Source organism: Camelus dromedarius, chromosome Y (assembly GCF_036321535.1).
Source record: "Camelus dromedarius isolate mCamDro1 chromosome Y, mCamDro1.pat, whole genome shotgun sequence".
Taxonomy (NCBI): domain Eukaryota; kingdom Metazoa; phylum Chordata; class Mammalia; order Artiodactyla; family Camelidae; genus Camelus; species Camelus dromedarius.
Window position 1 is genome coordinate 2,473,262 of NC_087473.1, and position 288,358 is coordinate 2,761,619.

Consider the following 288,358-nt stretch of genomic DNA (forward strand, 5'->3'; position numbering starts at 1 on the left):
CGGCTCTAGGAAACAGACTGAGAAACAGAGTAAAATTTTCCTGGAAAACATTTCCTATGTGCTAGGGGAACGATCGTCCCTCCCCATGCTCAGCTCAGATAGAAAAGTGTGTGTGAAAGCCGTACTTCAAGGAGCTTTTTGAGAACACAAAGTTTCTATTCAGTTGCAAACTACTTACCTCAATTGAATACTTAACTCCGTAAATATATATGGGATGTACTAGGCCCAAATCGGATTACAAGTGAAATCTCCAGGAAATTCAAAATGGCAATAAAAAACTGACTGAGAATCCAGAAAAACAGTTCCTCTTGTAATCCCATCCCTTTGTGCTAGATGAACAAACTTCTCACCAAATACTCAGTTCAGAGATGTAAGTGTGTTTAAAGCCATCCTTCATAATCCTTGTTTTGAACTCAAAGCTACTTTAAAGCTGCAAAAAACACTCCATATATATACAAGGGGAGGTACAATATTCAACTCGGTTTTACATTGAAAACTGCAGGAAATTCATACCAGCACTTGGAAAAAGCCTGAGAAACCAGAGTAAAAATTTCTCCTGCAATGCATTCCATTTTTGCACATGAATGAACATCTCTCCAAATGCTCAGTTCTGAGACTTAAGTGCATATGTAAGCCGAAATTAGTCCAGCTTGTTGGGAACACAAAGTTTCTTTCCAGTTGCTTTCAACACTCCACATATATAAAGGGGAGGTTATAGCTTCAGTTCATTTATACAGTTAAAACAACATGAACTTCAAAACATAACAAGGGATGAGACTAAGAAACCAGAGTAACAGTTTCTCGTGTAGCCTGATCCATTTTTGCTAGATGAAGGAACGTCTATTCATCTGCTCTATTCTGAAAAAAGTGTGTGTGAAAGCTGTACTTCATCTAGCTTGTAGGGAACACAAACATTCTTTACAGTTGCAAAATACACTCCTTATATATATATGGGGAGGTAATATTTCCAACTCGATTTTGAAGTATATCTGCAGGAATTTTAAACCATATATTTTAAAAAGTTTGAGAAACCAGGGTAAAATTTTTCCCTATAACCCGTTCCGTTGTGCTTCATGAACGAAAGTGTCTCCACATGCTCAGGTCCGAGAGATTAATGTGTTTGAATTCCGAAATTCACCTAGCTTGTAGGGAACACAAAGTTCCTTTTCATTTGCCAACAACACACCATTACTTTATATGAGTTGCTACAAGCTGCAAATCGGCTTTACACCAATAACTGCAGGAACTTCAACCTGGCACTAGGAAACAGTCTGAGGAACCAGAGTAAAATATTCCCCTTCAACCCGATCACATGTTGTGAGATGAAAGACGTCTCTCCAGATACTCAGGTCTGAGAGATAAGCGTGTCTTTAAACCATGCTTCCCCAAGCTTATTGGGAACACACTGTTGTATTTCTGTTGCAAGATTACATCCATACATATATGTGGGGAGGTACTAACTCCAAATCTATTTTCCAGTGAAAGCTCCAAGAAATTCAAAGTGGCTCTTGGGAACAGACTGAGTTACCAGAATATAAGTTCCACCTGAAATCCGATCCCATTGAAGTAGAGGAACCAACGTCTCAACAGATTCTCAGTTCTGTGATATAAATGTGTTTAAAGCCGTCTTTACTTATCTTGTTAGGAAGATGTATTTTCTATTGACTTGCCAAATACAATCCATAGACTTATACGGAGGGGTACAAGCTCCAACTCTGTTTTCCTGGGAAAACTGCAGGAACTTCAAAGCGGCACTAGGAAACCGACTGAGAAACCAGAGTAAAATTTTCTCCTGCAAACCTTTCTTTTTTGTGCTAGATGAACGACCATCTGTCCACGCACTCAATTCTGAGATATAAGTGTGTTTGTAAGCCGTCCTTCACCTACTTTATTGGCAACACAAAGTTACATTACAGTTGCAATCTAAAACCAAACATATGTATGAGGAGGAATTAAATCCAACGCGGTTTTCCTGTAAAACTGCAGGCACTTCACTGCGGCACTAATAAACAGAATGAGAAACCATAGTAAAAGTAACACCTACAACCTGTTCCTTTTTGCTGCATGAACGAACGTCTCGCAGCATGCTCAATTCTGATAGGTAACTGTGAGTGAATGCGGTCCTTCACATAGCATTTTGGGAAAACGGTTTCTTTTCAGCTGAAAAATACCTTCCATCTATATATATATGTGGAGACACTACATCCAACTTGGTTTATATGTAAAAACTGCAGGAACTTCAAACAAGTACTAGAGAACAGACTGAGAAAATAGAGTAAAATTTCTCCTGAAAACCGTTCCCCTCTTGCTAGATGAACGACAGTCTCTCCACTTGTTCCGTTCGGAGAGATTAGTGTGTGTGTAAGCAGTACTTAACAGAAATAGTTGGGAACACAAAATTTCTTTTCAGTTGCAAACTAAACTCTTTATTATAAATAGGGACTTGGTAGCTGAAACAATTTTATCCTCCAAAAACTGCAGGAACTTCAAATCGGCACTGGGAAACAGACTGAGAAACCAGAGTAATATTTTCTCCTGCAAACCATTACACTTGTGCTACATGAACGAACTTCTCTCCACATGCAGAATACTGAGAAAAATCTCTCTGATAAAGCCGCTCTTAACATACATTTTAGGGAAGACTAAGTATCTTTTCAATTGAAATTGCAACTCATGAATATATAAGAGGAGGCAATAGCTCTAAATCATTTTCCATTGAAAACTGCAGGAAATTCAAAGCAGCACTGGGAAACAGACTGGGAAACCAGAGAAAAACCTTCTATTGAAAAACGTTCATTTTGTGTTAGAAGAACGACCGTCTATACACTTGCTCAATTCTGAGATATAAGTTTGTTTGAAAGCCGTCCTTCACCTAGATTTTTGGGAACACAGATTTTATTTTCATTTGCATACTACACTTCATACATACATATGTTAAATAAGTAGCTCCAACGCATTTTTTCTCTAAAAACTGCAGGCACTTCAAATTGGCACTATGAAACAGACTGAGAACCCAGAATAAAAGTTTCCCTGCAACCCGCTCAAATTGTGCAAGGTGAGCGAACATCTCTCAACAAGCTTAGATCTGATAGTTAACTGTGTGGAAAATGGTCCTTCACCATTCTTGTTGGGAACATTTTATATATTCAGTTGAATACTACACTCTGTATATATATATATGTCTGTAGCTAATAACTCCAACTCTGTGTAGTAGTGAAAACTGCAGGAAATACAAATCGGCTCTAGGAAACAGACTGAGAAACAGAGTAAAATTTTCCTGGAATACTTTTCCTATGTGCTAGGGGAACGAACGTCCCTCCCCATGCTCAGCTCAGATAGAAAAGTGTGTGTGAAAGCCGTACTTCAAGGAGCTTGTTCAGAACACAAAGTTTCTATTCAGTTGCAAACTACTTACCTCAATTGAATACTTAACTCCGTAAATGTATATGGGTTGTACTAGGCCCAAATCGGATTACAAGTAAAATCTCCAGGAAATTCAAAGTGGCAATAAAAAACTGACTGAGAATCCAGAAAAAGAGTTCCTCTTGTAATCCCATCCCTTTGTGCTAGATGAACAAACTTCTCACCAAATACACAGTTCAGAGATGTAAGTGTGTTTAAAGCCATCCATCATAATCCTTGTTGGGAACTCAAAGCTACTTTAAAGCTGCAAAAAACACTCCATATTTATACAAGGGGAGGTACTATATTCAATTCGGTTTTACATTGAAAACTGCAGGAAATTCCTACCAGCACTTGGAAAAAGCCTGAGAAACCAGAGTAAAAATTTCTCCTGCAAAGCATTCCATTTTTGCACATGAATGAACATCTCTCCAAATGCTCAGTTCTGAGACTTCAGTGCATATATAAGCCGAAATTAGTCCAGCTTGTTGGGAACACAAAGTTTCTTTCCAGTTGCATTCAACACTCCACATATATAAAGGGGAGGTTATAGCTTCAGTTCATTTATACAGTTAAAACAACATGAACTTCAAAACATAACAAGGGATGAGACTAAGAAACCAGAGTAACAGTTTCTCCTGTAGCCTGATCCATTTCTGCTAGATGAAGGAACGTCTCTTCATCTGCTCTATTCTGAAAAAAGTGTGTGTGAAAGCTGTACTTCATCTAGCTTGTAGGGAAAACAAACATTCTTTACGGTTGCAAATTACACTCCTTAAATATATATGGGGAGCTAGTATTTCCAACTCGGTTTTGAAGTAAATCTGCAGGAATTTTAAACGTCTATTTTAAAAAGACTGAGAAACCACTGTAAAATATTCCCTACAACCCGTTATTTGGTGCTTCATGAACGAAAGTGTCTCCACATGCTCAGGTCAGAGAGATTAATGTGTTTGAAGTCCGACATTGACCTAGCTTGTAGGGAACACAAAGTTCCATTTCAGTTGCCAATAACAAACCATTACTTTATATGACTTGGTACAACCTCCAAATTGCCTTACACCGTTAAATGCAGGAACTTCAAACTGACACTAGGAAACATTCTGAGGAACCAGAGTAAAACATTTCCCTTCAACAAGATCACATGTAGTTAGATAAAAGAACGTCTCTCCAGATACTAATGTCTGAGGTATAAGCGTGACTTTAAACCATAATTCCCCATGCTTTTTGAGGACACAATGTTTTTTTTAGTTGCAAGCTTACATCCATACATATATGTGGGGAGGTAGTAACTTCAAATCTATTTTCCAGTGAAAACTCCAAGAAATTCAAAGAGGCACTTGGAAACAGACTAAGATACCAGAATATATGTTCCACCTGAAAACCGATCCCATGTAGGTAGAGGAACCAACATCTCACCATATTCTCAGTTCTGAAATATAAATGTGTATAAAGCCGTCTTTACCTATCTTGTTAGGAAGATGTATTTTCTATTAAGTTGCAAACTACAATCCATAGATATATACGGAGGGGTACAAGCTCCAACTCTCTTTTCCACGGAAAACTGCAGGAACATCCAAGCGGCACTAGGAAACCGACTGAGAATCCAGAGTAAAATTTTCTCCTGCAAAACTTTCTTTTTTCTGCTAGATGAACGAACATCTATCCACGCACTCAGCTCTGATATATAAGTATGATTGTAAGCCGTCCTTCACCTACTTTGTTGGCAACACAAAGTTTCATTTCAGTTGCAATCTAAACCCAAACATATGTATGAGGAGGAATTAGCTCCAACTCGGTTTTCCTGTAAAAGTGCAGGCACTTTATTGGGGCACTAGGAAACAGAATGAGAAACCATAGTAAAAGTATCACCTACAATCTGTTCCTTTATTCTGCATGAACGAACGTCTCGCAGCATGCTCAGAACTGATAGGTAACTGTGAGTGAATGCGGTCTTTCACATAGCATTTTGGGAAAACTTTTACTTTTCAGCTGAAAAAAGCCCTCCATATATATATATATATGTGGAGACACTACATCCAACTCGGATTATAAGTAAAAAATGCAGGGAATTCTAACAGGCACTAGAAAACAGACTGAGAAACTAGAGTAAAATTTCTCCTGCAAACCGTTTCCTTCTTGCTAGATGAACGACAGTCTCTCCACTTGTTCAGTTAGGAGAATTTAGTGTGTGTTTTAGCAGTCCTTAACAGAAATTGTTGGGAACACAAAATTTCTTTTCAGTTACAAATTAATCTCTTTACCTATAAATGGGGATTTGGTAGCTAAAACACCGTTTTCCTGCAAACACTGCAGGAACTTCAAATCGGCACTGGGAAACAGACTGAGAATCCAGAGTAATATTTTCTCCTGCAAACCATTACACTTGTGCTACATGAACGAACTTCTCTCTACATGCAGAGTACTGAAAAAATCTCTCTGATAAAGCCGCCCTTAACAAACTTTTTTGGGAAGACTAAGTATCTTTTCAGTTGAAATTGCAACTCAATAATATATAAGAGGAGGCAAAGGCTCCAAATCGTTTTCCATTGAAAACTGCAGGAAATTCAAAGCAGCACTGGGAAACAGACTGGGAAACCAGAGAAACACTTTCTATTGAAAACCGTTCCTTTTGTGCTAGAAGAACGACCGTCTCTACACTTGCTCAGTTCTGAGATATAAGTTTGTATGGAAGCCGTCCTTCACCTAGCTTTTTGGGAACACAAATTTTATTTTCATTTCCATGCTACACTTCATACATACATATGGGATGGAAGTAGCTCCAAAGCAGTTTTTCTCTCAAAACTGCAGGCACTTCAAATTGGCACTATGGAACCGACAGAGAACCCAGACTAAAAGTTACCTGCAACCCGCTCATTTTGTGCTATGTGAACGAACATCTCTCAACATGCATAGATCTGATAGTTAACTGTGTGTGAAAGGCGTCCTTCAAAATACTTGTTGGGAACATGGTATATTTTTAGTTGAATTCTACACTCCGTATATATATATGTGTGTAGCGAATACCTCCAACTCTGTGTAGTAATGAAAACTGCAGGAAATACAAATCGGCTCTAGGAAACAGACTGAGAAACAGAGTAAAATGTTTCCAGGAAACCGTTTCTTATGTGCTAGGGGAAAGAATGTCCCACCCCATGCTCAGTTCGGAGAGATAAGTGTGGGTGAAAGCCATAATTTAAGGAGCTTGTTGAGAACACAAAGTTTCTATTCAGTTGCAAACCACTTACCTCAGTTGAATACTTACCTCCATAAATATATAGGGGTTGTAATAGGTCCAAATCGGATTTCAAGTGGAATCTCAAGGAAATTCAAAGTGGCACTAAATAACTGACTGAGAACCCAGAGACAAGTTCCTCCTGTAATCCCATCCCTTTGTGCTAGATGAACAAACTTCTCACCACATGCTCAGTTCAGAGATATAAGTGCGTTTAAAGACATTCTTCACATTCCTTGTTGGGAACTCAAGGCTTCTTTTAAGTTGAAAACTACACTCCATATATCTATACTGGGAGGTACTATATTCAACTCTGTTTTACATTGAAAACTGCAGGAAATTCATACCAGCACTTGGAAAAATCCTGAGAAACCAGAGTAAAAATATCTCATGCAACGCATTCCATTTTTGCAGATGAATTAACATCTCTCAAAATGCTCAGTTCTGAGAGTTAATTGCATATGTAAGCCAAAATTAATCCAGCTTGTTGGGAACACAGAATTTCTCTTCAATTTCATGCAACATTCCACACATATAAATGGGGAGGTTCTTTCTTCAGTTCATTTATAAGGAGAAAACAGCAGGAACTTCAAAATATAAAAAGGAAAGAGACTAGGAAACAAGAGAAACAGTTTCTAGTGTAGACTGATCCATTTGTGGTAGATGAAGGAACGTCTCTTCATCTGCTCAATTCTGAGAAATTATAGTGTGTGGAAGCTGTACTTCATCTAGCTTGTAGGGAACACAAACATTCTTTACGGTTCCAAACTACACTCCTTAAATATATATGGGTAGGTAATATTTCCAACTCAGTTTTGAAGTAAATTTGCTGGAATTTTAAACCGTATATTTTAAAAAGTTTGAGAAACCAGGGTAAAATTTTTCCCTACTACCAATATCTTTCTACCACATGAACGAACGTGTGTCCACATTCTCAGGTCTGAGAGATTAATGTGTTTCAATTCCGACATTCACCTTACTTGTAGGGAACACAAAGTTCCTTTTCAGTTGCAAACAACACACCATTAATTTATATTAAGTGGTATAAGCTCCAAATCGTATTTACACGGATAAATGCAGGAACTTCTAACTGAAATTGGAAACAGTGTGAGGAACCAGAGTAAAACATTCCAATTCAACCCGTTCACATGTTGTTAGATGAAAGAACGTCTCTCCAGATACTCAGGTCTGAGAGATAAGCATGTCTTTAAACCATGCTTCACCAACTTGTTGGGAACGCAATGATGTATTTCAGTTGCAAGCTTACATCCAAACATATATGTGGGGAGGTACTATCTCCAAATCTATTTTCCAGTGAAAACTCCAAAAAATTCAAAGCGGCACTTGGAAACAGACTGAGAAACCAGAATATAAGTTCCACCTTTAAACCGATCCCATGGAGATAGAGGAACAAACGGCTCAACAGATTCTCAGTTCTGAGATATAAATGTGTTTAAAGCCGTCTTCACCTATCTTGTTAGGAAGATGTATTATCTATTAAGTTGCAAACTACAATCCATAGATATATACGTAGGTGTACAAGCTCCAAGTCTCTTTTCCCAGGAAAACTGCAGGAACACCCAAGCGGCACTAGGACACCGACTGAGAATCCAGAGTAAAATTTTCTCCTGCAAAACTTTCTTTTCTGTGCTAGATGAACGAACATCTATCCACGCACTCAGTTCTGAGATATAAGTATGTTTGTAAGCCGTCCTTCACCTACTTTGTTGGCAACACAAGATTCATTTCACTTGCAATCTAAACCCAAACATATGTATGAGGAGGAATTAGCTCCAACTCGGTTTTCCTGTAAAAGTGCAGGCACTTAATTGCGGCACTAGGAAACAGAATGAGAAACCATAGTAAAAGTATCACCTACAATCTGTTCCTTTATTCTGCATGAACGAACGTCTCGCAGCATGCTCAGAACTGATAGGTAACTGTGAGTGAATGCGGTCTTTCACATAGCATTTTGGGAAAACTTTTACTTTTCAGCTGAAAAATGCCCTAAATATATATATATATATGTGGAAACACTACATCCAACTCGGTTTATATGTAAAAAATACAGGAACTTCTAACAGGCACTAGAAAACAGACTGAGAAACTAGAGTAAAATTTCTCCTGCAAACCGTTCCCTTCTTGCTAGATGAACGAAAGTCTCTCCACTTGTTCAGTTAGGAGAATTTAGTGTGTGTGTAAGCAGTCCTTAACAGAAATTCTTGGGAACACAAAATTTCTTTTCAGTTGCAAACTAATCTCTTTACCTATAAATGGGGATTTGGTAGCTAAAACACCGTTTTCCTGCAAACACTGCAGGAACTTCAAATCGGCACTGGGAAACAGACTGAGAATCCAGAGTAATATTTTCTCCTGCCAACCATTACACTTGTGCTACATGAACGAACTTCTCTCTACATGCAGAGTACTGAGAAAAATCTCTCTGATAAAGCCGCCCTTAACAAACTTTTTTGGGAAGACTAAGTATCTTTTCAGTGGAAATTGCAACTCATGAATATATAAGAGGAGGCAAAGGCTCCAAATTGTTTTCCATTGAAAACTGCAGGAAATTCAAAGCAGCACTGGGAAACAGACTGGGAAACCAGAGAAACACTTTCTATTGAAAAACGTTCCTTTTGTGCTAGAAGAACGACCGTCTCTACACTTGCTCAGTTCTGAGATATAAGTTTGTATGGAAGCCGTCCTTCACCTAGCTTTTTGGGAACACAAATTTTATTTTCATTTGCATGCTACACTTCATACATACATATGGGATGGAAGTAGCTCCAACGCATTTTTTCTCTCAAAACTGCAGGCACTTCAAATTGGCACTATGGAACCGACAGATATCCCAGACTAAAAGTTTCCTGCAACCCGCTCATTTTGTGCTAGGTGAACGAACATCTCTCAACATGCATAGATCTGATAGTTAACTGTGTGTGAAAGGCGTCCTTCACCATACTTGTTGGGAACATGGTATATTTTCAGTTGAATACTACACTCCGTATATATATATGTGTGTAGCGAATACCTCCAACTCTGTGTAGTAGTGAAAACTGCAGGAAATACAAATCGGCTCTAGGAAACAGACTGAGAAACAGAGTAAAATGTTTCCAGGAAACCGTTTCTTATGTGCTAGGGGAAAGAATGTCCCACCCCATGCTCAGTTCGGAGAGATAAGTGTGGGTGAAAGCCGTACTTTAAGGAGCTTGTTGAGAACACAAAGTTTCTATTCAGTTGCAAACCACTTACCTCAGTTGAATACTTACCTCCTTAAATATATAGGGGTTGTAATAGGTCCAAATCGGATTTCAAGTGAAATCTCCAGGAAATTCAAAGCGGCACTAAATAACTGACTGAGAAACCAGAGAAAAAGTTCCTCCTGTAATCCCATCCCTTTGTGCTAGATGAACAAACTTCTCACCACATGCTCAGTTCAGAATTATAAGTGCGTTTAAAGACATTCTTCACATTCCTTGTTGGGAACTAAAGGCTTCATTTAAGTTGCAAACTACACTCAAAATATCTATACTGGGAGGTACTATATTCAACTCTGTTTTATATTGAAAACTGCAGGAAATTCATACCAGCACTTGGAAAAATCCTGAGAAACCAGAGTAAAAATATCTCATGCAACGCATTCCATTTTTGCAGATGAATTAACATCTCTCAAAATGCTCAGTTCTGAGAGTTAAGTGCATATGTAAGCCAAAATTAATCTAGCTTGTTGGGAACACGGAATTTCTCTTCAGTTGCATGCAACATTCCACACATATAAATGGGGAGTTTCTTGCTTCAGTTCATTTATACAGTGAAAACAGCAGGAACTTCAAAATATAAAAAGGAAAGAGACTAGGAAACAAGAGAAACAGTTTCTCGTGTAGACTGATCCATTTGTGCTAGATGAAGGAACGTCTCTTCATCTGCTCAATTCTGAGAATTTTGAGTGTGTGGAAGCTGTACTTCATCTAGCTTGTAGGGAACACAAACATTCTTTACGGTTGCAAACTACACTCCTTAAATATATATGGGGAGGTAATATTTCCAACTCGGTTTTGAAGTAAATCTGCTGGAATTTTAAACCGTATATTTTAAAAAGTCTGAGAAACCAGGGTAAAATTTTTCCCTACTACCAGTATCTTTGTACTCCATGAACGAACGTGTCTCCACATTCTCAGGTCTGAGAGATTAATGTGTTTCAATTCCGACATTCACCTTACTTGTAGGGAACACAAAGTTCCTTTTCAGTTGCAAACAACACACCATTATTTTATATTATGTGGTATAAGCTCCAAATCGTATTTACACGGATAAATGCAGGAACTTCTAACTGGAACTAGGAAACAGTGTGAGGAACCAGAGTAAAACATTCCACTTCAACCCGTTCACATGTTGTTAGATGAAAGAACGTCTCTCCAGATACTCAGGTCTGAGAGATAAGCATGTCTTTAAACCATGCTTCACCAAGCATGTTGGGAACGCAATGATGTATTTCAGTTGCAAGCTTACATCCAAATATATATGTGGGGAGGTACTATCTCCAAATCTATTTTCCAGTGAAAACTCCAAAAAATTCAAAGCGGCACTTGGAAACAGACTGAGAAACCAGAATATAAGTTCCACCTTTAATCCGATCCCATGGAGATAGAGGAACCAACGTCTCAACAGATTCTCAGTTCTGAGATATAAATGTGTTTAAAGCCGTCTTCACCTATCTTGTTAGGAAGATGTATTTTCTATTAAGTTGCAAACTACAATCCATAGATATATACGGAGGGGTACAAGCTCCAACTCTCTTTTCCACGGAAAACTGCAGGAACATCCAAGCGGCACTAGGAAACCGACTGAGAATCCAGAGTAAAATTTTCTCCTGCAAAACTTTCTTTTCTGTGCTAGATGAACGAACATCTATCCACGCACTCAGTTCTGATATATAAGTATGTTTGTAAGCCGTCCTTCTCCTACTTTGTTGGCAACACAAGATTCATTTCACTTGCAATCTAAACCCAAACATATGTATGAGGAGGAATTAGCTCCAACTCGGTTTTCCTGTAAAAGTGCAGGCACTTTATTGGGGCACTAGGAAACAGAATGAGAAACCATAGTAAAAGTATCACCTACAATCTGTTCCTTTATTCTGCATGAACGAACGTCTCGCAGCATGCTCAGAACTGATAGGTAACTGTGAGTGAATGCGGTCTTTCACATAGCATTTTGGGAAAACTTTTACTTTTCAACTGAAAAATGCCCTAAATATATATATATATATATTTGGAGACACTACATCCAACTCGGTTTATTAGTAAAAAATGCAGGAACTTCTAACAGGCACTAGAAAACAGACTGAGAAACTAGAGTAAAATTTCTCCTGCAAACCGTTCCCTTCTTGCTAGATGAACGACAGTCTCTCCACTTGTTCAGTTAGGAGAATTTAGTGTGTGGGTAAGCAGTCCTTAACAGAAATTCTTGGGAACACAAAATTTCTTTTCAGTTGCAAACTAATCTCTTTACCTATAAATGGGGATTTGGTAGCTAAAACACCGTTTTCCTGCAAACACTGCAGGAACTTCAAATCGGCACTGGGAAACAGACTGAGAATCCAGAGTAATATTTTCTCCTGCAAGCCATTACACTTGTGCTACATGAACGAACTTCTCTCTACATGCAGAGTACTGAAAAAATCTCTCTGATAAAGTCGCCCTTAACAAACTTTTTTGGGAAGGCTAAGTATCTTTTCAGTTGAAATTGCAACTCATGAATTTATTAGAGGAGGCAAAGGCTCCAAATCGTTTTCCATTGAAAACTGCAGGAAATTCAAAGCAGCACTGGGAAACAGACTGGGAAACCAGAGAAACACTTTCTATTGAAAACCGTTCCTTTTGTGCTAGAAGAACGACCGTCTCTACACTTGCTCAGTTCTGAGATATAAGTTTGTATGGAAGCCGTCCTTCACCTAGCTTTTTGGGAACACAAATTTTATTTTCATTTGCATGCTACACTTCATACATACATATGGGATGGAAGTAGCTCCAACGCATTTTTTCTCTCAAAACTGCAGGCACTTCAAATTGGCACTATGGAACCGACAGATATCCCAAACTAAAAGTTTCCTGCAACCCGCTCATTTTGTGCTAGGTGAACGAACATCTCTCAACATGCATAGATCTGATAGTTAACTGTGTGTGAAAGGCGTCCTTCACCATACTTGTTGGGAACATGGTATATTTTCAGTTGAATACTACACTCCGTATATATATATGTGTGTAGCGAATACCTCCAACTCTGTGTAGTAGTGAAAACTGCAGGAAATACAAATCGGCTCTAGGAAACAGACTGAGAAACAGAGTAAAATGTTTCCAGGAAACCGTTTCTTATGTGCTAGGGGAAAGAATGTCCCACCCCATGCTCAGTTCGGAGAGATAAGTGTGGGTGAAAGCCGTACTTTAAGGAGCTTGTTGAGAACACAAAGTTTCTATTCAGTTGCAAACCACTTACCTCAGTTGAATACTTACCTCCTTAAATATATAGGGGTTGTAATAGGTCCAAATCGGATTTCAAGTGAAATCTCCAGGAAATTCAAAGCGGCACTAAATAACTGACTGAGAAACCAGAGAAAAAGTTCCTCCTGTAATCCCATCCCTTTGTGCTAGATGAACAAACTTCTCACCACATGCTCAGTTCAGAATTATAAGTGCGTTTAAAGACATTCTTCACATTCCTTGTTGGGAACTAAAGGCTTCATTTAAGTTGCAAACTACACTCAAAATATCTATACTGGGAGGTACTATATTCAACTCTGTTTTATATTGAAAACTGCAGGAAATTCATACCAGCACTTGGAAAAATCCTGAGAAACCAGAGTAAAAATATCTCATGAAACGCATTCCATTTTTGCAGACGAATTAACATCTCTCAAAATGCTCAGTTCTGAGAGTTAAGTGCATATGTAAGCCAAAATTAATCCAGCTTGTTGGGAACACAGAATTTCTCTTCAGTTGCATGCAACATTCCACACATATAAATGGGGAGGTTCTTGCTTCAGTTCATTTATACAGTGAAAACAGCAGGAACTTCAAAATATAAAAAGGAAAGAGACTAGGAAACAAGAGAAACAGTTTCTCGTGTAGACTGATCCATTTGTGCTAGATGAAGGAACGTCTCTTCATCTGCTCAATTCTGAGAATTTTGAGTGTGTGGAAGCTGTACTTCATCTAGCTTGTAGGGAACACAAACATTCTTTACGGTTGCAAACTACACTCCTTAAATATATATGGGGAGGTAATATTTCCAACTCGGTTTTGAAGTAAATCTGCTGGAATTTTAAACCGTATATTTTAAAAAGTCTGAGAAACCAGGGTAAAATTTTTCCCTACTACCAGTATCTTTGTACTCCATGAACGAACGTGTCTCCACATTCTCAGGTCTGAGAGATTAATGTGTTTCAATTCCGACATTCACCTTACTTGTAGGGAACACAAAGTTCCTTTTCAGTTGCAAACAACACACCATTATTTTATATTATGTGGTATAAGCTCCAAATCGTATTTACACGGATAAATGCAGGAACTTCTAACTGGAACTAGGAAACAGTGTGAGGAACCAGAGTAAAACATTCCACTTCAACCCGTTCACATGTTGTTAGATGAAAGAACGTCTCTCCAGATACTCAGGTCTGAGAGATAAGCATGTCTTTAAACCATGCTTCACCAAGCATGTTGGGAACGCAATGATGTATTTCAGTTGCAAGCTTACATCCAAATATATATGTGGGGAGGTACTATCTCCAAATCTATTTTCCAGTGAAAACTCCAAAAAATTCAAAGCGGCACTTGGAAACAGACTGAGAAACCAGAATATAAGTTCCACCTTTAATCCGATCCCATGGAGATAGAGGAACCAACGTCTCAACAGATTCTCAGTTCTGAGATATAAATGTGTTTAAAGCCGTCTTCACCTATCTTGTTAGGAAGATGTATTTTCTATTAAGTTGCAAACTACAATCCATAGATATATACGGAGGGGTACAAGCTCCAACTCTCTTTTCCACGGAAAACTGCAGGAACATCCAAGCGGCACTAGGAAACCGACTGAGAATCCAGAGTAAAATTTTCTCCTGCAAAACTTTCTTTTCTGTGCTAGATGAACGAACATCTATCCACGCACTCAGTTCTGATATATAAGTATGTTTGTAAGCCGTCCTTCTCCTACTTTGTTGGCAACACAAGATTCATTTCACTTGCAATCTAAACCCAAACATATGTATGAGGAGGAATTAGCTCCAACTCGGTTTTCCTGTAAAAGTGCAGGCACTTTATTGGGGCACTAGGAAACAGAATGAGAAACCATAGTAAAAGTATCACCTACAATCTGTTCCTTTATTCTGCATGAACGAACGTCTCGCAGCATGCTCAGAACTGATAGGTAACTGTGAGTGAATGCGGTCTTTCACATAGCATTTTGGGAAAACTTTTACTTTTCAACTGAAAAATGCCCTAAATATATATATATATATATTTGGAGACACTACATCCAACTCGGTTTATTAGTAAAAAATGCAGGAACTTCTAACAGGCACTAGAAAACAGACTGAGAAACTAGAGTAAAATTTCTCCTGCAAACCGTTCCCTTCTTGCTAGATGAACGACAGTCTCTCCACTTGTTCAGTTAGGAGAATTTAGTGTGTGGGTAAGCAGTCCTTAACAGAAATTCTTGGGAACACAAAATTTCTTTTCAGTTGCAAACTAATCTCTTTACCTATAAATGGGGATTTGGTAGCTAAAACACCGTTTTCCTGCAAACACTGCAGGAACTTCAAATCGGCACTGGGAAACAGACTGAGAATCCAGAGTAATATTTTCTCCTGCAAGCCATTACACTTGTGCTACATGAACGAACTTCTCTCTACATGCAGAGTACTGAAAAAATCTCTCTGATAAAGTCGCCCTTAACAAACTTTTTTGGGAAGGCTAAGTATCTTTTCAGTTGAAATTGCAACTCATGAATTTATTAGAGGAGGCAAAGGCTCCAAATCGTTTTCCATTGAAAACTGCAGGAAATTCAAAGCAGCACTGGGAAACAGACTGGGAAACCAGAGAAACACTTTCTATTGAAAAACGTTCCTTTTGTGCTAGAAGAACGACCGTCTCTACACTTGCTCAGTTCTGAGATATAAGTTTGTATGGAAGCCGTCCTTCACCTAGCTTTTTGGGAACACAAATTTTATTTTCATTTGCATGCTACACTTCATACATACATATGGGATGGAAGTAGCTCCAACGCATTTTTTCTCTCAAAACTGCAGGCACTTCAAATTGGCACTATGGAACCGACAGATATCCCAGACTAAAAGTTTCCTGCAACCCGCTCATTTTGTGCTAGGTGAACGAACATCTCTCAACATGCATAGATCTGATAGTTAACTGTGTGTGAAAGGCGTCCTTCACCATACTTGTTGGGAACATGGTATATTTTCAGTTGAATACTACACTCCGTATATATATATGTGTGTAGCGAATACCTCCAACTCTGTGTAGTAGTGAAAACTGCAGGAAATACAAATCGGCTCTAGGAAACAGACTGAGAAACAGAGTAAAATGTTTCCAGGAAACCGTTTCTTATGTGCTAGGGGAAAGAATGTCCCACCCCATGCTCAGTTCGGAGAGATAAGTGTGGGTGAAAGCCGTACTTTAAGGAGCTTGTTGAGAACACAAAGTTTCTATTCAGTTGCAAACCACTTACCTCAGTTGAATACTTACCTCCTTAAATATATAGGGGTTGTAATAGGTCCAAATCGGATTTCAAGTGAAATCTCCAGGAAATTCAAAGCGGCACTAAATAACTGACTGAGAAACCAGAGAAAAAGTTCCTCCTGTAATCCCATCCCTTTGTGCTAGATGAACAAACTTCTCACCACATGCTCAGTTCAGAATTATAAGTGCGTTTAAAGACATTCTTCACATTCCTTGTTGGGAACTAAAGGCTTCATTTAAGTTGCAAACTACACTCAAAATATCTATACTGGGAGGTACTATATTCAACTCTGTTTTATATTGAAAACTGCAGGAAATTCATACCAGCACTTGGAAAAATCCTGAGAAACCAGAGTAAAAATATCTCATGAAACGCATTCCATTTTTGCAGACGAATTAACATCTCTCAAAATGCTCAGTTCTGAGAGTTAAGTGCATATGTAAGCCAAAATTAATCCAGCTTGTTGGGAACACAGAATTTCTCTTCAGTTGCATGCAACATTCCACACATATAAATGGGGAGGTTCTTGCTTCAGTTCATTTATACAGTGAAAACAGCAGGAACTTCAAAATATAAAAAGGAAAGAGACTAGGAAACAAGAGAAACAGTTTCTCGTGTAGACTGATCCATTTGTGCTAGATGAAGGAACGTCTCTTCATCTGCTCAATTCTGAGAATTTTGAGTGTGTGGAAGCTGTACTTCATCTAGCTTGTAGGGAACACAAACATTCTTTACGGTTGCAAACTACACTCCTTAAATATATATGGGGAGGTAATATTTCCAACTCGGTTTTGAAGTAAATCTGCTGGAATTTTAAACCGTATATTTTAAAAAGTCTGAGAAACCAGGGTAAAATTTTTCCCTACTACCAGTATCTTTGTACTCCATGAACGAACGTGTCTCCACATTCTCAGGTCTGAGAGATTAATGTGTTTCAATTCCGACATTCACCTTACTTGTAGGGAACACAAAGTTCCTTTTCAGTTGCAAACAACACACCATTATTTTATATTATGTGGTATAAGCTCCAAATCGTATTTACACGGATAAATGCAGGAACTTCTAACTGGAACTAGGAAACAGTGTGAGGAACCAGAGTAAAACATTCCACTTCAACCCGTTCACATGTTGTTAGATGAAAGAACGTCTCTCCAGATACTCAGGTCTGAGAGATAAGCATGTCTTTAAACCATGCTTCACCAAGCATGTTGGGAACGCAATGATGTATTTCAGTTGCAAGCTTACATCCAAATATATATGTGGGGAGGTACTATCTCCAAATCTATTTTCCAGTGAAAACTCCAAAAAATTCAAAGCGGCACTTGGAAACAGACTGAGAAACCAGAATATAAGTTCCACCTTTAATCCGATCCCATGGAGATAGAGGAACCAACGTCTCAACAGATTCTCAGTTCTGAGATATAAATGTGTTTAAAGCCGTCTTCACCTATCTTGTTAGGAAGATGTATTTTCTATTAAGTTGCAAACTACAATCCATAGATATATACGGAGGGGTACAAGCTCCAACTCTCTTTTCCACGGAAAACTGCAGGAACATCCAAGCGGCACTAGGAAACCGACTGAGAATCCAGAGTAAAATTTTCTCCTGCAAAACTTTCTTTTCTGTGCTAGATGAACGAACATCTATCCACGCACTCAGTTCTGATATATAAGTATGTTTGTAAGCCGTCCTTCTCCTACTTTGTTGGCAACACAAGATTCATTTCACTTGCAATCTAAACCCAAACATATGTATGAGGAGGAATTAGCTCCAACTCGGTTTTCCTGTAAAAGTGCAGGCACTTTATTGGGGCACTAGGAAACAGAATGAGAAACCATAGTAAAAGTATCACCTACAATCTGTTCCTTTATTCTGCATGAACGAACGTCTCGCAGCATGCTCAGAACTGATAGGTAACTGTGAGTGAATGCGGTCTTTCACATAGCATTTTGGGAAAACTTTTACTTTTCAACTGAAAAATGCCCTAAATATATATATATATATATTTGGAGACACTACATCCAACTCGGTTTATTAGTAAAAAATGCAGGAACTTCTAACAGGCACTAGAAAACAGACTGAGAAACTAGAGTAAAATTTCTCCTGCAAACCGTTCCCTTCTTGCTAGATGAACGACAGTCTCTCCACTTGTTCAGTTAGGAGAATTTAGTGTGTGGGTAAGCAGTCCTTAACAGAAATTCTTGGGAACACAAAATTTCTTTTCAGTTGCAAACTAATCTCTTTACCTATAAATGGGGATTTGGTAGCTAAAACACCGTTTTCCTGCAAACACTGCAGGAACTTCAAATCGGCACTGGGAAACAGACTGAGAATCCAGAGTAATATTTTCTCCTGCAAGCCATTACACTTGTGCTACATGAACGAACTTCTCTCTACATGCAGAGTACTGAAAAAATCTCTCTGATAAAGTCGCCCTTAACAAACTTTTTTGGGAAGGCTAAGTATCTTTTCAGTTGAAATTGCAACTCATGAATTTATTAGAGGAGGCAAAGGCTCCAAATCGTTTTCCATTGAAAACTGCAGGAAATTCAAAGCAGCACTGGGAAACAGACTGGGAAACCAGAGAAACACTTTCTATTGAAAACCGTTCCTTTTGTGCTAGAAGAACGACCGTCTCTACACTTGCTCAGTTCTGAGATATAAGTTTGTATGGAAGCCGTCCTTCACCTAGCTTTTTGGGAACACAAATTTTATTTTCATTTGCATGCTACACTTCATACATACATATGGGATGGAAGTAGCTCCAACGCATTTTTTCTCTCAAAACTGCAGGCACTTCAAATTGGCACTATGGAACCGACAGATATCCCAAACTAAAAGTTTCCTGCAACCCGCTCATTTTGTGCTAGGTGAACGAACATCTCTCAACATGCATAGATCTGATAGTTAACTGTGTGTGAAAGGCGTCCTTCACCATACTTGTTGGGAACATGGTATATTTTCAGTTGAATACTACACTCCGTATATATATATGTGTGTAGCGAATACCTCCAACTCTGTGTAGTAGTGAAAACTGCAGGAAATACAAATCGGCTCTAGGAAACAGACTGAGAAACAGAGTAAAATGTTTCCAGGAAACCGTTTCTTATGTGCTAGGGGAAAGAATGTCCCACCCCATGCTCAGTTCGGAGAGATAAGTGTGGGTGAAAGCCGTACTTTAAGGAGCTTGTTGAGAACACAAAGTTTCTATTCAGTTGCAAACCACTTACCTCAGTTGAATACTTACCTCCTTAAATATATAGGGGTTGTAATAGGTCCAAATCGGATTTCAAGTGAAATCTCCAGGAAATTCAAAGCGGCACTAAATAACTGACTGAGAAACCAGAGAAAAAGTTCCTCCTGTAATCCCATCCCTTTGTGCTAGATGAACAAACTTCTCACCACATGCTCAGTTCAGAATTATAAGTGCGTTTAAAGACATTCTTCACATTCCTTGTTGGGAACTAAAGGCTTCATTTAAGTTGCAAACTACACTCAAAATATCTATACTGGGAGGTACTATATTCAACTCTGTTTTATATTGAAAACTGCAGGAAATTCATACCAGCACTTGGAAAAATCCTGAGAAACCAGAGTAAAAATATCTCATGAAACGCATTCCATTTTTGCAGACGAATTAACATCTCTCAAAATGCTCAGTTCTGAGAGTTAAGTGCATATGTAAGCCAAAATTAATCCAGCTTGTTGGGAACACAGAATTTCTCTTCAGTTGCATGCAACATTCCACACATATAAATGGGGAGGTTCTTGCTTCAGTTCATTTATACAGTGAAAACAGCAGGAACTTCAAAATATAAAAAGGAAAGAGACTAGGAAACAAGAGAAACAGTTTCTCGTGTAGACTGATCCATTTGTGCTAGATGAAGGAACGTCTCTTCATCTGCTCAATTCTGAGAATTTTGAGTGTGTGGAAGCTGTACTTCATCTAGCTTGTAGGGAACACAAACATTCTTTACGGTTGCAAACTACACTCCTTAAATATATATGGGGAGGTAATATTTCCAACTCGGTTTTGAAGTAAATCTGCTGGAATTTTAAACCGTATATTTTAAAAAGTCTGAGAAACCAGGGTAAAATTTTTCCCTACTACCAGTATCTTTGTACTCCATGAACGAACGTGTCTCCACATTCTCAGGTCTGAGAGATTAATGTGTTTCAATTCCGACATTCACCTTACTTGTAGGGAACACAAAGTTCCTTTTCAGTTGCAAACAACACACCATTATTTTATATTATGTGGTATAAGCTCCAAATCGTATTTACACGGATAAATGCAGGAACTTCTAACTGGAACTAGGAAACAGTGTGAGGAACCAGAGTAAAACATTCCACTTCAACCCGTTCACATGTTGTTAGATGAAAGAACGTCTCTCCAGATACTCAGGTCTGAGAGATAAGCATGTCTTTAAACCATGCTTCACCAAGCATGTTGGGAACGCAATGATGTATTTCAGTTGCAAGCTTACATCCAAATATATATGTGGGGAGGTACTATCTCCAAATCTATTTTCCAGTGAAAACTCCAAAAAATTCAAAGCGGCACTTGGAAACAGACTGAGAAACCAGAATATAAGTTCCACCTTTAATCCGATCCCATGGAGATAGAGGAACCAACGTCTCAACAGATTCTCAGTTCTGAGATATAAATGTGTTTAAAGCCGTCTTCACCTATCTTGTTAGGAAGATGTATTTTCTATTAAGTTGCAAACTACAATCCATAGATATATACGGAGGGGTACAAGCTCCAACTCTCTTTTCCACGGAAAACTGCAGGAACATCCAAGCGGCACTAGGAAACCGACTGAGAATCCAGAGTAAAATTTTCTCCTGCAAAACTTTCTTTTCTGTGCTAGATGAACGAACATCTATCCACGCACTCAGTTCTGATATATAAGTATGTTTGTAAGCCGTCCTTCTCCTACTTTGTTGGCAACACAAGATTCATTTCACTTGCAATCTAAACCCAAACATATGTATGAGGAGGAATTAGCTCCAACTCGGTTTTCCTGTAAAAGTGCAGGCACTTTATTGGGGCACTAGGAAACAGAATGAGAAACCATAGTAAAAGTATCACCTACAATCTGTTCCTTTATTCTGCATGAACGAACGTCTCGCAGCATGCTCAGAACTGATAGGTAACTGTGAGTGAATGCGGTCTTTCACATAGCATTTTGGGAAAACTTTTACTTTTCAACTGAAAAATGCCCTAAATATATATATATATATATTTGGAGACACTACATCCAACTCGGTTTATTAGTAAAAAATGCAGGAACTTCTAACAGGCACTAGAAAACAGACTGAGAAACTAGAGTAAAATTTTCCTGCAAACGTTCTCTGAGCCTAGATCGACTTGTAGACATCTCCACTTGTTCAGTTAGGAGAATTTAGTGTGTGGGTAAGCAGTCCTTAACAGAAATTCTTGGGAACACAAAATTTCTTTTCAGTTGCAAACTAATCTCTTTACCTATAAATGGGGATTTGGTAGCTAAAACACCGTTTTCCTGCAAACACTGCAGGAACTTCAAATCGGCACTGGGAAACAGACTGAGAATCCAGAGTAATATTTTCTCCTGCAAGCCATTACACTTGTGCTACATGAACGAACTTCTCTCTACATGCAGAGTACTGAAAAAATCTCTCTGATAAAGTCGCCCTTAACTAACTTTTTTGGGAAGGCTAAGTATCTTTTCAGTTGAAATTGCAACTCATGAATTTATTAGAGGAGGCAAAGGCTCAAATCGTTTTCCATTGAAAACTGCAGGAAATTCAAAGCAGCACTGGGAAACAGACTGGGAAACCAGAGAAACACTTTCTATTGAAAAACGTTCCTTTTGTGCTAGAAGAACGACCGTCTCTACACTTGCTCAGTTCTGAGATATAAGTTTGTATGGAAGCCGTCCTTCACCTAGCTTTTTGGGAACACAAATTTTATTTTCATTTGCATGCTACACTTCATACATACATATGGGATGGAAGTAGCTCCAACGCATTTTTTCTCTCAAAACTGCAGGCACTTCAAATTGGCACTATGGAACCGACAGATATCCCAGACTAAAAGTTTCCTGCAACCCGCAATTTTGTGCTAGGTGAACGAACATCTCTCAACATGCTTAGATCTGATAGTTAACTGTGTGTGAAAGGCGTCCTTCACCATACTTGTTGGGAACATGGTATATTTTCTGTTGAATACTACACTCCGTATATATATATGTGTGTGTAGCGAATACCTCCAACTCTGTGTAGTAGTGAAAACTGCAGGAAATACAAATCGGCTCTAGAAACAGACTGAGAAACAGAGTAAAATGTTTCCAGGAAACCGTTTCTTATGTGCTAGGGGAAAGAATGTCCCACCCCATGCTCAGTTCGGAGAGATAAGTGTGGGTGAAAGCCGTACTTTAAGGAGCTTGTTGAGAACACAAAGTTTCTATTCAGTTGCAAACCACTTACCTCAGTTGAATACTTACCTCCTTAAATATATAGGGGTTGTAATAGGTCCAAATCGGATTTCAAGTGAAATCTCCAGGAAATTCAAAGCGGCACTAAATAACTGACTGAGAAACCAGAGAAAAAGTTCCTCCTGTAATCCCATCCCTTTGTGCTAGATGAACAAACTTCTCACCACATGCTCAGTTCAGAATTATAAGTGCGTTTAAAGACATTCTTCACATTCCTTGTTGGGAACTAAAGGCTTCATTTAAGTTGCAAACTACACTCAAAATATCTATACTGGGAGGTACTATATTCAACTCTGTTTTATATTGAAAACTGCAGGAAATTCATACCAGCACTTGGAAAAATCCTGAGAAACCAGAGTAAAAATATCTCATGCAACGCATTCCATTTTTGCAGATGAATTAACATCTCTCAAAATGCTCAGTTCTGAGAGTTAAGTGCATATGTAAGCCAAAATTAATCCAGCTTGTTGGGAACACGGAATTTCTCTTCAGTTGCATGCAACATTCCACACATATAAATGGGGAGGTTCTTGCTTCAGTTCATTTATACAGTGAAAACAGCAGGAACTTCAAAATATAAAAAGGAAAGAGACTAGGAAACAAGAGAAACAGTTTCTCGTGTAGACTGATCCATTTGTGCTAGATGAAGGAACGTCTCTTCATCTGCTCAATTCTGAGAATTTTGAGTGTGTGGAAGCTGTACTTCATCTAGCTTGTAGGGAACACAAACATTCTTTACGGTTGCAAACTACACTCCTTAAATATATATGGGGAGGTAATATTTCCAACTCGGTTTTGAAGTAAATCTGCTGGAATTTTAAACCGTATATTTTAAAAAGTCTGAGAAACCAGGGTAAAATTTTTCCCTACTACCAGTATCTTTGTACTCCATGAACGAACGTGTCTCCACATTCTCAGGTCTGAGAGATTAATGTGTTTCAATTCCGACATTCACCTTACTTGTAGGGAACACAAAGTTCCTTTTCAGTTGCAAACAACACACCATTATTTTATATTATGTGGTATAAGCTCCAAATCGTATTTACACGGATAAATGCAGGAACTTCTAACTGGAACTAGGAAACAGTGTGAGGAACCAGAGTAAAACATTCCACTTCAACCCGTTCACATGTTGTTAGTTGAAAGAACGTCTCTCCAGATACTCAGGTCTGAGAGATAAGCATGTCTTTAAACCATGCTTCACCAAGCATGTTGGGAACGCAATGATGTATTTCAGTTGCAAGCTTACATCCAAATATATATGTGGGGAGGTACTATCTCCAAATCTATTTTCCAGTGAAAACTCCAAAAAATTCAAAGCGGCACTTGGAAACAGACTGAGAAACCAGAATATAAGTTCCACCTTTAATCCGATCCCATGGAGATAGAGGAACCAACGTCTCAACAGATTCTCAGTTCTGAGATATAAATGTGTTTAAAGCCGTCTTCACCTATCTTGTTAGGAAGATGTATTTTCTATTAAGTTGCAAACTACAATCCATAGATATATACGGAGGGGTACAAGCTCCAACTCTCTTTTCCACGGAAAACTGCAGGAACATCCAAGCGGCACTAGGAAACCGACTGAGAATCCAGAGTAAAATTTTCTCCTGCAAAACTTTCTTTTCTGTGCTAGATGAACGAACATCTATCCACGCACTCAGTTCTGATATATAAGTATGTTTGTAAGCCGTCCTTCTCCTACTTTGTTGGCAACACAAGATTCATTTCACTTGCAATCTAAACCCAAACATATGTATGAGGAGGAATTAGCTCCAACTCGGTTTTCCTGTAAAAGTGCAGGCACTTTATTGGGGCACTAGGAAACAGAATGAGAAACCATAGTAAAAGTATCACCTACAATCTGTTCCTTTATTCTGCATGAACGAACGTCTCGCAGCATGCTCAGAACTGATAGGTAACTGTGAGTGAATGCGGTCTTTCACATAGCATTTTGGGAAAACTTTTACTTTTCAACTGAAAAATGCCCTAAATATATATATATATATATTTGGAGACACTACATCCAACTCGGTTTATTAGTAAAAAATGCAGGAACTTCTAACAGGCACTAGAAAACAGACTGAGAAACTAGAGTAAAATTTCTCCTGCAAACCGTTCCCTTCTTGCTAGATGAACGACAGTCTCTCCACTTGTTCAGTTAGGAGAATTTAGTGTGTGGGTAAGCAGTCCTTAACAGAAATTCTTGGGAACACAAAATTTCTTTTCAGTTGCAAACTAATCTCTTTACCTATAAATGGGGATTTGGTAGCTAAAACACCGTTTTCCTGCAAACACTGCAGGAACTTCAAATCGGCACTGGGAAACAGACTGACAATCCAGAGTAATATTTTCTCCTGCAAGCCATTACACTTGTGCTACATGAACGAACTTCTCTCTACATGCAGAGTACTGAAAAAATCTCTCTGATAAAGTCGCCCTTAACAAACTTTTTTGGGAAGGCTAAGTATCTTTTCAGTTGAAATTGCAACTCATGAATTTATTAGAGGAGGCAAAGGCTCCAAATCGTTTTCCATTGAAAACTGCAGGAAATTCAAAGCAGCACTGGGAAACAGACTGGGAAACCAGAGAAACACTTTCTATTGAAAAACGTTCCTTTTGTGCTAGAAGAACGACCGTCTCTACACTTGCTCAGTTCTGAGATATAAGTTTGTATGGAAGCCGTCCTTCACCTAGCTTTTTGGGAACACAAATTTTATTTTCATTTGCATGCTACACTTCATACATACATATGGGATGGAAGTAGCTCCAACGCATTTTTTCTCTCAAAACTGCAGGCACTTCAAATTGGCACTATGGAACCGACAGATATCCCAGACTAAAAGTTTCCTGCAACCCGCTCATTTTGTGCTAGGTGAACGAACATCTCTCAACATGCATAGATCTGATAGTTAACTGTGTGTGAAAGGCGTCCTTCACCATACTTGTTGGGAACATGGTATATTTTCTGTTGAATACTACACTCCGTATATATATATGTGTGTAGCGAATACCTCCAACTCTGTGTAGTAGTGAAAACTGCAGGAAATACAAATCGGCTCTAGGAAACAGACTGAGAAACAGAGTAAAATGTTTCCAGGAAACCGTTTCTTATGTGCTAGGGGAAAGAATGTCCCACCCCATGCTCAGTTCGGAGAGATAAGTGTGGGTGAAAGCCGTACTTTAAGGAGCTTGTTGAGAACACAAAGTTTCTATTCAGTTGCAAACCACTTACCTCAGTTGAATACTTACCTCCTTAAATATATAGGGGTTGTAATAGGTCCAAATCGGATTTCAAGTGAAATCTCCAGGAAATTCAAAGCGGCACTAAATAACTGACTGAGAAACCAGAGAAAAAGTTCCTCCTGTAATCCCATCCCTTTGTGCTAGATGAACAAACTTCTCACCACATGCTCAGTTCAGAATTATAAGTGCGTTTAAAGACATTCTTCACATTCCTTGTTGGGAACTAAAGGCTTCATTTAAGTTGCAAACTACACTCAAAATATCTATACTGGGAGGTACTATATTCAACTCTGTTTTATATTGAAAACTGCAGGAAATTCATACCAGCACTTGGAAAAATCCTGAGAAACCAGAGTAAAAATATCTCATGCAACGCATTCCATTTTTGCAGATGAATTAACATCTCTCAAAATGCTCAGTTCTGAGAGTTAAGTGCATATGTAAGCCAAAATTAATCCAGCTTGTTGGGAACACGGAATTTCTCTTCAGTTGCATGCAACATTCCACACATATAAATGGGGAGGTTCTTGCTTCAGTTCATTTATACAGTGAAAACAGCAGGAACTTCAAAATATAAAAAGGAAAGAGACTAGGAAACAAGAGAAACAGTTTCTCGTGTAGACTGATCCATTTGTGCTAGATGAAGGAACGTCTCTTCATCTGCTCAATTCTGAGAATTTTGAGTGTGTGGAAGCTGTACTTCATCTAGCTTGTAGGGAACACAAACATTCTTTACGGTTGCAAACTACACTCCTTAAATATATATGGGGAGGTAATATTTCCAACTCGGTTTTGAAGTAAATCTGCTGGAATTTTAAACCGTATATTTTAAAAAGTCTGAGAAACCAGGGTAAAATTTTTCCCTACTACCAGTATCTTTGTACTCCATGAACGAACGTGTCTCCACATTCTCAGGTCTGAGAGATTAATGTGTTTCAATTCCGACATTCACCTTACTTGTAGGGAACACAAAGTTCCTTTTCAGTTGCAAACAACACACCATTATTTTATATTATGTGGTATAAGCTCCAAATCGTATTTACACGGATAAATGCAGGAACTTCTAACTGGAACTAGGAAACAGTGTGAGGAACCAGAGTAAAACATTCCACTTCAACCCGTTCACATGTTGTTAGATGAAAGAACGTCTCTCCAGATACTCAGGTCTGAGAGATAAGCATGTCTTTAAACCATGCTTCACCAAGCATGTTGGGAACGCAATGATGTATTTCAGTTGCAAGCTTACATCCAAATATATATGTGGGGAGGTACTATCTCCAAATCTATTTTCCAGTGAAAACTCCAAAAAATTCAAAGCGGCACTTGGAAACAGACTGAGAAACCAGAATATAAGTTCCACCTTTAATCCGATCCCATGGAGATAGAGGAACCAACGTCTCAACAGATTCTCAGTTCTGAGATATAAATGTGTTTAAAGCCGTCTTCACCTATCTTGTTAGGAAGATGTATTTTCTATTAAGTTGCAAACTACAATCCATAGATATATACGGAGGGGTACAAGCTCCAACTCTCTTTTCCAAGGAAAACTGCAGGAACATCCAAGCGGCACTAGGAAACCGACTGAGAATCCAGAGTAAAATTTTCTCCTGCAAAACTTTCTTTTCTGTGCTAGATGAACGAACATCTATCCACGCACTCAGTTCTGAGATATAAGTATGTTTGTAAGCCGTCCTTCTCCTACTTTGTTGGCAACACAAGATTCATTTCACTTGCAATCTAAACCCAAACATATGTATGAGGAGGAATTAGCTCCAACTCGGTTTTCCTGTAAAAGTGCAGGCACTTTATTGGGGCACTAGGAAACAGAATGAGAAACCATAGTAAAAGTATCACCTACAATCTGTTCCTTTATTCTGCATGAACGAACGTCTCGCAGCATGCTCAGAACTGATAGGTAACTGTGAGTGAATGCGGTCTTTCACATAGCATTTTGGGAAAACTTTTACTTTTCAACTGAAAAATGCCCTAAATATATATATATATATTTGGAGACACTACATCCAACTCGGTTTATTAGTAAAAAATGCAGGAACTTCTAACAGGCACTAGAAAACAGACTGAGAAACTAGAGTAAAATTTCTCCTGCAAACCGTTCCCTTCTTGCTAGATGAACGACAGTCTCTCCACTTGTTCAGTTAGGAGAATTTAGTGTGTGGGTAAGCAGTCCTTAACAGAAATTCTTGGGAACACAAAATTTCTTTTCAGTTGCAAACTAATCTCTTTACCTATAAATGGGGATTTGGTAGCTAAAACACCGTTTTCCTGCAAACACTGCAGGAACTTCAAATCGGCACTGGGAAACAGACTGAGAATCCAGAGTAATATTTTCTCCTGCAAGCCATTACACTTGTGCTACATGAACGAACTTCTCTCTACATGCAGAGTACTGAAAAAATCTCTCTGATAAAGTCGCCCTTAACAAACTTTTTTGGGAAGGCTAAGTATCTTTTCAGTTGAAATTGCAACTCATGAATTTATTAGAGGAGGCAAAGGCTCCAAATCGTTTTCCATTGAAAACTGCAGGAAATTCAAAGCAGCACTGGGAAACAGACTGGGAAACCAGAGAAACACTTTCTATTGAAAACCGTTCCTTTTGTGCTAGAAGAACGACCGTCTCTACACTTGCTCAGTTCTGAGATATAAGTTTGTATGGAAGCCGTCCTTCACCTAGCTTTTTGGGAACACAAATTTTATTTTCATTTGCATGCTACACTTCATACATACATATGGGATGGAAGTAGCTCCAACGCATTTTTTCTCTCAAAACTGCAGGCACTTCAAATTGGCACTATGGAACCGACAGATATCCCAGACTAAAAGTTTCCTGCAACCCGCTCATTTTGTGCTAGGTGAACGAACATCTCTCAACATGCATAGATCTGATAGTTAACTGTGTGTGAAAGGCGTCCTTCACCATACTTGTTGGGAACATGGTATATTTTCAGTTGAATACTACACTCCGTATATATATATGTGTGTAGCGAATACCTCCAACTCTGTGTAGTAGTGAAAACTGCAGGAAATACAAATCGGCTCTAGGAAACAGACTGAGAAACAGAGTAAAATGTTTCCAGGAAACCGTTTCTTATGTGCTAGGGGAAAGAATGTCCCACCCCATGCTCAGTTCGGAGAGATAAGTGTGGGTGAAAGCCGTACTTTAAGGAGCTTGTTGAGAACACAAAGTTTCTATTCAGTTGCAAACCACTTACCTCAGTTGAATACTTACCTCCTTAAATATATAGGGGTTGTAATAGGTCCAAATCGGATTTCAAGTGAAATCTCCAGGAAATTCAAAGCGGCACTAAATAACTGACTGAGAAACCAGAGAAAAAGTTCCTCCTGTAATCCCATCCCTTTGTGCTAGATGAACAAACTTCTCACCACATGCTCAGTTCAGAATTATAAGTGCGTTTAAAGACATCCTTCACATTCCTTGTTGGGAACTAAAGGCTTCATTTAAGTTGCAAACTACACTCAAAATATCTATACTGGGAGGTACTATATTCAACTCTGTTTTATATTGAAAACTGCAGGAAATTCATACCAGCACTTGGAAAAATCCTGAGAAACCAGAGTAAAAATATCTCATGCAACGCATTCCATTTTTGCAGATGAATTAACATCTCTCAAAATGCTCAGTTCTGAGAGTTAAGTGCATATGTAAGCCAAAATTAATCCAGCTTGTTGGGAACACGGAATTTCTCTTCAGTTGCATGCAACATTCCACACATATAAATGGGGAGGTTCTTGCTTCAGTTCATTTATACAGTGAAAACAGCAGGAACTTCAAAATATAAAAAGGAAAGAGACTAGGAAACAAGAGAAACAGTTTCTCGTGTAGACTGATCCATTTGTGCTAGATGAAGGAACGTCTCTTCATCTGCTCAATTCTGAGAATTTTGAGTGTGTGGAAGCTGTACTTCATCTAGCTTGTAGGGAACACAAACATTCTTTACGGTTGCAAACTACACTCCTTAAATATATATGGGGAGGTAATATTTCCAACTCGGTTTTGAAGTAAATCTGCTGGAATTTTAAACCGTATATTTTAAAAAGTCTGAGAAACCAGGGTAAAATTTTTCCCTACTACCAGTATCTTTGTACTCCATGAACGAACGTGTCTCCACATTCTCAGGTCTGAGAGATTAATGTGTTTCAATTCCGACATTCACCTTACTTGTAGGGAACACAAAGTTCCTTTTCAGTTGCAAACAACACACCATTATTTTATATTATGTGGTATAAGCTCCAAATCGTATTTACACGGATAAATGCAGGAACTTCTAACTGGAACTAGGAAACAGTGTGAGGAACCAGAGTAAAACATTCCACTTCAACCCGTTCACATGTTGTTAGATGAAAGAACGTCTCTCCAGATACTCAGGTCTGAGAGATAAGCATGTCTTTAAACCATGCTTCACCAAGCATGTTGGGAACGCAATGATGTATTTCAGTTGCAAGCTTACATCCAAATATATATGTGGGGAGGTACTATCTCCAAATCTATTTTCCAGTGAAAACTCCAAAAAATTCAAAGCGGCACTTGGAAACAGACTGAGAAACCAGAATATAAGTTCCACCTTTAATCCGATCCCATGGAGATAGAGGAACCAACGTCTCAACAGATTCTCAGTTCTGAGATATAAATGTGTTTAAAGCCGTCTTCACCTATCTTGTTAGGAAGATGTATTTTCTATTAAGTTGCAAACTACAATCCATAGATATATACGGAGGGGTACAAGCTCCAACTCTCTTTTCCACGGAAAACTGCAGGAACATCCAAGCGGCACTAGGAAACCGACTGAGAATCCAGAGTAAAATTTTCTCCTGCAAAACTTTCTTTTCTGTGCTAGATGAACGAACATCTATCCACGCACTCAGTTCTGATATATAAGTATGTTTGTAAGCCGTCCTTCTCCTACTTTGTTGGCAACACAAGATTCATTTCACTTGCAATCTAAACCCAAACATATGTATGAGGAGGAATTAGCTCCAACTCGGTTTTCCTGTAAAAGTGCAGGCACTTTATTGGGGCACTAGGAAACAGAATGAGAAACCATAGTAAAAGTATCACCTACAATCTGTTCCTTTATTCTGCATGAACGAACGTCTCGCAGCATGCTCAGAACTGATAGGTAACTGTGAGTGAATGCGGTCTTTCACATAGCATTTTGGGAAAACTTTTACTTTTCAACTGAAAAATGCCCTAAATATATATATATATATATTTGGAGACACTACATCCAACTCGGTTTATTAGTAAAAAATGCAGGAACTTCTAACAGGCACTAGAAAACAGACTGAGAAACTAGAGTAAAATTTCTCCTGCAAACCGTTCCCTTCTTGCTAGATGAACGAAAGTCTCTCCACTTGTTCAGTTAGGAGAATTTAGTGTGTGGGTAAGCAGTCCTTAACAGAAATTCTTGGGAACACAAAATTTCTTTTCAGTTGCAAACTAATCTCTTTACCTATAAATGGGGATTTGGTAGCTAAAACACCGTTTTCCTGCAAACACTGCAGGAACTTCAAATCGGCACTGGGAAACAGACTGAGAATCCAGAGTAATATTTTCTCCTGCAAGCCATTACACTTGTGCTACATGAACGAACTTCTCTCTACATGCAGAGTACTGAAAAAATCTCTCTGATAAAGTCGCCCTTAACAAACTTTTTTGGGAAGGCTAAGTATCTTTTCAGTTGAAATTGCAACTCATGAATTTATTAGAGGAGGCAAAGGCTCCAAATCGTTTTCCATTGAAAACTGCAGGAAATTCAAAGCAGCACTGGGAAACAGACTGGGAAACCAGAGAAACACTTTCTATTGAAAAACGTTCCTTTTGTGCTAGAAGAACGACCGTCTCTACACTTGCTCAGTTCTGAGATATAAGTTTGTATGGAAGCCGTCCTTCACCTAGCTTTTTGGGAACACAAATTTTATTTTCATTTGCATGCTACACTTCATACATACATATGGGATGGAAGTAGCTCCAACGCATTTTTTCTCTCAAAACTGCAGGCACTTCAAATTGGCACTATGGAACCGACAGATATCCCAGACTAAAAGTTTCCTGCAACCCGCTCATTTTGTGCTAGGTGAACGAACATCTCTCAACATGCATAGATCTGATAGTTAACTGTGTGTGAAAGGCGTCCTTCACCATACTTGTTGGGAACATGGTATATTTTCAGTTGAATACTACACTCCGTATATATATATGTGTGTAGCGAATACCTCCAACTCTGTGTAGTAGTGAAAACTGCAGGAAATACAAATCGGCTCTAGGAAACAGACTGAGAAACAGAGTAAAATGTTTCCAGGAAACCGTTTCTTATGTGCTAGGGGAAAGAATGTCCCACCCCATGCTCAGTTCGGAGAGATAAGTGTGGGTGAAAGCCGTACTTTAAGGAGCTTGTTGAGAACACAAAGTTTCTATTCAGTTGCAAACCACTTACCTCAGTTGAATACTTACCTCCTTAAATATATAGGGGTTGTAATAGGTCCAAATCGGATTTCAAGTGAAATCTCCAGGAAATTCAAAGCGGCACTAAATAACTGACTGAGAAACCAGAGAAAAAGTTCCTCCTGTAATCCCATCCCTTTGTGCTAGATGAACAAACTTCTCACCACATGCTCAGTTCAGAATTATAAGTGCGTTTAAAGACATTCTTCACATTCCTTGTTGGGAACTAAAGGCTTCATTTAAGTTGCAAACTACACTCAAAATATCTATACTGGGAGGTACTATATTCAACTCTGTTTTATATTGAAAACTGCAGGAAATTCATACCAGCACTTGGAAAAATCCTGAGAAACCAGAGTAAAAATATCTCATGCAACGCATTCCATTTTTGCAGACGAATTAACATCTCTCAAAATGCTCAGTTCTGAGAGTTAAGTGCATATGTAAGCCAAAATTAATCCAGCTTGTTGGGAACACAGAATTTCTCTTCAGTTGCATGCAACATTCCACACATATAAATGGGGAGGTTCTTGCTTCAGTTCATTTATACAGTGAAAACAGCAGGAACTTCAAAATATAAAAAGGAAAGAGACTAGGAAACAAGAGAAACAGTTTCTCGTGTAGACTGATCCATTTGTGCTAGATGAAGGAACGTCTCTTCATCTGCTCAATTCTGAGAATTTTGAGTGTGTGGAAGCTGTACTTCATCTAGCTTGTAGGGAACACAAACATTCTTTACGGTTGCAAACTACACTCCTTAAATATATATGGGGAGGTAATATTTCCAACTCGGTTTTGAAGTAAATCTGCTGGAATTTTAAACCGTATATTTTAAAAAGTCTGAGAAACCAGGGTAAAATTTTTCCCTACTACCAGTATCTTTGTACTCCATGAACGAACGTGTCTCCACATTCTCAGGTCTGAGAGATTAATGTGTTTCAATTCCGACATTCACCTTACTTGTAGGGAACACAAAGTTCCTTTTCAGTTGCAAACAACACACCATTATTTTATATTATGTGGTATAAGCTCCAAATCGTATTTACACGGATAAATGCAGGAACTTCTAACTGGAACTAGGAAACAGTGTGAGGAACCAGAGTAAAACATTCCACTTCAACCCGTTCACATGTTGTTAGATGAAAGAACGTCTCTCCAGATACTCAGGTCTGAGAGATAAGCATGTCTTTAAACCATGCTTCACCAAGCATGTTGGGAACGCAATGATGTATTTCAGTTGCAAGCTTACATCCAAATATATATGTGGGGAGGTACTATCTCCAAATCTATTTTCCAGTGAAAACTCCAAAAAATTCAAAGCGGCACTTGGAAACAGACTGAGAAACCAGAATATAAGTTCCACCTTTAATCCGATCCCATGGAGATAGAGGAACCAACGTCTCAACAGATTCTCAGTTCTGAGATATAAATGTGTTTAAAGCCGTCTTCACCTATCTTGTTAGGAAGATGTATTTTCTATTAAGTTGCAAACTACAATCCATAGATATATACGGAGGGGTACAAGCTCCAACTCTCTTTTCCACGGAAAACTGCAGGAACATCCAAGCGGCACTAGGAAACCGACTGAGAATCCAGAGTAAAATTTTCTCCTGCAAAACTTTCTTTTCTGTGCTAGATGAACGAACATCTATCCACGCACTCAGTTCTGATATATAAGTATGTTTGTAAGCCGTCCTTCTCCTACTTTGTTGGCAACACAAGATTCATTTCACTTGCAATCTAAACCCAAACATATGTATGAGGAGGAATTAGCTCCAACTCGGTTTTCCTGTAAAAGTGCAGGCACTTTATTGGGGCACTAGGAAACAGAATGAGAAACCATAGTAAAAGTATCACCTACAATCTGTTCCTTTATTCTGCATGAACGAACGTCTCGCAGCATGCTCAGAACTGATAGGTAACTGTGAGTGAATGCGGTCTTTCACATAGCATTTTGGGAAAACTTTTACTTTTCAACTGAAAAATGCCCTAAATATATATATATATATATTTGGAGACACTACATCCAACTCGGTTTATTAGTAAAAAATGCAGGAACTTCTAACAGGCACTAGAAAACAGACTGAGAAACTAGAGTAAAATTTCTCCTGCAAACCGTTCCCTTCTTGCTAGATGAACGACAGTCTCTCCACTTGTTCAGTTAGGAGAATTTAGTGTGTGGGTAAGCAGTCCTTAACAGAAATTCTTGGGAACACAAAATTTCTTTTCAGTTGCAAACTAATCTCTTTACCTATAAATGGGGATTTGGTAGCTAAAACACCGTTTTCCTGCAAACACTGCAGGAACTTCAAATCGGCACTGGGAAACAGACTGAGAATCCAGAGTAATATTTTCTCCTGCAAGCCATTACACTTGTGCTACATGAACGAACTTCTCTCTACATGCAGAGTACTGAAAAAATCTCTCTGATAAAGTCGCCCTTAACAAACTTTTTTGGGAAGGCTAAGTATCTTTTCAGTTGAAATTGCAACTCATGAATTTATTAGAGGAGGCAAAGGCTCCAAATCGTTTTCCATTGAAAACTGCAGGAAATTCAAAGCAGCACTGGGAAACAGACTGGGAAACCAGAGAAACACTTTCTATTGAAAAACGTTACTTTTGTGCTAGAAGAACGACCGTCTCTACACTTGCTCAGTTCTGAGATATAATTTTGTATGGAAGCCGTCCTTCACCTAGCTTTTTGGGAACACAAATTTTATTTTCATTTGCATGCTACACTTCATACATACATATGGGATGGAAGTAGCTCCAACGCATTTTTTCTCTCAAAACTGCAGGCACTTCAAATTGGCACTATGGAACCGACAGATATCCCAGACTAAAAGTTTCCTGCAACCCGCTCATTTTGTGCTAGGTGAACGAACATCTCTCAACATGCATAGATCTGATAGTTAACTGTGTGTGAAAGGCGTCCTTCACCATACTTGTTGGGAACATGGTATATTTTCAGTTGAATACTACACTCCGTATATATATATGTGTGTAGCGAATACCTCCAACTCTGTGTAGTAGTGAAAACTGCAGGAAATACAAATCGGCTCTAGGAAACAGACTGAGAAACAGAGTAAAATGTTTCCAGGAAACCGTTTCTTATGTGCTAGGGGAAAGAATGACAGTCGAGCGCTGCGTAGTTCGGAGAGATAAGTGTGGGTGAAAGCCGTACTTTAAGGAGCTTGTTGAGAACACAAAGTTTCTATTCAGTTGCAAACCACTTACCTCAGTTGAATACTTACCTCCTTAAATATATAGGGGTTGTAATAGGTCCAAATCGGATTTCAAGTGAAATCTCCAGGAAATTCAAAGCGGCACTAAATAACTGACTGAGAAACCAGAGAAAAAGTTCCTCCTGTAATCCCATCCCTTTGTGCTAGATGAACAAACTTCTCACCACATGCTCAGTTCAGAATTATAAGTGCGTTTAAAGACATTCTTCACATTCCTTGTTGGGAACTAAAGGCTTCATTTAAGTTGCAAACTACACTCAAAATATCTATACTGGGAGGTACTATATTCAACTCTGTTTTATATTGAAAACTGCAGGAAATTCATACCAGCACTTGGAAAAATCCTGAGAAACCAGAGTAAAAATATCTCATGAAACGCATTCCATTTTTGCAGATGAATTAACATCTCTCAAAATGCTCAGTTCTGAGAGTTAAGTGCATATGTAAGCCAAAATTAATCCAGCTTGTTGGGAACACGGAATTTCTCTTCAGTTGCATGCAACATTCCACACATATAAATGGGGAGGTTCTTGCTTCAGTTCATTTATACAGTGAAAACAGCAGGAACTTCAAAATATAAAAAGGAAAGAGACTAGGAAACAAGAGAAACAGTTTCTCGTGTAGACTGATCCATTTGTGCTAGATGAAGGAACGTCTCTTCATCTGCTCAATTCTGAGAATTTTGAGTGTGTGGAAGCTGTACTTCATCTAGCTTGTAGGGAACACAAACATTCTTTACGGTTGCAAACTACACTCCTTAAATATATATGGGGAGGTAATATTTCCAACTCGGTTTTGAAGTAAATCTGCTGGAATTTTAAACCGTATATTTTAAAAAGTCTGAGAAACCAGGGTAAAATTTTTCCCTACTACCAGTATCTTTGTACTCCATGAACGAACGTGTCTCCACATTCTCAGGTCTGAGAGATTAATGTGTTTCAATTCCGACATTCACCTTACTTGTAGGGAACACAAAGTTCCTTTTCAGTTGCAAACAACACACCATTATTTTATATTATGTGGTATAAGCTCCAAATCGTATTTACACGGATAAATGCAGGAACTTCTAACTGGAACTAGGAAACAGTGTGAGGAACCAGAGTAAAACATTCCACTTCAACCCGTTCACATGTTGTTAGATGAAAGAACGTCTCTCCAGATACTCAGGTCTGAGAGATAAGCATGTCTTTAAACCATGCTTCACCAAGCATGTTGGGAACGCAATGATGTATTTCAGTTGCAAGCTTACATCCAAATATATATGTGGGGAGGTACTATCTCCAAATCTATTTTCCAGTGAAAACTCCAAAAAATTCAAAGCGGCACTTGGAAACAGACTGAGAAACCAGAATATAAGTTCCACCTTTAATCCGATCCCATGGAGATAGAGGAACCAACGTCTCAACAGATTCTCAGTTCTGAGATATAAATGTGTTTAAAGCCGTCTTCACCTATCTTGTTAGGAAGATGTATTTTCTATTAAGTTGCAAACTACAATCCATAGATATATACGGAGGGGTACAAGCTCCAACTCTCTTTTCCACGGAAAACTGCAGGAACATCCAAGCGGCACTAGGAAACCGACTGAGAATCCAGAGTAAAATTTTCTCCTGCAAAACTTTCTTTTCTGTGCTAGATGAACGAACATCTATCCACGCACTCAGTTCTGATATATAAGTATGTTTGTAAGCCGTCCTTCTCCTACTTTGTTGGCAACACAAGATTCATTTCACTTGCAATCTAAACCCAAACATATGTATGAGGAGGAATTAGCTCCAACTCGGTTTTCCTGTAAAAGTGCAGGCACTTTATTGGGGCACTAGGAAACAGAATGAGAAACCATAGTAAAAGTATCACCTACAATCTGTTCCTTTATTCTGCATGAACGAACGTCTCGCAGCATGCTCAGAACTGATAGGTAACTGTGAGTGAATGCGGTCTTTCACATAGCATTTTGGGAAAACTTTTACTTTTCAACTGAAAAATGCCCTAAATATATATATATATATTTGGAGACACTACATCCAACTCGGTTTATTAGTAAAAAATGCAGGAACTTCTAACAGGCACTAGAAAACAGACTGAGAAACTAGAGTAAAATTTCTCCTGCAAACCGTTCCCTTCTTGCTAGATGAACGACAGTCTCTCCACTTGTTCAGTTAGGAGAATTTAGTGTGTGGGTAAGCAGTCCTTAACAGAAATTCTTGGGAACACAAAATTTCTTTTCAGTTGCAAACTAATCTCTTTACCTATAAATGGGGATTTGGTAGCTAAAACACCGTTTTCCTGCAAACACTGCAGGAACTTCAAATCGGCACTGGGAAACAGACTGAGAATCCAGAGTAATATTTTCTCCTGCAAGCCATTACACTTGTGCTACATGAACGAACTTCTCTCTACATGCAGAGTACTGAAAAAATCTCTCTGATAAAGTCGCCCTTAACAAACTTTTTTGGGAAGGCTAAGTATCTTTTCAGTTGAAATTGCAACTCATGAATTTATTAGAGGAGGCAAAGGCTCCAAATCGTTTTCCATTGAAAACTGCAGGAAATTCAAAGCAGCACTGGGAAACAGACTGGGAAACCAGAGAAACACTTTCTATTGAAAAACGTTACTTTTGTGCTAGAAGAACGACCGTCTCTACACTTGCTCAGTTCTGAGATATAATTTTGTATGGAAGCCGTCCTTCACCTAGCTTTTTGGGAACACAAATTTTATTTTCATTTGCATGCTACACTTCATACATACATATGGGATGGAAGTAGCTCCAACGCATTTTTTCTCTCAAAACTGCAGGCACTTCAAATTGGCACTATGGAACCGACAGATATCCCAGACTAAAAGTTTCCTGCAACCCGCTCATTTTGTGCTAGGTGAACGAACATCTCTCAACATGCATAGATCTGATAGTTAACTGTGTGTGAAAGGCGTCCTTCACCATACTTGTTGGGAACATGGTATATTTTCAGTTGAATACTACACTCCGTATATATATATGTGTGTAGCGAATACCTCCAACTCTGTGTAGTAGTGAAAACTGCAGGAAATACAAATCGGCTCTAGGAAACAGACTGAGAAACAGAGTAAAATGTTTCCAGGAAACCGTTTCTTATGTGCTAGGGGAAAGAATGTCCCACCCCATGCTCAGTTCGGAGAGATAAGTGTGGGTGAAAGCCGTACTTTAAGGAGCTTGTTGAGAACACAAAGTTTCTATTCAGTTGCAAACCACTTACCTCAGTTGAATACTTACCTCCTTAAATATATAGGGGTTGTAATAGGTCCAAATCGGATTTCAAGTGAAATCTCCAGGAAATTCAAAGCGGCACTAAATAACTGACTGAGAAACCAGAGAAAAAGTTCCTCCTGTAATCCCATCCCTTTGTGCTAGATGAACAAACTTCTCACCACATGCTCAGTTCAGAATTATAAGTGCGTTTAAAGACATTCTTCACATTCCTTGTTGGGAACTAAAGGCTTCATTTAAGTTGCAAACTACACTCAAAATATCTATACTGGGAGGTACTATATTCAACTCTGTTTTATATTGAAAACTGCAGGAAATTCATACCAGCACTTGGAAAAATCCTGAGAAACCAGAGTAAAAATATCTCATGAAACGCATTCCATTTTTGCAGATGAATTAACATCTCTCAAAATGCTCAGTTCTGAGAGTTAAGTGCATATGTAAGCCAAAATTAATCCAGCTTGTTGGGAACACGGAATTTCTCTTCAGTTGCATGCAACATTCCACACATATAAATGGGGAGGTTCTTGCTTCAGTTCATTTATACAGTGAAAACAGCAGGAACTTCAAAATATAAAAAGGAAAGAGACTAGGAAACAAGAGAAACAGTTTCTCGTGTAGACTGATCCATTTGTGCTAGATGAAGGAACGTCTCTTCATCTGCTCAATTCTGAGAATTTTGAGTGTGTGGAAGCTGTACTTCATCTAGCTTGTAGGGAACACAAACATTCTTTACGGTTGCAAACTACACTCCTTAAATATATATGGGGAGGTAATATTTCCAACTCGGTTTTGAAGTAAATCTGCTGGAATTTTAAACCGTATATTTTAAAAAGTCTGAGAAACCAGGGTAAAATTTTTCCCTACTACCAGTATCTTTGTACTCCATGAACGAACGTGTCTCCACATTCTCAGGTCTGAGAGATTAATGTGTTTCAATTCCGACATTCACCTTACTTGTAGGGAACACAAAGTTCCTTTTCAGTTGCAAACAACACACCATTATTTTATATTATGTGGTATAAGCTCCAAATCGTATTTACACGGATAAATGCAGGAACTTCTAACTGGAACTAGGAAACAGTGTGAGGAACCAGAGTAAAACATTCCACTTCAATCCGTTCACATGTTGTTAGATGAAAGAACGTCTCTCCAGATACTCAGGTCTGAGAGATAAGCATGTCTTTAAACCATGCTTCACCAAGCATGTTGGGAACGCAATGATGTATTTCAGTTGCAAGCTTACATCCAAATATATATGTGGGGAGGTACTATCTCCAAATCTATTTTCCAGTGAAAACTCCAAAAAATTCAAAGCGGCACTTGGAAACAGACTGAGAAACCAGAATATAAGTTCCACCTTTAATCCGATCCCATGGAGATAGAGGAACCAACGTCTCAACAGATTCTCAGTTCTGAGATATAAATGTGTTTAAAGCCGTCTTCACCTATCTTGTTAGGAAGATGTATTTTCTATTAAGTTGCAAACTACAATCCATAGATATATACGGAGGGGTACAAGCTCCAACTCTCTTTTCCAAGGAAAACTGCAGGAACATCCAAGCGGCACTAGGAAACCGACTGAGAATCCAGAGTAAAATTTTCTCCTGCAAAACTTTCTTTTCTGTGCTAGATGAACGAACATCTATCCACGCACTCAGTTCTGAGATATAAGTATGTTTGTAAGCCGTCCTTCACCTACTTTGTTGGCAACACAAGATTCATTTCACTTGCAATCTAAACCCAAACATATGTATGAGGAGGAATTAGCTCCAACTCGGTTTTCCTGTAAAAGTGCAGGCACTTTATTGGGGCACTAGGAAACAGAATGAGAAACCATAGTAAAAGTATCACCTACAATCTGTTCCTTTATTCTGCATGAACGAACGTCTCGCAGCATGCTCAGAACTGATAGGTAACTGTGAGTGAATGCGGTCTTTCACATAGCATTTTGGGAAAACTTTTACTTTTCAACTGAAAAATGCCCTAAATATATATATATATATATTTGGAGACACTACATCCAACTCGGTTTATTAGTAAAAAATGCAGGAACTTCTAACAGGCACTAGAAAACAGACTGAGAAACTAGAGTAAAATTTCTCCTGCAAACCGTTCCCTTCTTGCTAGATGAACGACAGTCTCTCCACTTGTTCAGTTAGGAGAATTTAGTGTGTGTGTAAGCAGTCCTTAACAGAAATTCTTGGGAACACAAAATTTCTTTTCAGTTGCAAACTAATCTCTTTACCTATAAATGGGGATTTGGTAGCTAAAACACCGTTTTCCTGCAAACACTGCAGGAACTTCAAATCGGCACTGGGAAACAGACTGACAATCCAGAGTAATATTTTCTCCTGCAAGCCATTACACTTGTGCTACATGAACGAGCTTCTCTCTACATGCAGAGTACTGAAAAAATCTCTCTGATAAAGTCGCCCTTAACAAACTTTTTTGGGAAGGCTAAGTATCTTTTCAGTTGAAATTGCAACTCATGAATTTATTAGAGGAGGCAAAGGCTCCAAATCGTTTTCCATTGAAAACTGCAGGAAATTCAAAGCAGCACTGGGAAACAGACTGGGAAACCAGAGAAACACTTTCTATTGAAAACCTTTCCTTTTTTGCTAGAAGAACGACCGTCTCTACACTTGCTCAGTTCTGAGATATAAGTTTGTATGGAAGCCGTCCTTCACCTAGCTTTTTGGGAACACAAATTTTATTTTCATTTCCATGCTACACTTCATACATACATATGGGATGGAAGTAGCTCCAAAGCAGTTTTTCTCTCAAAACTGCAGGCACTTCAAATTGGCACTATGGAACCGACAGAGAACCCAGACTAAAAGTTTCCTGCAACCCGCTCATTTTGTGCTAGGTGAACGAACATCTCTCAACATGCATAGATCTGATAGTTAACTGTGTGTGAAAGGCGTCCTTCACCATACTTGTTGGGAACATGGTATATTTTCAGTTGAATACTACACTCCGTATATATATATGTGTGTAGCGAATACCTCCAACTCTGTGTAGTAGTGAAAACTGCAGGAAATACAAATCGGCTCTAGGAAACAGACTGAGAAACAGAGTAAAATGTTTCCAGGAAACCGTTTCTTATGTGCTAGGGGAAAGAATGTCCCACCCCATGCTCAGTTCGGAGAGATAAGTGTGGGTGAAAGCCGTACTTTAAGGAGCTTGTTGAGAACACAAAGTTTCTATTCAGTTGCAAACCACTTACCTCAGTTGAATACTTACCTCCTTAAATATATAGGGGTTGTAATAGGTCCAAATCGGATTTCAAGTGAAATCTCCAGGAAATTCAAAGCGGCACTAAATAACTGACTGAGAAACCAGAGAAAAAGTTCCTCCTGTAATCCCATCCCTTTGTGCTAGATGAACAAACTTCTCACCACATGCTCAGTTCAGAATTATAAGTGCGTTTAAAGACATTCTTCACATTCCTTGTTGGGAACTAAAGGCTTCATTTAAGTTGCAAACTACACTCAAAATATCTATACTGGGAGGTACTATATTCAACTCTGTTTTATATTGAAAACTGCAGGAAATTCATACCAGCACTTGGAAAAATCCTGAGAAACCAGAGTAAAAATATCTCATGAAACGCATTCCATTTTTGCAGATGAATTAACATCTCTCAAAATGCTCAGTTCTGAGAGTTAAGTGCATATGTAAGCCAAAATTAATCCAGCTTGTTGGGAACACGGAATTTCTCTTCAGTTGCATGCAACATTCCACACATATAAATGGGGAGGTTCTTGCTTCAGTTCATTTATACAGTGAAAACAGCAGGAACTTCAAAATATAAAAAGGAAAGAGACTAGGAAACAAGAGAAACAGTTTCTCGTGTAGACTGATCCATTTGTGCTAGATGAAGGAACGTCTCTTCATCTGCTCAATTCTGAGAATTTTGAGTGTGTGGAAGCTGTACTTCATCTAGCTTGTAGGGAACACAAACATTCTTTACGGTTGCAAACTACACTCCTTAAATATATATGGGGAGGTAATATTTCCAACTCGGTTTTGAAGTAAATCTGCTGGAATTTTAAACCGTATATTTTAAAAAGTCTGAGAAACCAGGGTAAAATTTTTCCCTACTACCAGTATCTTTGTACTCCATGAACGAACGTGTCTCCACATTCTCAGGTCTGAGAGATTAATGTGTTTCAATTCCGACATTCACCTTACTTGTAGGGAACACAAAGTTCCTTTTCAGTTGCAAACAACACACCATTATTTTATATTATGTGGTATAAGCTCCAAATCGTATTTACACGGATAAATGCAGGAACTTCTAACTGGAACTAGGAAACAGTGTGAGGAACCAGAGTAAAACATTCCACTTCAATCCGTTCACATGTAATTAGATGAAAGAACGTCTCTCCAGATACTCAGGTCTGAGAGATAAGCATGTCTTTAAACCATGCTTCACCAAGCATGTTGGGAACGCAATGATGTATTTCAGTTGCAAGCTTACATCCAAATATATATGTGGGGAGGTACTATCTCCAAATCTATTTTCCAGTGAAAACTCCAAAAAATTCAAAGCGGCACTTGGAAACAGACTGAGAAACCAGAATATAAGTTCCACCTTTAATCCGATCCCATGGAGATAGAGGAACCAACGTCTCAACAGATTCTCAGTTCTGAGATATAAATGTGTTTAAAGCCGTCTTCACCTATCTTGTTAGGAAGATGTATTTTCTATTAAGTTGCAAACTACAATCCATAGATATATACGGAGGGGTACAAGCTCCAACTCTCTTTTCCAAGGAAAACTGCAGGAACATCCAAGCGGCACTAGGAAACCGACTGAGAATCCAGAGTAAAATTTTCTCCTGCAAAACTTTCTTTTCTGTGCTAGATGAACGAACATCTATCCACGCACTCAGTTCTGATATATAAGTATGTTTGTAAGCCGTCCTTCACCTACTTTGTTGGCAACACAAGATTCATTTCACTTGCAATCTAAACCCAAACATATGTATGAGGAGGAATTAGCTCCAACTCGGTTTTCCTGTAAAAGTGCAGGCACTTTATTGGGGCACTAGGAAACAGAATGAGAAACCATAGTAAAAGTATCACCTACAATCTGTTCCTTTATTCTGCATGAACGAACGTCTCGCAGCATGCTCAGAACTGATAGGTAACTGTGAGTGAATGCGGTCTTTCACATAGCATTTTGGGAAAACTTTTACTTTTCAACTGAAAAATGCCCTAAATATATATATATATATTTGGAGACACTACATCCAACTCGGTTTATAAGTAAAAAATGCAGGAACTTCTAACAGGCACTAGAAAACAGACTGAGAAACTAGAGTAAAATTTCTCCTGCAAACCGTTCCCTTCTTGCTAGATGAACGACAGTCTCTCCACTTGTTCAGTTAGGAGAATTTAGTGTGTGTGTAAGCAGTCCTTAACAGAAATTCTTGGGAACACAAAATTTCTTTTCAGTTGCAAACTAATCTCTTTACCTATAAATGGGGATTTGGTAGCTAAAACACCGTTTTCCTGCAAACACTGCAGGAACTTCAAATCGGCACTGGGAAACAGACTGACAATCCAGAGTAATATTTTCTCCTGCAAGCCATTACACTTGTGCTACATGAACGAGCTTCTCTCTACATGCAGAGTACTGAAAAAATCTCTCTGATAAAGTCGCCCTTAACAAACTTTTTTGGGAAGGCTAAGTATCTTTTCAGTTGAAATTGCAACTCATGAATTTATTAGAGGAGGCAAAGGCTCCAAATCGTTTTCCATTGAAAACTGCAGGAAATTCAAAGCAGCACTGGGAAACAGACTGGGAAACCAGAGAAACACTTTCTATTGAAAACCTTTCCTTTTTTGCTAGAAGAACGACCGTCTCTACACTTGCTCAGTTCTGAGATATAAGTTTGTATGGAAGCCGTCCTTCACCTAGCTTTTTGGGAACACAAATTTTATTTTCATTTCCATGCTACACTTCATACATACATATGGGATGGAAGTAGCTCCAAAGCAGTTTTTCTCTCAAAACTGCAGGCACTTCAAATTGGCACTATGGAACCGACAGATATCCCAGACTAAAAGTTTCCTGCAACCCGCTCATTTTGTGCTAGGTGAACGAACATCTCTCAACATGCATAGATCTGATAGTTAACTGTGTGTGAAAGGCGTCCTTCACCATACTTGTTGGGAACATGGTATATTTTCAGTTGAATACTACACTCCGTATATATATATGTGTGTAGCGAATACCTCCAACTCTGTGTAGTAGTGAAAACTGCAGGAAATACAAATCGGCTCTAGGAAACAGACTGAGAAACAGAGTAAAATGTTTCCAGGAAACCGTTTCTTATGTGCTAGGGGAAAGAATGTCCCACCCCATGCTCAGTTCGGAGAGATAAGTGTGGGTGAAAGCCGTACTTTAAGGAGCTTGTTGAGAACACAAAGTTTCTATTCAGTTGCAAACCACTTACCTCAGTTGAATACTTACCTCCTTAAATATATAGGGGTTGTAATAGGTCCAAATCGGATTTCAAGTGAAATCTCCAGGAAATTCAAAGCGGCACTAAATAACTGACTGAGAAACCAGAGAAAAAGTTCCTCCTGTAATCCCATCCCTTTGTGCTAGATGAACAAACTTCTCACCACATGCTCAGTTCAGAATTATAAGTGCGTTTAAAGACATTCTTCACATTCCTTGTTGGGAACTAAAGGCTTCATTTAAGTTGCAAACTACACTCAAAATATCTATACTGGGAGGTACTATATTCAACTCTGTTTTATATTGAAAACTGCAGGAAATTCATACCAGCACTTGGAAAAATCCTGAGAAACCAGAGTAAAAATATCTCATGAAACGCATTCCATTTTTGCAGACGAATTAACATCTCTCAAAATGCTCAGTTCTGAGAGTTAAGTGCATATGTAAGCCAAAATTAATCCAGCTTGTTGGGAACACAGAATTTCTCTTCAGTTGCATGCAACATTCCACACATATAAATGGGGAGGTTCTTGCTTCAGTTCATTTATACAGTGAAAACAGCAGGAACTTCAAAATATAAAAAGGAAAGAGACTAGGAAACAAGAGAAACAGTTTCTCGTGTAGACTGATCCATTTGTGCTAGATGAAGGAACGTCTCTTCATCTGCTCAATTCTGAGAATTTTGAGTGTGTGGAAGCTGTACTTCATCTAGCTTGTAGGGAACACAAACATTCTTTACGGTTGCAAACTACACTCCTTAAATATATATGGGGAGGTAATATTTCCAACTCGGTTTTGAAGTAAATCTGCTGGAATTTTAAACCGTATATTTTAAAAAGTCTGAGAAACCAGGGTAAAATTTTTCCCTACTACCAGTATCTTTGTACTCCATGAACGAACGTGTCTCCACATTCTCAGGTCTGAGAGATTAATGTGTTTCAATTCCGACATTCACCTTACTTGTAGGGAACACAAAGTTCCTTTTCAGTTGCAAACAACACACCATTATTTTATATTATGTGGTATAAGCTCCAAATCGTATTTACACGGATAAATGCAGGAACTTCTAACTGGAACTAGGAAACAGTGTGAGGAACCAGAGTAAAACATTCCACTTCAACCCGTTCACATGTTGTTAGATGAAAGAACGTCTCTCCAGATACTCAGGTCTGAGAGATAAGCATGTCTTTAAACCATGCTTCACCAAGCATGTTGGGAACGCAATGATGTATTTCAGTTGCAAGCTTACATCCAAATATATATGTGGGGAGGTACTATCTCCAAATCTATTTTCCAGTGAAAACTCCAAAAAATTCAAAGCGGCACTTGGAAACAGACTGAGAAACCAGAATATAAGTTCCACCTTTAATCCGATCCCATGGAGATAGAGGAACCAACGTCTCAACAGATTCTCAGTTCTGAGATATAAATGTGTTTAAAGCCGTCTTCACCTATCTTGTTAGGAAGATGTATTTTCTATTAAGTTGCAAACTACAATCCATAGATATATACGGAGGGGTACAAGCTCCAACTCTCTTTTCCACGGAAAACTGCAGGAACATCCAAGCGGCACTAGGAAACCGACTGAGAATCCAGAGTAAAATTTTCTCCTGCAAAACTTTCTTTTCTGTGCTAGATGAACGAACATCTATCCACGCACTCAGTTCTGATATATAAGTATGTTTGTAAGCCGTCCTTCTCCTACTTTGTTGGCAACACAAGATTCATTTCACTTGCAATCTAAACCCAAACATATGTATGAGGAGGAATTAGCTCCAACTCGGTTTTCCTGTAAAAGTGCAGGCACTTTATTGGGGCACTAGGAAACAGAATGAGAAACCATAGTAAAAGTATCACCTACAATCTGTTCCTTTATTCTGCATGAACGAACGTCTCGCAGCATGCTCAGAACTGATAGGTAACTGTGAGTGAATGCGGTCTTTCACATAGCATTTTGGGAAAACTTTTACTTTTCAACTGAAAAATGCCCTAAATATATATATATATATATTTGGAGACACTACATCCAACTCGGTTTATTAGTAAAAAATGCAGGAACTTCTAACAGGCACTAGAAAACAGACTGAGAAACTAGAGTAAAATTTCTCCTGCAAACCGTTCCCTTCTTGCTAGATGAACGACAGTCTCTCCACTTGTTCAGTTAGGAGAATTTAGTGTGTGGGTAAGCAGTCCTTAACAGAAATTCTTGGGAACACAAAATTTCTTTTCAGTTGCAAACTAATCTCTTTACCTATAAATGGGGATTTGGTAGCTAAAACACCGTTTTCCTGCAAACACTGCAGGAACTTCAAATCGGCACTGGGAAACAGACTGAGAATCCAGAGTAATATTTTCTCCTGCAAGCCATTACACTTGTGCTACATGAACGAACTTCTCTCTACATGCAGAGTACTGAAAAAATCTCTCTGATAAAGTCGCCCTTAACAAACTTTTTTGGGAAGGCTAAGTATCTTTTCAGTTGAAATTGCAACTCATGAATTTATTAGAGGAGGCAAAGGCTCCAAATCGTTTTCCATTGAAAACTGCAGGAAATTCAAAGCAGCACTGGGAAACAGACTGGGAAACCAGAGAAACACTTTCTATTGAAAAACGTTCCTTTTGTGCTAGAAGAACGACCGTCTCTACACTTGCTCAGTTCTGAGATATAAGTTTGTATGGAAGCCGTCCTTCACCTAGCTTTTTGGGAACACAAATTTTATTTTCATTTGCATGCTACACTTCATACATACATATGGGATGGAAGTAGCTCCAACGCATTTTTTCTCTCAAAACTGCAGGCACTTCAAATTGGCACTATGGAACCGACAGATATCCCAGACTAAAAGTTTCCTGCAACCCGCTCATTTTGTGCTAGGTGAACGAACATCTCTCAACATGCATAGATCTGATAGTTAACTGTGTGTGAAAGGCGTCCTTCACCATACTTGTTGGGAACATGGTATATTTTCAGTTGAATACTACACTCCGTATATATATATGTGTGTAGCGAATACCTCCAACTCTGTGTAGTAGTGAAAACTGCAGGAAATACAAATCGGCTCTAGGAAACAGACTGAGAAACAGAGTAAAATGTTTCCAGGAAACCGTTTCTTATGTGCTAGGGGAAAGAATGTCCCACCCCATGCTCAGTTCGGAGAGATAAGTGTGGGTGAAAGCCGTACTTTAAGGAGCTTGTTGAGAACACAAAGTTTCTATTCAGTTGCAAACCACTTACCTCAGTTGAATACTTACCTCCTTAAATATATAGGGGTTGTAATAGGTCCAAATCGGATTTCAAGTGAAATCTCCAGGAAATTCAAAGCGGCACTAAATAACTGACTGAGAAACCAGAGAAAAAGTTCCTCCTGTAATCCCATCCCTTTGTGCTAGATGAACAAACTTCTCACCACATGCTCAGTTCAGAATTATAAGTGCGTTTAAAGACATTCTTCACATTCCTTGTTGGGAACTAAAGGCTTCATTTAAGTTGCAAACTACACTCAAAATATCTATACTGGGAGGTACTATATTCAACTCTGTTTTATATTGAAAACTGCAGGAAATTCATACCAGCACTTGGAAAAATCCTGAGAAACCAGAGTAAAAATATCTCATGAAACGCATTCCATTTTTGCAGACGAATTAACATCTCTCAAAATGCTCAGTTCTGAGAGTTAAGTGCATATGTAAGCCAAAATTAATCCAGCTTGTTGGGAACACAGAATTTCTCTTCAGTTGCATGCAACATTCCACACATATAAATGGGGAGGTTCTTGCTTCAGTTCATTTATACAGTGAAAAGAGCAGGAACTTCAAAATATAAAAAGGAAAGAGACTAGGAAACAAGAGAAACAGTTTCTCGTGTAGACTGATCCATTTGTGCTAGATGAAGGAACGTCTCTTCATCTGCTCAATTCTGAGAATTTTGAGTGTGTGGAAGCTGTACTTCATCTAGCTTGTAGGGAACACAAACATTCTTTACGGTTGCAAACTACACTCCTTAAATATATATGGGGAGGTAATATTTCCAACTCGGTTTTGAAGTAAATCTGCTGGAATTTTAAACCGTATATTTTAAAAAGTCTGAGAAACCAGGGTAAAATTTTTCCCTACTACCAGTATCTTTGTACTCCATGAACGAACGTGTCTCCACATTCTCAGGTCTGAGAGATTAATGTGTTTCAATTCCGACATTCACCTTACTTGTAGGGAACACAAAGTTCCTTTTCAGTTGCAAACAACACACCATTATTTTATATTATGTGGTATAAGCTCCAAATCGTATTTACACGGATAAATGCAGGAACTTCTAACTGGAACTAGGAAACAGTGTGAGGAACCAGAGTAAAACATTCCACTTCAACCCGTTCACATGTTGTTAGATGAAAGAACGTCTCTCCAGATACTCAGGTCTGAGAGATAAGCATGTCTTTAAACCATGCTTCACCAAGCATGTTGGGAACGCAATGATGTATTTCAGTTGCAAGCTTACATCCAAATATATATGTGGGGAGGTACTATCTCCAAATCTATTTTCCAGTGAAAACTCCAAAAAATTCAAAGCGGCACTTGGAAACAGACTGAGAAACCAGAATATAAGTTCCACCTTTAATCCGATCCCATGGAGATAGAGGAACCAACGTCTCAACAGATTCTCAGTTCTGAGATATAAATGTGTTTAAAGCCGTCTTCACCTATCTTGTTAGGAAGATGTATTTTCTATTAAGTTGCAAACTACAATCCATAGATATATACGGAGGGGTACAAGCTCCAACTCTCTTTTCCACGGAAAACTGCAGGAACATCCAAGCGGCACTAGGAAACCGACTGAGAATCCAGAGTAAAATTTTCTCCTGCAAAACTTTCTTTTCTGTGCTAGATGAACGAACATCTATCCACGCACTCAGTTCTGATATATAAGTATGTTTGTAAGCCGTCCTTCTCCTACTTTGTTGGCAACACAAGATTCATTTCACTTGCAATCTAAACCCAAACATATGTATGAGGAGGAATTAGCTCCAACTCGGTTTTCCTGTAAAAGTGCAGGCACTTTATTGGGGCACTAGGAAACAGAATGAGAAACCATAGTAAAAGTATCACCTACAATCTGTTCCTTTATTCTGCATGAACGAACGTCTCGCAGCATGCTCAGAACTGATAGGTAACTGTGAGTGAATGCGGTCTTTCACATAGCATTTTGGGAAAACTTTTACTTTTCAACTGAAAAATGCCCTAAATATATATATATATATATTTGGAGACACTACATCCAACTCGGTTTATTAGTAAAAAATGCAGGAACTTCTAACAGGCACTAGAAAACAGACTGAGAAACTAGAGTAAAATTTCTCCTGCAAACCGTTCCCTTCTTGCTAGATGAACGACAGTCTCTCCACTTGTTCAGTTAGGAGAATTTAGTGTGTGGGTAAGCAGTCCTTAACAGAAATTCTTGGGAACACAAAATTTCTTTTCAGTTGCAAACTAATCTCTTTACCTATAAATGGGGATTTGGTAGCTAAAACACCGTTTTCCTGCAAACACTGCAGGAACTTCAAATCGGCACTGGGAAACAGACTGAGAATCCAGAGTAATATTTTCTCCTGCAAGCCATTACACTTGTGCTACATGAACGAACTTCTCTCTACATGCAGAGTACTGAAAAAATCTCTCTGATAAAGTCGCCCTTAACAAACTTTTTTGGGAAGGCTAAGTATCTTTTCAGTTGAAATTGCAACTCATGAATTTATTAGAGGAGGCAAAGGCTCCAAATCGTTTTCCATTGAAAACTGCAGGAAATTCAAAGCAGCACTGGGAAACAGACTGGGAAACCAGAGAAACACTTTCTATTGAAAAACGTTCCTTTTGTGCTAGAAGAACGACCGTCTCTACACTTGCTCAGTTCTGAGATATAAGTTTGTATGGAAGCCGTCCTTCACCTAGCTTTTTGGGAACACAAATTTTATTTTCATTTGCATGCTACACTTCATACATACATATGGGATGGAAGTAGCTCCAACGCATTTTTTCTCTCAAAACTGCAGGCACTTCAAATTGGCACTATGGAACCGACAGATATCCCAGACTAAAAGTTTCCTGCAACCCGCTCATTTTGTGCTAGGTGAACGAACATCTCTCAACATGCATAGATCTGATAGTTAACTGTGTGTGAAAGGCGTCCTTCACCATACTTGTTGGGAACATGGTATATTTTCAGTTGAATACTACACTCCGTATATATATATGTGTGTAGCGAATACCTCCAACTCTGTGTAGTAGTGAAAACTGCAGGAAATACAAATCGGCTCTAGGAAACAGACTGAGAAACAGAGTAAAATGTTTCCAGGAAACCGTTTCTTATGTGCTAGGGGAAAGAATGTCCCACCCCATGCTCAGTTCGGAGAGATAAGTGTGGGTGAAAGCCGTACTTTAAGGAGCTTGTTGAGAACACAAAGTTTCTATTCAGTTGCAAACCACTTACCTCAGTTGAATACTTACCTCCTTAAATATATAGGGGTTGTAATAGGTCCAAATCGGATTTCAAGTGAAATCTCCAGGAAATTCAAAGCGGCACTAAATAACTGACTGAGAAACCAGAGAAAAAGTTCCTCCTGTAATCCCATCCCTTTGTGCTAGATGAACAAACTTCTCACCACATGCTCAGTTCAGAATTATAAGTGCGTTTAAAGACATTCTTCACATTCCTTGTTGGGAACTAAAGGCTTCATTTAAGTTGCAAACTACACTCAAAATATCTATACTGGGAGGTACTATATTCAACTCTGTTTTATATTGAAAACTGCAGGAAATTCATACCAGCACTTGGAAAAATCCTGAGAAACCAGAGTAAAAATATCTCATGAAACGCATTCCATTTTTGCAGACGAATTAACATCTCTCAAAATGCTCAGTTCTGAGAGTTAAGTGCATATGTAAGCCAAAATTAATCCAGCTTGTTGGGAACACAGAATTTCTCTTCAGTTGCATGCAACATTCCACACATATAAATGGGGAGGTTCTTGCTTCAGTTCATTTATACAGTGAAAACAGCAGGAACTTCAAAATATAAAAAGGAAAGAGACTAGGAAACAAGAGAAACAGTTTCTCGTGTAGACTGATCCATTTGTGCTAGATGAAGGAACGTCTCTTCATCTGCTCAATTCTGAGAATTTTGAGTGTGTGGAAGCTGTACTTCATCTAGCTTGTAGGGAACACAAACATTCTTTACGGTTGCAAACTACACTCCTTAAATATATATGGGGAGGTAATATTTCCAACTCGGTTTTGAAGTAAATCTGCTGGAATTTTAAACCGTATATTTTAAAAAGTCTGAGAAACCAGGGTAAAATTTTTCCCTACTACCAGTATCTTTGTACTCCATGAACGAACGTGTCTCCACATTCTCAGGTCTGAGAGATTAATGTGTTTCAATTCCGACATTCACCTTACTTGTAGGGAACACAAAGTTCCTTTTCAGTTGCAAACAACACACCATTATTTTATATTATGTGGTATAAGCTCCAAATCGTATTTACACGGATAAATGCAGGAACTTCTAACTGGAACTAGGAAACAGTGTGAGGAACCAGAGTAAAACATTCCACTTCAACCCGTTCACATGTTGTTAGATGAAAGAACGTCTCTCCAGATACTCAGGTCTGAGAGATAAGCATGTCTTTAAACCATGCTTCACCAAGCATGTTGGGAACGCAATGATGTATTTCAGTTGCAAGCTTACATCCAAATATATATGTGGGGAGGTACTATCTCCAAATCTATTTTCCAGTGAAAACTCCAAAAAATTCAAAGCGGCACTTGGAAACAGACTGAGAAACCAGAATATAAGTTCCACCTTTAATCCGATCCCATGGAGATAGAGGAACCAACGTCTCAACAGATTCTCAGTTCTGAGATATAAATGTGTTTAAAGCCGTCTTCACCTATCTTGTTAGGAAGATGTATTTTCTATTAAGTTGCAAACTACAATCCATAGATATATACGGAGGGGTACAAGCTCCAACTCTCTTTTCCACGGAAAACTGCAGGAACATCCAAGCGGCACTAGGAAACCGACTGAGAATCCAGAGTAAAATTTTCTCCTGCAAAACTTTCTTTTCTGTGCTAGATGAACGAACATCTATCCACGCACTCAGTTCTGATATATAAGTATGTTTGTAAGCCGTCCTTCTCCTACTTTGTTGGCAACACAAGATTCATTTCACTTGCAATCTAAACCCAAACATATGTATGAGGAGGAATTAGCTCCAACTCGGTTTTCCTGTAAAAGTGCAGGCACTTTATTGGGGCACTAGGAAACAGAATGAGAAACCATAGTAAAAGTATCACCTACAATCTGTTCCTTTATTCTGCATGAACGAACGTCTCGCAGCATGCTCAGAACTGATAGGTAACTGTGAGTGAATGCGGTCTTTCACATAGCATTTTGGGAAAACTTTTACTTTTCAACTGAAAAATGCCCTAAATATATATATATATATATTTGGAGACACTACATCCAACTCGGTTTATTAGTAAAAAATGCAGGAACTTCTAACAGGCACTAGAAAACAGACTGAGAAACTAGAGTAAAATTTCTCCTGCAAACCGTTCCCTTCTTGCTAGATGAACGACAGTCTCTCCACTTGTTCAGTTAGGAGAATTTAGTGTGTGGGTAAGCAGTCCTTAACAGAAATTCTTGGGAACACAAAATTTCTTTTCAGTTGCAAACTAATCTCTTTACCTATAAATGGGGATTTGGTAGCTAAAACACCGTTTTCCTGCAAACACTGCAGGAACTTCAAATCGGCACTGGGAAACAGACTGAGAATCCAGAGTAATATTTTCTCCTGCAAGCCATTACACTTGTGCTACATGAACGAACTTCTCTCTACATGCAGAGTACTGAAAAAATCTCTCTGATAAAGTCGCCCTTAACAAACTTTTTTGGGAAGGCTAAGTATCTTTTCAGTTGAAATTGCAACTCATGAATTTATTAGAGGAGGCAAAGGCTCCAAATCGTTTTCCATTGAAAACTGCAGGAAATTCAAAGCAGCACTGGGAAACAGACTGGGAAACCAGAGAAACACTTTCTATTGAAAAACGTTCCTTTTGTGCTAGAAGAACGACCGTCTCTACACTTGCTCAGTTCTGAGATATAAGTTTGTATGGAAGCCGTCCTTCACCTAGCTTTTTGGGAACACAAATTTTATTTTCATTTGCATGCTACACTTCATACATACATATGGGATGGAAGTAGCTCCAACGCATTTTTTCTCTCAAAACTGCAGGCACTTCAAATTGGCACTATGGAACCGACAGATATCCCAGACTAAAAGTTTCCTGCAACCCGCTCATTTTGTGCTAGGTGAACGAACATCTCTCAACATGCATAGATCTGATAGTTAACTGTGTGTGAAAGGCGTCCTTCACCATACTTGTTGGGAACATGGTATATTTTCAGTTGAATACTACACTCCGTATATATATATGTGTGTAGCGAATACCTCCAACTCTGTGTAGTAGTGAAAACTGCAGGAAATACAAATCGGCTCTAGGAAACAGACTGAGAAACAGAGTAAAATGTTTCCAGGAAACCGTTTCTTATGTGCTAGGGGAAAGAATGTCCCACCCCATGCTCAGTTCGGAGAGATAAGTGTGGGTGAAAGCCGTACTTTAAGGAGCTTGTTGAGAACACAAAGTTTCTATTCAGTTGCAAACCACTTACCTCAGTTGAATACTTACCTCCTTAAATATATAGGGGTTGTAATAGGTCCAAATCGGATTTCAAGTGAAATCTCCAGGAAATTCAAAGCGGCACTAAATAACTGACTGAGAAACCAGAGAAAAAGTTCCTCCTGTAATCCCATCCCTTTGTGCTAGATGAACAAACTTCTCACCACATGCTCAGTTCAGAATTATAAGTGCGTTTAAAGACATTCTTCACATTCCTTGTTGGGAACTAAAGGCTTCATTTAAGTTGCAAACTACACTCAAAATATCTATACTGGGAGGTACTATATTCAACTCTGTTTTATATTGAAAACTGCAGGAAATTCATACCAGCACTTGGAAAAATCCTGAGAAACCAGAGTAAAAATATCTCATGCAACGCATTCCATTTTTGCAGATGAATTAACATCTCTCAAAATGCTCAGTTCTGAGAGTTAAGTGCATATGTAAGCCAAAATTAATCCAGCTTGTTGGGAACACGGAATTTCTCTTCAGTTGCATGCAACATTCCACACATATAAATGGGGAGGTTCTTGCTTCAGTTCATTTATACAGTGAAAACAGCAGGAACTTCAAAATATAAAAAGGAAAGAGACTAGGAAACAAGAGAAACAGTTTCTCGTGTAGACTGATCCATTTGTGCTAGATGAAGGAACGTCTCTTCATCTGCTCAATTCTGAGAATTTTGAGTGTGTGGAAGCTGTACTTCATCTAGCTTGTAGGGAACACAAACATTCTTTACGGTTGCAAACTACACTCCTTAAATATATATGGGGAGGTAATATTTCCAACTCGGTTTTGAAGTAAATCTGCTGGAATTTTAAACCGTATATTTTAAAAAGTCTGAGAAACCAGGGTAAAATTTTTCCCTACTACCAGTATCTTTGTACTCCATGAACGAACGTGTCTCCACATTCTCAGGTCTGAGAGATTAATGTGTTTCAATTCCGACATTCACCTTACTTGTAGGGAACACAAAGTTCCTTTTCAGTTGCAAACAACACACCATTATTTTATATTATGTGGTATAAGCTCCAAATCGTATTTACACGGATAAATGCAGGAACTTCTAACTGGAACTAGGAAACAGTGTGAGGAACCAGAGTAAAACATTCCACTTCAACCCGTTCACATGTTGTTAGTTGAAAGAACGTCTCTCCAGATACTCAGGTCTGAGAGATAAGCATGTCTTTAAACCATGCTTCACCAAGCATGTTGGGAACGCAATGATGTATTTCAGTTGCAAGCTTACATCCAAATATATATGTGGGGAGGTACTATCTCCAAATCTATTTTCCAGTGAAAACTCCAAAAAATTCAAAGCGGCACTTGGAAACAGACTGAGAAACCAGAATATAAGTTCCACCTTTAATCCGATCCCATGGAGATAGAGGAACCAACGTCTCAACAGATTCTCAGTTCTGAGATATAAATGTGTTTAAAGCCGTCTTCACCTATCTTGTTAGGAAGATGTATTTTCTATTAAGTTGCAAACTACAATCCATAGATATATACGGAGGGGTACAAGCTCCAACTCTCTTTTCCACGGAAAACTGCAGGAACATCCAAGCGGCACTAGGAAACCGACTGAGAATCCAGAGTAAAATTTTCTCCTGCAAAACTTTCTTTTCTGTGCTAGATGAACGAACATCTATCCACGCACTCAGTTCTGATATATAAGTATGTTTGTAAGCCGTCCTTCTCCTACTTTGTTGGCAACACAAGATTCATTTCACTTGCAATCTAAACCCAAACATATGTATGAGGAGGAATTAGCTCCAACTCGGTTTTCCTGTAAAAGTGCAGGCACTTTATTGGGGCACTAGGAAACAGAATGAGAAACCATAGTAAAAGTATCACCTACAATCTGTTCCTTTATTCTGCATGAACGAACGTCTCGCAGCATGCTCAGAACTGATAGGTAACTGTGAGTGAATGCGGTCTTTCACATAGCATTTTGGGAAAACTTTTACTTTTCAACTGAAAAATGCCCTAAATATATATATATATATATTTGGAGACACTACATCCAACTCGGTTTATTAGTAAAAAATGCAGGAACTTCTAACAGGCACTAGAAAACAGACTGAGAAACTAGAGTAAAATTTCTCCTGCAAACCGTTCCCTTCTTGCTAGATGAACGACAGTCTCTCCACTTGTTCAGTTAGGAGAATTTAGTGTGTGGGTAAGCAGTCCTTAACAGAAATTCTTGGGAACACAAAATTTCTTTTCAGTTGCAAACTAATCTCTTTACCTATAAATGGGGATTTGGTAGCTAAAACACCGTTTTCCTGCAAACACTGCAGGAACTTCAAATCGGCACTGGGAAACAGACTGACAATCCAGAGTAATATTTTCTCCTGCAAGCCATTACACTTGTGCTACATGAACGAACTTCTCTCTACATGCAGAGTACTGAAAAAATCTCTCTGATAAAGTCGCCCTTAACAAACTTTTTTGGGAAGGCTAAGTATCTTTTCAGTTGAAATTGCAACTCATGAATTTATTAGAGGAGGCAAAGGCTCCAAATCGTTTTCCATTGAAAACTGCAGGAAATTCAAAGCAGCACTGGGAAACAGACTGGGAAACCAGAGAAACACTTTCTATTGAAAAACGTTCCTTTTGTGCTAGAAGAACGACCGTCTCTACACTTGCTCAGTTCTGAGATATAAGTTTGTATGGAAGCCGTCCTTCACCTAGCTTTTTGGGAACACAAATTTTATTTTCATTTGCATGCTACACTTCATACATACATATGGGATGGAAGTAGCTCCAACGCATTTTTTCTCTCAAAACTGCAGGCACTTCAAATTGGCACTATGGAACCGACAGATATCCCAGACTAAAAGTTTCCTGCAACCCGCTCATTTTGTGCTAGGTGAACGAACATCTCTCAACATGCATAGATCTGATAGTTAACTGTGTGTGAAAGGCGTCCTTCACCATACTTGTTGGGAACATGGTATATTTTCTGTTGAATACTACACTCCGTATATATATATGTGTGTAGCGAATACCTCCAACTCTGTGTAGTAGTGAAAACTGCAGGAAATACAAATCGGCTCTAGGAAACAGACTGAGAAACAGAGTAAAATGTTTCCAGGAAACCGTTTCTTATGTGCTAGGGGAAAGAATGTCCCACCCCATGCTCAGTTCGGAGAGATAAGTGTGGGTGAAAGCCGTACTTTAAGGAGCTTGTTGAGAACACAAAGTTTCTATTCAGTTGCAAACCACTTACCTCAGTTGAATACTTACCTCCTTAAATATATAGGGGTTGTAATAGGTCCAAATCGGATTTCAAGTGAAATCTCCAGGAAATTCAAAGCGGCACTAAATAACTGACTGAGAAACCAGAGAAAAAGTTCCTCCTGTAATCCCATCCCTTTGTGCTAGATGAACAAACTTCTCACCACATGCTCAGTTCAGAATTATAAGTGCGTTTAAAGACATTCTTCACATTCCTTGTTGGGAACTAAAGGCTTCATTTAAGTTGCAAACTACACTCAAAATATCTATACTGGGAGGTACTATATTCAACTCTGTTTTATATTGAAAACTGCAGGAAATTCATACCAGCACTTGGAAAAATCCTGAGAAACCAGAGTAAAAATATCTCATGCAACGCATTCCATTTTTGCAGATGAATTAACATCTCTCAAAATGCTCAGTTCTGAGAGTTAAGTGCATATGTAAGCCAAAATTAATCCAGCTTGTTGGGAACACGGAATTTCTCTTCAGTTGCATGCAACATTCCACACATATAAATGGGGAGGTTCTTGCTTCAGTTCATTTATACAGTGAAAACAGCAGGAACTTCAAAATATAAAAAGGAAAGAGACTAGGAAACAAGAGAAACAGTTTCTCGTGTAGACTGATCCATTTGTGCTAGATGAAGGAACGTCTCTTCATCTGCTCAATTCTGAGAATTTTGAGTGTGTGGAAGCTGTACTTCATCTAGCTTGTAGGGAACACAAACATTCTTTACGGTTGCAAACTACACTCCTTAAATATATATGGGGAGGTAATATTTCCAACTCGGTTTTGAAGTAAATCTGCTGGAATTTTAAACCGTATATTTTAAAAAGTCTGAGAAACCAGGGTAAAATTTTTCCCTACTACCAGTATCTTTGTACTCCATGAACGAACGTGTCTCCACATTCTCAGGTCTGAGAGATTAATGTGTTTCAATTCCGACATTCACCTTACTTGTAGGGAACACAAAGTTCCTTTTCAGTTGCAAACAACACACCATTATTTTATATTATGTGGTATAAGCTCCAAATCGTATTTACACGGATAAATGCAGGAACTTCTAACTGGAACTAGGAAACAGTGTGAGGAACCAGAGTAAAACATTCCACTTCAACCCGTTCACATGTTGTTAGATGAAAGAACGTCTCTCCAGATACTCAGGTCTGAGAGATAAGCATGTCTTTAAACCATGCTTCACCAAGCATGTTGGGAACGCAATGATGTATTTCAGTTGCAAGCTTACATCCAAATATATATGTGGGGAGGTACTATCTCCAAATCTATTTTCCAGTGAAAACTCCAAAAAATTCAAAGCGGCACTTGGAAACAGACTGAGAAACCAGAATATAAGTTCCACCTTTAATCCGATCCCATGGAGATAGAGGAACCAACGTCTCAACAGATTCTCAGTTCTGAGATATAAATGTGTTTAAAGCCGTCTTCACCTATCTTGTTAGGAAGATGTATTTTCTATTAAGTTGCAAACTACAATCCATAGATATATACGGAGGGGTACAAGCTCCAACTCTCTTTTCCAAGGAAAACTGCAGGAACATCCAAGCGGCACTAGGAAACCGACTGAGAATCCAGAGTAAAATTTTCTCCTGCAAAACTTTCTTTTCTGTGCTAGATGAACGAACATCTATCCACGCACTCAGTTCTGAGATATAAGTATGTTTGTAAGCCGTCCTTCTCCTACTTTGTTGGCAACACAAGATTCATTTCACTTGCAATCTAAACCCAAACATATGTATGAGGAGGAATTAGCTCCAACTCGGTTTTCCTGTAAAAGTGCAGGCACTTTATTGGGGCACTAGGAAACAGAATGAGAAACCATAGTAAAAGTATCACCTACAATCTGTTCCTTTATTCTGCATGAACGAACGTCTCGCAGCATGCTCAGAACTGATAGGTAACTGTGAGTGAATGCGGTCTTTCACATAGCATTTTGGGAAAACTTTTACTTTTCAACTGAAAAATGCCCTAAATATATATATATATATTTGGAGACACTACATCCAACTCGGTTTATTAGTAAAAAATGCAGGAACTTCTAACAGGCACTAGAAAACAGACTGAGAAACTAGAGTAAAATTTCTCCTGCAAACCGTTCCCTTCTTGCTAGATGAACGACAGTCTCTCCACTTGTTCAGTTAGGAGAATTTAGTGTGTGGGTAAGCAGTCCTTAACAGAAATTCTTGGGAACACAAAATTTCTTTTCAGTTGCAAACTAATCTCTTTACCTATAAATGGGGATTTGGTAGCTAAAACACCGTTTTCCTGCAAACACTGCAGGAACTTCAAATCGGCACTGGGAAACAGACTGAGAATCCAGAGTAATATTTTCTCCTGCAAGCCATTACACTTGTGCTACATGAACGAACTTCTCTCTACATGCAGAGTACTGAAAAAATCTCTCTGATAAAGTCGCCCTTAACAAACTTTTTTGGGAAGGCTAAGTATCTTTTCAGTTGAAATTGCAACTCATGAATTTATTAGAGGAGGCAAAGGCTCCAAATCGTTTTCCATTGAAAACTGCAGGAAATTCAAAGCAGCACTGGGAAACAGACTGGGAAACCAGAGAAACACTTTCTATTGAAAACCGTTCCTTTTGTGCTAGAAGAACGACCGTCTCTACACTTGCTCAGTTCTGAGATATAAGTTTGTATGGAAGCCGTCCTTCACCTAGCTTTTTGGGAACACAAATTTTATTTTCATTTGCATGCTACACTTCATACATACATATGGGATGGAAGTAGCTCCAACGCATTTTTTCTCTCAAAACTGCAGGCACTTCAAATTGGCACTATGGAACCGACAGATATCCCAGACTAAAAGTTTCCTGCAACCCGCTCATTTTGTGCTAGGTGAACGAACATCTCTCAACATGCATAGATCTGATAGTTAACTGTGTGTGAAAGGCGTCCTTCACCATACTTGTTGGGAACATGGTATATTTTCAGTTGAATACTACACTCCGTATATATATATGTGTGTAGCGAATACCTCCAACTCTGTGTAGTAGTGAAAACTGCAGGAAATACAAATCGGCTCTAGGAAACAGACTGAGAAACAGAGTAAAATGTTTCCAGGAAACCGTTTCTTATGTGCTAGGGGAAAGAATGTCCCACCCCATGCTCAGTTCGGAGAGATAAGTGTGGGTGAAAGCCGTACTTTAAGGAGCTTGTTGAGAACACAAAGTTTCTATTCAGTTGCAAACCACTTACCTCAGTTGAATACTTACCTCCTTAAATATATAGGGGTTGTAATAGGTCCAAATCGGATTTCAAGTGAAATCTCCAGGAAATTCAAAGCGGCACTAAATAACTGACTGAGAAACCAGAGAAAAAGTTCCTCCTGTAATCCCATCCCTTTGTGCTAGATGAACAAACTTCTCACCACATGCTCAGTTCAGAATTATAAGTGCGTTTAAAGACATTCTTCACATTCCTTGTTGGGAACTAAAGGCTTCATTTAAGTTGCAAACTACACTCAAAATATCTATACTGGGAGGTACTATATTCAACTCTGTTTTATATTGAAAACTGCAGGAAATTCATACCAGCACTTGGAAAAATCCTGAGAAACCAGAGTAAAAATATCTCATGCAACGCATTCCATTTTTGCAGATGAATTAACATCTCTCAAAATGCTCAGTTCTGAGATTTAAGTGCATATGTAAGCCAAAATTAATCCAGCTTGTTGGGAACACGGAATTTCTCTTCAGTTGCATGCAACATTCCACACATATAAATGGGGAGGTTCTTGCTTCAGTTCATTTATACAGTGAAAACAGCAGGAACTTCAAAATATAAAAAGGAAAGAGACTAGGAAACAAGAGAAACAGTTTCTCGTGTAGACTGATCCATTTGTGCTAGATGAAGGAACGTCTCTTCATCTGCTCAATTCTGAGAATTTTGAGTGTGTGGAAGCTGTACTTCATCTAGCTTGTAGGGAACACAAACATTCTTTACGGTTGCAAACTACACTCCTTAAATATATATGGGGAGGTAATATTTCCAACTCGGTTTTGAAGTAAATCTGCTGGAATTTTAAACCGTATATTTTAAAAAGTCTGAGAAACCAGGGTAAAATTTTTCCCTACTACCAGTATCTTTGTACTCCATGAACGAACGTGTCTCCACATTCTCAGGTCTGAGAGATTAATGTGTTTCAATTCCGACATTCACCTTACTTGTAGGGAACACAAAGTTCCTTTTCAGTTGCAAACAACACACCATTATTTTATATTATGTGGTATAAGCTCCAAATCGTATTTACACGGATAAATGCAGGAACTTCTAACTGGAACTAGGAAACAGTGTGAGGAACCAGAGTAAAACATTCCACTTCAACCCGTTCACATGTTGTTAGATGAAAGAACGTCTCTCCAGATACTCAGGTCTGAGAGATAAGCATGTCTTTAAACCATGCTTCACCAAGCATGTTGGGAACGCAATGATGTATTTCAGTTGCAAGCTTACATCCAAATATATATGTGGGGAGGTACTATCTCCAAATCTATTTTCCAGTGAAAACTCCAAAAAATTCAAAGCGGCACTTGGAAACAGACTGAGAAACCAGAATATAAGTTCCACCTTTAATCCGATCCCATGGAGATAGAGGAACCAACGTCTCAACAGATTCTCAGTTCTGAGATATAAATGTGTTTAAAGCCGTCTTCACCTATCTTGTTAGGAAGATGTATTTTCTATTAAGTTGCAAACTACAATCCATAGATATATACGGAGGGGTACAAGCTCCAACTCTCTTTTCCACGGAAAACTGCAGGAACATCCAAGCGGCACTAGGAAACCGACTGAGAATCCAGAGTAAAATTTTCTCCTGCAAAACTTTCTTTTCTGTGCTAGATGAACGAACATCTATCCACGCACTCAGTTCTGATATATAAGTATGTTTGTAAGCCGTCCTTCTCCTACTTTGTTGGCAACACAAGATTCATTTCACTTGCAATCTAAACCCAAACATATGTATGAGGAGGAATTAGCTCCAACTCGGTTTTCCTGTAAAAGTGCAGGCACTTTATTGGGGCACTAGGAAACAGAATGAGAAACCATAGTAAAAGTATCACCTACAATCTGTTCCTTTATTCTGCATGAACGAACGTCTCGCAGCATGCTCAGAACTGATAGGTAACTGTGAGTGAATGCGGTCTTTCACATAGCATTTTGGGAAAACTTTTACTTTTCAACTGAAAAATGCCCTAAATATATATATATATATATTTGGAGACACTACATCCAACTCGGTTTATTAGTAAAAAATGCAGGAACTTCTAACAGGCACTAGAAAACAGACTGAGAAACTAGAGTAAAATTTCTCCTGCAAACCGTTCCCTTCTTGCTAGATGAACGAAAGTCTCTCCACTTGTTCAGTTAGGAGAATTTAGTGTGTGGGTAAGCAGTCCTTAACAGAAATTCTTGGGAACACAAAATTTCTTTTCAGTTGCAAACTAATCTCTTTACCTATAAATGGGGATTTGGTAGCTAAAACACCGTTTTCCTGCAAACACTGCAGGAACTTCAAATCGGCACTGGGAAACAGACTGAGAATCCAGAGTAATATTTTCTCCTGCAAGCCATTACACTTGTGCTACATGAACGAACTTCTCTCTACATGCAGAGTACTGAAAAAATCTCTCTGATAAAGTCGCCCTTAACAAACTTTTTTGGGAAGGCTAAGTATCTTTTCAGTTGAAATTGCAACTCATGAATTTATTAGAGGAGGCAAAGGCTCCAAATCGTTTTCCATTGAAAACTGCAGGAAATTCAAAGCAGCACTGGGAAACAGACTGGGAAACCAGAGAAACACTTTCTATTGAAAACCGTTCCTTTTGTGCTAGAAGAACGACCGTCTCTACACTTGCTCAGTTCTGAGATATAAGTTTGTATGGAAGCCGTCCTTCACCTAGCTTTTTGGGAACACAAATTTTATTTTCATTTGCATGCTACACTTCATACATACATATGGGATGGAAGTAGCTCCAACGCATTTTTTCTCTCAAAACTGCAGGCACTTCAAATTGGCACTATGGAACCGACAGATATCCCAGACTAAAAGTTTCCTGCAACCCGCTCATTTTGTGCTAGGTGAACGAACATCTCTCAACATGCATAGATCTGATAGTTAACTGTGTGTGAAAGGCGTCCTTCACCATACTTGTTGGGAACATGGTATATTTTCAGTTGAATACTACACTCCGTATATATATATGTGTGTAGCGAATACCTCCAACTCTGTGTAGTAGTGAAAACTGCAGGAAATACAAATCGGCTCTAGGAAACAGACTGAGAAACAGAGTAAAATGTTTCCAGGAAACCGTTTCTTATGTGCTAGGGGAAAGAATGTCCCACCCCATGCTCAGTTCGGAGAGATAAGTGTGGGTGAAAGCCGTACTTTAAGGAGCTTGTTGAGAACACAAAGTTTCTATTCAGTTGCAAACCACTTACCTCAGTTGAATACTTACCTCCTTAAATATATAGGGGTTGTAATAGGTCCAAATCGGATTTCAAGTGAAATCTCCAGGAAATTCAAAGCGGCACTAAATAACTGACTGAGAAACCAGAGAAAAAGTTCCTCCTGTAATCCCATCCCTTTGTGCTAGATGAACAAACTTCTCACCACATGCTCAGTTCAGAATTATAAGTGCGTTTAAAGACATTCTTCACATTCCTTGTTGGGAACTAAAGGCTTCATTTAAGTTGCAAACTACACTCAAAATATCTATACTGGGAGGTACTATATTCAACTCTGTTTTATATTGAAAACTGCAGGAAATTCATACCAGCACTTGGAAAAATCCTGAGAAACCAGAGTAAAAATATCTCATGCAACGCATTCCATTTTTGCAGATGAATTAACATCTCTCAAAATGCTCAGTTCTGAGAGTTAAGTGCATATGTAAGCCAAAATTAATCCAGCTTGTTGGGAACACGGAATTTCTCTTCAGTTGCATGCAACATTCCACACATATAAATGGGGAGGTTCTTGCTTCAGTTCATTTATACAGTGAAAACAGCAGGAACTTCAAAATATAAAAAGGAAAGAGACTAGGAAACAAGAGAAACAGTTTCTCGTGTAGACTGATCCATTTGTGCTAGATGAAGGAACGTCTCTTCATCTGCTCAATTCTGAGAATTTTGAGTGTGTGGAAGCTGTACTTCATCTAGCTTGTAGGGAACACAAACATTCTTTACGGTTGCAAACTACACTCCTTAAATATATATGGGGAGGTAATATTTCCAACTCGGTTTTGAAGTAAATCTGCTGGAATTTTAAACCGTATATTTTAAAAAGTCTGAGAAACCAGGGTAAAATTTTTCCCTACTACCAGTATCTTTGTACTCCATGAACGAACGTGTCTCCACATTCTCAGGTCTGAGAGATTAATGTGTTTCAATTCCGACATTCACCTTACTTGTAGGGAACACAAAGTTCCTTTTCAGTTGCAAACAACACACCATTATTTTATATTATGTGGTATAAGCTCCAAATCGTATTTACACGGATAAATGCAGGAACTTCTAACTGGAACTAGGAAACAGTGTGAGGAACCAGAGTAAAACATTCCACTTCAACCCGTTCACATGTTGTTAGATGAAAGAACGTCTCTCCAGATACTCAGGTCTGAGAGATAAGCATGTCTTTAAACCATGCTTCACCAAGCATGTTGGGAACGCAATGATGTATTTCAGTTGCAAGCTTACATCCAAATATATATGTGGGGAGGTACTATCTCCAAATCTATTTTCCAGTGAAAACTCCAAAAAATTCAAAGCGGCACTTGGAAACAGACTGAGAAACCAGAATATAAGTTCCACCTTTAATCCGATCCCATGGAGATAGAGGAACCAACGTCTCAACAGATTCTCAGTTCTGAGATATAAATGTGTTTAAAGCCGTCTTCACCTATCTTGTTAGGAAGATGTATTTTCTATTAAGTTGCAAACTACAATCCATAGATATATACGGAGGGGTACAAGCTCCAACTCTCTTTTCCACGGAAAACTGCAGGAACATCCAAGCGGCACTAGGAAACCGACTGAGAATCCAGAGTAAAATTTTCTCCTGCAAAACTTTCTTTTCTGTGCTAGATGAACGAACATCTATCCACGCACTCAGTTCTGATATATAAGTATGTTTGTAAGCCGTCCTTCTCCTACTTTGTTGGCAACACAAGATTCATTTCACTTGCAATCTAAACCCAAACATATGTATGAGGAGGAATTAGCTCCAACTCGGTTTTCCTGTAAAAGTGCAGGCACTTTATTGGGGCACTAGGAAACAGAATGAGAAACCATAGTAAAAGTATCACCTACAATCTGTTCCTTTATTCTGCATGAACGAACGTCTCGCAGCATGCTCAGAACTGATAGGTAACTGTGAGTGAATGCGGTCTTTCACATAGCATTTTGGGAAAACTTTTACTTTTCAACTGAAAAATGCCCTAAATATATATATATATATATTTGGAGACACTACATCCAACTCGGTTTATTAGTAAAAAATGCAGGAACTTCTAACAGGCACTAGAAAACAGACTGAGAAACTAGAGTAAAATTTCTCCTGCAAACCGTTCCCTTCTTGCTAGATGAACGAAAGTCTCTCCACTTGTTCAGTTAGGAGAATTTAGTGTGTGGGTAAGCAGTCCTTAACAGAAATTCTTGGGAACACAAAATTTCTTTTCAGTTGCAAACTAATCTCTTTACCTATAAATGGGGATTTGGTAGCTAAAACACCGTTTTCCTGCAAACACTGCAGGAACTTCAAATCGGCACTGGGAAACAGACTGAGAATCCAGAGTAATATTTTCTCCTGCAAGCCATTACACTTGTGCTACATGAACGAACTTCTCTCTACATGCAGAGTACTGAAAAAATCTCTCTGATAAAGTCGCCCTTAACAAACTTTTTTGGGAAGGCTAAGTATCTTTTCAGTTGAAATTGCAACTCATGAATTTATTAGAGGAGGCAAAGGCTCCAAATCGTTTTCCATTGAAAACTGCAGGAAATTCAAAGCAGCACTGGGAAACAGACTGGGAAACCAGAGAAACACTTTCTATTGAAAACCGTTCCTTTTGTGCTAGAAGAACGACCGTCTCTACACTTGCTCAGTTCTGAGATATAAGTTTGTATGGAAGCCGTCCTTCACCTAGCTTTTTGGGAACACAAATTTTATTTTCATTTGCATGCTACACTTCATACATACATATGGGATGGAAGTAGCTCCAACGCATTTTTTCTCTCAAAACTGCAGGCACTTCAAATTGGCACTATGGAACCGACAGATATCCCAGACTAAAAGTTTCCTGCAACCCGCTCATTTTGTGCTAGGTGAACGAACATCTCTCAACATGCATAGATCTGATAGTTAACTGTGTGTGAAAGGCGTCCTTCACCATACTTGTTGGGAACATGGTATATTTTCAGTTGAATACTACACTCCGTATATATATATGTGTGTAGCGAATACCTCCAACTCTGTGTAGTAGTGAAAACTGCAGGAAATACAAATCGGCTCTAGGAAACAGACTGAGAAACAGAGTAAAATGTTTCCAGGAAACCGTTTCTTATGTGCTAGGGGAAAGAATGTCCCACCCCATGCTCAGTTCGGAGAGATAAGTGTGGGTGAAAGCCGTACTTTAAGGAGCTTGTTGAGAACACAAAGTTTCTATTCAGTTGCAAACCACTTACCTCAGTTGAATACTTACCTCCTTAAATATATAGGGGTTGTAATAGGTCCAAATCGGATTTCAAGTGAAATCTCCAGGAAATTCAAAGCGGCACTAAATAACTGACTGAGAAACCAGAGAAAAAGTTCCTCCTGTAATCCCATCCCTTTGTGCTAGATGAACAAACTTCTCACCACATGCTCAGTTCAGAATTATAAGTGCGTTTAAAGACATTCTTCACATTCCTTGTTGGGAACTAAAGGCTTCATTTAAGTTGCAAACTACACTCAAAATATCTATACTGGGAGGTACTATATTCAACTCTGTTTTATATTGAAAACTGCAGGAAATTCATACCAGCACTTGGAAAAATCCTGAGAAACCAGAGTAAAAATATCTCATGCAACGCATTCCATTTTTGCAGATGAATTAACATCTCTCAAAATGCTCAGTTCTGAGAGTTAAGTGCATATGTAAGCCAAAATTAATCCAGCTTGTTGGGAACACGGAATTTCTCTTCAGTTGCATGCAACATTCCACACATATAAATGGGGAGGTTCTTGCTTCAGTTCATTTATACAGTGAAAACAGCAGGAACTTCAAAATATAAAAAGGAAAGAGACTAGGAAACAAGAGAAACAGTTTCTCGTGTAGACTGATCCATTTGTGCTAGATGAAGGAACGTCTCTTCATCTGCTCAATTCTGAGAATTTTGAGTGTGTGGAAGCTGTACTTCATCTAGCTTGTAGGGAACACAAACATTCTTTACGGTTGCAAACTACACTCCTTAAATATATATGGGGAGGTAATATTTCCAACTCGGTTTTGAAGTAAATCTGCTGGAATTTTAAACCGTATATTTTAAAAAGTCTGAGAAACCAGGGTAAAATTTTTCCCTACTACCAGTATCTTTGTACTCCATGAACGAACGTGTCTCCACATTCTCAGGTCTGAGAGATTAATGTGTTTCAATTCCGACATTCACCTTACTTGTAGGGAACACAAAGTTCCTTTTCAGTTGCAAACAACACACCATTATTTTATATTATGTGGTATAAGCTCCAAATCGTATTTACACGGATAAATGCAGGAACTTCTAACTGGAACTAGGAAACAGTGTGAGGAACCAGAGTAAAACATTCCACTTCAACCCGTTCACATGTTGTTAGATGAAAGAACGTCTCTCCAGATACTCAGGTCTGAGAGATAAGCATGTCTTTAAACCATGCTTCACCAAGCATGTTGGGAACGCAATGATGTATTTCAGTTGCAAGCTTACATCCAAATATATATGTGGGGAGGTACTATCTCCAAATCTATTTTCCAGTGAAAACTCCAAAAAATTCAAAGCGGCACTTGGAAACAGACTGAGAAACCAGAATATAAGTTCCACCTTTAATCCGATCCCATGGAGATAGAGGAACCAACGTCTCAACAGATTCTCAGTTCTGAGATATAAATGTGTTTAAAGCCGTCTTCACCTATCTTGTTAGGAAGATGTATTTTCTATTAAGTTGCAAACTACAATCCATAGATATATACGGAGGGGTACAAGCTCCAACTCTCTTTTCCACGGAAAACTGCAGGAACATCCAAGCGGCACTAGGAAACCGACTGAGAATCCAGAGTAAAATTTTCTCCTGCAAAACTTTCTTTTCTGTGCTAGATGAACGAACATCTATCCACGCACTCAGTTCTGATATATAAGTATGTTTGTAAGCCGTCCTTCTCCTACTTTGTTGGCAACACAAGATTCATTTCACTTGCAATCTAAACCCAAACATATGTATGAGGAGGAATTAGCTCCAACTCGGTTTTCCTGTAAAAGTGCAGGCACTTTATTGGGGCACTAGGAAACAGAATGAGAAACCATAGTAAAAGTATCACCTACAATCTGTTCCTTTATTCTGCATGAACGAACGTCTCGCAGCATGCTCAGAACTGATAGGTAACTGTGAGTGAATGCGGTCTTTCACATAGCATTTTGGGAAAACTTTTACTTTTCAACTGAAAAATGCCCTAAATATATATATATATATATTTGGAGACACTACATCCAACTCGGTTTATTAGTAAAAAATGCAGGAACTTCTAACAGGCACTAGAAAACAGACTGAGAAACTAGAGTAAAATTTCTCCTGCAAACCGTTCCCTTCTTGCTAGATGAACGACAGTCTCTCCACTTGTTCAGTTAGGAGAATTTAGTGTGTGGGTAAGCAGTCCTTAACAGAAATTCTTGGGAACACAAAATTTCTTTTCAGTTGCAAACTAATCTCTTTACCTATAAATGGGGATTTGGTAGCTAAAACACCGTTTTCCTGCAAACACTGCAGGAACTTCAAATCGGCACTGGGAAACAGACTGACAATCCAGAGTAATATTTTCTCCTGCAAGCCATTACACTTGTGCTACATGAACGAACTTCTCTCTACATGCAGAGTACTGAAAAAATCTCTCTGATAAAGTCGCCCTTAACAAACTTTTTTGGGAAGGCTAAGTATCTTTTCAGTTGAAATTGCAACTCATGAATTTATTAGAGGAGGCAAAGGCTCCAAATCGTTTTCCATTGAAAACTGCAGGAAATTCAAAGCAGCACTGGGAAACAGACTGGGAAACCAGAGAAACACTTTCTATTGAAAAACGTTACTTTTGTGCTAGAAGAACGACCGTCTCTACACTTGCTCAGTTCTGAGATATAATTTTGTATGGAAGCCGTCCTTCACCTAGCTTTTTGGGAACACAAATTTTATTTTCATTTGCATGCTACACTTCATACATACATATGGGATGGAAGTAGCTCCAACGCATTTTTTCTCTCAAAACTGCAGGCACTTCAAATTGGCACTATGGAACCGACAGATATCCCAGACTAAAAGTTTCCTGCAACCCGCTCATTTTGTGCTAGGTGAACGAACATCTCTCAACATGCATAGATCTGATAGTTAACTGTGTGTGAAAGGCGTCCTTCACCATACTTGTTGGGAACATGGTATATTTTCAGTTGAATACTACACTCCGTATATATATATGTGTGTAGCGAATACCTCCAACTCTGTGTAGTAGTGAAAACTGCAGGAAATACAAATCGGCTCTAGGAAACAGACTGAGAAACAGAGTAAAATGTTTCCAGGAAACCGTTTCTTATGTGCTAGGGGAAAGAATGTCCCACCCCATGCTCAGTTCGGAGAGATAAGTGTGGGTGAAAGCCGTACTTTAAGGAGCTTGTTGAGAACACAAAGTTTCTATTCAGTTGCAAACCACTTACCTCAGTTGAATACTTACCTCCTTAAATATATAGGGGTTGTAATAGGTCCAAATCGGATTTCAAGTGAAATCTCCAGGAAATTCAAAGCGGCACTAAATAACTGACTGAGAAACCAGAGAAAAAGTTCCTCCTGTAATCCCATCCCTTTGTGCTAGATGAACAAACTTCTCACCACATGCTCAGTTCAGAATTATAAGTGCGTTTAAAGACATTCTTCACATTCCTTGTTGGGAACTAAAGGCTTCATTTAAGTTGCAAACTACACTCAAAATATCTATACTGGGAGGTACTATATTCAACTCTGTTTTATATTGAAAACTGCAGGAAATTCATACCAGCACTTGGAAAAATCCTGAGAAACCAGAGTAAAAATATCTCATGCAACGCATTCCATTTTTGCAGATGAATTAACATCTCTCAAAATGCTCAGTTCTGAGAGTTAAGTGCATATGTAAGCCAAAATTAATCCAGCTTGTTGGGAACACGGAATTTCTCTTCAGTTGCATGCAACATTCCACACATATAAATGGGGAGGTTCTTGCTTCAGTTCATTTATACAGTGAAAACAGCAGGAACTTCAAAATATAAAAAGGAAAGAGACTAGGAAACAAGAGAAACAGTTTCTCGTGTAGACTGATCCATTTGTGCTAGATGAAGGAACGTCTCTTCATCTGCTCAATTCTGAGAATTTTGAGTGTGTGGAAGCTGTACTTCATCTAGCTTGTAGGGAACACAAACATTCTTTACGGTTGCAAACTACACTCCTTAAATATATATGGGGAGGTAATATTTCCAACTCGGTTTTGAAGTAAATCTGCTGGAATTTTAAACCGTATATTTTAAAAAGTCTGAGAAACCAGGGTAAAATTTTTCCCTACTACCAGTATCTTTGTACTCCATGAACGAACGTGTCTCCACATTCTCAGGTCTGAGAGATTAATGTGTTTCAATTCCGACATTCACCTTACTTGTAGGGAACACAAAGTTCCTTTTCAGTTGCAAACAACACACCATTATTTTATATTATGTGGTATAAGCTCCAAATCGTATTTACACGGATAAATGCAGGAACTTCTAACTGGAACTAGGAAACAGTGTGAGGAACCAGAGTAAAACATTCCACTTCAACCCGTTCACATGTTGTTAGATGAAAGAACGTCTCTCCAGATACTCAGGTCTGAGAGATAAGCATGTCTTTAAACCATGCTTCACCAAGCATGTTGGGAACGCAATGATGTATTTCAGTTGCAAGCTTACATCCAAATATATATGTGGGGAGGTACTATCTCCAAATCTATTTTCCAGTGAAAACTCCAAAAAATTCAAAGCGGCACTTGGAAACAGACTGAGAAACCAGAATATAAGTTCCACCTTTAATCCGATCCCATGGAGATAGAGGAACCAACGTCTCAACAGATTCTCAGTTCTGAGATATAAATGTGTTTAAAGCCGTCTTCACCTATCTTGTTAGGAAGATGTATTTTCTATTAAGTTGCAAACTACAATCCATAGATATATACGGAGGGGTACAAGCTCCAACTCTCTTTTCCACGGAAAACTGCAGGAACATCCAAGCGGCACTAGGAAACCGACTGAGAATCCAGAGTAAAATTTTCTCCTGCAAAACTTTCTTTTCTGTGCTAGATGAACGAACATCTATCCACGCACTCAGTTCTGATATATAAGTATGTTTGTAAGCCGTCCTTCTCCTACTTTGTTGGCAACACAAGATTCATTTCACTTGCAATCTAAACCCAAACATATGTATGAGGAGGAATTAGCTCCAACTCGGTTTTCCTGTAAAAGTGCAGGCACTTTATTGGGGCACTAGGAAACAGAATGAGAAACCATAGTAAAAGTATCACCTACAATCTGTTCCTTTATTCTGCATGAACGAACGTCTCGCAGCATGCTCAGAACTGATAGGTAACTGTGAGTGAATGCGGTCTTTCACATAGCATTTTGGGAAAACTTTTACTTTTCAACTGAAAAATGCCCTAAATATATATATATATATATTTGGAGACACTACATCCAACTCGGTTTATTAGTAAAAAATGCAGGAACTTCTAACAGGCACTAGAAAACAGACTGAGAAACTAGAGTAAAATTTCTCCTGCAAACCGTTCCCTTCTTGCTAGATGAACGACAGTCTCTCCACTTGTTCAGTTAGGAGAATTTAGTGTGTGGGTAAGCAGTCCTTAACAGAAATTCTTGGGAACACAAAATTTCTTTTCAGTTGCAAACTAATCTCTTTACCTATAAATGGGGATTTGGTAGCTAAAACACCGTTTTCCTGCAAACACTGCAGGAACTTCAAATCGGCACTGGGAAACAGACTGAGAATCCAGAGTAATATTTTCTCCTGCAAGCCATTACACTTGTGCTACATGAACGAACTTCTCTCTACATGCAGAGTACTGAAAAAATCTCTCTGATAAAGTCGCCCTTAACAAACTTTTTTGGGAAGGCTAAGTATCTTTTCAGTTGAAATTGCAACTCATGAATTTATTAGAGGAGGCAAAGGCTCCAAATCGTTTTCCATTGAAAACTGCAGGAAATTCAAAGCAGCACTGGGAAACAGACTGGGAAACCAGAGAAACACTTTCTATTGAAAAACGTTACTTTTGTGCTAGAAGAACGACCGTCTCTACACTTGCTCAGTTCTGAGATATAATTTTGTATGGAAGCCGTCCTTCACCTAGCTTTTTGGGAACACAAATTTTATTTTCATTTGCATGCTACACTTCATACATACATATGGGATGGAAGTAGCTCCAACGCATTTTTTCTCTCAAAACTGCAGGCACTTCAAATTGGCACTATGGAACCGACAGATATCCCAGACTAAAAGTTTCCTGCAACCCGCTCATTTTGTGCTAGGTGAACGAACATCTCTCAACATGCATAGATCTGATAGTTAACTGTGTGTGAAAGGCGTCCTTCACCATACTTGTTGGGAACATGGTATATTTTCAGTTGAATACTACACTCCGTATATATATATGTGTGTAGCGAATACCTCCAACTCTGTGTAGTAGTGAAAACTGCAGGAAATACAAATCGGCTCTAGGAAACAGACTGAGAAACAGAGTAAAATGTTTCCAGGAAACCGTTTCTTATGTGCTAGGGGAAAGAATGTCCCACCCCATGCTCAGTTCGGAGAGATAAGTGTGGGTGAAAGCCGTACTTTAAGGAGCTTGTTGAGAACACAAAGTTTCTATTCAGTTGCAAACCACTTACCTCAGTTGAATACTTACCTCCTTAAATATATAGGGGTTGTAATAGGTCCAAATCGGATTTCAAGTGAAATCTCCAGGAAATTCAAAGCGGCACTAAATAACTGACTGAGAAACCAGAGAAAAAGTTCCTCCTGTAATCCCATCCCTTTGTGCTAGATGAACAAACTTCTCACCACATGCTCAGTTCAGAATTATAAGTGCGTTTAAAGACATTCTTCACATTCCTTGTTGGGAACTAAAGGCTTCATTTAAGTTGCAAACTACACTCAAAATATCTATACTGGGAGGTACTATATTCAACTCTGTTTTATATTGAAAACTGCAGGAAATTCATACCAGCACTTGGAAAAATCCTGAGAAACCAGAGTAAAAATATCTCATGCAACGCATTCCATTTTTGCAGACGAATTAACATCTCTCAAAATGCTCAGTTCTGAGAGTTAAGTGCATATGTAAGCCAAAATTAATCCAGCTTGTTGGGAACACGGAATTTCTCTTCAGTTGCATGCAACATTCCACACATATAAATGGGGAGGTTCTTGCTTCAGTTCATTTATACAGTGAAAACAGCAGGAACTTCAAAATATAAAAAGGAAAGAGACTAGGAAACAAGAGAAACAGTTTCTCGTGTAGACTGATCCATTTGTGCTAGATGAAGGAACGTCTCTTCATCTGCTCAATTCTGAGAATTTTGAGTGTGTGGAAGCTGTACTTCATCTAGCTTGTAGGGAACACAAACATTCTTTACGGTTGCAAACTACACTCCTTAAATATATATGGGGAGGTAATATTTCCAACTCGGTTTTGAAGTAAATCTGCTGGAATTTTAAACCGTATATTTTAAAAAGTCTGAGAAACCAGGGTAAAATTTTTCCCTACTACCAGTATCTTTGTACTCCATGAACGAACGTGTCTCCACATTCTCAGGTCTGAGAGATTAATGTGTTTCAATTCCGACATTCACCTTACTTGTAGGGAACACAAAGTTCCTTTTCAGTTGCAAACAACACACCATTATTTTATATTATGTGGTATAAGCTCCAAATCGTATTTACACGGATAAATGCAGGAACTTCTAACTGGAACTAGGAAACAGTGTGAGGAACCAGAGTAAAACATTCCACTTCAACCCGTTCACATGTTGTTAGATGAAAGAACGTCTCTCCAGATACTCAGGTCTGAGAGATAAGCATGTCTTTAAACCATGCTTCACCAAGCATGTTGGGAACGCAATGATGTATTTCAGTTGCAAGCTTACATCCAAATATATATGTGGGGAGGTACTATCTCCAAATCTATTTTCCAGTGAAAACTCCAAAAAATTCAAAGCGGCACTTGGAAACAGACTGAGAAACCAGAATATAAGTTCCACCTTTAATCCGATCCCATGGAGATAGAGGAACCAACGTCTCAACAGATTCTCAGTTCTGAGATATAAATGTGTTTAAAGCCGTCTTCACCTATCTTGTTAGGAAGATGTATTTTCTATTAAGTTGCAAACTACAATCCATAGATATATACGGAGGGGTACAAGCTCCAACTCTCTTTTCCACGGAAAACTGCAGGAACATCCAAGCGGCACTAGGAAACCGACTGAGAATCCAGAGTAAAATTTTCTCCTGCAAAACTTTCTTTTCTGTGCTAGATGAACGAACATCTATCCACGCACTCAGTTCTGATATATAAGTATGTTTGTAAGCCGTCCTTCTCCTACTTTGTTGGCAACACAAGATTCATTTCACTTGCAATCTAAACCCAAACATATGTATGAGGAGGAATTAGCTCCAACTCGGTTTTCCTGTAAAAGTGCAGGCACTTTATTGGGGCACTAGGAAACAGAATGAGAAACCATAGTAAAAGTATCACCTACAATCTGTTCCTTTATTCTGCATGAACGAACGTCTCGCAGCATGCTCAGAACTGATAGGTAACTGTGAGTGAATGCGGTCTTTCACATAGCATTTTGGGAAAACTTTTACTTTTCAACTGAAAAATGCCCTAAATATATATATATATATATTTGGAGACACTACATCCAACTCGGTTTATTAGTAAAAAATGCAGGAACTTCTAACAGGCACTAGAAAACAGACTGAGAAACTAGAGTAAAATTTCTCCTGCAAACCGTTCCCTTCTTGCTAGATGAACGACAGTCTCTCCACTTGTTCAGTTAGGAGAATTTAGTGTGTGGGTAAGCAGTCCTTAACAGAAATTCTTGGGAACACAAAATTTCTTTTCAGTTGCAAACTAATCTCTTTACCTATAAATGGGGATTTGGTAGCTAAAACACCGTTTTCCTGCAAACACTGCAGGAACTTCAAATCGGCACTGGGAAACAGACTGAGAATCCAGAGTAATATTTTCTCCTGCAAGCCATTACACTTGTGCTACATGAACGAACTTCTCTCTACATGCAGAGTACTGAAAAAATCTCTCTGATAAAGTCGCCCTTAACAAACTTTTTTGGGAAGGCTAAGTATCTTTTCAGTTGAAATTGCAACTCATGAATTTATTAGAGGAGGCAAAGGCTCCAAATCGTTTTCCATTGAAAACTGCAGGAAATTCAAAGCAGCACTGGGAAACAGACTGGGAAACCAGAGAAACACTTTCTATTGAAAAACGTTCCTTTTGTGCTAGAAGAACGACCGTCTCTACACTTGCTCAGTTCTGAGATATAAGTTTGTATGGAAGCCGTCCTTCACCTAGCTTTTTGGGAACACAAATTTTATTTTCATTTGCATGCTACACTTCATACATACATATGGGATGGAAGTAGCTCCAACGCATTTTTTCTCTCAAAACTGCAGGCACTTCAAATTGGCACTATGGAACCGACAGATATCCCAGACTAAAAGTTTCCTGCAACCCGCTCATTTTGTGCTAGGTGAACGAACATCTCTCAACATGCATAGATCTGATAGTTAACTGTGTGTGAAAGGCGTCCTTCACCATACTTGTTGGGAACATGGTATATTTTCTGTTGAATACTACACTCCGTATATATATATGTGTGTAGCGAATACCTCCAACTCTGTGTAGTAGTGAAAACTGCAGGAAATACAAATCGGCTCTAGGAAACAGACTGAGAAACAGAGTAAAATGTTTCCAGGAAACCGTTTCTTATGTGCTAGGGGAAAGAATGTCCCACCCCATGCTCAGTTCGGAGAGATAAGTGTGGGTGAAAGCCGTACTTTAAGGAGCTTGTTGAGAACACAAAGTTTCTATTCAGTTGCAAACCACTTACCTCAGTTGAATACTTACCTCCTTAAATATATAGGGGTTGTAATAGGTCCAAATCGGATTTCAAGTGAAATCTCCAGGAAATTCAAAGCGGCACTAAATAACTGACTGAGAAACCAGAGAAAAAGTTCCTCCTGTAATCCCATCCCTTTGTGCTAGATGAACAAACTTCTCACCACATGCTCAGTTCAGAATTATAAGTGCGTTTAAAGACATTCTTCACATTCCTTGTTGGGAACTAAAGGCTTCATTTAAGTTGCAAACTACACTCAAAATATCTATACTGGGAGGTACTATATTCAACTCTGTTTTATATTGAAAACTGCAGGAAATTCATACCAGCACTTGGAAAAATCCTGAGAAACCAGAGTAAAAATATCTCATGAAACGCATTCCATTTTTGCAGATGAATTAACATCTCTCAAAATGCTCAGTTCTGAGAGTTAAGTGCATATGTAAGCCAAAATTAATCCAGCTTGTTGGGAACACGGAATTTCTCTTCAGTTGCATGCAACATTCCACACATATAAATGGGGAGGTTCTTGCTTCAGTTCATTTATACAGTGAAAACAGCAGGAACTTCAAAATATAAAAAGGAAAGAGACTAGGAAACAAGAGAAACAGTTTCTCGTGTAGACTGATCCATTTGTGCTAGATGAAGGAACGTCTCTTCATCTGCTCAATTCTGAGAATTTTGAGTGTGTGGAAGCTGTACTTCATCTAGCTTGTAGGGAACACAAACATTCTTTACGGTTGCAAACTACACTCCTTAAATATATATGGGGAGGTAATATTTCCAACTCGGTTTTGAAGTAAATCTGCTGGAATTTTAAACCGTATATTTTAAAAAGTCTGAGAAACCAGGGTAAAATTTTTCCCTACTACCAGTATCTTTGTACTCCATGAACGAACGTGTCTCCACATTCTCAGGTCTGAGAGATTAATGTGTTTCAATTCCGACATTCACCTTACTTGTAGGGAACACAAAGTTCCTTTTCAGTTGCAAACAACACACCATTATTTTATATTATGTGGTATAAGCTCCAAATCGTATTTACACGGATAAATGCAGGAACTTCTAACTGGAACTAGGAAACAGTGTGAGGAACCAGAGTAAAACATTCCACTTCAATCCGTTCACATGTTGTTAGATGAAAGAACGTCTCTCCAGATACTCAGGTCTGAGAGATAAGCATGTCTTTAAACCATGCTTCACCAAGCATGTTGGGAACGCAATGATGTATTTCAGTTGCAAGCTTACATCCAAATATATATGTGGGGAGGTACTATCTCCAAATCTATTTTCCAGTGAAAACTCCAAAAAATTCAAAGCGGCACTTGGAAACAGACTGAGAAACCAGAATATAAGTTCCACCTTTAATCCGATCCCATGGAGATAGAGGAACCAACGTCTCAACAGATTCTCAGTTCTGAGATATAAATGTGTTTAAAGCCGTCTTCACCTATCTTGTTAGGAAGATGTATTTTCTATTAAGTTGCAAACTACAATCCATAGATATATACGGAGGGGTACAAGCTCCAACTCTCTTTTCCAAGGAAAACTGCAGGAACATCCAAGCGGCACTAGGAAACCGACTGAGAATCCAGAGTAAAATTTTCTCCTGCAAAACTTTCTTTTCTGTGCTAGATGAACGAACATCTATCCACGCACTCAGTTCTGAGATATAAGTATGTTTGTAAGCCGTCCTTCACCTACTTTGTTGGCAACACAAGATTCATTTCACTTGCAATCTAAACCCAAACATATGTATGAGGAGGAATTAGCTCCAACTCGGTTTTCCTGTAAAAGTGCAGGCACTTTATTGGGGCACTAGGAAACAGAATGAGAAACCATAGTAAAAGTATCACCTACAATCTGTTCCTTTATTCTGCATGAACGAACGTCTCGCAGCATGCTCAGAACTGATAGGTAACTGTGAGTGAATGCGGTCTTTCACATAGCATTTTGGGAAAACTTTTACTTTTCAACTGAAAAATGCCCTAAATATATATATATATATATTTGGAGACACTACATCCAACTCGGTTTATTAGTAAAAAATGCAGGAACTTCTAACAGGCACTAGAAAACAGACTGAGAAACTAGAGTAAAATTTCTCCTGCAAACCGTTCCCTTCTTGCTAGATGAACGACAGTCTCTCCACTTGTTCAGTTAGGAGAATTTAGTGTGTGTGTAAGCAGTCCTTAACAGAAATTCTTGGGAACACAAAATTTCTTTTCAGTTGCAAACTAATCTCTTTACCTATAAATGGGGATTTGGTAGCTAAAACACCGTTTTCCTGCAAACACTGCAGGAACTTCAAATCGGCACTGGGAAACAGACTGACAATCCAGAGTAATATTTTCTCCTGCAAGCCATTACACTTGTGCTACATGAACGAGCTTCTCTCTACATGCAGAGTACTGAAAAAATCTCTCTGATAAAGTCGCCCTTAACAAACTTTTTTGGGAAGGCTAAGTATCTTTTCAGTTGAAATTGCAACTCATGAATTTATTAGAGGAGGCAAAGGCTCCAAATCGTTTTCCATTGAAAACTGCAGGAAATTCAAAGCAGCACTGGGAAACAGACTGGGAAACCAGAGAAACACTTTCTATTGAAAACCTTTCCTTTTTTGCTAGAAGAACGACCGTCTCTACACTTGCTCAGTTCTGAGATATAAGTTTGTATGGAAGCCGTCCTTCACCTAGCTTTTTGGGAACACAAATTTTATTTTCATTTCCATGCTACACTTCATACATACATATGGGATGGAAGTAGCTCCAAAGCAGTTTTTCTCTCAAAACTGCAGGCACTTCAAATTGGCACTATGGAACCGACAGAGAACCCAGACTAAAAGTTTCCTGCAACCCGCTCATTTTGTGCTAGGTGAACGAACATCTCTCAACATGCATAGATCTGATAGTTAACTGTGTGTGAAAGGCGTCCTTCACCATACTTGTTGGGAACATGGTATATTTTCAGTTGAATACTACACTCCGTATATATATATGTGTGTAGCGAATACCTCCAACTCTGTGTAGTAGTGAAAACTGCAGGAAATACAAATCGGCTCTAGGAAACAGACTGAGAAACAGAGTAAAATGTTTCCAGGAAACCGTTTCTTATGTGCTAGGGGAAAGAATGTCCCACCCCATGCTCAGTTCGGAGAGATAAGTGTGGGTGAAAGCCGTACTTTAAGGAGCTTGTTGAGAACACAAAGTTTCTATTCAGTTGCAAACCACTTACCTCAGTTGAATACTTACCTCCTTAAATATATAGGGGTTGTAATAGGTCCAAATCGGATTTCAAGTGAAATCTCCAGGAAATTCAAAGCGGCACTAAATAACTGACTGAGAAACCAGAGAAAAAGTTCCTCCTGTAATCCCATCCCTTTGTGCTAGATGAACAAACTTCTCACCACATGCTCAGTTCAGAATTATAAGTGCGTTTAAAGACATTCTTCACATTCCTTGTTGGGAACTAAAGGCTTCATTTAAGTTGCAAACTACACTCAAAATATCTATACTGGGAGGTACTATATTCAACTCTGTTTTATATTGAAAACTGCAGGAAATTCATACCAGCACTTGGAAAAATCCTGAGAAACCAGAGTAAAAATATCTCATGAAACGCATTCCATTTTTGCAGACGAATTAACATCTCTCAAAATGCTCAGTTCTGAGAGTTAAGTGCATATGTAAGCCAAAATTAATCCAGCTTGTTGGGAACACGGAATTTCTCTTCAGTTGCATGCAACATTCCACACATATAAATGGGGAGGTTCTTGCTTCAGTTCATTTATACAGTGAAAACAGCAGGAACTTCAAAATATAAAAAGGAAAGAGACTAGGAAACAAGAGAAACAGTTTCTCGTGTAGACTGATCCATTTGTGCTAGATGAAGGAACGTCTCTTCATCTGCTCAATTCTGAGAATTTTGAGTGTGTGGAAGCTGTACTTCATCTAGCTTGTAGGGAACACAAACATTCTTTACGGTTGCAAACTACACTCCTTAAATATATATGGGGAGGTAATATTTCCAACTCGGTTTTGAAGTAAATCTGCTGGAATTTTAAACCGTATATTTTAAAAAGTCTGAGAAACCAGGGTAAAATTTTTCCCTACTACCAGTATCTTTGTACTCCATGAACGAACGTGTCTCCACATTCTCAGGTCTGAGAGATTAATGTGTTTCAATTCCGACATTCACCTTACTTGTAGGGAACACAAAGTTCCTTTTCAGTTGCAAACAACACACCATTATTTTATATTATGTGGTATAAGCTCCAAATCGTATTTACACGGATAAATGCAGGAACTTCTAACTGGAACTAGGAAACAGTGTGAGGAACCAGAGTAAAACATTCCACTTCAACCCGTTCACATGTTGTTAGATGAAAGAACGTCTCTCCAGATACTCAGGTCTGAGAGATAAGCATGTCTTTAAACCATGCTTCACCAAGCATGTTGGGAACGCAATGATGTATTTCAGTTGCAAGCTTACATCCAAATATATATGTGGGGAGGTACTATCTCCAAATCTATTTTCCAGTGAAAACTCCAAAAAATTCAAAGCGGCACTTGGAAACAGACTGAGAAACCAGAATATAAGTTCCACCTTTAATCCGATCCCATGGAGATAGAGGAACCAACGTCTCAACAGATTCTCAGTTCTGAGATATAAATGTGTTTAAAGCCGTCTTCACCTATCTTGTTAGGAAGATGTATTTTCTATTAAGTTGCAAACTACAATCCATAGATATATACGGAGGGGTACAAGCTCCAACTCTCTTTTCCACGGAAAACTGCAGGAACATCCAAGCGGCACTAGGAAACCGACTGAGAATCCAGAGTAAAATTTTCTCCTGCAAAACTTTCTTTTCTGTGCTAGATGAACGAACATCTATCCACGCACTCAGTTCTGAGATATAAGTATGTTTGTAAGCCGTCCTTCACCTACTTTGTTGGCAACACAAGATTCATTTCACTTGCAATCTAAACCCAAACATATGTATGAGGAGGAATTAGCTCCAACTCGGTTTTCCTGTAAAAGTGCAGGCACTTTATTGGGGCACTAGGAAACAGAATGAGAAACCATAGTAAAAGTATCACCTACAATCTGTTCCTTTATTCTGCATGAACGAACGTCTCGCAGCATGCTCAGAACTGATAGGTAACTGTGAGTGAATGCGGTCTTTCACATAGCATTTTGGGAAAACTTTTACTTTTCAACTGAAAAATGCCCTAAATATATATATATATATTTGGAGACACTACATCCAACTCGGTTTATAAGTAAAAAATGCAGGAACTTCTAACAGGCACTAGAAAACAGACTGAGAAACTAGAGTAAAATTTCTCCTGCAAACCGTTCCCTTCTTGCTAGATGAACGACAGTCTCTCCACTTGTTCAGTTAGGAGAATTTAGTGTGTGTGTAAGCAGTCCTTAACAGAAATTCTTGGGAACACAAAATTTCTTTTCAGTTGCAAACTAATCTCTTTACCTATAAATGGGGATTTGGTAGCTAAAACACCGTTTTCCTGCAAACACTGCAGGAACTTCAAATCGGCACTGGGAAACAGACTGACAATCCAGAGTAATATTTTCTCCTGCAAGCCATTACACTTGTGCTACATGAACGAGCTTCTCTCTACATGCAGAGTACTGAAAAAATCTCTCTGATAAAGTCGCCCTTAACAAACTTTTTTGGGAAGGCTAAGTATCTTTTCAGTTGAAATTGCAACTCATGAATTTATTAGAGGAGGCAAAGGCTCCAAATCGTTTTCCATTGAAAACTGCAGGAAATTCAAAGCAGCACTGGGAAACAGACTGGGAAACCAGAGAAACACTTTCTATTGAAAACCTTTCCTTTTTTGCTAGAAGAACGACCGTCTCTACACTTGCTCAGTTCTGAGATATAAGTTTGTATGGAAGCCGTCCTTCACCTAGCTTTTTGGGAACACAAATTTTATTTTCATTTCCATGCTACACTTCATACATACATATGGGATGGAAGTAGCTCCAAAGCAGTTTTTCTCTCAAAACTGCAGGCACTTCAAATTGGCACTATGGAACCGACAGAGAACCCAGACTAAAAGTTTCCTGCAACCCGCTCATTTTGTGCTAGGTGAACGAACATCTCTCAACATGCATAGATCTGATAGTTAACTGTGTGTGAAAGGCGTCCTTCACCATACTTGTTGGGAACATGGTATATTTTCAGTTGAATACTACACTCCGTATATATATATGTGTGTAGCGAATACCTCCAACTCTGTGTAGTAGTGAAAACTGCAGGAAATACAAATCGGCTCTAGGAAACAGACTGAGAAACAGAGTAAAATGTTTCCAGGAAACCGTTTCTTATGTGCTAGGGGAAAGAATGTCCCACCCCATGCTCAGTTCGGAGAGATAAGTGTGGGTGAAAGCCGTACTTTAAGGAGCTTGTTGAGAACACAAAGTTTCTATTCAGTTGCAAACCACTTACCTCAGTTGAATACTTACCTCCTTAAATATATAGGGGTTGTAATAGGTCCAAATCGGATTTCAAGTGAAATCTCCAGGAAATTCAAAGCGGCACTAAATAACTGACTGAGAAACCAGAGAAAAAGTTCCTCCTGTAATCCCATCCCTTTGTGCTAGATGAACAAACTTCTCACCACATGCTCAGTTCAGAATTATAAGTGCGTTTAAAGACATTCTTCACATTCCTTGTTGGGAACTAAAGGCTTCATTTAAGTTGCAAACTACACTCAAAATATCTATACTGGGAGGTACTATATTCAACTCTGTTTTATATTGAAAACTGCAGGAAATTCATACCAGCACTTGGAAAAATCCTGAGAAACCAGAGTAAAAATATCTCATGAAACGCATTCCATTTTTGCAGATGAATTAACATCTCTCAAAATGCTCAGTTCTGAGAGTTAAGTGCATATGTAAGCCAAAATTAATCCAGCTTGTTGGGAACACGGAATTTCTCTTCAGTTGCATGCAACATTCCACACATATAAATGGGGAGGTTCTTGCTTCAGTTCATTTATACAGTGAAAACAGCAGGAACTTCAAAATATAAAAAGGAAAGAGACTAGGAAACAAGAGAAACAGTTTCTCGTGTAGACTGATCCATTTGTGCTAGATGAAGGAACGTCTCTTCATCTGCTCAATTCTGAGAATTTTGAGTGTGTGGAAGCTGTACTTCATCTAGCTTGTAGGGAACACAAACATTCTTTACGGTTGCAAACTACACTCCTTAAATATATATGGGGAGGTAATATTTCCAACTCGGTTTTGAAGTAAATCTGCTGGAATTTTAAACCGTATATTTTAAAAAGTCTGAGAAACCAGGGTAAAATTTTTCCCTACTACCAGTATCTTTGTACTCCATGAACGAACGTGTCTCCACATTCTCAGGTCTGAGAGATTAATGTGTTTCAATTCCGACATTCACCTTACTTGTAGGGAACACAAAGTTCCTTTTCAGTTGCAAACAACACACCATTATTTTATATTATGTGGTATAAGCTCCAAATCGTATTTACACGGATAAATGCAGGAACTTCTAACTGGAACTAGGAAACAGTGTGAGGAACCAGAGTAAAACATTCCACTTCAACCCGTTCACATGTTGTTAGATGAAAGAACGTCTCTCCAGATACTCAGGTCTGAGAGATAAGCATGTCTTTAAACCATGCTTCACCAAGCATGTTGGGAACGCAATGATGTATTTCAGTTGCAAGCTTACATCCAAATATATATGTGGGGAGGTACTATCTCCAAATCTATTTTCCAGTGAAAACTCCAAAAAATTCAAAGCGGCACTTGGAAACAGACTGAGAAACCAGAATATAAGTTCCACCTTTAATCCGATCCCATGGAGATAGAGGAACCAACGTCTCAACAGATTCTCAGTTCTGAGATATAAATGTGTTTAAAGCCGTCTTCACCTATCTTGTTAGGAAGATGTATTTTCTATTAAGTTGCAAACTACAATCCATAGATATATACGGAGGGGTACAAGCTCCAACTCTCTTTTCCACGGAAAACTGCAGGAACATCCAAGCGGCACTAGGAAACCGACTGAGAATCCAGAGTAAAATTTTCTCCTGCAAAACTTTCTTTTCTGTGCTAGATGAACGAACATCTATCCACGCACTCAGTTCTGATATATAAGTATGTTTGTAAGCCGTCCTTCTCCTACTTTGTTGGCAACACAAGATTCATTTCACTTGCAATCTAAACCCAAACATATGTATGAGGAGGAATTAGCTCCAACTCGGTTTTCCTGTAAAAGTGCAGGCACTTTATTGGGGCACTAGGAAACAGAATGAGAAACCATAGTAAAAGTATCACCTACAATCTGTTCCTTTATTCTGCATGAACGAACGTCTCGCAGCATGCTCAGAACTGATAGGTAACTGTGAGTGAATGCGGTCTTTCACATAGCATTTTGGGAAAACTTTTACTTTTCAACTGAAAAATGCCCTAAATATATATATATATATATTTGGAGACACTACATCCAACTCGGTTTATTAGTAAAAAATGCAGGAACTTCTAACAGGCACTAGAAAACAGACTGAGAAACTAGAGTAAAATTTCTCCTGCAAACCGTTCCCTTCTTGCTAGATGAACGACAGTCTCTCCACTTGTTCAGTTAGGAGAATTTAGTGTGTGGGTAAGCAGTCCTTAACAGAAATTCTTGGGAACACAAAATTTCTTTTCAGTTGCAAACTAATCTCTTTACCTATAAATGGGGATTTGGTAGCTAAAACACCGTTTTCCTGCAAACACTGCAGGAACTTCAAATCGGCACTGGGAAACAGACTGAGAATCCAGAGTAATATTTTCTCCTGCAAGCCATTACACTTGTGCTACATGAACGAACTTCTCTCTACATGCAGAGTACTGAAAAAATCTCTCTGATAAAGTCGCCCTTAACAAACTTTTTTGGGAAGGCTAAGTATCTTTTCAGTTGAAATTGCAACTCATGAATTTATTAGAGGAGGCAAAGGCTCCAAATCGTTTTCCATTGAAAACTGCAGGAAATTCAAAGCAGCACTGGGAAACAGACTGGGAAACCAGAGAAACACTTTCTATTGAAAAACGTTACTTTTGTGCTAGAAGAACGACCGTCTCTACACTTGCTCAGTTCTGAGATATAATTTTGTATGGAAGCCGTCCTTCACCTAGCTTTTTGGGAACACAAATTTTATTTTCATTTGCATGCTACACTTCATACATACATATGGGATGGAAGTAGCTCCAACGCATTTTTTCTCTCAAAACTGCAGGCACTTCAAATTGGCACTATGGAACCGACAGATATCCCAGACTAAAAGTTTCCTGCAACCCGCTCATTTTGTGCTAGGTGAACGAACATCTCTCAACATGCATAGATCTGATAGTTAACTGTGTGTGAAAGGCGTCCTTCACCATACTTGTTGGGAACATGGTATATTTTCTGTTGAATACTACACTCCGTATATATATATGTGTGTAGCGAATACCTCCAACTCTGTGTAGTAGTGAAAACTGCAGGAAATACAAATCGGCTCTAGGAAACAGACTGAGAAACAGAGTAAAATGTTTCCAGGAAACCGTTTCTTATGTGCTAGGGGAAAGAATGTCCCACCCCATGCTCAGTTCGGAGAGATAAGTGTGGGTGAAAGCCGTACTTTAAGGAGCTTGTTGAGAACACAAAGTTTCTATTCAGTTGCAAACCACTTACCTCAGTTGAATACTTACCTCCTTAAATATATAGGGGTTGTAATAGGTCCAAATCGGATTTCAAGTGAAATCTCCAGGAAATTCAAAGCGGCACTAAATAACTGACTGAGAAACCAGAGAAAAAGTTCCTCCTGTAATCCCATCCCTTTGTGCTAGATGAACAAACTTCTCACCACATGCTCAGTTCAGAATTATAAGTGCGTTTAAAGACATTCTTCACATTCCTTGTTGGGAACTAAAGGCTTCATTTAAGTTGCAAACTACACTCAAAATATCTATACTGGGAGGTACTATATTCAACTCTGTTTTATATTGAAAACTGCAGGAAATTCATACCAGCACTTGGAAAAATCCTGAGAAACCAGAGTAAAAATATCTCATGCAACGCATTCCATTTTTGCAGATGAATTAACATCTCTCAAAATGCTCAGTTCTGAGAGTTAAGTGCATATGTAAGCCAAAATTAATCCAGCTTGTTGGGAACACGGAATTTCTCTTCAGTTGCATGCAACATTCCACACATATAAATGGGGAGGTTCTTGCTTCAGTTCATTTATACAGTGAAAACAGCAGGAACTTCAAAATATAAAAAGGAAAGAGACTAGGAAACAAGAGAAACAGTTTCTCGTGTAGACTGATCCATTTGTGCTAGATGAAGGAACGTCTCTTCATCTGCTCAATTCTGAGAATTTTGAGTGTGTGGAAGCTGTACTTCATCTAGCTTGTAGGGAACACAAACATTCTTTACGGTTGCAAACTACACTCCTTAAATATATATGGGGAGGTAATATTTCCAACTCGGTTTTGAAGTAAATCTGCTGGAATTTTAAACCGTATATTTTAAAAAGTCTGAGAAACCAGGGTAAAATTTTTCCCTACTACCAGTATCTTTGTACTCCATGAACGAACGTGTCTCCACATTCTCAGGTCTGAGAGATTAATGTGTTTCAATTCCGACATTCACCTTACTTGTAGGGAACACAAAGTTCCTTTTCAGTTGCAAACAACACACCATTATTTTATATTATGTGGTATAAGCTCCAAATCGTATTTACACGGATAAATGCAGGAACTTCTAACTGGAACTAGGAAACAGTGTGAGGAACCAGAGTAAAACATTCCACTTCAACCCGTTCACATGTTGTTAGATGAAAGAACGTCTCTCCAGATACTCAGGTCTGAGAGATAAGCATGTCTTTAAACCATGCTTCACCAAGCATGTTGGGAACGCAATGATGTATTTCAGTTGCAAGCTTACATCCAAATATATATGTGGGGAGGTACTATCTCCAAATCTATTTTCCAGTGAAAACTCCAAAAAATTCAAAGCGGCACTTGGAAACAGACTGAGAAACCAGAATATAAGTTCCACCTTTAATCCGATCCCATGGAGATAGAGGAACCAACGTCTCAACAGATTCTCAGTTCTGAGATATAAATGTGTTTAAAGCCGTCTTCACCTATCTTGTTAGGAAGATGTATTTTCTATTAAGTTGCAAACTACAATCCATAGATATATACGGAGGGGTACAAGCTCCAACTCTCTTTTCCACGGAAAACTGCAGGAACATCCAAGCGGCACTAGGAAACCGACTGAGAATCCAGAGTAAAATTTTCTCCTGCAAAACTTTCTTTTCTGTGCTAGATGAACGAACATCTATCCACGCACTCAGTTCTGATATATAAGTATGTTTGTAAGCCGTCCTTCTCCTACTTTGTTGGCAACACAAGATTCATTTCACTTGCAATCTAAACCCAAACATATGTATGAGGAGGAATTAGCTCCAACTCGGTTTTCCTGTAAAAGTGCAGGCACTTTATTGGGGCACTAGGAAACAGAATGAGAAACCATAGTAAAAGTATCACCTACAATCTGTTCCTTTATTCTGCATGAACGAACGTCTCGCAGCATGCTCAGAACTGATAGGTAACTGTGAGTGAATGCGGTCTTTCACATAGCATTTTGGGAAAACTTTTACTTTTCAACTGAAAAATGCCCTAAATATATATATATATATATTTGGAGACACTACATCCAACTCGGTTTATTAGTAAAAAATGCAGGAACTTCTAACAGGCACTAGAAAACAGACTGAGAAACTAGAGTAAAATTTCTCCTGCAAACCGTTCCCTTCTTGCTAGATGAACGACAGTCTCTCCACTTGTTCAGTTAGGAGAATTTAGTGTGTGGGTAAGCAGTCCTTAACAGAAATTCTTGGGAACACAAAATTTCTTTTCAGTTGCAAACTAATCTCTTTACCTATAAATGGGGATTTGGTAGCTAAAACACCGTTTTCCTGCAAACACTGCAGGAACTTCAAATCGGCACTGGGAAACAGACTGAGAATCCAGAGTAATATTTTCTCCTGCAAGCCATTACACTTGTGCTACATGAACGAACTTCTCTCTACATGCAGAGTACTGAAAAAATCTCTCTGATAAAGTCGCCCTTAACAAACTTTTTTGGGAAGGCTAAGTATCTTTTCAGTTGAAATTGCAACTCATGAATTTATTAGAGGAGGCAAAGGCTCCAAATCGTTTTCCATTGAAAACTGCAGGAAATTCAAAGCAGCACTGGGAAACAGACTGGGAAACCAGAGAAACACTTTCTATTGAAAAACGTTCCTTTTGTGCTAGAAGAACGACCGTCTCTACACTTGCTCAGTTCTGAGATATAAGTTTGTATGGAAGCCGTCCTTCACCTAGCTTTTTGGGAACACAAATTTTATTTTCATTTGCATGCTACACTTCATACATACATATGGGATGGAAGTAGCTCCAACGCATTTTTTCTCTCAAAACTGCAGGCACTTCAAATTGGCACTATGGAACCGACAGATATCCCAGACTAAAAGTTTCCTGCAACCCGCTCATTTTGTGCTAGGTGAACGAACATCTCTCAACATGCATAGATCTGATAGTTAACTGTGTGTGAAAGGCGTCCTTCACCATACTTGTTGGGAACATGGTATATTTTCTGTTGAATACTACACTCCGTATATATATATGTGTGTAGCGAATACCTCCAACTCTGTGTAGTAGTGAAAACTGCAGGAAATACAAATCGGCTCTAGGAAACAGACTGAGAAACAGAGTAAAATGTTTCCAGGAAACCGTTTCTTATGTGCTAGGGGAAAGAATGTCCCACCCCATGCTCAGTTCGGAGAGATAAGTGTGGGTGAAAGCCGTACTTTAAGGAGCTTGTTGAGAACACAAAGTTTCTATTCAGTTGCAAACCACTTACCTCAGTTGAATACTTACCTCCTTAAATATATAGGGGTTGTAATAGGTCCAAATCGGATTTCAAGTGAAATCTCCAGGAAATTCAAAGCGGCACTAAATAACTGACTGAGAAACCAGAGAAAAAGTTCCTCCTGTAATCCCATCCCTTTGTGCTAGATGAACAAACTTCTCACCACATGCTCAGTTCAGAATTATAAGTGCGTTTAAAGACATTCTTCACATTCCTTGTTGGGAACTAAAGGCTTCATTTAAGTTGCAAACTACACTCAAAATATCTATACTGGGAGGTACTATATTCAACTCTGTTTTATATTGAAAACTGCAGGAAATTCATACCAGCACTTGGAAAAATCCTGAGAAACCAGAGTAAAAATATCTCATGAAACGCATTCCATTTTTGCAGACGAATTAACATCTCTCAAAATGCTCAGTTCTGAGAGTTAAGTGCATATGTAAGCCAAAATTAATCCAGCTTGTTGGGAACACAGAATTTCTCTTCAGTTGCATGCAACATTCCACACATATAAATGGGGAGGTTCTTGCTTCAGTTCATTTATACAGTGAAAACAGCAGGAACTTCAAAATATAAAAAGGAAAGAGACTAGGAAACAAGAGAAACAGTTTCTCGTGTAGACTGATCCATTTGTGCTAGATGAAGGAACGTCTCTTCATCTGCTCAATTCTGAGAATTTTGAGTGTGTGGAAGCTGTACTTCATCTAGCTTGTAGGGAACACAAACATTCTTTACGGTTGCAAACTACACTCCTTAAATATATATGGGGAGGTAATATTTCCAACTCGGTTTTGAAGTAAATCTGCTGGAATTTTAAACCGTATATTTTAAAAAGTCTGAGAAACCAGGGTAAAATTTTTCCCTACTACCAGTATCTTTGTACTCCATGAACGAACGTGTCTCCACATTCTCAGGTCTGAGAGATTAATGTGTTTCAATTCCGACATTCACCTTACTTGTAGGGAACACAAAGTTCCTTTTCAGTTGCAAACAACACACCATTATTTTATATTATGTGGTATAAGCTCCAAATCGTATTTACACGGATAAATGCAGGAACTTCTAACTGGAACTAGGAAACAGTGTGAGGAACCAGAGTAAAACATTCCACTTCAACCCGTTCACATGTTGTTAGATGAAAGAACGTCTCTCCAGATACTCAGGTCTGAGAGATAAGCATGTCTTTAAACCATGCTTCACCAAGCATGTTGGGAACGCAATGATGTATTTCAGTTGCAAGCTTACATCCAAATATATATGTGGGGAGGTACTATCTCCAAATCTATTTTCCAGTGAAAACTCCAAAAAATTCAAAGCGGCACTTGGAAACAGACTGAGAAACCAGAATATAAGTTCCACCTTTAATCCGATCCCATGGAGATAGAGGAACCAACGTCTCAACAGATTCTCAGTTCTGAGATATAAATGTGTTTAAAGCCGTCTTCACCTATCTTGTTAGGAAGATGTATTTTCTATTAAGTTGCAAACTACAATCCATAGATATATACGGAGGGGTACAAGCTCCAACTCTCTTTTCCACGGAAAACTGCAGGAACATCCAAGCGGCACTAGGAAACCGACTGAGAATCCAGAGTAAAATTTTCTCCTGCAAAACTTTCTTTTCTGTGCTAGATGAACGAACATCTATCCACGCACTCAGTTCTGATATATAAGTATGTTTGTAAGCCGTCCTTCTCCTACTTTGTTGGCAACACAAGATTCATTTCACTTGCAATCTAAACCCAAACATATGTATGAGGAGGAATTAGCTCCAACTCGGTTTTCCTGTAAAAGTGCAGGCACTTTATTGGGGCACTAGGAAACAGAATGAGAAACCATAGTAAAAGTATCACCTACAATCTGTTCCTTTATTCTGCATGAACGAACGTCTCGCAGCATGCTCAGAACTGATAGGTAACTGTGAGTGAATGCGGTCTTTCACATAGCATTTTGGGAAAACTTTTACTTTTCAACTGAAAAATGCCCTAAATATATATATATATATATTTGGAGACACTACATCCAACTCGGTTTATTAGTAAAAAATGCAGGAACTTCTAACAGGCACTAGAAAACAGACTGAGAAACTAGAGTAAAATTTCTCCTGCAAACCGTTCCCTTCTTGCTAGATGAACGACAGTCTCTCCACTTGTTCAGTTAGGAGAATTTAGTGTGTGGGTAAGCAGTCCTTAACAGAAATTCTTGGGAACACAAAATTTCTTTTCAGTTGCAAACTAATCTCTTTACCTATAAATGGGGATTTGGTAGCTAAAACACCGTTTTCCTGCAAACACTGCAGGAACTTCAAATCGGCACTGGGAAACAGACTGAGAATCCAGAGTAATATTTTCTCCTGCAAGCCATTACACTTGTGCTACATGAACGAACTTCTCTCTACATGCAGAGTACTGAAAAAATCTCTCTGATAAAGTCGCCCTTAACAAACTTTTTTGGGAAGGCTAAGTATCTTTTCAGTTGAAATTGCAACTCATGAATTTATTAGAGGAGGCAAAGGCTCCAAATCGTTTTCCATTGAAAACTGCAGGAAATTCAAAGCAGCACTGGGAAACAGACTGGGAAACCAGAGAAACACTTTCTATTGAAAAACGTTCCTTTTGTGCTAGAAGAACGACCGTCTCTACACTTGCTCAGTTCTGAGATATAAGTTTGTATGGAAGCCGTCCTTCACCTAGCTTTTTGGGAACACAAATTTTATTTTCATTTGCATGCTACACTTCATACATACATATGGGATGGAAGTAGCTCCAACGCATTTTTTCTCTCAAAACTGCAGGCACTTCAAATTGGCACTATGGAACCGACAGATATCCCAGACTAAAAGTTTCCTGCAACCCGCTCATTTTGTGCTAGGTGAACGAACATCTCTCAACATGCATAGATCTGATAGTTAACTGTGTGTGAAAGGCGTCCTTCACCATACTTGTTGGGAACATGGTATATTTTCAGTTGAATACTACACTCCGTATATATATATGTGTGTAGCGAATACCTCCAACTCTGTGTAGTAGTGAAAACTGCAGGAAATACAAATCGGCTCTAGGAAACAGACTGAGAAACAGAGTAAAATGTTTCCAGGAAACCGTTTCTTATGTGCTAGGGGAAAGAATGTCCCACCCCATGCTCAGTTCGGAGAGATAAGTGTGGGTGAAAGCCGTACTTTAAGGAGCTTGTTGAGAACACAAAGTTTCTATTCAGTTGCAAACCACTTACCTCAGTTGAATACTTACCTCCTTAAATATATAGGGGTTGTAATAGGTCCAAATCGGATTTCAAGTGAAATCTCCAGGAAATTCAAAGCGGCACTAAATAACTGACTGAGAAACCAGAGAAAAAGTTCCTCCTGTAATCCCATCCCTTTGTGCTAGATGAACAAACTTCTCACCACATGCTCAGTTCAGAATTATAAGTGCGTTTAAAGACATTCTTCACATTCCTTGTTGGGAACTAAAGGCTTCATTTAAGTTGCAAACTACACTCAAAATATCTATACTGGGAGGTACTATATTCAACTCTGTTTTATATTGAAAACTGCAGGAAATTCATACCAGCACTTGGAAAAATCCTGAGAAACCAGAGTAAAAATATCTCATGAAACGCATTCCATTTTTGCAGACGAATTAACATCTCTCAAAATGCTCAGTTCTGAGAGTTAAGTGCATATGTAAGCCAAAATTAATCCAGCTTGTTGGGAACACAGAATTTCTCTTCAGTTGCATGCAACATTCCACACATATAAATGGGGAGGTTCTTGCTTCAGTTCATTTATACAGTGAAAACAGCAGGAACTTCAAAATATAAAAAGGAAAGAGACTAGGAAACAAGAGAAACAGTTTCTCGTGTAGACTGATCCATTTGTGCTAGATGAAGGAACGTCTCTTCATCTGCTCAATTCTGAGAATTTTGAGTGTGTGGAAGCTGTACTTCATCTAGCTTGTAGGGAACACAAACATTCTTTACGGTTGCAAACTACACTCCTTAAATATATATGGGGAGGTAATATTTCCAACTCGGTTTTGAAGTAAATCTGCTGGAATTTTAAACCGTATATTTTAAAAAGTCTGAGAAACCAGGGTAAAATTTTTCCCTACTACCAGTATCTTTGTACTCCATGAACGAACGTGTCTCCACATTCTCAGGTCTGAGAGATTAATGTGTTTCAATTCCGACATTCACCTTACTTGTAGGGAACACAAAGTTCCTTTTCAGTTGCAAACAACACACCATTATTTTATATTATGTGGTATAAGCTCCAAATCGTATTTACACGGATAAATGCAGGAACTTCTAACTGGAACTAGGAAACAGTGTGAGGAACCAGAGTAAAACATTCCACTTCAACCCGTTCACATGTTGTTAGATGAAAGAACGTCTCTCCAGATACTCAGGTCTGAGAGATAAGCATGTCTTTAAACCATGCTTCACCAAGCATGTTGGGAACGCAATGATGTATTTCAGTTGCAAGCTTACATCCAAATATATATGTGGGGAGGTACTATCTCCAAATCTATTTTCCAGTGAAAACTCCAAAAAATTCAAAGCGGCACTTGGAAACAGACTGAGAAACCAGAATATAAGTTCCACCTTTAATCCGATCCCATGGAGATAGAGGAACCAACGTCTCAACAGATTCTCAGTTCTGAGATATAAATGTGTTTAAAGCCGTCTTCACCTATCTTGTTAGGAAGATGTATTTTCTATTAAGTTGCAAACTACAATCCATAGATATATACGGAGGGGTACAAGCTCCAACTCTCTTTTCCACGGAAAACTGCAGGAACATCCAAGCGGCACTAGGAAACCGACTGAGAATCCAGAGTAAAATTTTCTCCTGCAAAACTTTCTTTTCTGTGCTAGATGAACGAACATCTATCCACGCACTCAGTTCTGATATATAAGTATGTTTGTAAGCCGTCCTTCTCCTACTTTGTTGGCAACACAAGATTCATTTCACTTGCAATCTAAACCCAAACATATGTATGAGGAGGAATTAGCTCCAACTCGGTTTTCCTGTAAAAGTGCAGGCACTTTATTGGGGCACTAGGAAACAGAATGAGAAACCATAGTAAAAGTATCACCTACAATCTGTTCCTTTATTCTGCATGAACGAACGTCTCGCAGCATGCTCAGAACTGATAGGTAACTGTGAGTGAATGCGGTCTTTCACATAGCATTTTGGGAAAACTTTTACTTTTCAACTGAAAAATGCCCTAAATATATATATATATATATTTGGAGACACTACATCCAACTCGGTTTATTAGTAAAAAATGCAGGAACTTCTAACAGGCACTAGAAAACAGACTGAGAAACTAGAGTAAAATTTCTCCTGCAAACCGTTCCCTTCTTGCTAGATGAACGACAGTCTCTCCACTTGTTCAGTTAGGAGAATTTAGTGTGTGGGTAAGCAGTCCTTAACAGAAATTCTTGGGAACACAAAATTTCTTTTCAGTTGCAAACTAATCTCTTTACCTATAAATGGGGATTTGGTAGCTAAAACACCGTTTTCCTGCAAACACTGCAGGAACTTCAAATCGGCACTGGGAAACAGACTGAGAATCCAGAGTAATATTTTCTCCTGCAAGCCATTACACTTGTGCTACATGAACGAACTTCTCTCTACATGCAGAGTACTGAAAAAATCTCTCTGATAAAGTCGCCCTTAACAAACTTTTTTGGGAAGGCTAAGTATCTTTTCAGTTGAAATTGCAACTCATGAATTTATTAGAGGAGGCAAAGGCTCCAAATCGTTTTCCATTGAAAACTGCAGGAAATTCAAAGCAGCACTGGGAAACAGACTGGGAAACCAGAGAAACACTTTCTATTGAAAAACGTTCCTTTTGTGCTAGAAGAACGACCGTCTCTACACTTGCTCAGTTCTGAGATATAAGTTTGTATGGAAGCCGTCCTTCACCTAGCTTTTTGGGAACACAAATTTTATTTTCATTTGCATGCTACACTTCATACATACATATGGGATGGAAGTAGCTCCAACGCATTTTTTCTCTCAAAACTGCAGGCACTTCAAATTGGCACTATGGAACCGACAGATATCCCAAACTAAAAGTTTCCTGCAACCCGCTCATTTTGTGCTAGGTGAACGAACATCTCTCAACATGCATAGATCTGATAGTTAACTGTGTGTGAAAGGCGTCCTTCACCATACTTGTTGGGAACATGGTATATTTTCAGTTGAATACTACACTCCGTATATATATATGTGTGTAGCGAATACCTCCAACTCTGTGTAGTAGTGAAAACTGCAGGAAATACAAATCGGCTCTAGGAAACAGACTGAGAAACAGAGTAAAATGTTTCCAGGAAACCGTTTCTTATGTGCTAGGGGAAAGAATGTCCCACCCCATGCTCAGTTCGGAGAGATAAGTGTGGGTGAAAGCCGTACTTTAAGGAGCTTGTTGAGAACACAAAGTTTCTATTCAGTTGCAAACCACTTACCTCAGTTGAATACTTACCTCCTTAAATATATAGGGGTTGTAATAGGTCCAAATCGGATTTCAAGTGAAATCTCCAGGAAATTCAAAGCGGCACTAAATAACTGACTGAGAAACCAGAGAAAAAGTTCCTCCTGTAATCCCATCCCTTTGTGCTAGATGAACAAACTTCTCACCACATGCTCAGTTCAGAATTATAAGTGCGTTTAAAGACATTCTTCACATTCCTTGTTGGGAACTAAAGGCTTCATTTAAGTTGCAAACTACACTCAAAATATCTATACTGGGAGGTACTATATTCAACTCTGTTTTATATTGAAAACTGCAGGAAATTCATACCAGCACTTGGAAAAATCCTGAGAAACCAGAGTAAAAATATCTCATGAAACGCATTCCATTTTTGCAGACGAATTAACATCTCTCAAAATGCTCAGTTCTGAGAGTTAAGTGCATATGTAAGCCAAAATTAATCCAGCTTGTTGGGAACACAGAATTTCTCTTCAGTTGCATGCAACATTCCACACATATAAATGGGGAGGTTCTTGCTTCAGTTCATTTATACAGTGAAAACAGCAGGAACTTCAAAATATAAAAAGGAAAGAGACTAGGAAACAAGAGAAACAGTTTCTCGTGTAGACTGATCCATTTGTGCTAGATGAAGGAACGTCTCTTCATCTGCTCAATTCTGAGAATTTTGAGTGTGTGGAAGCTGTACTTCATCTAGCTTGTAGGGAACACAAACATTCTTTACGGTTGCAAACTACACTCCTTAAATATATATGGGGAGGTAATATTTCCAACTCGGTTTTGAAGTAAATCTGCTGGAATTTTAAACCGTATATTTTAAAAAGTCTGAGAAACCAGGGTAAAATTTTTCCCTACTACCAGTATCTTTGTACTCCATGAACGAACGTGTCTCCACATTCTCAGGTCTGAGAGATTAATGTGTTTCAATTCCGACATTCACCTTACTTGTAGGGAACACAAAGTTCCTTTTCAGTTGCAAACAACACACCATTATTTTATATTATGTGGTATAAGCTCCAAATCGTATTTACACGGATAAATGCAGGAACTTCTAACTGGAACTAGGAAACAGTGTGAGGAACCAGAGTAAAACATTCCACTTCAACCCGTTCACATGTTGTTAGATGAAAGAACGTCTCTCCAGATACTCAGGTCTGAGAGATAAGCATGTCTTTAAACCATGCTTCACCAAGCATGTTGGGAACGCAATGATGTATTTCAGTTGCAAGCTTACATCCAAATATATATGTGGGGAGGTACTATCTCCAAATCTATTTTCCAGTGAAAACTCCAAAAAATTCAAAGCGGCACTTGGAAACAGACTGAGAAACCAGAATATAAGTTCCACCTTTAATCCGATCCCATGGAGATAGAGGAACCAACGTCTCAACAGATTCTCAGTTCTGAGATATAAATGTGTTTAAAGCCGTCTTCACCTATCTTGTTAGGAAGATGTATTTTCTATTAAGTTGCAAACTACAATCCATAGATATATACGGAGGGGTACAAGCTCCAACTCTCTTTTCCACGGAAAACTGCAGGAACATCCAAGCGGCACTAGGAAACCGACTGAGAATCCAGAGTAAAATTTTCTCCTGCAAAACTTTCTTTTCTGTGCTAGATGAACGAACATCTATCCACGCACTCAGTTCTGATATATAAGTATGTTTGTAAGCCGTCCTTCTCCTACTTTGTTGGCAACACAAGATTCATTTCACTTGCAATCTAAACCCAAACATATGTATGAGGAGGAATTAGCTCCAACTCGGTTTTCCTGTAAAAGTGCAGGCACTTTATTGGGGCACTAGGAAACAGAATGAGAAACCATAGTAAAAGTATCACCTACAATCTGTTCCTTTATTCTGCATGAACGAACGTCTCGCAGCATGCTCAGAACTGATAGGTAACTGTGAGTGAATGCGGTCTTTCACATAGCATTTTGGGAAAACTTTTACTTTTCAACTGAAAAATGCCCTAAATATATATATATATATATTTGGAGACACTACATCCAACTCGGTTTATTAGTAAAAAATGCAGGAACTTCTAACAGGCACTAGAAAACAGACTGAGAAACTAGAGTAAAATTTCTCCTGCAAACCGTTCCCTTCTTGCTAGATGAACGACAGTCTCTCCACTTGTTCAGTTAGGAGAATTTAGTGTGTGGGTAAGCAGTCCTTAACAGAAATTCTTGGGAACACAAAATTTCTTTTCAGTTGCAAACTAATCTCTTTACCTATAAATGGGGATTTGGTAGCTAAAACACCGTTTTCCTGCAAACACTGCAGGAACTTCAAATCGGCACTGGGAAACAGACTGAGAATCCAGAGTAATATTTTCTCCTGCAAGCCATTACACTTGTGCTACATGAACGAACTTCTCTCTACATGCAGAGTACTGAAAAAATCTCTCTGATAAAGTCGCCCTTAACAAACTTTTTTGGGAAGGCTAAGTATCTTTTCAGTTGAAATTGCAACTCATGAATTTATTAGAGGAGGCAAAGGCTCCAAATCGTTTTCCATTGAAAACTGCAGGAAATTCAAAGCAGCACTGGGAAACAGACTGGGAAACCAGAGAAACACTTTCTATTGAAAAACGTTCCTTTTGTGCTAGAAGAACGACCGTCTCTACACTTGCTCAGTTCTGAGATATAAGTTTGTATGGAAGCCGTCCTTCACCTAGCTTTTTGGGAACACAAATTTTATTTTCATTTGCATGCTACACTTCATACATACATATGGGATGGAAGTAGCTCCAACGCATTTTTTCTCTCAAAACTGCAGGCACTTCAAATTGGCACTATGGAACCGACAGATATCCCAGACTAAAAGTTTCCTGCAACCCGCTCATTTTGTGCTAGGTGAACGAACATCTCTCAACATGCATAGATCTGATAGTTAACTGTGTGTGAAAGGCGTCCTTCACCATACTTGTTGGGAACATGGTATATTTTCTGTTGAATACTACACTCCGTATATATATATGTGTGTAGCGAATACCTCCAACTCTGTGTAGTAGTGAAAACTGCAGGAAATACAAATCGGCTCTAGGAAACAGACTGAGAAACAGAGTAAAATGTTTCCAGGAAACCGTTTCTTATGTGCTAGGGGAAAGAATGTCCCACCCCATGCTCAGTTCGGAGAGATAAGTGTGGGTGAAAGCCGTACTTTAAGGAGCTTGTTGAGAACACAAAGTTTCTATTCAGTTGCAAACCACTTACCTCAGTTGAATACTTACCTCCTTAAATATATAGGGGTTGTAATAGGTCCAAATCGGATTTCAAGTGAAATCTCCAGGAAATTCAAAGCGGCACTAAATAACTGACTGAGAAACCAGAGAAAAAGTTCCTCCTGTAATCCCATCCCTTTGTGCTAGATGAACAAACTTCTCACCACATGCTCAGTTCAGAATTATAAGTGCGTTTAAAGACATTCTTCACATTCCTTGTTGGGAACTAAAGGCTTCATTTAAGTTGCAAACTACACTCAAAATATCTATACTGGGAGGTACTATATTCAACTCTGTTTTATATTGAAAACTGCAGGAAATTCATACCAGCACTTGGAAAAATCCTGAGAAACCAGAGTAAAAATATCTCATGCAACGCATTCCATTTTTGCAGATGAATTAACATCTCTCAAAATGCTCAGTTCTGAGAGTTAAGTGCATATGTAAGCCAAAATTAATCCAGCTTGTTGGGAACACGGAATTTCTCTTCAGTTGCATGCAACATTCCACACATATAAATGGGGAGGTTCTTGCTTCAGTTCATTTATACAGTGAAAACAGCAGGAACTTCAAAATATAAAAAGGAAAGAGACTAGGAAACAAGAGAAACAGTTTCTCGTGTAGACTGATCCATTTGTGCTAGATGAAGGAACGTCTCTTCATCTGCTCAATTCTGAGAATTTTGAGTGTGTGGAAGCTGTACTTCATCTAGCTTGTAGGGAACACAAACATTCTTTACGGTTGCAAACTACACTCCTTAAATATATATGGGGAGGTAATATTTCCAACTCGGTTTTGAAGTAAATCTGCTGGAATTTTAAACCGTATATTTTAAAAAGTCTGAGAAACCAGGGTAAAATTTTTCCCTACTACCAGTATCTTTGTACTCCATGAACGAACGTGTCTCCACATTCTCAGGTCTGAGAGATTAATGTGTTTCAATTCCGACATTCACCTTACTTGTAGGGAACACAAAGTTCCTTTTCAGTTGCAAACAACACACCATTATTTTATATTATGTGGTATAAGCTCCAAATCGTATTTACACGGATAAATGCAGGAACTTCTAACTGGAACTAGGAAACAGTGTGAGGAACCAGAGTAAAACATTCCACTTCAACCCGTTCACATGTTGTTAGTTGAAAGAACGTCTCTCCAGATACTCAGGTCTGAGAGATAAGCATGTCTTTAAACCATGCTTCACCAAGCATGTTGGGAACGCAATGATGTATTTCAGTTGCAAGCTTACATCCAAATATATATGTGGGGAGGTACTATCTCCAAATCTATTTTCCAGTGAAAACTCCAAAAAATTCAAAGCGGCACTTGGAAACAGACTGAGAAACCAGAATATAAGTTCCACCTTTAATCCGATCCCATGGAGATAGAGGAACCAACGTCTCAACAGATTCTCAGTTCTGAGATATAAATGTGTTTAAAGCCGTCTTCACCTATCTTGTTAGGAAGATGTATTTTCTATTAAGTTGCAAACTACAATCCATAGATATATACGGAGGGGTACAAGCTCCAACTCTCTTTTCCACGGAAAACTGCAGGAACATCCAAGCGGCACTAGGAAACCGACTGAGAATCCAGAGTAAAATTTTCTCCTGCAAAACTTTCTTTTCTGTGCTAGATGAACGAACATCTATCCACGCACTCAGTTCTGATATATAAGTATGTTTGTAAGCCGTCCTTCTCCTACTTTGTTGGCAACACAAGATTCATTTCACTTGCAATCTAAACCCAAACATATGTATGAGGAGGAATTAGCTCCAACTCGGTTTTCCTGTAAAAGTGCAGGCACTTTATTGGGGCACTAGGAAACAGAATGAGAAACCATAGTAAAAGTATCACCTACAATCTGTTCCTTTATTCTGCATGAACGAACGTCTCGCAGCATGCTCAGAACTGATAGGTAACTGTGAGTGAATGCGGTCTTTCACATAGCATTTTGGGAAAACTTTTACTTTTCAACTGAAAAATGCCCTAAATATATATATATATATATTTGGAGACACTACATCCAACTCGGTTTATTAGTAAAAAATGCAGGAACTTCTAACAGGCACTAGAAAACAGACTGAGAAACTAGAGTAAAATTTCTCCTGCAAACCGTTCCCTTCTTGCTAGATGAACGACAGTCTCTCCACTTGTTCAGTTAGGAGAATTTAGTGTGTGGGTAAGCAGTCCTTAACAGAAATTCTTGGGAACACAAAATTTCTTTTCAGTTGCAAACTAATCTCTTTACCTATAAATGGGGATTTGGTAGCTAAAACACCGTTTTCCTGCAAACACTGCAGGAACTTCAAATCGGCACTGGGAAACAGACTGACAATCCAGAGTAATATTTTCTCCTGCAAGCCATTACACTTGTGCTACATGAACGAACTTCTCTCTACATGCAGAGTACTGAAAAAATCTCTCTGATAAAGTCGCCCTTAACAAACTTTTTTGGGAAGGCTAAGTATCTTTTCAGTTGAAATTGCAACTCATGAATTTATTAGAGGAGGCAAAGGCTCCAAATCGTTTTCCATTGAAAACTGCAGGAAATTCAAAGCAGCACTGGGAAACAGACTGGGAAACCAGAGAAACACTTTCTATTGAAAAACGTTCCTTTTGTGCTAGAAGAACGACCGTCTCTACACTTGCTCAGTTCTGAGATATAAGTTTGTATGGAAGCCGTCCTTCACCTAGCTTTTTGGGAACACAAATTTTATTTTCATTTGCATGCTACACTTCATACATACATATGGGATGGAAGTAGCTCCAACGCATTTTTTCTCTCAAAACTGCAGGCACTTCAAATTGGCACTATGGAACCGACAGATATCCCAGACTAAAAGTTTCCTGCAACCCGCTCATTTTGTGCTAGGTGAACGAACATCTCTCAACATGCATAGATCTGATAGTTAACTGTGTGTGAAAGGCGTCCTTCACCATACTTGTTGGGAACATGGTATATTTTCTGTTGAATACTACACTCCGTATATATATATGTGTGTAGCGAATACCTCCAACTCTGTGTAGTAGTGAAAACTGCAGGAAATACAAATCGGCTCTAGGAAACAGACTGAGAAACAGAGTAAAATGTTTCCAGGAAACCGTTTCTTATGTGCTAGGGGAAAGAATGTCCCACCCCATGCTCAGTTCGGAGAGATAAGTGTGGGTGAAAGCCGTACTTTAAGGAGCTTGTTGAGAACACAAAGTTTCTATTCAGTTGCAAACCACTTACCTCAGTTGAATACTTACCTCCTTAAATATATAGGGGTTGTAATAGGTCCAAATCGGATTTCAAGTGAAATCTCCAGGAAATTCAAAGCGGCACTAAATAACTGACTGAGAAACCAGAGAAAAAGTTCCTCCTGTAATCCCATCCCTTTGTGCTAGATGAACAAACTTCTCACCACATGCTCAGTTCAGAATTATAAGTGCGTTTAAAGACATTCTTCACATTCCTTGTTGGGAACTAAAGGCTTCATTTAAGTTGCAAACTACACTCAAAATATCTATACTGGGAGGTACTATATTCAACTCTGTTTTATATTGAAAACTGCAGGAAATTCATACCAGCACTTGGAAAAATCCTGAGAAACCAGAGTAAAAATATCTCATGCAACGCATTCCATTTTTGCAGATGAATTAACATCTCTCAAAATGCTCAGTTCTGAGAGTTAAGTGCATATGTAAGCCAAAATTAATCCAGCTTGTTGGGAACACGGAATTTCTCTTCAGTTGCATGCAACATTCCACACATATAAATGGGGAGGTTCTTGCTTCAGTTCATTTATACAGTGAAAACAGCAGGAACTTCAAAATATAAAAAGGAAAGAGACTAGGAAACAAGAGAAACAGTTTCTCGTGTAGACTGATCCATTTGTGCTAGATGAAGGAACGTCTCTTCATCTGCTCAATTCTGAGAATTTTGAGTGTGTGGAAGCTGTACTTCATCTAGCTTGTAGGGAACACAAACATTCTTTACGGTTGCAAACTACACTCCTTAAATATATATGGGGAGGTAATATTTCCAACTCGGTTTTGAAGTAAATCTGCTGGAATTTTAAACCGTATATTTTAAAAAGTCTGAGAAACCAGGGTAAAATTTTTCCCTACTACCAGTATCTTTGTACTCCATGAACGAACGTGTCTCCACATTCTCAGGTCTGAGAGATTAATGTGTTTCAATTCCGACATTCACCTTACTTGTAGGGAACACAAAGTTCCTTTTCAGTTGCAAACAACACACCATTATTTTATATTATGTGGTATAAGCTCCAAATCGTATTTACACGGATAAATGCAGGAACTTCTAACTGGAACTAGGAAACAGTGTGAGGAACCAGAGTAAAACATTCCACTTCAACCCGTTCACATGTTGTTAGATGAAAGAACGTCTCTCCAGATACTCAGGTCTGAGAGATAAGCATGTCTTTAAACCATGCTTCACCAAGCATGTTGGGAACGCAATGATGTATTTCAGTTGCAAGCTTACATCCAAATATATATGTGGGGAGGTACTATCTCCAAATCTATTTTCCAGTGAAAACTCCAAAAAATTCAAAGCGGCACTTGGAAACAGACTGAGAAACCAGAATATAAGTTCCACCTTTAATCCGATCCCATGGAGATAGAGGAACCAACGTCTCAACAGATTCTCAGTTCTGAGATATAAATGTGTTTAAAGCCGTCTTCACCTATCTTGTTAGGAAGATGTATTTTCTATTAAGTTGCAAACTACAATCCATAGATATATACGGAGGGGTACAAGCTCCAACTCTCTTTTCCAAGGAAAACTGCAGGAACATCCAAGCGGCACTAGGAAACCGACTGAGAATCCAGAGTAAAATTTTCTCCTGCAAAACTTTCTTTTCTGTGCTAGATGAACGAACATCTATCCACGCACTCAGTTCTGAGATATAAGTATGTTTGTAAGCCGTCCTTCTCCTACTTTGTTGGCAACACAAGATTCATTTCACTTGCAATCTAAACCCAAACATATGTATGAGGAGGAATTAGCTCCAACTCGGTTTTCCTGTAAAAGTGCAGGCACTTTATTGGGGCACTAGGAAACAGAATGAGAAACCATAGTAAAAGTATCACCTACAATCTGTTCCTTTATTCTGCATGAACGAACGTCTCGCAGCATGCTCAGAACTGATAGGTAACTGTGAGTGAATGCGGTCTTTCACATAGCATTTTGGGAAAACTTTTACTTTTCAACTGAAAAATGCCCTAAATATATATATATATATTTGGAGACACTACATCCAACTCGGTTTATTAGTAAAAAATGCAGGAACTTCTAACAGGCACTAGAAAACAGACTGAGAAACTAGAGTAAAATTTCTCCTGCAAACCGTTCCCTTCTTGCTAGATGAACGACAGTCTCTCCACTTGTTCAGTTAGGAGAATTTAGTGTGTGGGTAAGCAGTCCTTAACAGAAATTCTTGGGAACACAAAATTTCTTTTCAGTTGCAAACTAATCTCTTTACCTATAAATGGGGATTTGGTAGCTAAAACACCGTTTTCCTGCAAACACTGCAGGAACTTCAAATCGGCACTGGGAAACAGACTGAGAATCCAGAGTAATATTTTCTCCTGCAAGCCATTACACTTGTGCTACATGAACGAACTTCTCTCTACATGCAGAGTACTGAAAAAATCTCTCTGATAAAGTCGCCCTTAACAAACTTTTTTGGGAAGGCTAAGTATCTTTTCAGTTGAAATTGCAACTCATGAATTTATTAGAGGAGGCAAAGGCTCCAAATCGTTTTCCATTGAAAACTGCAGGAAATTCAAAGCAGCACTGGGAAACAGACTGGGAAACCAGAGAAACACTTTCTATTGAAAACCGTTCCTTTTGTGCTAGAAGAACGACCGTCTCTACACTTGCTCAGTTCTGAGATATAAGTTTGTATGGAAGCCGTCCTTCACCTAGCTTTTTGGGAACACAAATTTTATTTTCATTTGCATGCTACACTTCATACATACATATGGGATGGAAGTAGCTCCAACGCATTTTTTCTCTCAAAACTGCAGGCACTTCAAATTGGCACTATGGAACCGACAGATATCCCAGACTAAAAGTTTCCTGCAACCCGCTCATTTTGTGCTAGGTGAACGAACATCTCTCAACATGCATAGATCTGATAGTTAACTGTGTGTGAAAGGCGTCCTTCACCATACTTGTTGGGAACATGGTATATTTTCAGTTGAATACTACACTCCGTATATATATATGTGTGTAGCGAATACCTCCAACTCTGTGTAGTAGTGAAAACTGCAGGAAATACAAATCGGCTCTAGGAAACAGACTGAGAAACAGAGTAAAATGTTTCCAGGAAACCGTTTCTTATGTGCTAGGGGAAAGAATGTCCCACCCCATGCTCAGTTCGGAGAGATAAGTGTGGGTGAAAGCCGTACTTTAAGGAGCTTGTTGAGAACACAAAGTTTCTATTCAGTTGCAAACCACTTACCTCAGTTGAATACTTACCTCCTTAAATATATAGGGGTTGTAATAGGTCCAAATCGGATTTCAAGTGAAATCTCCAGGAAATTCAAAGCGGCACTAAATAACTGACTGAGAAACCAGAGAAAAAGTTCCTCCTGTAATCCCATCCCTTTGTGCTAGATGAACAAACTTCTCACCACATGCTCAGTTCAGAATTATAAGTGCGTTTAAAGACATTCTTCACATTCCTTGTTGGGAACTAAAGGCTTCATTTAAGTTGCAAACTACACTCAAAATATCTATACTGGGAGGTACTATATTCAACTCTGTTTTATATTGAAAACTGCAGGAAATTCATACCAGCACTTGGAAAAATCCTGAGAAACCAGAGTAAAAATATCTCATGCAACGCATTCCATTTTTGCAGATGAATTAACATCTCTCAAAATGCTCAGTTCTGAGAGTTAAGTGCATATGTAAGCCAAAATTAATCCAGCTTGTTGGGAACACGGAATTTCTCTTCAGTTGCATGCAACATTCCACACATATAAATGGGGAGGTTCTTGCTTCAGTTCATTTATACAGTGAAAACAGCAGGAACTTCAAAATATAAAAAGGAAAGAGACTAGGAAACAAGAGAAACAGTTTCTCGTGTAGACTGATCCATTTGTGCTAGATGAAGGAACGTCTCTTCATCTGCTCAATTCTGAGAATTTTGAGTGTGTGGAAGCTGTACTTCATCTAGCTTGTAGGGAACACAAACATTCTTTACGGTTGCAAACTACACTCCTTAAATATATATGGGGAGGTAATATTTCCAACTCGGTTTTGAAGTAAATCTGCTGGAATTTTAAACCGTATATTTTAAAAAGTCTGAGAAACCAGGGTAAAATTTTTCCCTACTACCAGTATCTTTGTACTCCATGAACGAACGTGTCTCCACATTCTCAGGTCTGAGAGATTAATGTGTTTCAATTCCGACATTCACCTTACTTGTAGGGAACACAAAGTTCCTTTTCAGTTGCAAACAACACACCATTATTTTATATTATGTGGTATAAGCTCCAAATCGTATTTACACGGATAAATGCAGGAACTTCTAACTGGAACTAGGAAACAGTGTGAGGAACCAGAGTAAAACATTCCACTTCAACCCGTTCACATGTTGTTAGATGAAAGAACGTCTCTCCAGATACTCAGGTCTGAGAGATAAGCATGTCTTTAAACCATGCTTCACCAAGCATGTTGGGAACGCAATGATGTATTTCAGTTGCAAGCTTACATCCAAATATATATGTGGGGAGGTACTATCTCCAAATCTATTTTCCAGTGAAAACTCCAAAAAATTCAAAGCGGCACTTGGAAACAGACTGAGAAACCAGAATATAAGTTCCACCTTTAATCCGATCCCATGGAGATAGAGGAACCAACGTCTCAACAGATTCTCAGTTCTGAGATATAAATGTGTTTAAAGCCGTCTTCACCTATCTTGTTAGGAAGATGTATTTTCTATTAAGTTGCAAACTACAATCCATAGATATATACGGAGGGGTACAAGCTCCAACTCTCTTTTCCACGGAAAACTGCAGGAACATCCAAGCGGCACTAGGAAACCGACTGAGAATCCAGAGTAAAATTTTCTCCTGCAAAACTTTCTTTTCTGTGCTAGATGAACGAACATCTATCCACGCACTCAGTTCTGATATATAAGTATGTTTGTAAGCCGTCCTTCTCCTACTTTGTTGGCAACACAAGATTCATTTCACTTGCAATCTAAACCCAAACATATGTATGAGGAGGAATTAGCTCCAACTCGGTTTTCCTGTAAAAGTGCAGGCACTTTATTGGGGCACTAGGAAACAGAATGAGAAACCATAGTAAAAGTATCACCTACAATCTGTTCCTTTATTCTGCATGAACGAACGTCTCGCAGCATGCTCAGAACTGATAGGTAACTGTGAGTGAATGCGGTCTTTCACATAGCATTTTGGGAAAACTTTTACTTTTCAACTGAAAAATGCCCTAAATATATATATATATATATTTGGAGACACTACATCCAACTCGGTTTATTAGTAAAAAATGCAGGAACTTCTAACAGGCACTAGAAAACAGACTGAGAAACTAGAGTAAAATTTCTCCTGCAAACCGTTCCCTTCTTGCTAGATGAACGAAAGTCTCTCCACTTGTTCAGTTAGGAGAATTTAGTGTGTGGGTAAGCAGTACTTAACAGAAATTCTTGGGAACACAAAATTTCTTTTCAGTTGCAAACTAATCTCTTTACCTATAAATGGGGATTTGGTAGCTAAAACACCGTTTTCCTGCAAACACTGCAGGAACTTCAAATCGGCACTGGGAAACAGACTGAGAATCCAGAGTAATATTTTCTCCTGCAAGCCATTACACTTGTGCTACATGAACGAACTTCTCTCTACATGCAGAGTACTGAAAAAATCTCTCTGATAAAGTCGCCCTTAACAAACTTTTTTGGGAAGGCTAAGTATCTTTTCAGTTGAAATTGCAACTCATGAATTTATTAGAGGAGGCAAAGGCTCCAAATCGTTTTCCATTGAAAACTGCAGGAAATTCAAAGCAGCACTGGGAAACAGACTGGGAAACCAGAGAAACACTTTCTATTGAAAAACGTTCCTTTTGTGCTAGAAGAACGACCGTCTCTACACTTGCTCAGTTCTGAGATATAAGTTTGTATGGAAGCCGTCCTTCACCTAGCTTTTTGGGAACACAAATTTTATTTTCATTTGCATGCTACACTTCATACATACATATGGGATGGAAGTAGCTCCAACGCATTTTTTCTCTCAAAACTGCAGGCACTTCAAATTGGCACTATGGAACCGACAGATATCCCAGACTAAAAGTTTCCTGCAACCCGCTCATTTTGTGCTAGGTGAACGAACATCTCTCAACATGCATAGATCTGATAGTTAACTGTGTGTGAAAGGCGTCCTTCACCATACTTGTTGGGAACATGGTATATTTTCAGTTGAATACTACACTCCGTATATATATATGTGTGTAGCGAATACCTCCAACTCTGTGTAGTAGTGAAAACTGCAGGAAATACAAATCGGCTCTAGGAAACAGACTGAGAAACAGAGTAAAATGTTTCCAGGAAACCGTTTCTTATGTGCTAGGGGAAAGAATGTCCCACCCCATGCTCAGTTCGGAGAGATAAGTGTGGGTGAAAGCCGTACTTTAAGGAGCTTGTTGAGAACACAAAGTTTCTATTCAGTTGCAAACCACTTACCTCAGTTGAATACTTACCTCCTTAAATATATAGGGGTTGTAATAGGTCCAAATCGGATTTCAAGTGAAATCTCCAGGAAATTCAAAGCGGCACTAAATAACTGACTGAGAAACCAGAGAAAAAGTTCCTCCTGTAATCCCATCCCTTTGTGCTAGATGAACAAACTTCTCACCACATGCTCAGTTCAGAATTATAAGTGCGTTTAAAGACATTCTTCACATTCCTTGTTGGGAACTAAAGGCTTCATTTAAGTTGCAAACTACACTCAAAATATCTATACTGGGAGGTACTATATTCAACTCTGTTTTATATTGAAAACTGCAGGAAATTCATACCAGCACTTGGAAAAATCCTGAGAAACCAGAGTAAAAATATCTCATGCAACGCATTCCATTTTTGCAGACGAATTAACATCTCTCAAAATGCTCAGTTCTGAGAGTTAAGTGCATATGTAAGCCAAAATTAATCCAGCTTGTTGGGAACACAGAATTTCTCTTCAGTTGCATGCAACATTCCACACATATAAATGGGGAGGTTCTTGCTTCAGTTCATTTATACAGTGAAAACAGCAGGAACTTCAAAATATAAAAAGGAAAGAGACTAGGAAACAAGAGAAACAGTTTCTCGTGTAGACTGATCCATTTGTGCTAGATGAAGGAACGTCTCTTCATCTGCTCAATTCTGAGAATTTTGAGTGTGTGGAAGCTGTACTTCATCTAGCTTGTAGGGAACACAAACATTCTTTACGGTTGCAAACTACACTCCTTAAATATATATGGGGAGGTAATATTTCCAACTCGGTTTTGAAGTAAATCTGCTGGAATTTTAAACCGTATATTTTAAAAAGTCTGAGAAACCAGGGTAAAATTTTTCCCTACTACCAGTATCTTTGTACTCCATGAACGAACGTGTCTCCACATTCTCAGGTCTGAGAGATTAATGTGTTTCAATTCCGACATTCACCTTACTTGTAGGGAACACAAAGTTCCTTTTCAGTTGCAAACAACACACCATTATTTTATATTATGTGGTATAAGCTCCAAATCGTATTTACACGGATAAATGCAGGAACTTCTAACTGGAACTAGGAAACAGTGTGAGGAACCAGAGTAAAACATTCCACTTCAACCCGTTCACATGTTGTTAGATGAAAGAACGTCTCTCCAGATACTCAGGTCTGAGAGATAAGCATGTCTTTAAACCATGCTTCACCAAGCATGTTGGGAACGCAATGATGTATTTCAGTTGCAAGCTTACATCCAAATATATATGTGGGGAGGTACTATCTCCAAATCTATTTTCCAGTGAAAACTCCAAAAAATTCAAAGCGGCACTTGGAAACAGACTGAGAAACCAGAATATAAGTTCCACCTTTAATCCGATCCCATGGAGATAGAGGAACCAACGTCTCAACAGATTCTCAGTTCTGAGATATAAATGTGTTTAAAGCCGTCTTCACCTATCTTGTTAGGAAGATGTATTTTCTATTAAGTTGCAAACTACAATCCATAGATATATACGGAGGGGTACAAGCTCCAACTCTCTTTTCCACGGAAAACTGCAGGAACATCCAAGCGGCACTAGGAAACCGACTGAGAATCCAGAGTAAAATTTTCTCCTGCAAAACTTTCTTTTCTGTGCTAGATGAACGAACATCTATCCACGCACTCAGTTCTGATATATAAGTATGTTTGTAAGCCGTCCTTCTCCTACTTTGTTGGCAACACAAGATTCATTTCACTTGCAATCTAAACCCAAACATATGTATGAGGAGGAATTAGCTCCAACTCGGTTTTCCTGTAAAAGTGCAGGCACTTTATTGGGGCACTAGGAAACAGAATGAGAAACCATAGTAAAAGTATCACCTACAATCTGTTCCTTTATTCTGCATGAACGAACGTCTCGCAGCATGCTCAGAACTGATAGGTAACTGTGAGTGAATGCGGTCTTTCACATAGCATTTTGGGAAAACTTTTACTTTTCAACTGAAAAATGCCCTAAATATATATATATATATATTTGGAGACACTACATCCAACTCGGTTTATTAGTAAAAAATGCAGGAACTTCTAACAGGCACTAGAAAACAGACTGAGAAACTAGAGTAAAATTTCTCCTGCAAACCGTTCCCTTCTTGCTAGATGAACGACAGTCTCTCCACTTGTTCAGTTAGGAGAATTTAGTGTGTGGGTAAGCAGTCCTTAACAGAAATTCTTGGGAACACAAAATTTCTTTTCAGTTGCAAACTAATCTCTTTACCTATAAATGGGGATTTGGTAGCTAAAACACCGTTTTCCTGCAAACACTGCAGGAACTTCAAATCGGCACTGGGAAACAGACTGAGAATCCAGAGTAATATTTTCTCCTGCAAGCCATTACACTTGTGCTACATGAACGAACTTCTCTCTACATGCAGAGTACTGAAAAAATCTCTCTGATAAAGTCGCCCTTAACAAACTTTTTTGGGAAGGCTAAGTATCTTTTCAGTTGAAATTGCAACTCATGAATTTATTAGAGGAGGCAAAGGCTCCAAATCGTTTTCCATTGAAAACTGCAGGAAATTCAAAGCAGCACTGGGAAACAGACTGGGAAACCAGAGAAACACTTTCTATTGAAAAACGTTCCTTTTGTGCTAGAAGAACGACCGTCTCTACACTTGCTCAGTTCTGAGATATAATTTTGTATGGAAGCCGTCCTTCACCTAGCTTTTTGGGAACACAAATTTTATTTTCATTTGCATGCTACACTTCATACATACATATGGGATGGAAGTAGCTCCAACGCATTTTTTCTCTCAAAACTGCAGGCACTTCAAATTGGCACTATGGAACCGACAGATATCCCAGACTAAAAGTTTCCTGCAACCCGCTCATTTTGTGCTAGGTGAACGAACATCTCTCAACATGCATAGATCTGATAGTTAACTGTGTGTGAAAGGCGTCCTTCACCATACTTGTTGGGAACATGGTATATTTTCAGTTGAATACTACACTCCGTATATATATATGTGTGTAGCGAATACCTCCAACTCTGTGTAGTAGTGAAAACTGCAGGAAATACAAATCGGCTCTAGGAAACAGACTGAGAAACAGAGTAAAATGTTTCCAGGAAACCGTTTCTTATGTGCTAGGGGAAAGAATGTCCCACCCCATGCTCAGTTCGGAGAGATAAGTGTGGGTGAAAGCCGTACTTTAAGGAGCTTGTTGAGAACACAAAGTTTCTATTCAGTTGCAAACCACTTACCTCAGTTGAATACTTACCTCCTTAAATATATAGGGGTTGTAATAGGTCCAAATCGGATTTCAAGTGAAATCTCCAGGAAATTCAAAGCGGCACTAAATAACTGACTGAGAAACCAGAGAAAAAGTTCCTCCTGTAATCCCATCCCTTTGTGCTAGATGAACAAACTTCTCACCACATGCTCAGTTCAGAATTATAAGTGCGTTTAAAGACATTCTTCACATTCCTTGTTGGGAACTAAAGGCTTCATTTAAGTTGCAAACTACACTCAAAATATCTATACTGGGAGGTACTATATTCAACTCTGTTTTATATTGAAAACTGCAGGAAATTCATACCAGCACTTGGAAAAATCCTGAGAAACCAGAGTAAAAATATCTCATGCAACGCATTCCATTTTTGCAGATGAATTAACATCTCTCAAAATGCTCAGTTCTGAGAGTTAAGTGCATATGTAAGCCAAAATTAATCCAGCTTGTTGGGAACACGGAATTTCTCTTCAGTTGCATGCAACATTCCACACATATAAATGGGGAGGTTCTTGCTTCAGTTCATTTATACAGTGAAAACAGCAGGAACTTCAAAATATAAAAAGGAAAGAGACTAGGAAACAAGAGAAACAGTTTCTCGTGTAGACTGATCCATTTGTGCTAGATGAAGGAACGTCTCTTCATCTGCTCAATTCTGAGAATTTTGAGTGTGTGGAAGCTGTACTTCATCTAGCTTGTAGGGAACACAAACATTCTTTACGGTTGCAAACTACACTCCTTAAATATATATGGGGAGGTAATATTTCCAACTCGGTTTTGAAGTAAATCTGCTGGAATTTTAAACCGTATATTTTAAAAAGTCTGAGAAACCAGGGTAAAATTTTTCCCTACTACCAGTATCTTTGTACTCCATGAACGAACGTGTCTCCACATTCTCAGGTCTGAGAGATTAATGTGTTTCAATTCCGACATTCACCTTACTTGTAGGGAACACAAAGTTCCTTTTCAGTTGCAAACAACACACCATTATTTTATATTATGTGGTATAAGCTCCAAATCGTATTTACACGGATAAATGCAGGAACTTCTAACTGGAACTAGGAAACAGTGTGAGGAACCAGAGTAAAACATTCCACTTCAACCCGTTCACATGTTGTTAGATGAAAGAACGTCTCTCCAGATACTCAGGTCTGAGAGATAAGCATGTCTTTAAACCATGCTTCACCAAGCATGTTGGGAACGCAATGATGTATTTCAGTTGCAAGCTTACATCCAAATATATATGTGGGGAGGTACTATCTCCAAATCTATTTTCCAGTGAAAACTCCAAAAAATTCAAAGCGGCACTTGGAAACAGACTGAGAAACCAGAATATAAGTTCCACCTTTAATCCGATCCCATGGAGATAGAGGAACCAACGTCTCAACAGATTCTCAGTTCTGAGATATAAATGTGTTTAAAGCCGTCTTCACCTATCTTGTTAGGAAGATGTATTTTCTATTAAGTTGCAAACTACAATCCATAGATATATACGGAGGGGTACAAGCTCCAACTCTCTTTTCCACGGAAAACTGCAGGAACATCCAAGCGGCACTAGGAAACCGACTGAGAATCCAGAGTAAAATTTTCTCCTGCAAAACTTTCTTTTCTGTGCTAGATGAACGAACATCTATCCACGCACTCAGTTCTGATATATAAGTATGTTTGTAAGCCGTCCTTCTCCTACTTTGTTGGCAACACAAGATTCATTTCACTTGCAATCTAAACCCAAACATATGTATGAGGAGGAATTAGCTCCAACTCGGTTTTCCTGTAAAAGTGCAGGCACTTTATTGGGGCACTAGGAAACAGAATGAGAAACCATAGTAAAAGTATCACCTACAATCTGTTCCTTTATTCTGCATGAACGAACGTCTCGCAGCATGCTCAGAACTGATAGGTAACTGTGAGTGAATGCGGTCTTTCACATAGCATTTTGGGAAAACTTTTACTTTTCAACTGAAAAATGCCCTAAATATATATATATATATATTTGGAGACACTACATCCAACTCGGTTTATTAGTAAAAAATGCAGGAACTTCTAACAGGCACTAGAAAACAGACTGAGAAACTAGAGTAAAATTTCTCCTGCAAACCGTTCCCTTCTTGCTAGATGAACGACAGTCTCTCCACTTGTTCAGTTAGGAGAATTTAGTGTGTGGGTAAGCAGTCCTTAACAGAAATTCTTGGGAACACAAAATTTCTTTTCAGTTGCAAACTAATCTCTTTACCTATAAATGGGGATTTGGTAGCTAAAACACCGTTTTCCTGCAAACACTGCAGGAACTTCAAATCGGCACTGGGAAACAGACTGAGAATCCAGAGTAATATTTTCTCCTGCAAGCCATTACACTTGTGCTACATGAACGAACTTCTCTCTACATGCAGAGTACTGAAAAAATCTCTCTGATAAAGTCGCCCTTAACAAACTTTTTTGGGAAGGCTAAGTATCTTTTCAGTTGAAATTGCAACTCATGAATTTATTAGAGGAGGCAAAGGCTCCAAATCGTTTTCCATTGAAAACTGCAGGAAATTCAAAGCAGCACTGGGAAACAGACTGGGAAACCAGAGAAACACTTTCTATTGAAAAACGTTACTTTTGTGCTAGAAGAACGACCGTCTCTACACTTGCTCAGTTCTGAGATATAAGTTTGTATGGAAGCCGTCCTTCACCTAGCTTTTTGGGAACACAAATTTTATTTTCATTTGCATGCTACACTTCATACATACATATGGGATGGAAGTAGCTCCAACGCATTTTTTCTCTCAAAACTGCAGGCACTTCAAATTGGCACTATGGAACCGACAGATATCCCAGACTAAAAGTTTCCTGCAACCCGCTCATTTTGTGCTAGGTGAACGAACATCTCTCAACATGCATAGATCTGATAGTTAACTGTGTGTGAAAGGCGTCCTTCACCATACTTGTTGGGAACATGGTATATTTTCAGTTGAATACTACACTCCGTATATATATATGTGTGTAGCGAATACCTCCAACTCTGTGTAGTAGTGAAAACTGCAGGAAATACAAATCGGCTCTAGGAAACAGACTGAGAAACAGAGTAAAATGTTTCCAGGAAACCGTTTCTTATGTGCTAGGGGAAAGAATGTCCCACCCCATGCTCAGTTCGGAGAGATAAGTGTGGGTGAAAGCCGTACTTTAAGGAGCTTGTTGAGAACACAAAGTTTCTATTCAGTTGCAAACCACTTACCTCAGTTGAATACTTACCTCCTTAAATATATAGGGGTTGTAATAGGTCCAAATCGGATTTCAAGTGAAATCTCCAGGAAATTCAAAGCGGCACTAAATAACTGACTGAGAAACCAGAGAAAAAGTTCCTCCTGTAATCCCATCCCTTTGTGCTAGATGAACAAACTTCTCACCACATGCTCAGTTCAGAATTATAAGTGCGTTTAAAGACATTCTTCACATTCCTTGTTGGGAACTAAAGGCTTCATTTAAGTTGCAAACTACACTCAAAATATCTATACTGGGAGGTACTATATTCAACTCTGTTTTATATTGAAAACTGCAGGAAATTCATACCAGCACTTGGAAAAATCCTGAGAAACCAGAGTAAAAATATCTCATGCAACGCATTCCATTTTTGCAGACGAATTAACATCTCTCAAAATGCTCAGTTCTGAGAGTTAAGTGCATATGTAAGCCAAAATTAATCCAGCTTGTTGGGAACACAGAATTTCTCTTCAGTTGCATGCAACATTCCACACATATAAATGGGGAGGTTCTTGCTTCAGTTCATTTATACAGTGAAAACAGCAGGAACTTCAAAATATAAAAAGGAAAGAGACTAGGAAACAAGAGAAACAGTTTCTCGTGTAGACTGATCCATTTGTGCTAGATGAAGGAACGTCTCTTCATCTGCTCAATTCTGAGAATTTTGAGTGTGTGGAAGCTGTACTTCATCTAGCTTGTAGGGAACACAAACATTCTTTACGGTTGCAAACTACACTCCTTAAATATATATGGGGAGGTAATATTTCCAACTCGGTTTTGAAGTAAATCTGCTGGAATTTTAAACCGTATATTTTAAAAAGTCTGAGAAACCAGGGTAAAATTTTTCCCTACTACCAGTATCTTTGTACTCCATGAACGAACGTGTCTCCACATTCTCAGGTCTGAGAGATTAATGTGTTTCAATTCCGACATTCACCTTACTTGTAGGGAACACAAAGTTCCTTTTCAGTTGCAAACAACACACCATTATTTTATATTATGTGGTATAAGCTCCAAATCGTATTTACACGGATAAATGCAGGAACTTCTAACTGGAACTAGGAAACAGTGTGAGGAACCAGAGTAAAACATTCCACTTCAATCCGTTCACATGTTGTTAGATGAAAGAACGTCTCTCCAGATACTCAGGTCTGAGAGATAAGCATGTCTTTAAACCATGCTTCACCAAGCATGTTGGGAACGCAATGATGTATTTCAGTTGCAAGCTTACATCCAAATATATATGTGGGGAGGTACTATCTCCAAATCTATTTTCCAGTGAAAACTCCAAAAAATTCAAAGCGGCACTTGGAAACAGACTGAGAAACCAGAATATAAGTTCCACCTTTAATCCGATCCCATGGAGATAGAGGAACCAACGTCTCAACAGATTCTCAGTTCTGAGATATAAATGTGTTTAAAGCCGTCTTCACCTATCTTGTTAGGAAGATGTATTTTCTATTAAGTTGCAAACTACAATCCATAGATATATACGGAGGGGTACAAGCTCCAACTCTCTTTTCCAAGGAAAACTGCAGGAACATCCAAGCGGCACTAGGAAACCGACTGAGAATCCAGAGTAAAATTTTCTCCTGCAAAACTTTCTTTTCTGTGCTAGATGAACGAACATCTATCCACGCACTCAGTTCTGAGATATAAGTATGTTTGTAAGCCGTCCTTCACCTACTTTGTTGGCAACACAAGATTCATTTCACTTGCAATCTAAACCCAAACATATGTATGAGGAGGAATTAGCTCCAACTCGGTTTTCCTGTAAAAGTGCAGGCACTTTATTGGGGCACTAGGAAACAGAATGAGAAACCATAGTAAAAGTATCACCTACAATCTGTTCCTTTATTCTGCATGAACGAACGTCTCGCAGCATGCTCAGAACTGATAGGTAACTGTGAGTGAATGCGGTCTTTCACATAGCATTTTGGGAAAACTTTTACTTTTCAACTGAAAAATGCCCTAAATATATATATATATATATTTGGAGACACTACATCCAACTCGGTTTATTAGTAAAAAATGCAGGAACTTCTAACAGGCACTAGAAAACAGACTGAGAAACTAGAGTAAAATTTCTCCTGCAAACCGTTCCCTTCTTGCTAGATGAACGACAGTCTCTCCACTTGTTCAGTTAGGAGAATTTAGTGTGTGTGTAAGCAGTCCTTAACAGAAATTCTTGGGAACACAAAATTTCTTTTCAGTTGCAAACTAATCTCTTTACCTATAAATGGGGATTTGGTAGCTAAAACACCGTTTTCCTGCAAACACTGCAGGAACTTCAAATCGGCACTGGGAAACAGACTGACAATCCAGAGTAATATTTTCTCCTGCAAGCCATTACACTTGTGCTACATGAACGAGCTTCTCTCTACATGCAGAGTACTGAAAAAATCTCTCTGATAAAGTCGCCCTTAACAAACTTTTTTGGGAAGGCTAAGTATCTTTTCAGTTGAAATTGCAACTCATGAATTTATTAGAGGAGGCAAAGGCTCCAAATCGTTTTCCATTGAAAACTGCAGGAAATTCAAAGCAGCACTGGGAAACAGACTGGGAAACCAGAGAAACACTTTCTATTGAAAACCTTTCCTTTTTTGCTAGAAGAACGACCGTCTCTACACTTGCTCAGTTCTGAGATATAAGTTTGTATGGAAGCCGTCCTTCACCTAGCTTTTTGGGAACACAAATTTTATTTTCATTTCCATGCTACACTTCATACATACATATGGGATGGAAGTAGCTCCAAAGCAGTTTTTCTCTCAAAACTGCAGGCACTTCAAATTGGCACTATGGAACCGACAGAGAACCCAGACTAAAAGTTTCCTGCAACCCGCTCATTTTGTGCTAGGTGAACGAACATCTCTCAACATGCATAGATCTGATAGTTAACTGTGTGTGAAAGGCGTCCTTCACCATACTTGTTGGGAACATGGTATATTTTCAGTTGAATACTACACTCCGTATATATATATGTGTGTAGCGAATACCTCCAACTCTGTGTAGTAGTGAAAACTGCAGGAAATACAAATCGGCTCTAGGAAACAGACTGAGAAACAGAGTAAAATGTTTCCAGGAAACCGTTTCTTATGTGCTAGGGGAAAGAATGTCCCACCCCATGCTCAGTTCGGAGAGATAAGTGTGGGTGAAAGCCGTACTTTAAGGAGCTTGTTGAGAACACAAAGTTTCTATTCAGTTGCAAACCACTTACCTCAGTTGAATACTTACCTCCTTAAATATATAGGGGTTGTAATAGGTCCAAATCGGATTTCAAGTGAAATCTCCAGGAAATTCAAAGCGGCACTAAATAACTGACTGAGAAACCAGAGAAAAAGTTCCTCCTGTAATCCCATCCCTTTGTGCTAGATGAACAAACTTCTCACCACATGCTCAGTTCAGAATTATAAGTGCGTTTAAAGACATTCTTCACATTCCTTGTTGGGAACTAAAGGCTTCATTTAAGTTGCAAACTACACTCAAAATATCTATACTGGGAGGTACTATATTCAACTCTGTTTTATATTGAAAACTGCAGGAAATTCATACCAGCACTTGGAAAAATCCTGAGAAACCAGAGTAAAAATATCTCATGAAACGCATTCCATTTTTGCAGATGAATTAACATCTCTCAAAATGCTCAGTTCTGAGAGTTAAGTGCATATGTAAGCCAAAATTAATCCAGCTTGTTGGGAACACGGAATTTCTCTTCAGTTGCATGCAACATTCCACACATATAAATGGGGAGGTTCTTGCTTCAGTTCATTTATACAGTGAAAACAGCAGGAACTTCAAAATATAAAAAGGAAAGAGACTAGGAAACAAGAGAAACAGTTTCTCGTGTAGACTGATCCATTTGTGCTAGATGAAGGAACGTCTCTTCATCTGCTCAATTCTGAGAATTTTGAGTGTGTGGAAGCTGTACTTCATCTAGCTTGTAGGGAACACAAACATTCTTTACGGTTGCAAACTACACTCCTTAAATATATATGGGGAGGTAATATTTCCAACTCGGTTTTGAAGTAAATCTGCTGGAATTTTAAACCGTATATTTTAAAAAGTCTGAGAAACCAGGGTAAAATTTTTCCCTACTACCAGTATCTTTGTACTCCATGAACGAACGTGTCTCCACATTCTCAGGTCTGAGAGATTAATGTGTTTCAATTCCGACATTCACCTTACTTGTAGGGAACACAAAGTTCCTTTTCAGTTGCAAACAACACACCATTATTTTATATTATGTGGTATAAGCTCCAAATCGTATTTACACGGATAAATGCAGGAACTTCTAACTGGAACTAGGAAACAGTGTGAGGAACCAGAGTAAAACATTCCACTTCAATCCGTTCACATGTAATTAGATGAAAGAACGTCTCTCCAGATACTCAGGTCTGAGAGATAAGCATGTCTTTAAACCATGCTTCACCAAGCATGTTGGGAACGCAATGATGTATTTCAGTTGCAAGCTTACATCCAAATATATATGTGGGGAGGTACTATCTCCAAATCTATTTTCCAGTGAAAACTCCAAAAAATTCAAAGCGGCACTTGGAAACAGACTGAGAAACCAGAATATAAGTTCCACCTTTAATCCGATCCCATGGAGATAGAGGAACCAACGTCTCAACAGATTCTCAGTTCTGAGATATAAATGTGTTTAAAGCCGTCTTCACCTATCTTGTTAGGAAGATGTATTTTCTATTAAGTTGCAAACTACAATCCATAGATATATACGGAGGGGTACAAGCTCCAACTCTCTTTTCCAAGGAAAACTGCAGGAACATCCAAGCGGCACTAGGAAACCGACTGAGAATCCAGAGTAAAATTTTCTCCTGCAAAACTTTCTTTTCTGTGCTAGATGAACGAACATCTATCCACGCACTCAGTTCTGAGATATAAGTATGTTTGTAAGCCGTCCTTCACCTACTTTGTTGGCAACACAAGATTCATTTCACTTGCAATCTAAACCCAAACATATGTATGAGGAGGAATTAGCTCCAACTCGGTTTTCCTGTAAAAGTGCAGGCACTTTATTGGGGCACTAGGAAACAGAATGAGAAACCATAGTAAAAGTATCACCTACAATCTGTTCCTTTATTCTGCATGAACGAACGTCTCGCAGCATGCTCAGAACTGATAGGTAACTGTGAGTGAATGCGGTCTTTCACATAGCATTTTGGGAAAACTTTTACTTTTCAACTGAAAAATGCCCTAAATATATATATATATATTTGGAGACACTACATCCAACTCGGTTTATAAGTAAAAAATGCAGGAACTTCTAACAGGCACTAGAAAACAGACTGAGAAACTAGAGTAAAATTTCTCCTGCAAACCGTTCCCTTCTTGCTAGATGAACGACAGTCTCTCCACTTGTTCAGTTAGGAGAATTTAGTGTGTGTGTAAGCAGTCCTTAACAGAAATTCTTGGGAACACAAAATTTCTTTTCAGTTGCAAACTAATCTCTTTACCTATAAATGGGGATTTGGTAGCTAAAACACCGTTTTCCTGCAAACACTGCAGGAACTTCAAATCGGCACTGGGAAACAGACTGACAATCCAGAGTAATATTTTCTCCTGCAAGCCATTACACTTGTGCTACATGAACGAGCTTCTCTCTACATGCAGAGTACTGAAAAAATCTCTCTGATAAAGTCGCCCTTAACAAACTTTTTTGGGAAGGCTAAGTATCTTTTCAGTTGAAATTGCAACTCATGAATTTATTAGAGGAGGCAAAGGCTCCAAATCGTTTTCCATTGAAAACTGCAGGAAATTCAAAGCAGCACTGGGAAACAGACTGGGAAACCAGAGAAACACTTTCTATTGAAAACCTTTCCTTTTTTGCTAGAAGAACGACCGTCTCTACACTTGCTCAGTTCTGAGATATAAGTTTGTATGGAAGCCGTCCTTCACCTAGCTTTTTGGGAACACAAATTTTATTTTCATTTCCATGCTACACTTCATACATACATATGGGATGGAAGTAGCTCCAAAGCAGTTTTTCTCTCAAAACTGCAGGCACTTCAAATTGGCACTATGGAACCGACAGATATCCCAGACTAAAAGTTTCCTGCAACCCGCTCATTTTGTGCTAGGTGAACGAACATCTCTCAACATGCATAGATCTGATAGTTAACTGTGTGTGAAAGGCGTCCTTCACCATACTTGTTGGGAACATGGTATATTTTCAGTTGAATACTACACTCCGTATATATATATGTGTGTAGCGAATACCTCCAACTCTGTGTAGTAGTGAAAACTGCAGGAAATACAAATCGGCTCTAGGAAACAGACTGAGAAACAGAGTAAAATGTTTCCAGGAAACCGTTTCTTATGTGCTAGGGGAAAGAATGTCCCACCCCATGCTCAGTTCGGAGAGATAAGTGTGGGTGAAAGCCGTACTTTAAGGAGCTTGTTGAGAACACAAAGTTTCTATTCAGTTGCAAACCACTTACCTCAGTTGAATACTTACCTCCTTAAATATATAGGGGTTGTAATAGGTCCAAATCGGATTTCAAGTGAAATCTCCAGGAAATTCAAAGCGGCACTAAATAACTGACTGAGAAACCAGAGAAAAAGTTCCTCCTGTAATCCCATCCCTTTGTGCTAGATGAACAAACTTCTCACCACATGCTCAGTTCAGAATTATAAGTGCGTTTAAAGACATTCTTCACATTCCTTGTTGGGAACTAAAGGCTTCATTTAAGTTGCAAACTACACTCAAAATATCTATACTGGGAGGTACTATATTCAACTCTGTTTTATATTGAAAACTGCAGGAAATTCATACCAGCACTTGGAAAAATCCTGAGAAACCAGAGTAAAAATATCTCATGAAACGCATTCCATTTTTGCAGATGAATTAACATCTCTCAAAATGCTCAGTTCTGAGAGTTAAGTGCATATGTAAGCCAAAATTAATCCAGCTTGTTGGGAACACGGAATTTCTCTTCAGTTGCATGCAACATTCCACACATATAAATGGGGAGGTTCTTGCTTCAGTTCATTTATACAGTGAAAACAGCAGGAACTTCAAAATATAAAAAGGAAAGAGACTAGGAAACAAGAGAAACAGTTTCTCGTGTAGACTGATCCATTTGTGCTAGATGAAGGAACGTCTCTTCATCTGCTCAATTCTGAGAATTTTGAGTGTGTGGAAGCTGTACTTCATCTAGCTTGTAGGGAACACAAACATTCTTTACGGTTGCAAACTACACTCCTTAAATATATATGGGGAGGTAATATTTCCAACTCGGTTTTGAAGTAAATCTGCTGGAATTTTAAACCGTATATTTTAAAAAGTCTGAGAAACCAGGGTAAAATTTTTCCCTACTACCAGTATCTTTGTACTCCATGAACGAACGTGTCTCCACATTCTCAGGTCTGAGAGATTAATGTGTTTCAATTCCGACATTCACCTTACTTGTAGGGAACACAAAGTTCCTTTTCAGTTGCAAACAACACACCATTATTTTATATTATGTGGTATAAGCTCCAAATCGTATTTACACGGATAAATGCAGGAACTTCTAACTGGAACTAGGAAACAGTGTGAGGAACCAGAGTAAAACATTCCACTTCAATCCGTTCACATGTAATTAGATGAAAGAACGTCTCTCCAGATACTCAGGTCTGAGAGATAAGCATGTCTTTAAACCATGCTTCACCAAGCATGTTGGGAACGCAATGATGTATTTCAGTTGCAAGCTTACATCCAAATATATATGTGGGGAGGTACTATCTCCAAATCTATTTTCCAGTGAAAACTCCAAAAAATTCAAAGCGGCACTTGGAAACAGACTGAGAAACCAGAATATAAGTTCCACCTTTAATCCGATCCCATGGAGATAGAGGAACCAACGTCTCAACAGATTCTCAGTTCTGAGATATAAATGTGTTTAAAGCCGTCTTCACCTATCTTGTTAGGAAGATGTATTTTCTATTAAGTTGCAAACTACAATCCATAGATATATACGGAGGGGTACAAGCTCCAACTCTCTTTTCCAAGGAAAACTGCAGGAACATCCAAGCGGCACTAGGAAACCGACTGAGAATCCAGAGTAAAATTTTCTCCTGCAAAACTTTCTTTTCTGTGCTAGATGAACGAACATCTATCCACGCACTCAGTTCTGAGATATAAGTATGTTTGTAAGCCGTCCTTCACCTACTTTGTTGGCAACACAAGATTCATTTCACTTGCAATCTAAACCCAAACATATGTATGAGGAGGAATTAGCTCCAACTCGGTTTTCCTGTAAAAGTGCAGGCACTTTATTGGGGCACTAGGAAACAGAATGAGAAACCATAGTAAAAGTATCACCTACAATCTGTTCCTTTATTCTGCATGAACGAACGTCTCGCAGCATGCTCAGAACTGATAGGTAACTGTGAGTGAATGCGGTCTTTCACATAGCATTTTGGGAAAACTTTTACTTTTCAACTGAAAAATGCCCTAAATATATATATATATATTTGGAGACACTACATCCAACTCGGTTTATAAGTAAAAAATGCAGGAACTTCTAACAGGCACTAGAAAACAGACTGAGAAACTAGAGTAAAATTTCTCCTGCAAACCGTTCCCTTCTTGCTAGATGAACGACAGTCTCTCCACTTGTTCAGTTAGGAGAATTTAGTGTGTGTGTAAGCAGTCCTTAACAGAAATTCTTGGGAACACAAAATTTCTTTTCAGTTGCAAACTAATCTCTTTACCTATAAATGGGGATTTGGTAGCTAAAACACCGTTTTCCTGCAAACACTGCAGGAACTTCAAATCGGCACTGGGAAACAGACTGACAATCCAGAGTAATATTTTCTCCTGCAAGCCATTACACTTGTGCTACATGAACGAGCTTCTCTCTACATGCAGAGTACTGAAAAAATCTCTCTGATAAAGTCGCCCTTAACAAACTTTTTTGGGAAGGCTAAGTATCTTTTCAGTTGAAATTGCAACTCATGAATTTATTAGAGGAGGCAAAGGCTCCAAATCGTTTTCCATTGAAAACTGCAGGAAATTCAAAGCAGCACTGGGAAACAGACTGGGAAACCAGAGAAACACTTTCTATTGAAAACCTTTCCTTTTTTGCTAGAAGAACGACCGTCTCTACACTTGCTCAGTTCTGAGATATAAGTTTGTATGGAAGCCGTCCTTCACCTAGCTTTTTGGGAACACAAATTTTATTTTCATTTCCATGCTACACTTCATACATACATATGGGATGGAAGTAGCTCCAAAGCAGTTTTTCTCTCAAAACTGCAGGCACTTCAAATTGGCACTATGGAACCGACAGAGAACCCAGACTAAAAGTTTCCTGCAACCCGCTCATTTTGTGCTAGGTGAACGAACATCTCTCAACATGCATAGATCTGATAGTTAACTGTGTGTGAAAGGCGTCCTTCACCATACTTGTTGGGAACATGGTATATTTTCAGTTGAATACTACACTCCGTATATATATATGTGTGTAGCGAATACCTCCAACTCTGTGTAGTAGTGAAAACTGCAGGAAATACAAATCGGCTCTAGGAAACAGACTGAGAAACAGAGTAAAATGTTTCCAGGAAACCGTTTCTTATGTGCTAGGGGAAAGAATGTCCCACCCCATGCTCAGTTCGGAGAGATAAGTGTGGGTGAAAGCCGTACTTTAAGGAGCTTGTTGAGAACACAAAGTTTCTATTCAGTTGCAAACCACTTACCTCAGTTGAATACTTACCTCCTTAAATATATAGGGGTTGTAATAGGTCCAAATCGGATTTCAAGTGAAATCTCCAGGAAATTCAAAGCGGCACTAAATAACTGACTGAGAAACCAGAGAAAAAGTTCCTCCTGTAATCCCATCCCTTTGTGCTAGATGAACAAACTTCTCACCACATGCTCAGTTCAGAATTATAAGTGCGTTTAAAGACATTCTTCACATTCCTTGTTGGGAACTAAAGGCTTCATTTAAGTTGCAAACTACACTCAAAATATCTATACTGGGAGGTACTATATTCAACTCTGTTTTATATTGAAAACTGCAGGAAATTCATACCAGCACTTGGAAAAATCCTGAGAAACCAGAGTAAAAATATCTCATGAAACGCATTCCATTTTTGCAGATGAATTAACATCTCTCAAAATGCTCAGTTCTGAGAGTTAAGTGCATATGTAAGCCAAAATTAATCCAGCTTGTTGGGAACACGGAATTTCTCTTCAGTTGCATGCAACATTCCACACATATAAATGGGGAGGTTCTTGCTTCAGTTCATTTATACAGTGAAAACAGCAGGAACTTCAAAATATAAAAAGGAAAGAGACTAGGAAACAAGAGAAACAGTTTCTCGTGTAGACTGATCCATTTGTGCTAGATGAAGGAACGTCTCTTCATCTGCTCAATTCTGAGAATTTTGAGTGTGTGGAAGCTGTACTTCATCTAGCTTGTAGGGAACACAAACATTCTTTACGGTTGCAAACTACACTCCTTAAATATATATGGGGAGGTAATATTTCCAACTCGGTTTTGAAGTAAATCTGCTGGAATTTTAAACCGTATATTTTAAAAAGTCTGAGAAACCAGGGTAAAATTTTTCCCTACTACCAGTATCTTTGTACTCCATGAACGAACGTGTCTCCACATTCTCAGGTCTGAGAGATTAATGTGTTTCAATTCCGACATTCACCTTACTTGTAGGGAACACAAAGTTCCTTTTCAGTTGCAAACAACACACCATTATTTTATATTATGTGGTATAAGCTCCAAATCGTATTTACACGGATAAATGCAGGAACTTCTAACTGGAACTAGGAAACAGTGTGAGGAACCAGAGTAAAACATTCCACTTCAATCCGTTCACATGTAATTAGATGAAAGAACGTCTCTCCAGATACTCAGGTCTGAGAGATAAGCATGTCTTTAAACCATGCTTCACCAAGCATGTTGGGAACGCAATGATGTATTTCAGTTGCAAGCTTACATCCAAATATATATGTGGGGAGGTACTATCTCCAAATCTATTTTCCAGTGAAAACTCCAAAAAATTCAAAGCGGCACTTGGAAACAGACTGAGAAACCAGAATATAAGTTCCACCTTTAATCCGATCCCATGGAGATAGAGGAACCAACGTCTCAACAGATTCTCAGTTCTGAGATATAAATGTGTTTAAAGCCGTCTTCACCTATCTTGTTAGGAAGATGTATTTTCTATTAAGTTGCAAACTACAATCCATAGATATATACGGAGGGGTACAAGCTCCAACTCTCTTTTCCAAGGAAAACTGCAGGAACATCCAAGCGGCACTAGGAAACCGACTGAGAATCCAGAGTAAAATTTTCTCCTGCAAAACTTTCTTTTCTGTGCTAGATGAACGAACATCTATCCACGCACTCAGTTCTGAGATATAAGTATGTTTGTAAGCCGTCCTTCACCTACTTTGTTGGCAACACAAGATTCATTTCACTTGCAATCTAAACCCAAACATATGTATGAGGAGGAATTAGCTCCAACTCGGTTTTCCTGTAAAAGTGCAGGCACTTTATTGGGGCACTAGGAAACAGAATGAGAAACCATAGTAAAAGTATCACCTACAATCTGTTCCTTTATTCTGCATGAACGAACGTCTCGCAGCATGCTCAGAACTGATAGGTAACTGTGAGTGAATGCGGTCTTTCACATAGCATTTTGGGAAAACTTTTACTTTTCAACTGAAAAATGCCCTAAATATATATATATATATTTGGAGACACTACATCCAACTCGGTTTATAAGTAAAAAATGCAGGAACTTCTAACAGGCACTAGAAAACAGACTGAGAAACTAGAGTAAAATTTCTCCTGCAAACCGTTCCCTTCTTGCTAGATGAACGACAGTCTCTCCACTTGTTCAGTTAGGAGAATTTAGTGTGTGTGTAAGCAGTCCTTAACAGAAATTCTTGGGAACACAAAATTTCTTTTCAGTTGCAAACTAATCTCTTTACCTATAAATGGGGATTTGGTAGCTAAAACACCGTTTTCCTGCAAACACTGCAGGAACTTCAAATCGGCACTGGGAAACAGACTGACAATCCAGAGTAATATTTTCTCCTGCAAGCCATTACACTTGTGCTACATGAACGAGCTTCTCTCTACATGCAGAGTACTGAAAAAATCTCTCTGATAAAGTCGCCCTTAACAAACTTTTTTGGGAAGGCTAAGTATCTTTTCAGTTGAAATTGCAACTCATGAATTTATTAGAGGAGGCAAAGGCTCCAAATCGTTTTCCATTGAAAACTGCAGGAAATTCAAAGCAGCACTGGGAAACAGACTGGGAAACCAGAGAAACACTTTCTATTGAAAACCTTTCCTTTTTTGCTAGAAGAACGACCGTCTCTACACTTGCTCAGTTCTGAGATATAAGTTTGTATGGAAGCCGTCCTTCACCTAGCTTTTTGGGAACACAAATTTTATTTTCATTTCCATGCTACACTTCATACATACATATGGGATGGAAGTAGCTCCAAAGCAGTTTTTCTCTCAAAACTGCAGGCACTTCAAATTGGCACTATGGAACCGACAGAGAACCCAGACTAAAAGTTTCCTGCAACCCGCTCATTTTGTGCTAGGTGAACGAACATCTCTCAACATGCATAGATCTGATAGTTAACTGTGTGTGAAAGGCGTCCTTCACCATACTTGTTGGGAACATGGTATATTTTCAGTTGAATACTACACTCCGTATATATATATGTGTGTAGCGAATACCTCCAACTCTGTGTAGTAGTGAAAACTGCAGGAAATACAAATCGGCTCTAGGAAACAGACTGAGAAACAGAGTAAAATGTTTCCAGGAAACCGTTTCTTATGTGCTAGGGGAAAGAATGTCCCACCCCATGCTCAGTTCGGAGAGATAAGTGTGGGTGAAAGCCGTACTTTAAGGAGCTTGTTGAGAACACAAAGTTTCTATTCAGTTGCAAACCACTTACCTCAGTTGAATACTTACCTCCTTAAATATATAGGGGTTGTAATAGGTCCAAATCGGATTTCAAGTGAAATCTCCAGGAAATTCAAAGCGGCACTAAATAACTGACTGAGAAACCAGAGAAAAAGTTCCTCCTGTAATCCCATCCCTTTGTGCTAGATGAACAAACTTCTCACCACATGCTCAGTTCAGAATTATAAGTGCGTTTAAAGACATTCTTCACATTCCTTGTTGGGAACTAAAGGCTTCATTTAAGTTGCAAACTACACTCAAAATATCTATACTGGGAGGTACTATATTCAACTCTGTTTTATATTGAAAACTGCAGGAAATTCATACCAGCACTTGGAAAAATCCTGAGAAACCAGAGTAAAAATATCTCATGAAACGCATTCCATTTTTGCAGATGAATTAACATCTCTCAAAATGCTCAGTTCTGAGAGTTAAGTGCATATGTAAGCCAAAATTAATCCAGCTTGTTGGGAACACGGAATTTCTCTTCAGTTGCATGCAACATTCCACACATATAAATGGGGAGGTTCTTGCTTCAGTTCATTTATACAGTGAAAACAGCAGGAACTTCAAAATATAAAAAGGAAAGAGACTAGGAAACAAGAGAAACAGTTTCTCGTGTAGACTGATCCATTTGTGCTAGATGAAGGAACGTCTCTTCATCTGCTCAATTCTGAGAATTTTGAGTGTGTGGAAGCTGTACTTCATCTAGCTTGTAGGGAACACAAACATTCTTTACGGTTGCAAACTACACTCCTTAAATATATATGGGGAGGTAATATTTCCAACTCGGTTTTGAAGTAAATCTGCTGGAATTTTAAACCGTATATTTTAAAAAGTCTGAGAAACCAGGGTAAAATTTTTCCCTACTACCAGTATCTTTGTACTCCATGAACGAACGTGTCTCCACATTCTCAGGTCTGAGAGATTAATGTGTTTCAATTCCGACATTCACCTTACTTGTAGGGAACACAAAGTTCCTTTTCAGTTGCAAACAACACACCATTATTTTATATTATGTGGTATAAGCTCCAAATCGTATTTACACGGATAAATGCAGGAACTTCTAACTGGAACTAGGAAACAGTGTGAGGAACCAGAGTAAAACATTCCACTTCAATCCGTTCACATGTAATTAGATGAAAGAACGTCTCTCCAGATACTCAGGTCTGAGAGATAAGCATGTCTTTAAACCATGCTTCACCAAGCATGTTGGGAACGCAATGATGTATTTCAGTTGCAAGCTTACATCCAAATATATATGTGGGGAGGTACTATCTCCAAATCTATTTTCCAGTGAAAACTCCAAAAAATTCAAAGCGGCACTTGGAAACAGACTGAGAAACCAGAATATAAGTTCCACCTTTAATCCGATCCCATGGAGATAGAGGAACCAACGTCTCAACAGATTCTCAGTTCTGAGATATAAATGTGTTTAAAGCCGTCTTCACCTATCTTGTTAGGAAGATGTATTTTCTATTAAGTTGCAAACTACAATCCATAGATATATACGGAGGGGTACAAGCTCCAACTCTCTTTTCCAAGGAAAACTGCAGGAACATCCAAGCGGCACTAGGAAACCGACTGAGAATCCAGAGTAAAATTTTCTCCTGCAAAACTTTCTTTTCTGTGCTAGATGAACGAACATCTATCCACGCACTCAGTTCTGAGATATAAGTATGTTTGTAAGCCGTCCTTCACCTACTTTGTTGGCAACACAAGATTCATTTCACTTGCAATCTAAACCCAAACATATGTATGAGGAGGAATTAGCTCCAACTCGGTTTTCCTGTAAAAGTGCAGGCACTTTATTGGGGCACTAGGAAACAGAATGAGAAACCATAGTAAAAGTATCACCTACAATCTGTTCCTTTATTCTGCATGAACGAACGTCTCGCAGCATGCTCAGAACTGATAGGTAACTGTGAGTGAATGCGGTCTTTCACATAGCATTTTGGGAAAACTTTTACTTTTCAACTGAAAAATGCCCTAAATATATATATATATATTTGGAGACACTACATCCAACTCGGTTTATAAGTAAAAAATGCAGGAACTTCTAACAGGCACTAGAAAACAGACTGAGAAACTAGAGTAAAATTTCTCCTGCAAACCGTTCCCTTCTTGCTAGATGAACGACAGTCTCTCCACTTGTTCAGTTAGGAGAATTTAGTGTGTGTGTAAGCAGTCCTTAACAGAAATTCTTGGGAACACAAAATTTCTTTTCAGTTGCAAACTAATCTCTTTACCTATAAATGGGGATTTGGTAGCTAAAACACCGTTTTCCTGCAAACACTGCAGGAACTTCAAATCGGCACTGGGAAACAGACTGACAATCCAGAGTAATATTTTCTCCTGCAAGCCATTACACTTGTGCTACATGAACGAGCTTCTCTCTACATGCAGAGTACTGAAAAAATCTCTCTGATAAAGTCGCCCTTAACAAACTTTTTTGGGAAGGCTAAGTATCTTTTCAGTTGAAATTGCAACTCATGAATTTATTAGAGGAGGCAAAGGCTCCAAATCGTTTTCCATTGAAAACTGCAGGAAATTCAAAGCAGCACTGGGAAACAGACTGGGAAACCAGAGAAACACTTTCTATTGAAAACCTTTCCTTTTTTGCTAGAAGAACGACCGTCTCTACACTTGCTCAGTTCTGAGATATAAGTTTGTATGGAAGCCGTCCTTCACCTAGCTTTTTGGGAACACAAATTTTATTTTCATTTCCATGCTACACTTCATACATACATATGGGATGGAAGTAGCTCCAAAGCAGTTTTTCTCTCAAAACTGCAGGCACTTCAAATTGGCACTATGGAACCGACAGAGAACCCAGACTAAAAGTTTCCTGCAACCCGCTCATTTTGTGCTAGGTGAACGAACATCTCTCAACATGCATAGATCTGATAGTTAACTGTGTGTGAAAGGCGTCCTTCACCATACTTGTTGGGAACATGGTATATTTTCAGTTGAATACTACACTCCGTATATATATATGTGTGTAGCGAATACCTCCAACTCTGTGTAGTAGTGAAAACTGCAGGAAATACAAATCGGCTCTAGGAAACAGACTGAGAAACAGAGTAAAATGTTTCCAGGAAACCGTTTCTTATGTGCTAGGGGAAAGAATGTCCCACCCCATGCTCAGTTCGGAGAGATAAGTGTGGGTGAAAGCCGTACTTTAAGGAGCTTGTTGAGAACACAAAGTTTCTATTCAGTTGCAAACCACTTACCTCAGTTGAATACTTACCTCCTTAAATATATAGGGGTTGTAATAGGTCCAAATCGGATTTCAAGTGAAATCTCCAGGAAATTCAAAGCGGCACTAAATAACTGACTGAGAAACCAGAGAAAAAGTTCCTCCTGTAATCCCATCCCTTTGTGCTAGATGAACAAACTTCTCACCACATGCTCAGTTCAGAATTATAAGTGCGTTTAAAGACATTCTTCACATTCCTTGTTGGGAACTAAAGGCTTCATTTAAGTTGCAAACTACACTCAAAATATCTATACTGGGAGGTACTATATTCAACTCTGTTTTATATTGAAAACTGCAGGAAATTCATACCAGCACTTGGAAAAATCCTGAGAAACCAGAGTAAAAATATCTCATGAAACGCATTCCATTTTTGCAGATGAATTAACATCTCTCAAAATGCTCAGTTCTGAGAGTTAAGTGCATATGTAAGCCAAAATTAATCCAGCTTGTTGGGAACACGGAATTTCTCTTCAGTTGCATGCAACATTCCACACATATAAATGGGGAGGTTCTTGCTTCAGTTCATTTATACAGTGAAAACAGCAGGAACTTCAAAATATAAAAAGGAAAGAGACTAGGAAACAAGAGAAACAGTTTCTCGTGTAGACTGATCCATTTGTGCTAGATGAAGGAACGTCTCTTCATCTGCTCAATTCTGAGAATTTTGAGTGTGTGGAAGCTGTACTTCATCTAGCTTGTAGGGAACACAAACATTCTTTACGGTTGCAAACTACACTCCTTAAATATATATGGGGAGGTAATATTTCCAACTCGGTTTTGAAGTAAATCTGCTGGAATTTTAAACCGTATATTTTAAAAAGTCTGAGAAACCAGGGTAAAATTTTTCCCTACTACCAGTATCTTTGTACTCCATGAACGAACGTGTCTCCACATTCTCAGGTCTGAGAGATTAATGTGTTTCAATTCCGACATTCACCTTACTTGTAGGGAACACAAAGTTCCTTTTCAGTTGCAAACAACACACCATTATTTTATATTATGTGGTATAAGCTCCAAATCGTATTTACACGGATAAATGCAGGAACTTCTAACTGGAACTAGGAAACAGTGTGAGGAACCAGAGTAAAACATTCCACTTCAATCCGTTCACATGTAATTAGATGAAAGAACGTCTCTCCAGATACTCAGGTCTGAGAGATAAGCATGTCTTTAAACCATGCTTCACCAAGCATGTTGGGAACGCAATGATGTATTTCAGTTGCAAGCTTACATCCAAATATATATGTGGGGAGGTACTATCTCCAAATCTATTTTCCAGTGAAAACTCCAAAAAATTCAAAGCGGCACTTGGAAACAGACTGAGAAACCAGAATATAAGTTCCACCTTTAATCCGATCCCATGGAGATAGAGGAACCAACGTCTCAACAGATTCTCAGTTCTGAGATATAAATGTGTTTAAAGCCGTCTTCACCTATCTTGTTAGGAAGATGTATTTTCTATTAAGTTGCAAACTACAATCCATAGATATATACGGAGGGGTACAAGCTCCAACTCTCTTTTCCAAGGAAAACTGCAGGAACATCCAAGCGGCACTAGGAAACCGACTGAGAATCCAGAGTAAAATTTTCTCCTGCAAAACTTTCTTTTCTGTGCTAGATGAACGAACATCTATCCACGCACTCAGTTCTGAGATATAAGTATGTTTGTAAGCCGTCCTTCACCTACTTTGTTGGCAACACAAGATTCATTTCACTTGCAATCTAAACCCAAACATATGTATGAGGAGGAATTAGCTCCAACTCGGTTTTCCTGTAAAAGTGCAGGCACTTTATTGGGGCACTAGGAAACAGAATGAGAAACCATAGTAAAAGTATCACCTACAATCTGTTCCTTTATTCTGCATGAACGAACGTCTCGCAGCATGCTCAGAACTGATAGGTAACTGTGAGTGAATGCGGTCTTTCACATAGCATTTTGGGAAAACTTTTACTTTTCAACTGAAAAATGCCCTAAATATATATATATATATTTGGAGACACTACATCCAACTCGGTTTATAAGTAAAAAATGCAGGAACTTCTAACAGGCACTAGAAAACAGACTGAGAAACTAGAGTAAAATTTCTCCTGCAAACCGTTCCCTTCTTGCTAGATGAACGACAGTCTCTCCACTTGTTCAGTTAGGAGAATTTAGTGTGTGTGTAAGCAGTCCTTAACAGAAATTCTTGGGAACACAAAATTTCTTTTCAGTTGCAAACTAATCTCTTTACCTATAAATGGGGATTTGGTAGCTAAAACACCGTTTTCCTGCAAACACTGCAGGAACTTCAAATCGGCACTGGGAAACAGACTGACAATCCAGAGTAATATTTTCTCCTGCAAGCCATTACACTTGTGCTACATGAACGAGCTTCTCTCTACATGCAGAGTACTGAAAAAATCTCTCTGATAAAGTCGCCCTTAACAAACTTTTTTGGGAAGGCTAAGTATCTTTTCAGTTGAAATTGCAACTCATGAATTTATTAGAGGAGGCAAAGGCTCCAAATCGTTTTCCATTGAAAACTGCAGGAAATTCAAAGCAGCACTGGGAAACAGACTGGGAAACCAGAGAAACACTTTCTATTGAAAACCTTTCCTTTTTTGCTAGAAGAACGACCGTCTCTACACTTGCTCAGTTCTGAGATATAAGTTTGTATGGAAGCCGTCCTTCACCTAGCTTTTTGGGAACACAAATTTTATTTTCATTTCCATGCTACACTTCATACATACATATGGGATGGAAGTAGCTCCAAAGCAGTTTTTCTCTCAAAACTGCAGGCACTTCAAATTGGCACTATGGAACCGACAGAGAACCCAGACTAAAAGTTTCCTGCAACCCGCTCATTTTGTGCTAGGTGAACGAACATCTCTCAACATGCATAGATCTGATAGTTAACTGTGTGTGAAAGGCGTCCTTCACCATACTTGTTGGGAACATGGTATATTTTCAGTTGAATACTACACTCCGTATATATATATGTGTGTAGCGAATACCTCCAACTCTGTGTAGTAGTGAAAACTGCAGGAAATACAAATCGGCTCTAGGAAACAGACTGAGAAACAGAGTAAAATGTTTCCAGGAAACCGTTTCTTATGTGCTAGGGGAAAGAATGTCCCACCCCATGCTCAGTTCGGAGAGATAAGTGTGGGTGAAAGCCGTACTTTAAGGAGCTTGTTGAGAACACAAAGTTTCTATTCAGTTGCAAACCACTTACCTCAGTTGAATACTTACCTCCTTAAATATATAGGGGTTGTAATAGGTCCAAATCGGATTTCAAGTGAAATCTCCAGGAAATTCAAAGCGGCACTAAATAACTGACTGAGAAACCAGAGAAAAAGTTCCTCCTGTAATCCCATCCCTTTGTGCTAGATGAACAAACTTCTCACCACATGCTCAGTTCAGAATTATAAGTGCGTTTAAAGACATTCTTCACATTCCTTGTTGGGAACTAAAGGCTTCATTTAAGTTGCAAACTACACTCAAAATATCTATACTGGGAGGTACTATATTCAACTCTGTTTTATATTGAAAACTGCAGGAAATTCATACCAGCACTTGGAAAAATCCTGAGAAACCAGAGTAAAAATATCTCATGAAACGCATTCCATTTTTGCAGATGAATTAACATCTCTCAAAATGCTCAGTTCTGAGAGTTAAGTGCATATGTAAGCCAAAATTAATCCAGCTTGTTGGGAACACGGAATTTCTCTTCAGTTGCATGCAACATTCCACACATATAAATGGGGAGGTTCTTGCTTCAGTTCATTTATACAGTGAAAACAGCAGGAACTTCAAAATATAAAAAGGAAAGAGACTAGGAAACAAGAGAAACAGTTTCTCGTGTAGACTGATCCATTTGTGCTAGATGAAGGAACGTCTCTTCATCTGCTCAATTCTGAGAATTTTGAGTGTGTGGAAGCTGTACTTCATCTAGCTTGTAGGGAACACAAACATTCTTTACGGTTGCAAACTACACTCCTTAAATATATATGGGGAGGTAATATTTCCAACTCGGTTTTGAAGTAAATCTGCTGGAATTTTAAACCGTATATTTTAAAAAGTCTGAGAAACCAGGGTAAAATTTTTCCCTACTACCAGTATCTTTGTACTCCATGAACGAACGTGTCTCCACATTCTCAGGTCTGAGAGATTAATGTGTTTCAATTCCGACATTCACCTTACTTGTAGGGAACACAAAGTTCCTTTTCAGTTGCAAACAACACACCATTATTTTATATTATGTGGTATAAGCTCCAAATCGTATTTACACGGATAAATGCAGGAACTTCTAACTGGAACTAGGAAACAGTGTGAGGAACCAGAGTAAAACATTCCACTTCAATCCGTTCACATGTAATTAGATGAAAGAACGTCTCTCCAGATACTCAGGTCTGAGAGATAAGCATGTCTTTAAACCATGCTTCACCAAGCATGTTGGGAACGCAATGATGTATTTCAGTTGCAAGCTTACATCCAAATATATATGTGGGGAGGTACTATCTCCAAATCTATTTTCCAGTGAAAACTCCAAAAAATTCAAAGCGGCACTTGGAAACAGACTGAGAAACCAGAATATAAGTTCCACCTTTAATCCGATCCCATGGAGATAGAGGAACCAACGTCTCAACAGATTCTCAGTTCTGAGATATAAATGTGTTTAAAGCCGTCTTCACCTATCTTGTTAGGAAGATGTATTTTCTATTAAGTTGCAAACTACAATCCATAGATATATACGGAGGGGTACAAGCTCCAACTCTCTTTTCCAAGGAAAACTGCAGGAACATCCAAGCGGCACTAGGAAACCGACTGAGAATCCAGAGTAAAATTTTCTCCTGCAAAACTTTCTTTTCTGTGCTAGATGAACGAACATCTATCCACGCACTCAGTTCTGAGATATAAGTATGTTTGTAAGCCGTCCTTCACCTACTTTGTTGGCAACACAAGATTCATTTCACTTGCAATCTAAACCCAAACATATGTATGAGGAGGAATTAGCTCCAACTCGGTTTTCCTGTAAAAGTGCAGGCACTTTATTGGGGCACTAGGAAACAGAATGAGAAACCATAGTAAAAGTATCACCTACAATCTGTTCCTTTATTCTGCATGAACGAACGTCTCGCAGCATGCTCAGAACTGATAGGTAACTGTGAGTGAATGCGGTCTTTCACATAGCATTTTGGGAAAACTTTTACTTTTCAACTGAAAAATGCCCTAAATATATATATATATATTTGGAGACACTACATCCAACTCGGTTTATAAGTAAAAAATGCAGGAACTTCTAACAGGCACTAGAAAACAGACTGAGAAACTAGAGTAAAATTTCTCCTGCAAACCGTTCCCTTCTTGCTAGATGAACGACAGTCTCTCCACTTGTTCAGTTAGGAGAATTTAGTGTGTGTGTAAGCAGTCCTTAACAGAAATTCTTGGGAACACAAAATTTCTTTTCAGTTGCAAACTAATCTCTTTACCTATAAATGGGGATTTGGTAGCTAAAACACCGTTTTCCTGCAAACACTGCAGGAACTTCAAATCGGCACTGGGAAACAGACTGACAATCCAGAGTAATATTTTCTCCTGCAAGCCATTACACTTGTGCTACATGAACGAGCTTCTCTCTACATGCAGAGTACTGAAAAAATCTCTCTGATAAAGTCGCCCTTAACAAACTTTTTTGGGAAGGCTAAGTATCTTTTCAGTTGAAATTGCAACTCATGAATTTATTAGAGGAGGCAAAGGCTCCAAATCGTTTTCCATTGAAAACTGCAGGAAATTCAAAGCAGCACTGGGAAACAGACTGGGAAACCAGAGAAACACTTTCTATTGAAAACCTTTCCTTTTTTGCTAGAAGAACGACCGTCTCTACACTTGCTCAGTTCTGAGATATAAGTTTGTATGGAAGCCGTCCTTCACCTAGCTTTTTGGGAACACAAATTTTATTTTCATTTCCATGCTACACTTCATACATACATATGGGATGGAAGTAGCTCCAAAGCAGTTTTTCTCTCAAAACTGCAGGCACTTCAAATTGGCACTATGGAACCGACAGAGAACCCAGACTAAAAGTTTCCTGCAACCCGCTCATTTTGTGCTAGGTGAACGAACATCTCTCAACATGCATAGATCTGATAGTTAACTGTGTGTGAAAGGCGTCCTTCACCATACTTGTTGGGAACATGGTATATTTTCAGTTGAATACTACACTCCGTATATATATATGTGTGTAGCGAATACCTCCAACTCTGTGTAGTAGTGAAAACTGCAGGAAATACAAATCGGCTCTAGGAAACAGACTGAGAAACAGAGTAAAATGTTTCCAGGAAACCGTTTCTTATGTGCTAGGGGAAAGAATGTCCCACCCCATGCTCAGTTCGGAGAGATAAGTGTGGGTGAAAGCCGTACTTTAAGGAGCTTGTTGAGAACACAAAGTTTCTATTCAGTTGCAAACCACTTACCTCAGTTGAATACTTACCTCCTTAAATATATAGGGGTTGTAATAGGTCCAAATCGGATTTCAAGTGAAATCTCCAGGAAATTCAAAGCGGCACTAAATAACTGACTGAGAAACCAGAGAAAAAGTTCCTCCTGTAATCCCATCCCTTTGTGCTAGATGAACAAACTTCTCACCACATGCTCAGTTCAGAATTATAAGTGCGTTTAAAGACATTCTTCACATTCCTTGTTGGGAACTAAAGGCTTCATTTAAGTTGCAAACTACACTCAAAATATCTATACTGGGAGGTACTATATTCAACTCTGTTTTATATTGAAAACTGCAGGAAATTCATACCAGCACTTGGAAAAATCCTGAGAAACCAGAGTAAAAATATCTCATGAAACGCATTCCATTTTTGCAGATGAATTAACATCTCTCAAAATGCTCAGTTCTGAGAGTTAAGTGCATATGTAAGCCAAAATTAATCCAGCTTGTTGGGAACACGGAATTTCTCTTCAGTTGCATGCAACATTCCACACATATAAATGGGGAGGTTCTTGCTTCAGTTCATTTATACAGTGAAAACAGCAGGAACTTCAAAATATAAAAAGGAAAGAGACTAGGAAACAAGAGAAACAGTTTCTCGTGTAGACTGATCCATTTGTGCTAGATGAAGGAACGTCTCTTCATCTGCTCAATTCTGAGAATTTTGAGTGTGTGGAAGCTGTACTTCATCTAGCTTGTAGGGAACACAAACATTCTTTACGGTTGCAAACTACACTCCTTAAATATATATGGGGAGGTAATATTTCCAACTCGGTTTTGAAGTAAATCTGCTGGAATTTTAAACCGTATATTTTAAAAAGTCTGAGAAACCAGGGTAAAATTTTTCCCTACTACCAGTATCTTTGTACTCCATGAACGAACGTGTCTCCACATTCTCAGGTCTGAGAGATTAATGTGTTTCAATTCCGACATTCACCTTACTTGTAGGGAACACAAAGTTCCTTTTCAGTTGCAAACAACACACCATTATTTTATATTATGTGGTATAAGCTCCAAATCGTATTTACACGGATAAATGCAGGAACTTCTAACTGGAACTAGGAAACAGTGTGAGGAACCAGAGTAAAACATTCCACTTCAATCCGTTCACATGTAATTAGATGAAAGAACGTCTCTCCAGATACTCAGGTCTGAGAGATAAGCATGTCTTTAAACCATGCTTCACCAAGCATGTTGGGAACGCAATGATGTATTTCAGTTGCAAGCTTACATCCAAATATATATGTGGGGAGGTACTATCTCCAAATCTATTTTCCAGTGAAAACTCCAAAAAATTCAAAGCGGCACTTGGAAACAGACTGAGAAACCAGAATATAAGTTCCACCTTTAATCCGATCCCATGGAGATAGAGGAACCAACGTCTCAACAGATTCTCAGTTCTGAGATATAAATGTGTTTAAAGCCGTCTTCACCTATCTTGTTAGGAAGATGTATTTTCTATTAAGTTGCAAACTACAATCCATAGATATATACGGAGGGGTACAAGCTCCAACTCTCTTTTCCAAGGAAAACTGCAGGAACATCCAAGCGGCACTAGGAAACCGACTGAGAATCCAGAGTAAAATTTTCTCCTGCAAAACTTTCTTTTCTGTGCTAGATGAACGAACATCTATCCACGCACTCAGTTCTGAGATATAAGTATGTTTGTAAGCCGTCCTTCACCTACTTTGTTGGCAACACAAGATTCATTTCACTTGCAATCTAAACCCAAACATATGTATGAGGAGGAATTAGCTCCAACTCGGTTTTCCTGTAAAAGTGCAGGCACTTTATTGGGGCACTAGGAAACAGAATGAGAAACCATAGTAAAAGTATCACCTACAATCTGTTCCTTTATTCTGCATGAACGAACGTCTCGCAGCATGCTCAGAACTGATAGGTAACTGTGAGTGAATGCGGTCTTTCACATAGCATTTTGGGAAAACTTTTACTTTTCAACTGAAAAATGCCCTAAATATATATATATATATTTGGAGACACTACATCCAACTCGGTTTATAAGTAAAAAATGCAGGAACTTCTAACAGGCACTAGAAAACAGACTGAGAAACTAGAGTAAAATTTCTCCTGCAAACCGTTCCCTTCTTGCTAGATGAACGACAGTCTCTCCACTTGTTCAGTTAGGAGAATTTAGTGTGTGTGTAAGCAGTCCTTAACAGAAATTCTTGGGAACACAAAATTTCTTTTCAGTTGCAAACTAATCTCTTTACCTATAAATGGGGATTTGGTAGCTAAAACACCGTTTTCCTGCAAACACTGCAGGAACTTCAAATCGGCACTGGGAAACAGACTGACAATCCAGAGTAATATTTTCTCCTGCAAGCCATTACACTTGTGCTACATGAACGAGCTTCTCTCTACATGCAGAGTACTGAAAAAATCTCTCTGATAAAGTCGCCCTTAACAAACTTTTTTGGGAAGGCTAAGTATCTTTTCAGTTGAAATTGCAACTCATGAATTTATTAGAGGAGGCAAAGGCTCCAAATCGTTTTCCATTGAAAACTGCAGGAAATTCAAAGCAGCACTGGGAAACAGACTGGGAAACCAGAGAAACACTTTCTATTGAAAACCTTTCCTTTTTTGCTAGAAGAACGACCGTCTCTACACTTGCTCAGTTCTGAGATATAAGTTTGTATGGAAGCCGTCCTTCACCTAGCTTTTTGGGAACACAAATTTTATTTTCATTTCCATGCTACACTTCATACATACATATGGGATGGAAGTAGCTCCAAAGCAGTTTTTCTCTCAAAACTGCAGGCACTTCAAATTGGCACTATGGAACCGACAGAGAACCCAGACTAAAAGTTTCCTGCAACCCGCTCATTTTGTGCTAGGTGAACGAACATCTCTCAACATGCATAGATCTGATAGTTAACTGTGTGTGAAAGGCGTCCTTCACCATACTTGTTGGGAACATGGTATATTTTCAGTTGAATACTACACTCCGTATATATATATGTGTGTAGCGAATACCTCCAACTCTGTGTAGTAGTGAAAACTGCAGGAAATACAAATCGGCTCTAGGAAACAGACTGAGAAACAGAGTAAAATGTTTCCAGGAAACCGTTTCTTATGTGCTAGGGGAAAGAATGTCCCACCCCATGCTCAGTTCGGAGAGATAAGTGTGGGTGAAAGCCGTACTTTAAGGAGCTTGTTGAGAACACAAAGTTTCTATTCAGTTGCAAACCACTTACCTCAGTTGAATACTTACCTCCTTAAATATATAGGGGTTGTAATAGGTCCAAATCGGATTTCAAGTGAAATCTCCAGGAAATTCAAAGCGGCACTAAATAACTGACTGAGAAACCAGAGAAAAAGTTCCTCCTGTAATCCCATCCCTTTGTGCTAGATGAACAAACTTCTCACCACATGCTCAGTTCAGAATTATAAGTGCGTTTAAAGACATTCTTCACATTCCTTGTTGGGAACTAAAGGCTTCATTTAAGTTGCAAACTACACTCAAAATATCTATACTGGGAGGTACTATATTCAACTCTGTTTTATATTGAAAACTGCAGGAAATTCATACCAGCACTTGGAAAAATCCTGAGAAACCAGAGTAAAAATATCTCATGAAACGCATTCCATTTTTGCAGATGAATTAACATCTCTCAAAATGCTCAGTTCTGAGAGTTAAGTGCATATGTAAGCCAAAATTAATCCAGCTTGTTGGGAACACGGAATTTCTCTTCAGTTGCATGCAACATTCCACACATATAAATGGGGAGGTTCTTGCTTCAGTTCATTTATACAGTGAAAACAGCAGGAACTTCAAAATATAAAAAGGAAAGAGACTAGGAAACAAGAGAAACAGTTTCTCGTGTAGACTGATCCATTTGTGCTAGATGAAGGAACGTCTCTTCATCTGCTCAATTCTGAGAATTTTGAGTGTGTGGAAGCTGTACTTCATCTAGCTTGTAGGGAACACAAACATTCTTTACGGTTGCAAACTACACTCCTTAAATATATATGGGGAGGTAATATTTCCAACTCGGTTTTGAAGTAAATCTGCTGGAATTTTAAACCGTATATTTTAAAAAGTCTGAGAAACCAGGGTAAAATTTTTCCCTACTACCAGTATCTTTGTACTCCATGAACGAACGTGTCTCCACATTCTCAGGTCTGAGAGATTAATGTGTTTCAATTCCGACATTCACCTTACTTGTAGGGAACACAAAGTTCCTTTTCAGTTGCAAACAACACACCATTATTTTATATTATGTGGTATAAGCTCCAAATCGTATTTACACGGATAAATGCAGGAACTTCTAACTGGAACTAGGAAACAGTGTGAGGAACCAGAGTAAAACATTCCACTTCAATCCGTTCACATGTAATTAGATGAAAGAACGTCTCTCCAGATACTCAGGTCTGAGAGATAAGCATGTCTTTAAACCATGCTTCACCAAGCATGTTGGGAACGCAATGATGTATTTCAGTTGCAAGCTTACATCCAAATATATATGTGGGGAGGTACTATCTCCAAATCTATTTTCCAGTGAAAACTCCAAAAAATTCAAAGCGGCACTTGGAAACAGACTGAGAAACCAGAATATAAGTTCCACCTTTAATCCGATCCCATGGAGATAGAGGAACCAACGTCTCAACAGATTCTCAGTTCTGAGATATAAATGTGTTTAAAGCCGTCTTCACCTATCTTGTTAGGAAGATGTATTTTCTATTAAGTTGCAAACTACAATCCATAGATATATACGGAGGGGTACAAGCTCCAACTCTCTTTTCCAAGGAAAACTGCAGGAACATCCAAGCGGCACTAGGAAACCGACTGAGAATCCAGAGTAAAATTTTCTCCTGCAAAACTTTCTTTTCTGTGCTAGATGAACGAACATCTATCCACGCACTCAGTTCTGAGATATAAGTATGTTTGTAAGCCGTCCTTCACCTACTTTGTTGGCAACACAAGATTCATTTCACTTGCAATCTAAACCCAAACATATGTATGAGGAGGAATTAGCTCCAACTCGGTTTTCCTGTAAAAGTGCAGGCACTTTATTGGGGCACTAGGAAACAGAATGAGAAACCATAGTAAAAGTATCACCTACAATCTGTTCCTTTATTCTGCATGAACGAACGTCTCGCAGCATGCTCAGAACTGATAGGTAACTGTGAGTGAATGCGGTCTTTCACATAGCATTTTGGGAAAACTTTTACTTTTCAACTGAAAAATGCCCTAAATATATATATATATATTTGGAGACACTACATCCAACTCGGTTTATAAGTAAAAAATGCAGGAACTTCTAACAGGCACTAGAAAACAGACTGAGAAACTAGAGTAAAATTTCTCCTGCAAACCGTTCCCTTCTTGCTAGATGAACGACAGTCTCTCCACTTGTTCAGTTAGGAGAATTTAGTGTGTGTGTAAGCAGTCCTTAACAGAAATTCTTGGGAACACAAAATTTCTTTTCAGTTGCAAACTAATCTCTTTACCTATAAATGGGGATTTGGTAGCTAAAACACCGTTTTCCTGCAAACACTGCAGGAACTTCAAATCGGCACTGGGAAACAGACTGACAATCCAGAGTAATATTTTCTCCTGCAAGCCATTACACTTGTGCTACATGAACGAGCTTCTCTCTACATGCAGAGTACTGAAAAAATCTCTCTGATAAAGTCGCCCTTAACAAACTTTTTTGGGAAGGCTAAGTATCTTTTCAGTTGAAATTGCAACTCATGAATTTATTAGAGGAGGCAAAGGCTCCAAATCGTTTTCCATTGAAAACTGCAGGAAATTCAAAGCAGCACTGGGAAACAGACTGGGAAACCAGAGAAACACTTTCTATTGAAAACCTTTCCTTTTTTGCTAGAAGAACGACCGTCTCTACACTTGCTCAGTTCTGAGATATAAGTTTGTATGGAAGCCGTCCTTCACCTAGCTTTTTGGGAACACAAATTTTATTTTCATTTCCATGCTACACTTCATACATACATATGGGATGGAAGTAGCTCCAAAGCAGTTTTTCTCTCAAAACTGCAGGCACTTCAAATTGGCACTATGGAACCGACAGAGAACCCAGACTAAAAGTTTCCTGCAACCCGCTCATTTTGTGCTAGGTGAACGAACATCTCTCAACATGCATAGATCTGATAGTTAACTGTGTGTGAAAGGCGTCCTTCACCATACTTGTTGGGAACATGGTATATTTTCAGTTGAATACTACACTCCGTATATATATATGTGTGTAGCGAATACCTCCAACTCTGTGTAGTAGTGAAAACTGCAGGAAATACAAATCGGCTCTAGGAAACAGACTGAGAAACAGAGTAAAATGTTTCCAGGAAACCGTTTCTTATGTGCTAGGGGAAAGAATGTCCCACCCCATGCTCAGTTCGGAGAGATAAGTGTGGGTGAAAGCCGTACTTTAAGGAGCTTGTTGAGAACACAAAGTTTCTATTCAGTTGCAAACCACTTACCTCAGTTGAATACTTACCTCCTTAAATATATAGGGGTTGTAATAGGTCCAAATCGGATTTCAAGTGAAATCTCCAGGAAATTCAAAGCGGCACTAAATAACTGACTGAGAAACCAGAGAAAAAGTTCCTCCTGTAATCCCATCCCTTTGTGCTAGATGAACAAACTTCTCACCACATGCTCAGTTCAGAATTATAAGTGCGTTTAAAGACATTCTTCACATTCCTTGTTGGGAACTAAAGGCTTCATTTAAGTTGCAAACTACACTCAAAATATCTATACTGGGAGGTACTATATTCAACTCTGTTTTATATTGAAAACTGCAGGAAATTCATACCAGCACTTGGAAAAATCCTGAGAAACCAGAGTAAAAATATCTCATGAAACGCATTCCATTTTTGCAGATGAATTAACATCTCTCAAAATGCTCAGTTCTGAGAGTTAAGTGCATATGTAAGCCAAAATTAATCCAGCTTGTTGGGAACACGGAATTTCTCTTCAGTTGCATGCAACATTCCACACATATAAATGGGGAGGTTCTTGCTTCAGTTCATTTATACAGTGAAAACAGCAGGAACTTCAAAATATAAAAAGGAAAGAGACTAGGAAACAAGAGAAACAGTTTCTCGTGTAGACTGATCCATTTGTGCTAGATGAAGGAAAGTCTCTTCATCTGCTCAATTCTGAGAATTTTGAGTGTGTGGAAGCTGTACTTCATCTAGCTTGTAGGGAACACAAACATTCTTTACGGTTGCAAACTACACTCCTTAAATATATATGGGGAGGTAATATTTCCAACTCGGTTTTGAAGTAAATCTGCTGGAATTTTAAACCGTATATTTTAAAAAGTCTGAGAAACCAGGGTAAAATTTTTCCCTACTACCAGTATCTTTGTACTCCATGAACGAACGTGTCTCCACATTCTCAGGTCTGAGAGATTAATGTGTTTCAATTCCGACATTCACCTTACTTGTAGGGAACACAAAGTTCCTTTTCAGTTGCAAACAACACACCATTATTTTATATTATGTGGTATAAGCTCCAAATCGTATTTACACGGATAAATGCAGGAACTTCTAACTGGAACTAGGAAACAGTGTGAGGAACCAGAGTAAAACATTCCACTTCAATCCGTTCACATGTAATTAGATGAAAGAACGTCTCTCCAGATACTCAGGTCTGAGAGATAAGCATGTCTTTAAACCATGCTTCACCAAGCATGTTGGGAACGCAATGATGTATTTCAGTTGCAAGCTTACATCCAAATATATATGTGGGGAGGTACTATCTCCAAATCTATTTTCCAGTGAAAACTCCAAAAAATTCAAAGCGGCACTTGGAAACAGACTGAGAAACCAGAATATAAGTTCCACCTTTAATCCGATCCCATGGAGATAGAGGAACCAACGTCTCAACAGATTCTCAGTTCTGAGATATAAATGTGTTTAAAGCCGTCTTCACCTATCTTGTTAGGAAGATGTATTTTCTATTAAGTTGCAAACTACAATCCATAGATATATACGGAGGGGTACAAGCTCCAACTCTCTTTTCCAAGGAAAACTGCAGGAACATCCAAGCGGCACTAGGAAACCGACTGAGAATCCAGAGTAAAATTTTCTCCTGCAAAACTTTCTTTTCTGTGCTAGATGAACGAACATCTATCCACGCACTCAGTTCTGAGATATAAGTATGTTTGTAAGCCGTCCTTCACCTACTTTGTTGGCAACACAAGATTCATTTCACTTGCAATCTAAACCCAAACATATGTATGAGGAGGAATTAGCTCCAACTCGGTTTTCCTGTAAAAGTGCAGGCACTTTATTGGGGCACTAGGAAACAGAATGAGAAACCATAGTAAAAGTATCACCTACAATCTGTTCCTTTATTCTGCATGAACGAACGTCTCGCAGCATGCTCAGAACTGATAGGTAACTGTGAGTGAATGCGGTCTTTCACATAGCATTTTGGGAAAACTTTTACTTTTCAACTGAAAAATGCCCTAAATATATATATATATATTTGGAGACACTACATCCAACTCGGTTTATAAGTAAAAAATGCAGGAACTTCTAACAGGCACTAGAAAACAGACTGAGAAACTAGAGTAAAATTTCTCCTGCAAACCGTTCCCTTCTTGCTAGATGAACGACAGTCTCTCCACTTGTTCAGTTAGGAGAATTTAGTGTGTGTGTAAGCAGTCCTTAACAGAAATTCTTGGGAACACAAAATTTCTTTTCAGTTGCAAACTAATCTCTTTACCTATAAATGGGGATTTGGTAGCTAAAACACCGTTTTCCTGCAAACACTGCAGGAACTTCAAATCGGCACTGGGAAACAGACTGACAATCCAGAGTAATATTTTCTCCTGCAAGCCATTACACTTGTGCTACATGAACGAGCTTCTCTCTACATGCAGAGTACTGAAAAAATCTCTCTGATAAAGTCGCCCTTAACAAACTTTTTTGGGAAGGCTAAGTATCTTTTCAGTTGAAATTGCAACTCATGAATTTATTAGAGGAGGCAAAGGCTCCAAATCGTTTTCCATTGAAAACTGCAGGAAATTCAAAGCAGCACTGGGAAACAGACTGGGAAACCAGAGAAACACTTTCTATTGAAAACCTTTCCTTTTTTGCTAGAAGAACGACCGTCTCTACACTTGCTCAGTTCTGAGATATAAGTTTGTATGGAAGCCGTCCTTCACCTAGCTTTTTGGGAACACAAATTTTATTTTCATTTCCATGCTACACTTCATACATACATATGGGATGGAAGTAGCTCCAAAGCAGTTTTTCTCTCAAAACTGCAGGCACTTCAAATTGGCACTATGGAACCGACAGAGAACCCAGACTAAAAGTTTCCTGCAACCCGCTCATTTTGTGCTAGGTGAACGAACATCTCTCAACATGCATAGATCTGATAGTTAACTGTGTGTGAAAGGCGTCCTTCACCATACTTGTTGGGAACATGGTATATTTTCAGTTGAATACTACACTCCGTATATATATATGTGTGTAGCGAATACCTCCAACTCTGTGTAGTAGTGAAAACTGCAGGAAATACAAATCGGCTCTAGGAAACAGACTGAGAAACAGAGTAAAATGTTTCCAGGAAACCGTTTCTTATGTGCTAGGGGAAAGAATGTCCCACCCCATGCTCAGTTCGGAGAGATAAGTGTGGGTGAAAGCCGTACTTTAAGGAGCTTGTTGAGAACACAAAGTTTCTATTCAGTTGCAAACCACTTACCTCAGTTGAATACTTACCTCCTTAAATATATAGGGGTTGTAATAGGTCCAAATCGGATTTCAAGTGAAATCTCCAGGAAATTCAAAGCGGCACTAAATAACTGACTGAGAAACCAGAGAAAAAGTTCCTCCTGTAATCCCATCCCTTTGTGCTAGATGAACAAACTTCTCACCACATGCTCAGTTCAGAATTATAAGTGCGTTTAAAGACATTCTTCACATTCCTTGTTGGGAACTAAAGGCTTCATTTAAGTTGCAAACTACACTCAAAATATCTATACTGGGAGGTACTATATTCAACTCTGTTTTATATTGAAAACTGCAGGAAATTCATACCAGCACTTGGAAAAATCCTGAGAAACCAGAGTAAAAATATCTCATGAAACGCATTCCATTTTTGCAGATGAATTAACATCTCTCAAAATGCTCAGTTCTGAGAGTTAAGTGCATATGTAAGCCAAAATTAATCCAGCTTGTTGGGAACACGGAATTTCTCTTCAGTTGCATGCAACATTCCACACATATAAATGGGGAGGTTCTTGCTTCAGTTCATTTATACAGTGAAAACAGCAGGAACTTCAAAATATAAAAAGGAAAGAGACTAGGAAACAAGAGAAACAGTTTCTCGTGTAGACTGATCCATTTGTGCTAGATGAAGGAACGTCTCTTCATCTGCTCAATTCTGAGAATTTTGAGTGTGTGGAAGCTGTACTTCATCTAGCTTGTAGGGAACACAAACATTCTTTACGGTTGCAAACTACACTCCTTAAATATATATGGGGAGGTAATATTTCCAACTCGGTTTTGAAGTAAATCTGCTGGAATTTTAAACCGTATATTTTAAAAAGTCTGAGAAACCAGGGTAAAATTTTTCCCTACTACCAGTATCTTTGTACTCCATGAACGAACGTGTCTCCACATTCTCAGGTCTGAGAGATTAATGTGTTTCAATTCCGACATTCACCTTACTTGTAGGGAACACAAAGTTCCTTTTCAGTTGCAAACAACACACCATTATTTTATATTATGTGGTATAAGCTCCAAATCGTATTTACACGGATAAATGCAGGAACTTCTAACTGGAACTAGGAAACAGTGTGAGGAACCAGAGTAAAACATTCCACTTCAATCCGTTCACATGTAATTAGATGAAAGAACGTCTCTCCAGATACTCAGGTCTGAGAGATAAGCATGTCTTTAAACCATGCTTCACCAAGCATGTTGGGAACGCAATGATGTATTTCAGTTGCAAGCTTACATCCAAATATATATGTGGGGAGGTACTATCTCCAAATCTATTTTCCAGTGAAAACTCCAAAAAATTCAAAGCGGCACTTGGAAACAGACTGAGAAACCAGAATATAAGTTCCACCTTTAATCCGATCCCATGGAGATAGAGGAACCAACGTCTCAACAGATTCTCAGTTCTGAGATATAAATGTGTTTAAAGCCGTCTTCACCTATCTTGTTAGGAAGATGTATTTTCTATTAAGTTGCAAACTACAATCCATAGATATATACGGAGGGGTACAAGCTCCAACTCTCTTTTCCAAGGAAAACTGCAGGAACATCCAAGCGGCACTAGGAAACCGACTGAGAATCCAGAGTAAAATTTTCTCCTGCAAAACTTTCTTTTCTGTGCTAGATGAACGAACATCTATCCACGCACTCAGTTCTGAGATATAAGTATGTTTGTAAGCCGTCCTTCACCTACTTTGTTGGCAACACAAGATTCATTTCACTTGCAATCTAAACCCAAACATATGTATGAGGAGGAATTAGCTCCAACTCGGTTTTCCTGTAAAAGTGCAGGCACTTTATTGGGGCACTAGGAAACAGAATGAGAAACCATAGTAAAAGTATCACCTACAATCTGTTCCTTTATTCTGCATGAACGAACGTCTCGCAGCATGCTCAGAACTGATAGGTAACTGTGAGTGAATGCGGTCTTTCACATAGCATTTTGGGAAAACTTTTACTTTTCAACTGAAAAATGCCCTAAATATATATATATATATTTGGAGACACTACATCCAACTCGGTTTATAAGTAAAAAATGCAGGAACTTCTAACAGGCACTAGAAAACAGACTGAGAAACTAGAGTAAAATTTCTCCTGCAAACCGTTCCCTTCTTGCTAGATGAACGACAGTCTCTCCACTTGTTCAGTTAGGAGAATTTAGTGTGTGTGTAAGCAGTCCTTAACAGAAATTCTTGGGAACACAAAATTTCTTTTCAGTTGCAAACTAATCTCTTTACCTATAAATGGGGATTTGGTAGCTAAAACACCGTTTTCCTGCAAACACTGCAGGAACTTCAAATCGGCACTGGGAAACAGACTGACAATCCAGAGTAATATTTTCTCCTGCAAGCCATTACACTTGTGCTACATGAACGAGCTTCTCTCTACATGCAGAGTACTGAAAAAATCTCTCTGATAAAGTCGCCCTTAACAAACTTTTTTGGGAAGGCTAAGTATCTTTTCAGTTGAAATTGCAACTCATGAATTTATTAGAGGAGGCAAAGGCTCCAAATCGTTTTCCATTGAAAACTGCAGGAAATTCAAAGCAGCACTGGGAAACAGACTGGGAAACCAGAGAAACACTTTCTATTGAAAACCTTTCCTTTTTTGCTAGAAGAACGACCGTCTCTACACTTGCTCAGTTCTGAGATATAAGTTTGTATGGAAGCCGTCCTTCACCTAGCTTTTTGGGAACACAAATTTTATTTTCATTTCCATGCTACACTTCATACATACATATGGGATGGAAGTAGCTCCAAAGCAGTTTTTCTCTCAAAACTGCAGGCACTTCAAATTGGCACTATGGAACCGACAGAGAACCCAGACTAAAAGTTTCCTGCAACCCGCTCATTTTGTGCTAGGTGAACGAACATCTCTCAACATGCATAGATCTGATAGTTAACTGTGTGTGAAAGGCGTCCTTCACCATACTTGTTGGGAACATGGTATATTTTCAGTTGAATACTACACTCCGTATATATATATGTGTGTAGCGAATACCTCCAACTCTGTGTAGTAGTGAAAACTGCAGGAAATACAAATCGGCTCTAGGAAACAGACTGAGAAACAGAGTAAAATGTTTCCAGGAAACCGTTTCTTATGTGCTAGGGGAAAGAATGTCCCACCCCATGCTCAGTTCGGAGAGATAAGTGTGGGTGAAAGCCGTACTTTAAGGAGCTTGTTGAGAACACAAAGTTTCTATTCAGTTGCAAACCACTTACCTCAGTTGAATACTTACCTCCTTAAATATATAGGGGTTGTAATAGGTCCAAATCGGATTTCAAGTGAAATCTCCAGGAAATTCAAAGCGGCACTAAATAACTGACTGAGAAACCAGAGAAAAAGTTCCTCCTGTAATCCCATCCCTTTGTGCTAGATGAACAAACTTCTCACCACATGCTCAGTTCAGAATTATAAGTGCGTTTAAAGACATTCTTCACATTCCTTGTTGGGAACTAAAGGCTTCATTTAAGTTGCAAACTACACTCAAAATATCTATACTGGGAGGTACTATATTCAACTCTGTTTTATATTGAAAACTGCAGGAAATTCATACCAGCACTTGGAAAAATCCTGAGAAACCAGAGTAAAAATATCTCATGAAACGCATTCCATTTTTGCAGATGAATTAACATCTCTCAAAATGCTCAGTTCTGAGAGTTAAGTGCATATGTAAGCCAAAATTAATCCAGCTTGTTGGGAACACGGAATTTCTCTTCAGTTGCATGCAACATTCCACACATATAAATGGGGAGGTTCTTGCTTCAGTTCATTTATACAGTGAAAACAGCAGGAACTTCAAAATATAAAAAGGAAAGAGACTAGGAAACAAGAGAAACAGTTTCTCGTGTAGACTGATCCATTTGTGCTAGATGAAGGAACGTCTCTTCATCTGCTCAATTCTGAGAATTTTGAGTGTGTGGAAGCTGTACTTCATCTAGCTTGTAGGGAACACAAACATTCTTTACGGTTGCAAACTACACTCCTTAAATATATATGGGGAGGTAATATTTCCAACTCGGTTTTGAAGTAAATCTGCTGGAATTTTAAACCGTATATTTTAAAAAGTCTGAGAAACCAGGGTAAAATTTTTCCCTACTACCAGTATCTTTGTACTCCATGAACGAACGTGTCTCCACATTCTCAGGTCTGAGAGATTAATGTGTTTCAATTCCGACATTCACCTTACTTGTAGGGAACACAAAGTTCCTTTTCAGTTGCAAACAACACACCATTATTTTATATTATGTGGTATAAGCTCCAAATCTTATTTACAGGGATAAATGCAGGAACTTCTAACTGGAACTAGGAAACAGTGTGAGGAACCAGAGTAAAACATTCCACTTCAATCCGTTCACATGTAATTAGATGAAAGAACGTCTCTCCAGATACTCAGGTCTGAGAGATAAGCATGTCTTTAAACCATGCTTCACCAAGCATGTTGGGAACGCAATGATGTATTTCAGTTGCAAGCTTACATCCAAATATATATGTGGGGAGGTACTATCTCCAAATCTATTTTCCAGTGAAAACTCCAAAAAATTCAAAGCGGCACTTGGAAACAGACTGAGAAACCAGAATATAAGTTCCACCTTTAATCCGATCCCATGGAGATAGAGGAACCAACGTCTCAACAGATTCTCAGTTCTGAGATATAAATGTGTTTAAAGCCGTCTTCACCTATCTTGTTAGGAAGATGTATTTTCTATTAAGTTGCAAACTACAATCCATAGATATATACGGAGGGGTACAAGCTCCAACTCTCTTTTCCAAGGAAAACTGCAGGAACATCCAAGCGGCACTAGGAAACCGACTGAGAATCCAGAGTAAAATTTTCTCCTGCAAAACTTTCTTTTCTGTGCTAGATGAACGAACATCTATCCACGCACTCAGTTCTGAGATATAAGTATGTTTGTAAGCCGTCCTTCACCTACTTTGTTGGCAACACAAGATTCATTTCACTTGCAATCTAAACCCAAACATATGTATGAGGAGGAATTAGCTCCAACTCGGTTTTCCTGTAAAAGTGCAGGCACTTTATTGGGGCACTAGGAAACAGAATGAGAAACCATAGTAAAAGTATCACCTACAATCTGTTCCTTTATTCTGCATGAACGAACGTCTCGCAGCATGCTCAGAACTGATAGGTAACTGTGAGTGAATGCGGTCTTTCACATAGCATTTTGGGAAAACTTTTACTTTTCAACTGAAAAATGCCCTAAATATATATATATATATTTGGAGACACTACATCCAACTCGGTTTATAAGTAAAAAATGCAGGAACTTCTAACAGGCACTAGAAAACAGACTGAGAAACTAGAGTAAAATTTCTCCTGCAAACCGTTCCCTTCTTGCTAGATGAACGACAGTCTCTCCACTTGTTCAGTTAGGAGAATTTAGTGTGTGTGTAAGCAGTCCTTAACAGAAATTCTTGGGAACACAAAATTTCTTTTCAGTTGCAAACTAATCTCTTTACCTATAAATGGGGATTTGGTAGCTAAAACACCGTTTTCCTGCAAACACTGCAGGAACTTCAAATCGGCACTGGGAAACAGACTGACAATCCAGAGTAATATTTTCTCCTGCAAGCCATTACACTTGTGCTACATGAACGAGCTTCTCTCTACATGCAGAGTACTGAAAAAATCTCTCTGATAAAGTCGCCCTTAACAAACTTTTTTGGGAAGGCTAAGTATCTTTTCAGTTGAAATTGCAACTCATGAATTTATTAGAGGAGGCAAAGGCTCCAAATCGTTTTCCATTGAAAACTGCAGGAAATTCAAAGCAGCACTGGGAAACAGACTGGGAAACCAGAGAAACACTTTCTATTGAAAACCTTTCCTTTTTTGCTAGAAGAACGACCGTCTCTACACTTGCTCAGTTCTGAGATATAAGTTTGTATGGAAGCCGTCCTTCACCTAGCTTTTTGGGAACACAAATTTTATTTTCATTTCCATGCTACACTTCATACATACATATGGGATGGAAGTAGCTCCAAAGCAGTTTTTCTCTCAAAACTGCAGGCACTTCAAATTGGCACTATGGAACCGACAGAGAACCCAGACTAAAAGTTTCCTGCAACCCGCTCATTTTGTGCTAGGTGAACGAACATCTCTCAACATGCATAGATCTGATAGTTAACTGTGTGTGAAAGGCGTCCTTCACCATACTTGTTGGGAACATGGTATATTTTCAGTTGAATACTACACTCCGTATATATATATGTGTGTAGCGAATACCTCCAACTCTGTGTAGTAGTGAAAACTGCAGGAAATACAAATCGGCTCTAGGAAACAGACTGAGAAACAGAGTAAAATGTTTCCAGGAAACCGTTTCTTATGTGCTAGGGGAAAGAATGTCCCACCCCATGCTCAGTTCGGAGAGATAAGTGTGGGTGAAAGCCGTACTTTAAGGAGCTTGTTGAGAACACAAAGTTTCTATTCAGTTGCAAACCACTTACCTCAGTTGAATACTTACCTCCTTAAATATATAGGGGTTGTAATAGGTCCAAATCGGATTTCAAGTGAAATCTCCAGGAAATTCAAAGCGGCACTAAATAACTGACTGAGAAACCAGAGAAAAAGTTCCTCCTGTAATCCCATCCCTTTGTGCTAGATGAACAAACTTCTCACCACATGCTCAGTTCAGAATTATAAGTGCGTTTAAAGACATTCTTCACATTCCTTGTTGGGAACTAAAGGCTTCATTTAAGTTGCAAACTACACTCAAAATATCTATACTGGGAGGTACTATATTCAACTCTGTTTTATATTGAAAACTGCAGGAAATTCATACCAGCACTTGGAAAAATCCTGAGAAACCAGAGTAAAAATATCTCATGAAACGCATTCCATTTTTGCAGATGAATTAACATCTCTCAAAATGCTCAGTTCTGAGAGTTAAGTGCATATGTAAGCCAAAATTAATCCAGCTTGTTGGGAACACGGAATTTCTCTTCAGTTGCATGCAACATTCCACACATATAAATGGGGAGGTTCTTGCTTCAGTTCATTTATACAGTGAAAACAGCAGGAACTTCAAAATATAAAAAGGAAAGAGACTAGGAAACAAGAGAAACAGTTTCTCGTGTAGACTGATCCATTTGTGCTAGATGAAGGAACGTCTCTTCATCTGCTCAATTCTGAGAATTTTGAGTGTGTGGAAGCTGTACTTCATCTAGCTTGTAGGGAACACAAACATTCTTTACGGTTGCAAACTACACTCCTTAAATATATATGGGGAGGTAATATTTCCAACTCGGTTTTGAAGTAAATCTGCTGGAATTTTAAACCGTATATTTTAAAAAGTCTGAGAAACCAGGGTAAAATTTTTCCCTACTACCAGTATCTTTGTACTCCATGAACGAACGTGTCTCCACATTCTCAGGTCTGAGAGATTAATGTGTTTCAATTCCGACATTCACCTTACTTGTAGGGAACACAAAGTTCCTTTTCAGTTGCAAACAACACACCATTATTTTATATTATGTGGTATAAGCTCCAAATCGTATTTACACGGATAAATGCAGGAACTTCTAACTGGAACTAGGAAACAGTGTGAGGAACCAGAGTAAAACATTCCACTTCAATCCGTTCACATGTAATTAGATGAAAGAACGTCTCTCCAGATACTCAGGTCTGAGAGATAAGCATGTCTTTAAACCATGCTTCACCAAGCATGTTGGGAACGCAATGATGTATTTCAGTTGCAAGCTTACATCCAAATATATATGTGGGGAGGTACTATCTCCAAATCTATTTTCCAGTGAAAACTCCAAAAAATTCAAAGCGGCACTTGGAAACAGACTGAGAAACCAGAATATAAGTTCCACCTTTAATCCGATCCCATGGAGATAGAGGAACCAACGTCTCAACAGATTCTCAGTTCTGAGATATAAATGTGTTTAAAGCCGTCTTCACCTATCTTGTTAGGAAGATGTATTTTCTATTAAGTTGCAAACTACAATCCATAGATATATACGGAGGGGTACAAGCTCCAACTCTCTTTTCCAAGGAAAACTGCAGGAACATCCAAGCGGCACTAGGAAACCGACTGAGAATCCAGAGTAAAATTTTCTCCTGCAAAACTTTCTTTTCTGTGCTAGATGAACGAACATCTATCCACGCACTCAGTTCTGAGATATAAGTATGTTTGTAAGCCGTCCTTCACCTACTTTGTTGGCAACACAAGATTCATTTCACTTGCAATCTAAACCCAAACATATGTATGAGGAGGAATTAGCTCCAACTCGGTTTTCCTGTAAAAGTGCAGGCACTTTATTGGGGCACTAGGAAACAGAATGAGAAACCATAGTAAAAGTATCACCTACAATCTGTTCCTTTATTCTGCATGAACGAACGTCTCGCAGCATGCTCAGAACTGATAGGTAACTGTGAGTGAATGCGGTCTTTCACATAGCATTTTGGGAAAACTTTTACTTTTCAACTGAAAAATGCCCTAAATATATATATATATATTTGGAGACACTACATCCAACTCGGTTTATAAGTAAAAAATGCAGGAACTTCTAACAGGCACTAGAAAACAGACTGAGAAACTAGAGTAAAATTTCTCCTGCAAACCGTTCCCTTCTTGCTAGATGAACGACAGTCTCTCCACTTGTTCAGTTAGGAGAATTTAGTGTGTGTGTAAGCAGTCCTTAACAGAAATTCTTGGGAACACAAAATTTCTTTTCAGTTGCAAACTAATCTCTTTACCTATAAATGGGGATTTGGTAGCTAAAACACCGTTTTCCTGCAAACACTGCAGGAACTTCAAATCGGCACTGGGAAACAGACTGACAATCCAGAGTAATATTTTCTCCTGCAAGCCATTACACTTGTGCTACATGAACGAGCTTCTCTCTACATGCAGAGTACTGAAAAAATCTCTCTGATAAAGTCGCCCTTAACAAACTTTTTTGGGAAGGCTAAGTATCTTTTCAGTTGAAATTGCAACTCATGAATTTATTAGAGGAGGCAAAGGCTCCAAATCGTTTTCCATTGAAAACTGCAGGAAATTCAAAGCAGCACTGGGAAACAGACTGGGAAACCAGAGAAACACTTTCTATTGAAAACCTTTCCTTTTTTGCTAGAAGAACGACCGTCTCTACACTTGCTCAGTTCTGAGATATAAGTTTGTATGGAAGCCGTCCTTCACCTAGCTTTTTGGGAACACAAATTTTATTTTCATTTCCATGCTACACTTCATACATACATATGGGATGGAAGTAGCTCCAAAGCAGTTTTTCTCTCAAAACTGCAGGCACTTCAAATTGGCACTATGGAACCGACAGAGAACCCAGACTAAAAGTTTCCTGCAACCCGCTCATTTTGTGCTAGGTGAACGAACATCTCTCAACATGCATAGATCTGATAGTTAACTGTGTGTGAAAGGCGTCCTTCACCATACTTGTTGGGAACATGGTATATTTTCAGTTGAATACTACACTCCGTATATATATATGTGTGTAGCGAATACCTCCAACTCTGTGTAGTAGTGAAAACTGCAGGAAATACAAATCGGCTCTAGGAAACAGACTGAGAAACAGAGTAAAATGTTTCCAGGAAACCGTTTCTTATGTGCTAGGGGAAAGAATGTCCCACCCCATGCTCAGTTCGGAGAGATAAGTGTGGGTGAAAGCCGTACTTTAAGGAGCTTGTTGAGAACACAAAGTTTCTATTCAGTTGCAAACCACTTACCTCAGTTGAATACTTACCTCCTTAAATATATAGGGGTTGTAATAGGTCCAAATCGGATTTCAAGTGAAATCTCCAGGAAATTCAAAGCGGCACTAAATAACTGACTGAGAAACCAGAGAAAAAGTTCCTCCTGTAATCCCATCCCTTTGTGCTAGATGAACAAACTTCTCACCACATGCTCAGTTCAGAATTATAAGTGCGTTTAAAGACATTCTTCACATTCCTTGTTGGGAACTAAAGGCTTCATTTAAGTTGCAAACTACACTCAAAATATCTATACTGGGAGGTACTATATTCAACTCTGTTTTATATTGAAAACTGCAGGAAATTCATACCAGCACTTGGAAAAATCCTGAGAAACCAGAGTAAAAATATCTCATGAAACGCATTCCATTTTTGCAGATGAATTAACATCTCTCAAAATGCTCAGTTCTGAGAGTTAAGTGCATATGTAAGCCAAAATTAATCCAGCTTGTTGGGAACACGGAATTTCTCTTCAGTTGCATGCAACATTCCACACATATAAATGGGGAGGTTCTTGCTTCAGTTCATTTATACAGTGAAAACAGCAGGAACTTCAAAATATAAAAAGGAAAGAGACTAGGAAACAAGAGAAACAGTTTCTCGTGTAGACTGATCCATTTGTGCTAGATGAAGGAACGTCTCTTCATCTGCTCAATTCTGAGAATTTTGAGTGTGTGGAAGCTGTACTTCATCTAGCTTGTAGGGAACACAAACATTCTTTACGGTTGCAAACTACACTCCTTAAATATATATGGGGAGGTAATATTTCCAACTCGGTTTTGAAGTAAATCTGCTGGAATTTTAAACCGTATATTTTAAAAAGTCTGAGAAACCAGGGTAAAATTTTTCCCTACTACCAGTATCTTTGTACTCCATGAACGAACGTGTCTCCACATTCTCAGGTCTGAGAGATTAATGTGTTTCAATTCCGACATTCACCTTACTTGTAGGGAACACAAAGTTCCTTTTCAGTTGCAAACAACACACCATTATTTTATATTATGTGGTATAAGCTCCAAATCGTATTTACACGGATAAATGCAGGAACTTCTAACTGGAACTAGGAAACAGTGTGAGGAACCAGAGTAAAACATTCCACTTCAATCCGTTCACATGTTGTTAGATGAAAGAACGTCTCTCCAGATACTCAGGTCTGAGAGATAAGCATGTCTTTAAACCATGCTTCACCAAGCATGTTGGGAACGCAATGATGTATTTCAGTTGCAAGCTTACATCCAAATATATATGTGGGGAGGTACTATCTCCAAATCTATTTTCCAGTGAAAACTCCAAAAAATTCAAAGCGGCACTTGGAAACAGACTGAGAAACCAGAATATAAGTTCCACCTTTAATCCGATCCCATGGAGATAGAGGAACCAACGTCTCAACAGATTCTCAGTTCTGAGATATAAATGTGTTTAAAGCCGTCTTCACCTATCTTGTTAGGAAGATGTATTTTCTATTAAGTTGCAAACTACAATCCATAGATATATACGGAGGGGTACAAGCTCCAACTCTCTTTTCCAAGGAAAACTGCAGGAACATCCAAGCGGCACTAGGAAACCGACTGAGAATCCAGAGTAAAATTTTCTCCTGCAAAACTTTCTTTTCTGTGCTAGATGAACGAACATCTATCCACGCACTCAGTTCTGAGATATAAGTATGTTTGTAAGCCGTCCTTCACCTACTTTGTTGGCAACACAAGATTCATTTCACTTGCAATCTAAACCCAAACATATGTATGAGGAGGAATTAGCTCCAACTCGGTTTTCCTGTAAAAGTGCAGGCACTTTATTGGGGCACTAGGAAACAGAATGAGAAACCATAGTAAAAGTATCACCTACAATCTGTTCCTTTATTCTGCATGAACGAACGTCTCGCAGCATGCTCAGAACTGATAGGTAACTGTGAGTGAATGCGGTCTTTCACATAGCATTTTGGGAAAACTTTTACTTTTCAACTGAAAAATGCCCTAAATATATATATATATATATTTGGAGACACTACATCCAACTCGGTTTATTAGTAAAAAATGCAGGAACTTCTAACAGGCACTAGAAAACAGACTGAGAAACTAGAGTAAAATTTCTCCTGCAAACCGTTCCCTTCTTGCTAGATGAACGACAGTCTCTCCACTTGTTCAGTTAGGAGAATTTAGTGTGTGTGTAAGCAGTCCTTAACAGAAATTCTTGGGAACACAAAATTTCTTTTCAGTTGCAAACTAATCTCTTTACCTATAAATGGGGATTTGGTAGCTAAAACACCGTTTTCCTGCAAACACTGCAGGAACTTCAAATCGGCACTGGGAAACAGACTGACAATCCAGAGTAATATTTTCTCCTGCAAGCCATTACACTTGTGCTACATGAACGAGCTTCTCTCTACATGCAGAGTACTGAAAAAATCTCTCTGATAAAGTCGCCCTTAACAAACTTTTTTGGGAAGGCTAAGTATCTTTTCAGTTGAAATTGCAACTCATGAATTTATTAGAGGAGGCAAAGGCTCCAAATCGTTTTCCATTGAAAACTGCAGGAAATTCAAAGCAGCACTGGGAAACAGACTGGGAAACCAGAGAAACACTTTCTATTGAAAACCTTTCCTTTTTTGCTAGAAGAACGACCGTCTCTACACTTGCTCAGTTCTGAGATATAAGTTTGTATGGAAGCCGTCCTTCACCTAGCTTTTTGGGAACACAAATTTTATTTTCATTTCCATGCTACACTTCATACATACATATGGGATGGAAGTAGCTCCAAAGCAGTTTTTCTCTCAAAACTGCAGGCACTTCAAATTGGCACTATGGAACCGACAGAGAACCCAGACTAAAAGTTTCCTGCAACCCGCTCATTTTGTGCTAGGTGAACGAACATCTCTCAACATGCATAGATCTGATAGTTAACTGTGTGTGAAAGGCGTCCTTCACCATACTTGTTGGGAACATGGTATATTTTCAGTTGAATACTACACTCCGTATATATATATGTGTGTAGCGAATACCTCCAACTCTGTGTAGTAGTGAAAACTGCAGGAAATACAAATCGGCTCTAGGAAACAGACTGAGAAACAGAGTAAAATGTTTCCAGGAAACCGTTTCTTATGTGCTAGGGGAAAGAATGTCCCACCCCATGCTCAGTTCGGAGAGATAAGTGTGGGTGAAAGCCGTACTTTAAGGAGCTTGTTGAGAACACAAAGTTTCTATTCAGTTGCAAACCACTTACCTCAGTTGAATACTTACCTCCTTAAATATATAGGGGTTGTAATAGGTCCAAATCGGATTTCAAGTGAAATCTCCAGGAAATTCAAAGCGGCACTAAATAACTGACTGAGAAACCAGAGAAAAAGTTCCTCCTGTAATCCCATCCCTTTGTGCTAGATGAACAAACTTCTCACCACATGCTCAGTTCAGAATTATAAGTGCGTTTAAAGACATTCTTCACATTCCTTGTTGGGAACTAAAGGCTTCATTTAAGTTGCAAACTACACTCAAAATATCTATACTGGGAGGTACTATATTCAACTCTGTTTTATATTGAAAACTGCAGGAAATTCATACCAGCACTTGGAAAAATCCTGAGAAACCAGAGTAAAAATATCTCATGAAACGCATTCCATTTTTGCAGATGAATTAACATCTCTCAAAATGCTCAGTTCTGAGAGTTAAGTGCATATGTAAGCCAAAATTAATCCAGCTTGTTGGGAACACGGAATTTCTCTTCAGTTGCATGCAACATTCCACACATATAAATGGGGAGGTTCTTGCTTCAGTTCATTTATACAGTGAAAACAGCAGGAACTTCAAAATATAAAAAGGAAAGAGACTAGGAAACAAGAGAAACAGTTTCTCGTGTAGACTGATCCATTTGTGCTAGATGAAGGAACGTCTCTTCATCTGCTCAATTCTGAGAATTTTGAGTGTGTGGAAGCTGTACTTCATCTAGCTTGTAGGGAACACAAACATTCTTTACGGTTGCAAACTACACTCCTTAAATATATATGGGGAGGTAATATTTCCAACTCGGTTTTGAAGTAAATCTGCTGGAATTTTAAACCGTATATTTTAAAAAGTCTGAGAAACCAGGGTAAAATTTTTCCCTACTACCAGTATCTTTGTACTCCATGAACGAACGTGTCTCCACATTCTCAGGTCTGAGAGATTAATGTGTTTCAATTCCGACATTCACCTTACTTGTAGGGAACACAAAGTTCCTTTTCAGTTGCAAACAACACACCATTATTTTATATTATGTGGTATAAGCTCCAAATCGTATTTACACGGATAAATGCAGGAACTTCTAACTGGAACTAGGAAACAGTGTGAGGAACCAGAGTAAAACATTCCACTTCAATCCGTTCACATGTAATTAGATGAAAGAACGTCTCTCCAGATACTCAGGTCTGAGAGATAAGCATGTCTTTAAACCATGCTTCACCAAGCATGTTGGGAACGCAATGATGTATTTCAGTTGCAAGCTTACATCCAAATATATATGTGGGGAGGTACTATCTCCAAATCTATTTTCCAGTGAAAACTCCAAAAAATTCAAAGCGGCACTTGGAAACAGACTGAGAAACCAGAATATAAGTTCCACCTTTAATCCGATCCCATGGAGATAGAGGAACCAACGTCTCAACAGATTCTCAGTTCTGAGATATAAATGTGTTTAAAGCCGTCTTCACCTATCTTGTTAGGAAGATGTATTTTCTATTAAGTTGCAAACTACAATCCATAGATATATACGGAGGGGTACAAGCTCCAACTCTCTTTTCCAAGGAAAACTGCAGGAACATCCAAGCGGCACTAGGAAACCGACTGAGAATCCAGAGTAAAATTTTCTCCTGCAAAACTTTCTTTTCTGTGCTAGATGAACGAACATCTATCCACGCACTCAGTTCTGAGATATAAGTATGTTTGTAAGCCGTCCTTCACCTACTTTGTTGGCAACACAAGATTCATTTCACTTGCAATCTAAACCCAAACATATGTATGAGGAGGAATTAGCTCCAACTCGGTTTTCCTGTAAAAGTGCAGGCACTTTATTGGGGCACTAGGAAACAGAATGAGAAACCATAGTAAAAGTATCACCTACAATCTGTTCCTTTATTCTGCATGAACGAACGTCTCGCAGCATGCTCAGAACTGATAGGTAACTGTGAGTGAATGCGGTCTTTCACATAGCATTTTGGGAAAACTTTTACTTTTCAACTGAAAAATGCCCTAAATATATATATATATATTTGGAGACACTACATCCAACTCGGTTTATAAGTAAAAAATGCAGGAACTTCTAACAGGCACTAGAAAACAGACTGAGAAACTAGAGTAAAATTTCTCCTGCAAACCGTTCCCTTCTTGCTAGATGAACGACAGTCTCTCCACTTGTTCAGTTAGGAGAATTTAGTGTGTGTGTAAGCAGTCCTTAACAGAAATTCTTGGGAACACAAAATTTCTTTTCAGTTGCAAACTAATCTCTTTACCTATAAATGGGGATTTGGTAGCTAAAACACCGTTTTCCTGCAAACACTGCAGGAACTTCAAATCGGCACTGGGAAACAGACTGACAATCCAGAGTAATATTTTCTCCTGCAAGCCATTACACTTGTGCTACATGAACGAGCTTCTCTCTACATGCAGAGTACTGAAAAAATCTCTCTGATAAAGTCGCCCTTAACAAACTTTTTTGGGAAGGCTAAGTATCTTTTCAGTTGAAATTGCAACTCATGAATTTATTAGAGGAGGCAAAGGCTCCAAATCGTTTTCCATTGAAAACTGCAGGAAATTCAAAGCAGCACTGGGAAACAGACTGGGAAACCAGAGAAACACTTTCTATTGAAAACCTTTCCTTTTTTGCTAGAAGAACGACCGTCTCTACACTTGCTCAGTTCTGAGATATAAGTTTGTATGGAAGCCGTCCTTCACCTAGCTTTTTGGGAACACAAATTTTATTTTCATTTCCATGCTACACTTCATACATACATATGGGATGGAAGTAGCTCCAAAGCAGTTTTTCTCTCAAAACTGCAGGCACTTCAAATTGGCACTATGGAACCGACAGAGAACCCAGACTAAAAGTTTCCTGCAACCCGCTCATTTTGTGCTAGGTGAACGAACATCTCTCAACATGCATAGATCTGATAGTTAACTGTGTGTGAAAGGCGTCCTTCACCATACTTGTTGGGAACATGGTATATTTTCAGTTGAATACTACACTCCGTATATATATATGTGTGTAGCGAATACCTCCAACTCTGTGTAGTAGTGAAAACTGCAGGAAATACAAATCGGCTCTAGGAAACAGACTGAGAAACAGAGTAAAATGTTTCCAGGAAACCGTTTCTTATGTGCTAGGGGAAAGAATGTCCCACCCCATGCTCAGTTCGGAGAGATAAGTGTGGGTGAAAGCCGTACTTTAAGGAGCTTGTTGAGAACACAAAGTTTCTATTCAGTTGCAAACCACTTACCTCAGTTGAATACTTACCTCCTTAAATATATAGGGGTTGTAATAGGTCCAAATCGGATTTCAAGTGAAATCTCCAGGAAATTCAAAGCGGCACTAAATAACTGACTGAGAAACCAGAGAAAAAGTTCCTCCTGTAATCCCATCCCTTTGTGCTAGATGAACAAACTTCTCACCACATGCTCAGTTCAGAATTATAAGTGCGTTTAAAGACATTCTTCACATTCCTTGTTGGGAACTAAAGGCTTCATTTAAGTTGCAAACTACACTCAAAATATCTATACTGGGAGGTACTATATTCAAATCTGTTTTATATTGAAAACTGCAGGAAATTCATACCAGCACTTGGAAAAATCCTGAGAAACCAGAGTAAAAATATCTCATGCAACGCATTCCATTTTTGCAGATGAATTAACATCTCTCAAAATGCTCAGTTCTGAGAGTTAAGTGCATATGTAAGCCAAAATTAATCCAGCTTGTTGGGAACACGGAATTTCTCTTCAGTTGCATGCAACATTCCACACATATAAATGGGGAGGTTCTTGCTTCAGTTCATTTATACAGTGAAAACAGCAGGAACTTCAAAATATAAAAAGGAAAGAGACTAGGAAACAAGAGAAACAGTTTCTCGTGTAGACTGATCCATTTGTGCTAGATGAAGGAACGTCTCTTCATCTGCTCAATTCTGAGAATTTTGAGTGTGTGGAAGCTGTACTTCATCTAGCTTGTAGGGAACACAAACATTCTTTACGGTTGCAAACTACACTCCTTAAATATATATGGGGAGGTAATATTTCCAACTCGGTTTTGAAGTAAATCTGCTGGAATTTTAAACCGTATATTTTAAAAAGTCTGAGAAACCAGGGTAAAATTTTTCCCTACTACCAGTATCTTTGTACTCCATGAACGAACGTGTCTCCACATTCTCAGGTCTGAGAGATTAATGTGTTTCAATTCCGACATTCACCTTACTTGTAGGGAACACAAAGTTCCTTTTCAGTTGCAAACAACACACCATTATTTTATATTATGTGGTATAAGCTCCAAATCTTATTTACAGGGATAAATGCAGGAACTTCTAACTGGAACTAGGAAACAGTGTGAGGAACCAGAGTAAAACATTCCACTTCAACCCGTTCACATGTTGTTAGATGAAAGAACGTCTCTCCAGATACTCAGGTCTGAGAGATAAGCATGTCTTTAAACCATGCTTCACCAAGCATGTTGGGAACGCAATGATGTATTTCAGTTGCAAGCTTACATCCAAATATATATGTGGGGAGGTACTATCTCCAAATCTATTTTCCAGTGAAAACTCCAAAAAATTCAAAGCGGCACTTGGAAACAGACTGAGAAACCAGAATATAAGTTCCACCTTTAATCCGATCCCATGGAGATAGAGGAACCAACGTCTCAACAGATTCTCAGTTCTGAGATATAAATGTGTTTAAAGCCGTCTTCACCTATCTTGTTAGGAAGATGTATTTTCTATTAAGTTGCAAACTACAATCCATAGATATATACGGAGGGGTACAAGCTCCAACTCTCTTTTCCACGGAAAACTGCAGGAACATCCAAGCGGCACTAGGAAACCGACTGAGAATCCAGAGTAAAATTTTCTCCTGCAAAACTTTCTTTTCTGTGCTAGATGAACGAACATCTATCCACGCACTCAGTTCTGAGATATAAGTATGTTTGTAAGCCGTCCTTCTCCTACTTGGTTGGCAACACAAGATTCATTTCACTTGCAATCTAAACCCAAACATATGTATGAGGAGGAATTAGCTCCAACTCGGTTTTCCTGTAAAAGTGCAGGCACTTTATTGGGGCACTAGGAAACAGAATGAGAAACCATAGTAAAAGTATCACCTACAATCTGTTCCTTTATTCTGCATGAACGAACGTCTCGCAGCATGCTCAGAACTGATAGGTAACTGTGAGTGAATGCGGTCTTTCACATAGCATTTTGGGAAAACTTTTACTTTTCAACTGAAAAATGCCCTAAATATATATATATATATATTTGGAGACACAACATCCAACTCGGTTTATTAGTAAAAAATGCAGGAACTTCTAACAGGCACTAGAAAACAGACTGAGAAACTAGAGTAAAATTTCTCCTGCAAACCGTTCCCTTCTTGCTAGATGAACGACAGTCTCTCCACTTGTTCAGTTAGGAGAATTTAGTGTGTGGGTAAGCAGTCCTTAACAGAAATTCTTGGGAACACAAAATTTCTTTTCAGTTGCAAACTAATCTCTTTACCTATAAATGGGGATTTGGTAGCTAAAACACCGTTTTCCTGCAAACACTGCAGGAACTTCAAATCGGCACTGGGAAACAGACTGACAATCCAGAGTAATATTTTCTCCTGCAAGCCATTACACTTGTGCTACATGAACGAACTTCTCTCTACATGCAGAGTACTGAAAAAATCTCTCTGATAAAGTCGCCCTTAACAAACTTTTTTGGGAAGGCTAAGTATCTTTTCAGTTGAAATTGCAACTCATGAATTTATTAGAGGAGGCAAAGGCTCCAAATCGTTTTCCATTGAAAACTGCAGGAAATTCAAAGCAGCACTGGGAAACAGACTGGGAAACCAGAGAAACCCTTTCTATTGAAAAACGTTCCTTTTGTGCTAGAAGAACGACCGTCTCTACACTTGCTCAGTTCTGAGATATAAGTTTGTATGGAAGCCGTCCTTCACCTAGCTTTTTGGGAACACAAATTTTATTTTCATTTGCATGCTACACTTCATACATACATATGGGATGGAAGTAGCTCCAACGCATTTTTTCTCTCAAAACTGCAGGCACTTCAAATTGGCACTATGGAACCGACAGATATCCCAAACTAAAAGTTTCCTGCAACCCGCTCATTTTGTGCTAGGTGAACGAACATCTCTCAACATGCATAGATCTGATAGTTAACTGTGTGTGAAAGGCGTCCTTCACCATACTTGTTGGGAACATGGTATATTTTCAGTTGAATACTACACTCCGTATATATATATGTGTGTAGCGAATACCTCCAACTCTGTGTAGTAGTGAAAACTGCAGGAAATACAAATCGGCTCAAGGAAACAGACTGAGAGACAACATTAAAATTTCTCCTGCAAACCGTTCCCTTTGTTCTAGCTGAACGATCTTCTCTCCACTTGCTTCGTATGGAGAGATTATTGTGTGTGAAAAACGTCCTTCAAGGAACTTGTTTGGAACACAAAGTTACTTTTCAGTTGCAAACTACGCTCCTTAAATATATATGGGGAGGTAGTAGTTCCAGCAGTTTTTCTGTAAAAACAGCAGGAACTTCAAATAGGCACTAGGAAACAGACTGAGAAAGCAGAGTATATGTTTTTCCTGCAAAAAGTTCCTTTTGTGCTAGATGAAGAACTTCTCCATATGCTCAGTTCTCAGATATAAATATGATTGAAAGCAGTCCTTTATATAGCTTGTTTGGAACACAGAATTGCTTTTCAATTGCAAACTACACTCCATACACATATATTGGGAGTTACAATCTCCAACTCAATCTTCGTGTAGAAACTATAGGAAATTTAAATTGGCACTAGGAATCAGACTGAGAAACCAGAGTAAAAGATAATCCTCCAATAATTTCACTTTCTCCTACACTAATGAAAGACACTCCACATGATCCGTTCTGAGATTTAAGTGTGTGAGAAAGCCGTCCTTCACCTAGCTTGTTGGGAACAAAAAGATTCTTTTCAGTTGCAAGCTACAATCCATACATATATATTTGTAGGTACTAGCTGTAACTCAGTTTTATGCTGAAAACTGCAGGATCGTGGACCTGGCACTAGGAAACATACAGAGATTCTAGTGTAAAACTTTGCCCTAAAAACCAGTTGCTTGGTGCTAGATGAACAAAAGTCTCTCCAATTTCTCAGTTATGAGAGATATTTGTGTTTTTAAACCATACTTAACTTCGCTTGTTGGGAACTCAATGTACATTTTCAGTTGAAAAATTTTTGTCCATACATGTATAAGGGGAGGTACTAGCTCCAAAACTGTTTTATCGTGAAAAATGCAAGAACAGCACAACGGAACTAGGAATAACACTGAGAATCAAGAGTAACAGTTCCTACTGAAAATCGATCGCATTTTTCTAGATGAACGAACATCACCACATGCACATTTCTGAGAGTTAATTGAGTTTAAAGCTTAATTCAACAAGATTGTTGGGAACACATTGATATATTAAGATTTCAAACAACACTCCTTACATATAAAAGGGGATGTACTAGAACCAACTTGGTTTTCAAATGAAAACTGCAGGTACATCAAATCAGCACTTGTAAAAATTTTGAGAAACCAGGTTGAAAGTTTCCACTTCAAACCATTCCCTTTGTGCTGGATGAACGAACGTCTTTCAACATGCACATTTCTGAGATATGTGTGTTTGAAAGCCGAAATTCAAATAGCTTTCTGGGAACAAAAATTTTCTTTTCAGTTGCAAATTACACTCCTTACATATATAACGGTTGGCAGTAACACCAACTCGGATTTCCAGTGAAAATTTCAGGAACTTAAAAGTGGCACTAGGAAACAGACTGTGAATCCAGAGTAAAAGATTCCCATGCAAAATGATCCCATTGTGCTACATGAATGAACGCCTCCACATATGCTAAATTCTGAGAGATAAGTGTGTTTGGAAGCTGCCTTCACCTATCTTCTTGGGAAAACAAGGTTTCTTTCAGTTGTAAACTACACACCATACATTTATATGAGGACGTAATATCTCCAACCCGGTTTTACACATAAAATTGCAGAAACGACTTTCCGGCACTTGGATATAGACTGAGAAACTGGAGTAAATATTTCTACTGCAAACCGTTCATTTTGTGATTCATGAACCAACGTCTCTACACATGCAAGTTACTGAGAGATACCAGTCTGTGAAAGCCTTCCTTCACCTTGCTTGTTAGGAAGATGAATCTTTTTTTCAGTTGCAAACTACAATCCATGCATATATATTGGGTGTTAAAAGCTCAAGAACAATTACCGTGATAAAATGCAGGAACTTCAAATTGGCCCTTGGAATCATACTGAAAACCTGGAGTAAATGTTTCTCCTGCAAACTGTTCCTTTTTTGTAGATGACGAAATTCTCTCCATATGCTCAGTTCTCAGATATATATATGATTGAAAGCAGTCCTTCATATAGCTTGTTTGGAACACAGAATTACTTTTCTGTTGCAAAATACACTCCATAAATATATATTGGGAGTTACAAACTCCAACTCGATTTTCGTGAAGAAACTACAGGAAATTCAAATCGGCACTAGGAATCAGACTGAGAAACCAGAGTAAAATATAATCCTCCAAACATTTCACTTTCTCCTACACTAATTAAAGTCCCTCCACATGCTCAGTTCTGAGATATAAGTGTGTGTGAAAGCCGTCCTTCACCTAGCTTGTTGGGAACAAAATTATACTTTTCATTTGCAAGCTATAATCCATACATATATAATTGTAGGTACCTTCTCGAACTCAGTTTTATGCTGAAAACTGCAGGATCGTGTACCTGGCACCAGGAAACATACAGAGAATCTAGTGTAAATATTTGACCTATAAACCAGTTGCTTGGTGCTTGATGAACAAACGTCTCTCCACTTTCTCTATTATGAGAGATATTTGTGTTTGTAAACCGTACTTAACGTAGCTTGTTGGGAACTCAATGTACATTTTCAGTTGAAAAATTTTTGTTCATACATGTATAAGGCGAGGTACTACTTCCAAAACTGTTTTATCGTGAAAAATGCAAGGACAGCACTACGGAAATAGGAAAACCCTGAGAATCAAGAGTAACAGTTCCTACTGAAAATCGTTCGCTTTTTCCTAGATGAACGAACATCACCACATGCTGATTTTTGTGAGATAATTTAGTTTAAACATTAATTCAACAAGATTGTTGGGAACACAGTGATATATTAAGATTGCAAACAACACTCCTTACATATATAAGGGGATGTACTAGAACCAACTTGGTTTTCAAATGAAAACTGCAGGTACATCAACTCAGCTCTTGTAAAAATTTTGAGAAACCAGGGTGAAAGTTTCCATTTCAAACCATTCCCTTTGTGCTAGATGAACAAACGTCTTTCAACATGCACATTTCTGACATATGTGTGTTTGAAAGCCGAAATTCAAATAGCTTTTTGGGAACAAAAATTTTCTTTTCAGTTGCAAATTACACTCCTTACATATATAACGGGTGGCAGTAACTCCAACTCGGATTTCCAGTGAAAACTTCAGGAAATTAAAAGTGGCACTAGGAAACAGATTGAGGATACAGTGTAAAAGTTTCTCCTGCAAAGGGATCCCATTGTGCTAGATGAATGAACGCCTCCACATATGCTCAGTTCTGAAAGATAAATGTGCGTGAAAGCCGTCCTTCACCTAGCTTGCAGGGAGCACCAAGTTTCTTTTCAGTAGCTATTTACACTCCATAAAAATATATCGGGAGGTACAAGCTCCAACTCAATTTAACAGTGAAGACTGCAGGAAATTCAAACCAGCTCTAGGAAACAGACTGAGAGACAACATTAAAATTTCTCCTGCAAACCGTTCCCTTTGTTCTAGCTGAACGATCTTCTCTCCACTTGCTTCGTATGGAGAGATTATTGTGTGTGAAAAACGTCCTTCAAGGAACTTGTTTGGAACACAAAGTTACTTTTCAGTTGCAAACTACGCTCCTTAAATATATATGGGGAGGTAGTAGTTCCAGCAGTTTTTCTGTAAAAACAGCAGGAACTTCAAATAGGCACTAGGAAACAGACTGAGAAAGCAGAGTATATGTTTTTCCTGCAAAAAGTTCCTTTTGTGCTAGATGAAGAACTTCTCCATATGCTCAGTTCTCAGATATAAATATGATTGAAAGCAGTCCTTTATATAGCTTGTTTGGAACACAGAATTGCTTTTCAATTGCAAACTACACTCCATACACATATATTGGGAGTTACAATCTCCAACTCAATCTTCGTGTAGAAACTATAGGAAATTTAAATTGGCACTAGGAATCAGACTGAGAAACCAGAGTAAAAGATAATCCTCCAATAATTTCACTTTCTCCTACACTAATGAAAGACACTCCACATGATCCGTTCTGAGATTTAAGTGTGTGAGAAAGCCGTCCTTCACCTAGCTTGTTGGGAACAAAAAGATTCTTTTCAGTTGCAAGCTACAATCCATACATATATATTTGTAGGTACTAGCTGTAACTCAGTTTTATGCTGAAAACTGCAGGATCGTGGACCTGGCACTAGGAAACATACAGAGATTCTAGTGTAAAACTTTGCCCTAAAAACCAGTTGCTTGGTGCTAGATGAACAAAAGTCTCTCCAATTTCTCAGTTATGAGAGATATTTGTGTTTTTAAACCATACTTAACTTCGCTTGTTGGGAACTCAATGTACATTTTCAGTTGAAAAATTTTTGTCCATACATGTATAAGGGGAGGTACTAGCTCCAAAACTGTTTTATCGTGAAAAATGCAAGAACAGCACAACGGAACTAGGAATAACACTGAGAATCAAGAGTAACAGTTCCTACTGAAAATCGATCGCATTTTTCTAGATGAACGAACATCACCACATGCACATTTCTGAGAGTTAATTGAGTTTAAAGCTTAATTCAACAAGATTGTTGGGAACACATTGATATATTAAGATTTCAAACAACACTCCTTACATATAAAAGGGGATGTACTAGAACCAACTTGGTTTTCAAATGAAAACTGCAGGTACATCAAATCAGCACTTGTAAAAATTTTGAGAAACCAGGTTGAAAGTTTCCACTTCAAACCATTCCCTTTGTGCTGGATGAACGAACGTCTTTCAACATGCACATTTCTGAGATATGTGTGTTTGAAAGCCGAAATTCAAATAGCTTTCTGGGAACAAAAATTTTCTTTTCAGTTGCAAATTACACTCCTTACATATATAACGGTTGGCAGTAACACCAACTCGGATTTCCAGTGAAAATTTCAGGAACTTAAAAGTGGCACTAGGAAACAGACTGTGAATCCAGAGTAAAAGATTCCCATGCAAAATGATCCCATTGTGCTACATGAATGAACGCCTCCACATATGCTAAATTCTGAGAGATAAGTGTGTTTGGAAGCTGCCTTCACCTATCTTCTTGGGAAAACAAGGTTTCTTTCAGTTGTAAACTACACACCATACATTTATATGAGGACGTAATATCTCCAACCCGGTTTTACACATAAAATTGCAGAAACGACTTTCCGGCACTTGGATATAGACTGAGAAACTGGAGTAAATATTTCTACTGCAAACCGTTCATTTTGTGATTCATGAACCAACGTCTCTACACATGCAAGTTACTGAGAGATACCAGTCTGTGAAAGCCTTCCTTCACCTTGCTTGTTAGGAAGATGAATCTTTTTTTCAGTTGCAAACTACAATCCATGCATATATATTGGGTGTTAAAAGCTCAAGAACAATTACCGTGATAAAATGCAGGAACTTCAAATTGGCCCTTGGAATCATACTGAAAACCTGGAGTAAATGTTTCTCCTGCAAACTGTTCCTTTTTTGTAGATGACGAAATTCTCTCCATATGCTCAGTTCTCAGATATATATATGATTGAAAGCAGTCCTTCATATAGCTTGTTTGGAACACAGAATTACTTTTCTGTTGCAAAATACACTCCATAAATATATATTGGGAGTTACAAACTCCAACTCGATTTTCGTGAAGAAACTACAGGAAATTCAAATCGGCACTAGGAATCAGACTGAGAAACCAGAGTAAAATATAATCCTCCAAACATTTCACTTTCTCCTACACTAATTAAAGTCCCTCCACATGCTCAGTTCTGAGATATAAGTGTGTGTGAAAGCCGTCCTTCACCTAGCTTGTTGGGAACAAAATTATACTTTTCATTTGCAAGCTATAATCCATACATATATAATTGTAGGTACCTTCTCGAACTCAGTTTTATGCTGAAAACTGCAGGATCGTGTACCTGGCACCAGGAAACATACAGAGAATCTAGTGTAAATCTTTGACCTATAATCCAGTTGCTTGGTGCTTGATGAACAAACGTCTCTCCACTTTCTCTATTATGAGAGATATTTGTGTTTGTAAACCGTACTTAACGTAGCTTGTTGGGAACTCAATGTACATTTTCAGTTGAAAAATTTTTGTTCATACATGTATAAGGCGAGGTACTACTTCCAAAACTGTTTTATCGTGAAAAATGCAAGGACAGCACTACGGAAATAGGAAAACCCTGAGAATCAAGAGTAACAGTTCCTACTGAAAATCGTTCGCTTTTTCCTAGATGAACGAACATCACCACATGCTGATTTTTGTGAGATAATTTAGTTTAAACATTAATTCAACAAGATTGTTGGGAACACAGTGATATATTAAGATTGCAAACAACACTCCTTACATATATAAGGGGATGTACTAGAACCAACTTGGTTTTCAAATGAAAACTGCAGGTACATCAACTCAGCTCTTGTAAAAATTTTGAGAAACCAGGGTGAAAGTTTCCATTTCAAACCATTCCCTTTGTGCTAGATGAACAAACGTCTTTCAACATGCACATTTCTGACATATGTGTGTTTGAAAGCCGAAATTCAAATAGCTTTTTGGGAACAAAAATTTTCTTTTCAGTTGCAAATTACACTCCTTACATATATAACGGGTGGCAGTAACTCCAACTCGGATTTCCAGTGAAAACTTCAGGAAATTAAAAGTGGCACTAGGAAACAGATTGAGGATACAGTGTAAAAGTTTCTCCTGCAAAGGGATCCCATTGTGCTAGATGAATGAACGCCTCCACATATGCTCAGTTCTGAAAGATAAATGTGCGTGAAAGCCGTCCTTCACCTAGCTTGCAGGGAGCACCAAGTTTCTTTTCAGTAGCTATTTACACTCCATAAAAATATATCGGGAGGTACAAGCTCCAACTCAATTTAACAGTGAAGACTGCAGGAAATTCAAACCAGCTCTAGGAAACAGACTGAGAGACAACATTAAAATTTCTCCTGCAAACCGTTCCCTTTGTTCTAGCTGAACGATCTTCTCTCCACTTGCTTCGTATGGAGAGATTATTGTGTGTGAAAAACGTCCTTCAAGGAACTTGTTTGGAACACAAAGTTACTTTTCAGTTGCAAACTACGCTCCTTAAATATATATGGGGAGGTAGTAGTTCCAGCAGTTTTTCTGTAAAAACAGCAGGAACTTCAAATAGGCACTAGGAAACAGACTGAGAAAGCAGAGTATATGTTTTTCCTGCAAAAAGTTCCTTTTGTGCTAGATGAAGAACTTCTCCATATGCTCAGTTCTCAGATATAAATATGATTGAAAGCAGTCCTTTATATAGCTTGTTTGGAACACAGAATTGCTTTTCAATTGCAAACTACACTCCATACACATATATTGGGAGTTACAATCTCCAACTCAATCTTCGTGTAGAAACTATAGGAAATTTAAATTGGCACTAGGAATCAGACTGAGAAACCAGAGTAAAAGATAATCCTCCAATAATTTCACTTTCTCCTACACTAATGAAAGACACTCCACATGATCCGTTCTGAGATTTAAGTGTGTGAGAAAGCCGTCCTTCACCTAGCTTGTTGGGAACAAAAAGATTCTTTTCAGTTGCAAGCTACAATCCATACATATATATTTGTAGGTACTAGCTGTAACTCAGTTTTATGCTGAAAACTGCAGGATCGTGGACCTGGCACTAGGAAACATACAGAGATTCTAGTGTAAAACTTTGCCCTAAAAACCAGTTGCTTGGTGCTAGATGAACAAAAGTCTCTCCAATTTCTCAGTTATGAGAGATATTTGTGTTTTTAAACCATACTTAACTTCGCTTGTTGGGAACTCAATGTACATTTTCAGTTGAAAAATTTTTGTCCATACATGTATAAGGGGAGGTACTAGCTCCAAAACTGTTTTATCGTGAAAAATGCAAGAACAGCACAACGGAACTAGGAATAACACTGAGAATCAAGAGTAACAGTTCCTACTGAAAATCGATCGCATTTTTCTAGATGAACGAACATCACCACATGCACATTTCTGAGAGTTAATTGAGTTTAAAGCTTAATTCAACAAGATTGTTGGGAACACATTGATATATTAAGATTTCAAACAACACTCCTTACATATAAAAGGGGATGTACTAGAACCAACTTGGTTTTCAAATGAAAACTGCAGGTACATCAAATCAGCACTTGTAAAAATTTTGAGAAACCAGGTTGAAAGTTTCCACTTCAAACCATTCCCTTTGTGCTGGATGAACGAACGTCTTTCAACATGCACATTTCTGAGATATGTGTGTTTGAAAGCCGAAATTCAAATAGCTTTCTGGGAACAAAAATTTTCTTTTCAGTTGCAAATTACACTCCTTACATATATAACGGTTGGCAGTAACACCAACTCGGATTTCCAGTGAAAATTTCAGGAACTTAAAAGTGGCACTAGGAAACAGACTGTGAATCCAGAGTAAAAGATTCCCATGCAAAATGATCCCATTGTGCTACATGAATGAACGCCTCCACATATGCTAAATTCTGAGAGATAAGTGTGTTTGGAAGCTGCCTTCACCTATCTTCTTGGGAAAACAAGGTTTCTTTCAGTTGTAAACTACACACCATACATTTATATGAGGACGTAATATCTCCAACCCGGTTTTACACATAAAATTGCAGAAACGACTTTCCGGCACTTGGATATAGACTGAGAAACTGGAGTAAATATTTCTACTGCAAACCGTTCATTTTGTGATTCATGAACCAACGTCTCTACACATGCAAGTTACTGAGAGATACCAGTCTGTGAAAGCCTTCCTTCACCTTGCTTGTTAGGAAGATGAATCTTTTTTTCAGTTGCAAACTACAATCCATGCATATATATTGGGTGTTAAAAGCTCAAGAACAATTACCGTGATAAAATGCAGGAACTTCAAATTGGCCCTTGGAATCATACTGAAAACCTGGAGTAAATGTTTCTCCTGCAAACTGTTCCTTTTTTGTAGATGACGAAATTCTCTCCATATGCTCAGTTCTCAGATATATATATGATTGAAAGCAGTCCTTCATATAGCTTGTTTGGAACACAGAATTACTTTTCTGTTGCAAAATACACTCCATAAATATATATTGGGAGTTACAAACTCCAACTCGATTTTCGTGAAGAAACTACAGGAAATTCAAATCGGCACTAGGAATCAGACTGAGAAACCAGAGTAAAATATAATCCTCCAAACATTTCACTTTCTCCTACACTAATTAAAGTCCCTCCACATGCTCAGTTCTGAGATATAAGTGTGTGTGAAAGCCGTCCTTCACCTAGCTTGTTGGGAACAAAATTATACTTTTCATTTGCAAGCTATAATCCATACATATATAATTGTAGGTACCTTCTCGAACTCAGTTTTATGCTGAAAACTGCAGGATCGTGTACCTGGCACCAGGAAACATACAGAGAATCTAGTGTAAATATTTGACCTATAAACCAGTTGCTTGGTGCTTGATGAACAAACGTCTCTCCACTTTCTCTATTATGAGAGATATTTGTGTTTGTAAACCGTACTTAACGTAGCTTGTTGGGAACTCAATGTACATTTTCAGTTGAAAAATTTTTGTTCATACATGTATAAGGCGAGGTACTACTTCCAAAACTGTTTTATCGTGAAAAATGCAAGGACAGCACTACGGAAATAGGAAAACCCTGAGAATCAAGAGTAACAGTTCCTACTGAAAATCGTTCGCTTTTTCCTAGATGAACGAACATCACCACATGCTGATTTTTGTGAGATAATTTAGTTTAAACATTAATTCAACAAGATTGTTGGGAACACAGTGATATATTAAGATTGCAAACAACACTCCTTACATATATAAGGGGATGTACTAGAACCAACTTGGTTTTCAAATGAAAACTGCAGGTACATCAACTCAGCTCTTGTAAAAATTTTGAGAAACCAGGGTGAAAGTTTCCATTTCAAACCATTCCCTTTGTGCTAGATGAACAAACGTCTTTCAACATGCACATTTCTGACATATGTGTGTTTGAAAGCCGAAATTCAAATAGCTTTTTGGGAACAAAAATTTTCTTTTCAGTTGCAAATTACACTCCTTAAATATATAACGGGTGGCAGTAACTCCAACTCGGATTTCCAGTGAAAACTTCAGGAAATTAAAAGTGGCACTAGGAAACAGATTGAGGATACAGTGTAAAAGTTTCTCCTGCAAAGGGATCCCATTGTGCTAGATGAATGAACGCCTCCACATATGCTCAGTTCTGAAAGATAAATGTGCGTGAAAGCCGTCCTTCACCTAGCTTGCAGGGAGCACCAAGTTTCTTTTCAGTAGCTATTTACACTCCATAAAAATATATTGGGAGGTACAAGCTCCAACTCAATTTAACAGTGAAGACTGCAGGAAATTCAAACCAGCTCTAGGAAACAGACTGAGAGACAAGATTAAAATTTCTCCTGCAAACCGTTCCCTTTGTTCTAGCTGAACGATCTTCTCTCCACTTGCTTCGTATGGAGAGATTATTGTGTGTGAAAAACGTCCTTCAAGGAACTTGTTTGGAACACAAAGTTACTTTTCAGTTGCAAACTACGCTCCTTAAATATATATGGGGAGGTAGTAGTTCCAGCAGTTTTTCTGTAAAAACAGCAGGAACTTCAAATAGGCACTAGGAAACAGACTGAGAAAGCAGAGTATATGTTTTTCCTGCAAACAGTTCCTTTTGTGCTAGATGAAGAACTTCTCCATATGCTCAGTTCTCAGATATAAATATGATTGAAAGCAGTCCTTTATATAGCTTGTTTGGAACACAGAATTGCTTTTCAATTGCAAACTACACTCCATACACATATATTGGGAGTTACAATCTCCAACTCAATCTTCGTGTAGAAACTATAGGAAATTTAAATTGGCACTAGGAATCAGACTGAGAAACCAGAGTAAAAGATAATCCTCCAATAATTTCACTTTCTCCTACACTAATGAAAGACACTCCACATGATCCGTTCTGAGATTTAAGTGTGTGAGAAAGCCGTCATTCACCTAGCTTGTTGGGAACATAAAGATTCTTTTCAGTTGCAAGCTACAATCCATACATATATATTTGTAGGTACTAGCTCGAACTCAATTTTATGCTGAAAACTGCAGGATCTTGGACCTGGCACTAGGAACCATACAGACATTCTAGTGTAAATCTTTGCCCTAAAAACCTGTTGCTTGGTGCTAGATGAATAAACGTCTCTCCAATTTCTCATTTATGAGAGATATTTGTGTTTTTAAACCATACTTAACTTCGCTTGTTGGGAACTCAATGTACATTTTCAGTTGAAAAATATTTGTCCATACATGTATAAGGGGAGGTACTAGCTCCAAAACTGTTTTATCGTGAAAAACGCAAGAACAGCACTACGGAACTAGGAATAAGACTGAGAATCAAGAGTAACAGTTCCTACTGAAAATCGTTCCCTTTTTCCTAGATGAACGAACATCACCACATGCTGATTTTTGAGAGATAATATAGTTTAAAGCCTTAATTCAACTAGATTGTTGGGAACACAGTGATATATTAAGATTGCAAACAACACTCCTTATATATATAAGGGGATGTACTAGAACCAACTTTGTTTTCAAATGAAAACTGCAGATACATCAACTCAGCACTTGTAAAAATTTTGAGAAACCAGGGTGAAAGTTTCCACTTCAAACCATTCCCTTTGTGCTAGATGAACGAACGTCTTTCAACATGCACATTTCTGAGATATGTGTGTTTGAAAGCCGAAATTCAAATAGGTTTTTGGGAACAAAAATTTACTTTTCAGTTGCAAATTACACTCCTTACATATATAACGGTTGGCAGTAACACCAAATCGGATTTCCAATGAAATCTTCAGGAAATTAATAGTGGCACTAGTTAACAGAGTGAGGATACAGAGTAAAAGTTTCTCCTGCAAAGGGATCCCATTGTGCTAGATGAAAGAACGCCTCCCCACATGCTCAATTCTGAGAGATAAGTGTGTTTGGAAGCTGCCTTCACCTATCTTGTTGGGAAAACAAGGTTTCTTTCACTTGTAAACTACACACCATACATTTATATGAGGACGTACTAGCTCCAACAATGTTTTACACAGAAAACTGCAGAAACGTCTTTCCGGCACTTTGATAAATTCGGGGAAACTGGAGTAAAATATTCTCCTGCAAACCGTTCATTATGTGATTCATGAATCAATGTCTCTACACATGCAATATACTGAGAGATACCAGTCTGTGAAAGCCTTCCTTCACCTAGCTTGTTAGGATGATGAATCAACTTTTCAGTTGCAAACTAGAATCCATGCATATATATTGGGTGTTAAAAGCTCAAGAACAATTATCGTGATAAACTGCAGGAACCTCAAATTGGCCCTTGGAATCATACTGAAAAACTGGAGTAAATGTTTCTCTTGCAACCCGTTCACTTTCTCCTAGATAAATGAAAGTCTCTCCATATTCTTAGTTCTGAGAGATAAGTGTGTTTGTAAGCCTTACTTTGCCTCGCTGGAAGGGAACTTAAAGTCCCAATTCAGTTTCAAACTTACATCCTTTCATTTATATGGGGAGGTAAGAAATCCAAATCGGTTTTACACTGAAAACTGAAGGAACTTCAAAGTGGCACAGGAAACAATCTGAGAAAGCAGAGTAAAAGGTATTGCTGCAAACCAATCATTTTGTGCTTGATGAACGAACTTCTCTCCTCTTGCTCAGTTCTGACTGATAAGTGTGTTTAAAGACATAATTCACGTAGCTTGTAGGGAACACAAATATTCCTTATGGTTGCAAACTACACTCCTTAAATATATATGGGGAATTAATATATAAAACTCTGTATTCCCGGAAACTGCAGGAACTTTAATCAGTCAAATATAAAAAGACTTAGAAATCAGGGTAAAAATTCCACTACAAACCGTTCCATTTGTGCTAGATTAATGAAGGTCTCTCCACAAGCTCAGTTCTGAAAGATAAATGTGCGTGAAAGCCGTCCTTCACCTAGCTTGCAGGGAGCACCAAGTTTCTTTTCAGTAGCTATCTACACTCCATACAAATATATGGGTAGGTACAAGCTCCAACTCACTTTAACAGTGAAGACTGCAGGAAATTCAAACCAGCTCTAGGAAACAGACTGAGAGACAATAGTAAAATTTCTCCTGCAAACCGTTCCCTTTTTTCTAGCTGAATGACCGTCTCTCCCCTTGCTCGGTTCGGAGAGATTATTGTGTGTGAAAGACGTCCTTCAAGGAACTTGTTGGGAACACAATGTTACTTTTCAGTTGCAAACTACGCTCCTTAAATATATATGGGGAGGTAGTAGTTCCAGCAGTTTTTCTGTAAAAACAGCAGGAACTTCAAATAGGCACTAGGAAACAGACTGAGAAAGCAGAGTATATGTTTCTCCTGCAAACAGTTAATTTTGTGCTAGATGACGAACTTCTCTCCATATGCTCAGTTCTCAGATATAAATATGATTGAAAGCAGTCCTTTATATAGCTTGTTTGGAACACAGAATTGCTTTTCAATTGCAAACTACCCTCCATACATATATATTGTGAGTTACAATCTCCAACTCGATTTTCGTGTAGAAACTATAGGAAATTTAAATTGGCACTAGAAATCAGACTGAGAAACCAGAGTAAAAGATAATCCTCCAATAATTTCACTTTCTCCTACACTAATGAAAGTCCCTCCACATGCTCCGTTCTGAGATTTAATTGTGTGTGAAAGCCGTCCTTCACCTAGCTTGTTGGGAACAAATAGATTCTTTTCAGTTGCAAGCTACAATCCATACATATATATTTGTAGGTACTAGCTCGAACTCAGTTTTATGCTGAAAACTGCAGGATCGTGAACCTGGCACTAGGAAACATACAGAGATTCTAGTGTAAAACTTTGCCCTATTATCCAGTTGCTTGGTGCTAGATGAACAAACTTCTCTCCAATTTCTCAGTTATAAGAAATATTTGTGTTTTTAAACCATACTTAACTTAGCTTGTTGGGAACTCAGTGTACATTTTCAGTTGAAAAATTTTTGTCCATACATGTATAAGGGGAGGTACTAGCTCCAAAACTGTTTTATCGTGAAAAATGCAAGTACAGCACTACGGAACTAGGAATAACAATGAGAATCAAGAGTAACAGTTCCTACTGAAAATCGATCGCATTTTTCTAGATGAACGAACATCACCACATGCTCATTTCTGAGAGTTAATTGAGTTTAAAGCTTAATTCAACTAGATTGTTGGGAACACAGTGATATATTAAGATTGCAAACAACACTCCTTACATATATAAGGGAATGTACTAGACACAACTTGGTTTTCAAATGAAAACTGCATATACATCAAAACAGCACTTGTAATAATTTTCAGAAACCAGTTTGAAAGATTCCACTGCAAACCATTCCTTTGGGCTAGTTGAACGAACGTCTTTCAACATGCAATTTTCTGAGATATGTGTGTTTGAAAGCCGAAATTCAACTAGAGTTTTGGGAACAAAAATTTTCTTTTCAGTTGCAAATTACACTCCTTACATATATAACGGGAGGTAGTAACACCAACTCGGATTTCCAGCGAAAACTTCAGGAAATTAAAAGTGGCACTAGGAAACAGACTGTGGATCCAGAGTAAAAGTTTTCCTGCAAAGCGATTCCATTGTGCTAGGAGAATGAACGCCTCCCTACTTGCTCATTTCTGAGAGATAAGTGTGTTTGGAAGCTGCCTTCACCTATTTTGTTTGGAAAACAAGGTTTCTTTCAGTTGTAAACTACACACCATACATTTATATGAGGACGTACTAGCTCCAACTCGGTTTTACACAGAAAACTGCAGAAACCTCTTTCCGGCACTTTGATAAAGACTGATAAACTGGAGTAAAATTTTCTCCTGCAAACCTTTCATTTTGTGATTCATGAACCAAAGTCTATACACATGCAAGGTACTGAGAGATACCAGTCTGTGAAAGCCTTCATTCACCTAGCTTGTTAGGAAGATGAATCTACTTTTCAGTTGCAAACTACAATCCATGCATATATATTGGGTGTTAAAAGCTCAAAAACAATTGTCGGGTTAAACTGCAGGACAGTCGAGCGCTGCGTGGAATCATACTGAAAACCTGGAGTAAATGTTTCTCTTGCAACCCGTTCACTTTCTCCTAGATAAATGAAAGTTTCTCCACATTCTTGTTTCTGAGAGATAAGAGTGTTTTGTAAGCCTTACTTTGCATCGCTGGTAGGGAACATAAAGTCCCAATTCAGTTTCAAACTTACATTCTTACATTTATATGGGGAGTTAAGAAATCCAAATCGGTTTTACACTGAAAACTGAAGGAACTTCAAAGTGGCACAGGAAACAATCTGAGAAAGCAGAGTAAAAGATACTGCTGCAAACCAAATATTTTGTGCTTGATGAACGAACTTCTCTCCTCTTGCTCAGATCTGAATGAAAAGTGTGTTTAAAGCCATACTTCAAGTAGCTTGTAGGGAACACATATATTCCTTATGGTTGCAAACTACACTCCTTAAATATTTATGCGGAGGTAGTAGATAAATCTCGGTTTTCCATTAAACTGCAGGAATTTTAAACCGTCTATTATATAAAGACTGAGAAATCAGGGTAAAAATTCCCATACAAACCGTTCCATTTGTGCTAGATTAATGAAGGTCTCTCCACAAGCTCAGTTCTGAGAGATAAATGTGCGTGGATGCCGTCCTTCAACAAGCTTGCAGGGAGAAAAAATTTTCTTTTCAGTAGCAATCAACACTCCATACATATGTATGGGGAGGTACAAGCTCCAACTCACTTTATCAGTGAAGACTGCAGGAAATTCAAACCGGCTCTAGGAAACAGACTGAGAGACAAGAGTAAAATTTCTCCTGCAAACCGTTCCCTTTGCTCTAGCTGAAGGATCGTGTCTCAACTTGCTCCTTTCAGAGAGATTGTTTTGTGTGAAGGACGTCCTTCAAGGAACTTGTTTGGAACACAAAGTTACTTTTAAGATGCAAACTACGCTCCTTAAATATATATGGGGAGGTAGTAGTTCCAGCAGTTTTTCTGTAAAAACAGCAGGAACTTCAAATAGGCACTAGGAAACAGACTGAGAAAGCAGAGTAAATGTTTCTCCAGCAAACAGTTCTTTTTGTGCTAGATGACGAACTTCTCTCCATATGCTCCGTTCTCAGATATATATATGTTTGAAAGCAGTCCTTCATAAAGCTTGTTTGGAACACAGAATTGCTTTTCAGTTGCAAACTACACTGAATAAATATATATTGGGAGTTATAATCTCCAACTCGTTTTTCGAGAAGAAACTAAAGGAAATTCAAAATGGCACTAGAAATCAGACTGAGAAAACAGAGTAAAAGATAATCCTCCAGTAATTTCAATTTCTCCTACACTAATGAAAGTCCCTCCACATGCTCCGTTCTGAGATTTAATTGTGTGTGAAAGCCGTCCTTCACAAAGCTTGTTGGGAATAAAAAGATTCTTTTCAGTTGCAAGCTACAATCCATACATATATATTTGTAGGTACTAGCTCGAACTCAGTTTTATGCTGAAAACTGCAGGATCGTGGGCCTGGCACTAGGAAACATACAGAGAATCTAGTGTAAATGTTTGCCCTATAAACCAGTTGCTTGGTGCTAGATGAACAAACTTCTCTCCACTTTCTCAGTTATGAAAGATATTTGTGTTTATAAACCGTACATAACATAGCTTGTTGGGAACTCAATGTACATTTTCAGTTGAAAAATTTTTGTCCATACATGTATAAGGGGAGGTACTAGTTCCAAAACTGTTTTATCGTGAAAAATGCAAGAACAGCACCACGGAACTAGGAAAAAAACTGAGAATAAAGAGTAACAGTTCCTACTAAAAATCGATCGCATTTTTCTAGATGATCGAACATCACCACATGCTCATTTCTGAGAGTTAATTGAGTTTAAAGCCTTAATTCAACTAGATTGTTGGGAACACAGTGATATATTATGATTGCAATAAACACTCCTTACATATATAAGGGGATGTACTAGATCCAACTTGGTTTTCAAAGGAAAACTGCAGGTACATCAAATCAGCACTTGTAAAATTTTTGAGAAACCAGGGTGAATGTTTCCACTGCAAACCATTCCCTTTGTGCTAGAAGAACGAAAGTCTTTCAACATGCACTTTTCTGAGATAAGTGTGTTTGTAAGCCGAAATTCAACTAGCTTTTTGGGAACAAAAATTTTCTTTTCAGTTGCAAATTACACTGAATATATATATAACGGGATGTAGTAACACCAACTCGGATTTCCAGTGAAAACTTCAGGAACTTAAAAGTGGCACTAGAGAACAGACTGATAATCCAGAGTAAAAGTTTCTCCTGCAAAACGATCCCATTTGCTAGATGAATGAACGCCTATCCACATGCTCAGTTCTGAGAGATAAGTGTTTTTGGAAGATGCCTTCACCTATCTTGTTGGGAATACAAGGTTTCTTTCAGTTGTAAACTACGCACCATACATTTATATGATGACGTACTAAATCCAACACGGTTTTACACAAAAAACTGCAGAAACTTCTTTCCGGCACTTTGATAAAGAGAAGAAACTGGAGTAAAACTTTCTCCTTCAAACCGTTCATTTTGTGATTCATGAACCAACGTCTCTACACATGCAAGTTACTGAGAGATACCAGTCTGTGAAAGCCTTCTTCACCTAGCTTGTTAGGAAGATGAATCTTCTTTTCAGTTGCAAACTACAATCCATGCATATATATTGGGTGTTAAAAGCTCAAAAACAGTTATCGTGATAAACTGCAGGAACTCCAAATTGGCCCTTGGATTCATAATGAAAACCTGGAGTAAATGTTTCTCTTGCAACCCGTTCACTTTCTCCTAGATAAATGAAAGTCTCTCCACATTCTCGGTTCTGAGAGATAAGTGTGTTTGTAAGCCTTACTTTGCCTCGCTGGTAGGGAACATAAAGTACCATTTCAGTTTCAAACTTACATCCTTATATTTATATGGGGAGGTAAGAAATCCAAATCGGTTTTACCCTGAAAACTGAAGGAACTTCAACGTGGCACAGGAAACAATCTGCGAAAGCAGAGTAAAAGATACTGCTGCAAACCAATCATTTTGTGCTTGATGAACGAACTTCTCTCCTCTTGCTCAGTTCTGACTGATAAGTGTGTTTAAAGCCATTCTTCACGTAGCTTGTAGGGAACACATATTCCTTATGGTTGCAAACTACACTCCTTAAATATATATGGGTAAGTAGTAGCTAAATCTCGGTTTTTCAGTAAACTGCAGGAAATTTAAACCGTCTATTATAAAAAGACTGAGAAATCAGGGTAAAAATTCCACTACAAACCGTTCCCATTGTTCTAGATTAATGAAGGTCTCTCCAGAAGCTCAGATCTGAGAGATAAATGTGCGTGAAAGCCGTCCTTCACCTAGCTTGCAGGGAGCACAAATTTTTTTTTCAGTAGCAATCAACACTCCATACATATGTATGGGTAGGAACAAGTTCCAACTCACTTTAACAGTGAAGACTGCAGGAAATTCAAACCGGCTCTAGGAAACAGACTGAGAGACAACAGTAAAATTTCTCCTGCCAACCTTTCCCTTTGTTCTAGCTGAACGATCGTCTCTCCACTTGCTCCCTTCGGAGTAATTTTTGTGTGTGAAGGACGTCCTTCAAGGAACTTGTTGGGAACACAAAGTTACTTTTCAGTTGCAAACTACGCTCCTTAAATATATATGGGGAGGTAGTAGTTCCAGCAGTTTTTCTGTAAAAACAGCAGGAACTTCAAATAGGCACTAGGAAACAGACTGAGAAATCAGAGTAAATGTTTCTCCTGCAATCAGTACTTTTTGTGCTAGATGAGAACTTCTCTCCATATGCTCAGTTCTCAGATATAAATATGTTTGAAAGCAGTCCTTCATAAAGCTTGTTTGGAACACAGAATTGCTTTTCAGTTGCAAATTACACTGAATAAATATATATTGGGAGTTACAATCTCCAACCTGATTTTCGTGAAGAAACTACAGGAAATTCAAATTGGCACTAGGAATGAGACTGAGAATCCTGAGTAAAAGATAATCTTCCAAACATTTCACATTCTCCTACACTAATGAAACTCCCTCCACTTGTTCCGTTCTGAGATTTAAGTTTGTGTGAAAGCCGTCCTTCACCTAGCTTGTTGGGAACAAAAAGATTCTTTTCATTTGCAAGCTACAATCCATACATATATAATTGTAGGTACCTTCTCGAACTCAGTTTTATGCTGAAAACTGCAGGATCGTGTACCTGGCACCAGGAAACATACAGAGAATCTAGTGTAAATATTTGACCTATAAACCAGTTGCTTGGTGCTTGATGAACAAACGTCTCTCCACTTTCTCTATTATGAGAGATATTTGTGTTTGTAAACCGTACTTAACGTAGCTTGTTGGGAACTCAATGTACATTTTCAGTTGAAAAATTTTTGTTCATACATGTATAAGGCGAGGTACTACTTCCAAAACTGTTTTATCGTGAAAAATGCAAGGACAGCACTACGGAAATAGGAAAACCCTGAGAATCAAGAGTAACAGTTCCTACTGAAAATCGTTCGCTTTTTCCTAGATGAACGAACATCACCACATGCTGATTTTTGTGAGATAATTTAGTTTAAACATTAATTCAACAAGATTGTTGGGAACACAGTGATATATTAAGATTGCAAACAACACTCCTTACATATATAAGGGGATGTACTAGAACCAACTTGGTTTTCAAATGAAAACTGCAGGTACATCAACTCAGCTCTTGTAAAAATTTTGAGAAACCAGGGTGAAAGTTTCCATTTCAAACCATTCCCTTTGTGCTAGATGAACAAACGTCTTTCAACATGCACATTTCTGACATATGTGTGTTTGAAAGCCGAAATTCAAATAGCTTTTTGGGAACAAAAATTTTCTTTTCAGTTGCAAATTACACTCCTTACATATATAACGGGTGGCAGTAACTCCAACTCGGATTTCCAGTGAAAACTTCAGGAAATTAAAAGTGGCACTAGGAAACAGATTGAGGATACAGTGTAAAAGTTTCTCCTGCAAAGGGATCCCATTGTGCTAGATGAATGAACGCCTCCACATATGCTCAGTTCTGAAAGATAAATGTGCGTGAAAGCCGTCCTTCACCTAGCTTGCAGGGAGCACCAAGTTTCTTTTCAGTAGCTATTTACACTCCATAAAAATATATCGGGAGGTACAAGCTCCAACTCAATTTAACAGTGAAGACTGCAGGAAATTCAAACCAGCTCTAGGAAACAGACTGAGAGACAACATTAAAATTTCTCCTGCAAACCGTTCCCTTTGTTCTAGCTGAACGATCTTCTCTCCACTTGCTTCGTATGGAGAGATTATTGTGTGTGAAAAACGTCCTTCAAGGAACTTGTTTGGAACACAAAGTTACTTTTCAGTTGCAAACTACGCTCCTTAAATATATATGGGGAGGTAGTAGTTCCAGCAGTTTTTCTGTAAAAACAGCAGGAACTTCAAATAGGCACTAGGAAACAGACTGAGAAAGCAGAGTATATGTTTTTCCTGCAAAAAGTTCCTTTTGTGCTAGATGAAGAACTTCTCCATATGCTCAGTTCTCAGATATAAATATGATTGAAAGCAGTCCTTTATATAGCTTGTTTGGAACACAGAATTGCTTTTCAATTGCAAACTACACTCCATACACATATATTGGGAGTTACAATCTCCAACTCAATCTTCGTGTAGAAACTATAGGAAATTTAAATTGGCACTAGGAATCAGACTGAGAAACCAGAGTAAAAGATAATCCTCCAATAATTTCACTTTCTCCTACACTAATGAAAGACACTCCACATGATCCGTTCTGAGATTTAAGTGTGTGAGAAAGCCGTCCTTCACCTAGCTTGTTGGGAACAAAAAGATTCTTTTCAGTTGCAAGCTACAATCCATACATATATATTTGTAGGTACTAGCTGTAACTCAGTTTTATGCTGAAAACTGCAGGATCGTGGACCTGGCACTAGGAAACATACAGAGATTCTAGTGTAAAACTTTGCCCTAAAAACCAGTTGCTTGGTGCTAGATGAACAAAAGTCTCTCCAATTTCTCAGTTATGAGAGATATTTGTGTTTTTAAACCATACTTAACTTCGCTTGTTGGGAACTCAATGTACATTTTCAGTTGAAAAATTTTTGTCCATACATGTATAAGGGGAGGTACTAGCTCCAAAACTGTTTTATCGTGAAAAATGCAAGAACAGCACAACGGAACTAGGAATAACACTGAGAATCAAGAGTAACAGTTCCTACTGAAAATCGATCGCATTTTTCTAGATGAACGAACATCACCACATGCACATTTCTGAGAGTTAATTGAGTTTAAAGCTTAATTCAACAAGATTGTTGGGAACACATTGATATATTAAGATTTCAAACAACACTCCTTACATATAAAAGGGGATGTACTAGAACCAACTTGGTTTTCAAATGAAAACTGCAGGTACATCAAATCAGCACTTGTAAAAATTTTGAGAAACCAGGTTGAAAGTTTCCACTTCAAACCATTCCCTTTGTGCTGGATGAACGAACGTCTTTCAACATGCACATTTCTGAGATATGTGTGTTTGAAAGCCGAAATTCAAATAGCTTTCTGGGAACAAAAATTTTCTTTTCAGTTGCAAATTACACTCCTTACATATATAACGGTTGGCAGTAACACCAACTCGGATTTCCAGTGAAAATTTCAGGAACTTAAAAGTGGCACTAGGAAACAGACTGTGAATCCAGAGTAAAAGATTCCCATGCAAAATGATCCCATTGTGCTACATGAATGAACGCCTCCACATATGCTAAATTCTGAGAGATAAGTGTGTTTGGAAGCTGCCTTCACCTATCTTCTTGGGAAAACAAGGTTTCTTTCAGTTGTAAACTACACACCATACATTTATATGAGGACGTAATATCTCCAACCCGGTTTTACACATAAAATTGCAGAAACGACTTTCCGGCACTTGGATATAGACTGAGAAACTGGAGTAAATATTTCTACTGCAAACCGTTCATTTTGTGATTCATGAACCAACGTCTCTACACATGCAAGTTACTGAGAGATACCAGTCTGTGAAAGCCTTCCTTCACCTTGCTTGTTAGGAAGATGAATCTTTTTTTCAGTTGCAAACTACAATCCATGCATATATATTGGGTGTTAAAAGCTCAAGAACAATTACCGTGATAAAATGCAGGAACTTCAAATTGGCCCTTGGAATCATACTGAAAACCTGGAGTAAATGTTTCTCCTGCAAACTGTTCCTTTTTTGTAGATGACGAAATTCTCTCCATATGCTCAGTTCTCAGATATATATATGATTGAAAGCAGTCCTTCATATAGCTTGTTTGGAACACAGAATTACTTTTCTGTTGCAAAATACACTCCATAAATATATATTGGGAGTTACAAACTCCAACTCGATTTTCGTGAAGAAACTACAGGAAATTCAAATCGGCACTAGGAATCAGACTGAGAAACCAGAGTAAAATATAATCCTCCAAACATTTCACTTTCTCCTACACTAATTAAAGTCCCTCCACATGCTCAGTTCTGAGATATAAGTGTGTGTGAAAGCCGTCCTTCACCTAGCTTGTTGGGAACAAAATTATACTTTTCATTTGCAAGCTATAATCCATACATATATAATTGTAGGTACCTTCTCGAACTCAGTTTTATGCTGAAAACTGCAGGATCGTGTACCTGGCACCAGGAAACATACAGAGAATCTAGTGTAAATCTTTGACCTATAATCCAGTTGCTTGGTGCTTGATGAACAAACGTCTCTCCACTTTCTCTATTATGAGAGATATTTGTGTTTGTAAACCGTACTTAACGTAGCTTGTTGGGAACTCAATGTACATTTTCAGTTGAAAAATTTTTGTTCATACATGTATAAGGCGAGGTACTACTTCCAAAACTGTTTTATCGTGAAAAATGCAAGGACAGCACTACGGAAATAGGAAAACCCTGAGAATCAAGAGTAACAGTTCCTACTGAAAATCGTTCGCTTTTTCCTAGATGAACGAACATCACCACATGCTGATTTTTGTGAGATAATTTAGTTTAAACATTAATTCAACAAGATTGTTGGGAACACAGTGATATATTAAGATTGCAAACAACACTCCTTACATATATAAGGGGATGTACTAGAACCAACTTGGTTTTCAAATGAAAACTGCAGGTACATCAACTCAGCTCTTGTAAAAATTTTGAGAAACCAGGGTGAAAGTTTCCATTTCAAACCATTCCCTTTGTGCTAGATGAACAAACGTCTTTCAACATGCACATTTCTGACATATGTGTGTTTGAAAGCCGAAATTCAAATAGCTTTTTGGGAACAAAAATTTTCTTTTCAGTTGCAAATTACACTCCTTACATATATAACGGGTGGCAGTAACTCCAACTCGGATTTCCAGTGAAAACTTCAGGAAATTAAAAGTGGCACTAGGAAACAGATTGAGGATACAGTGTAAAAGTTTCTCCTGCAAAGGGATCCCATTGTGCTAGATGAATGAACGCCTCCACATATGCTCAGTTCTGAAAGATAAATGTGCGTGAAAGCCGTCCTTCACCTAGCTTGCAGGGAGCACCAAGTTTCTTTTCAGTAGCTATTTACACTCCATAAAAATATATCGGGAGGTACAAGCTCCAACTCAATTTAACAGTGAAGACTGCAGGAAATTCAAACCAGCTCTAGGAAACAGACTGAGAGACAACATTAAAATTTCTCCTGCAAACCGTTCCCTTTGTTCTAGCTGAACGATCTTCTCTCCACTTGCTTCGTATGGAGAGATTATTGTGTGTGAAAAACGTCCTTCAAGGAACTTGTTTGGAACACAAAGTTACTTTTCAGTTGCAAACTACGCTCCTTAAATATATATGGGGAGGTAGTAGTTCCAGCAGTTTTTCTGTAAAAACAGCAGGAACTTCAAATAGGCACTAGGAAACAGACTGAGAAAGCAGAGTATATGTTTTTCCTGCAAAAAGTTCCTTTTGTGCTAGATGAAGAACTTCTCCATATGCTCAGTTCTCAGATATAAATATGATTGAAAGCAGTCCTTTATATAGCTTGTTTGGAACACAGAATTGCTTTTCAATTGCAAACTACACTCCATACACATATATTGGGAGTTACAATCTCCAACTCAATCTTCGTGTAGAAACTATAGGAAATTTAAATTGGCACTAGGAATCAGACTGAGAAACCAGAGTAAAAGATAATCCTCCAATAATTTCACTTTCTCCTACACTAATGAAAGACACTCCACATGATCCGTTCTGAGATTTAAGTGTGTGAGAAAGCCGTCCTTCACCTAGCTTGTTGGGAACAAAAAGATTCTTTTCAGTTGCAAGCTACAATCCATACATATATATTTGTAGGTACTAGCTGTAACTCAGTTTTATGCTGAAAACTGCAGGATCGTGGACCTGGCACTAGGAAACATACAGAGATTCTAGTGTAAAACTTTGCCCTAAAAACCAGTTGCTTGGTGCTAGATGAACAAAAGTCTCTCCAATTTCTCAGTTATGAGAGATATTTGTGTTTTTAAACCATACTTAACTTCGCTTGTTGGGAACTCAATGTACATTTTCAGTTGAAAAATTTTTGTCCATACATGTATAAGGGGAGGTACTAGCTCCAAAACTGTTTTATCGTGAAAAATGCAAGAACAGCACAACGGAACTAGGAATAACACTGAGAATCAAGAGTAACAGTTCCTACTGAAAATCGATCGCATTTTTCTAGATGAACGAACATCACCACATGCACATTTCTGAGAGTTAATTGAGTTTAAAGCTTAATTCAACTATATTGTTGGGAACACATTGATATATTAAGATTTCAAACAACACTCCTTACATATAAAAGGGGATGTACTAGAACCAACTTGGTTTTCAAATGAAAACTGCAGGTACATCAAATCAGCACTTGTAAAAATTTTGAGAAACCAGGTTGAAAGTTTCCACTTCAAACCATTCCCTTTGTGCTGGATGAACGAACGTCTTTCAACATGCACATTTCTGAGATATGTGTGTTTGAAAGCCGAAATTCAAATAGCTTTCTGGGAACAAAAATTTTCTTTTCAGTTGCAAATTACACTCCTTACATATATAACGGTTGGCAGTAACACCAACTCGGATTTCCAGTGAAAATTTCAGGAACTTAAAAGTGGCACTAGGAAACAGACTGTGAATCCAGAGTAAAAGATTCCCATGCAAAATGATCCCATTGTGCTACATGAATGAACGCCTCCACATATGCTAAATTCTGAGAGATAAGTGTGTTTGGAAGCTGCCTTCACCTATCTTCTTGGGAAAACAAGGTTTCTTTCAGTTGTAAACTACACACCATACATTTATATGAGGACGTAATATCTCCAACCCGGTTTTACACATAAAATTGCAGAAACGACTTTCCGGCACTTGGATATAGACTGAGAAACTGGAGTAAATATTTCTACTGCAAACCGTTCATTTTGTGATTCATGAACCAACGTCTCTACACATGCAAGTTACTGAGAGATACCAGTCTGTGAAAGCCTTCCTTCACCTTGCTTGTTAGGAAGATGAATCTTTTTTTCAGTTGCAAACTACAATCCATGCATATATATTGGGTGTTAAAAGCTCAAGAACAATTACCGTGATAAAATGCAGGAACTTCAAATTGGCCCTTGGAATCATACTGAAAACCTGGAGTAAATGTTTCTCCTGCAAACTGTTCCTTTTTTGTAGATGACGAAATTCTCTCCATATGCTCAGTTCTCAGATATATATATGATTGAAAGCAGTCCTTCATATAGCTTGTTTGGAACACAGAATTACTTTTCTGTTGCAAAATACACTCCATAAATATATATTGGGAGTTACAAACTCCAACTCGATTTTCGTGAAGAAACTACAGGAAATTCAAATCGGCACTAGGAATCAGACTGAGAAACCAGAGTAAAATATAATCCTCCAAACATTTCACTTTCTCCTACACTAATTAAAGTCCCTCCACATGCTCAGTTCTGAGATATAAGTGTGTGTGAAAGCCGTCCTTCACCTAGCTTGTTGGGAACAAAATTATACTTTTCATTTGCAAGCTATAATCCATACATATATAATTGTAGGTACCTTCTCGAACTCAGTTTTATGCTGAAAACTGCAGGATCGTGTACCTGGCACCAGGAAACATACAGAGAATCTAGTGTAAATATTTGACCTATAAACCAGTTGCTTGGTGCTTGATGAACAAACGTCTCTCCACTTTCTCTATTATGAGAGATATTTGTGTTTGTAAACCGTACTTAACGTAGCTTGTTGGGAACTCAATGTACATTTTCAGTTGAAAAATTTTTGTTCATACATGTATAAGGCGAGGTACTACTTCCAAAACTGTTTTATCGTGAAAAATGCAAGGACAGCACTACGGAAATAGGAAAACCCTGAGAATCAAGAGTAACAGTTCCTACTGAAAATCGTTCGCTTTTTCCTAGATGAACGAACATCACCACATGCTGATTTTTGTGAGATAATTTAGTTTAAACATTAATTCAACAAGATTGTTGGGAACACAGTGATATATTAAGATTGCAAACAACACTCCTTACATATATAAGGGGATGTACTAGAACCAACTTGGTTTTCAAATGAAAACTGCAGGTACATCAACTCAGCTCTTGTAAAAATTTTGAGAAACCAGGGTGAAAGTTTCCATTTCAAACCATTCCCTTTGTGCTAGATGAACAAACGTCTTTCAACATGCACATTTCTGACATATGTGTGTTTGAAAGCCGAAATTCAAATAGCTTTTTGGGAACAAAAATTTTCTTTTCAGTTGCAAATTACACTCCTTACATATATAACGGGTGGCAGTAACTCCAACTCGGATTTCCAGTGAAAACTTCAGGAAATTAAAAGTGGCACTAGGAAACAGATTGAGGATACAGTGTAAAAGTTTCTCCTGCAAAGGGATCCCATTGTGCTAGATGAATGAACGCCTCCACATATGCTCAGTTCTGAAAGATAAATGTGCGTGAAAGCCGTCCTTCACCTAGCTTGCAGGGAGCACCAAGTTTCTTTTCAGTAGCTATTTACACTCCATAAAAATATATTGGGAGGTACAAGCTCCAACTCAATTTAACAGTGAAGACTGCAGGAAATTCAAACCAGCTCTAGGAAACAGACTGAGAGACAAGATTAAAATTTCTCCTGCAAACCGTTCCCTTTGTTCTAGCTGAACGATCTTCTCTCCACTTGCTTCGTATGGAGAGATTATTGTGTGTGAAAAACGTCCTTCAAGGAACTTGTTTGGAACACAAAGTTACTTTTCAGTTGCAAACTACGCTCCTTAAATATATATGGGGAGGTAGTAGTTCCAGCAGTTTTTCTGTAAAAACAGCAGGAACTTCAAATAGGCACTAGGAAACAGACTGAGAAAGCAGAGTATATGTTTTTCCTGCAAACAGTTCCTTTTGTGCTAGATGAAGAACTTCTCCATATGCTCAGTTCTCAGATATAAATATGATTGAAAGCAGTCCTTTATATAGCTTGTTTGGAACACAGAATTGCTTTTCAATTGCAAACTACACTCCATACACATATATTGGGAGTTACAATCTCCAACTCAATCTTCGTGTAGAAACTATAGGAAATTTAAATTGGCACTAGGAATCAGACTGAGAAACCAGAGTAAAAGATAATCCTCCAATAATTTCACTTTCTCCTACACTAATGAAAGACACTCCACATGATCCGTTCTGAGATTTAAGTGTGTGAGAAAGCCGTCATTCACCTAGCTTGTTGGGAACATAAAGATTCTTTTCAGTTGCAAGCTACAATCCATACATATATATTTGTAGGTACTAGCTCGAACTCAATTTTATGCTGAAAACTGCAGGATCTTGGACCTGGCACTAGGAACCATACAGACATTCTAGTGTAAATCTTTGCCCTAAAAACCTGTTGCTTGGTGCTAGATGAATAAACGTCTCTCCAATTTCTCATTTATGAGAGATATTTGTGTTTTTAAACCATACTTAACTTCGCTTGTTGGGAACTCAATGTACATTTTCAGTTGAAAAATATTTGTCCATACATGTATAAGGGGAGGTACTAGCTCCAAAACTGTTTTATCGTGAAAAACGCAAGAACAGCACTACGGAACTAGGAATAAGACTGAGAATCAAGAGTAACAGTTCCTACTGAAAATCGTTCCCTTTTTCCTAGATGAACGAACATCACCACATGCTGATTTTTGAGAGATAATATAGTTTAAAGCCTTAATTCAACTAGATTGTTGGGAACACAGTGATATATTAAGATTGCAAACAACACTCCTTATATATATAAGGGGATGTACTAGAACCAACTTTGTTTTCAAATGAAAACTGCAGATACATCAACTCAGCACTTGTAAAAATTTTGAGAAACCAGGGTGAAAGTTTCCACTTCAAACCATTCCCTTTGTGCTAGATGAACGAACGTCTTTCAACATGCACATTTCTGAGATATGTGTGTTTGAAAGCCGAAATTCAAATAGGTTTTTGGGAACAAAAATTTACTTTTCAGTTGCAAATTACACTCCTTACATATATAACGGTTGGCAGTAACACCAAATCGGATTTCCAATGAAATCTTCAGGAAATTAATAGTGGCACTAGTTAACAGAGTGAGGATACAGAGTAAAAGTTTCTCCTGCAAAGGGATCCCATTGTGCTAGATGAAAGAACGCCTCCCCACATGCTCAATTCTGAGAGATAAGTGTGTTTGGAAGCTGCCTTCACCTATCTTGTTGGGAAAACAAGGTTTCTTTCACTTGTAAACTACACACCATACATTTATATGAGGACGTACTAGCTCCAACAATGTTTTACACAGAAAACTGCAGAAACGTCTTTCCGGCACTTTGATAAATTCGGGGAAACTGGAGTAAAATATTCTCCTGCAAACCGTTCATTATGTGATTCATGAATCAATGTCTCTACACATGCAATATACTGAGAGATACCAGTCTGTGAAAGCCTTCCTTCACCTAGCTTGTTAGGATGATGAATCAACTTTTCAGTTGCAAACTAGAATCCATGCATATATATTGGGTGTTAAAAGCTCAAGAACAATTATCGTGATAAACTGCAGGAACCTCAAATTGGCCCTTGGAATCATACTGAAAAACTGGAGTAAATGTTTCTCTTGCAACCCGTTCACTTTCTCCTAGATAAATGAAAGTCTCTCCATATTCTTAGTTCTGAGAGATAAGTGTGTTTGTAAGCCTTACTTTGCCTCGCTGGAAGGGAACTTAAAGTCCCAATTCAGTTTCAAACTTACATCCTTTCATTTATATGGGGAGGTAAGAAATCCAAATCGGTTTTACACTGAAAACTGAAGGAACTTCAAAGTGGCACAGGAAACAATCTGAGAAAGCAGAGTAAAAGGTATTGCTGCAAACCAATCATTTTGTGCTTGATGAACGAACTTCTCTCCTCTTGCTCAGTTCTGACTGATAAGTGTGTTTAAAGACATAATTCACGTAGCTTGTAGGGAACACAAATATTCCTTATGGTTGCAAACTACACTCCTTAAATATATATGGGGAATTAATATATAAAACTCTGTATTCCCGGAAACTGCAGGAACTTTAATCAGTCAAATATAAAAAGACTTAGAAATCAGGGTAAAAATTCCACTACAAACCGTTCCATTTGTGCTAGATTAATGAAGGTCTCTCCACAAGCTCAGTTCTGAAAGATAAATGTGCGTGAAAGCCGTCCTTCACCTAGCTTGCAGGGAGCACCAAGTTTCTTTTCAGTAGCTATCTACACTCCATACAAATATATGGGTAGGTACAAGCTCCAACTCACTTTAACAGTGAAGACTGCAGGAAATTCAAACCAGCTCTAGGAAACAGACTGAGAGACAATAGTAAAATTTCTCCTGCAAACCGTTCCCTTTTTTCTAGCTGAATGACCGTCTCTCCCCTTGCTCGGTTCGGAGAGATTATTGTGTGTGAAAGACGTCCTTCAAGGAACTTGTTGGGAACACAATGTTACTTTTCAGTTGCAAACTACGCTCCTTAAATATATATGGGGAGGTAGTAGTTCCAGCAGTTTTTCTGTAAAAACAGCAGGAACTTCAAATAGGCACTAGGAAACAGACTGAGAAAGCAGAGTATATGTTTCTCCTGCAAACAGTTAATTTTGTGCTAGATGACGAACTTCTCTCCATATGCTCAGTTCTCAGATATAAATATGATTGAAAGCAGTCCTTTATATAGCTTGTTTGGAACACAGAATTGCTTTTCAATTGCAAACTACCCTCCATACATATATATTGTGAGTTACAATCTCCAACTCGATTTTCGTGTAGAAACTATAGGAAATTTAAATTGGCACTAGAAATCAGACTGAGAAACCAGAGTAAAAGATAATCCTCCAATAATTTCACTTTCTCCTACACTAATGAAAGTCCCTCCACATGCTCCGTTCTGAGATTTAATTGTGTGTGAAAGCCGTCCTTCACCTAGCTTGTTGGGAACAAATAGATTCTTTTCAGTTGCAAGCTACAATCCATACATATATATTTGTAGGTACTAGCTCGAACTCAGTTTTATGCTGAAAACTGCAGGATCGTGAACCTGGCACTAGGAAACATACAGAGATTCTAGTGTAAAACTTTGCCCTATTATCCAGTTGCTTGGTGCTAGATGAACAAACTTCTCTCCAATTTCTCAGTTATAAGAAATATTTGTGTTTTTAAACCATACTTAACTTAGCTTGTTGGGAACTCAGTGTACATTTTCAGTTGAAAAATTTTTGTCCATACATGTATAAGGGGAGGTACTAGCTCCAAAACTGTTTTATCGTGAAAAATGCAAGTACAGCACTACGGAACTAGGAATAACAATGAGAATCAAGAGTAACAGTTCCTACTGAAAATCGATCGCATTTTTCTAGATGAACGAACATCACCACATGCTCATTTCTGAGAGTTAATTGAGTTTAAAGCTTAATTCAACTAGATTGTTGGGAACACAGTGATATATTAAGATTGCAAACAACACTCCTTACATATATAAGGGAATGTACTAGACACAACTTGGTTTTCAAATGAAAACTGCATATACATCAAAACAGCACTTGTAATAATTTTCAGAAACCAGTTTGAAAGATTCCACTGCAAACCATTCCTTTGGGCTAGTTGAACGAACGTCTTTCAACATGCAATTTTCTGAGATATGTGTGTTTGAAAGCCGAAATTCAACTAGAGTTTTGGGAACAAAAATTTTCTTTTCAGTTGCAAATTACACTCCTTACATATATAACGGGAGGTAGTAACACCAACTCGGATTTCCAGCGAAAACTTCAGGAAATTAAAAGTGGCACTAGGAAACAGACTGTGGATCCAGAGTAAAAGTTTTCCTGCAAAGCGATTCCATTGTGCTAGGAGAATGAACGCCTCCCTACTTGCTCATTTCTGAGAGATAAGTGTGTTTGGAAGCTGCCTTCACCTATTTTGTTTGGAAAACAAGGTTTCTTTCAGTTGTAAACTACACACCATACATTTATATGAGGACGTACTAGCTCCAACTCGGTTTTACACAGAAAACTGCAGAAACCTCTTTCCGGCACTTTGATAAAGACTGATAAACTGGAGTAAAATTTTCTCCTGCAAACCTTTCATTTTGTGATTCATGAACCAAAGTCTATACACATGCAAGGTACTGAGAGATACCAGTCTGTGAAAGCCTTCATTCACCTAGCTTGTTAGGAAGATGAATCTACTTTTCAGTTGCAAACTACAATCCATGCATATATATTGGGTGTTAAAAGCTCAAAAACAATTGTCGGGTTAAACTGCAGGAACTTCATATTCGCACTTGGAATCATACTGAAAACCTGGAGTAAATGTTTCTCTTGCAACCCGTTCACTTTCTCCTAGATAAATGAAAGTTTCTCCACATTCTTGTTTCTGAGAGATAAGAGTGTTTGTAAGCCTTACTTTGCATCGCTGGTAGGGAACATAAAGTCCCAATTCAGTTTCAAACTTACATTCTTACATTTATATGGGGAGTTAAGAAATCCAAATCGGTTTTACACTGAAAACTGAAGGAACTTCAAAGTGGCACAGGAAACAATCTGAGAAAGCAGAGTAAAAGATACTGCTGCAAACCAAATATTTTGTGCTTGATGAACGAACTTCTCTCCTCTTGCTCAGATCTGAATGAAAAGTGTGTTTAAAGCCATACTTCAAGTAGCTTGTAGGGAACACATATATTCCTTATGGTTGCAAACTACACTCCTTAAATATTTATGCGGAGGTAGTAGATAAATCTCGGTTTTCCATTAAACTGCAGGAATTTTAAACCGTCTATTATATAAAGACTGAGAAATCAGGGTAAAAATTCCCATACAAACCGTTCCATTTGTGCTAGATTAATGAAGGTCTCTCCACAAGCTCAGTTCTGAGAGATAAATGTGCGTGGATGCCGTCCTTCAACAAGCTTGCAGGGAGAAAAAATTTTCTTTTCAGTAGCAATCAACACTCCATACATATGTATGGGGAGGTACAAGCTCCAACTCACTTTATCAGTGAAGACTGCAGGAAATTCAAACCGGCTCTAGGAAACAGACTGAGAGACAAGAGTAAAATTTCTCCTGCAAACCGTTCCCTTTGCTCTAGCTGAAGGATCGTGTCTCAACTTGCTCCTTTCAGAGAGATTGTTTTGTGTGAAGGACGTCCTTCAAGGAACTTGTTTGGAACACAAAGTTACTTTTAAGATGCAAACTACGCTCCTTAAATATATATGGGGAGGTAGTAGTTCCAGCAGTTTTTCTGTAAAAACAGCAGGAACTTCAAATAGGCACTAGGAAACAGACTGAGAAAGCAGAGTAAATGTTTCTCCAGCAAACAGTTCTTTTTGTGCTAGATGACGAACTTCTCTCCATATGCTCCGTTCTCAGATATATATATGTTTGAAAGCAGTCCTTCATAAAGCTTGTTTGGAACACAGAATTGCTTTTCAGTTGCAAACTACACTGAATAAATATATATTGGGAGTTATAATCTCCAACTCGTTTTTCGAGAAGAAACTAAAGGAAATTCAAAATGGCACTAGAAATCAGACTGAGAAAACAGAGTAAAAGATAATCCTCCAGTAATTTCAATTTCTCCTACACTAATGAAAGTCCCTCCACATGCTCCGTTCTGAGATTTAATTGTGTGTGAAAGCCGTCCTTCACAAAGCTTGTTGGGAATAAAAAGATTCTTTTCAGTTGCAAGCTACAATCCATACATATATATTTGTAGGTACTAGCTCGAACTCAGTTTTATGCTGAAAACTGCAGGATCGTGGGCCTGGCACTAGGAAACATACAGAGAATCTAGTGTAAATGTTTGCCCTATAAACCAGTTGCTTGGTGCTAGATGAACAAACTTCTCTCCACTTTCTCAGTTATGAAAGATATTTGTGTTTATAAACCGTACATAACATAGCTTGTTGGGAACTCAATGTACATTTTCAGTTGAAAAATTTTTGTCCATACATGTATAAGGGGAGGTACTAGTTCCAAAACTGTTTTATCGTGAAAAATGCAAGAACAGCACCACGGAACTAGGAAAAAAACTGAGAATAAAGAGTAACAGTTCCTACTAAAAATCGATCGCATTTTTCTAGATGATCGAACATCACCACATGCTCATTTCTGAGAGTTAATTGAGTTTAAAGCCTTAATTCAACTAGATTGTTGGGAACACAGTGATATATTATGATTGCAATAAACACTCCTTACATATATAAGGGGATGTACTAGATCCAACTTGGTTTTCAAAGGAAAACTGCAGGTACATCAAATCAGCACTTGTAAAATTTTTGAGAAACCAGGGTGAATGTTTCCACTGCAAACCATTCCCTTTGTGCTAGAAGAACGAAAGTCTTTCAACATGCACTTTTCTGAGATAAGTGTGTTTGTAAGCCGAAATTCAACTAGCTTTTTGGGAACAAAAATTTTCTTTTCAGTTGCAAATTACACTGAATATATATATAACGGGATGTAGTAACACCAACTCGGATTTCCAGTGAAAACTTCAGGAACTTAAAAGTGGCACTAGAGAACAGACTGATAATCCAGAGTAAAAGTTTCTCCTGCAAAACGATCCCATTTGCTAGATGAATGAACGCCTATCCACATGCTCAGTTCTGAGAGATAAGTGTGTTTGGAAGATGCCTTCACCTATCTTGTTGGGAATACAAGGTTTCTTTCAGTTGTAAACTACGCACCATACATTTATATGATGACGTACTAAATCCAACACGGTTTTACACAAAAAACTGCAGAAACTTCTTTCCGGCACTTTGATAAAGAGAAGAAACTGGAGTAAAACTTTCTCCTTCAAACCGTTCATTTTGTGATTCATGAACCAACGTCTCTACACATGCAAGTTACTGAGAGATACCAGTCTGTGAAAGCCTTCTTCACCTAGCTTGTTAGGAAGATGAATCTTCTTTTCAGTTGCAAACTACAATCCATGCATATATATTGGGTGTTAAAAGCTCAAAAACAGTTATCGTGATAAACTGCAGGAACTCCAAATTGGCCCTTGGATTCATAATGAAAACCTGGAGTAAATGTTTCTCTTGCAACCCGTTCACTTTCTCCTAGATAAATGAAAGTCTCTCCACATTCTCGGTTCTGAGAGATAAGTGTGTTTGTAAGCCTTACTTTGCCTCGCTGGTAGGGAACATAAAGTACCATTTCAGTTTCAAACTTACATCCTTATATTTATATGGGGAGGTAAGAAATCCAAATCGGTTTTACCCTGAAAACTGAAGGAACTTCAACGTGGCACAGGAAACAATCTGCGAAAGCAGAGTAAAAGATACTGCTGCAAACCAATCATTTTGTGCTTGATGAACGAACTTCTCTCCTCTTGCTCAGTTCTGACTGATAAGTGTGTTTAAAGCCATTCTTCACGTAGCTTGTAGGGAACACATATTCCTTATGGTTGCAAACTACACTCCTTAAATATATATGGGTAAGTAGTAGCTAAATCTCGGTTTTTCAGTAAACTGCAGGAAATTTAAACCGTCTATTATAAAAAGACTGAGAAATCAGGGTAAAAATTCCACTACAAACCGTTCCCATTGTTCTAGATTAATGAAGGTCTCTCCAGAAGCTCAGATCTGAGAGATAAATGTGCGTGAAAGCCGTCCTTCACCTAGCTTGCAGGGAGCACAAATTTTTTTTTCAGTAGCAATCAACACTCCATACATATGTATGGGTAGGAACAAGTTCCAACTCACTTTAACAGTGAAGACTGCAGGAAATTCAAACCGGCTCTAGGAAACAGACTGAGAGACAACAGTAAAATTTCTCCTGCCAACCTTTCCCTTTGTTCTAGCTGAACGATCGTCTCTCCACTTGCTCCCTTCGGAGTAATTTTTGTGTGTGAAGGACGTCCTTCAAGGAACTTGTTGGGAACACAAAGTTACTTTTCAGTTGCAAACTACGCTCCTTAAATATATATGGGGAGGTAGTAGTTCCAGCAGTTTTTCTGTAAAAACAGCAGGAACTTCAAATAGGCACTAGGAAACAGACTGAGAAATCAGAGTAAATGTTTCTCCTGCAATCAGTACTTTTTGTGCTAGATGAGAACTTCTCTCCATATGCTCAGTTCTCAGATATAAATATGTTTGAAAGCAGTCCTTCATAAAGCTTGTTTGGAACACAGAATTGCTTTTCAGTTGCAAATTACACTGAATAAATATATATTGGGAGTTACAATCTCCAACCTGATTTTCGTGAAGAAACTACAGGAAATTCAAATTGGCACTAGGAATGAGACTGAGAATCCTGAGTAAAAGATAATCTTCCAAACATTTCACATTCTCCTACACTAATGAAACTCCCTCCACTTGTTCCGTTCTGAGATTTAAGTTTGTGTGAAAGCCGTCCTTCACCTAGCTTGTTGGGAACAAAAAGATTCTTTTCATTTGCAAGCTACAATCCATACATATATAATTGTAGGTACTAGCTCGAACCCAGTTTTATGCTGAAAACTGCAGGATCGTGGACCTGGCACTAGGAAACATACAGAGAATCTAGTGTAAATCTTTGCCCTGTAAACCAGTTGCTTGATGCTAGATGAAAAACGTCTCTCCAATTTCTCAGTTATGAGAGATATTTGTGTTTATAAACCATACATAACATAGCTTGTTGGCAACTCAATATACATTTTCAGGTGAAAAATTTTTGTCCATACATGTATAAGTGGAGGTACTAGCTCCAAAACTGTTTTATCGTGAAAAATGCAAGAACAGCAATACGGAACTAGGAAAAACACTGAGAATCAGTAGTAACAGTTCCTACTGAAAATCGATCGCATTTTTCTAGATGAACGAACATCACCACATGCTCATTTCTGAGAGATAATTGATTTTAAAGGCTTTATTCAACTAGATTTTTGGGAACACAGTGATATATTAAGATTGCAAACAACACTCCTTACATATATAAGGGGATGTACTAGATCCAACTTGGTTTTCAATTGAAAACTGCAGGTACATCAAATCAGCACTTGTAAAAATTCTGAGAATCCAGGGTGAAAGTTTCCACTGCATACCATTTCCTTTGTGCTAGATGAACTAAAGTCTTTCAACATGCACATTTCTGAGATATGTGTGTTTGAAAGCCGAAATTCAACTAGCTTGTTGGGAACAAAAATTTTCTTTTCAGTTGCAAAATACACTCCTTACATATATAACGGGAGGTGGTAACACCAACTCGGATTTCCAGTGAAAATTTCAGGAACTTAAAAGTGGCACTAGGAAACAGACTGAGAATCCAGAGTAAAAGTTTCTCCTGCAAAGCCATCCCATTTTGCTAGATGAATGAACGCCTCCACATATGCTAAGTTCTGAGAGATAAGTGTGTTTGGAAGATGCCTTCACCTATCTTGTTGGGATAACAAGGTTTCTTTCAGTTGTAAACTACACACCATACATTTATATGAGGACGTACTATCTCCAACACGGTTTTACACAGAAAACTGCAGAAACGTCTTTCCGGCACTTTGATAAAGACTGAGAAACTGGAGTAAAATTTTCTCCTGCAAACCGTTCATTTTGTGATTCATGAACCAACGTCTCTAAAAATGCAAGGTACTGAGAGATAACAGTCTGTGAAAGCCTTCCTTCACCTAGCTTGTTAGGAAGATGAATCTACTTTTCAGTTGCAAACTACAATCCATGCATATATATTGGGTGTTAAAAGCTCAAGAACAATTATCCGGTTAAACTGCAGGAACTTCAAATTGGCCCTTGGAATCATTCTGAAAACCTGGAGTAAATGTTTCTCCTGCAAACAGTTCATTTTGTGCTAGATGACGAAATTCTCTCCATATGCTAAGTTCTCAGATATATATATATGCTTGAAAGCAGTCCTTCATAAAGCTTGTTTGGAACACAGAATTGCTTTTCAGTTGCACAATACACTCCATACATATATATATGTAGTTACAAACTCCAACTCGATTTTCGTGAAGAATCTACAGGAAATTCAAATTGGCACTAGAAATCAGACTGAGAAAGCAAAGTAAAAGATAATCCTCCAAACATTTCACTTTCTCCTACACTAATGAAAGTCCCACCACATGCTCCGTTCTGAGATATAAGTGTGTGTGAAAGCCATGCTTCACCTAGCTTGTTGGGAACAAAAAGATAGTTTTCAGTTGCAAGCTACAATCCATACATATATAATTAAAGGTACTAGCTCGAACTCAGTTTTATGCTGAAAACTACAGGATCGTGTACCTGGCACTAGGAAACATACAGAGAATCTAGTGTAAATCTTTGCCCTATAAACCAGTTGCTTGGTGCTTGATGAACAAACTTCTCTCCACTTTCTCAGTTATGGGAGATATTTGTGTTTGTAAACCGTACTTAACGTAGCTTGTTGGGAACTCAATGTACATTTTCAGTTGAGAAATTTTTGTCCATACATGTATAAGGCGACGTACTAGCTCCAAAACTGTTTTATCGTAAAAATTCAAGGACAGCACAACGGAAATAGGAAAAACACTGAGAATCAAGAGTAACAGTTCCTACTGAAAATCGATCGCATTTTTCTAGATGAACGAACATCACCACATGCTCATTTCTGAGAGATAATTGAGTTTAAAGCCTTAATTCAACTAGATTGTTGGGAACACTGTGATATATTAAGATTGAAATCAACACTCCTTACATATATAAGGGGATGTACTAGAACCAACTTGGTTTTCAAATGAAAACTGCAGGTATATCAAATCAGCACTTGTAAAAATTTTGAGAAACCAGGGTGAAATTTTCCACTGCAAACCATTCCATTTGTGCTAGATGAACGAACGTCTTTCAACATGCACATTTCTGAGATATGTGTGTTTGAAAGCCGAAATTCAACTACCTTTTTGGGAACAAAAATTTTCTTTTCAGTTTCAAATTACACTCCTTAAATTTATAACGGGAAGTAGTAACAGCAACTCGGATTTCCAGTGAAAACTTCAGGAACTTAAAGTGGCACTAGGAAACACACTGAGAATCCAGAGTAAAAGTTTCTCCTGCAAAGCCATCCCATTGTGCTAGATGAATGAACGCCTCCCCACATGCTCAGTTCTGAGAGATAAGTGTGTTTGGAAGCTGCCTTCACCTATCTTGTTGGGAAAACAAGGTTTCTTTCAGTGGTAAACTACACACCATACATTTATATGAGGACATACTATCTCCAACTCGGTTTTACACAGAAAACTGCAGAAACATCTTTCCGGCTTTTTGATAAAGACTGAGAAACTGGAGTAAAATTTTCTCCTGCAAACAGTTCATTTTGTGATTCATGAACCAACTTCTTTACACGTGCAAGCTACTGAGAGATACCAGTCTTTTAAAGCCTTCCTTCACCTAGCTTGTTAGGAAGATGAATCTTCTTTTCAGTTGCAAACTACAATCCATGCATATATATTGGGTGTTAAAAGCTCAAAAACAATTATCGTGATAAACTTCAGGAACTTCAAATTGGCCCTTGAAGTCATACTGAAAAACTGGAGAAAATATTTCTCTTGCATCTCGTTCACTTTCTCCTAAATAAATGAAAGTCTCTCCACATTATCGGTTCTGAGAGATAAGTGTGTTTGTAAGCCTTACTTTGCCTCGCTGGTAGGGAACATAAAGTACCATTTCAGTTTCAAACTTACATCCTTATATTTATATGGGGAGGTAAGAAATCTAAATCTGTTTTACACTGAAAACTAAAGGAACTTCAAAGTGGCACAGTAAACAATCTGAGAAAGCAGAGTAAAAGATACTGCTGCAAACCAATCATTTTGTGCTTGATGAACGAACTTCTCTCCTCTTGCTCATTTCTGACTGATAAGTGTGTTTAAAGCCATACATCACGTAGCTTGTAAGGAACACAAATATTCCTTATGGTCAAACTACATTCCTTAAATATATTTGGGGAGGTAATATCTAAAATTCGGTTTTCCAGTAAACTGCAGGAACTTTAACCGTCTATTATAAAAAGACTGAGAAATTAGGGAAACATTCCACTACAAACCGTTCCGTTTGTGCTAGATTAATGAATGTCTCTCCACAAGCTCAGTTCTGAGAGATAAAAGTGCGTGAAAGCCGTCCTTCTCCTACCTTGCATGGATCACAAAGATTCTTTTCAGTAGCAATCTACACTCCATAAATATATATGGGGAGGAACAAGCTCCAACTCACTTTAACAGTGAAGACTGCAGGAAATTCAAACCGGCTCTAGGAAACAGACTGATAGACAAGAGTTAAATTTCTCCTGCAAACCGTTCCCTTTTTTTCTAGCTGAACGATCTTCTCTCCACTTGCTCAGTTCGGAGAGATTATTGTGTGTGAAAGACGTCCTTCAAGTAACTTGCTTGGAACACAAAGTTACTTTTCAGTTGCAAACTACGCTCCTTAAATATATATGGGGTGGTAGTAGTTCCAGCAGTTTTTCTGTAAAAACAGCAGGAACTTCAAATAGGCACTAGGAAACAGACTGAGAAAACAGAGTATATGTTTCTCCTGCAAACGGTTCCTTTTGTGCTAGATAACGAACTTCTCTCTATATGCTCAATTCTCAGATAAAAATATGGTTGAAAGCAGTCCTTCATATAGCTTGTTTGGAACACAGATTTGCTTTTCAGTTGCAAACTTCACTCCATACATATATATTGGGAGTTAAAATCTCCAACTCGATTTTCGTGAAGAAACTACAGGAAATTCAAACTGGCACTAGGGATCAGACTGAGAAACCAGAGTAAAAGATAATCCTCCAAATATTTCACTTTCTCCTACACTAATGAAAGTCCCTCCACATGCTCCGTTCTGAGATATAAGTGTGTGTGAAAGCCGTCCTTAACCTAGCTTGTTGGGAACAAAAAGATTCTTTTCATTTGCAAGCAACAATCCATACATATATAATTGTAGGTACTAGCTCGAACTCAGTTTTATGCTGAATACTGCAGGATCGTGGACCTGGCACTAGGAAACATACAGAAAATCTAGTGTAAATGTTTGCCCTATAAACCAGTTGCGTGTTGCTTGATGAACAAACGTCTCTCCAATTTTTCAGTTATGGGAGATATTTGTGTTTGTAAACCGTACTTAACATAGCTTGTTGGGAACTCAATGTACATTTTCAGTTGAAAAATTTTTGTCCATACATGTATAAGGCGAGGTACTACTTCCAAAACTGTTTTATCGTGAAAAATGCAAGGACAGCTCTACGGAAATAGGAAAAACACTGAGAATCAAGGATAACAGTTCCTACTGAAAATCGATCGCATATTTCTAGATGAACGAACATCACCACATGCTCATTTCGGAGAGATAATTGAGTTTAAAGCCTTAATTCAACTAGATTGTTGGTAACACAGTGATATATTAAGATTGCAAACAACACTCCTTACATATATAAAGGGATGTACTTGAACCAACTTGGTTTTCAAATGAAAACTGCAGGTACATCAAATCAGCACTTGTAAAAATTTTGAGAAACCAGGGTGAAAGTTTCCACTGCAAACCATTACCTTTGTGCTAGATGAACGAACGTCTTTCAACATGCACATTTCTGCGATATGTGTGTTTGAAAGCCGAAATTCAACTTGATTGTTGGGAAAAAAAATTTCTTTTCAGTTGCAAATTACACTCCTTAAATTTATAACGGGAATTAGTAAAAGCAACTCGGATTTCCAGTGAAAACTTCAGGAACTTAAAAGTGGCACTAGGAAACAAACTGAGAATCCAGAGTAAAATTTCTCCTGCAAAGAGATCCCATTGTGCTAGATGAATGAACGCCTCCCCACATGCTCAGTTCTGAGAGATAAGTGTGTTTGGAAGCTGTCTTCACCTATCTTGTTGGGAAAACAAGGTTTCTTTCAGTTGTAAACTACACACAATACATTTATATGAGGACGTACTAGCTCCAACACGGTTTTACACAGAAAACTGCAGAAACGTCTTTCCGGCACTTTGATAAAGACTGAGAAACTGGAGTAAAATTTTCTCCTGCAAACCGTTCATTTTGTGATTCATGAACCAACGTCTTTACACATGCAAGGTACTGAGAGATATCAGTCTGTGAAAGTCTTCCTTCACCTTGCTTTTTAGGAAGATGATTCTTCTTTTCAGTTGCAATCTACAATCCATGCATATATATTCTGTGTTAAAAGCTCAAAAACAATTATCGTGATAAACTGCAGGACCTTCAAATTGGTCCTTGGAATCATACTGAAAACCTGGAGTAAATGTTTCTCTTGCAACCCGTTCACTTTCTCCTAGATAAACGAAAGTGTCTCCACATTCTTGGTTCTGAGAGTTAAGTGTGTTTGTAAGCCTTACTTTGCCTTGCTTGTAGGGAACATAAAGTACCATTTCAGTTTCAAACTTACATCCTTACATTTATATGGGGAGGTAAGAAATCCAAATCGGTTTTACACTGAAAACTGAAGGAACTTCAAAGTGGCATAGGAAACAATCTGAGAAAGCAGAGTAAAAGATACTGCTGCAAACCAATCATTTTGTGCTTGATGAACGAACTTCTCTCCTCTTGATCATTTCTGACTGATAAGTGTGTTTAAAGCCATACATCACGTAGCTTGTAGGGAACACAAATATTCCTTATGGTGGCAAACTACACTCCTTAAATATATATGGGGAGGTAAAAGCTAAAACTCGTTTTTCCAGTAATCTGCAGGAACTTTAAACCGTCTATTATAAAAAGACTGTGAAATCAGCGTAAAAATTCCACTAGAAACTGTTGCGTTTGTGCTAGATTAATGAAGGTCTCTCCACAAGCTCAGTTCTGAGAGATAAATGTGCGTGAAAGCCGTCCTTCAACTAGCTTGCAGGGATCACAAAGATTCTTTTCATTAGCAATCTACAATCCATACATATATATGGGAGGAACCAGCTCCAACTCACTTTAACAGTGAAGACTGCAGGAAATTCAAACCGGCTCTAGGAAACAGACTGAGAGACAAGAGTGAAATTTCTCCTGCAAACCGTTCACTTTGTTCTACCTGAACGATATTCTCTCCACTTGCTCCGTTCGGAGAGATAATTGTGTGTGAAGACGTCCTTCAAGGAACTTGTTTGGAACACAAATTTACTTTTCAGTTGCAAACTACGCTCCTTAAATATATATCGGGAGGTAGTAGTTCCAGCAGTTTTTCTGTAAAAACAGCAGGAACTTCAAATAGGCACTAGGAAACAGACTGAGAAAGCAGAGTATATGTTTCTCCTGCAAACAGTTCCTTTTGTGCTAGATAACGAACTTCTCTCTATATGCTCAATTCTCAGATAAAAATATGGTTGAAAGCAGTCCTTCATATAGCTTGATTGGAACACAGATTTGCTTTTCAGTTGCAAAATTCACTCCATACATATATATTGTTATTTACAATCTCCAACTCGATTTTCGTGAAGAAACTACAGGAAATTCAAACTGGCACTAGGGATCAGACTGAAAAACCAGAGTAAAAGATAATCCTCCAAACATTTCACTTTCTCCTACACTAATGAAAGTCCCTCCACATGCTCCGTTCTGAGATTTAAGTGTGTGGGAAAGCCGTCCTTCACCTAGCTTGTTGGGAACAAAAAGATTCTTTTCATTTGCAAGCTACAATCCATACATATATAATTGTAGGTACTTGCTCGAACTCAGTTTTATGCTGAAAACTACAGGATCGTGTACCAGGCACTAGGAAGCATACAGAGAATCAAGTGTAAAACTTTGCCCTATAAACCAGTTGCTTGGTGCTTGACGAACAAACGTCTCTCCACTTTCTCAGATATGGGAGATATTTGTGTTTGTAAACCGTACTTAACATAGCTTGTTGGGAACTCAATGTACATTTTCAGTTGAAAAACTTTTGTCCATACATGTATAAGGCGAGGTATTAGTTCCAAAACTGTTTTATCGTGAAAAATGCAAGGACAGCACTACGGAAATAGGAAAAACACTGAGAATCAAGAGTAACAGTTCCTACTGAAAATCGATCGCATATTTCTAGATGAACGAACATCACCACATGCTCATTTCTGAGAGATAATTGAGTTTAAAGCATTAATTCAACTAGATTTTTGGGAACACATTGATATATTATGATTGCAAACAACACTCCTTACATATATAAGGGGATGTACTAGATCCAACCTGGTTTTCATAGGAAAACTGCAGGTACATCAAATCAGTACTTGTAAAAATTTTGAGAAACCAGGGTGCAAGTTTCCACTGCAAACCATTCCATTTGTGCTAGATGAACGAACGTATTTCAACATGCACATTTCTGAGAAATGTGTGTTTGAAAGCCGAAATTCAAACTAGCTTGTTTGGAACAAAAATTTTCTTTTCAGTTGCAATTTACACTCCTTAAATATATAACGGTATGTAGTAACACCAACTCGGATTTCCAGTGAAAACTTCAGGAACTTAAAAGTGGCACTAGGAAACAGACTGAGAATCCAGAGTAAAAGTTTCCCCTGCAAAGCGATCCCATTTTGCTAGATGAATGAACGCCTCCCCACATGCTCAGTTCTGAGAGATAAGTGTGTTTGGAAGGTGCCTTCACCTATCTTGTTGGGAAAACATGGTTTCTTTCAGTTGTAAACTACACACCATACATTTATATGAGGACGTACTAGCTCCAACACGGTTTTACACAGAAAACTGCAGAAACGTCTTTCCGGCACTTTGATAAAGACTGAGAAACTGGAGTAAATTTTTCTCCTGCAAACCGTTCATTTTGTGATTCATGAACCAACGTCTCTACACATGCAAATTAAAGAGAAATACCAGTCTGTGAAAGCCTTCCTTCACCTAGCTTGTTAGGAAGATGAATCGTCTTTTCAGTTGCAAACTACAATCAATGCATATATATTGGGTGTTAAAAGCTCAAAAACAGTTATCGTTATAAACTGCAGGACCTTCAAATTGGTCCTTGGAATCATACTGAAAACCTGGAGTAAATGTTTCTCTTGCAACCCGTTCAGTTTCTCCTAGATAAATGAAAGTCTCTCCACATTCTCGGTTCTGAGAGATAAGTGTGTTTGTAAGCCTTACTTTGCCTCGCTGGAAGGGAACATAAAGTACCATTTCAGTTTAAAACTTACATACGTACATTTATATGAGGAGGTAAGAAATCTAAATCGGTTTTACACTGAAAACTGAAGGAACTTCAAAGTGGCACAGGAAAAAATCTGAGAAAGCAGAGTAATAGATACTGCTGCAAACCAATCATTTTGTGCTTGATGAACGATCTTTTCTCCTCTTACTCAGTTCTGACTGATAAGTGTGTTTAAAGCCATACTTCACGTAGCTTGTAGGGAACACAAATATTCCTTATGGTTGCAAACTACACTCCTTAAGTATATATGGGGAGGTAATAGCTAAAACTCGGTTTTCCAGGAAACTGCAGGAACTTTAAAACGTCTATTATAAAAAGACTGAGAAATCAGGGTAAAAATTCCACTAAAAAACCGTTCCATTTGTGCTAGATTAATGAAGGTCTCTACACAAGCTCAGTTCTGAGAGATAAAGGAGCGTGAAAGCCGTCCTTCACCTAGCTTGCAGGTAGCACAAATTTTCTTTTCAGTAGCAATCTACATTCCATACATATATATGGGGAGGAAGAAGCTCCAAATCACTTTAACAGTGAAGACTGCAGGAAATTCAAACCGGCTCTAGGAAACAGACTGAGATACAAGAGTAAAATTTTCCCTGCAAACCGTTCCATTTGTTCTAGCTGAACGATCGTCTCTCCACTTACTCCGTATGGAGAGATTATTGTGTGTGAAAGACGTCCTTCAATGAACTTGTTCGGAACACAAAGTTACTTTTCAGTTGCAAACTATGCTCCTTAAATATATATGGGGAGGTAGTAGTTCCAGCAATTTTTCTGTAAAAACAGCAGGAACATCAAATAGGCACTAGGAAACAGACTGAGAAAGCAGAGTAAATGTTTCTCCTGCGAACAGTTCCTTTTGTGCTCGATGATGAAGTTCTCTCCATATGCTCAGTTCTCAGATATAAATATGTTTGAAAGCAGTTTTTCATATAGCTTGTTTGGAACACAGAATTGCTTTTCAGTTTCAAAATACACTCCATACATATATATTGGGAGATACAATCTCCAACTCGATTTTCGTGAAGAAACTACAGGAAATTCAAATTGGCACTAGGAATCAGACTGAGAAACCAGAGTAAAATATAACCCTCCAAATATTTCACTTTCTCCTACACTAATGAAAGTCCCTCCACATGCTCCTTTCTGAGATTTAATTGTGTATGAATGCCGTCCTTCACAAAGCTTGTTGGGAACAAAAAGATTCTTTTAAGTTTCAAGCCACAATCCATACATATATATTTGTAGGTACTAGCTCGAACTCAGTTTTATGCTGAAAACTGCAGAATCGTTGACCTGGCACTAGGAAACAAACAGAGAATCTAGTGTAAAACTTTGCCCTATAAACCAGTTGCTTGGTGATAGATGAACAAACGTCTCTCCAATTTCTCAGTTCTGAGAGATATTTGTGTTTGTAAACCGTACTTAACATAGCTTGTTGGGAACTCAATGTACATTTTCAGTTGAAAAATTTTTGTCCATACATGTATAAGGGGAGGTACTAGCTCCAAAACTTTTTTATCGTGAAAAATGCAAGAAAAGCACTACGGAACTAGGAAAAACACTAAGAAGAGTAACAGTTCCTACTGAAAATCGATCACATTTTTCTAGATGAATGATCATCACCACATGCACATTTCTGAGAGTTAATTGAGGTTAAACCTTAATTCAACTAGATTGTTGGGAACACAGTTTTATATTAAGATTGCAAAAAACACTCCTTAAATATATAAAGGGATGTACTTGAAAAAACTTGGTTTTCAAATGAAAAATGCAGGTACATCAAATCAGCACTTGTAATAATTTTGAGAAACAAGGGTGAAAGTTTCCACTGCAAACCATTCCCTTTGTGCTAGATGAACGAACGTCTTTCAACATGAACTTTTCTGAGATATGTGTGTTTGAAAGCCGAAATTCTACTAGATTGTTGGGAACAAAAATTTCCTTTTCAGTTGCAAATTACACTATTTATATTTATAACGGGGGGTAGTAACACAAAATCGGATTTCCAGTTAACTCTTCAGGATCTTAAACGTGGCACTAGGAATCAGACTGAGATTCCAGAGTAAAAGTTTCTCCTGCAAAGCGATCCCATTTTGCTAGATGAATGAACGCCTCCCCACATGCTCAGTTCTGAGAGATAAGTGTGTTTGGATGGTGCCTTCACATATCTTGTTGGGAAAACATGGTTTCTTTCAGTTGTAAACTACACACCATACATTTATATGAGGACGTACTAGCTCCAAACCGGTTTTACACAGAAAACTGCAGAAACGTCTTTCCGGCACTTTGATAAAGACTGAGAAACTGGAGTAAATTTTTCTCCTGCAAACCTTTCATTTTGTGATTCATGAACCAACGTCTCTACACATGCAAGGTACTGAGAGATACAAGTCTGTGGAAGCCTTCCTTAACCTGGCTTGTTAAGAAGATGAATCTACTTTTCAGTTGCAAGCTATAATCCATGCATATATATTGGGTTTTAAAAACTGAAAAACAATTATCGTGATAAACTGCAGGAACTTCAAATTGGCCCTTGGAATCATACTGAAAAACTGGAGTAAAAGTTTCTCTTGCAAAACGTTCACTTTCTCCTAGATAAATAAAAGTCTCTCCACATTCTCGGTTCTCAGAGATAAGTGTGTTTGTAAGCCTTACTTTGCCTCGCTGGAAGGGAACATAAAGTACCATTTCAGTTTAAAACTTACATCCTTACATTTATATGGGGATGTAAGAAATCCAAATCGGTTTTACACTGAAAACTGAAGGAACTTCAAAGTGGCACAGTAAACAATCTGAGAAAGCAGAGTAAAAGATACTGCTGCAAACCAATCATTTTGTGCTTGATGAACGAACTTCTCTCCTCTTGCTCAGTTCTGACAGATAATTGTGTTTAAAGCCATACTTTACGTAGCTTTTAGGGAACACAAATATTCTTTTTGGTTGCAAACTACACTAATTATATATATAAGGTGAGTTTTTAGCTAAAACTCGGTTTTCCAGTAAAATGCAGGAACTTTAAACCGTCTATTATAAAAAGACTTAGAAATCAGGGTAAAAATTCCACTACAAACCGTTTCCTTTGTGCTATATTAATGAAGTTCTCTCCACAAGCTTTGTTCTGAAAGGTAAATGTTCGTGAATGCCGTCCTTCACCTAGCTTGCAGGGAGCACAAAGTTTCTTTTCAGTAGCATTCTACATTCCATATATATATATGGAGAGGTACAAGCTCCAAATCACTTTAACAGTGAAGAGTGCAGGAAATTCAAACAGGCTCTAGGAAACAGACTGAGAGACAGGAGTAAAATTTCTCCTGCAAAAAATTCCTTTGTTCTAGCTGAACGAACATCTCTCCACTTGCTCTGTTCTGAGAGAATTTTGTGTGTGAAAGACGTCCTTCAAAGAACTTGTTGGGAACACAAAGTTAATTTTCAGTTGCAAACTACGCTCATTAAATATATATGGGGAGGTAGTAGTTCCAGCATTTTTTCTATAAAAACAGCAGGAACTTCAAATACGCACTAGGAAACACACTGAGAAAGAAGAGTATATGTTTCTCCTGCAAACAGTTCCTTTAGTGTTAGATGACGAACTTCTCTCCATATGCTCAGTTCTCAGATAAAAATATGGTTGAAAGCAGTCCTTCATATAGCTTGTTTGGAACACAGATTTGCTTTTCATTTCCAAACTACACTCCATACATATATATTGGGAGATACATTCTCCAACTCAATTTTCGTGAAGAAACTACAGGAAATTCAATTGGCACTAGGAATCAGACTGAGAAACCAGAGTAAAAGATAATCGTTCAAACATTTCACTTTCTCCTACACTAATGAAAGTCCCTCCACATGCTCTGTTCTGAGATTAAAGTGTGTGTGAAAGACGTCCTTCACCTAACTTGTTGGGAACAAAAAGATTCTTTACAGTTGCAAGCTATAATCCATACATATATATTTGTAAGTACTAGCTCGAATTCAGTTTTATGCTGAAAACTGCAGAATCGTTGACCTGGCACTAGGAAACAAACAGAGAATCTAGTGTAAAACTTTGCCCTATAAACCAGTTACTTGGTGATAGATGAACAAACGTCTCTCCAATTTCTCAGTTCTGAGAGATATTTGTGTTTGTAAACTGTACTTAACATAGCTTGTTGGGAACTCAATGTACATTTTCAGTTGAAAAATTTTTGTCCATACATGTATAAGGGGAGGTACTAGCTCCAAAACTATTTTATCGTGAAAAATGCAAGAAAAGCACTACGGAACTAGGAAAAACACTGAGAAGAGTAACAGTTCCTACTGAAAATCGATCACATTTTTCTAGATGAATGATCATCACCACATGCACATTTCTGAGAGTTAATTGAGGTTAAACCTTAATTCAACTAGATTGTTGGGAACACAGTTTTATATTAAGATTGCAAAAAACACTCCTTACATATATAAAGGGATGTACTAGAAAAAACTTGGTTTTCAAATGAAAAATGCAGGTACATCAAATCAGCACTTGTAATAATTTTGAGAAACCAGGGTGAAAGTTTCCACTGCAAACCATTCCCTTTGTGCTAGATGAACGAACGTCTTTCAACATGAACTTTTCTGAGATATGTGTGTTTGAAAGCCGAAATTCAACTAGATTTTTGGGAACAAAAATTTCCTTTTCAGTTGCAAATTACACTATTTATATTTATAACGGGGGGTAGTAACACAAAATCGGATTTCCAGTTAACTCTTCAGGATCTTAAACGTGGCACTAGGAATCAGACTGAGATTCCAGAGTAAAAGTTTCTCCTGCAAAGCGATCCCATTTTGCTAGATGAATGAACGCCTCCCCACATGATCAGTTCTGAGAGATAAGTGTGTTTGGAAGCTGCCTTCACCTATCTTGTTGGGAAAACAAGGTTTCTTTCAGTTGTAAGCTACACACAATACATTTATATGAAGACGTACTAAATCCAACACTGTTTTACACAGAAAACGGCAGAAACGTCTTTCCGGCACTTTGATTAAGACTGAGAGACTGGAGTAAAATTTTTTCCTGCAAAGCATTCATTTTGTGATTCATGAAGAAACGTCTCTACACATGCAAGGTACTGAGAGATACCAGTCTGTGAAAGCCTTCCTTCATCTAGCTTGTTAGGAAGATGAATCTTCTTTTCAGTTGCAAACTAAAATCCATTCATATATATTGGGTGTTAAAAGCTCAAAAACAATTATCGTGATAAACTGTAGGTACTTCAATTTGGCCCTTTGAATCATAATGGAAACCTTGAGTAAAAGTTTCTGTTGCAACCCGTTCACTTTCTCCTAGATAAATGAAGGTCTCTTCACATTCTCGGTTCTGAGAGATAAGTGTGTTTGTAAGCATTACATTGCCTCGCTTGTAGGGAACATAAAGTACCATTTCAGTTTCAAACTTACATCCTTACATTTATATGGGGAGGTAAGAAATTCAATTCGGTTTTACACTGAAAACTGAAGGAAATTCAATGTGGCACAGGAAACCATCTGAGGAAGCAGAGTAAAAGATACGGCTGCAAACCAATCATTTTGTGCTTGATGAATGAACTTCTCTCCTCTTGCTCAGTTCTGACTGATAAGTGTGTTTAAAGCCATACTTCACGTAGCTTGTAGGGAACACAAATATTCCTTATGGTTGCAAACTACACTCCTTAAATATATATGGGGAGGTAATAGCTAAAACTCGGTTTTCAAGTAAACTGCAGGAACTTTAAACCGTCTATTATAAAAAGACTGAGAAATCAGGGTAAAAATTCCACTAAAAACAGTTCCTTTTGTGCTAGATTTATGAAGGTCTCTCCACAAGCTCAGTTCTGAGAGATAAATGTGCGTGAAAGCCATCCTTCATCTAGCTTGCAGGGATCACAAAGTTTCTTTTCAGTAGCTATTTACAATCCATACATATATATGGGGAGTTACAAGCTCCAACTAACTTTAACAGTGAAATTCAAACCGGCTCTAGGAAACAGACTGAGAAGCAAGAGTAAAATTTCTCCTCCAAACCGTTCCCTTTGTTCTAGCTGAAAGATCGTCTCTCCAATTGCTCCGTTCGGAGAGATTATTGTTTGTGAAAGACGTCCTTCAAGGAACTTGTTTGGAACACAAAGTTACATTTCAGTTGCAAACTACGCTCCTTAAATATATATGGGGAGGTAGTAGTTCCAGCAGTTTTTCTGTAAAAACAGCAGGAACTTCAAATAGGCACTAGGAAACAGACTGAGAAAGCAGAGTAATTGTTTCTCCAGCAAACAGTTCTTTTTGTGCTAGATGACGAACTTCTCTACATATGCTCAGTTCTCAGATATAAATATGTTTGAAAGCAGTCCTTCATATAGCTTGTTTGGAACACAGAATTGCTTTTCAGTTGCAAACTACACTGAATACGTATATATTTTGTGTTACAATCTCCAACTCGATTTTCGTGAAGAAACTACAGGAAATTCAAATTGGCACTAGGAATCAGACTGAGAATCCAGAGTAAAAGATAATCCTCCAAACATTTCACTTTCTCCTACACTAATGAAAGTCCATCCACATGCTCCGTTCTGAGATTTAAGTGTGTGTGAAAGCCGTCCTTCACCTATCTTGTGGGAACAAAAAGATTCTTTTAGGTTGCAAGCTACATTCCATACATATATATTTGTAGGTACTAGCTCGAACTCAGTTTTATGCTGAAAACTGCAGGTTCGTTGACCTGGCACTAGGAAACATACAGAGAATCTAGTGTAAAACTTTGCCCTATAAAACAGTTGCTTGGTGCTAGATGAACAAACGTCTCTCCACTTTCTCAGTTATGAGAGATATTTGTGTTTGTACACCGTACATAACATAGCTTGTTGGGAACTCAATGTACATTTTCAGTTGAAAAATTTTGTCCATACATGAATAAGGGGAGGTACTATCTCCAAAACTGTTTTATTGTGAAAAATGCAAGAATAGCACTACGGAACTAGGAAAAACACTTAGAATCGAGAGTAACAGTTCCTACTGAAAATCGATCGCATTTTTCTAGATGAACGAACATCACCGCATGCTCATTTCTGAGAGATAATTCCGTTTAAAGCCTTAATTCAACTAGATTGTTGGGAACACATTGATATATTAAGATTGCAAATAACACTCCTTATATATATAAGAGGATGTAGTATATCATACTTGGTTGTCAAATGAAAACTGCAGGTACATCAAATGAGCACTTGTAAAAATTTTGAGAAACCAGGGTTAAAGTTTCCACTGCAAACAATTCTCTTTGTGCTAGATGAACGAACGTCTTTCAACATGCACATTTCTGTGATATGTGGGTTTGAAAGCCGAAATTCAACTAGCTTGTTGGGAAAAAAAGTTTTCTTTTCAGTTACAAATTACACTCCTTATATATATAATGGTAGGTAGTAACACCAACTTGATTTCCAGTGAAAACTTCAGGAACTTAAAAGTGGCACTAGGAAACAAACTGAGAATCCAGAGTAAAAGTTTCTCCTGCAAAGCGATCCAATTTTGCTAGATGAATGAACGCCTCCCCACATGCTCAGTTCTGAGAAATAAGTGTGTTTCGAAGGTGCCTTCAGCTTTCTTGTTGGGAAAACAAGGTTTCTTTCAGTTGTAAACTACACACCTTACATTTATATGAGAACGTACTAGCTCCAAACCGGTTTTACACAGAAAACTGCAGAAACGTCTTTCCGGCACTTTGATAAAGACTGAGAAACTGGAGAAAAATTTTCTCCTGCAAACCTTTCATTTTGTGATTCATGAAACAACGTCTCTACACATGCAAGGTACTGAGAGATACCAGTCTGTGAAAGCCTTCCTTCACCTGGCTTGTTAAGAAGATGAATCTTCTTTTCAGTTGCAAGCTATAATCCATGCATATATATTGGGTTATATAAACTGAAAAACAATTATCGTGATAAACTGCAGGAACTTCAAATTGGCCCTTGGAATCATACTGAAAACCTGGAGTAAAAGTTTCTCTTGCAAAACGTTCACTTTCTCCTAGATAAATAAAAGTCTCTCCACATTCTCGGTTCTCAGAGATAAGTGTGTTTGTAAGCCTTACTTTGCCTCGCTGGAAGGGAACATAAAGTACCATTTCATTTTCAAACATACATCCTTACATTTATATGGGGATGTAAGAAATCCAAATCAGTTTTACACTGAAAACTGAAGGAACTTCAAAGTGGCACAGTAAACAATCTGAGAAAGCAGAGTAAAAGATACTGCTGCAAACCAATCATTTTGTGCTTGATGAACGAACTTCTACCCTCTTGCTCAGTTCTGACTGATAATTGTGTTTAAAGCCATACTTTACGTAGCTTTTAGGGAACACAAATATTCTTTTTGGTTGCAAACTACACTAATTGTATATATAAGGTGAGTTTTTAGCTAAAACTCGGTTTTCCAGTAAAATGCAGGAACTTTAAACCGTCTATTATAAAAAGACTTAGAAATCAGGGTAAAAATTCCACTACAAACCGTTTCCTTTGTGCTAGATTAATGAAGTTCTCTCCACAAGCTTTGTTCTGAAAGATAAATGTTCGTGAATGCCGTCCTTCACCTAGCTTGCAGGGAGCACAAAGTTTCATTTCAGTAGCATTCTACACTCCATATATATATATGGAGAGGTACAAGCTCCAAATCACTTTAACAGTGAAGACTGCAGGAAATTCAAACAGGCTCTAGGAAACAGACTGAGAGACAGGAGTAAAATTTCTCCTGCAGAAAATTCCTTTGTTCTAGCTGAACGAACATCTCTCCACTTGCTCTGTTCTGAGAGAATTTTGTGTGTGAAAGACGTCCTTCAAAGAACTTGTTGGGAACACAAAGTTAATTTTCAGTGGCAAACTACGCTCCTTAAATATATATGGGGAGGTAGTAGTTCCAGCATTTTTTCTATAAAAACAGCAGGAACTTCAAATACGCACTAGGAAACACACTGAGAAAGAAGAGTATATGTTTCTCCTGCAAACAGTTCCTTTTGTGTTAGATGACGAACTTCTCTCCATATGCTCAGTTCTCAGATAAAAATATGGTTGAAAGCAGTCCTTCATATAGCTTGTTTGGAACACAGATTTGCTTTTCATTTCCAAACTACACTCCATACATATATATTGGGAGATACATTCTCCAACTCAATTTTCGTGAAGAAACTACAGGAAATTCAATTGGCACTAGGAATCAGACTGAGAAACCAGAGTAAAAGATAATCGTTCAAACATTTCACTTTCTATTACACTAATGAAAGTCCCTCCACATGCTCTGTTCTGAGATTAAAGTGTGTGTGAAAGACGTCCTTCACCTAACTTGTTGGGAACAAAAAGATTCTTTACAGTTGCAAGCTATAATCCATACATATATATTTGTAAGTACTAGCTCGAACTCAGTTTTATGCTGAAAACTGCAGGATCGTGGACCTGGTACTAGGAAACATACAGAGAATCTAGTGTAAAACTTTGCCCTATAAACCAGTTGCTTGGTGCTAGATGAACAAACGTCTCTCCACTTTCTCAGTTATGAGATATATTTGTGTTTTTAAACCGTACTTAACATAGCATGCTGGGAACTCAAAGTACATTTTCAGTTGCGAAAATTTTGTCCATACATGTATAAGGGGAGGTAAAAGCTCCAAAACTGTTTTATCGTGAAAAATGCAAGGACAGCACTACGGAAATAAGAAAAACACTGAGAATCAAGAGTAACAGTTCCTACTGAAAATCGATCGCATTTTTCTAGATGAACGAACATCACCACATGCTCATTTCTGAGAGATAATTGAGTTTAAATCCTTAATTCAACTAGATTGTTGGGAACACATTGATATATTAAGATTGCAAACAACAATCCTTATATATATAAGGGGATGTAGTATATACAACTTGGTTTTCAAATGAAAACTGCAGGTACATCAAATCAGAACTTGTAAAAATTTTGAGAAACCAGGGTGAAAGTTTCCACTGCAAACCATTCCCTTTGTGCTAGATGAACGAACGTCTTTCAACATGCACATTTCTGAGATATGTGTGTTTGAAAGCCGAAATTCAACTAGCTTGTTGGGAACAAAAATTTTCTTTTCAGTTGCAAAATACACTCCTTACATATATAACGGGAGATGGTAACACCAACTCGGATTTCCAGTGAAAATTTCAGGAACATAAAAGTGGCACTAGGAAACAGACTGAGAATCCAGAGTAAAAGTTTCTCCTGCAAAGCGATCCCATTGTGCTAGATGAATGAACGCCTCCCCAAATGCTAAGTACTGAGAGATAAGTGTGTTTGGAAGGTGCCTTCACCTATCTTGTTGGCATAACAAAGTTTCTTTCAGTTGTAAACTACACACCATACATTTATATGAGGACGTACTATCTCCAACAAGGTTTTACAAAGAAAACTGCAGAAACGTCTTTCCGGCACTTTGATAAAGACTGAGAAACTGGAGTAAAATTTTCTCCTGCAAACCGTTCATTTTGTGATTCATGAACCAAAGTCTCTAAACATGCAAGGTACTGAGAGATACCAGTCTGTGAATCCCTTACTTCACCTGGCTTGTAAGGAAGATGAATCTTTTTTTCAGTTGCAAACTACAATCCATGCATATATATTGGGTGTTAAAAGCTCAAGAACAATTATCCGGTTAAACTGCAGGAACTTCAAATTGGCCCTTGGAATCATACTGAAAACCTGGAGTAAATGTTTCTCCTGCAAACAGTTCATTTTGTGCTAGATGACGAAATTCTCTCCATATGCTAAGTTCTCAGATATATATATGTTTGAAAGCAGTCCTTCATAAAGCTTGTTTGGAACACAGAATTGCTTTTCAGTTGCACAATACACTCCATACATATATAGATGTAGTTACAAACTCCAACTCGATTTTCGTGAAGAATCTACAGGAAATTCAAATTGGCACTAGAAATCAGACTGAGAATGCAAAGTAAAAGATAATCCTCCAAACATTTCACTTTCTCCTACACTAATGAAAGTCCCACCACATGCTCCGTTCTGAGATATAAGTGTGTGTGAAAGCCATCCTTCACCTAGCTTGTTGGGAACAAAAAGATAGTTTTCAGTTGCAAGCTACAATCCATACATATATAATTAAAGGTACTATCTCGAACTCAGTTTTATGCTGAAAACTACAGGATCGTGTACCTGGCACTAGGAAACATACAGAGAATCTAGTGTAAATCTTTGCCCTATAAACCAGTTGCTTGGTGCTTGATGAACAAACTTCTCTCCACTTTCTCAGTTATGGGAGATATTTGTGTTTGTAAACCGTACTTAACATAGCTTGTTGGGAACTCAATGTACATTTTCAGTTGAGAAATTTTTGTCCATACATGTATAAGGCGAGGTACTAGCTCCAAAACTGTTTTATCATAAAAATTCAAGGACAGCACAACGGAAATAGGAAAAACAATGAGAATCAAGAGTAACAGTTCCTACTGAAAATCGATCGCATTTTTCTAGATGAACGAACATCACCACATGCTCATTTCTGAGAGATAATTGAGTTTAAAGCCTTAATTCAACTAGAATGTTCGGAACACTGTGATATATTAAGATTGAAATCAACACTCCTTACATATATAAGGGGATGTACTAGAACCAACTTGGTTTTCAAATGAAAACTGCAGGTATATCAAATCAGCACTTGTACAAATTTTGAGAAACCAAGGTGAAAGTTTCCACTGCAAACCATTCCCTTTGTGCTAGATGAACGAACGTCTTTCATCATGCACATTTCTGAGATATGTGTGTTTGAAAGCCAAAATTCAACTACCTTTTTGGGAACAAAAATTTTCTTTTCAGTTGCAAATTACACTCTTTAAATTTATAACGGGAAGTAGTAACAGCAACTCGGATTTCCAGTGAAAACTTCAGGAACTTAAAGTGGCACTAGGAAACAAACTGAGAATCCAGATTAAAATTACACCTGCAAAGCGATCCCATTTTGCTAGATGAATGAACGCCTCCCCACATGCTCAGTTCTGAGAGATAAGTGTGTTTGGAAGCTGCCTTCACCTATCTTGTTGGGAAAACAAGGTTTCTTTCAGTTGTAAACTACACACCATACATTTATATGAGGACGTACTAGCTCCAACTCGGTTTTACACAGAAAACTGCAGAAACATCTTTCCGGCTTTTTGATAAAGACTGAGAAACTGGAGTAAAATTTTCTCCTGCAAACAGTTCATTTTGTGATTCATGAACCAACTTCTTTACACATGCAAGCTACTGAGAGATACCAGTCTGTTAAAGCCTTCCTTCATCTAGCTTGTTAGGAAGATGAATCTTCTTTTCAGTTGCAAACTACAATCCATGCATATATATTGGGTGTTAAAAGCTCAAAAACAATTATCGTGATAAACTGCAGGAACTTCAAATTGGCCCTTGAAATCATACTGAAAAACTGGAGAAAATATTTCTCTTGCAACTCGTTCACTTTCTCCTAAATAAATGAAAGTCTCTCCACATTCTCGGTTCTGAGAGATAAGTGTGTTTGTAAGCCTTACTTTGCCTCGCTGGTAGGGAACATAAAGTACCATTTCAGTTTCAAACTTACATCCTTATATTTATATGGGAAGGTAAGAAATCTATATCTGTTTTACACTGAAAACTAAAGGAACTTCAAAGTGGAACAGTAAACAATCTGAGAAAGCAGAGTAAAAGATACTGCTGCAAACCAATAATTTTGTGCTTGATGAACGAACTTCTCTCCTCTTGCTCATTTCTGACTGATAAGTGTGTTTAAAGCCATACATCACGTAGCTTGTAGGGAACACAAATATTCCTTAAGGTTGCAAACTACACTCCTTAAATATATATGGGGAGGTAAAAGCTAAAACTCGGTTTTCCAGTAATCTGCAGGAACTTTAAACCGTCTATTATAAAAAGACTGGGAAATCAGTGTAAAAATTCCACTACAAACTTTTGCGTTTGTGCTAGATTAATGAAGGTCTCTCCACAAGCTCAGTTCTGAGAGATAAATGTGCGTGAAAGCCGTCCTTCACCTAGCTTGCAGGGATCACAAAGATCCTTTTCAGTAGCAATCTACACTCCATACATACATATGGGGAGGAACAAGCTCCAACTCACTTTAACAGTGAAGACTGCAGGAAATTCAAACCGGCTCTAGGAAACACACTGAGAGACAAGAGTGAAATTTCTCCTGCAAACCGTTCCCTTTGTTCTAGCTGAACGATCTTCTCTCCACTTGCTTCGTATGGAGAGATTATTGTGTGTGAAAAACGTCCTTCAAGGAACTTGTTTGGAACACAAAGTTACTTTTCAGTTGCAAACTACGCTCCTTAAATATATATGGGGAGGTAGTAGTTCCAGCAGTTTTTCTGTAAAAACAGCAGGAACTTCAAATAGGCACTAGGAAACAGACTGAGAAAACAGAGTATATGTTTCTCTAGCAAACAGTTCCTTTTGTGTTAGATGACGAACTTCTCTCCATATGCTCAGTTCCCAGATAAAAGTATGGTTGAAAGCAGTCCTTCATATAGCTTGTTTGGAACACAGAATTGCTTTTCAGTTGCACAATACACTCCATACATATATATTGGGAGTTACAATCTCCAACTCGGTTTTCGTGAAGAAACTACAGGAAATTCAAACTGGAACTAGGGATCAGACTGAGAAACCAGAGTAAAAGATAATCCTCCAAACATTTCACTTTCTCCTACACTAATGAAAGTCCCTCCACATGCTCCGTTCTGAGATTTAAGTGTGTGGGAAAGACGTCCTTCACCTAGCTTGTTGGGAACAAAAAGATTCTTTTCATTTGCAAGCTACAATCAATTCATATATAATTGTAGGTACTTGCTCGAACTCAGTTTTATGCTGAAAACTACAGGATCGTGTACCAGGCACTAGGAAGCATACAGAGAATCTAGGGTAAAACTTTGCCATATAAACCAGTTGCTTGGTGCTTGATGAACAAACGTCTCTCCACTTTTTCAGTTATGGGAGATATTTGTGTTTTTAAACCGTACTTAACATAGCTTGTTTGGAACTCAATGTACATTTTCAGTTGAAAATCTTTTGTCCATACATGTATAAGGCGAGGTATTAGTTCCAAAACTGTTATATCGTGAAAAATGCAAGTACAGCACTACGGAAATAGGAAAAATACTGAGAATAAAGAGTAACAGTTCCTACTGAAAATCGATCGCATTTTTCTAGATGAACGAACATCACCACATGCTCATTTCTGAGAGATAATTGAGTTTAAAACCTTAATTCAACTAGATTGTTGGGAACACAGTGATATATTAAGATTGCAAACAACACTCCTTACATATATAAGGGGATGTACTAGACCCAACTTGGTTTTCAAATGAAAACTGCAGGTACATCAAATCAGCACTTGTAAAAATTTTGAGAAACCAGGGTGAAAGTTTCCACTGCAAACCATTCCCTTTGTGCTAGATGAACGAACGTCTTTCAACATGCACATTTCTGAGATATGTGTGTTTGAAAGCCGAAATTCAACTAGCTTGTTGGGAACAAAAATTTTCTTTTCAGTTGCAAATTACACTCCTTAAATTTATAACGGGAAGTAGTAACAGCAACTCGGATTTCCAGTGAAAACTTCAGGAACTTAAAAGTGGCACTAGGAAACAAACTGAGAATCCAGAGTAAAATTTCTCCTGCAAAGAGATCCAATTGTGCTTGATGAATGAACGCCTCCCCACATGCTCAGTTCTGAGAGATAAGTGTGTTTGGAAGCTGCCTTCACCTATCTTGTTGGGAAAACAAGGTTTATTTCTGTTGTAAACTACACACTATACATTTATATGAGGACGTACTAGCTCCAACTCGGTTTTACACAGAATACTGCAGAAACGTCTTTCCGGCACTTTGATAAAGACTGAGAAACTGGAGTAAAATTTTCTCCTGCAAACCGTTCATTTTGTGATTCATGAACCAACGTCTCTACACATGCAAGGTACTGAGTGATACCAGTCTGTGAAAGCCTTCCTTCACCTAGCTTGTTAGGAAGATGAATCTTCTTTTCAGTTGCAAACTACAATCCATGCATATATATTGTGTGTTAAAAGCTCAAAAACTATTATCGTGTTAAACTGCAGGAACTTCAAATTGGCCCTTGAAATCATACTGAAAACCTGGAGTAAATGTTTCTCTTGCAACCCGTTCACTTTCTCCTAGATAAATGAAAGTCTCTCCACATTCTTGGTTCTGAGAGGTAAGTGTGTTTTTAAGCCTTACTTTGCCTTGCTGGTAGTTAACATAAAGTACCATTTCAGTTTCAAACTTACATCCGTACATTTATATGGGGAGGTAAGAAATGCAAATCTGTTTTACACTGAAAACTGAAGGAACTTCAAAGTGGCATAGGAAACAATCTGAGAAAGCAGAGTAAAAGATACTGCTGCAATCCAATCATATTCTGCTTGATGAACGAACTTCTCTCCTCTTGCTCATTTCTGACTGATTAGTGTGTTTAAAGCCATACATCACGTAGCTTGTAGGGAACACAAATATTCCTTAAGGTTGCAAACTACACTCCTTAAATATATATGGGGATGTAAAAGCTAAAACTCGGTTTTCCAGTAATCTGCAGGAACTTTAAACCGTCTATTATAAAAAGACTGAGAAATCAGGGTTAAAATTCCACTACAAACTGTTGCGTTTGTGCTAGATTAATGAAGGTCTCTCCACAAGCTCAGTTCTGAGAGATAAATGTGCGTGAAAGCCGTCCTTCACCTAGCTTGCAGGGATCACAAAGATTCTTTTCAGTAGCAATCTACACTCCATACATACATATGAGGAGGAACAAGCTCCAACTCACTTTAACAGTGAAGACTGCAGGAAATTCAAACCGGCTCTAGGAAACACACTGAGAGACAAGAGTGAAATTTCTCCTGCATACCGTTCCCTTTGTTCTAGCTGAACGATCTTCTCTCCACTTGCTTCGTATGGAGAGATTATTGTGTGTGAAAAACGTCCTTCAAGGAACTTGTTTGGAACACAAAGTTACTTTTCAGTTGCAAACTACGCTCCTTAAATATATATGGGGAGGTAGTATTTCCAGCAGTTTTTCTGTAAAAACAGCAGGAACTTAAAATAGGCACTAGGAAACAGACTGAGAATGCAGAGTATATGTTTCTCTAGCAAACAGTTCCTTTTGTGTTAGATGACGAACTTCTTTCCATATGCTCAGTTCCCAGAAAAAAATATGGTTGAAAGCAGTCCTTCATATAGCTTGTTTGGAACACAGAATTGCTTTTCATTTGCACAATACACTCCATACATATATATTGGGAGTTACAATCTCCAACTCGGTTTTCATGAAGAAACTACAGGAAATTCAAATTGGCACTAGGAATCAGACTGAGAATCCAGAGTAAAAGATAAAACTTCAAACATTTCAATTTTTCCTACACTAATGAAAGTCCCTCCACATGCTCTGTTCTGAGATTTAAGTGTGTGTGAAAGCCGTCCTTCACCTAACTTGTTGGGAACAAAAAGATTCTTTTTAGTTGCAAGCTTCAATCCATACATATATATTTGTAGGTACTAGCTCGAACTCAGTTTTCTGCTGAAAACTGCAGGATCGTGGACCTGGCACTAGGAAACATACAGAGAATCTAGTGTAAAACTATGCCATATAAACCAGTTGCTTGGTGCTAAATGAACAAACGTCTCTCCACTTTCTCAGTTATGAGAGATATTTGTGTTTGTAAACCGTACTTAACAAAGCTTGTTGGGATCTCAATGTACATTTTCAGTTGAAACATTTTTGTCCATACATGTATAAGGCGAGGTACTACTTCCAAAACTGTTTTATCGTGAAAAATGCAAGGACAGCACTACGGAAATAGGAAAACCCTGAGAATCATTAGTAACAGTTCCTACTGAAAATTGATCGCATTTTTCTAGAAGAACGAACATCACCACATGCTCATTTCTGAGAGATAATTGAGTTTAAAGCTTAATTCAACTAGATTGTTGGGAACACAATGATATATTAACATTGCAAACAACACTCCTTACATATATAAAGGGATGTAGTATATACAACTTGGTTTTCAAATGAAAACTGCAGGTACATCCAATCAGCACTTGTAAAAATTTTGAGAAACCAGGGTGAAAGTTTCCACTGCAAACCATTCCCTTTGTGCTAGATGAACGAACGTCTTTCAACATGCACATTTCTGAGATATGTGTGTTTGAAAGCCGAAATTCAACTAGCTTGTTGGGAACAAAAATTTTCTTTTCAGTTGCAAATTACACTCCATACATATATAACGGGAGGTGGTAACACCAACTCGGATTTCCAGTGAAAATTTCAGGAACTTAAAAGGGGCAGTAGGAAACAGACTGAAAATCCAGAGTAAAAGATTCCCATGCAAAATGATCCCATTGTGCTAGATGAATGAACGCCTCCACATATGCTAAGTTCTGAGAGATAAGTGTGTTTGGAAGCTGCCTTCACCTATCTTGTTGGGAAAACAAGGTTTCTTTCAGTTGTAAACTACACACCACACATTTATATGAGGACGTAATATTTCCAACCCGGTTTTACACATAAAACTGCAGAAACGACTTTCCGGCACTTGGATATAGACTGAGAAACTGGAGTAAATATTTCTACTGCAAACCGTTCATTTTGTGATTCATGAACCAACGTCTCTACACATGCAAGTTACTGAGAGATACCAGTCTGTGAAAGCCTTCCTTCACCTTGCTTGTTAGGAAGATGAATCTTTTTTTCAGTTGCAAACTACAATCCATGCATATATATTGGGTGTTAAAAGCTCAAGAACAATTACCGTGATAAACTGCAGGAACTTCAAATTGGCCCTTGGAATCATACTGAAAACCTGGAGTAAATGTTTCTCCTGCAAACTGTTCCTTTTGTGCTAGATGACGAAATTCTCTCCATATGCTCAATTCTCAGATATATATATGATTGAAAGCATTCCTTCATATAGCTTGTTTGGAACACAGAATTACTATTCTGTTGCAAAATACACTGCATAAATATATATTGGGAGTTACAATCTCCAACTCGATTTTCGTGTAGAAACTATAGGAAATTTAAATTGGCACTAGGAATCAGACTGAGAAACCAGAGTAAAAGATAATCCTCCAATAATTTCACGTTCTCCTACACTAATGATAGACACTCCACATGATCCTTTCTGAGATATAAGTGTGTGAGAAAGCCGTCCTTCACCTAGCTTGTTGGGAACAAAAAGATTCTGTTCAGTTGCAAGCTACAATCCATACATATATATTTGTAGGTACTAGCTCTAACTCAGTTTTATGCTGAAAACTGCAGGATCGTGGACCTGGCACTAGGAAACATACAGAGATTCTAGTGTAAAACTTTGCCCTAAAAACCAGTTGCTTAGTGCTAGATGAACAAAAGTCTCTCCAATTTCTCAGTTATGAGAGATATTTGTGTTTTTAAACCATACTTAACTTCGCTTGTTGGGAACTCAATGTACATTTTCAGTTGAAAAATTTTTGTCCATACATGTATAAGGGGAGGTACTAGCTCCAAAACTGTTTTATCGTGAAAAATGCAAGAACAGCACAACGGAACTAGGAATAACACTGAGAATCAAGAGTAACATTTCCTACTGAAAATCGATCGCATTTTTCTAGATGAACGAACATCACCACATGCTCATTTCTGAGAGTTAATTGAGTTTAAAGCTTAATTCAACTAGATTGTTGGGAACACATTGATATATTAAGATTGCAAACAACACTCCTTACATATAAAAGGGGATGTACTAGAACCAACTTGGTTTTCAAATGAAAACTGCAGGTACATCAAATCAGCACTTGTAAAAATTTTGAGAAACCAGGTTGAAAGTTTCCACTTCAAACCATTCCCTTTGTGCTGGATGAACGAACGTCTTTCAACATGCACATTTCTGAGATATGTGTGTTTGAAAGCCGGAATTCAAATAGCTTTTTAGGAACAAAAATTTTCTTTTCAGTTGCAAATTACACTCCTTACATTTATAACGGTTGGCAGTAACACCAACTAGGATTTCCAGTGAAAAGTTCAAGAAATTAAAAGTGGCACTAGGAAACAGACTGAGGATACAGAGTAAAAGTTTCTCCTGCAAAGGGATCCCATTGTGCTAGAAGAATGAACGTCTCCCCACATGCTCAGTTCTGAGAGATAAGTGTTTTTGGAAGCTGCCTTCACCTATCTTGTTGGGAAAAAAAGGTTTCTTTCAGTTGTAAACTACACACCATAAAATTATATGAGGACGTACTATCTCCAACACTGTTTTACACAGAAAACTGCAGAAACGTCTTTCCGGCACTTTGATAAATTCTGAGAAACTGGAGTAAAATTTTCTCCTGCAAACCGTTCATTTTGTGATTCACGAACCAACGTCTCTACATATGCAAGGTACTGAGATATACCAGTCTGTGAAATCCTTCCTTCACCTAGCTTGTTAGGATGATGAATCAACTTTTCAGTTGCAAACTACAATCCATGCATATATATTGGGTGTTAAAAGCTCAAGAACAATTATCGTGATAAACTGCAGGAACCTCAAATTGGCCCTTGGAATCATACTGAAATCCTGGAGTAAATGTTTCTCTTGCAACCCGTTCACATTCTCCTAGATAAATGAAAGTCTCTCCATATTCTTAGTTCTGAGAGATAAGTGTGATTGTAAGCCTTAATTTGCCTCGCAGTAAGGGAACTTAAAATCCCAATTCAGTGTCAAACTTACATCCTTACATTTATATATGGAGGTAAGAAATCCAAATCGGTTTTTCACTGAAAACTGAAGGAAATTCAAAGTGGCACAGGAAACAATCTGAGAAAGCAGAGTAAACGGTATTGCTGCAAACCAATCATTTTGTGCTTGATGAACGAACTTCTCTCCTCTTGCTCAGTTCTGACTGATAAGTGTGTTTAAAGACATACTTCACGTAGCTTGTAGGGAACACAAATATTCCTTATGGTTGCAAGCTACACTCCTTAAATATATATGGGGAATTAATATATAAAACTCGGTATTCCCGGAAACTGCAGGAACTTTAATCAGTCAATTACAAAAAGACTGAGAAATCAGGGTAAAAATTCCACTACAAACCGTTCCATTTGTGCTAGATTAATGAAGGTCTCTCCACAAGCTCAGTTCTGAAAGATAAATGTGCGTGAAACCCGTCCTTCACCTAGCTTGCAGGGAGCACCAAGTTTCTTTTCAGTAGCTATCTACTCTCCATACAAATATATGGGTAGGTACAAGCTCCAACTCACTTTAACAGTGAAGACTGCAGGAAATTCAAACCAGCTCTAGGAAACAGACTGAGAGACAAGAGTAAAATTTCTCCTGCAAACCGTTCCCTTTGTTCTAGCTGAACGACCGTCTCTCCACTTGCTCCATTCGGAGAGATTTTTGTGTGTGAAAGACGTCCTTCAAGGAACTTGTTGGGAACACAATGTTACTTTTCAGTTGCAAACTACGCTCCTTAAATATATATGGGGAGGTAGTAGTTCCAGCAGTTTTTCTGTAAAAACAGCAGGAACTTCAAATAGGCACTAGGAAACAGACTGAGAAATCAGAGTTTATGTTTCTCCTGCAAACAGTTCCTTTTGTGCTAGCTGACGAACTTCTCTCCATATGCTCAGTTCTCAGATATAAATATGATTGAAAGCAGTCCATTATATAGCTTGTTTGGAACACAGAATTGCTTTTCAATTGCAAACTACACTCCATACATATATATTGGGAGTTACAATCTCCAACTCGATTTTCGTGTAGAAATTATAGGAAACTTAAATTGGCACTAGGAATCAGACTGAGAAACCAGAGTAAAAGATAATCCTCCAATAATTTCACTTTCTCCTACACTAATGAATGTCCCTCCACATGCTCCATTCTGAGATTTAAGTGTGTGTGAAAGCCGTCATTCAACTAGCTTGTTGGGAACATAAAGATTCTTTTCAGTTGCAAGCTACAATCCATACATATATATTTGTAGGTACTAGCTCAAACTCAGTTTTATGCTGAAAACTGCAGGATCTTGGACCTGGCACTAGGAAACATACAGACATTCTAGTGTAAAACTTTGCCCTAAAAACCTGTTGCTTGGTGCTAGATGAATAAACGTCTCTCCAATTTCTCAGTTATGAGAGATATTTCTGTTTTTAAACCATACTTAACTTAGCTTGTTGGGAACTCAATGTACATTTTCAGTTGAAAAATATTTGTCCATACATGTATAAGGGGAGGTACTAGCTCCAAAACTGTTTTATCGTGAAAAACGCAAGAACAGCACTACGGAACTAGGAATAACACTGAGAATCAAGAGTAACAGTTCCTACTGAAAATCGTTCGCTTTTTCCTAGATGAACGAACATCACCACATGCTGATTTTTGAGAGATAATATAGTTTAAAGCCTTAATTCAACTAGATTTTTGGGAACACAGTGATATATTAAGATTGCAAACAACACTCCTTACATATATAAGGGGATGTACTAGAACCAACTTGGTTTTCAAATGAAAACTGCAGGTACATCAACTCAGCACTTGTAAAAATTTTGAGAAACCAGGGTGAAAGTTTCCACTTCAAACCATTACCTTTGTGCTAGATGAACGAACGTCTTTCAACATGCACATTTCTGAGATATGTGTGTTTGAAAGCCGAAATTCAAATAGGTTTTTGTGAACAAAAATTTACTTTTCAGTGGCAAATTACAGTCCTTACATATATAACTGTTGGCAGTAACACCAACTCGGATTTCCAATGAAATCTTCAGGAAATTAAAAGTGGCACTAGGAAACAGACTGAGATACAAGAGTAAAATTTCTCCTGCAAACCGTTCGATTTGTTCTAGCTGAACGATCTTCTCTCCACTTGCTCCGTTCGGAGAGATTATTGTGTGTGAAAGACGTCCTTCAATGAACTTGTTCGGAACACAAAGTTACTTTTCAGTTGCAAACTACGCTCCTTAAATATATATGGTGAGGTAGTAGTTCCAGCAATTTTTCTGTAAAAACAGCAGGAACATCAAATAGGCACTAGGAAACAGACTGAGAAAGCAGAGTAAATGTTTCTCCTGCGAACATTACCTTTTGTGCTCGATGACGAACTTCTCTCCATATGCTCAGTTCTCAGATATAAATATGTTTGAAAGCAGTCTTTCATATAGCTTGTTTGGAACACAGAATTGCTTTTCAGTTGCAAAATACTCTCCATACATATATATTGAGAGATACAATCTCCAACTCGATTTTCGTGAAGAAACTACAGGAAATTCAAATTGGCACTAGGAATCAGACTGAGAAACCAGAGTAAAATATAACCCTCCAAATATTTCACTTTCTCCTACACTAATGAAAGTGCCTCCACATGCTCCTTTCTGAGATTTAATTGTGTATGAATGCCGTCCTTCACCAAGCTTGTTGGGAACAAAAAGATTCTTTTAAGTTTCAAGCCACAATCCATACATATATATTTGTAGGTACTAGCTCGAACTCAGTTTTATGCTGAAAACTGCAGAATCGTTGACCTGGCACTAGGAAACAAACAGAGAATCTAGTGTGAAACTTTGCCCTATAAACCAGTTGCTTGGTGATAGATGAACAGACGTCTCTCCAATTTCTCAGTTCTGAGAGATATTTGTGTTTGTAAACCGTACTTAACATAGCTTGTTGGGAACTCAATGTACATTTTCAGTTGAAAAATTTTTGTCCATACATGTATAAGGGGAGGTTCTAGCTCCAAAACTATTTTATCCTGAAAAATGCAAGAAAAGCTCTACGGAACTAGGAAAAACACTGAGAATCAAGAGTAACAGTTCCTACTGAAAATCGATCGCATTTTTCTAGATGAATGATCATCACCACATGCACATTTCTGAGAGTTAATTGAGTTTAAACCTTAATTCAACTAGATTGTTGGGAACACAGTTTTATATTAAGATTGCAAAAACACTCCTTACATATATAAAGGGATGTACTAGATAAAACTTGGTTTTCAAATGAAAAAAGCAGGTACATCAAATCAGCACTTGTAATAATTTTGAGAAACAAGGGTGAAAGTTTCCACTGCAAACCATTCCCTTTGTGCTAGATGAACGAACGTCTTTCAACATGCACATTTCTGAGATATGTGTGTTTGAAAGCCGAAATTCAACTAGATTTTTGGGAACAAATATTTTCTTTTCAGTTGCAAATTACACTATTTACATTTATAACGGGGGGTAGTAACACAAAATCGGATTTCCAGTTAACTCTTCAGGAACTTAAACGTGGCACTAGGAATCAGACTGAGAATCCAGAGTAAAAGTTTCACCTGCAAAGCGATCCCATTTTGCTAGATGAATGAACGCCTCCCCACATGATCAGTTCTGAGAGGTAAGTGTGTTTCGAAGCTGCCTTCACCTATCTTGTTGGGAAAACAAGGTTTCTTTCAGTTGTAAGCTACACACAATACATTTATATGAAGACGTACTAAATCCAACACGGTTTTACACAGAAAACTGCAGAAACGTCTTTCCGGCACTTTGATTAAGACTGAGAAACTGGAGTAAAATTTTCTCCTGCAAACCGTTCATTTTGTGATTCATGAAGAAACGTCTCTACACATGCAAGGTACTGAGAGATTCCAGTCTGTGAAAGCCTTCCTTCACCTAGCTTGTTAGGAAGATGAATCTTCTTTTCAGTTGCAAACTACAATCCATTCATATATATTGGGTGTTAAAAGCTCAAAAACAATTATTGTGATAAACTGCAGGTACTTCAAATTGGCCCTTTGAATCATACTGGAAACCTGGAGTAAATGTTTCTCTTGCAACCCGTTCACATTCTCCTAAATAATTGAAAGTCTCTTCACATTCTCAGTTCTGAGATATAAGTGTGTTTGTAAGCATGACTTTGCCTCGCTTGTAGGGAACATAAAGTACCATTTCAGTTTCAAACTTACATCCTTACGTTTATATGGGGAGGTAAGTAATTCAAATCGGTTTTACACTGAAAACTGAAGGAAATTCAATGTGGCACAGGAAACCATCTGAGGAAGCAGAGTAAAAGATACGGCTGCAAACCAATCATTTTGTGCTTGATGAACGAACTTCTCTCCTCTTGCTCAGTTCTGACTGATAAGTGTGTTTCAAGCCATACTTCACGTAGCTTGTAGGGAACACAAATATTCCTTATGGTTGCAAACTACACTCCTTAAATATATATGGGGAGGTAATAGATAAAACTCGGTTTTCAAGTAAACTGCAGGATCTTTAAACCGCCTATTATAAAAAGACTGAGAAATCAGGGTAAAAATTCCACTACAAACCTTTCCGTTTGTGCTAGATTAATGAAGGTCTCTCCAAAAGCTCAGATTTGAGAGATAAATGTGCGTGAAAGCCACCCTTCACCTAGATTGCAGGGATCACAAAGTTCCTTTCCAGTAGCTATTTACACTCCATACATATATATGGGGAGTTACAAGCTCCAACTCACTTTAACAGTGAAATTCAAACCGGCTCTAGGAAACAGACTGAGAAGCAAGAGTAAAATTTCTCCTGCAAACCGTTCCCTTTGTTCTAGCTGAACGATCGTCTCTCCACTTGCTCCGTTCGGAGAGATTATTGTGTGTGAAAGACGTCCTTCAAGGAACTTGTTTGGAACACAAAGATACAATCCAGTTGCAAACTACGCTCCTTAAATATATATGGGGAGGTAGTAGTTACAGCAGTTTTTCTGTAAAAACAGCAGGAACTTCAAATAGGCACTAGGAAACAGACTGAGAAAGCAGAGTAATTGTTTCTCCAGCAAACAGTTCTTTTTGTGCTAGATGACGAACTTCTCTCCATATGCTCAGTTCTCAGATATAAATATGGTTGAAAGCAGTCCTTCATATAGCTTGTTTGGAACACAGAATTGCTTTTCAGTTGCAAACTACACTGAATACGTATATATTTTGTGTTACAATTTCCAACTCGATTTTCGTGAAGAAACTACAGGAAATTCAAATTGGCACTAGGAATCAGACTGAGAATCCAGAGTAAAAGATAATCCTCCAAACATTTCACTTTCTCCTACACTAATGAAAGTCCATCCACATGTTCCGTTCTGAGATTTAAGTGTGTGTGAAAGCCGTCCTTCACCTATCTTGTGGGAACAAAAAGATTCTTTTAGGTTGCAAGCTACATTCCATACATATATATTTGTAAGTACTAGCTCGAACTCAGTTTTATGCTGAAAACTGCAGGATCGTTGACCTGGCACTAGGAAACATACAGAGAATCTAGTGTAAAATTTTGCCCTATAAACCAGTTGCTTGGTGCTAGATGAACAAACGTCTCTCCAATTTCTCAGTTATGAGAGATATTTGTGTTTGTAAACCGTACTTAACATAGCTTGTTGGGAACTCAATGTACATTTTCAGTTGAAAAATTTTTGTCCATACATGTAAAAGGGGAGGTACTAGCTCCAAAACTGTTTTATTGTGAAAAATGCAAGAATAGCACTACGGAACTAGGAAAAACACTGAGATACAAGAGTAAAAGTTCCTACTGAAAATCGATCGCATTTTTCTAGATGAACGAACATCACCACATGCTCATTTCTGAGAGATAATTGAGTTTAAAGCCTTAATTCAACTAGATTGTTGGGAAAACATTGATATATTAAGATTGCAAATAACACTCCTTATATATATAAGAGGATGTAGTATATCAAACTTGGTTTTCAAATGAAAACTGCAGGTACATCAAATGAGCACTTGTAAAAATTTTGAGAAACCAGGGTGAAAGTTTCCACTGCAAACCATTCACTTTGTGCTAGATGAACGAAAGTCTTTCAACATGCACATATCTGTGATATGTGGGTTTGAAAGCCGAAATTCAACTAGCTTGTTGGGAACAAAAGTTTTCTTTTCAGTTACAAATTACACTCCTTATATATATAACGGGAAGTTGTAACACCAACTTGATTTCCAGTGAAAACTTCAGGAAGTTAAAAGTGGCTCTAGGAAACAAACTGAGATACAAGAGTAAAATTTCTCCTGCAAACCGTTCGATTTGTTCTAGCTGAACGATCTTCTCTCCACTTGCTCCGTTCGGAGAGATTATTGTGTGTGAAAGACGTCCTTCAATGAACTTGTTCGGAACACAAAGTTACTTTTCAGTTGCAAACTACGCTCCTTAAATATATATGGGGAGGTAGTAGTTCCAGCAATTTTTCTGTAAAAACAGCAGGAACATCAAATAGGCACTAGGAAACAGACTGAGAAAGCAGAGTAAATGTTTCTCCTGCGAACAGTACCTTTTGTGCTCGATGACGAACTTCTCTCCATATGCTCAGTTCTCAGATATAAATATGTTTGAAAGCAGTCTTTCATATAGCTTGTTTGGAACACAGAATTGCTTTTCAGTTGCAAAATACTCTCCATACATATATATTGAGAGATACAATCTCCAACTCGATTTTCGTGAAGAAACTACAGGAAATTCCAATTGGCACTAGGAATCAGACTGAGAAACCAGAGTAAAATATAACCCTCCAAATATTTCACTTTCTCCTACACTAATGAAAGTGCCTCCACATGCTCCTTTCTGAGATTTAATTGTGTATGAATGCCGTCCTTCACCAAGCTTGTTGGGAACAAAAAGATTCTTTTAAGTTTCAAGCCACAATCCATACATATATATTTGTAGGTACTAGCTCGAACTCAGTTTTATGCTGAAAACTGCAGAATCGTTGACCTGGCACTAGGAAACAAACAGAGAATCTAGTGTGAAACTTTGCCCTATAAACCAGTTGCTTGGTGATAGATGAACAGACGTCTCTCCAATTTCTCAGTTCTGAGAGATATTTGTGTTTGTAAACCGTACTTAACATAGCTTGTTGGGAACTCAATGTACATTTTCAGTTGAAAAATTTTTGTCCATACATGTATAAGGGGAGGTTCTAGCTCCAAAACTATTTTATCCTGAAAAATGCAAGAAAAGCTCTACGGAACTAGGAAAAACACTGAGAATCAAGAGTAACAGTTCCTACTGAAAATCGATCGCATTTTTCTAGATGAATGATCATCACCACATGCACATTTCTGAGAGTTAATTGAGTTTAAACCTTAATTCAACTAGATTGTTGGGAACACAGTTTTATATTAAGATTGCAAAAACACTCCTTACATATATAAAGGGATGTACTAGATAAAACTTGGTTTTCAAATGAAAAAAGCAGGTACATCAAATCAGCACTTGTAATAATTTTGAGAAACAAGGGTGAAAGTTTCCACTGCAAACCATTCCCTTTGTGCTAGATGAACGAACGTCTTTCAACATGCACATTTCTGAGATATGTGTGTTTGAAAGCCGAAATTCAACTAGATTTTTGGGAACAAATATTTTCTTTTCAGTTGCAAATTACACTATTTACATTTATAACGGGAGGTAGTAACACAAAATCGGATTTCCAGTTAACTCTTCAGGAACTTAAACGTGGCACTAGGAATCAGACTGAGAATCCAGAGTAAAAGTTTCACCTGCAAAGCGATCCCATTTTGCTAGATGAATGAACGCCTCCCCACATGATCAGTTCTGAGAGGTAAGTGTGTTTCGAAGCTGCCTTCATCTATCTTGTTGGGAAAACAAGGTTTCTTTCAGTTGTAAGCTACACACAATACATTTATATGAAGACGTACTAAATCCAACACGGTTTTACACAGAAAACTGCAGAAACGTCTTTCCGGCACTTTGATTAAGACTGAGAAACTGGAGTAAAATTTTCTCCTGCAAACCGTTCATTTTGTGATTCATGAAGAAACGTCTCTACACATGCAAGGTACTGAGAGATTCCAGTCTGTGAAAGCCTTCCTTCACCTAGCTTGTTAGGAAGATGAATCTTCTTTTCAGTTGCAAACTACAATCCATTCATATATATTGGGTGTTAAAAGCTCAAAAACAATTATTGTGATAAACTGCAGGTACTTCAAATTGGCCCTTTGAATCATACTGGAAACCTGGAGTAAATGTTTCTCTTGCAACCCGTTCACATTCTCCTAAATAATTGAAAGTCTCTTCACATTCTCAGTTCTGAGATATAAGTGTGTTTGTAAGCATGACTTTGCCTCGCTTGTAGGGAACATAAAGTACCATTTCAGTTTCAAACTTACATCCTTACGTTTATATGGGGAGGTAAGTAATTCAAATCGGTTTTACACTGAAAACTGAAGGAAATTCAATGTGGCACAGGAAACCATCTGAGGAAGCAGAGTAAAAGATACGGCTGCAAACCAATCATTTTGTGCTTGATGAACGAACTTCTCTCCTCTTGCTCAGTTCTGACTGATAAGTGTGTTTCAAGCCATACTTCACGTAGCTTGTAGGGAACACAAATATTCCTTATGGTTGCAAACTACACTCCTTAAATATATATGGGGAGGTAATAGATAAAACTCGGTTTTCAAGTAAACTGCAGGATCTTTAAACCGCCTATTATAAAAAGACTGAGAAATCAGGGTAAAAATTCCACTACAAACCTTTCCGTTTGTGCTAGATTAATGAAGGTCTCTCCAAAAGCTCAGATTTGAGAGATAAATGTGCGTGAAAGCCACCCTTCACCTAGATTGCAGGGATCACAAAGTTCCTTTCCAGTAGCTATTTACACTCCATACATATATATGGGGAGTTACAAGCTCCAACTCACTTTAACAGTGAAATTCAAACCGGCTCTAGGAAACAGACTGAGAAGCAAGAGTAAAATTTCTCCTGCAAACCGTTCCCTTTGTTCTAGCTGAACGATCGTCTCTCCACTTGCTCCGTTCGGAGAGATTATTGTGTGTGAAAGACGTCCTTCAAGGAACTTGTTTGGAACACAAAGATACAATCCAGTTGCAAACTACGCTCCTTAAATATATATGGGGAGGTAGTAGTTACAGCAGTTTTTCTGTAAAAACAGCAGGAACTTCAAATAGGCACTAGGAAACAGACTGAGAAAGCAGAGTAATTGTTTCTCCAGCAAACAGTTCTTTTTGTGCTAGATGACGAACTTCTCTCCATATGCTCAGTTCTCAGATATAAATATGGTTGAAAGCAGTCCTTCATATAGCTTGTTTGGAACACAGAATTGCTTTTCAGTTGCAAACTACACTGAATACGTATATATTTTGTGTTACAATTTCCAACTCGATTTTCGTGAAGAAACTACAGGAAATTCAAATTGGCACTAGGAATCAGACTGAGAATCCAGAGTAAAAGATAATCCTCCAAACATTTCACTTTCTCCTACACTAATGAAAGTCCATCCACATGTTCCGTTCTGAGATTTAAGTGTGTGTGAAAGCCGTCCTTCACCTATCTTGTGGGAACAAAAAGATTCTTTTAGGTTGCAAGCTACATTCCATACATATATATTTGTAAGTACTAGCTCGAACTCAGTTTTATGCTGAAAACTGCAGGATCGTTGACCTGGCACTAGGAAACATACAGAGAATCTAGTGTAAAATTTTGCCCTATAAACCAGTTGCTTGGTGCTAGATGAACAAACGTCTCTCCAATTTCTCAGTTATGAGAGATATTTGTGTTTGTAAACCGTACTTAACATAGCTTGTTGGGAACTCAATGTACATTTTCAGTTGAAAAATTTTTGTCCATACATGTAAAAGGGGAGGTACTAGCTCCAAAACTGTTTTATTGTGAAAAATGCAAGAATAGCACTACGGAACTAGGAAAAACACTGAGATACAAGAGTAAAAGTTCCTACTGAAAATCGATCGCATTTTTCTAGATGAACGAACATCACCACATGCTCATTTCTGAGAGATAATTGAGTTTAAAGCCTTAATTCAACTAGATTGTTGGGAAAACATTGATATATTAAGATTGCAAATAACACTCCTTATATATATAAGAGGATGTAGTATATCAAACTTGGTTTTCAAATGAAAACTGCAGGTACATCAAATGAGCACTTGTAAAAATTTTGAGAAACCAGGGTGAAAGTTTCCACTGCAAACCATTCACTTTGTGCTAGATGAACGAAAGTCTTTCAACATGCACATATCTGTGATATGTGGGTTTGAAAGCCGAAATTCAACTAGCTTGTTGGGAACAAAAGTTTTCTTTTCAGTTACAAATTACACTCCTTATATATATAACGGGAAGTTGTAACACCAACTTGATTTCCAGTGAAAACTTCAGGAAGTTAAAAGTGGCACTAGGAAACAAACTGAGAATCCAGAGTAAAAGTTTCTCCTGCAAAGCGATCCCATTTTGCTAGATGAATGAACGCCTCCCCACATGCTCAGTTTTCAGAGATAAGTGTGTTTCGAAGGTGCCTTCAGCTTTCTTGTTGGGAAAACAAGGTTTCTTTCAGTTGTAAACTACACACCATACATTTATATGAGGACGTACTAGCTCCAAACCGGTTTTACACAGAAAACTGCAGAAACGTCTTTCCGGCACTTTGACAAAGACTGAGAAACTGGAGTAAATTTTTCTCCTGCAAACCTTTCATTTTGTGATTCATGAACCAACGTCTCTACACATGCAAGGTACTGAGAGATACCACTCTGTGAAAGCCTTCCTTCACCTGGCTTGTTAGGAAGATGAATCTTCTTTTCAGTTGCAAACTACAATCCATGCATGTATATTGGGTTTTAAAAACTGAAAAACAATTATCGTGATAAACTGCAGGAACTTCATATTGGCCCTTGGAATCATACTGAAAAACTGGAGTAAATGTTTCTCTTGTGAAACTTTCACTTTCTCCTAGATAAATAAAAGTCTCTCCACATTCTCGGTTCTCAGAAATAAGTGTGTTTGTAAGCCTTACTTTGCCTCGCTGGAAGGGAACATAAAGTACCATTTCAGTTTCAAACATACATCCTTACATTTATATGGGGATGTAAGAAATCCAAATCGGTTTTACACTTAAAACTGAAGGAACTTCAAAGTGGCACAGTAAACAATCTGTGAAAGCAGAGTAAAAGATACAGCTGCAAACCAATCATTTTGTGCTTGATGAACGAACTTCTCTCCTCTTGCTCAGTTCTGACTGATAATTGTGTTTAAAGCCATACTTCACGTAGTTTTAGGGAACACAAATATTGTTTTTCTTTGCAAACTACACTAATTGTATATATACATGTGGAGTTTTTAGCTAAAACTCGGTTTTCCAGTAAAATGCAGGAACTTTAAACCGTCTATTATAAAAAGACTTAGAAATCAGGGTAAAAATTCCACTACAAACCGTTTCCTTTGTGCTAGATTAATGAAGTTCTCTCCACAATCATTGTTCTGAAAGGTAAATGTGCGTGAATGCCGTCCTTCACCTAGCTTGCAGGGAGCACAAAGTTTCTTTTCAGTAGCATTCTACACTCCATAAATATATATGGGGAGGTACAAGCTCCAAATCACTTTAACAGTGAAGACTGCAGGAAATTCAAACAGGCTCTAGGAAACAGACTGAGAGACAGGAGTAAAATTTCTCCTGCAAATATTTCCTTTGTTCTAGCTGAACGAACATCTCTCCACTTGTTCCGTTCTGAGAGAATATTGTGTGTGAAAGACGTCCTTCAAAGAACTTGTTGGGAACACAAAGTCACTTTTCAGGTGCAAACTACGCTCCCTAAATATATATGGGGAGGTAGTAGTTCCAGCAGTTTTTCTGTAAAAACAGCAGGAACTTCAAATAAGCACTAGGAAACAGACTGAGAAATCAGAGTAAATGTTTCTCCTGCAAACAGTTCCTTTTTTGTTAGATGACGAACTTCTCTCCATATGCTCAGTTCTCAGATAAAAATATGGTTGAAAGCAGTCCTTCATATAGCTTGTTTGGAACACAGAATTGCTTTTCATTTGCAAACTACACTCCATATATATATATTGGGAGATACATTCTCCAACTCGAATTTCATGAAGAAAGTACAGGAAATTCAAATTGGCACTAGGAATCAGACTGAGAAACCAGAGTAAAAGATAATCGTTCAAACATTTCACTTTCTCCTACACTAATGAAAGTCCCTCCACATGCTCTCTTCTGAGATTTAAGTGTGTGTGAAAGCCGTCCTTCACCTAACTTGTTGGGAACAAAAAGATTCTTTTCAGTTGCATGCTATAATCCATACATATATATTTGTAAGTTCTAGCTCGAACTCAGTTTTATGCTGAAAACTGCAGGATCGTGGACCTGGCACTAGGAAACATACAGAGAATCTAGTGTAAAACTTTGCCCTATAAACCAGTTGCTTGGTGCTAGATGAACAAACATCTCTCCACTTTCTCAGTTATGAGAGATATTTGTGTTTGTAAACCGTACTTAACATAGCTTGTTGGGAACTCAATGTACATTTTCAGTTGAGAAATTTTTGTCCATACATATATAAGGGGAGGTAATAGCTCCAAAACTGTTTTAACGTGAAAAATGCAAGGACAGCACTACGGAAATAGGTAAAACACTGAGAATCAAGAGTAACAGTTCCTACTGAAAATCGATCGCATTTTTCTAGATGAACGAACATCACCACATGCTCATTTCAGAGAGATAATTGAGTTTAAATCCTTAATTCAACTAGATTGTTGGGAACACAGTGATATATTAAGATTGCAAACAACAGTCCTTACATATATAAGGGGATGTAGTATATACAACTTGGTTTTCAAATGAAAACTGCAGGTACATCAAATCAGAACTTGTAAAAATTTTGAGAAACCATAGTGAAAGTTTCCACTGCAAACCATTCCCTTTGTCCTAGATGAACGAACGTCTTTCAACATGAAAATTTCTGAGATATGTGTGTTTGAAAGCCGAAATTCAACTAGCTTGTTGGGAACAAAAATTTTCTTTTAAGGTGCAAATTGCACTCCTTGTATATATAACTGGTGGTGGTAACACCAACTCGGATTTCCAGTGAAAATTTCAGGAACTTAAAAGTGGCACTAGGAAACAGACTGAGAATCCAGAGTAAAAGATTCTCCTGCAAAGCGATCCCATTGTGCGAGATGAATGAACGCCTCCACATATGCTAAGTTCTGAGAGATAAGTGTGTTTGGAAGCTGCCTTCACCTATCTTGTTGGGAAAACAAGGTTTCTTTCAGTAGTAAACTGCACACCACACATTTATATGAGGACGTACTATCTCCAACACGATTTTACACAGAAAACTGCAGAAACGTCTTTCCGGCACTTGGATAAAGACTGAGATACTGGAGTAAATTTTTCTACTGCAAACCGTTCATTTTGTGATTCATGAACAAACGTCTCTACACATGCAAGGTACTGAGAGATACTAGTCCTTGAAAGCCTTCCTTCAACTTGCTTGTTAGGAAGATGAATCTTCTATTCAGTTGCAAACTACAATCCATGCATATATATTGGGTGTTAAAAACTCAAAAACAGTTATCGTGATAAACTGCAGGAACTTCAAATTGGCCCTTGGAATCATACTGAAAACCTGGAGAAAATGTTTCTCCTGCAAACAGTTCCTTTTGTGCTACATGACGAAATTCTCTCCATATGCTCAGTTCTCAGATATATATATGGTTGAAAGCAGTCCTTCATATAGCTTGTTTCGAACACAGAATTACTTTTCTGTTGCAAAATACACTCCATACATATATATTGGGGTTACAAACTCCAACTCGATTTTCGTGAAGAAACTACAGGATATTCAAATTGGCACTAGGAATCAGACTGAGAAACCAGAGTAAAAGATAATCCTCCAAACATTTCACTTTCTCCTACACTAATGAAAGTCCCTCCACATGCTCCGTTCTGAGATATAAGTGTGTGTGAAAGCCGTCCTTCACCTAGCTTGTTGGGAACAAAAATATACTTTTCATTTGCAAGCTACAATCCATACATATATAATTGTAAGTTCTAGCTCGAACTCAGTTTTATGCTGAAAACTGCAGGATCCTGTACCTGGCACCAGGAAACATACAGAGAATCTAGTGTAAATCTTTGCCCTATAAACCAGTTGCTTGGTGCTTGATGAACAAACGTCTCTCCACTTTCTCTGTTATGAGAGATATTTGTGTTTGTAAACCGTACTTAACGTACCTTGTTGGGAACTCAATGTACATTTTCAGTTGAAAAATTTTTGTCCATACATGTATAAGGCGAGGTACTACTTCCAAAACTGTTTTATCGTGAAAAATGCAAGGACAGCACTACGGAAATAGGAAATCCCTGAGAATCAAGAGTAACAGTTCCTAATTAAAATCGATCGCATTTTTCTAGATGAACGAACATCACCACATGCTCATTTCTGAGAGATAATTGAGTTTAAATCCTTAATTCAACTAGATTTTTGGGAACACTGTGATATATTAAGATTGCAAATAACACTCCTTACATATATAAGGGGATGTACTAGAACCAACTTGGTTTTCAAATGAAAACTGCAGGTACATCAAATCAGCACTTGTAAAAATTTTGAGAAACCAGTGTGAAAGTTTCCACTGCAAACCATTCCCTTTGTGCTAGATGAACGAACGTTTTTCAACATGCACATTTCTGAGATATGTGTGTTTGAAAGCCGAAATTCAACTAGCTTGTTGGGAAGAAAAATTTTCTTTTCAGTTGCAAATTACACACCTTAAATTTATAACGGGAGGTAGTAACAGCAACTCGGATTTCCAGTAAAATCTTCAGGAACTTAAAAGTGGCACTAGGAAACAAACTGATAATCCAGAGTAAAATTTCTCCTGCAAAGCGATCCCATTGTGCTAGATGAATGAACGCCTCCACACATGCTCAGTTCTGAGAGATAAGTGTGTTTGGAAGCTGCCTTCACCTATCTTGTTGGGAAAACAAGGTTTCTTTCAGTTTTAAACTTCACACAATACATTTATATGAGGACGTACTAGCTCCAACTCGGTTTTACACAGAAAACTGCAGAAACTTCTTTCTGGGTATTTGATAAAGTCTGAGAAACTGGAGTAAAATTTTCTCCTGCAAACCGTTCATTTTGTGATTCATGAACCAACGTCTTTACACATGAAAGCTACTGAGAGATACCAGTGTGTTAAAGCCTTCCTTCACCTAGCCTGTTAGGAAGATGAATCTTCTTTTCTGTTGCAAACTACAATCCATGCATATATATTGGGTGTTAAAAGCTCAAAATCAATTATCGTGATAAACTGCAGGAACTTCAATTTGACCCTTGGAATCATACTGAAAAACTGGAGTAAATGTTTCTCTTGCATCTCGTTCACTTTCTCCTAGATAAATGAAAGTCTCTCCACATTCTCGGTTTTGAGAGATAAGTGTGTTTTTAAGCCTTACTTTGCCTCGCTGGTAGGGAACATAAAGTACCATTTCAGTTTCAAACTTACAACCTTATATTTATATGGGGAGGTAAGAAATCTAAATCTGTTTTACAATGAAAACTGAAGGAACTTCAAAGTGGCACAGTAAACAATCTGAGAAAGCAGAGTAAAGATACTGCTGCAAACCAATCATTTTTTGCTTGATGAACGAACTTCTCTCCTCTTGCTCAGTTCTGAGTGATAAGTGTGTTTAAAGCCATACATCACGTAGCTTGTAGGGAACACAAATATTCCTTATGGTCAAACTAAACTCCTTAAATATATTTGGGGAGGTAATATTTAAATTCGGTTTTCCAATAAACTGCAGGAACTTTAAACTTTCTATTATAAAAAGACTGAGAAATCAGGGTAAAAATTCCACTACAAACCTTTCCGTTTGTGCTAGATTAATGAATGTCTCTCCACAAGCTCAGTTCTGAGAGATAAATGTGCGTGAAAACAGTCCTTCTCCTAGCTTGCAGGGATCACAAAGATTCTTTTCAGTAGCAATCTACACTCCATAAATATATATGGGGAGGAACAAGCTCCAACTCACTTTAACAGTGAAGACTGCAGGAAATTCAAACCGGCTCTAGGAAACAGACTGAGAGACAAGAGTAAAATTTCTCCTGCAAACCGTTCCCTTTATTCTAGCTGAAAGATCGTCTATCCACTTGCTCCGTTCGGAGAGATTATTGTGAGTGAAAGACGTCCTTCAAAGAACTTTTTGGGAACACAAAGTTACTTTTCAGTTGCAAACTACGCTCCTTAAATATATATGGGGAGGTAGTAGTTCCAGCAGTTTTTCTGTAAAAACTGTAGGAATTTCAAATAGGCACTAGGAAACAGACTGAGAAAGCAGAGTATATGTTTCTCCTGCAAACATTTCCTTTTGTGCTAGATGACGAAATTCTCTCGATATGCTCAGTCCTCAGATAAAAATATGGTTGAAAGCAGTCCTTCATATAGCTTGTTTGGAACACAGATTTGCTTTTCAGTTGCAAACTTCACTCCATACATATATATTGGGAGTTAAAATCTCCAACTCGATTTTCGTGAAGAAACTACAGGAAATTCAAACTGGCACTAGGGATCAGAATGAGAAACCAGAGTAAAAGATAATCCTCCAAATATTTCACTTTCTCCTACACTAATGAAAGTCCCTCCACATGCTCCGTTCTGAGATATAAGTGTGTGTGAAAGCCGTCCTTAACCTAGCTTGTTGGGAACAAAAATATTCTATTCATTTGCAAGCAACAATCCATACATATATAATTGTAGGTACTAGCTCGAACTCAGTTTTATGCTGAATACTGCAGGATCGTGGACCTGGCACTAGGAAACATACAGAAAATCTAGTGTAAATGTTTGCCCTATAAACCAGTTGCTTGTTGCTTGATGAACAAACGTCTCTCCAATTTTTCAGTTATGGGAGATATTTGTGTTTGTAAACCGTACTTAACATAGCTTGTTGGGAACTCAATGTACATTTTCAGTTGAAAAATTTTTGTCCATACTTGTATAAGGCGAGGTACTACTTCCAAAACTTTTTTATCGTGAAAAATGCAAGGACAGCACTACGGAAATAGGAAAAACACTGAGAATCAAGGATAACAGTTCCTACTGAAAATCGATCGCATATTTCTAGATGAACGAACATCACCACATGCTCATTTCGGAGAGATAATTGAGTTTAAAGCCTTAATTCAACTAGATTGTTGGTAACACAGTGATATATTAAGATTGTAAACAACACTCCTTACATATATAAAGGGATGTACTTGAACCAACTTGGTTTTCAAATGAAAACTGCAGGTACATCAAGTCAGCACTTGTAAAAATTTTGAGAAACCAGGGTGAAAGTTTCCACTGCAAACCATTAACTTTGTGCTAGATGAACGAACGTCTTTCAACATGCACATTTCTGAGATATGTGTGTTTGAAAGCCGAAATTCAACTTGATTGTTGGGAAAAAAAATTTCTTTTCAGTTGCAAATTACACTCCTTAAATTTATAACGGGAATTAGTAAAAGCAACTCGGATTTCCAGTGAAAACTTCAGGAACTTAAAAGTGGCACTAGGAAACAAACTGAGAATCCAGAGTAAAATTTCTCCTGCAAAGCGATCCCATTGTGCTAGATGAATGAACGCCTCCCCACATGCTCAGTTCTGAGAGATAAGTGTGTTTGGAAGCTGTCTTCACCTATCTTGTTGGGAAAACAAGGTTTCTTTCAGTTGTAAACTACACACAATACATTTATATGAGGACGTACTAGCTCCAACACGGTTTTACACAGAAAACTGCAGAAACGTCTTTCCGGTACTTTGATAAAGACTGAGAAAGTGGAGTAAAATTTTCTCCTGCAAACCGTTCATTTTGTGATTCATGAACCAACGTCTTTACACATGCAAGGTACTGAGAGATACCAGTCTGTGAAAGTCTTCCTTCACCTTGCTTTTTAGGAAGATGATTCTTCTTTTCAGTTGCAATCTACAATCCATGCATATATATTGGGTGTTAAAAGCTCAAAAACAATTATCGTGATAAACTGCAGGAACTTCAAATTGGCCCTTGGAATCATACTGAAAACCTGGAGTAAATGTTTCTCTTGCAACCCGTTCACTTTCTCCTAGATAAATGAAAGTCTCTCCACATTCTTGGTTCTGAGAGTTAAGTGTGTTTGTAAGCCTTACTTTGCCTTGCTTGTAGGGAACTTAAAGTACCATTTCAGTTTCAAACTTACATCCTTACATTTATATGGGGAGGTAAGAAATCCAAATCGGTTTTACACTGAAAACTGAAGGAACTTCAAAGTGGCATAGGAAACAATCTGAGAAAGCAGAGTAAAAGATACTGCTGCAAACCAATCATTTTGTGCTTGATGAACGAACTTCTCTCCTCTTGATCATTTCTGACTGATAAGTGTGTTTAAAGCCATACATCACGTAGCTTGTAGGGAACACAAATGTTCCTTATGGTGGCAAACTACACTCCTTAAATATATATGGGGAGGTAAAAGCTAAAACTCGTTTTTCCAGTAATCTGCAGGAACTTTAAACCGTCTATTATAAAAAGACTGTGAAATCAGCGTAAAAATTCCACTACAAACTGTTGCGTTTGTGCTAGATTAATGAAGGTCTCTCCACAAGCTCAGTTCTGAGAGATAAATGTGCGTGAAAGCCGTCCTTCAACTAGCTTGCAGGGATCACAAAGATTCTTTTCATTAGCAATCTACAATCCATACATATATATGGGGAGGAACCAGCTCCAACTCACTTTAACAGTGAAGACTGCAGGAAATTCAAACCGGCTCTAGGAAACAGACTGAGAGACAAGAGTGAAATTTCTCCTGCAAACCGTTCACTTTGTTCTACCTGAACGATATTCTCTCCACTTGCTCCGTTCGGAGAGATAATTGTGTGTGAAGACGTCCTTCAAGGAACTTGTTTGGAACACAAATTTACTTTTCAGTTGCAAACTACGCTCCTTAAATATATATGGGGAGGTAGTAGTTCCAGCAGTTTTTCTGTAAAAACAGCAGGAACTTCAAATAGGCACTAGGAAACAGATTGAGAAAACAGAGTATATGTATCTCTTGCAAACAGTTCCTTTTGTGTTAGATGACGAAATTCTCTCCATATGCTCAATTCTCAGATAAATATATGGTTGAAAGCAGTCCTTCATATAGCTTGTTTTGAACACAGAATTGCTTTTCAGCTACAAACTACACTCCATACATATATATTGGTAGTTAAAATCTCCAACTCGTTTTACGTGAAGAAACTACAGGAAATTCAAATTGGCACTAGGAATCAGGATGAGAATCCAGAGTAAAAGATAAATGTTCAAACATTTCACTTTCTCCTACACTAATGAAAGTCCCTCCACATGCTCTCTTCTGAGATTTAAGTGTGTGTGAATGCCGTCCTTCACCTAACTTTTTGGGAACAAAAATATTCTTTTCATTTGCAACCTAACATCCATACATATATATTTGTAGGTACTAGCTCGAACTCAGTTTTATGCTGAAAACTGCAGGATCGTGGACCTAGCACTAGGAATCATACAGAGAATCTAGTGTAAATCTTTGCCCTATAAACCAGTTGCTTGTTGCTAGATGAACAAACGTCTCTCCACTTTCTCAGTTATGAGAGATATTTGTGTTTGTAAACCGTACTTAACATAGCTTGTTGGGAACTCAATGTACATTTTCAGTTGAGAAAATTTTGTCCATACATGTATAAGGGGAGGTAATAGCTCCAAAACTGTTTTATCGTGAAAAATGCAAGAACAGCACTACGGCACTAGGAAAAACACTGAGAATCAAGAGTAACATTTCCTACTGAAAATCGATCGCATTTATCTAGATGAACGAACATCACCACATGCTCATTTCTGAGAGATAATTGAGTTTAAAGCCTTAATTCAACTAGAGTTTTGGGAACACAGTGATATATTAAGATTGCAAACAACACTCCTTACATATATAAGGGAATATACTAGAACCAACTTGGTTTTCAAATGAAAACAGCAGGTACATCAAATCAGCACTTGTAAAAATTTTGAGAAACCAGGGTGAAAGTTTCCACTGCAAACCATTCCCTTTGTGCTAGATGAACGAACGTTTTTCAACATGCACATTTCTGAGATATGTGTGTTTGAAAGCCGAAATACAACTAGCTTGTTGGGAACAAAAATTTTCTTTTCAGTTGCAAATTAAACTCCTTAAATTTATAACGAGAAGTAGTAACACCAACTCGGATTTCCAGTGAAAACTTCAGGAACTTAAAAGTGGCACTAGGAAACAAACTGAGAATCCAGAGTAAAATTTCTCTTGCAAAGTGATCCCATTTTGCTAGATGAATGAACGCCTCCCCATATGCTAAGTTCTGAGAGATAAGTGTGTTTGGAAGCTGCCTTCACCTATCTTGTTGGGAAAACAAGGTTTCTTTCAGTTGTAAAGTACACACCATACATTTATATGAGGACGTACTTCCTCCAACACGGTTTTACACAGAAAACTGCAGAAACGTCTTTCCAGCACTTGGATAAAGACTGAGAACCTGGAGTATATTTTTCTACTGCAAACCGTTCATATTGTGATTCATGAACCAACGTCTCTAAACACGCAAGGTACTGAGAGATACCAGTCTGTGAAAGCCTTCCTTCACCTGGCTTGTAAGGAAGATGTATCTTTTTTTCAGTTGCAAACTACAATCCATGCATATATATTGGGTGTTAAAAGCTCAAGGACAATTATCGTGTTAAACTGCAGGAACTTCAAATTGGCCCTTGGAATCATACTGAAAACCTGGAGTAAATGTTTCTCCTGCAAACAGTTCATTTTGTGCTAGATGACGAAATACTCTCCATATGCTCAGTTCTCAGATATATATATGTTTGAAAGCAGTCCTTCATAAGTTGTTTGGAACACAGTATTGCATTTCAGTTGCAAAATACACTCCATACATATATATTGATAGTTACAAACTCCAACTCGATTTTCGTGAAGAAACTATAGGAAATTCAAATTGGCACTAGAAATCAGACTGAGAAACCAGAGTAAAAGATAATCCTCCAAATATTTCACTTTCTCCTACACTAATGAAAGTCCCTCCACATGCTCCGTTCTGAGATATATGTGTGTGTGAAAGCCGTCCTTCACCTAGCTTGTTGGGAACCAAAAGATACTTTTCAGTTGCAAGCTACAATCCATACATATATAATTGTAGGTACTAGTTCGGACTCAGTTTTATGCTGAAAACTACAGGATCGTGTACCTGGCACTAGGAAACATTCAGAGAATCTAGTGTAAATCTTTGCTCTATAAACCAGTTGCTTGGTGCTTGAACAAACATCTCTCCACTTTCTCAGTTATGGGAGATATTTGTGTTTGTAAACCGTACTTAACATAGCTTGTTGGGAACTCAATGTACATATTCAGTTGAGAAATTTTTGTCCATACATGTATAAGGGGAGGTAATAGCTCCAAAACTGTTTTATCGTGAAAAATGCAAGAATAGCACTAAGGAACTAGGAAAAACTGTGAGAATCAAGATTGACAGTTCCTACTGAAAATGGACCGCATTTTTCTAGATGAACGAACATCACCACATGCTCATTTCTGAGAGATAATTGAGTTTAAAGCCTTAATTCAACTAGATTGTTGGGAACACAGTGATATATTAAGATTGCAAACAACACTCCTTACATATATAAGAGGATGTACTAGATCCAACTTTGTTTTCAAATGAAAACTGCATTTACATCAAATCAGCAGTTGTAAAAATTTTGAGAAACCAGGGTGAAAGTTTCCACTGCAAACCATTCCCTTTGTGCTAGATGAACGAACGTCTTTCAACATGCACATTTCTGAGATATGTGTGTTTGAAAGCCGAAATTCAACTAGCTTGTTTGGAACAAAATTTTTCTTTTCAGTTGCAAATTACACTCCTTACATATATAACGGCATGTAGTAACACCAACTCGGATTTCCAGTGAAAACTTCAAGAGCTTAAAAGTGGCACTTGGATACAGACTGAGAATCCAGAGTAAAAGTTTCTCCTGCAAAGCGATCCCATTGTGCTAGATGAATGAACGCCTCCCCATATGCTCAGTTCTGAGAGATAAGTGTGTTTGTAAGCCATACTTCACATAGCTAGTTTTGAACCCAAAGTAACATTTCAGTTTCAAACTTAGCTCCTGACCTTTTTATGGGGAGTTAATATCTCCAAATCTGTTTTACACTGAAAACTGAAGGAACTTCAAAGTGGCACTAGGAATCTGACTCAGAAAACAGAGTAAAAGATACTCATGAATACCAATCTTTTTGTGCTAGATGAAGGAACGTCTCTCCACATGCATTTACTGAGTGTTAACAGTCTGTTAAAGCCTTCCTAAACCCACCTTGTGTGGAAGAAGAAGTTTCTTTTCAGTTGCAAATGGCAATCCATATATATATGTATATATATATGGGGAGGTGATACCTCCAACTCGGATTCCAGTGAAAACTGCAAGAAATTTTTAGCGGCATTAGGAAACAGACTGAGAAACCAGACTAAAATTTTTCCTGCAAAATGTTTCATATAGGCTAGGTGAATGAAAGTCTCTCCACATTCTCAATTCTGAGATATAATTGTGTTTGAAAGCCATCCTTCACCCAACTTGTTGGGAAAACCAAAATTCTTGTAGTTGCATACTTACCTCCATACATGTATATGGGGAGTTACAAGGTCCAAATCGGTTTTCAAGTGAAATCTCTAGGAAATTCAAGCGGCACTAAAAACTAACAGAGAAACCAGAGAAAAAGTTCCCACTGTAGACGCATCCCTTTGTGCTAGATGTACATACATCTCACCACATGCACAGTTCTGAGATATAAGTGTGTTCAAAGCCATTCTTCACATTCCTTGTTGGGAACACAAAGATACTTTTCAGTTGCAAACTACAATCCATACATATATAAAGGGAGGTACTATCTTCAACTGGGATTTACATTGATAACTGCAGGAAAATAATACCAGAACTAGGAAAAAGACAGAGAAAACAGAGTAAAAATTTCTCCTGCAATGCATTCCAGTATTGCAGATGAACCAACATCTCTGCACATGCTCATCTCTGAGAGTTAAGTGCACATGTAAGCCGAACTGAATCCAGCTTTTTGGGAACACAAAATTTCTTTTCAATTGCATGCAACACTCCACACATATAAATGGGGAGGTTCTAGCTTCAATTCAGTTATACAGAGAAAAGTGCAGGTATTTCAAAATTGAACAAGGAAAGAGACTAAAAGACCAGAGTAACAGTTACTCGTGCAGCCTGATTTATTTGTGCAAGATGAAGGAACGTCTCTTCATCTGCTCAATTCTGAGAAAATAGTGTGTGTGAAAGCCGTACTTCACCTAGCTTGTAGGGAACACAAACATTCTTTATGGTTGCAAACTACAGTCCTTAAATATATATGGGGAGGTAATAGTTCCAACTCGGTTTTCCAGTAAAACTGCAGGAACTTCAAACCGTCTATTGTAAAAAGACTGAGATACCAGCGTAAAAGATTTCCCTACAATCCGTTCCCATTGTGCTTGATGAACGAACATCTCTCCACATGCTCAGTTCTGAGAGATAAATGTGTCTTGAATCCGAACTTCACCTAGATTGTAGAGAACACAAAGTTCCTTTTCAGTTTCAAACAACACACCATAACTTTTTATGAGATGGTACAAGCTCCAAATCGGCTTTACACTGATAACTGCAGGAACTTCAAACTGGCACTAGGAAACAGTCTGAGGAACCAGAGTAAAACATTCCCCTTCAACCCGATCACATGGTGTTAGATGAAAGAACGTCTCTCCAGATACTCAGGTCTGAGAGATATGTGTGTTCGTAAGCAGTACTTCACCTACCTTGTCGGGAAATCAAAGTTACTTTTCAGTTGCAAACATACATCCATAAATGTATACAGCAGATGTAATAGCTCCAAAACACGTTTACAGTAAAAACTGCAGGAACTTCAAAGCGGCACTAGGAAACCGACTGAGAATACAGAGTAAAGTCTCTCCTGCAACCCGATCCTTTTCTGATAGATGAATGAAAGTCTCTCCACTTGCTCAGTTTTGAGAGAATTTTGTGTCTTTAAACCGCCCTTCTCCAAGCTTGTTGGGAACACAAAATATTTTTCAGTTGCAAGCGTACATCCATATATATATATGGGGCATACTAACTCCAAATATAATTTCCAGTGAAAACTCCAAGAAATTAAAAGCAGCACTTGGAAAAAGACTGAGATACCAGAATATAAGTTCCACCTGCATTCCGATCCCATAATGGTAGATGAACAAACGTCTCACCATAATCTTAGTTCTGAGATAAAATTGTGTTTAAAGCCAACTTCACATATCTTGTTAGGAAGGTGAACTTTCTTTTAAGTTGCAAATTACAATCCATAGATATATACGGAGGGGTACAAGCTCCAACTCTTTTTTACAGTGAAAACTGCAGGAACATCAAAGTGGCACTAGGAAACAGACTGAGAAACCAGAGTAAAAGATACTCATGAAAACCTATCTTTTTGTGCTAGATGAATGAACGTCTCACCACATGCAATTACTGTGTTTTAAATGTCTGTTAAAGCCGTCCTAACACTACTATGTTGGGAAGATGAAGTTTCTTTTCAGTTGCAAACGGCAATCCATACATATATATATGGGGAGTTTCTAGCTCCAACTAGGTTTCCAATGAAATCTGCAAGGACTTTTAAGTGGCATTAGGAAACAACTGAGAAACCAGAGTAAAATTTTTCCTGCAAACCTTTTCCTATGTGCGAGGTGAACGAACGTCTCTCCACATGCTGAATTGTGAGATATAATTGTGTTTGAAAGCCGTCCTTCATCCAGCTTGTTCGGAAAACCAAGTTTCTTTTAGTTGCATACTTACCTCCATAAATGTATACGGGAAGGTATTAGGTCCAATTTGGTTTTCAAGTGATATCTCTAGAAAATTCAAAGTGGCACTAAAAAACTGACTGAGAAACCAGAGAAATAGTTCCTCCTGTAATCAAATCCTTTTGTGCTAGATGAACAAACTTCTCACCACATGCTCTGTTCTGAGATATAAGTGTGTTTAAAGCCGCCTTCACATTTCTTGTTGGGAACACAAAGATTCTTTTCAGTTGCACACTACACTCCATTTATATATAATGGGGAGATACTATCTTCAAATCGGTTTTACATTGAAAACTGCAGGAATTTCATACTAGCACTAGGAAGTAGAATGAGAAACCTCAGTAAAAATTTCTCCTGCAACGCATTCCATTTTTGCAGATGAATGAACATCTCTCCACATGCTCAGATCTGAGAATTAAGTGCATATGTAATCCAAACTTAATCCAGCTTGTTGAGAACACATAGTGTCTTTTCAGTTGCATGCAACACTCCACAAATATAAATTGGGAGCTTCTAGCTTCAATTCAGTTATAGAGAAAACTGCAGGAATTTCAAAACGGAACAAGGAAAGAGACTAAGAAAACAGAGTAACCGTTTCCTTTGCAGCTTGATCCATTTGTGCTAAATGAAGGAACATCTACTCATTTGCTCAATTCTGAGAAATTAGTGTGTGTGAAAGCTGTACTTCAACTAGCTTGTAGGGAAAACAAACATTCTTTAAGGTTGCAAACTACACTCCTTAAATATATATGGGGAGTTAATAGCTCCTACTCGGTTTTCCTTAAAACTGCAGGAACTTCAAACTGTCTATTGTAAAAAGACTGAGAAACCAGGGTAAAAGTTTTCCCTTCAACCAATTCCCTTTGTGCTTGATGAACGAACGTCTCACCACATGCTCAGGTCTGAGAGATAAATGTGTTTGAAATCCGACCTTCACCTATCTTGTATGGAACACAAAGTTCCTTTTCAGTTGGAAAAACACACCATAAATTTTTATAAGATGGTACAATCTCCAAATAGGCTTTACACTGATAAAAGCAGGAACTTCAAACTAGCACTAGGAAACAGTCTGAGTACCAGAGTAAAACATTTCCCTTCACCCAATCACATGGTGTTAGATGAAAGAACGTCTCTCCAGATACTCAGGTCTGAGAGATATGTGTGTTAGTAAGCAGTAATTCACCTAGCTTGTTGGGAACTCAAAGTTACTTTTCAGTTGCAATCATACATCCATAAATCTATACAGCAGAGTTAATAGCTCCAAAACACTTTTACAGTGAATACTGCAAGAAATTCAAAGCGGCACAAGGAAAAAGTCTGAGAATACAGAGTAAAGTTTCTCTTGCAAACCGATTCCATTCTGATAGATGAACGTCCTTCTATCCACATACTCATTTCTGAAATATAAGTGTGTTTGTAAGCCGTCCTTCACATAATTTGTTGGGAACACAAACTTTCTTTTCAGTTGCAAACTATACTCCTTATATTTATAATGGAAGGGAGTAACACCAATTCATATTTCCAGTAAAACTTCAGGATCTTTAAAGAAGAACTAGGAAACAGACTGAGAATCCAGAGTATAAGTTTCCCACGCAAAGCGATCCCTTTGAGCTAGATGAACGAACGTCTCTACACATGCTCAGTTCTGACAGATAAGTGTGTATAAAGCCATAATTCACCTAGCTTGTAGGGAACACAATGATTCTTTAAGGTTGCAAACAACACAACTTTCATATATAAGGGGAGGTACTAGCACCAACTTGGTTTTAAAATGAAAACTGCAGGGTCATAAAATCGGCACTTGTAAAAATTTTGACAAAACATTGTGAAAGTTTCCACTGCAAAAATTTCCCTTTGTGCTACATGAACGAAGTCTCTCAACATGCTCAGGTCTGAGATATAAATGTGTTTGAAAGCCGTCCTTCAAATACTTGTTGGGAACACAAAGGTTCTTTTCACTTGCAAACAACACTCCTTACATATATAAAGGGAGGTAGAAACACCAACTCGGATTTCCAGTGAAAACTTTAGGAACATCAAAGCGGCACTAGTAACAGACTGAGAATCCAGAGTAAAAGTTTCTCCTGCAAAACGATCCCATTGTGCTAGAAGAATGAACCTCTCCCAACATGTTCAGTTCTGAGAGATAAGTGTGTTTGTAAGCCATTCTTCACATAGCTTGTTGGGAAAACTAAGTACCATTTCAGTATAAAACTCAGCTCATTACATGTATATGGGGAGTTAATAGATCCAATTCGGTTTTAAACTGAAAAATGATGGAAATTCAAAGTGGCACTAGGAAAAGACTGAGAAACCAGAGTAAAAGATACTCATGAAAACCGATCTTTTTCTGCTAGATGAAAAAACGTCTCTCCACATCCAATTACTGAGTGTTAAATGTATGTTAAACCGACCTAAATATACCTTCTTTGGAAGACGAAGTTTCTTTACAGTTGAAACTGCAACTAATGAACATATGAGAGGAGGTACTAGCTCCAAATCGTTTTCCATTGAAAACTGCAGGAACTTCAAAGCAGCAATGGAAACAGACTGAGAAACCAGGGAAAACATTCTCCTGAAAACCTTTCCTTTTGTGCTAGATGAACAACCGTCTGTCCACATGCTCAGTTCTGAGATATAAGTGTGTTTGAAAGCCATTCTTCAACTAAATTTTTGGGAAAACAAATTTAATTTTCAGTTGCATATTACACTCCATAAATATATATGGGTAAGTAGTAGCTCCAAATCAGTTTTTCTATAAAAACTGCAGTCATTTCAAATGGCAATAGGTATAAGTATGAGAAACCAGAATAAAAGTTTCCCTGCAACCTGTTCAATTTGTGCTAGGTGAACGAACATCTCTCAACATGCTTTCTTCTGAAAGGTAACTGTGTGTGAAAGGCGTATGTCAAAATTCGTGTAGGGATCATGGTATATTTTCAGTTGAATACTACACTCCATATATATATATGTATGTAGCTAAAACCTCCAAATCTGTGTAGTAGTGAAAACTGCAGGAAATACAAATCGGCTCTAGGAAACAGACTGAGAAACAGAGTAAAATTTTTCCTAGAAACCGTTTCCTGTGTGCTAGGGGAACGAAAGTCCCTCCACATGCTCAGTTCGGAGAGATAAGTGTGTGTGAAAGCCGTACTTCAAGGAGCTTGTTGAGAACACAAAGTTTCTATTCAGTTGCAAACTACTTACCTCAGTTGAATACTTACCTCCGTAAATGTATATGGGAGGAACTAGGTCCAAATCGGATTTGAAGTGAAATCTCCAGGAAATTCAAAGTGGCACTAAAAAACTGACTGAGAAACCAGAGAAAAAGTTCCTCCTGTAATCCCATCACTTTGTGCTAGATGAACAAATTTCTCACCACATGCTCTGTTCAGATATAAAAGTGTGTTTAAAGCCATTCTTCACATTACTTGTTGGGAACTCAAAAATCCTTTAAAGCTGCAAACAACACTCCATATATATACAAGGGGAGGTACTATATTAAACTCGGTTTTACATTGAAAATTGCAGGAATTTCATACCAGCACTTAGAAAAAGCCTGAGAAACCAGAGTAAAAATTTCTCCTGCAACGCATTTCATTATTGCAGATGAATGAACATCTCTCCAAATGCTCAGTTGTGAGACTTAAGTGCATATGTAAGCCGAAATTAGTCCAGCTTGTTGGGAACACAAAGTTTCTTTTCAGTTGCATTCAACACTAAACACATATAAATGGGGAGGTTCTAGCTTCAGTTCATTTATACAGTGAAAACAGCAGGAACTTCTAAACATAAAAAGGAAAGAGACTAAGAAACCAGAGTAAAAGTTTCTCGTGTAGCCTGATCCATTTGTGCTAGATGAAGGAAAGTCTCTTCATCGGCTCAATTCTGAGAAACTAGTGTGTGTGAAAGCAGTACTTCATCTAGCTTGTAGGGAAAACAAACATTCTTTACCGTTGCAAAATACACTCCTTAAATATATATGGGGAGCTAATATTTCCAACTCGGTTTTGAAGTAAATCTGCAGGAATTTTAAAACGTCTATTTTAAAAAGTCTGAGAAACCACTGTAAAATATTCCCTACAACCCATTATTTTGTGCTTCATGAATGAAAGTGTCTCCACATGCTCAGGTCAGAGAGATTAATGTGTTTGAATTCCGACATTAACCTAGCTTGTAGGGAACACAAAGTTCCATTTCAGTTGCCAACAACATACCATTACTTTATATGAGTTGGAAAAACCTCCAAATTGGCTTTACACAGATAAATGTAGGAACTTCAAACAGGCACTAGGAAACAGTCTGAGGAACCAGAGTAAAACATTCCCCGTCAACCCAATCACATGTTGTTAGATGAAAGAACGTATCTCCAGATACTCAGGTCTGAGAGATAAGCGTGTCTTTAAACCATGCTTCAGTAAAACTTGTAGGGAACACAATGATTTTTTCAGTTGCAAGCTTACATCCATACATATATGTGGGGAGGTACTAACTCCAAATCTATTTTCCAGTGAAAGCTCCAAGAAATTCAAAGTGGCTCTTGGAAACAGACTGAGTTACCAGAATATAAGTTCCACCTGAAATCCGATCCCATTGAAGTAGAGGAACCAACGTCTCAACAGATTCTCAGTTCTGAGATAAAAATGTGTTTAAAGCCGTCTTTAAATATCTTGGTAGGAAGATGTATTTTCTATTGACTTGCAAACAACAATCCATAGATATATACGGAGGGGTACAAGCTCCAACTCTCTTTTCCTGGGAAAACTGCAGGAACTTCAAAGCAGCACTAGGAAACCGACTGAGAAACCAGAGTAAAATTTTCTCCTGCAAACCTTTCTTTTTTGTGCTAGATGAACGACCATCTGTCCACGCACTCAATTCTGAGATATAAGTGTGTTTGTAAGCCGTCCTTCACCTACTTTATTGGCAACACAAAGTTACATTACAGTTGCAATCTAAACCCAAACATATGTATGAGGAGGAATTAGCTCCAACTCGGTTTTATTGTAAAATTGCAGGCACTTCACTGCGGCACTAGGAAACAGAATGAGAAACCAGAGTAAAAGTATCACCTAACCTGTTCCTTTTTTGCTGCATGAACGAACGTCTCGCAGGATGCTCACTTCTGATAGGTAACTGTGAGTGAATGTGGTCCTTCACATAGCATTTTGGGAAAACGATTACTTTTCAGCAGAAAAATGCCCTCCATTTATATATATATGTGGAGACACTACATCCAACTCGGTTTATATGTAAAAACTGCATGAACTTCAAACAGGTACTAGAAAACAGACTGAGAAAATAGAGTAAAATTTCTCCTGAAAACCGTTCCCCTCTTGCTAGATGAACGACAGTCTCTCCACTTGTTCCGTTCGGAGAGAATAGTGTGTGTGTAAGCAGTCCTTAAGAGAAATTGTTGGGAACACAAAATTTCTTTTCAGTTGCAAACTAAACTCTTTATTATAAATAGGGACTTGGTAGCTAAAACAATTTTATCCTGCAAAAACTGCAGGAACTTCAAATCGGCACTGGGAAACAGACTGAGAAACCAGAGTAATATTTTCTCCTGCAAACCATTACACTTGTGCTACATGAACGAACTTCTCTCCACATGCAGAATACTGAGAAAAATCTCTCTGATAAAGCCGCCCTTAACATACATTTTAGGGAAAACTAAGTATCTTTTCAGTTGAAATTGCAACTCATGAATATATAAGAGGAGGCAATAGCTCTAAATCATTTTCCATTGAAAACTGCAGGAAATTCAAAGCAGCACTGGGAAACAGACTGGGAAACCAGAGAAAAACTTTCTATTGAAAACCGTTTCTTTTGTGTTAGAAGAAAGACCGTCTATACACTTGCTCAGTTCTGAGATATAAGTTTGTTTGAAAGCCGTCCTTCACCTAGATTTTGGGAACACAGATTTTATTTTCATTTGCATACTACACTTCATACATACATATGGGAAATAAGTAGCTCCAACGCATTTTTTCTCTAAAAACTGCAGGCACTTCAAATTGGCACTATGAAACAGACTGAGAACCCAGAATAAAAGTTTCCCTGCAACCCGCTCAATTTGTGCTAGGTGAGCGAACATCTCTCAACATGATTAGATCTGATAGTTAACTCTGTGGAAAAGGCGTCCTTCACCATACTTGTTGGGAACATGTTATATATTCAGTTGAATACTACACTCTGTATATATATATGTCTGTAGCTAATAACTCCAACTCTGTGTAGTAGTGAAAACTGCAGGAAATACAAATCGGCTCTAGGAAACAGACTGAGAAACAGAGTAAAATTTTTCCTGGAAAACATTTCCTATGTGCTAGGGGAACGATAGTCCCTCCCCATGCTCAGCTCGGATAGATAAGTGTGTGTGAAAGCCGTACTTCAAGGAGCTTGTTCAGAACACAAAGTTTCTATTCAGTTGCAAACTACTTACCTCAGTTGAATACTTAACTCTGTAAATGTATATGGGATGTACTAGGTCCATATCGGATTACAAGTGAAATCTCCAGGAAATTCAAAGTGGCAATAAAAAACTGACTGAGAATCCAGAAAAAGAGTTCCTCTTGTAATCCCAACCCTTAGTGCTAGATGAACAAACTTCTCACCAAATGCTCAGTTCAGAGATGTAAGTGTGTTTAAAGCCATGCTTCACATTCCTTGTTGGGAACGCAAAGCTACTTTAAATCTGCAAAAAACACTCCATATATATACAAGGGGAGGTACTATATTCAACTCGGTTTTACATTGAAAACTGCAGGAAATTCATACCAGCACTTGGAAAAAGCCTGAGAAACCAGAGTAAAAATTTCTCCGGCAAGGCATTCCATTTTTGCAGATGAATGAACATCTCTCCAAATGCTCAATTCTGAGACTTAAGTGCATATGTAAGCCGAAATTAGTCCAGCTTGTTGGGAACACAAAGTTTCTTTCCAGTTGCATTCAACATTCCACACATACAAATGGGGAGGTTATAGCTTCAGTTCATTTATACAGTTAAAAGAGCAGGAACTTCAAAACATAAAAAGGAAAGAGACTAAGAAAACAGAGTAACAGTTTCTCGTGTAGCCTGATCCATTTGTGCTAGATGAAGGAATGTCCCTTCATCTGCTCAATTCTGAGAAACTAGTGTGTGTGAAAGCTGTACTTCATCTAGCTTGTAGGGAAAACAAACATTCTTTACCATTGCAAAATACACTCCTTAAATATATATGGGGAGCTAATAATTCCAACTCGGTTTTGAAGTAAATCTGCAGGAATTTTAAAACGTCTATTTTAAAAAGACTGAGAAACCACTGTAAAATATTCCCTACAACTCGTTATTTTGTGCTTCATGAACGAAAGTGTCTCCACATGCTCAGGTCAGAGAGATTGATGTGTTTGAATTCCGACATTGACATAGCTTGTAGGGAACACAAAGTTCCATTTCAGTTGCCAACAAAAAACCATTACTTTATATAAGTTGGTACAACCTCCAAATTGGCTTTACACCGATAAATGCAGGAACTTCAAACAGGCACTAGGAAACAGTCTGAGGAACCAGAGTAAAACATTCCCCGTCAACCCAATCACATGTTGTTAGATGAAAGAAAGTCTCTACAGATACTCAGGTCTGAGAGATAAGCGTGTCTTTAAACCATGCTTCACCAAGCTTGTTGGGAACACAATGATTTTTTCAGTTGCAAGCTTACATCCATACATATATGTGGGGAGGTACTAACTCCAAATCTATTTTCCAGTGAAAGCTCCAAGAAATTCAAAGTGGCTCTTGGAAACAGACTGAGTTACCAGAATATAAGTTCCACCTGAAATCCGATCCCATTGAATTAGAGGAACCAACGTCTCAACAGATTCTCAGTTCTGAGATAAAAATGTGTTTAAAGCCGTCTTTACATATCTTGTTAGGAAGATGTATTTTCTATTGACTTGCAAACTACAATCCATAGATATATACGGAGGGGTACAAGCTCCAACTCTCTTTTCCTGGGAAAACTGCAGGAACTTCAAAGCAGCACTAGGAAACCGACTGAGAAACCAGAGTAAAATTTTCTCCTGCAAACCTTTCTTTTTTGTGCTAGATGAACGACCATCTCTCCACGCACTCAGTTCTGAGATATAAGTGTGTTTGTAAGCCGTCCTTCACCTACTTTATTGGCAACACAAAGTTACATTACAGTTGCAATCTAAACCCAAACATATGTATGAGGAGGAATTAGCTCCAACTCGGTTTTATTGTAAAATTGCAGGCACTTCACTGCGGCACTAGGAAACAGAATGAGAAACCAGAGTAAAAGTATCACCTAACCTGTTCCTTTTTTGCTGCATGAACGAACGTCTCGCAGGATGCTCACTTCTGATAGGTAACTGTGAGTGAATGCGGTCCTTCACATAGCATTTTGGGAAAACGGTTACTTTTCAGCAGAAAAATGCCCTCCATTTATATATATATGTGGAGACACTACATCCAACTCGGTTTATATGTAAAAACTGCAGGAAGTTCAAACAGGTACTAGAAAACAGACTGAGAAAATAGAGTAAAATTTCTCCTGAAAACCGTTCCCCTCTTGCTAGATGAACGACAGTCTCTCCACTTGTTCCGTTCGGAGAGAATAGTGTGTGTGTAAGCAGTCCTTAAGAGAAATTGTTGGGAACACAAAATTTCTTTTCAGTTGCAAACTAAACTCTTTATTATAAATAGGGACTTGGTAGCTAAAACAATTTTATCCTGCAAAAACTGCAGGAAATTCAAATCGGCACTGGGAAACAGACTGAGAAACCAGAGTAATATTTTCTCCTGCAAACCATTACACTTGTGCTACATGAACGAACTTCTCTCCACATGCAGCATACTGAGAAAAATCTCTCTGATAAAGCCGCCCTTAACATACATTTTAGGGAAAACTAAGTATCTTTTCAGTTGAAATTGCAACTCATGAATATATAAGAGGAGGCAATAGCTCTAAATCATTTTCCATTGAAAACTGCAGGAAATTCAAAGCAGCACTGGGAAACAGACTGGGAAACCAGAGAAAAACTTTCTATTGAAAACCATTCCTTTTGTGTTAGAAGAAAGACCGTCTATACACTTGCTCAGTTCTGAGATATAAGTTTGTTTGAAAGCCGTCCTTCACCTGGATTTTTGGGAACACATATTTTATTTTCATTTGCATACTACACTTCATACATACATATGGGAAATAAGTAGCTCCAACGCATTTTTTCTCTAAAAACTGCAGGCACTTCAAATTGGCACTATGAAACAGACTGAGAACCCAGAATAAAAGTTTCCCTGCAACCCGCTCAATTTGTGCTAGGTGAGCGAACATCTCTCAACATGCTTAGATCTGATAGTTAACTGTGTGGAAAAGGCGTCCTTCACCATACTTGATGGGAACATGTTAGATATTCAGTTGAATACTACACTCTGTATATATATATGTCTGTAGCTAATAACTCCAACTCTGTGTAGTAGTGAAAACTGCAGGAAATACAAATCGGCTCTAGGAAACAGACTGAGAAACAGAGTAAAATTTTTCCTGGAAAACTTTTCCTATGTGCTAGGGGAACGATAGTGCCTCCCCATTCTCAGCTCGGATAGATAAGTGTGTGTGAAAGCCGTACTTCAAGGAGCTTGTTCAGAACACAAAGTTTCTATTCAGTTGCAAACTTCTTACCTCAGTTGAATACTTAACTCCGTAAATGTATATGGGATGTACTAGGCCCAAATCGGATTACAAGTGAAATCTCCAGGAAATTCAAAGTGGCAATAAAAAACTGACTGAGAATCCAGAAAAAGAGTTCCTCTTGTAATCCCATCCCTTTGTGCTAGATGAACAAACTTCTCACCAAATGCTCAGTTCAGAGATGTAAGTGTGTTTAAAGCCATCCTTCACATTCCTTGTTGGGAACGGAAAGCTACTTTAAATCTGCAAAAAACACTCCATATATATACAAGGGGAGGTATTATATTCAACTCGGTTTTACATTGAAAACTGCAGGAAATTCATACCAGCACTTGGAAAAAGCCTGAGAAACCAGAGTAAAAATTTCTCCTGCAATGCATTCCATTTTTGCACATGAATGAACATCTCTCCAAATGCTCAGTTCTGAGACTTCAGTGCATATGTAAGCCGAAATTAGTCCAGCTTGTTGGGAACACAAAGTTTCTTTCCAGTTGCATTCAACACTCCACACATATAAATGGGGTGGTTATAGCTTCAGTTCATTTATATTGTTAAAGCAGCAGGAACTTAAATACATAAAAGGAACGAGACTAAGAAACCAGAGTAACAGTTTCTCGTGTAGCCTGATCCATTTTTGCTAGATGAAGAACGTCTCTTCATCTGCTCTATTCTGAAAAAAGTGTGTGTGAAAGCTGTACTTCATCTAGCTTGTAGTGAACACAAACATTCTTTACAGTTGCAAAATACACTCCTTAAATATATATGGGGAGGTAATATTTCCAACTCGATTTTGAAGTATATCTGCAGGAATTTTAAACCATATATTTTAAAAAGTCTGAGAAACCACGGTAAAACTTTTCCCTATAACCCGTTCCTTTGTGCTTCATGAACGAAAGTGTCTCCACATGCTCAGGTCCGAGAGATTAATGTGTTTGAATTCCGAAATTCACCTAGCTTGTAGGGAACACAAAGTTCCTTTTCATATGCCAACAACACACCATTACTTTATATGAGTTGCTACAAGCTCCAAATCGACTTTACACCAATAACTACAGGAACTTCAACCTGGCACTAGGAAACAGTCTGAGGAACCAGAGTAAAATATTCCCCTTCAACCCGATCACATGTTGTGAGATGAAAGACGTCTCTCCAGATACTCAGGTCTGAGAGATAAGCGTGTCTTTAAACCATGCTTCACCAAGATTATTGGGAACACACTGTTGTATTTCTGATGCAAGATTACATCCATACATATATGTGGGGAGGTAATAACTCCAAATCTATTTTCCAGTGAAAGCTCCAAGAAATTCAAAGTGGCTCTTGGGTACAGACTGAGTTACCAGAATATAAGTTCCACCTGAAATCCGATCCCATTGAATTAGAGGAACCAACGTCTCAACAGATTCTCAGTTCTGAGATAAAAATGTGTTTAAAGCCGTCTTTACATATCTTGTTAGGAAGATGTATTTCCTATTGACTTGCAAACTACAATGCATAGACATATACGGAGGGGTACAAGCTCCAACTCTGTTTTCCTGGGAAAACTGCAGGAACTTCAAAGCGGCACTAGGAAACCGACTGAGAAACCAGAGTAAAATTTTCTCCTGCAAACCTTTCTTTTTTGTGCTAGATGAACGACCATCTGTCCACGCACTCAATTCTGAGATATAAGTGTGTTTTTAAGCCGTCCTTCACCTACTTTATTGGCAACACAAAGTTACATTACAGTTGCAATCTAAACCCAAACATATGTATGAGGAGGAATTAAATCCTACGCGGTTTTCCTTTAAAACTACAGGCACTTCACTGCGGCACTAATAAACAGAATGAGAAACCATAGTAAAAGTATCACCTACAACCTGTTCCTTTTTGCTGCATGAACGAACGTCTCGCAGCATGCTCAATTCTGATAGGTAACTGTGAGTGAATGCGGTCCTTCACATAGCATTTTGGGAAAACGGTTTCTTTTCAGCTGAAAAATACCCTCCATATATATATATATGTGGAGACACTACATCCAACTTGGTTTATATGAAACAACTGCAGGAACTTCAAACAGGTACTAGAAAACAGACTGAGAAAATAGAGTAAAATTTCTCCTGAAAACCGTTCCCCTCTTGCTAGATGAACGACAGTCTCTCCACTTGTTCCGTTTGGAGAGATTAGTGTGTGTGTAAGCAGTCCTTAAGAGAAATTGTTGGGAACACAAAATTTCTTTTCAGTTGCAAACTAAACTCTTTATTATAAATAGGGACTTGGTAGCTAAAACAATTTTATCCTGCAAAAAATGCAGGAACTTCAAATCGGCACTGGGAAACAGACTGAGAAACCAGAGTAATATTTTCTCCTGCAAACCATTACACTTGTGCTACATGAACGAACTTCTCTCCACATGCAGAATACTGAGAAAAATCTCTCTGATAAAGCCGCTCTTAACATACATTTTAGGGAAGACTAAGTATCTTTTCAGTTGAAATTGCAACTCATGAATATATAAGAGGAGGCAATAGCTCTAAATCATTTTCCATTGAAAACTGCAGGAAATTCAAAGCAGCACTGGGAAACAGACTGGGAAACCAGAGAAAAACTTTCTATTGAAAACCATTCATTTTGTGTTAGAAGAAAGACCGTCTATACACTTGCTCAGTTCTGAGATATAAGTTTGTTTGAAAGCCGTCCTTCACCTGGATTTTTGGGAACACATATTTTATTTTCATTTGCATACTACACTTCATACATACATATGGGAAATAAGTAGCTCCAACGCATTTTTTCTCTAAAAACTGCAGGCACTTCAAATTGGCACTATGAAACAGACTGAGAACCCAGAATAAAAGTTTCCCTGCAACCCGCTCAATTTGTGCTAGGTGAGCGAACATCTCTCAACATGCTTAGATCTGATAGTTAACTGTGTGGAAAAGGCGTCCTTCACCATACTTGATGGGAACATGTTAGATATTCAGTTGAATACTACACTCTGTATATATATATGTCTGTAGCTAATAACTCCAACTCTGTGTAGTAGTGAAAACTGCAGGAAATACAAATCGGCTCTAGGAAACAGACTGAGAAACAGAGTAAAATTTTTCCTGGAAAACTTTTCCTATGTGCTAGGGGAACGATAGTGCCTCCCCATTCTCAGCTCAGATAGATAAGTGTGTGTGAAAGCCGTACTTCAAGGAGCTTGTTCAGAACACAAAGTTTCTATTCAGTTGCAAACTTCTTACCTCAGTTGAATACTTAACTCCGTAAATGTATATGGAATGTACTAGGCCCAAATCGGATTACAAGTGAAATCTCCAGGAAATTCAAAGTGGCAATAAAAAACTGACTGAGAATCCAGAAAAAGAGTTCCTCTTGTAATCCCATCCCTTTGTGCTAGATGAACAAACTTCTCACCAAATGCTCAGTTCAGAGATGTAAGTGTGTTTAAAGCCATCCTTCACATTCCTTGTTGGGAACGGAAAGCTACTTTAAATCTGCAAAAAACACTCCATATATATACAAGGGGAGGTACTATATTCAACTCGGTTTTACATTGAAAACTGCAGGAAATTCATACCAGCACTTGGAAAAAGCCTGAGAAACCAGAGTAAAAATTTCTCCTGCAATGCATTCCATTTTTGCACATGAATGAACATCTCTCCAAATGCTCAGTTCTGAGACTTCAGTGCATATGTAAGCCGAAATTAGTCCAGCTTGTTGGGAACACAAAGTTTCTTTCCAGTTGCATTCAACACTCCACACATATAAATGGGGTGGTTATAGCTTCAGTTCATTTATATTGTTAAAGCAGCAGGAACTTAAATACATAAAAGGAACGAGACTAAGAAACCAGAGTAACAGTTTCTCGTGTAGCCTGATCCATTTTTGCTAGATGAAGAACGTCTCTTCATCTGCTCTATTCTGAAAAAAGTGTGTGTGAAAGCTGTACTTCATCTAGCTTGTAGGGAACACAAACATTCTTTACAGTTGCAAAATACACTCCTTATATATATATGGGGAGGTAATATTTCCAACTCGATTTTGAAGTATATCTGCAGGAATTTTAAACCATATATTTTAAAAAGTCTGAGAAACCACGGTAAAACTTTTCCCTATAACCCGTTCCTTTGTGCTTCATGAACGAAAGTGTCTCCACATGCTCAGGTCCGAGAGATTAATGTGTTTGAATTCCGAAATTCACCTAGCTTGTAGGGAACACAAAGTTCCTTTTCATTTGCCAACAACACACCATTACTTTATATGAGTTGCTACAAGCTCCAAATCGACTTTACACCAATAACTACAGGAACTTCAACCTGGCACTAGGAAACAGTCTGAGGAACCAGAGTAAAATATTCCCCTTCAACCCGATCACATGTTGTGAGATGAAAGACGTCTCTCCAGATACTCAGGCCTGAGAGATAAGCGTGTCTTTAAACCATGCTTCACCAAGATTATTGGGAACACACTGTTGTATTTCTGTTGCAAGATTACATCCATACATATATGTGGGGAGGTAATAACTCCAAATCTATTTTCCAGTGAAAGCTCCAAGAAATTCAAAGTGGCTCTTGGGTACAGACTGAGTTACCAGAATATAAGTTCCACCTGAAATCCGATCCCATTGAATTAGAGGAACCAACGTCTCAACAGATTCTCAGTTCTGTGATATAAATGTGTTTAAAGCCATCTTTACATACCTTGTTAGGAAGATGTATTTTCTATTCACTTGCCAACTACAATCCATAGACATATACGGAGGGGTACAAGCTCCAACTCTGTTTTCCTGGGAAAACTGCAGGAACTTCAAAGCGGCACTAGGAAACCGACTGAGAAACCAGAGTAAAATTTTCTCCTGCAAACCTTTCTTTTTTGTGCTAGATGAACGACCATCTGTCCACGCACTCAATTCTGAGATATAAGTGTGTTTTTAAGCCGTCCTTCACCTACTTTATTGGCAACACAAAGTTACATTACAGTTGCAATCTAAACCCAAACATATGTATGAGGAGGAATTAAATCCTACGCGGTTTTCCTTTAAAACTACAGGCACTTCACTGCGGCACTAATAAACAGAATGAGAAACCATAGTAAAAGTATCACCTACAACCTGTTCCTTTTTGCTGCATGAACGAACGTCTCGCAGCATGCTCACTTCTGATAGGTAACTGTGAGTGAATGCGGTCCTTCACATAGCATTTTGGGAAAACGGTTTATTTTCAGCTGAAAAATACCCTCCATATATATATATATGTGGAGACACTACATCCAACTTGGTTTATATGTAAAAACTGCAGGAACTTCAAACAAGTACTAGAAAACAGACTGAGAAAATAGAGTAAAATTTCTCCTGAAAACCGTTCCCCTCTTGCTAGATGAACGACAGTCTCTCCACTTGTTCCGTTTGGAGAGATTAGTGTGTGTGTAAGCAGTCCTTAACAGAAATAGTTGGGAACACAAAATTTCTTTTCAGTTGCAAACTAAACTCTTTATTATAAATAGGGACTTGGTAGCTAAAACAATTTTATCCTGCAAAAAATGCAGGAACTTCAAATCGGCACTGGGAAACAGACTGAGAAACCAGAGTAATATTTTCTCCTGCAAACCATTACACTTGTGCTACATGAACGAACATCTCTCCACATGCAGAATACTGAGAAAAATCTCTCTGATAAAGCCGCTCTTAACATACATTTTAGGGAAGACTAAGTATCTTTTCAGTTGAAATTGCAACTCATGAATATATAAGAGGAGGCAATAGCTCTAAATCATTTTCCATTGAAAACTGCAGGAAATTCAAAGCAGCACTGGGAAACAGACTGGGAAACCAGAGAAAAACTTTCTATTGAAAACCGTTCCTTTTGTGTTAGAAGAACGACCGTCTATACACTTGCTCAGTTCTGAGATATAAGTTTGTTTGAAAGCCGTCCTTCAACTAGATTTTTGGGAACACAGATTTTATTTTCATTTGCATACTACACTTCATACATACATATGGGAAATAAGTAGCTCCAACGCATTTTTTCTCTAAAAACTGCAGGCACTTCAAATTGGCACTATGAAACAGACTGAGAACTAAGACTAAATGTTTCCCTGCAACCCGCTCAAATTGTGCAAGGTGAGCGAACATCTCTCAACAAGCTTAGATCTGATAGTTAACTCTGTGGAAAAGGGGTCCTTCACCATTCTTGTTGGGAACATTTTATATATTCAGTTGAATACTACACTCTGTATATATATATGTCTGTAGCTAATAACTCCAACTCTGTGTAGTAGTGAAAACTGCAGGAAATACAAATCGGCTCTAGGAAACAGACTGAGAAACAGAGTAAAATTTTCCTGGAAAACATTTCCTATGTGCTAGGGGAACGATCGTCCCTCCCCATGCTCAGCTCAGATAGAAATGTGTGTGTGAAAGCCGTACTTCAAGGAGCTTGTTGAGAACACAAAGTTTCTATTCAGTTGCAAACTACTTACCTCAATTGAATACTTAACTCCGTAAATATATATGGGATGTACTAGGCCCAAATCGGATTACAAGTGAAATCTCCAGGAAATTCAAAGTGGCAATAAAAAACTGACTGAGAATCCAGAAAAAGAGTTCCTCTTGTAATCCCATCCCTTTGTGCTAGATGAACAAACTTCTCACCAAATACTCAGTTCAGAGATGTAAGTGTGTTTAAAGCCATCCTTCATAATCCTTGTTTTGAACTCAAAGCTACTTTAAAGCTGCAAAAAACACTCCATATATATACAAGGGTAGGTACAATATTCAACTCGGTTTTACATTGAAAACTGCAGGAAATTCATACCAGCACTTGGAAAAAGCCTGAGAAACCAGAGTAAAAATTTCTCCTGCAATGCATTCCATTTTTGCACATGAATGAACATCTCTCCAAATGCTCAGTTCTGAGACTTCAGTGCATATGTAAGCCGAAATTAGTCCAGCTTGTTGGGAACACATAGTTTCTTTCCAGTTGCTTTCAACACTCCACATATATAAAGGGGAGGTTATAGCTTCAGTTCATTTATACAGTTAAAACAACATGAACTTCAAAACATAACAAGGGATGAGACTAAGAAACCAGAGTAACAGTTTCTCGTGTAGCCTGATCCATTTTTGCTAGATGAAGGAACGTCTCTTCATCTGCTCTATTCTGAAAAATGTGTGTGTGAAAGCTGTACTTCATCTAGCTTGTAGGGAACACAAACATTCTTTACAGTTGCAAAATACACTCCTTATATATATATGGGGAGGTAATATTTCCAACTCGATTTTGAAGTATATCTGCAGGAATTTTAAACCATATATTTTAAAAAGTCTGAGAAACCACGGTAAAACTTTTCCCTATAACCCGTTCCTTTGTGCTTCATGAACGAAAGTGTCTCCACATGCTCAGGTCCGAGAGATTAATGTGTTTGAATTCCGAAATTCACCTAGCTTGTAGGGAACACAAAGTTCCTTTTCATTTGCCAACAACACACCATTACTTTATATGAGTTGCTACAAGCTGCAAATAGGCTTTACACCAATAACTGCAGGAACTTCAACCTGGCACTAGGAAACAGTCTGAGGAACCAGAGTAAAATATTCCCCTTCAACCCGATCACATGTTGTGAGATGAAAGACGTCTCTCCAGATACTCAGGTCTGAGAGATAAGCGTGTCTTTAAACCATGCTTCACCAAGCTTATTGGGAACACACTGTTGTATTTCTGTTGCAAGATTACATCCATACATATATGTGGGGAGGTACTAACTCCAAATCTATTTTCCAGTGAAAGCTCCAAGAAATTCAAAGTGGCTCTTGGGAACAGACTGAGTTACCAGAATATAAGTTCCACCTGAAATCCGATCCCATTGAAGTAGAGGAACCAACGTCTCAACAGATTCTCAGTTCTGTGATATAAATGTGTTTAAAGCCGTCTTTACTTATCTTGTTAGGAAGATGTATTTTCTATTGACTTGCCAAATACAATCCATAGACTTATACGGAGGGGTACAAGCTCCAACTCTGTTTTCCTGGGAAAACTGCAGGAACTTCAAAGCGGCACTAGGAAACCGACTGAGAAACCAGAGTAAAATTTTCTCCTGCAAACCTTTCTTTTTTGTGCTAGATGAACGACCATCTGTCCACGCACTCAATTCTGAGATATAAGTGTGTTTGTAAGCCGTCCTTCACCTACTTTATTGGCAACACAAAGTTACATTACAGTTGCAATCTAAAACCAAACATATGTATGAGGAGGAATTAAATCCAACGCGGTTTTCCTGTAAAACTGCAGGCACTTCACTGCGGCACTAAAAAACAGAATGAGAAACCATAGTAAAAGTAACACCTACAACCTGTTCTTTTTGCTGCATGAACGAACGTCTCGCAGCATGCTCAATTCTGATAGGTAACTGTGAGTGAATGCGGTCCTTCACATAGCATTTTGGGAAAACGGTTTCTTTTCAGCTGAAAAATACCTTCCATCTATATATATATGTGGAGACACTACATCCAACTTGGTTTATATGTAAAAACTGCAGGAACTTCAAACAAGTACTAGAAAACAGACTGAGAAAATAGAGTAAAATTTCTCCTGAAAACCGTTCCCCTCTTGCTAGATGAACGACAGTCTCTCCACTTGTTCCGTTCGGAGAGATTAGTGTGTGTGTAAGCAGTCCTTAACAGAAATAGTTGGGAACACAAAATTTCTTTTCAGTTGCAAACTAAACTCTTTATTATAAATAGGGACTTGTTAGCTGAAACAATTTTATCCTGCAAAAAATGCAGGAACTTCAAATCGGCACTGGGAAACAGACTGAGAAACCAGAGTAATATTTTCTCCTGCAAACCATTACACTTGTGCTACATGAACGAACTTCTCTCCACATGCAGAATACTGAGAAAAATCTCTCTGATAAAGCCGCTCTTAACATACATTTTAGGGAAGACTAAGTATCTTTTCAGTTGAAATTGCAACTCATGAATATATAAGAGGAGGCAATAGCTCTAAATCATTTTCCATTGAAAACTGCAGGAAATTCAAAGCAGCACTGGGAAACAGACTGGGAAACCAGAGAAAAACTTTCTATTGAAAACCGTTCCTTTTGTGTTAGAAGAAAGACCGTCTATACACTTGCTCAGTTCTGAGATATAAGTTTGTTTGAAAGCCGTCCTTCACCTGGATTTTTGGGAACACAGATTTTATTTTCATTTGCATACTACACTTCATACATACATATGGGAAATAAGTAGCTCCAACGCATTTTTTCTCTAAAAACTGCAGGCACTTCAAATTGGCACTATGAAACAGACTGAGAACCCAGAATAAAAGTTTCCCTGCAACCCGCTCAATTTGTGCTAGGTGAGCGAACATCTCTCAACATGCTTAGATCTGATAGTTAACTGTGTGGAAAAGGCGTCCTTCACCATACTTGATGGGAACATGTTAGATATTCAGTTGAATACTACACTCTGTATATATATATGTCTGTAGCTAATAACTCCAACTCTGTGTAGTAGTGAAAACTGCAGGAAATACAAATCGGCTCTAGGAAACAGACTGAGAAACAGAGTAAAATTTTTCCTGGAAAACTTTTCCTATGTGCTAGGGGAACGATAGTGCCTCCCCATTCTCAGCTCGGATAGATAAGTGTGTGTGAAAGCCGTACTTCAAGGAGCTTGTTCAGAACACAAAGTTTCTATTCAGTTGCAAACTTCTTACCTCAGTTGAATACTTAACTCCGTAAATGTATATGGGATGTACTAGGCCCAAATCGGATTACAAGTGAAATCTCCAGGAAATTCAAAGTGGCAATAAAAAACTGACTGAGAATCCAGAAAAAGAGTTCCTCTTGTAATCCCATCCCTTTGTGCTAGATGAACAAACTTCTCACCAAATGCTCAGTTCAGAGATGTAAGTGTGTTTAAAGCCATCCTTCACATTCCTTGTTGGGAACGGAAAGCTACTTTAAATCTGCAAAAAACACTCCATATATATACAAGGGGAGGTACTATATTCAACTCGGTTTTACATTGAAAACTGCAGGAAATTCATACCAGCACTTGGAAAAAGCCTGAGAAACCAGAGTAAAAATTTCTCCTGCAATGCATTCCATTTTTGCACATGAATGAACATCTCTCCAAATGCTCAGTTCTGAGACTTCAGTGCATATGTAAGCCGAAATTAGTCCAGCTTGTTGGGAACACAAAGTTTCTTTCCAGTTGCATTCAACACTCCACACATATAAATGGGGTGGTTATAGCTTCAGTTCATTTATATTGTTAAAGCAGCAGGAACTTAAATACATAAAAGGAACGAGACTAAGAAACCAGAGTAACAGTTTCTCGTGTAGCCTGATCCATTTTTGCTAGATGAAGAACGTCTCTTCATCTGCTCTATTCTGAAAAAAGTGTGTGTGAAAGCTGTACTTCATCTAGCTTGTAGGGAACACAAACATTCTTTACAGTTGCAAAATACACTCCTTATATATATATGGGGAGGTAATATTTCCAACTCGATTTTGAAGTATATCTGCAGGAATTTTAAACCATATATTTTAAAAAGTCTGAGAAACCACGGTAAAACTTTTCCCTATAACCCGTTCCTTTGTGCTTCATGAACGAAAGTGTCTCCACATGCTCAGGTCCGAGAGATTAATGTGTTTGAATTCCGAAATTCACCTAGCTTGTAGGGAACACAAAGTTCCTTTTCATTTGCCAACAACACACCATTACTTTATATGAGTTGCTACAAGCTCCAAATCGACTTTACACCAATAACTACAGGAACTTCAACCTGGCACTAGGAAACAGTCTGAGGAACCAGAGTAAAATATTCCCCTTCAACCCGATCACATGTTGTGAGATGAAAGACGTCTCTCCAGATACTCAGGTCTGAGAGATAAGCGTGTCTTTTAACCATGCTTCACCAAGATTATTGGGAACACACTGTTGTATTTCTGTTGCAAGATTACATCCATACATATATGTGGGGAGGTAATAACTCCAAATCTATTTTCCAGTGAAAGCTCCAAGAAATTCAAAGTGGCTCTTGGGTACAGACTGAGTTACCAGAATATAAGTTCCACCTGAAATCCGATCCCATTGAATTAGAGGAACCAACGTCTCAACAGATTCTCAGTTCTGTGATATAAATGTGTTTAAAGCCATCTTTACATACCTTGTTAGGAAGATGTATTTTCTATTGACTTGCCAAATACAATCCATAGACTTATACGGAGGGGTACAAGCTCCAACTCTGTTTTCCTGGGAAAACTGCAGGAACTTCAAAGCGGCACTAGGAAACCGACTGAGAAACCAGAGTAAAATTTTCTCCTGCAAAACTTTCTTTTTTGTGCTAGATGAACGACCATCTGTCCACGCACTCAATTCTGAGATATAAGTGTGTTTTTAAGCCGTCCTTCACCTACTTTATTGGCAACACAAAGTTACATTACAGTTGCAATCTAAACCCAAACATATGTATGAGGAGGAATTAGCTCCAACTCGGTTTTATTGTAAAATTGCAGGCACTTCACTGCGGCACTAGGAAACAGAATGAGAAACCAGAGTAAAAGTATCACCTACAACCTGTTCCTTTTTTGCTGCATGAAAGAACGTCTCGCAGGATGCTCACTTCTGATAGGTAACTGTGAGTGAATGTGGTCCTTCACATAGCATTTTGGGAAAACGATTACTTTTCAGCAGAAAAATGCCCTCCATTTATATATATATGTGGAGACACTACATCCAACTCGGTTTATATGTAAAAACTGCATGAACTTCAAACAGGTACTAGAAAACAGACTGAGAAAATAGAGTAAAATTTCTCCTGAAAACCGTTCCCCTCTTTCTAGATGAACGACAGTCTCTCCACTTGTTCCGTTCGGAGAGAATAGTGTGTGTGTAAGCAGTCCTTAAGAGAAATTGTTGGGAACACAAAATTTCTTTTCAGTTGCAAACTAAACTCTTTATTATAAATAGGGACTTGGTAGCTAAAACAATTTTATCCTGCAAAAACTGCAGGAACTTCAAATCGGCACTGGGAAACAGACTGAGAAACCAGAGTAATATTTTCTCCTGCAAACCATTACACTTGTGCTACATGAACGAAATTCTCTCCACATGCAGAATACTGAGAAAAATCTCTCTGATAAAGCCGCCCTTAACATATATTTTAGGGAAAACTAAGTATCTTTTCAGTTGAAATTGCAACTCATGAATATATAAGAGGAGGCAATAGCTCTAAATCATTTTCCATTGAAAACTGCAGGAAATTCAAAGCAGCACTGGGAAACAGACTGGGAAACCAGAGAATAACTTTCTATTGAAAACCGTTTCTTTTGTGTTAGAAGAAAGACCGTCTATACACTTGCTCAGTTCTGAGATATAAGTTTGTTTGAAAGCCGTCCTTCAACTAGATTTTGGGAACACAGATTTTATTTTCATTTGCATACTACACTTCATACATACATATGGGAAATAAGTAGCTCCAACGCATTTTTTCTCTAAAAACTGCAGGCAATTCAAATTGGCACTATGAAACAGACTGAGAACCCAGAATAAAAGTTTCCCTGCAACCCGCTCAATTTGTGCTAGGTGAGCGAACATCTCTCAACATGATTAGATCTGATAGTTAACTCTGTGGAAAAGGCGTCCTTCACCATACTTGTTGGGAACATGTTATATATTCAGTTGAATACTACACTCTGTATATATATATGTCTGTAGCTAATAACTCCAACTCTGTGTAGTAGTGAAAACTGCAGGAAATACAAATCGGCTCTAGGAAACAGACTGAGAAACAGAGTAAAATTTTTCCTGGAAAACTTTTCCTATGTGCTAGGGGAACGATAGTCCCTCCCCATGCTCAGCTCGGATAGATAAGTGTGTGTGAAAGCCGTACTTCAAGGAGCTTGGTCAGAACACAAAGTTTCTATTCAGTTGCAAACTACTTACCTCAGTTGAATACTTAACTCTGTAAATGTATATGGGATGTACTAGGTCCATATCGGATTACAAGTGAAATCTCCAGGAAATTCAAAGTGGCAATAAAAAACTGACTGAGAATCCAGAAAAAGAGTTCCTCTTGTAATCCCAACCCTTAGTGCTAGATGAACAAACTTCTCACCAAATACTCAGTTCAGAGATGTAAGTGTGTTTAAAGCCATCCTTCACATTCCTTGTTGGGAACGGAAAGCTACTTTAAATCTGCAAAAAACACTCCATATATATACAAGGGGAGGTACTATATTCAACTCGGTTTTACATTGAAAACTGCAGGAAATTCATACCAGCACTTGGAAAAAGCCTGAGAAACCAGAGTAAAAATTTCTCCGGCAAGGCATTCCATTTTTGCAGATGAATGAACATCTCTCCAAATGCTCAATTCTGAGACTTAAGTGCATATGTAAGCCGAAATTAGTCCAGCTTGTTGGGAACACAAAGTTTCTTTCCAGTTGCATTCAACATTCCACACATACAAATGGGGAGGTTATAGCTTCAGTTCATTTATACAGTTAAAAGAGCAGGAACTTCAAAACATAAAAAGGAAAGAGACTAAGAAAACAGAGTAACAGTTTCTCGTGTAGCCTGATCCATTTGTGCTAGATGAAGGAATGTCCCTTCATCTGCTCAATTCTGAGAAACTAGTGTGTGTGAAAGCTGTACTTCATCTAGCTTGTAGGGAAAACAAACATTCTTTACCATTGCAAAATACACTCCTTAAATATATATGGGGAGCTAATAATTCCAACTCGGTTTTGAAGTAAATCTGCAGGAATTTTAAAACGTCTATTTTAAAAAGACTGAGAAACCACTGTAAAATATTCCCTACAACTCGTTATTTTGTGCTTCATGAACGAAAGTGTCTCCACATGCTCAGGTCAGAGAGATTGATGTGTTTGAATTCCGACATTGACATAGCTTGTAGGGAACACAAAGTTCCATTTCAGTTGCCAACAAAAAACCATTACTTTATATAAGTTGGTACAACCTCCAAATTGGCTTTACACCGATAAATGCAGGAAATTCAAACAGGCACTAGGAAACAGTCTGAGGAACCAGAGTAAAACATTCCCCGTCAACCCAATCACATGTTGTTAGATGAAAGAAAGTCTCTACAGATACTCAGGTCTGAGAGATAAGCGTGTCTTTAAACCATGCTTCACCAAGCTTGTTGGGAACACAATGATTTTTTCAGTTGCAAGCTTACATCCATACATATATGTGGGGAGGTACTAACTCCAAATCTATTTTCCAGTGAAAGCTCCAAGAAATTCAAAGTGGCTCTTGGAAACAGACTGAGTTACCAGAATATAAGTTCCACCTGAAATCCGATCCCATTGAATTAGAGGAACCAACGTCTCAACAGATTCTCAGTTCTGAGATAAAAATGTGTTTAAAGCCGTCTTTACATATCTTGTTAGGAAGATGTATTTTCTATTGACTTGCAAACTACAATCCATAGATATATACGGAGGGGTACAAGCTCCAACTCTCTTTTCCTGGGAAAACTGCAGGAACTTCAAAGCAGCACTAGGAAACCGACTGAGAAACCAGAGTAAAATTTTCTCCTGCAAACCTTTCTTTTTTGTGCTAGATGAACGACCATCTCTCCACGCACTCAGTTCTGAGATATAAGTGTGTTTGTAAGCCGTCCTTCACCTACTTTATTGGCAACACAAAGTTACATTACAGTTGCAATCTAAACCCAAACATATGTATGAGGAGGAATTAGCTCCAACTCGGTTTTATTGTAAAATTGCAGGCACTTCACTGCGGCACTAGGAAACAGAATGAGAAACCAGAGTAAAAGTATCACCTAACCTGTTCCTTTTTTGCTGCATGAACGAACGTCTCGCAGGATGCTCACTTCTGATAGGTAACTGTGAGTGAATGCGGTCCTTCACATAGCATTTTGGGAAAACGGTTACTTTTCAGCAGAAAAATGCCCTCCATTTATATATATATGTGGAGACACTACATCCAACTCGGTTTATATGTAAAAACTGCAGGAACTTCAAACAGGTACTAGAAAACAGACTGAGAAAATAGAGTAAAATTTCTCCTGAAAACCGTTCCCCTCTTGCTAGATGAACGACAGTCTCTCCACTTGTTCCGTTCGGAGAGAATAGTGTGTGTGTAAGCAGTCCTTAAGAGAAATTGTTGGGAACACAAAATTTCTTTTCAGTTGCAAACTAAACTCTTTATTATAAATAGGGACTTGGTAGCTAAAACAATTTTATCCTGCAAAAACTGCAGGAACTTCAAATCGGCACTGGGAAACAGACTGAGAAACCAGAGTAATATTTTCTCCTGCAAACCATTACACTTGTGCTACATGAACGAACTTCTCTCCACATGCAGCATACTGAGAAAAATCTCTCTGATAAAGCCGCCCTTAACATACATTTTAGGGAAAACTAAGTATCTTTTCAGTTGAAATTGCAACTCATGAATATATAAGAGGAGGCAATAGCTCTAAATCATTTTCCATTGAAAACTGCAGGAAATTCAAAGCAGCACTGGGAAACAGACTGGGAAACCAGAGAAAAACTTTCTATTGAAAACCATTCCTTTTGTGTTAGAAGAAAGACCGTCTATACACTTGCTCAGTTCTGAGATATAAGTTTGTTTGAAAGCCGTCCTTCACCTGGATTTTTGGGAACACATATTTTATTTTCATTTGCATACTACACTTCATACATACATATGGGAAATAAGTAGCTCCAACGCATTTTTTCTCTAAAAACTGCAGGCACTTCAAATTGGCACTATGAAACAGACTGAGAACCCAGAATAAAAGTTTCCCTGCAACCCGCTCAATTTGTGCTAGGTGAGCGAACATCTCTCAACATGCTTAGATCTGATAGTTAACTGTGTGGAAAAGGCGTCCTTCACCATACTTGATGGGAACATGTTAGATATTCAGTTGAATACTACACTCTGTATATATATATGTCTGTAGCTAATAACTCCAACTCTGTGTAGTAGTGAAAACTGCAGGAAATACAAATCGGCTCTAGGAAACAGACTGAGAAACAGAGTAAAATTTTTCCTGGAAAACTTTTCCTATGTGCTAGGGGAACGATAGTGCCTCCCCATTTTCAGCTCAGATAGATAAGTGTGTGTGAAAGCCGTACTTCAAGGAGCTTGTTCAGAACACAAAGTTTCTATTCAGTTGCAAACTTCTTACCTCAGTTGAATACTTAACTCCGTAAATGTATATGGAATGTACTAGGCCCAAATCGGATTACAAGTGAAATCTCCAGGAAATTCAAAGTGGCAATAAAAAACTGACTGAGAATCCAGAAAAAGAGTTCCTCTTGTAATCCCATCCCTTTGTGCTAGATGAACAAACTTCTCACCAAATGCTCAGTTCAGAGATGTAAGTGTGTTTAAAGCCATCCTTCACATTCCTTGTTGGGAACGGAAAGCTACTTTAAATCTGCAAAAAACACTCCATATATATACAAGGGGAGGTACTATATTCAACTCGGTTTTACATTGAAAACTGCAGGAAATTCATACCAGCACTTGGAAAAAGCCTGAGAAACCAGAGTAAAAATTTCTCCTGCAATGCATTCCATTTTTGCACATGAATGAACATCTCTCCAAATGCTCAGTTCTGAGACTTCAGTGCATATGTAAGCCGAGATTAGTCCAGCTTGTTGGGAACACAAAGTTTCTTTCCAGTTGCATTCAACACTCCACACATATAAATGGGGTGGTTATAGCTTCAGTTCATTTATATTGTTAAAGCAGCAGGAACTTAAATACATAAAAGGAACGAGACTAAGAAACCAGAGTAACAGTTTCTCGTGTAGCCTGATCCATTTTTGCTAGATGAAGAACGTCTCTTCATCTGCTCTATTCTGAAAAATGTGTGTGTGAAAGATGTACTTCATCTAGCTTGTAGGGAACACAAACATTCTATACAGTTGCAAAATACACTCCTTATATATATATGGGGAGGTAATATTTCCAACTCGATTTTGAAGTATATCTGCAGGAATTTTAAACCATATATTTTAAAAAGTCTGAGAAACCACGGTAAAACTTTTCCCTATAACCCGTTCCTTTGTGCTTCATGAACGAAAGTGTCTCCACATGCTCAGGTCCGAGAGATTAATGTGTTTGAATTCCGAAATTCACCTAGCTTGTAGGGAACACAAAGTTCCTTTTCATTTGCCAACAACACACCATTACTTTATATGAGTTGCTACAAGCTCCAAATCGACTTTACACCAATAACTACAGGAACTTCAACCTGGCACTAGGAAACAGTCTGAGGAACCAGAGTAAAATATTCCCCTTCAACCCGATCACATGTTGTGAGATGAAAGACGTCTCTCCAGATACTCAGGCCTGAGAGATAAGCGTGTCTTTAAACCATGCTTCACCAAGATTATTGGGAACACACTGTTGTATTTCTGTTGCAAGATTACATCCATACATATATGTGGGGAGGTAATAACTCCAAATCTATTTTCCAGTGAAAGCTCCAAGAAATTCAAAGTGGCTCTTGGGTACAGACTGAGTTACCAGAATATAAGTTCCACCTGAAATCCGATCCCATTGAATTAGAGGAACCAACGTCTCAACAGATTCTCAGTTCTGTGATATAAATGTGTTTAAAGCCATCTTTACATACCTTGTTAGGAAGATGTATTTTCTATTGACTTGCCAACTACAATCCATAGACATATACAGAGGGGTACAAGCTCCAACTCTGTTTTCCTGGGAAAACTGCAGGAACTTCAAAGCGGCACTAGGAAACCGACTGAGAAACCAGAGTAAAATTTTCTCCTGCAAACCTTTCTTTTTTGTGCTAGATGAACGACCATCTGTCCACGCACTCAATTCTGAGATATAAGTGTGTTTTTAAGCCGTCCTTCACCTACTTTATTGGCAACACAAAGTTACATTACAGTTGCAATCTAAACCCAAACATATGTATGAGGAGGAATTAAATCCTACGCGGTTTTCCTTTAAAACTACAGGCACTTCACTGCGGCACTAATAAACAGAATGAGAAACCATAGTAAAAGTATCACCTACAACCTGTTCCTTTTTGCTGCATGAACGAACGTCTCGCAGCATGCTCACTTCTGATAGGTAACTGTGAGTGAATGCGGTCCTTCACATAGCATTTTGGGAAAACGGTTTATTTTCAGCTGAAAAATACCCTCATTATATATATATATGTGGAGACACTACATCCAACTTGGTTTATATGTAAAAACTGCAGGAACTTCAAACAAGTACTAGAAAACAGACTGAGAAAATAGAGTAAAATTTCTCCTGAAAACCGTTCCCCTCTTGCTAGATGAACGACAGTCTCTCCACTTGTTCCGTTTGGAGAGATTAGTGTGTGTGTAAGCAGTCCTTAACAGAAATAGTTGGGAACACAAAATTTCTTTTCAGTTGCAAACTAAACTCTTTATTATAAATAGGGACTTGGTAGCTAAAACAATTTTATCCTGCAAAAAATGCAGGAACTTCAAATCGGCACTGGGAAACAGACTGAGAAACCAGAGTAATATTTTCTCCTGCAAACCATTACACTTGTGCTACATGAACGAACATCTCTCCACATGCAGAATACTGAGAAAAATCTCTCTGATAAAGCCGCTCTTAACATACATTTTAGGGAAGACTAAGTATCTTTTCAGTTGAAATTGCAACTCATGAATATATAAGAGGAGGCAATAGCTCTAAATCATTTTCCATTGAAAACTGCAGGAAATTCAAAGCAGCACTGGGAAACAGACTGGGAAACCAGAGAAAAACTTTCTATTGAAAACCGTTCCTTTTGTGTTAGAAGAACGACCGTCTATACACTTGCTCAGTTCTGAGATATAAGTTTGTTTGAAAGCCGTCCTTCACCTGGATTTTTGGGAACACAGATTTTATTTTCATTTGCATACTACACTTCATACATACATATGGGAAATAAGTAGCTCCAACGCATTTTTTCTCTAAAAACTGCAGGCACTTCAAATTGGCACTATGAAACAGACTGAGAACTAAGACTAAATGTTTCCCTGCAACCCGCTCAAATTGTGCAAGGTGAGCGAACATCTCTCAACAAGCTTAGATCTGATAGTTAACTGTGTGGAAAAGGGGTCCTTCACCATTCTTGTTGGGAACATTTTATATATTCAGTTGAATACTACACTCTGTATATATATATGTCTGTAGCTAATAACTCCAACTCTGTGTAGTAGTGAAAACTGCAGGAAATACAAATCGGCTCTAGGAAACAGACTGAGAAACAGAGTAAAATTTTCCTGGAAAACATTTCCTATGTGCTAGGGGAACGATCGTCCCTCCCCATGCTCAGCTCAGATAGAAATGTGTGTGTGAAAGCCGTACTTCAAGGAGCTTGTTGAGAACACAAAGTTTCTATTCAGTTGCAAACTACTTACCTCAATTGAATACTTAACTCCGTAAATATATATGGGATGTACTAGGCCCAAATCGGATTACAAGTGAAATCTCCAGGAAATTCAAAGTGGCAATAAAAAACTGACTGAGAATCCAGAAAAAGAGTTCCTCTTGTAATCCCATCCCTTTGTGCTAGATGAACAAACTTCTCACCAAATACTCAGTTCAGAGATGTAAGTGTGTTTAAAGCCATCCTTCATAATCCTTGTTTTGAACTCAAAGCTACTTTAAAGCTGCAAAAAACACTCCATATATATACAAGGGTAGGTACAATATTCAACTCGGTTTTACATTGAAAACTGCAGGAAATTCATACCAGCACTTGGAAAAAGCCTGAGAAACCAGAGTAAAAATTTCTCCTGCAATGCATTCCATTTTTGCACATGAATGAACATCTCTCCAAATGCTCAGTTCTGAGACTTCAGTGCATATGTAAGCCGAAATTAGTCCAGCTTGTTGGGAACACATAGTTTCTTTCCAGTTGCTTTCAACACTCCACATATATAAAGGGGAGGTTATAGCTTCAGTTCATTTATACAGTTAAAACAACATGAACTTCAAAACATAACAAGGGATGAGACTAAGAAACCAGAGTAACAGTTTCTCGTGTAGCCTGATCCATTTTTGCTAGATGAAGGAACGTCTCTTCATCTGCTCTATTCTGAAAAATGTGTGTGTGAAAGCTGTACTTCATCTAGCTTGTAGGGAACACAAACATTCTTTACAGTTGCAAAATACACTCCTTATATATATATGGGGAGGTAATATTTCCAACTCGATTTTGAAGTATATCTGCAGGAATTTTAAACCATATATTTTAAAAAGTCTGAGAAACCACGGTAAAACTTTTCCCTATAACCCGTTCCTTTGTGCTTCATGAACGAAAGTGTCTCCACATGCTCAGGTCCGAGAGATTAATGTGTTTGAATTCCGAAATTCACCTAGCTTGTAGGGAACACAAAGTTCCTTTTCATTTGCCAACAACACACCATTACTTTATATGAGTTGCTACAAGCTGCAAATCGGCTTTACACCAATAACTGCAGGAACTTCAACCTGGCACTAGGAAACAGTCTGAGGAACCAGAGTAAAATATTCCCCTTCAACCCGATCACATGTTGTGAGATGAAAGACGTCTCTCCAGATACTCAGGTCTGAGAGATAAGCGTGTCTTTAAACCATGCTTCACCAAGCTTATTGGGAAC